General features: G+C 43.5%; 4 protein-coding genes across 12 annotated transcripts; 3 read left to right on the forward strand and 1 right to left on the reverse strand.

Annotated features, from left to right (window-relative positions):
• Positions 1 to 1258: 1258 nt before the first annotated feature.
• RFX3 (regulatory factor X3) lies at positions 1259 to 114136 on the forward strand. Of its 6 annotated transcripts, none has more exons than XM_082204775.1 (17): positions 1260 to 1563; positions 57564 to 57688; positions 67759 to 67856; positions 71205 to 71295; positions 79018 to 79092; positions 85649 to 85830; positions 89094 to 89213; positions 94027 to 94148; positions 95759 to 95871; positions 96383 to 96498; positions 96928 to 97082; positions 104145 to 104242; positions 105816 to 105965; positions 108524 to 108732; positions 111042 to 111195; positions 112891 to 112933; positions 113840 to 114136. In XM_082204775.1, exons 2-17 carry the CDS (start codon positions 57572 to 57574, stop codon positions 114109 to 114111), a joined length of 2115 nt encoding a protein of 704 aa, XP_082060901.1. In that variant the 5' UTR covers positions 1260 to 1563; positions 57564 to 57571; the 3' UTR covers positions 114112 to 114136. The 6 variants fall into 6 exon arrangements, with proteins under 6 accessions (XP_082060899.1, XP_082060902.1, XP_082060901.1 ...); XM_082204771.1 differs by having other exon boundaries at positions 1261 to 1563; positions 71205 to 71463; XM_082204772.1 differs by having other exon boundaries at positions 1263 to 1563; positions 71205 to 71463; positions 113873 to 114136.
• On the reverse strand, positions 107592 to 108092 carry LOC309522071 (large ribosomal subunit protein eL14-like). Its single transcript, XM_082205286.1, is given in 2 exon segments — positions 107592 to 107763; positions 107765 to 108092. Coding segments are annotated over 2 exon segments (429 nt in total). The 5' UTR covers positions 108044 to 108092; the 3' UTR covers positions 107592 to 107613.
• An 18990-nt stretch (positions 114137 to 133126) lies between the features above and the next one.
• On the forward strand, positions 133127 to 192302 carry LOC309521893 (histone-arginine methyltransferase CARM1-like; the record flags this gene model as incomplete). Of its 4 annotated transcripts, none has more annotated exons than XM_082205012.1 (13): positions 133127 to 133316; positions 152531 to 152656; positions 156618 to 156757; positions 156905 to 157009; positions 161032 to 161142; positions 167507 to 167684; positions 169519 to 169609; positions 177969 to 178050; positions 181305 to 181390; positions 182277 to 182366; positions 183760 to 183897; positions 190508 to 190597; positions 191770 to 192302. In XM_082205012.1, exons 1-13 carry the CDS (start codon positions 133142 to 133144, stop codon positions 191777 to 191779), a joined length of 1422 nt encoding a protein of 473 aa, XP_082061138.1. In that variant the 5' UTR covers positions 133127 to 133141. The 4 variants fall into 4 exon arrangements, with proteins under 4 accessions (XP_082061138.1, XP_082061140.1, XP_082061139.1 ...); XM_082205014.1 differs by having other exon boundaries at positions 156618 to 156724; XM_082205013.1 differs by lacking the exon at positions 191770 to 192302 and having other exon boundaries at positions 190508 to 190601.
• A 12282-nt stretch (positions 192303 to 204584) lies between these two features.
• PUM3 (pumilio RNA binding family member 3) lies at positions 204585 to 236082 on the forward strand. The gene is made up of 17 exons (XM_082204876.1): positions 204585 to 204766; positions 206474 to 206656; positions 209403 to 209538; positions 210748 to 210823; positions 212264 to 212357; positions 212438 to 212504; positions 214571 to 214745; positions 217461 to 217564; positions 218156 to 218234; positions 218812 to 218910; positions 220491 to 220544; positions 221134 to 221214; positions 223020 to 223162; positions 225788 to 226010; positions 227626 to 227713; positions 229377 to 229467; positions 234892 to 236082. Exons 1-17 carry the CDS (start codon positions 204679 to 204681, stop codon positions 235025 to 235027), a joined length of 1917 nt encoding a protein of 638 aa, XP_082061002.1. The 5' UTR covers positions 204585 to 204678; the 3' UTR covers positions 235028 to 236082.
• The last annotated feature ends 5130 nt before the right edge of the window (positions 236083 to 241212 follow it).

Genomic DNA, 241212 nt, shown 5'->3' on the forward strand with positions numbered 1-241212 from the left:
ACGTTTGGAAACCAGAACACTCACTTCTGGGGTTGCGGCATTTGGGAGCCAATTTGTTCAGCAACTAAGCCATTGGGGAACCAAGGTACTGCTGTCCTGCTGACCATGCCACCCCCCTGGGGGGTTTTTGCTGGGGCCTTTCGCGGGAGGGGGCCCTTTGCCAGGGCCACAGGAGGAAGCTCATGGGGGGGCTGCAAGGGCTCCTCTGGGCCTGGGAAAGGACCCATTCTGGTCTGGCCAGGGAGGCTGGCTGGGGCAGCGGGGCCTATGAAAGCTGGGGCCCGTCTCCTGCCCCGGCTGCCTGAGGGGCATAGCTGTCAACCTTTCCTTTTTGTACGGGAAATTCCCTTATTCCAGTGCTGTTTCCCGCTGCTATCGTGGATTGTTAGATATCTCGTAGACTATCCCCAGGACAGGTGAGGCTCCTGATCCCTTATTTTCGATGCTGCTGATCCCTTATTTTCAAATCTGAAAGTTGACAGCTATGCCGTGGGGGGCCCTCCCCGAAGAGAACCCTTCTTCACTGCAGATCCCAGAGACCTCTCTCCGCCGGGGACCCTCCTCTCTTGCCCCCTCCCCATGGCGGGGCCCCAGAGGCCTCTCACCCCGTTCCTCCTACCGGGGGCCTCTTGCCATGGGGGGGGGGGAGAGGGGAGAAGGCTGCTCTCCTCCTCCCCCCGCCAGGCCGGCCTTCTTCCCTCAGAGGGAAGCGCCAGGCGCCTCCTCCGCCCCACCTGGAAGGGGCTCCGTCCTCTTCCCCCCCCCCAGTCCCCAAGGGAGCGCGCGCGGACGGAGCGGCGAGGCGCGAACTTGGCGCTTCTCCTCCTCCTCCTGCCGGCCGGGCGCCTCCCGCCTCAGCCGCGCCGCCGCACATCCGGGCCCCGCCGCCGCCGCCCTGGCCTCGCTCTTGCCTCCTCCCGAGCCCCCCTGGGCCGGAAGTGACGACGGCCAGGTTTCCCCCACGCGGGCGGGAGCGAGGAGTCGCGTGCCCCTCCCTGCTCGCGCGCTCGGAGAGCGGGGGGGGGGAGAGAGTGTGGGGCGTCCGCGCGCGCTGAGGAGAAGGTTGCCGGGCGGACTGAGTGCGCCAAGCGCCGCGCGGGCCAACGGTCTCCCGTCGGGTGCTGACTCGCGCACGCGCGGTGATGCGCCAGCCGAACCCCCTCCCCCGCGCGCGTCTCTGGCCCGGGAGTGGGCGGCGGGCTGTCCGTCAGGGTCTTGGCGCCGCCCCTTCCGGCGCGCGAGGCTGGGCCGGCGCCTGCTGGTCTCCTCCCTCTCTGTGTCTCTCTCCCTTTTGTGAGTTATAGCAACGGTTGCCTTGAGAGCCAGGCGCCATAGTCACCGTAGTCCTGGCGACTGTTACCCACCAACAACAACGGCTCCGCTCCGACTCCGCCGCCGCCGCCGCCGCCTCCTCCTCCCGCCGCGGCTCCTCCTCACCCCCGTCCTCCTCCTCCTCCTCCTCCTCGCCCCGCGGCGCCTCAGCCTCGCCCACTACCACCGCCACCACCACCACAGCCAGCGGCCACAGCAGCGGCGGCGCCCCGGCAGCCCCCCTCAGCCCAGGTGAATATGCCGCTCGCGCCCCCCCTCCCTCGCCCCCCTCCCTTTCCCGGCCTGGCTCTGCCCGGGGAGGGGGGGAGAGCGAAGGCCGGCTGCCCCGCGAGAGCGACGCGCGCGTGGAAGAGAAATCCCCGCGGCGCCCCCCCCTCCGCCCGGCCTGCTTGGCGTCCTCCTCGCGGCGGCGCCCCCTCCCCCGCCGAGGAGTTTGGAGGGGGGAAGGGAGGGGGCGCCGGGGGGGGGGGGATCAGAGCTTTTTGTTTGCTTCGACCTGCCGGTTTGGTGTGGGGTTTTTTATTGGGTGTGGGGGGAGTAAGGTCACAAACTAAACAACTCTGCGTGGGGTTTGCAAATAATAATAATAATAATAATCGACGGCAATGCAGAAATAACCCCTTTTGGTACTTGCCTGCTGTTTGCCCTGCCGAGATCCTCGGGAGCTGCTGCGATGGTGGTGTAGCGGGGGGAGTCAGGTGCAGCGGCGGGCGGTCCGCATCTCCCTCCGGGTCTCGCTTCGGATTCAGCAGCCCAGATCCCCCTCTCTCTCGGAACTCGTGTGCGGGCCTCGGGCTCCCGTCGAGGTTGCGAGGTTCTGGGTGAACTTTTCTCTCCTGATCCTCCTCCTCCTCCTCCCCTCGCTGCCTCTTTAACCTCTTCTGGGCTTTGGGGGGAGCAGGTTGCTCTTGTGCCTTGGTCATTGGCATGCAAACAACCCTCCTTGTGCTGCAAATCACTCTCCTGCTTTAAACACCTCGCTACATAAACACAGGTTTAGTGGGAGAAATCTTGCAGAAATTCAGTTTTTGCATGCTCGAGTTTTAATCCAAATTGACTGCCTGTGCGTAACTTGGCTATACTGTAGCTTGCCCACCTGGAGTGTGCCTGTGGCTGGTAGAGAATCTGCATTTTATGTTTTATTAACTGGTGCTTTGGGATTAGAGGGCACTCACGTAAAGAAATTAAATTTCATTTTATTTATGAGACTTATTAAACATGGGCATGAATTAAATGGGGGGGACATGTACCTAGAAATTTTATTTATTAATTGATGTAGTTTTTAGTGGTATCTTACTGTTTTTACTTGCGACTTTTTAATTCCCCCAAATTGTGAAACTGATCAACCATAAAAAATTATGAATCTTCTGAACTTGAAATATCTGTGCATTTAATCATTTTCTTGTTGTTAGTTAAGATCTGCAGATTAGTACTTAGAGCATATGGTAATCACTTTTTCTTTCTGGACAAAAGGTAACATTTGTGATGCCTCTTCCTCAGTGGGTCTGCTTGTTGATGTTCAGTTACTTTGCACCTGACCCCACTCCCTTTTAATATAGCCCCAAATCACCTTTCAATGAGTAATGCTAGTCATTGGAGTCAATGTATTATTTAGACTATAAGCGTCTGTACCTGCGTGTATGCTCAATTTAACTCAGTTAAATAGGACTTACTTCTGTGTAAACATGCATAGGATTGATCTGCATGGATACTAATGACATGAAAAGTCTTGTTACTTCACTGCTTTTAATTATTATGATTTTTGGAGAGGTGCTAATGTTTCCTAACTGGAGTCCTGTAAATTTTGTTGATTCTTTATAAAGAAGCCTAATTTAATTGTTAATAATTGTTATTCCTCACATTTGTGAAACCTGCATGGAACTGGTTGTTGTTTGTAGCAGTGCCAACAGAAATATATTGATTTATTTGACAGAGCAACCCCTGAAGAATGTGGCAGTGTCTATTATTCCTTGAATTGTCAAGTGCAGAGCAGATTAGGTTAGATAATTGATGCTTTGGTAAAGCTGGGACTATTTTCTGAATTGAGATTTGTGTGCCACATAGTTTTATTCCATAAACATATCTTACACCTTCTATACTAAAGGTACATGATAATTCAATGAAGATTGAACAGGAGAAGCAATACATCATTCTCCTATTACACATTACCATGTGAATATTGAATACAATTATTTTGTTTGTTAAGAAGATACAGCCACTTCAGAATATAGTTTACCTGTTTATAGTCTTTTAGGGTGACAGTGATTTTCTTCATTCCTCCTATTGGTTGCATCCACCTGTTGTCTTATTTTAGATGTTTATAGCTAGGAAACGGATCTGATGATTGTCTTCTCTCTAGCACATTTAATACAACAGTGCAGTCAGTCCTTGATCAGCGAGATTAGTCTTCCAAAGGCAGAAAGCAATAGGGTAGGATATTTGTCTAGTCTTGAAAGTTTAGTAAGATACCTTATGATCTGATAGTTCAAGGAGGGAACCCTTTCCCAACCCACTACAATTCCCCAACTAATCAGATTTGGGTTGTTTTTGGGGGGGAGGGGAGGAATGGAATATTTGTGTCTTCTAATGACAGGTTCAGTAGCCATTCTTGTTACTGATACTTAGGTTCACAAATGTTGCTAAATTACTCTTAGCCATAGATAATTCCTGTGGTATCACTGCTAGGTATAAGATACCAGAATTGGTGCTCTGATACTTACCGAGTTGATCCCTAGGAGGCAGAGTAGATTTGTTTGCCTGCTCAAGACTCAAATCTATGGCATTGTGAATCAGAAATGCCCTTTCCTCCTATGATCTTTTAGAAAGGGAACCTTCTTCCTTGACACCCCCCCCCCATGACCGGCATACCCCTGAGTGTGTATCAATTTTAATTTATTTATCTTGTGTATTTATAAAACAAATTAGTTTTTGTTCTTCCTGTGCTTCTTGAGATACTGTGTACAGTTTTTGTTCTATCCCAAGAGCTAAGGGCATTTCATGAGATGATAGTTCAAAAGACAAGCATCTGAACATATATTAAATCCATGTTTTTGTTCTTATTCCAATTTCCCAATTTCCTAACTAAAGAGAGCTGCAGCTTCCAACCAAATTTAGTACTCCCACCAATGGCCTACTTTTCCTTCCTTATCTGATGCTTGCACCTATTTGAGGGTATAAATACCCCCCTTTCCAAGAGAAGTGTAATGTTTACCCACTATTATAGCGAAGATCCATGTTTTTATTTACTGCCGTGTTTGTATACTACATGGTTGTGATATGGATGTCTACATATTATTAAGTAGAACTGAAAATGAAGGAGTGTCAGCACCCCCATTGTTCAGCCTGGACACTGAGGTCCAGCGCTGAAGGCCTTCTGGTGGTTCCCTCACTGCGGGAAGCCAAGTTACAGGGAACCAGGCAGAGGGCCTTCTCGGTAGTGGCACCCGCACTGTGGAACACCCTCCCATCAGATGTCAAAGAGAAGAACAACTACCAGACTTTTAGAAGACATCTGAAAGCAGCCCTGTTTAGGGAAGCTTTTAATGTTTAACAGACCACTGTATTTTAATATTTTGTTGGAAGCCTCCCAGAGTGGCTGAGGAAACCCAGCCAGATGAGCGGGGTATAAATAATAAATTATTAATATTATTATTAAACTGGGGAAACTCTTCTGGGGCTGCCTAGCCAATGTTCAGTTACTAGGAACTGCACATAAGGGTGCATTTGTATTGTCTCACATGTAGGCATATCCCCTACCCCCTCTTACATATATATTATACATACATGCACACAAGTACATTCACTCTCTTTTGTACCCTTTATCATGTATGTACATCTGACATGCAAACAGTTCTTGCCCTTTCTTTAGCATCACGTAGCACCTGATTTGCGCATACAGTTAACACTGTATTCAAGTAATCCTTGGCTTGCTGTGGAATTTTGTGGAGGGGAGCAGCATCACTTTCCCATTGGTTCAGCTTGAATGGAGAAGGCTGACAGAAAGTGGGTAGTTTACGGAAGTGCCTCACACTAAAGAGGAACCACTGCATCCATATGGGTCACCAGCTGTAACTTCAAACCTTGGGGGAAACAGTTGAATCTTGCTTACTCAGAGAGTGATTGCTCTTCCCATGTAAGGAATACTCAGCGTTTCCCTCAAACCTCAGTTCTGCAACTACTGGTTAGGACTTCACTTGGGTGGAAGGGGTCTGTGTGTGTGTGTGTACGTGCGTGCATGTGTGCAGCAGCAGCAGCAAAAAGTTGCTTCTCCTTTGTGTAGGCCAAGGTCATTGATCTTTCCATATCTTGTTAGCCTCTTCTTAGCTCTTCACCTGTGCTGGAGCCTGCTGGAAGTGATACAGTCCCCTTCCACAGGATACAAAATAGCTACTCCAATACACATTGTAATTATGATTTGGGTCTTGGTTGTCACCATCTACAAGAAGGAAGCTGCTGTAGGGGTGGTGGACTTGTAGCTCTGCCATTATTGGACTCCAGCTGCCTTCAGGCCCAGTCTGTGGCAGTAGCTAGGAATGCTGAGTGGTGGAGTCCAGTTAGTAGTATCTATTGGGCCAGTGAAGTGGAAGAGATTTCTCCTGGCTTCCTATACCATTTTCACTTGCTCCTTTTCCTGGAAGCCTAATGGAGATAAGTTCCTGCGGCATGTAGACCTGTCCTGTGATGTGGAAGAAAGAGCCATAAAACAACTGTGGGATGGGAATGCACCATGGGACATCTGCAATAGGACATTATAAGTGGGGTCTGGTTTTTATGGGACAGTCACTTCTGAATAATTTAAGAGAAAAGTCATACATTCATTGCAGGAATGTGACAGCCCTTGTGTAAGCCGCTTAAAATCACTTTTATGATTTAAATAAATAATTTTGATTAAATAATAATATTCATTAGATTATCATTCTGAAAAGAAATAGGATAAACTATACTTTGAGCATTTCAAAAATAAAAATGTCCAACTTAGAAATCTCCAAGAGGATTGTTTAAGCTGTCCAAGTATCTTACTCCATCGTTGAATAGTTTTTGATGTTTTTCTCCAGACACCTAACTTAAATTTATCTTGCTGTAGTCTTGTTATTTCTTTGTTAATGTTTATATTGTGAATGTGCTATTTGTGAGATCATGCAGCAAGTTGCAGGTACATTTCTGATATGATCATGGTGTCTGTAAAGAAACCCTTTAGCATAATTGGGGAGTGGCAGTATTTAAAACTCTGTTCTAGGGGTGAGAAATGCTCTGTGTGCAGTTGCATACATCAGGGGTGTACTATTTTGTCTTTATGGGCGAGAATGGAAAATCCCTCTCTGTGTGAAGCTCTGTACCACTGCCATGATGCATACAGGTACATTGGACCACAGATTGGGTACTGATCTCTCATAAGTGAGTTTGATTTCTGGGAGCTGCTCGTTTGGGCAGGAAAAAGAATGTTAGTAGGCATTTGAGGCCTTCTTGTTGAGAAACTATATGAACATTTAATGCTTGATTATGCTGATTCTGTTATTGCCCACCCCCCATTTCTTTTGCAAGTACTATTTAACACATTGTTTTCCACTTACTTTTAAAAAATTGTTCCTGTATATTCATTATACTTTTGTATATTCCTAATGACTTATCCAGCAGAATAGCAGATGTTATGCTAGCCGGTCCTGACAAGAACAGTTGGTATTTTTAAAAATACGTGCAGCCTAGAGTACATAGCTGAAAAAGTGTGATTAAGGATGGATTTAAATTCATCTGGTGTTATAACCTCATTAAAACTTTGGATTTTAGGCACTGGTGCTCTCTTCATGTTCACAATATTTTAAATGGATTTTTCCATGTGGTATAAATAAAAAGCAAGGTAGGAGTCTTAAAAGCCTGATCCTAAAGATTTGTTGTAAATTGGAGCATAGGATAGACTAATACTTAATTGTTCCAGCACCACCCAACTAATGTATAACTGGCTTGCAGAACTGCATACTCAAGCACTAAAGTAAGAATATTCTCCTAGAATTTGCTGTTTTTAAATTATCTTTTACTTGACAATGATTATGAGAGAAAGTTTACATTATTATCCTATCTGCTATGTCTTTGGATTCATATGGCCACTTAATTCTAGAATACTGCTATTTTGTGAAGTCAATACAGTCTAGTGAATAACTGACATGTATTAATGTGAAAAGCCAATGCAAGTTGTGCATGCATACATTTTAAAGTTTGCTGAGCTTACATTGGGTTGAACATGCATCAGATCTATGGTAGAAAAAGTTACTTGCTTTGTCACCTAAGATGAGTAGGAATTTTCTGCATGTTGGGGTGCTTTTGTAAATTAGAGGTTTTCCCCCAAAATTTATATTTTTCACAGGCTTTGGAGGGAATATGATCATCATGCTTATTGTTGGTTTCTGTGTGTTTTAGATAATTCTCTTTTTGTTAAATGTGATAGGGTTTTTAAATTGTATATGTTAGTTGCCTAGAGGCATTTTGTATTGGGTAACAAATCAGTTATACAGTAATTAGTAATAAGAGATAAATTTTCTCCATCAGTGGTCAACCAGCATTCCCAAGGCAGTTTACAAAATCTTCCTCTTAACCACCTCCTACAGCTCTCGGTGTGCATCAGATATTTTGCATGAGTATGTTTGCGTATAGTAAATGTAAGTGTATTTGTGGGCTATGACTTGCGAAGCTAGTGAAATGATTGACAAGGTATGTGGCTCTCGGCTAAAGATGGCTAAAAGTCACCTTGAGCCTCAGAAAAAAGTCGTCATGTAAATGCCAAGTTATACATTTTCAAAAAGGATTAACAGTGTGATTGAATTACTGGAAATGTTAGCGTTTCGTTAAATACAAGGTGCTACTCAAAAAGGTAGAATAAAATAGAATAATATTGTATAATATACAAGCCTGAGAGCACTCGTTATAGGTCAGGGAGAGGCATCAAACAGCACCCTACCATTATGAAACCTTAAGGTAACCACTTTAAATAAAGATGATTCGTCTTAGTCACATTAAATTTGGCATAAATGTGGTCTATGTGGTGGACTTTATAAGGTTCAAAAAATCTTTTGAAACTGTTCATGATGCAACAGTTTAATGTTTATCATCTGAAGTGCTGCCCTGTTTATCATTTTTTGCTCCTGTAACGTGCCTTCTACCATTTCTACTGGATTAAATAGTATAAATAAATAAATAAATCTAGAAAATTGAAGGGATTTTAACTTTCCTTGTTTGATGAAACAGTCATGGTCATTATAATCCAACATTGTACAAATCTGGAGCAGATATGGGAGGGTGGAAAGGGAAGTACTGTTGTGCTGGCAGAGGTCTATTCTGCTTGTGCAAGGATGCTGCTGGAATACAACCTGTGTTCATAACAATATATTTTAGTTAAGACTCGAATTTCAGTTTTAAATCAACCAATTAAGTAAATGCAAGGTATACTGCTACATATGCTTAGGGCCAGATTGACTCTTCTTGAGTAAAATCTGTTCTCAAAAGAACACTGACTGCCACCATACTGAGGAGGTGTAAAGCTAATGAAACTAGGAGGATGTCGAAAGAGGGGGAGTGAGTGGGATTGTATGTGTGCAACAGATTGATTGTGAAGTACTCGGCTCTACGTGTGGGGATTGTGCTAAGTGCCTGTAGGAGGTTGGACTGACAATGAATGGACTCAAACAAGTCCAAGAGATCTTGATAGCTAAATACAGTAAAGATACCAACTTGGTCTTCATCTAGTAAATGATGATGGTGATGATGATAATAATTATTATAATACTTTTTTTTTTGTACCCCACTCATCTAACTGGGTTCCTTTAGCCACTCTGAGTAGCTTCCAACAGGGTATACATTGCATGTTAATTTGGGCTGCAGTTTATATACATACTTGCCTTCTGAGTAGACATGTCGGAGAGAGTGAGTGTGCCATGGCTAAACACAGAACTGAACTGCCATTGTCTGAATAATCACTTTTGGTAGTTCATTGTTAGACCTACCCCTTCCTGCTCCCTGCTTCTTCTTTTTAAAACAAACAAACAAACAATAGAGTTATGGACTCAAAATCAGAAGAGGAAAGAAAGTTAAAAATTTAATCATGCACCAAAAGAAGGAAAAAGAGAAAGAAAGAAATTATTATTTTACGTGCCTAATCTTAACTTCTGCAACATGTAAAGAGTAAACACACCTATTGTGCTTGCTTACAGTTTAGCTTCCCTGCATACATGTTCTGCCTTGGACTTCCATCCTAAATTGTTTTTCTCTGCAGTTGGCGCACGTAAAAGGAGCCAGTGCTATATCTGTGCTTAATATCCTTTTAAATTCTAAATTCTGATTATCGTAACTTCTTTCCTAGATACAGAACACAGTTCTATCAATGTTTAACAACAAATTATTTTGCTGTATAAATTCCAAATTTTAATTTTGACAGCCAGTCCCTTGCAAACCTTATTTTAGTCTCCCAGATGCAACTTTGTACATGTTTACCTACAAGTTAAACCAGCAAAGTGATTAACTAATATACTCTTATCAAAACATCAAACTTGTTATGCTTATAAATTCTAAGAATTTATTTATTTTAAACTGAGCCAACTTGTTACAAAGTCCAGTCCTGTGCATGTTTCGTATGACATCTGCAAAATCATAATCTAAGGACGTGACCCCTTCTGGAAGGGCCCCCCACTTGACTTTGAAGTCCACCAAGTGGCCCACATCCCATCTCTAGTGTTCCTAAACTTTAAGGTAACTTGAATCATTATTCTACTTGGTAAGTTCTAAGCTTTGGAAGGATCATGTGTAAAAACATACTAAGAGCAGGTCACCTTTGCTAAACTATCAGTGTCAGCAGCTGAAATTTAGTAAAAGTTTTAATGAATTCTCAGGCTGTTATATAACACCTCTCAATTTTGATATTTGCTGTGGTTTTCATTCCCTTCTCAATCTGCCACCAGAGGGTCAACATTTCATAATGTTACTTTAGAAACTCAAAATAAGGCTGGTAAGATTCACCTGTTCCACTCTTAACTTTTGTGGAATCATGAAAGTACAGTGGTGCTTCGCAAGACGGAAAACTCGCTAGACGAAAGAGTTTTCCGTTTTGGAGGTGCTTCGCAAAATGAATTTCCTATGGGCTTGCTTCGCAAGACGACAATGTCTTGCAAGTTCCTGCTGGTTTTTTTTCCTCCCCCCCCCCCTATTTCTAAGCCGCTAAGCCGCTTATCAGCTGATCCGATCAGCAGATAAGCCGCTAAAAGCCGCTAATAGCGCTAATCCGTCGATGGGCTTGCTTCACAAGACGAAAAAACCGCTAGACGAAGAGAATCACAGAACGGATTCTTTTCGTCTTGCGAGGCACCACCTTATAAAGTCTACTATTCTAGAACTATCTGTGACTGAATTTGAATGTCTTGGAAGTTATATAGGCTGTTTGTGCTGCTTTTCCTGGAAATCTTACAATTCCTGTAGTCTGCTACCATAGACTTGATCTTTAAAAGTTCTCAATTGCTGTAGAGTTGCAGTATTTGATTACAGTCACAAGTGAGTTCTCCTGGTTCATCATTAGGAAGTGAAAATTGAATTGTGTGAACTGGGAGAAGTAATTTTGAAGAGGGAAATTATATATACATGTCTCTGAGTTAAAACATGGGAGGCTAGAACTATTTAGATCACTGCTTTGTGGTGGAACAGAGTGAATGTTAGCCTCCCTCCCTGCCAAAATACAATGAAATATTTTAGATTGCGCGGGAGGGAAAGCTTGTGTGGTATAGAAATAACATGGGAAATTAGGGTTCAGATCCTCACTCAGCTATGAAGCTCACTGGGTGACATTAGGTCATTCATTGTCTCTTAGCCTAATCTACTTCACATGGTTATGAGGATTAAATGGGGAGGAGAAGAGAATAAAATATGTCCCCTTAGCTTCTTGAAGGAAAGGTGGATGAAATAAAAAAATAAAAATCCTGGTCCAAAATAATTTGCTAATATAATACAAACACATTCACATATGGTTATAATCTCTGAAAATTTAAAACATGACCCTCATTAGTTTGGCTGAGCTATAATGATCTCTTCCCTTGTGTATCCAACTTCACCGAACCTTTCCTGGTTTGTTTAAACCACAGTTTCCTGTGAGGTCTGAACTGGGAAACTAGTTTAAAGGCTTTCAGAAAGGCAGGATACCAAACTGGGATCTTTTCCCCCTCTCTTGTCTCAGCTGGGATAGCTCAGCTGGTAGAGTAAGATACTCTTAATCTCAAGTGTCGGTGGGTTTAAGTCTCAAGTTGCGCAAAAGATTACTGCATTGCAGGGGGGGGGGGAGGGTGAAGTAGATGACCCTTGTGGTCCCTTTCAGCTCTACAGTTCTATGATTTTATCACATCTTGTGTTCTAATAATTGTGGTATCTCCCGTTTCAAGTGTTTGTGTCCTGTGTGTGTGGAGAGGGCAAGGTGGAGGAATGAACCCAAAAGCCCAAGACCTGATTGCCTACAGTAGGTGTGGGAGACCTCTGACCTTGGGGGCTACATGTGGTCCTCAGCTTCATTTTAAATGGTCCCCAGAGCTATCAGACCCCGGTTCCTTTCTCATCCTTGCATCCCTGAATTCCACAGCCTTCTATTAAAGGGGGAAGAAATGAAGCCATCATTTAATTCTGGTGAACAACTAGCAGAACATCTTTTTAATACTGTTTGTTTCAAAAAAATAGTTTTAATTATGACCTAATGGAATGATTCCTTCAAATAAATCCCACAACTCTGGCTCTGACCAACCACTGGTGTGTTGCCCCCAGAATATCTCCAAGGGAATGTGGCAGAAAAGTTCCCTACATGTTTGAGGATAGGGAAAGAAATATTATCTAAGACCTACAGTACATGTGATAGAAAGCAGACTTTTCAAAATGGAGGAAATGTTAAAATAAGGGCTCTTCTCTGATATGGATAATTGGTAGCTTTCGAGATCAATATTAAAATAGTTCTTTTTCCACTTTCAATTTGCCATTGCCATATTTTAACTGTGGAGTTACGATCAGAAATGAGTTCTAACAGCAGCAGACTGATATGAAACAAACAAAAAGAACAAGCTTTTAAAGTATTTAAGATACTTATTTTCAATGCTAATTTTGAGGGAAATTGTCTTGCATTTAATTTGACAAGTTATAAATTAATCAGAAATATTTATGGAACTAAAACAAACTTTCAAACTGACTATTAAGAAGATAGCATGCTGTTGTTGGTAGATTTTTTAAGCTGGGTTCTTTGTCAGAGGAATAAAGGCTTACTTTAAGTACCCCAAAGTGCATTTTTTAATTATGAATGATGCTATTCATCTTATCTAAGAATAAAGGGAGAAAACTGCATGTTTACGTTCAAAAGTAATGTTTTCCCAACATGTACATTAATCAGTAGATGGCATTATTTATGGGATTTAAGCACTGGTGGATGTGAGCAGTATTTGTGCAAGGGTTCCCAGGTGCAGTGTAGCTCGGTATTTTGAAGATGTAAGATTAGGTGGAAAGACTCTGGTTTCTTCAGCTGGTGAGGGACAGATGGTTGCTTGAAACAGGTGTCACTTTTATTTCTCATGTATTGTGTTGGGACTTCCAGTGGCTAACAAAAGGACTGCCAAAAGCATGTGGCAATGGCATCATCTGCATTTTTAATTAGCAAAATGTAATCTTATGTTTTACTTTTCTTTGGGAAGCATTTTACTTGGCTGAATGTTTTATTAGTCTCACACTTTTCAGAGCACATTCTTATACTTTAAAAAAAGCTCTAATCCTCTTAGGAGGTGGTTGTTTTTAATAAAAAGGAGTGTGCATGTGTGCATTAGAAATGTAATTTAGCAGTGTTTCAGTCTATGCAGGTAGAGGTGATCCTTGTAATTTGCTTTATAAAGCAAGGAACAGTACTACTTTTATTAACATTCATTTTGATAAAAAATTAATGACAGCCACTCTGAACATATATTGCTCCGAGTATTGGTTAAAGTCAAACTATAAACTAAATTTACAGGTCGAATTTCCACACAGTGTCTTTTGAAGCGGTGGTAAAGCGACCCCTGACCATTAAGTCCAGTCGTGGACAACTCTGGGGTTGCGGCACTCATCTCGCTTTAGTGGCCGAGGAAGCCGACATTTGTCCGCAAACAGTTTTTCCAGGTCATGTGGCCAGCATGACTAAGCCGCTTCTGGCGAAACCAGAGCAGCGCACGGAAATGCCGTTTACCTTCCCGCTGGAGCGGTACCTATTTATCTACTTGCACTTTGTCGTGCTTTCGAACTGCTAGGTTGGCAGGAGCTGGGACCGAGCAACGGGAACTCACACTGTTGCAGGGATTCGAACTGCCGACCTTCTGATCAGCAAGCCCTATACTCTCTGGTTTAGTGTGTTTGGATGAACAATTGCGCTAGAAGTTCACAGAAGAGCACTAACGGACAATTTCCTTATATCTCTGCAATGGTGCCACCATCCATTCTCAGTTATATTTTATCTACACAGTCAGAAGGAATTTTAGGAAGGAAAAAGTCATATTGAAAAATACAACTTTCAAGCCATCTGGCCCCAAAGTGGCAACTAGGCATTCTGTTTTGGCAACTGTAACCGAGTTTAAGGAGCCATTTTGCACCTAGCTTATATTCTAACACCAATCTACATCACATCTTTGGTTGATGTAACATTAAGATGATGTTTACTTTATTTTCACAAAATTAATACACCTCAAAACAGTTTACAAAAGATAAAACAGAAAAATGAAGAAAAATGTATAACCCTACTTGAAAACATGCGAAAATTAAATTACTAAAACTACCTTAGGATTGCACAAGTATGATCTTTGAAGTAAAAGCATAGGATTCTGTTGACACCCCACTGCCACTGCTCCCCATTCCGCCTCCAGCGCCATCTGTATATCTTCCCCAGTGCAAGAAGGCTTTGCAGCAGAGTTTTTCTGTTAAATGAATCAACGTGCATCTCTAGAGCTACAGACAATTTGGGAGTCTAACGTTTATGGTTTTGCATTGCTTAAGTTAATGTAAGATTTCCATGAGTAGAACTATCAAATCGGCAGTAAATGTTCCAAACACCTTCAAGGTATACTAATATTTTATAGCTGTGCTTACACAACACTTCTCTTTCCTATGACTTTAAAAAGATTTTTGGTTTTTTAAATAACATTTATGGAGCAGATTGGTAGAAAGAGGTACAGTTTTATACCCTCTTAAATTTGCTTAATCAGCAGGTGGACATAATGTAGCTGATTCATTGTAACTTGCATAAACGGAAGAAGAAAACATTTTTTTAGACTTGGAGCTTTCTAATTTGACCAGGTTTCTTGTATTATTTCATTTATTTATTTTTCTATAAGGGGTCATCCAGATTGAAAACTAGTATTTTCTACATTAAGAAATTGTTATATCTCAGTACTTCAGAGGCTTTAGACTTGCTAAATTCACAAAATTAGCAGTTGACCCATAAGTCATGGAAATATTTTGGCTTTTGGTTTTCATGTTCAAGGTAAAACTAATCCATCAGTTTGCCTAATTTGTATGAAGTTTGTGGGAGGGACATAATTTATGATGGAGTTCTTTAAAATAAACATTTGCTACTGTACTTGCTCAGGACACATAGCTGTAAAACATATTTTGGAAACAAGTCCTTCTGGAATATGAATGCTTAGGGAAATTTGGTTTAAATGATGTGCAGGGGAGCAACTTCCCAATCTGACCAGGACTCTTGTCCTGAAGGACAGGCTGATGGGGGGGGTCTGGCAGGGCTAGTCTAATAACTAGCAGTCTGATAATTAGCATCCTTTGTATTAACAAAGATCCGAGAATAGGTTTATTAAATTAATATAAGTTACTATGAGTAGATGAATGCTCTTGGAAGATACTAGAGTAGCAATGGAGACAATTTAGTTGTTTTTTTAATTGAGGTTTTGTTGAGAAAATATAACAATGCAGCAATTAAATGTTTAACCATGGTGGGGTGGGGAGAGGAGGGGTGTGTATTGACTGATATGTCTATCAAGTGTGTCTTTTGGCTTTGAAGGGAGGGAGGGGAACTGCTGTCAACAGAACACTTGGAAAGAATAAAAGTTAAAAGTAGGGAAGAAATAATAATAATAATAATAATAATAATAATAATAATAATAATAATAATAATAATAATATTTTATTTATATCCCGCCCTCCCCAGCAATAAAACAACAATAAAATAATACAGCATTCTAAAATCAATTCATTATAAAATCGGTTCAATACTCAACTTCCCCATTTGTGATCTGTCAAGAAAGAAGTTTTCGAACTTGTGGAGGATGGGTGAGAACTCTGGGGAATCCTGGCCATACAAGGAGTTATAAATCGGGGCGAAGAGATGCTTGAGGTATCAAAGGATGGTCCTGGAATGGTGCTTCCAAACACAGGAAAGACAATAGTCTTCCACCAGTTAACAAAAGGTATCATTTGGCTTCTCCTTGAATTTGGCTTCTCATTGGCCTGGTCCTTAGTGTAAAGTGCCCTTTTCTAATTGAGGTTCTCCTAACCAATTTGGTAACTGAGTGATGAGGCCAGATGCCTGGAATAGGGTTGATCCCATACAGTCTCAGGAGGTGACTTTAGCTGAATATCTCCTGGCATCACCCCCTTGTCTAGATCAGTGGAAGTGTTTCCGCACAAAAGCTGGATGCAGTTACAACCTACTTTGCTTTGGCCATTTCTGCATGAGGCTCAACCTCCAAATGTAACTCTTCGGAATTGTGCCGAGGAGCTAGAAAAATGGTAGCAGAACTTTGTTTTCCTGGCAGCACAACTGGATTCATTATATCCAATTGGAGTATAAACTGTAATCTAGAATTTATGCATGGGCGTTTCCCATTTTCTTAGTGAGAGAGAGATGCTTGTTTCTAGTATTTATCATTGCCCCAACCCAGGAATTGCATTGCATGGAAAAATAAAAAAAATAAGAACCTTCTGCAGGTGTAGAGCTTTGCACAGGCATAAATGCTAATCTGTCTTGGCTATGATGTTCAAAAGGTACTTGACAGTTATAAATTGCTGACAAACTAAGCTAATATGATGTGTTTAAAAAAAAGAGAGAAGCATGAATTGTGGAAATATAAGACATGTGTTGCTTTTTTGAAATGTGTGTAAAAAACATTGTCATTTCCTTGAAGCATGATTTACTTCTGTGTTAATTTCAAAACCCAGACCTTGTACTTAAGTTTCACAATTCTCAAATCTGTACTAGGTTGCCATGCCAGGCAGTGGACTGCTCATATATTAGCTATTGACCACATATTATTTGCCTGTCATATTTTCAAAGAAATCATGATGCTAATAATGCTTTAAGAATTGTTATGCTGCCTATTTAAAATGGCTTTTGTTTTGTAATAGTTGCTGTTACTTTCCTTCTTTTTTCTATTTTAATTTGCTTTAAAAAATGTATCCGTAGACTGACCTAGTCTGTCAAGATAAAAGCCAAATGGAAGAACTGTTCAGCCAATCATTCACATTTATAGGAAACCTTTTAAAAATATATATATGCAATTTTAACAAAGAAAGGAAGGCGAAGAATATATATGCATTGAATAATACTAATAGTAACCAAGAAACACTATCAGTTCAAAACACCAAGAAACACTATCAGTTTACGGTTATCAGTTTACTATCAATACATGCATCTTAAGTTAAATATTTAAGTCCTCCAGACGTCAAAATAGGTATCCATACAAAACTGACATCTGTATGAAATACATTAATAGAAATCTTAACATCCAGTGTTAAGTTAGTTCATTACAATTTTTTAAAATTGAAGTCACTGTTTCACAATAGCAGTAGCTTAATTTTGTTTTTGTAATTAACATAAGTGCAAAACCCTTTGATTAAAATAAAATAAGTTAATACTTTAAATCTTTAAATGCAATTCGCATTTGACAATATTTGATTGGTCTGTTGGTCACAGCTTTTTTGGCCTGGTCAGCTGCCCATCGCCTGTTTGTTTGTTCATTGATTCTTTAGGTTGACACAACCTGTAAGATTCATTAAGTATTCATGAACTTAAATAGAGGTGAAATCTCAAGTGCTTCCAGAGTTAAAGAATATAAGCAGGCTGTTAGTAGGCTTTTCTTTAGTCTGTCATTTCACCTGATGTTCACTACATTTAATGTGATGTGTTGAATTAGATAACAGGCTCTTCAGAGACAGTATCCTTCTAGATGTTAAATGTATATTGTATGATAGGATCTTAAGTTTTATGGGACCTCTGAATAGTACTGCAGCATACATAGAATAGGTTTCCTTCTGTTAATCACTGTGATAACAGATAAAAAGTCAACATACCTGTGAATTTTAAAGTTGGGACAAAATGGTGATCAGCAGACCCTAGTTGGGTGCCAGTCATTGCTATGGATTACAGACTTAAAATAGATTTCCTAGTACTTACAACCCATTGCCATCTTCAATCGGTGTAATATAGATTACAACTTTGGTTAGGTTTACCAGGCCTTGTACAATATTTATTTCATTTTGGGTGAGGTGTTAATTTGGTGTATATGATATTTATTCAACCTGTATTGAAAAGTGCATGGAGACATCATGTGAGGTTTATAAAAATGGAATTGAGCCTTATAAGCATACAAGTATCTATAATATCTGGTTTGCAGATGAGTATACCTTTTGCTTCATATGGGACATCTTTATACAACTTAAGACTGTTTCAGAGCTGGTTGCTTGAGAACAACATAGTTCACTATCCACATCTGCCTCCCAAACAGAGGGGAGAAAATTGAAGGTTTAATAAGAGGGAGTATATAGTAGAAACCATGCCCCCTCTTACCATAGATTCAAATGGTTTTAAAGATTTAGTAGCCACCTCCAGTTTGTTAAGAAACATAATTGTCTTACATGTAGCCAATTTAATATCTAGTCTCGTAGCTCATACTAGGGAGGAAGGGCCATTAAATGCAATGTGATTTACTTCTGAGTGAACATGCATAGGATTACACTGTGAATGTTTTGGTCTTCACATGTGTTAGTGCCCGTCATAGATACCAATATTTTGTACAGGACAATTTGCAGTAGGGCTTGAACATTTTCTTCTACATATGAAATGTATAAAAATGGATCCAGGTGGGGCCATGATTAGGCTGGCAGTCCAAGTTTTTAAAATGTATTTTACTCCCCCCCCCCCCATCTAAGTATAGCGTTTAGCTTTTTTCAGCTTCAAGTGCAATATAATGAGAAAGTCAGGTTTTTGAACATAAAGCTAGTATAAGCAATGTGGCTTCACTACCCTGGAATTGGGCCCAATTTAAATGTGATGCTAGGCAGGCTAAAATTGCTTACCTGTGCAGCGTTCCACGTGGCTGGCTTTGTGTTTAAATCAGGCCCTCAGCTGCTACACGGTGTAGCATTAGCACGCCAGGGTTGCTCTTCGTAGCACAAACTTAGTTGAAAAATAACAAGGTAAATTAATGAATTCAGAGGAAAGGTTGATAGACCTGTGTATCAGAAATACACAGTACTCTGCATGCTCCTACAATTCAACGAAGTCTTATCCTAGAGATATTGTTAGTTGCGGCAATGATGGAGGGCATGGAGGTCTTTCTTAAACGTGTAATGAAACTGTCTAGGAGAAAGTGGCTAATGTAAAACAGGAGGTGATGCATGCCAGATGACACCCATGAGTTCTTTCTTTATCCCAGAATTTGCTGTTTTGTTTTTATGCCCTGCTGTAACTAAGCTTAACAGTTCATTTCTACTGAAAAATAAGCCCACAGAATTCAGTGGGACCTACTTTCAAGTAAGTATGTATATAGGATCGTTGATGTGAATGTTTAACAGAAATAATTTGCTTATTCTTCAATATTGCTTCTTGCTTCCACTTCTGTACTCTTCCTCCTCTGTTTCTTAGATTGTAAACACTGGAAAGGGATATGTTCTCTTCTGTCCTTGTAAGCACATTGTTGGTACTATATGAAAATAACTAACAAACATTAGATTTTATATATTTCACTCATACAGTGGTACCCCGCAAGACGAATGCCTCGCAAGACGGAAAACCCGCAAGACGAAAGGGTTTTCTGTTTTGGAGGCGCTTCGCAAGACGAATTTCCCTATGGGCTTGCTTCGCAAGACGAAAGTCCATAGGGAAATCTCCGGGGACCTGTTTTAAATTGCTGGCGGTCGGGAGCAAAGACTTTCGCCCACAGCCGGCCTTCAGAAGAGGTCCTGGACCTCTTCTGAAGGCCGGCAGGGGGCAAAAGTCTTTGCTCCCCCCCGCCTGCCTTCCCGGGACAGTGGAGACTTCTCTGCTGTCCCGGGCAATCTTAAAATGCTGGCGGGCGGGAGCGAAGCGTTCGCTGCCAACCCCCAGCATTTTAAAATCTCTCCGGGACAGTCTGCTGTCCCGGGGAGATTTTAAAATGCTGGGGGTCGGCAGCGAACGCTTCGCTCCCGCCCGCCAGCATTTTAAGATCGCCCGGGGCAGCGGAGACTTCTCTGCTGTCCTGGGCGATCTTAAAATGCTGGGGGTCGGCAGCGAACGCTTCGCTCCCGCCCGCCAGCATTTTAAAATCTCCCCAGGACAGCGGAGGCTTCGCTCCCGCCCGCCAGCATTTTAAAATCGCCCCGGAATAGCAGGGGCTTTTAAAATGCTGGTGGTCGGCAGCAAAGCCCTCCTGTCCCCGGAGCTTGTGGGGCGGGAGGTGGGAAGAAGGGCTTTTCTTCCCACCGCCAGCCTTCAGAACAGCCTTCTGAAGGCTGGCAGTGGCAAGAAAAGCCCTTGTCCCCCCCCCCCCAGCCTTCAGAAGAGGTTGGGGGACAGACTGTCCCCGGACCTGGTCTGAAGGCGGTTTCCCTAGGAACGCATTAATTGATTTTCAATGCATTCCTATGGGAAACCGTGCTTCGCAAGACGAAAAACTCGCAAGAAGAAAAAACTTGCAGAACGAATTAATTTCGTCTTGCGAGGCACCACTGTATGCCTACTTTGCTGGCTCTCAGTATAAATTCTAAAGAAATTAGTAAAACGGTCTAACTTACTATTCAAACTTTTTATTATTCCTGACCACCATTGTTCTCTTCTGCAATTTTCTAGCCCAGTATCTTTTCCTAGTTGTGGTGTTTTGAACTACATATATTCAGGTACACAATTGATAGATATTTATTATTGTATGCCCCCCGTTTTAAATACAAATAGTGCATTGTTCTAACATGAGAGTAATGGATAGTACTGGACTTAGTTGGGGGAAACCCAGTTTAGCCTGGTCCTGCTAAACCAACCTTCTGGGTAGCAGCCTTGGGCATGTTGCAACTCTCAGTCTAATCTACCTCCCAGGATTGTTGTTGTTTTTTTGAAGATAATATAGAATGGCCCACAGATTCCCCACCCCTTAATGATTAACATCTAATTCAAGTTTGTACAAAATTGGGAACGAAAGCTGAATTTTGTAGGAGCATAGAGAATGCTGTTATACAAGGAAGTAGCTTTGTGTGCTGGTGTATTAAAGAGAAACCACTGCTCACTGTGTGTGCTGTGTTCTGTTTGTTAAGTCAGTGCAGCTTGTATGTTGTTCCATTCTGAAGTGGAGATTCTATAGCAGAAAGAAGCAGTCCTATAGACAGCCTCAGGACTATTTATACAAATGAGATTTCATAACCATAAGCTGACATTTTATAAAACATTAATTTTTAAATTTTGTTAATGAACATTAATGTTTTATCAATTTTTCTGCATTAAAAATTGTTTTAGCACTTTCCTTGTTTCTTTTAGTAACCAGTATGTGGTTTTTATTGCCTATGATTAGCTGAAATTTAACTTGTCAATTGACATGAAAAAGAGTAAGGACAACTGTTGCATGATTGGTGCACGACAGTTGTTTTGATGTGCAAAAGGAGCTATTTAAATGCTCTGTCTTTGCACCCTTATGCTTATGTTTATCGGGATAGGAAGTTGTAGCAAGTCTCAGATTTGCGTACTTCCTCCTTGCCTCTGGTATGGCTCGAGGGAGGACTTTGGAAGCTTTTGTTTCCATATTTTTATTAATTGCAGTTGGTTGTTTTATCCAAATCCAGTGAACTGGAGTTCATCTTAACAGTGGTTTGTTTGAAACAGTTCATCTTCAAACCATGGATTATGAAGCTAGCATGCTTTAACTAAGTCAGGGGTCTGCAACCTTTAAGACAAAAAGAGCCACTTGGACCCGTTTCCGAAGGAAAAAAAACTGGGAGCCGCAAAACTCGTCATTATAAAAATAACTTTTTGGTCACTTTTTTATTATTTCTTTGTTTGACCCCTCAGAATTACTCCTCCTCATAGAAATAAATGTTAAATTAACAAGTTACCTTTTTTTTGTGTGTGTGTTCTTCACTCCCCTTCAAAACAGTGACCAGCGTACATGCCCCCTTTCAATGCAGTGACCAGCGTACATGCCCCTTACAATGTAGTGGGCGGACGGGAAGGTGACGACATCACAGCCAGTACAGCACCCGCCACAGTGGGGAGTGTTGGGGCGCACAATGCGCCTCCTCCCCTCGCTAGTATCCGCCCCGGAGCTGCGGCAAAGGTATAAAAGAGCCACATGCGGCTCCGGAGCCACGGGTTGCCAACCCCTGAACTAAGTGTAATGCTAAACTACTCTTAGTAAAAAACAAAAATAAACCATGCAATCTCCTCCTCAAAGCCACATCAGTGGAAGAAAGTTTTGTTTTGTTTTGTTTTGTTTGTGAGGGGAAAGCAAATGAACATGAGGCTTGCTGTGGCCCATTTCCATTGCAACAAACCATGGTTTATCAGAGCCCTCCTTAATCTGGTGACCATTAGATCATGGATTACAACAACAACAACAATCTTTATTACGGTCCAGAGACCCAACAAAACATTACAAATCAATATACAGTTCATACAGCCTACCTCCAGGTTAATCAAGCATTTTGTTTAGAATATAGGGCTCATTTGTTCTTGCAACCACTGATAAAAACTTTGCCACTGCCAACCTTCTAGCTTTTGTCCGGTCTTCCAGTAGGAACCTGACATAGTGAGCCTCTGATTTTCCCGGGAAAGGCACCAGCAAGGGTAGTATCAGTTCAGCCCTGGCCTGCTCATACTTAGCACAGTGCAACAAAATATGATTTATGGAATCGATGTCTTGAGCACACGAGCAAAGTCTGTCCTGGTAGGGAACTCCTCTCAACCTACCATCCAGCATTGCAGAGGGGAAGACATTTAGTCTGGCTTTGGTGAAAAGCCTTCAATAGTTAGGTACTGTCAGGTTTTTGATGTAAGATGTTAACTCAAAGACATACCCATATTGAACTCCTGCTGCCAGCGGACTACAGACTGCGTGTGATCAAGATCGCAAGTCACTGTGTGCATTGTTCCATAATCTTAGCTTTAAAACCTTTGGGGCGCCTTCATAACCCAGGTAATACAGTTGGGGGGGGGGAGACAGACCAATAGAGGTGGCTTTTTTTAGCCATGGTTTTCTGCCATTTGCTGACAAATTCCTCATTGGTCAAATGTTGGTACAGACCCTTCCCTAGATTAAACACTGAAATCCTGAGCCAATGTTTTAGGGCAGCCCACCACGCTCTAGCTGAAATTGGGCATTCACCAGCTTCCAACAGAGGATTACAACTTCCATCAGCATGGACAGCCCATATTGGCTGGGGCTGATGGAAGTTGGGGGAGGTTGAGGAAGGCTGGTTTATTTTGACAACTGAATGTAGTTTTGCTATAGCTGTTTTTCTATTTTATCATTTTAGTTTTTTTCAGTACTACATGCTTTTCAGCTTTCTGTATACTGAGTATGTGGTAGTTTGTTTATTAAAAAAATTCATTTCCACTTGAATACTGAGGTGGCCTAAATTAGCAATTCAACATGCATGTATGAAGGAGGAAAACAATTTTAAAGGCTTTTCTGGCGAGTATAATGGTGCCGAAAGATATGATAACAAAGAGAAAAAGCATTTCAGCATGGCTTAAAAGCTCTCCCTTTCTGTGACTTTGAGACCTACTGAGTTTCCACAGCATGTTTTTGAAATTTTGGGTATGCATGAGATATATTCATATCTTACTTATATATAGAAATGTAAGTGTTGTCATGCTGCAGTTTGCCTGGCTGCTGACAGATGGCGCTGCAAACTACAGCACAACAACAGACTTCTGAGAGTTGCTCCCCTGCTGCTGGGCCATCACAGCCGTGTTGAGGGGCTGCCCAGGAGAGTCACGGAGGAACAGTTGGCCCCAGAGATGGTGGTTGTAGCATCTAGAGCTGATGGGCTGCCACTTCTGACTGGCTTCCTCCTCCTCATGCTACATGTGTGTGAATCACCTTGCCCGCGCAGCACCAGAAGTCTGTGCCAACCCACAGACCAGGTGATTCATGCAGCAGCGCAGCACCAAAAGTAGTGTGTATTTTGGTCCCCTGCTGCCCCACAGACCAATTGACTGGCACGGCAGTGTAGCCACACCAGGTAGCCAGCTGGAGATGTTAGGTGCCAAACCTGGACATCTTGCAAAAGACCAGTTGCCTGTCGCAAAATGCAATCAGCACCGGGCTAATTTTGAACGCTGATCACGTTGCTCATCCCACCAAGGGGGCATTTGGAGGAATGACAGGGAGCTGGGAGGAAGGTAAGTCCTTGAAATGGGTTGTATCTTTAGTGAATAAGGGGAGTTAAGGGGACTCCTGCGGTGGCGGTAGGAGCAAAGAGAAGTGTCTGTGTGATAGTTGTATGACTGGTGACACAGTGGGGTTGGGGGAAGCTTGAGAGGACAAGGATTGGGGAGGTGTAGGTGAAAGTGTCTGGGGTTAAGAGGGCATTTGAAAGGAAGGGCAAGGGCAGGTGTGCTGTGGGGGAACAAGAGGGGGCATTCGAATAAACGAGGGGGGATATGGGGACAAGTCCCTAAGGAGGGTAAGAGTGATACATATGTGAGAACTGCTGGAAATGTAGGGTTCTGGAAGGGAACTGGGAAGAGTTTTTGGTGTTTGCAAAGGATGTATGTGAAAGCAAGGAAGAAATCTGGGTGGCAATCCAGAGGACTGGAGAAAGTGAGGGAGGCAGCTAGGATTACACTTGGTTTCTTGAAGGGGTGAAAATGGACATACAAAGTGAATGCAGAATGTAAGAGGAGTAGCTTCAGAAATAGGGTTCAGGAGGTGAAAATGGGGCTTAGTAGTTGCACAGAGGTGGAAAGGAGAAGGTCCATGGGGTTACCATGGTGGGGGCAGTGGGGGGGGTGTTGGCAAGTGGAATGAATGGGGGGGCACCCCCTCGTCAAAATTCAGGAGAAATTTCTGCAGAAAAACAACATGTTGACGATTAGAGAATGTTAGAACAAGAAGTATGACTTCCCTTCATTGCTCACACTGGGGTTGGATGTGCTCTTCCCTGTTGTGTACCAACCCCCCCGCCCCGGCTTCAGGGCTAACTGAGCATTGTTAACCAACACTAAAATGAAGCTACTTACAAGCCTAGGCTTGCTGAGAACCTGGATCCAGCCATGGTACTTGGAGTGCATTTGAAGTATATACTTTAACCTGGCTTGGCTCCATTTGAGTAAAAAGTGGTGTGGTATATTTGGAGTGGAAAGAAAAGAGGCAGCCGTGTTTTATTCTATGCCTAGATCCCTAAGTGTTACGTTTGAGGACAAAAGCATTAATATCTATTTGGGACAGATGGGAGTTGGAGTCTAACAACCTATTGAGGGCTACAGATTTCCCATTCTTGGTTTAGGAATGAATCTCTCAGTAATGTACAGTCCCACTGAATATTTAAGGAACAAAGAACTAGTTGCTCCCATTTACAGAAGTGAACTCTGGATCCAACTCAGTGCCTTAAAAAAAACAAACTTCTGGAGATGTGTATGCTTTGAATTAAAAACGTCAAAGTTATCCTCCTACATTGCAGTACCAAATAAGCATAGTTACTTTGCAATAAGTTCTAGTGGCAGTGTTACTTTATTTCCAGCTAACTCTTCTGAGGATTAGTATTTTAAGTGCACTTTTTAAAAAATTACCCAAGAGCACTGAATTTTTGGTGAATGTAATCTTTTAGACAATAGATTGAAATAAAAGTTACAGCCATGACAAATGTATTTTATGCCTTAATGGTTAACAATTTGTGTGTGTGTATGTGTACACACACACACAGGCATGCACACACTCAAAGAAGCAGAGGACAAACGTCCCTGTTTTTTGTTGGATGGCAAAATACTTTTAAAAGACAAAATAGTGATGGAGGTAGGATCTTGATTTCTTGGCAAGGAAACAGTTGTCGTCTTAAAATACCTAATCAATCCTACTTTGCTCATGCTGGTTCAGGTGCCTTAGGAACAGAGCTGATTGTTTCTTGGATAGGTAAGGGCAATTTTCAAGTGTAATAGGATAAATGATTTTGGACTATTTCAGGCCAGAGCTAACTCACTTTGGACACTGAAAGATTCTCACTGAGCTTGGATTGTACAGTACTGTCTTTCAAAGTTGTTTGGAGCAAGATGGGGCGCTATGTGCCCCATCTTCCTTGAACACTTATTAGGGTCTGTTTTAAAATCACTTTCATATTCACATACAAACACTGAGGTCTGTGTGCTATTGGTTCCATAAAACTACAGTAGAGAAATACCCAAGACGGAACAATGAAAACAGTCACTGTCTATGTCAACTATGTGAATGGATGTTATGCCCTGTCTAGACAATGTACAGAGTTTCAGAACATTAGTTATTTGGGAAAGACCATTGTTCAGCAGTTGAGAACATACGTTGCAAGCAAAAGGTCCCAGGTTTGAGCACCAGCATCTCCTGGTAGAACAAGAATAGACTCCTGTCTGAAAAGGTGGGAGACCATGGCTAGTCAGTGTAGATGGCACTAGGCAAGATGACTCTGTGGCCTGACAGCTTCCTGTGTTTCTAAGGAGATAACTTGCTTTGAGGTCTGAAGCTCAACTGAGTCTTTTAGTCTTGTTGCAGCCAGATTGTTCCTCTGACTGAAGAGTGAAGATCCTTAAATGGAAAGTTCTTTGGCCAGCAGCCTAGCCCTGCATCTGTTGTCAGCTCTCAGGACCTGTGTTTTACTTGTGCTGGCAAGCAGGCATTGGGAAGTGCGAGGCTCTTGGTTCCTGAGGTCAATTTGATCCAGGGGCTGATGTCTCTGGGGCTCAGAGTTCGGTTGCCTCTCACTCAGGGGGCTGTTGATTGTCAGGCTCCGAACCTGGCTGTTACTGTCTGTGTCTGACTTCATCCTTTGCATGGGTCTTCCTGATGCTGTTGGTTCTCCCACTTCTGTGTCAGAGTTCTAGCTGTTCCTCAAGATCACGGTCATGAGACACAAGGTCTGAAAACATGATATAATGGTTCATAATAGTTGGGTTCTTCTTCTTCTTTAAGACTGTAAGAATTTCTTTTTGAGCTTTTTTTATAGATGAAATAGACATTACAATCCCACTTTCAAATGTCTAATGTGCACAGCAAAATTGCTGATCTTGGGATAAACAGATTTTCAGTGGAACGTAACATCAGTTGTAATAAATAGTGTTTTAATAATCAAGATGCTATTGAGACTTAATCTCTTGATTCAAAGGCAGATGCTTCTTTGTTGGTTTAAATCTAATTAAACAATCAAGGCCTGAACTAGAAAATGCATTATACAGAGCCATCATTTTAGTTATATTCAAAACTATTAAAACTGCTTATGTCTGATTTAAGAGGTTTGTAGAAGGACCCATGTGACTTAGTAAGGTACTTTGCAATAATGCCTTTTGTATAATAGTGTTACCATTCCATGCTGAATAGCTTAAATGCACAGAGAAACATGAAATGATGCCTGAAATGATCCGCTCCTCCTTATGCAGCTCTTTACCATAAATAATTTTTTCTTCTTATTTCTAGCTTTCGTAATATCCAGACTAAGTGATCCAAATATTATAATTGAGCATAACTTGGACTCTTAAGTGTATTACCCACCAAGGAAACTAAAGAAAATAACATTTCATATAGTTGCCATTTACACCAATCATGAGGAAGATTTTAGTTAAAATAATTTCAAATGGTGACTATTACCACAAATACCTTTGTTTAAGAGAAGTATCTTATTTTTAAAAGAATCCTAAGTTTACTTACATGGAAGGAAGTTTTATTGAAATCAAGAACTGTTTGTTTTCTGTTCTTTTTTACACTTAGTGGAAAGAATTCGCAGATTTCAATATGTGTTTGCTTTTTAGGGAGACGTGGAAATATAATATCACGGAAGACTTTTTGTTATGAGTGCATGTAACAGACAAAAATGGAAATACTTGTTCTGATAGGTTGTACTTTTTCATCAATAATACGGCTTTGGCACCCTGCAGTGAACAGGACAAGCTGAGGCTTGCATATGTTGATTACCTTTTAAGGTGTTACAGATGATTAAGTAAGTAAAGAAAACGAAGCAGTGTGCACCCTTTGTGGAACCACCAGGTTAAGTCGAAACCAATGATTAAGAACAAGAACAAAATAAAAAAAATTAATTTTTGTTTAATGTTTAAAGCACTTCTTTTTAAAAACGTAAGACATGCCTTATTGTATGTCAGGCGGAGCTACTATTCTTCATGCATGCTATCTTGAGCACATCTGGTCTCTGTTTATGACGTACTGCTTCTGAATAAATTGGGGTTGGTAGAGCTGGGGAATGATGGTTTTGACTTTGAGCTTAATGTTGGACTAGGTGGTCTTTTGATACTTTTCATGTTTATGAAAATAAAGATGCAATATAAATTTTATTTTCCAGATATTTTCTTTTAAAATAATATCAAGCCTATTTTGTAATCCTGTTTGATTCCATTTTGATTCTTTTTGAATTAGCATAGTTTGAGATTAGAAAGCATGAATTACAACATGATGATAAATAGTTTTAACTCTTTGTCTGACCAGAGAACTGAGTAATATTAACATGTCAATCTTATGCGACTGCCATAGCGTGGCCATATGGTGCATGTTGGAGGACATGAAAAGTTACTTACTTGAAAGTGCCATCCTTTCTATTAAGTGTACAGAGCTAACTTGCTCATGGCAAGGTTATTCCCTTAGGGATCTACCTGCATTGTTAAACTGATCCCTCTGGATTTGACTTTACTGTGAAATTTAAAAAAAGCAATATGATAAACAGTGGCATGATGAAATGTTAGTTAAACATTGCATCTTACTAACAATGCATTCTCCTATGTTGGGAATCTGCATTTTTAAAATTAATAACACCTGCTTTTTCCAAATATTTCACATAGTAATTTACCTAAATAAATTGGGCTAATTATATTTATTGCATTGAAGGTATCATTGTAACTGTTGCTTAAAGTAGAAATGTATTAAGTTTTAACCCCATCACTTGAGGCAGCAAGTGAGATTAAATGGCCTCATTGGTGTTGCCAGATGCTAAATGTGGAACTAAGAAGCCTAATTCCATGATTTTTATTTTTATTTTAAGCTGGAATTGATTGAGTTTTTCAAATGTCAGAAGGGAGGGAATTCCAAAGAGAAGGAACTGATAGAGGAAAGGGCAGTTATGAAAAGAGAATAACAAAGAATTGGAGAATGTAGCAGATGGTGGGCGTGCGGGTAAAGAAGAGGTGAAAGATAAGAGAGCAATATAAACATCTGCAGACAAAAGTGGGGGCTTTACATGAAAAAGAAGTCCATAGGTGGGGGGGGGAGTGGTGTGATTATAATGGAGCAGAACAAGGAACAAACCGAGCAGAGTTGTAAATGGTGAAATAAAATTGTATTAAAACATTTGTATACCACTCTTTATCCACTTTGAAGTTCAGGGTGGTGTTCCACAAAAGTTACTAAAAGTTACTAAAGATAGGAAACAGGAAGACTAGGAAGAACGGCTTTAGAGGTATTGGTAAAGGTAAGGTAAAGGACCCCTGGACGGTGAAGTCCAGTCAAAGGAGACTATGGGGTGCAGAGCTCATCTCCAATTTCAGGCCAAGGGAGCCAGCGTTTGTCCACAGGCAGCTTTCCGGCTCATGTGGCCAGTAGGACTAAACTGCTTCTGGCGCAACGGAACACCGTGACGGAAGCCAGAGCGCTCGGAAACGCCATGAAAACAGCCAGGTTTTCATAGCAGATCTAGAAGAGAGTGCAGCTTGGAGAGATTCAAGAGTTAAAAATGACAAGGGTTGGCAGTTGCCTGAATAAAAGAACAAAAGAAGAATTCTTCATAACACCATGATTATGTACCTGAGAAGAATAGATCAAATCAGAGTCAAACAAGAAAGGAAAAGTTGGGGTAATAATAGAAGAAAGAGCACATGCAAAAAGCTAAGTTTAAGACACTTTTTTAAACTAGAGAAGCATGCATTCCCTTGTCAATATTATCAGTAAGGTGGGTGTTCCTGCATGTATCTAGTTCTGCAGAAGAATAGCAGCATAGCTTCCTCTCATGGGTGGCCTGGGCCAACATGCATATCCTTAAGCTTGAACAGCAGCAGCTCCTCAAGCAAGATGGAAAAAATGCTTTTGAAACAGAAGGGAGTTTGCAGATCAGTTCTGAGCATGGAGTCTGGCAGTTCAGATTAAAAAATGGCTTTAAAAACCTATAGGTAATCAAAAGCTATTGGGTGTGCCTAGATTAGCTCTTTGGTTTCTGGCCAACATTTGGTATTGTTATACTTTCCATACGGTGCATGCAAAGAGTGTATTGCTTAGGTTTATAGCTTTCAGGTTGTGATGGTGTCTGAGTGGTGAATGTGCACAATCCGTCTACCTCCTGTGATCTTGGCCCTTTCTCTTCTTGATTTGTGAGATGTAGCTGCTGTGTTGGGTCCAATGTTTCCTTCCTTGCAGCAGGGGACTGTTCTTGCCCTGTTCCAAGAGCAGTGGTGCTGCCTTGCCTTAAGGAGCCATCGCTGAACCCCAAAGTGTAACTGCTGCTGTCCAGTCACAAATAACCCCTTGTTGAGCAAGGTGCTTGGTGTTGGCCATTCCTCTTCAGATGAATTTAGAGGAAGCAGATTATCTCAACACATTTTAATCTACCTTCAGGCCTGATTGTACCACTGAAATGACTTTTATTACTTTGAAGGAGCTGGAGGCATGTTATTGCCATGTTTTTGCTCCCCCCTTGTAGGAAAAGGCCCCATGGCAGCTGGGTCACGGAGACCCACAAAGCATGATTCTGTCTCCTACACTCTGTACATACATACATCCTTTTATTTGTACGATGCCTTTCTATAGTTAAAACCATGATCAAGTTGCTTTAAAACATGAAGAAAATTTACAAAATTACAAACATAACAAGTAGTCACAATAAACACATCCAAAAGTATACAGCCCAAATTGGGTAATTTCCCCATAAATCATTATAAGATCTGAAAATAATGATACAAAAATGATTATCAATAACAGCAACAATGCCCCCCCCCAATGATACCCCAATCCAAGAGTTTGTTCAGCAGCCTCAGCTTTTGTAGCTGGAGTCCGTGAGGGCCCTGCCCTCCCAGGCCAGGTGAAAAAGACTAGCAAGGCAGAGAGCACAAGACTCACAGCCAAGATTTAACATCTATAAAAAGTTGTTGTGAGTGGACATCATGAGATTTGGGCTCAGGGATTGTCCGTATGCAGATGATGGCCACCTCTTTTTCTTTTTACCATCTGAATGAAGTCAAGCCATATAGGTGCTGGATCAGTGCTTGTAGTCAGTAAGGGCTTGGATGAAGGCTAATAAACTGAAGCTGAGTCCTGACAGGACAGAGGGGCTGTGGGCTGAAGGTTCTTAGGTCTGGAAGATAGGAAGGGGGCCTGTTCTGGATGGCGTTAAGCTCCCTCTGGAGGACCAGTGTTGTATCTGGGGGCAGAGTTCCCTTTCCCAGCTTTAGCTGGTTTGCCTGCTTTAGCTGTTCCTGGACGTGGGTCGCTGGATCACAGTCATCCCTGCTCTAGTAACCTCCTGCTTGGATGACTACAAGTGGCTGCATGTGGGCTGCTGCTGAAGGATGCAACAGCCAGATTGTGAATAGACATAGCTGTATGATCTCAAGGGTCCTCAAAGATCTGTAGTGTTTGCTACTGAGCTCAATTCATCGTGCTACTTTTGATAATATAAAGCCACAACCAACTTGTGATCGACTTACCTGAAAGAGCATCTCAATCTGCCTGGGCTTTAAGGTCTATTAGTGAGGCCCTTCTGGTAGTGCCAGGATTACCTGAAGTCAGGAGATTCATGGCCCTTCTGGACTGTCTAGACAGAGGGTTGGGAGTTAGGGGCACTGTTACGCATCCTACAGAATGTAAGCAACTGTGTTGTTTTCTCAGACTTGAAAGTGCAACTTCTTAAGACTTTATCTCATATTTGCTGGTTTTTAATCTTGCTTTTAAGCAGTCATGCTTTTGGACACACATTCGGCTTCTTTGCCATTTCATAGTAGGCTTGATTGTTATGAAAAAAAGATAACTAGTTGATGATTAGGTATTAGTGATTTATAATCATAATATAAATATATCTAAGTATATGGAGATTATATGAATTGCTAGGAAATTAAAGCCAATCTTCACATTAACATATCTTTGCAATGTGACTTGTGCTTGATTAACAGTGATATTGTATATTTTGTATCTGACCAGTAATAGGTAGTGATCTAGGCTTGTGATCCGGTGTAGTGCTGCTAATTCAACATAAATCAGCTTTCATCTTTTGTGCAGCATAGTTTTGATTCATATTTAGGCCACTATTACCCCCAAATCCTTTTGAAAAGTGCTAGAATATTGTCAGTATTTCTCCATTTTGTATTTATATATTTGCATTTGCTTTCCAGTGTGAAATATTTAACATGTGTTGTTAAATTTTGTTTTGTGGCTTACAGCCCAGTGCTCCAATGTTGTTAAAGCTGATTTTGAATTATAATCATATCCTTCCAATGTTTGCAATTCTTCCCATTTCTATGTCTTCTGAAAATTTAATGAGTGTTCTCCAAATCTTTATCAGAGTAATTAATGAAGATGTTGAACAGCATTGGACCTAGGACAGATCCCTGTGAACTGAAGCATCACTTTTTACTTCCTCCCAGCTTGACACTGATCCATTAATTACTCCTCTTGGGCACTGCAGCTTTTCAGCCAGCTGTGTGCCCATCTTATGATAGCACTTTTTAATTACTTTTCTCTAGCATACTTAGGCAACTATCATGTGGAACACTGTCAGATGCCTGTTGAAATCAAGACATAAATCAACTGCATTTTCTGATATCTGTCAAATCATATATTCTTACAGAGAAAGGAAATTGGATTGATTTGGAATTATTCTTTACAATTCTGTGAAGGATGTGAATAATTATTGGCTTTCTTTGACACACAAATAGAATTAAAAAAATCATAATGAAGCTACGCTTATCTAGAAGATTATTTCTCTTTGGGTCCTCTCTTCCCCTAAAGCTGGCTGAGACACAGCTAGGCAGCAGGAGAGATTATTGTTTCTTCCGAGTGCTTCCCATTGTAGGGCGAGGCACTTTCTTTAGAGAAGTGGCAATTTATTTTACTCACTTTGGTCAACACAGAGAAAGTGAGCTCAGCATGTGGTGAGTGAACAAGCCCATCCTTCCAGAGGGAGAGAGAGAGAAATGAAAGGATGGATCAGCCTTTCACTTTACACCAGGCTGAGAGGCATGCCAAAGGATGTTAACCAGGTATGAAGTTGACTCTTCCCCTCACATGAGCTACAAGGTAGTTCCCTCCGGTGGCACTTGACTGGGAGGTGTCATAAGCTTTGAGAATTTCTGTTGCCATTTCTCAGTATGTCCCAGAAGGTCAGGTGGGCCATGCAAGAGAAGTTAAAAATAATACAAAATGTTTCTTTGGCTATGTGTGAAGCAAGAAGGAAGAACACGCAAGTTATAGGTCCCTTGCATGGAGAAGATGGATACGTGCTATTGGGTGACAGAAGGATATTGATAAGCTGGAATTTGTGCAGAGGAGGGTGACCAATATATTAAGGGGTCTGAAATCAAGTCTTATGAGGAATGGTTGAGAGAATTGGGCATGTTTAGCTTGGAAAAGAGGAGACTGAGAGGAGATGTGATAGCCAGCGCCAACTATCTAATGGACTCTCACATGGAAGATGGAGCAAGCTTGTTTTCTCCTGCTCCAGATGCTAGGAGCTGAATCAGTGGATTCAGGTTACAAGAAAGGAGATTCCGACTAAACATCAGAAAGAACTTTCTGACAATAAGAGCTGTTTGACAGTGGAAAGAACTCCCATTAGAGTTGGTGGAATAGAGCCTTCCTTGGAGATTTTGAAGCAGAGGTTGAATAGACATCTGCCATATATTATGTTTTTGAGATTCCTGCATTGCAAGTGGTTCGACTAGATGACCCTCGCGGTCCCTTCCAACTCTACAATTTTGTGATTCTATCTGTATGTGCTGGAGGATCTTGTGATGAGCTGAAATTTCTTCTAGCTTGACATATGCTTGTAATTTCCGAAATATGAGTCCTTTTCTCCCCTGTCTCACCCCATGTACAACTTTAGTAACTTACAGTTCCAAACTAATGTTACTATATCATTTTCTACATAATCACAAAGTCCATTCAAAATTCACAGCTGAAATAAAAAAGATGAATAATAATATTGATGTGTGTGTGTTGCCTTAACCCTAAATAACACGGATAATTGGTCAATGGTAGGTTTTTAGCATATGGACTTTATTACGTGCTCGTTTTGATTCCCAAGATATACATGTATTTGCATACTATATATTTTCTTTATAGTGTAAAACATTTTGGATAGTTTAATTCTCCTTATGTCAGGGGCTCTGAATTTTAACTGAGAACACCAAGGTCTGAGACTGTCACCTAGGCTAACACAAGGGAAGTTTGAAGTGAAATAATTTAATGTGCTAATAATTAGTAGACAATAGAGGATACTTCTTTACAGTTGCATTTTAGAATGTAACATTACTTAAAATTCCAAGAAAATTGTTAATTTGAATTTATGTACAAGTCTTTCTTTCTTAATGTAGTGCTTTTTTAAGGTTACAAAATATGTGTCATGTATTATATAACTATATAAATCTCACATCAGGCCTGTGCAGTGGACCACTATTTTTCCCCATTTTTATTTTATTTAAAAAAACTTTATTAGAACAGCTTATTTAGAACTCATTGTTCTTGAATACTTCAGAGTAGTTTTCCTGTTTCAGTTGTTTTAATTTTGTTAGATTCCATTACCTTTGCTTTGGAAGGAGTACTGACTAGGCAAGAAGCAGTTTCAGGTCTTTGGAATACTGTTTATAACTGTAGACGGAGGCCTACAGGTTTATTAATGCTTCTTAGCCTGAACGCACAACATACCCTTTTAGGTTGCACAGCAACAGATGCCTAGCAACGATAATAGATTGAACTTCCAAGAGTGACCATGCCAGATGTAATAATGAAGCAAGAGTACAAATAGTTGTCATGGTTTTCTTTTTGCAGTAAACTTGTCTCCATTCAGAGATCTTTTGTCATTTCCAAATAAAAACCCCAGTTTTGTGGTAAAAGTACCTAATAGTTCTGGTACCCAAATGCAAAGAGAGTCCTTTAAAAAATGTGTTGGGCATTTTTGTTTTAAAGTGCAGCAGCAGGAAAGGTAGCAGATAAACAAACAAAGGTTAGATGGATTATCAGGGGTAGGCAATGTGCAATATCTGCCTGAATTCTAATTCCCTGCTTACTTCAGAAATTAATTCAAACCTGGTTGTTACATAGACCAAAGGAAAATAACCATGGTAAACAAAGTTATGGAGCGAATGTACACCATTAAGCAGCAGAACATCAGCCAACTATTAACAGGTTTAAGGAGAAGCTTCCCTAGGCCAGGTACGGTGAGATCAAAAATGTTGTTGTTTCAATCTATGCACAGCCAGTATCTTACTAGCTTTTGTTTGTTCATTTTAGATTCAATCATTTCTGCAGTAGCTGTTCAATTTTTTTGAGTTTGGAAATGCATTTTTTGCTAAAGTTTTTTTAAAAAAATTAATAAGAAGTGCAAGAAAAGAGAATAATTGAAAACCCTAGAATCACATAATGAGGAGAGAGTTTGATAGCTATTAATTCCGCATTCATCTAGAGACAGTGGCTATGAATAAGTTGCCAGTGGCGGCTAGACAAATTTAGTTCAGTGTCATAAGTCTATCATGCTGTTCTCCTGTCAAGTCTGCAGTGTGAAAAGTGCAGGGACGTGGGTGGGAGGCTGAGGAGGTGGGAGGCTGAGAATGGCAAAAATGATAGAAACTTGGGTACACCTGTCCATGGTTACATTTCCTGACATGGCTAGTTATGCTGAGGATTGAATCGTCACTTTTGACAGCCATAGGCTGTAAATGCACATTCATACTCCATTTGCTCATTATTATTATTTTAGGGAAAATGTAAAATGGTAGTTTAAAGGCTGGCAATTAATTTATAGAGCAAGTGTTACTTTTACCCAATTACAATTCATTAAAAGGACTTCCTTATTAAAATGACGCAACTTTCTATGATTAGTTGACAGTTGTCCTAGCAGTATAAACATAAAAGCTTGATTTAATAATAAACTAATCTGCACAAATAACTTCAGATATTAAATAATTCAAATTGTTTAAAATATTTTTTTGATTTTTAAAATATTGTTTGCCTTTCACTATTAAGCGCCTTCCGTAACTTTCTTGGCATGTGGCATAGAATGAGATCAGGAAAGAGACTTGAAACTTTGCAGAATTGTATTTATATTTATCAGTTGATTGAAAACATAGGCATTCAGTGAGATAAGGCTCTTCTATGTCTTCTTTTTACCCGAGTTCTTTTTTCAATGATACAAAGGTGAGAACAGTTGGGATAGGAAATTACTGCTCTCCCAAATACAATGGGGAGTTTATCTTCTAAAAACTTTGAGGTGGTATCAAATACACCTGTTCATTTGTGCCAAGCTTTATGTTTGTGCAGTGGAACCTCTTTTTGCCCACTGTGCTCACACCAAATCTGCTTCAAAGGATTGGGGAGGAAACCCAGAACAAATTGAGGGGGTGGACAGGGAGAGGAGAGCGAAGGGCAATTCCGTTCTGCAGTCAGAAGTTCTCGCATTGATGGAATGAATGCATTGAACTCTGTCCTTGAATACTTGGTCTTGTGATAAGTGGTTTTGTTTTTGTGATAACTTTTAAAAAGTTTGATGTCAGCACATTAGTAAACTGAAAATATGAGTCTTCTGCATATTTAAGGATTATGATGAAAATGTGTATAGATGGGCTTAACAACTTTCTTGTGAACTTGGAGTGAAACTGAAAATACCGTCCAATTATTTTCTAATACTCCTTTGGTGTCCTGACACCTGCCCTCATCCCTTTCCATGCACACTACTTCTCCCTCTCATTACTGCTTTAATTTATTTGCATTGTCCACAAGTACCACTCCGTAAGAATTACATTTCTTTCTTTCTTTCTAATACCCTTCTGTTAGAAATTCTTTGTTGCTTCCACTTGTAGTTGTGGTTTTTGATTTGGTCTAGTCTCATTTAACAAATGACATATTAGCATTACTAAATGTATCTGGAGTACTAGTACAAGTGTATTAATCTTTTAGTAATCTACATAGTCAGCATTTCTGCAATTGTCTGCATTATTTTTCTAAGTTGATATGAGCTGTAATAACTCCCCATAGCTCCCTGCATCCTCTCCCAACATATATTGCTGTCTTTCCCATTTCTTCTTCATTATCTTTTGCACCTCTATGCTTCCTCCTTTTTTGCCTATCACATTCCTATAGAGCTCAGGATACAGTGGGAAATAGCATGAACTAAATTTCTCTGTTGAAAACTCATCTCTTCCTTGGGTGGCATTGCACAACCCTTGAGCCCCAATCAGTATTTGGGAGAGTAATAATAGTGCCCCCCCCCTTTTAAGGGTTGCTGAGGCTGTAGAGATTCTAATGGTGCCTGGAGTAGTTAGTGGATTGGATAAGGGGCATTAAATTGAAGTTAAATCCAAACAAACCCAAAGAGCTGCTGGAGTGTGGCTTGTCTCACCTAGGAACTGATGTTTTGCCTTCTCTGAATAGCATTGCGCTTCTACACATTAATTGGGTTCAGACTTTGCAGGTGTTAGCCCCTGTCTTTAGAAACTCAAGTGGCTTTCCTGGCACCTTTCATCAGTTATGGCTTGTATGTCTGACGTTGGCATCTTCTTCAAGGCAGAGATAACATAGCCAACAGTTAGGCATGTCCTGGTAGCTCAGCTTAAAGTGCTGTTTCTTCCTTAAGCAACATTTGAACCTGCCCGTCTGTGTGGCTCTCCAGCCTGAGCTACAAATGGAGCTGTCCAAGGTGCTACCTACTTTGCTTGGACTTTTTCTTATCAGAAGCTGACTACTGTGCCTCACTGGAACCTAACTCAGACTTGCTTATCTTTCTCTTGCTGGCACACTCTCCCTGCACCGGCTCTGGGAATCAAATCCCATCTGTCTGAGTTAAACTGACAAGTTTGCTATCACAAGATTACGTGATGGCCTCCAACTTTAATCTTAAAAGGGGATTAGATCAGTAGTTTCCAAACTTTTTCCAATGGGCTCCTTGTTACTTCAGTAGAGTATCCAACTGGAGAAAAGCAGCAACCCTTAGACTATAAAATTATAGTATCAACTCAGCTTCATGGTAATTGACTGTAGCAATATGACCTCAAAATTTCAATACTTGGTGTTGGTTTTAAACATAAGTAGCAGAATTCTCAGTTTAGAAAGCCTTTCTGGATAAAAGGGGCCATATCTTCCAAAAACTCCAAACTGCAGTAGAGAGTGGGAATACAGTGCTACCTCGGTTTAAGAACAGCCCTATTTACAAACTATTCAGTTTATGAACTCTGCAAAACCAGAAGTAGTGTCCCGCTTTGCGAACTTTACCTTGGTCTAAGAATGGAAGCCAAACTTTGGAAGGGCACCGGCAGTGGGAGGTCTCATCAGGGAAAGCGCGCCTCGGTTTAAGAATGGTTTTGGTTTAAGAACGGATTTCCGGAACAGATTAAGTTTGTAAACCGAGGTACCACTGTAGTCATTTACCTGGTATACATAGATTAAATACATGAGGCTGCTTTGGTGAATATGTAGTACACTTCCTTGTATAGCTATTAGCATGGTAACAAATGAGTCATAATCTATCATAAACCTTCAGTCTATGACATTAGTTCTTAGTCTTCTCATGCCCAGGTTTGAAAAAGTTATTAATAAAATAAGATTTACCAGTGGACTATACTATATCTGATAACATTTTCTCTTATTTTAGATACCTGTGTTTTATAGGCATATGGCTAGGAACACCCCCCCTCCAAGTGTCTGAGGAAATAATACCTAATTAATTTATTTTTATTTACAAGTTGAGCTTACTCTAATTTTCTAACAAAGTAATACAAGTCATAATTTTATTATGACTAAGCAAGAACCATAGCTAAGGTGATATGAAATGTTTAATTATGTTTTAATGCTTGAAATGACATTAGGTTTTCTATGCAACTTACACATTGATTTGAAATAATGAATTGGAGCAGAGCATAAAGATACTGCAGCACAAACATAGCTAAGCCTATAGTTCTGTGGCATACAAAGCAGTTCATGCAGAATTTCTGATTCATCCCATTCCTTTTTAGTCATGCTATGAAGTTAATGGCTCATGTTGTATTTTCTCTCCGTTTTAAAATCTATTTGAAGGTGGCATTATATGATGCTCTTCACAACACTTCCAGAAAAGCCAAGCTATCTCATGGCAGATTGTCTCACTGTGTTACATGCGGGCTAACATAGAGTTTGTGTATCAGTTCTTACTATTGTAGCCTCTGGCTTGCCGATTGAAAGGTTGGCGGTTCGAATCCGCACAATGGGGTGAACTACCATTTCTCTGTCCCAGCTCCTGCCAACCTAGCAGTTCGAAAGCACACCAGTGCAAGTAGATAAATAGGTATTGCTGCGGTGGGAAGGTAAACGGCATTTCTGTGCGTTCTGGTTTCTGTTACAGTGTTCTGTTGCACCAGAAGCGGTTTAGTCCTGCTGGCCACATGACTCAGAAAGCTGTCTGGACAAACACCGGCTCCCTCGGCCTGAAAACGAGCTGAGCACTGCTACCCCATAGTCGCCTTTGACTGGACTTAACCATCCAAGGTTTCTTTACCTTTTACCTTTAATTAGGAAAGGAGTCTGAGATGGCTTTCCAGGATATTACTGCAGTATGCATTTTGTCATGTCTTAGCTCGTCTTCCAAGCCAAACTGTCATGTTTAGGTGAATGAGAGCAGGATGAGGCAGGACTGAGCCTAGGATGCAACATACTTTACAGTCTGTAAGCATGGTAAAACGCTGAGAAGCCAGCTGAGCAGGACCTCTGGTATCAATGAGAGGAGTGTCCTGCTGCTACAGGATGCTGTCTTCCATTGAAGGAAAACCTAGCCCCTCCTCTTCTGCCATTCTTGTAAAGTGGGTTCTCTTGTTACAGTTACAGCTCTTTTGTTTCATTTCTTTGTGAATTTTGTGTATTTGTTTGTATTCACATTTGAAAGTGAATATATAGGCTGTTGATTGAAATGCGTATCTTTGATTTCTTTTCCTCTTATTTTAGAAATGTTTGTTTTGTTTTTCTTCCACAAAGAGAATTCAAAGTAGCTCAAGGCAATAGAATACAAATAATCCATACAACATCAAATAGCATGATAAAACATTTGAATAGAATCAGCAAACAGAACAGTTTAGCTTTCCCTAAAGGCCTCTTTAAAGAGCCAGGTATTCTTTGTATATCAGAGGGCACATGGGGGAGAAGGTGGTCTTTAAACTACCCAGGTTGCAAGCTGCTTAGGGCTTTAAAATTAAGAAACAGCACCTTGATTTGAGCTGGTAACCAATGCAGATCAAATGGTATCAGAGGACACATGGCAACCCTAGCTTAGCCCACATCCAATCCTTAACTTCCTATGTTACTATGTATCCATAGATCCTATTTTTCTTCTTCTTTTGCCTAACACTCCTCCACCCTGTTATGGCTCATAAGGCCAACTTTTCCCCCACGGCACTCCCGGAGGCTGACCCTGAACCACTTCTTCTTAGTCCCATATTCTGACCCCCCTGTCTTGCTGTTTCATCCACTCACCCTGCCATCTCCCTTGAATTTTCCCAGGGCCCACCCAGTTTTTATTGCTTCCCAATAGAGGGGACTTTGAAGATGAGAGAAAGCTTATTGTTCTATAAAGGGAGAGAAGGTCCTGAAGCTCAGTAACTCAGGTGAGTAAAACAGATACCCCTAAACGTGGTGATGCCTTGGCAGCCGAACATTTCTATCTGAGCAACTTGCAGGGGAAGTCACTAGTATATCCCAGGTTTCATAAAAGCCACCAGTGATCCCAGGAAGCAGAGTGTGCCTGTTTTGTAATGATGGCAAGCTGTTGCACTCAGCGTGATGCGTTGGAGTGGAGGTGTAACAGTAAACACACTGCACCTTCTGCTCTTTCCCTATAAAATGATTGCACTAGAAAACGGGGGGGGGGGGAGGTCACAGTGCCTTTGTGGAGCAGGAAGCAAGGCAGCTAAGCATCACTGGTTACCGGGGGGAAAGGGATGGTTATGAAGTCCAGCCCCAAATATGCAGACCCTAATCAAGCAGTATATCACCTGTATGTGATTTTTAGCTTTGCCAATTCCAAAACCCCTCCGAACCCAGGTCTCAGGAGAATTTTTAATAGGTATGTGCCAGCAGCTACTGGGTCCCTCAGCCTTCCTTGTATAAACCCAAGTTTAGGTATCTTTACTACTTCAGTTTTCTGATGCCACTAGTTCACTCAGAATACCTTTGAAACCTCCAGGTAAAGTAGGCTTAGGCATGAAGTGGACACCAGCACAAGAGAAAGGATGACAGTTAAACTAAAATGGTTGGTTTATTAAAGGGATACTAACTGTATTCATAAGGGAATGCTGGTACTTATAGCTGGGTCTTAGATGTGCTCGATGGCTATTTCTAAAAACTCAAGAGACACTGTTGCTGATCCTCACCTCTTTTAGCTCAGACCAGATTGCCTAAACCTCTGCCCCAGCCAGTTACTCCACAGCCAAGTTGAGCTCCTGGGGACAATCTGTCCTGTATCCCAAAACTCCTCTGTACACCGGCTGCCTGGACCAGAAACCACTGTGTCATCTTCCTCTGATGGGACCTTTATGCATTTCAGCCTCTCTGACTAACTCTGCCACCAGACACCTTCCCTGATCTTCCACAGACAAATAGCAGTACCGGACTGGATATTAATACATGGGCCTCAGTTTTTCCTTCAGCAGTTCTCTGGTCGTCTTCATTGACCCAGCATCTCAGCTGTTCCCCTCCCAGCTGTCTCTCTGGCTGACTCTTAACTCCCAAGGGACAGTTAGCTTCACACCTGGTGTCTCTGGCCAATCAGAGTCTGCTGTCACCCCGACCAATCAGACTGAATTTACCTGGCTCAGGCACTGCCTGATAAAATCTTAAAGCAATACTCCCTCTCTCTCCCCTGTCAGAACCTGTCACCAAGAACTACTGCTACACAGCTTGCAGCAGCATAACGACACGAGGTTTCAAACTGTCACAGAATGTTTTTCCATCCCAAACAGGAATATAAGCATTTTACCATGCCATGCTCCACATCATATCTGTTTACCCTCATCTACATCACTTATATGATGTATGACATCATATCTCTTTGGGAGGTGGAATTCCACTGTGCTTGTATTTTACAGGTGTTGTAGGCAATTAGCTCAAGGTCAGGTAGGGCAGAATTGATTGTTGCTGACAATTTTGCTTACTGTTCTTGGGAATCAGAAACCCAAGCTGAAACATGGCAGATCTAACAGAGACCTTCCAATAGATCTTGATATTCTGCCCAGCAGTGATGCATGCCATTCTTTTTCTTATTTCTACTCTGATATTATGGTACTAAAGTGTTTTTTTTTTTTAAAAAAAACACACATTTAAAGAGCACATGTTTGTCCTTAAGAGGTTTTAGTAAGCAGTGCCCTCTTTAAGGAAAACACAATCTTTAAAGAAATATATGTATTTATGTTTCAAACAGAATGATAAACATTTAATTATCTACCCATATTTGACTTGCATGATGTGTAAATGAGGCTATCTTAAACTTTCATGGTTTTGCTATTTTTTTCATGCTGTCTCTCTTCTGCCACCTGGTGGGCAAATGTATAATTTTACCTCTCTAATAGAATCTTACTGCATTTCTATCGTTTATCAGGGGCTGCTATTAGGTACAGTTTTGTTCTACCGGTAATCAGTTTTATTTTTCCATCTTAAATAAGCGATCACATTTTGTTACCAAACTATCTGCGTCAGTGTGATTGTTTAATATGACTGTATGTTGCCTATGTTATGTGGTTGCAAAACTACCTTGTAATACTCCTGGAAAGTTCTTTTATTAGCATTTCACTGAAGCTGTTAACAATTAGAAGGGTTAAATAACTGTTTCTGATTGAATATGTATAACAGTTCTAAATATAGCATTAAAATTATATATCCTCTCTAGATAGGACCAACGTATAAAAAAATTATAATAGAATTGCAGTCTAATCTTATAATTTAGTGGAAGATCTGTTTTAAGAAAATCTGATTAAATCTTGTCTCTGTTTTCCACTGAAAATCTACTGCAAAAATGAATTTAATTGCACTAGAAATGGAATATGGCCAGCAGAGTGGTTTTGAGAGTTCTGTAAAATTAAGCAATTAAACAAAATGTGTCTGATTCGCGCACCACCACCCCCAGCTCACATTGGTCGTTCTGTATTAATTGAGGGTGATAAGATGATGAAATGTTGGAGCATTCTTATTTTTAGACATTTTTCTTTAAGAATACCCCAAGGTTCATACTACACATTAGACCTATTGAATTCTTCAAGAAACAATTCCATGACCAGACTAGTTAATATTTTCATTTGAAGCTTTTAAGTAGGAGTGGTTTTGGTGAAACTTAATGGGTTTGCCAACTTTGAGTTGTTACCAACACTGCTGAGGACTGGGGAAATTATCATAGATAAACAGAACGGCTGGGATCCAGAGAGCTATTTTAGGAACACCATGGGATTTAGTGTACACAGTGCTCCTTCAAAAACAAAACGCTCCCACACCACAAACTGCTTTTGAAAGGCTGCTTAGTAGAAAAGTAGTTTGAACATAGACGGTTAGTGGGTATGAATCAAACTGGTATTTGGGAAAAGAGAAGTCCATTCGCCCTTGAATATCTCAAACTAGTTTCATAGTTCTTTAGCTCTTAGCCAGTGACTCCATGGTTTGATCTAGTGGAAATGGGGCTAGCGGTGTTGTTTTTAAACCATCAAACAATTTATTGTTGTAACTAAAATGAGTCCCCACAGCCACAACAAGGATAAAGGAACCTCTTGCAAATGCAATGTTTACAGTATAGGCTTCTATGAACCTGCTCAGTGTCTTGATGGCTACCACAAATACTGTCTCTCATAATGATTGAAAGTCTGTCTTAACTAAATCATCAGATTCTCCTGTAGCTGAGAATTGGGATCCAGGATATGGGATTGTCTCCGCCCATCTCGCCACTGGCGGGAACTCTTTTTTAAAAAAACTTTGAGGATACTTCCGGGGAGAGACAAACCCCTTGCCTCTGTTCCATTTCCGGCCTTCACCAGAAGGCAGGGTTACAGGACAGAGTTCGACCAATTCCCTCCCCCTCACTTCATTTCCTCCCCATATCCCCCCAAAACACAAAAGCCTCAGCAAAGGCATCCTTTGGGAGAAGAGTGCTCAAGAAGGAGGTTGGGTCCACAGGGGCTCACACCCATAGCTGTCAACCGTCCCTTATTTGGCGGGAAACTCCCTTATCCCAGCGCCGTGTCCCGCTGCTGTCCCTTATTGATGATGTCCCTTAAATTTCCCGGGTTTCAAAGGAAGCAGCTCCTCTCCCTCCCTCCCTCCCTGCCGGCCAGGGAGGAGGGAGGCTCCAACTGTGTTGCTTGGCTGCGTTGCTCACCCAATAAGGAGTCTAAAAATGACTGGGGGTGGAGCTTGCATGCCTTGTGCCGATCAAATTGGCCGCATTGCCTGGGGACTCGCCTTTGCTCAGTGCTTTCCAGCGGAGAGGTGATGGTGCTTTTCCTTGCTGCTGTATCCCTTTGCTGGGTTGCTGCGCTGTGGGAACCACTGCTTGAGGCTTCGTTTGGCTGCTGGCTGGGCTTTCTGCCTTTGGCTCGGAGGGGTTCAGAAGTTGAACATACCTATGCTTGGAAAATCCCTTATTTTGGCTGCTGAACCCTTATTATCAAGGCTGCTGGTCCCTTATTTTCAAATTTGTAAGTTGACAGCTATGCTCCCACCTGACCTGGACATTGCAGAGATACATCCCATATCATGGATCCCACTTACTGTGATAAGTTTCTTCTCTGTAGGGAGAATTGGGATCCGGCCCTCCCAGGTGCGGCTGTGTGCACAGGGGAGGGAGGTATGGTGGTGGGGGCAGATGTTATAGGCGAAGGGGATAGAGATATGGATACGCTTGTACCCCTTCCAATCTGCGCCCCATCCTGAGGGACAAGGGTAGGGTGAGCAAGGATTACTCACCTCCGTCACTGGTGCTGTGCAATGCCAGGTCTATAGGCAATAAAACCGCCACCCTGCGAGATTTCTTTATCTCGCAGGGGGTCGACCTGGCTTGTGTGACGGAGACCTGGGTGCGTGAAGGGGCAACAGTTACCTTACGAGAGATGGCGTCCCTGGGTTTCTCCATCCTCCACCAGTCGTGGACTGCGGGCCGGGGGGGGGGAGGGGTGGCATTATTAATCCGGGAAGATTGTCCTTTCAGGGCTCTACCATCACCATCAATCCCTGGCATTGAATGTGTTGGCCTAGTGTGGGGCTCCGAGGAGAGCTTGGCTGTCTGGCTGGTGTACCGGCCACCTAGCGCACCAGCAGCCACCCTGTCAGGCCTATTGGAGGCGGTGGCCGGCTGGGCCTTGGAGTTCCCTAACCTATTGGTATTGGGGGACTTTAACATCCATGCTGATGCCACTCCCTCCTCACAGACTCTGGACCTGGTGTCTTCCATGGTGACACTAGGGCTCTCCCAGTTTGTTTCGGGCCCCACACATCAAGCAGGCCACACGCTGGATTTGATCTTTGGCGTAGGTATAGATGTGATCATGTCTCCTTCGATGAAGGTGCCATTGTCTGATCACTACGCTCTGAAAGCCAGGATTGACTTTCCACCCCCACCCTGCTTAGGTGGCGAGCCGATTTGGGCTCGCCCGCAGAGGCTGATGGACCCTGATAGATTCTGCCAAGCCTTGCGGGACCTTGCTCCCCCTGGCGACATATTGACTGAGCTTGTTGAGGGCTGGAATACCCAGCTCCTGGCAGCCATCGATGAGATCGCACCTAAGCGCCCTCTGCGACCCCGCAGAAACCGGGCTCCCTGGTTTACTGAGGAGCTCCGGAAAATGAAGCGGGACCTCAGACAGCTAGAGCGAGTATGGCGGGGTGCCCGTGACGGAGCCTCAAGAACACCTTATAGGGTTTTTATGAAAACCTACGAGATGGCGGTGAAGGCTGCTAAGAAGTCATACTTCTCGGCCTCCATTGCATCCGCTAGCTCTTGCCCAGCGCAATTATTTAGTATAATCAGGTCTTTAACGTCCCTTGAGGGACAGCCAAATTTAAATAACAATTTGACACACAGCTGTGAGGCATTTGCGAGCTTTTTTGCGGAGAAGATCTTGTTGCTCCGCCATGACCTCCCTGCCAATTTGGATACAATAAAGGAACTGGAGGCCCCTCGACTGTCCTCGGGTCCAGTATTGGACCACTTCGACCAGATATCCCCAGCCGATGTGGACAGACTCCTCCGAGCTGGAAAGCCCACCACCTGTCCTCTCGACCCGTGCCTGTCTTGGCTGATTAGATCGTGTCCAGACGAGGTGCGGGCCCTCCTGGGGGATATCATCAATTTGTCCCTTGGCACGGGGACATTCCCAGGGGAACTGAAGGAGGCAGTGGTGCGCCCCGAGTTTTGGGCTGGGTTGCCATCAGTATGCCGATGACACCGAACTCTATCTGTTGATGGATGGCCATCCTGACTCGGCCCCAGACACACTGACCAGATGTTTGGAAGCTGTGGCTGGATGGTTACGTGGGAGCCGGTTGAAGCTAAATCCTTCGAAGACAGACGTCCTGTGGCTGGGACGGGACGATATGGGATTGGGGGGGCAACTCCCATCTCTTGCGGGGGCGCAATTAGTGCCAGCACCGTCCGTTAAGAGTTTGGGTGTAATCTTCGACACCTCCCTTTCCATGGAGGCGCAGATTGCAGCTATAACAAAGGCGGCATTTTTCCATCTCCGCCAAGCTAAGCAGTTGGCTCCTTACCTCTCTCGCCCTGACCTAGCCACTGTGATCCATGCGACGGTCACCTCCAGACTGGATTATTGTAACTCGCTCTACGTGGGGCTGCCCTTGAGACTGACCCAGAAACTCCAGCGGGTGCAGAATGCTGCAGCGAGACTCCTTACGAGGTCTTCGCTGCGAGATCACATTCACCCGGTGCTATACTAGCTGCACTGGCTCCCGGTGGAGTACAGGATCAGGTTTAAGGTGCTGGTTTTAACCTTTAAAGCCCTATACGGCCTAGGACCCTCGTACCTACGGGACCGCCTCTCCTGGTATGTCCCACAGAGAAACTTACGGTCTTCAAATAAAAACATCTTGAAGGTCCCAGGCCACAGAGAAGTTAGGCTGGCCTCAACTAGAGCCAGGGCTTTTTCGGCTGTGGCTCCGATCTGGTGGAACACTCTGTCACAAGAGACCAGGGCCCTGTGGGACTTGATATCTTTCCGCAGGGCCTGCAAGACAGAGCTGTTCCACCAGGCCTTTGGCCAGGGCACAGCCTGACTCCCTCCCTCAGCAATCTTCGCGGAGCTCTGGCCCAATGGTTGCCAGTGGCTTGAATTAATTAATTTTATAATGAATGATTTTAGAATGTTGTTTATGCTGTACTTTTGTGCTGTTTTATTGTTGTTAGCCACCCTGAGCCCGGCTTCGGCTGGGGAGGGCGGGATATAAATAAAATTTATTATTATTATTATTATTATTATTATTATTATTATCGGACGCTGCATCTCAGAGGGTTGCCCAGAGTGGCATGAGACTTTGCGCCAAGGTCCGGGGGCCTCCGATCTTTCCTTCCCAGCTTTTCTTCCTCTTCAGCCCATATCGGGGTTATTTCCCTTCTCCCCTTCACCTGTGCAAAGATGTCTCTAATTTAAGTTTGCATTTGTTTGCATTAGAAAACTTCTAATTAAAGGATGTAATCTTGTTTTAGCATCTGAAAATGTGAGGCATGTTTCACATAAATATGTAACGGTGAAACAAAGCTTATGTTTAGCTTTACACAATAACATTCTATTTTCCAGCAGAAAGCAATCTATCATGGCAAAATATTAGAATGTTTTGCATTGTCCAAACATAATATTGACATATAGGTCATCTTAGTTGACTGCTGAAGGTAATTAGCTTTCTCTGTTTTTTAGAAAAACAGATAAGACATTCATTGCATTTTCAGTCATCACAATAATATAAAATGTGTCTAACTTCTGCAGTTCCTTAAACTGATTTAGTGCCAATTGCTTACAGTACAAGCAATGAAAGTGACAAGCATTTTTGTGCTGCAAGAGCAGTCATGATTGACAGCCAAGCTCTTTTTTTTCATGAGAGGCAGCAATATTGGAGTACTTTAAAATGGCCTAGATATATAAAACTTAAAACTGCCAGGTCCTGGTAATATTTGAATAATGGTTGTCACTTGAACTTTTCTTAGGGGTGAGAACTAATGTCATTTTCCCCTGTCAAAAAACTCCAGGTACAGAAGCCATGTAAATACACTTGTCAGATGTAGCATAACACATCCCCTTGAGTGGCTGTAACACTTCAATCTCTGCTTCCCTGCCTTCTCTCCTCCCATCTTTTATTAAACTCATACATCAGTGGATGTGGTTGCATACCTGCATAGAAGTGGGCCTGAAAGTATGTAATCAGCATAACAGTTTGTGCATGAAGTGACAAAAAGTGTTGTGGCAACTTAAAAATGAGTGAGATAACAGGAATATTTTGTAGGCAATAACCTAGTAAACTAATTTCTCTGCTTTGGAAACTGCTACAAAGCTTAGCAGAGTGGTGACAATAGTACAAGGTGATTTGTTTGGTGAAAATTGGAATCTAATAGCATGATAGAGCAATGATGCAGTTGCTTCATCCACATGACCAGAGAAGGGAAAAAAGCTCACTGTATTCACTCAAGCTGTATTTCATAAGATCGTTGTCCCTCTTTAGGGACAACCTAGAAATGGCATTGGAGATGGGGAATGCATTTGTCTTGTGCTGTGTTTATTTTGTTGCTAAAAGTAGCTGCAAGTGAGGGGAGGAATTTAGCTTGGACTGGCAGCAGAGGGAAAAGGATAGGCTGGAGCTGGTATCACCTTGTCCCTCAACACTGGTGCCCTGATGCAAATCTCCCAGTCCAGGAGCTGCTTTTAGCAGTAAAGACAAACACATATAACCACCTATTGTGTCTGCATGTTCCCCCCTGTGCAGCTGGCAGCAGCTGTCGTTGGCATTTGATGGAAGCTATATAATGAAGGTGCCAGACACACTTCTGTGCTGACTGAATGTGACAATGTATGGGCTCATCTCTGTCCTAAAGGGGCTATAGGTGCCAAACCAGCCAGGATTGGGAACAGGCACTCATTGCCACCAAGGCCACCTGAACATCTAGTGACAATGTTGGACCCAGGAGTATCCTGGAGCTATGGACTTCTCCTTCCAGGAGAGGGCCACTCTGTCCAGAACAGGCTCTCTTCCCACCTCCTGTTGGTTGAGAATATGTAGCCCCTCTACCTTTTCCGGATTCAGCTTCAATTTACTGGTCCACATCCAGCGCATTCCCACCTCCAAGCGGTGGGAAGGTAAATGGCATTTCCGTGCGCTCTGGTTTCCGTCACGGTGTCCTGTTGTGCCAGAAGCAGTTTAGTCCTGCTGGCCACATGACCCGGAAAACTGTCTGTGGACAAACACTGGCTCCGTCGGCCTGAAACGAGATGAGCTCCGCACCTCATAGTCACCTCTAACTGGACTTAACCATCCAGGGGTCCTTTACCTTTAGCTTTTTACCATTCTTACCTAATAGGACAGCTCACATAATATACAGTGGTCCCTTGGTACTTGAACGGGTTGGTTCCTGAACCAATCGGTTCCCAAACACTGCAAACCCGGAAGTGAGTGTTCCAGTTTGCAAACATTTTTCAGAAGCTGAACATCCGTTGCAGCTTCCGCGGCTTCTGATTGAGTGCAGGAAGCTCCTGCAGCCAACCAGAAGCCATGTCTTGGTTTTCGAACAGTTTTGGGAGTCAAGGTACCACTGTAACTGAAATTGTTTTAGTTGTGCATGAACAATAGGTCATTAACAAATAAATAATATGTAAAACTTTGTAAATAGACTTTTTTTATTGGATAACCCAAACTGATTCCATTGATATTTTTGAAACCGAAGAAAGTGGATGTGGAACTGGAAATTTCTATTATAATATACAGATTTATTTTTGCATCTTATGCAACGGTCTGTAGCTATTTTTGAATACACATCTGCTGATCATAGAATCAGAATCCTGTAACTTCCTAAGAAAGTCACCACTGGAAGAATTGAAACTTCTTTTTCATATAATTTGATCAACACATTAGGCACTCCATTGGCAGCTTAATTGGTGGGGACCCTTGAACAATGTATATTTATCACCTTGCAGAACTGTTCCCACTTCTTGGGGATTAGCATTGGCAATCTAGTATTCTAGAGAGAACTTCCCTTTTTTAATGTGACATAATACAGTAAAGCATACTCTCCATCCCAACCCCAACACCCCACCATTTATTGAAGAATAAGAGTATCTTAAGTCAGTGAGTAGGGCCTATACCTGGAGGGCTACAGGTTTCCTGTTCCTGCTTAAGTACCCCTTTCATCAGTGCTGTGCTACTCCTTCCTTTAAAAAATGAAGCCTCTCTCTCTCTCTCTCTCTCTCTCTCTCTCTCTCTCTCTCTTATAATCAGAATTTTTTAAAATTAAGCTTGCAGGTTAAAGAATATTCTAAATCTGTGTCTGTACAGCAATTCTGCAAAAAGAAATATTTTGATCCTTTTTTCTAGGATGGGGAATTCAAAATATTATAAAACCGTTCTCTATTGGGCTTGGTTGGAAGGGACATAAAGTTGCCGCCTTGCTGAAGCGAAGCAGGGCTGCTGTTGTCTGATCAGTGCCTGGATGGGAGACAGTTTGGGGGTCCCATGGATGCTACCTTGGTTTACATGAAAGAAGGAAAGTGGGATAGATTTGTCATAATTTAAATAATGTGGTTTCTGCTGATTCTGTTGTATACTGCATTACCTAATTTGCGTTTTAGCATACACTGTAGTTTAATTGTTCTTTATTTTGATCTCTGTTAGCATCTCATTTAAAACAATTTTTAAAAGAACTGGATTTTAAATAACCTTATGCAGGACAAGTGAGTACAAAATATCTTTTCTGTTGAAAGGAGTTATTCAGGCAGCTTCTCATGTTACCAGTACACAGCCAATTACTAATTGCCAGTATTAATTACTACTATCTCTTTTTGTAGAAGGATAACTATGGAAAGTCTACACAATTACTATTCTCCTTTTTGACTCTAAAAATAAGCACAAGTACTTAAAGGAAATCTTTGCAATTTAAAAACATAATTTTAATGCAGTTTTCTAAGTGTGTGGATGTATTTAACTTTATTTTCCCCCCACTATACAAGGGAACAACCCATGGGTGTAGCCGGGGGGGGGGGCAGGGAGGGGCAGCTGCCCCCTCCTAAATCAATAAAAATCAATAAAAATACATAGCTGGCTGAGTTTCTGCCCCCCCCATCTTGACCAGTCCCCTGTTGCTTGCCCCAGTACACTGAGCCAGTAAGAAGGGCCTGGAAGAGTTCCCCTCTTCCCGCCCCTAGCCCAGCTCCCTAGGCTGAGACCAGGCCATTCTCTCTCCCTCCTCAGCCTCCTTTGTCCTGCTGAGTTTGGGAGTTATGGGGTCATTCCACGCCAAATCACTTGGTGCCATGTGCTCTGATGACTTAGATTTTCTCCCAAGAAAAATTATGTGTAGATAGTTATGGTAAAGGTAAAGGGAACCCTGACCATTAGGTCCAGTCGTGTCTGACTCTGGGGTTGCAGCGCTCATCTCGCTTTATTGGCTGAGGGAGCTGGCCATGTGGCCAGCAGGACTAAGCCGCTTCTGGTGAACCAGAGCAGTGCACGGAAATGCTGTTTACCTTCCCACTGGAGCGGGACCTATTTCGAACTGCTAGGTGGGCAGGAGCTGGGACTGAGCAATGGGAGCTCACCCGACCTGATTGGCAAGTCCTAGGCTCTGTGGTTTAACCCACAGCGCCACCCAAGTCCCAAGATGAGATAACCTCAAATCAATTTTTAAGGATTTTTTGGTCCAAAATTGGGCACAGGAGAATTTTTTTTAAATTTTTTCCCCCAATATTCGCGCAATATAGGCTTATGCAATTTCTGCGTCAGTTTAGAAAGAACCTCCCGTTTCGCTTATTTTTCAACGAATTGGGCTTATTTTGGTATCAAAATAAAGCTAATTGTGGTCTCTTTCAAAAGAAGGCATACAAATGGTATTAAGTGCCACAGAAAAAGGTCATCAACCATTCAAAGTGAATATTTGTCATTTCCGGTAGGTTTGATAAGCCATTGTGCGCAAACCACAACTAACACGTGTATCATACTTTTGTGTGTGTTTGTGTAGAATGGGCTAACCATGTATTTGTTATGTTTTAAAAATAAGGAGGGTGTTTTTTGTGGTTATAAAATAGATTTTGAAGTAAATTTTTTTGATTTTGTACATGTTTAAGGTCTCTTTGAGCCTGAAATAACTCACACATTTGTGAGGATAGTTAAAATTGTACCCTCTTATGTTACAGTGTCATCTGATATATCTTAAAAATTAAGTTTTATTGATTATTTAATAAAACAAAATACGTCTCAGAGATCCTTGTTCATTTTATTGTGTAAAACAGTTCTGCAATGGTCAAAGCTATTTTGTTTCCCATACAAGTAATACGGTCAAGGAATCTGTTTTGACCACTGTATGCAATACGACCTTTCTGAATCAGCAAGAAAAAAAGTATTTGTTTATTTATTTACTTTAAAAACGTCTAACAAGTTTCTTGTGAATGAAACCAAAGGATTCAGTGCAGATTTCTGAGCGGAGGTGTTCTGTGCTCATTGGGTGTCCCTCCTGTCAGCAACCCTGCGGCCGTGCTCTGCACTCGGGCTGTTTCCGGGTCAAGCCCAAGGGAAGTCCCACTCGGAGTGCATTGCAGTAAACCAGTCTTGACATCACGACTGCCTGAACTGCTCTGGTCAAGCTCTCCTGGTCCACGAATGGCCATCACTTTCAGGATAGGCACAGCCGGTAAAAGGCACCATTGCCCGGAGTGGCTGGGGGAACTCATATAAATAATAAAATTATTGCAGACCTGGATCTGCAAGCACTCCCAGGCTGCATACCTGAAACCCATCCAGGACAGGCAACTGACCAGTTTCTCTGATACATCTATGAAATGCTAATCCATTTAGTTTATTTATTTCATATTTATAAAATACTTCCCCAGTTCTCATAAAGGGTTTATTGTTGATCTTAGTAATTCATTTGTTTTATAGAATAGGAAATTAGTGCTTTGTACTGGGGTGTGTGTGTGTGTGTGTTTGTGTGTGTGTGTGTTTGCATGCACTCACTCACTCACTCACTCACTCACTCACACAAAGACACTGCTAAAAAAATTAAGAATTATGCTGTTCAGAAACAAATCCACCATATGAAAATCTGGCCATTCACAGTTACATAGGCAAGTTATTTTTAAAAGTCCCTTCTATAAGATCACTTCCTAGCTAGAGATATTTTTCTTGGGAAGAAAAAAAGAAAAGCAACCTTCTTTAGGGAAGCTTTTAATGTTTAACAGATTACTGTATTTTAATACTTTGTTGGAAGCCGCCCAGAGTGGCTGGGGAAGCCCAGCCAGGTGGGCAGGGAATAAATTATTATTATTATTATTATTATTATTATTATTATTATTATTATTATTATTTGGTATCCCTCGTAGCCGAGTAAGATTGTCTTCCATGAACACTGTCTTAACAGTAAGTCCGTACTTGACTGTGGAGGCCAATTCTGGATCCACACATCCTTCCACAGTGGGGAAATTGGTTTCCGAGTGGGAGTTGATCACGGTGAGGGTTTGCCAAGCATGCCTTCCTCTTAGCACATTTCTCCCTTTTGTCCTGAGTTTGAGCGTCTTCAAAGCCCATGACACCTTTGGTCAAGGCTGTTCTACAGTTGGAGCGCTCGCAGGCCAGTGCTTCCTAGTTGTCAGTGTTTATACTACACTTTTTTAGATTTGCCTTGAGACAAGTCTTTAAACCTCTTTTGTTGACCCACCAGCATTATGTTTTCCATTTTTAAGTTTGGAATAGAGTAGTTGCTTTGGAAGACGATAATCACGCATCTGCACAACATGACCAGTCCAACAAAGTTGAGGCTGAAGAATCGTTGCTTCAACACTTGTGATCTTTGCTTCTTCCAGTACACTGGCTTTAGTTAATTCACCTGTCTTCCCAGTGATACGTAATTTTTTTTTTTTGGAAACACCATTGTTGGAGTGTTTTGAGGACTTGGAGATAGCTTGATATCTTGAAAGTAAATTACAGGCATGTATGTTTTTGTGCTGAATTGTACTGAATTAAGAACGTGTGACATCATTTTGTGCAGACATTAAAGTAGATGCAGTGTAACAAGATTTTGCAAACTGTACTGTTTGGAATAGCAAATTAGTTGCTGATGAAAGTGCTTGCTAAAAATAGTTACTATTAAGATGGCATATTTGCACTGTGTGATTTGCTAGGTAATTGATGGATCAGATTGTTAAACCATTCATTCTGGTATGCGCAGCACAGAAGACAGAAGGAGCCCTACTGTGCATCTAAAGCGTATTAAATAACCCTGAACAACTTTTGCAAAGAACATTGGGGGAAGATAAATTTTGTAATAAAAGCTGTGTTCTAAACACCATTTCTTAAATTGAAGAAATGCTAATCTTGTCACAATCAGCAGCTGGGTTACTGCAATATTATTTTCCTCTCTTAGAGGTTAATTAGGCTTCTTTCAAAATGTGCCCTATTTATCTGTAGATTCACATGATTCAGCTAGTGCTGGTTGTATAAAGCAGACCCGTTAACAGGCGGGTGTGTCCAACTGCTTAATTAGCCAGAATAAAAAGGTCCTTTGTCAAACAAGCATCTGTTGTTGGTGACACACCTGACAGTCACATTAGGCAAGGATGGCTAGACGGAAGTTGGGCCCGTCTCTCCTTCCGTCATATACAGTTCATTTCCATAGGGGCAGTGTTCTTATGAGGCAGCAGAGGGCTATTTAGCTTTTCAGAAGAGATTAATCTGACTGCCTTTGTTGTGTGATAAGCAAATCACTTGAAAAGAGCACTGTAAAAGTACTATACTACAATTACTTTGAAGCACGACATCTTGGTATCCGTTGATGGATCAAGCAGGTATATGGAAAATGTTGAGCATGCCACGTTCTGTCTTCTGCAGTACAGTGGTACCTCAGGTTACATACGCTTCAGGTTACATACGCTTCAGGTTACAGACTCCGCTAACCTAGAAATATTACCTCAGGTTAAGAACTTTGCTTCAGGATGAGAACAGAAATCTTGCAGCGGCGGCACAGCAGCACCAAGAGGCCCCATTAGCTAAAGTGGTGCTTCAGGTTAAGAACAGTTTCAGGTTAAGAACAGACCTCCAGAACGAATTAAGTTCTTAACCCGAGGTACCACTGTATTACTAGCACACAGAATGTCTTTAACAATCATTGTGATACACACAAAAATAAAGGTAGCCATGTTAGATCCAGAGAAACACCCACTGAAGGGCCATGCCAGAAGATTATCTTTCTCCCCCTCCCCGCCAACGTTCCTGAGCCCCTCCTCAGCCTCTTCTGGAGGCCAGAGATGGTGACCCTGCCAAATGAGGTGGGCTGCAACATAGGGGCTAAGGAAAAGGAGGGTTTGCTGAAAATTGGGCACCTTCCACTCATGAAAGTTGCCTCAACCTGATTTTTAGCAATCCCTCTCCTCTGTAGCATCCTATACAAAACCCACCCCTTTCAGCAGGTCCCCCAATCCTTAGGGAAGGCTTTTTACCAGGCTAAGGTAGCTACCAAGAAGAACTTTCCATCCATCCCCATCCACTGATGGTTTTCTGGATCTATCGCTTTAAAAAAAGATCAGTTCATCCAAACAACAGAAAGTGCATGTTGCTATTAGAGTTAAATTTTATGTTTTAATAAGAAATAGCAAGAAGGATTTATGGTTTAGTATTTTGATGTACTAAAGAAGCCTTCAAAACAAGCAAACAGTTAAAATACTATTCAAAATGTAACTTTTTTTTGTTACTACAATCAGTCATTTACTTAATTAAACTCAGTCATTCATTTCATGACTTTTATTTTTCTTGCTGAAAATGTACAAATTAGAGAAATATGGCTGTATCTGTATTGTCCATGTGCCATCCTTGGCTGGGAGTGAGGTGAAGAATTCCTGTAAACTCCTCATTACTTTTATTTTATTCTCAGTTTTTAGTCGTGAGTGCCCCTGTGAGCCGCCCAACTGTACATTTCTTAAATGCTGAGCTATGAACGCTTCTGTATTCCATGGACCATGATATCCTTCTGGACCATCTAGGGGAGTTGGGAGCCTCATTAGGCAATGGTTTTGCTTCTTCCTCCTGGGTCATGTCCAGAAAATGGTGTTGGGTGGCGAGTGTTTGGCCCCCTGGGCTCCTACTTGTGGAGTACCTCTGGGCTCCGTCCTCTCCCCCATGCTATTCAATGTCTATATGAAGCCACTGGGAGAGATCACCAGGGGGGTTAGGCTGGGTGACCAGGATCCCTACCTCTTCTTTCAATTGGAACCAGTGAAGGTGGTGAAGGTCCTGTGTGAGAGGAGGCAGTTGGAGGAGGAATGGAGGTTAGTAGATTGAGGTTGAATCCTGACAAGACAGAAGGGCTGTTTCTGGGGGACGGGGTGGGCAGGAGTCCTGAATGGGGAGTGTGTTCCATGCTTAACTGTGTCTTATATGAAGGAGTTCTTTCTTTTGTCTGACCTGAAGCTTCCAACATTCATATTCATTGGATGTCCCCAAATCCTCGTGTTATGAGAGGGGGAGAAAAGCTTACCTCTGCTTTCTTCGCACCATCCATAATTTGATATACCTCTTATCATCTCCACGCCGCCCCCCAAAAAAACACACATCTAAACTCAAAAGCCCCCCAATATTCTAACCTTTCCTCACAAGGGAATTGCTCCAATCCTCTGATAATTTTTGTTCCCCTTTTCTGAACCATTTTGAGCTCTCCAATATCCTTTTTGAGGCAATGGGACCAGCAATGTACGCAGTGCTCCAAGTGCAGCATTGCCATATATTTATATAACAGTATTATTTTCAGTTCCTTTCCTAATGATCCCTCATATGGAATTCACCTTTTTCGCAGCTGGCACACTTTGGGTTGATATCTTCATGGAGCTATCCACTACAAACCCAAAATCTTATTCCCAGTCACTAACTACCAGTTCAGACCCCATGAATGTTTTTGTGGAATATAGGGTTATTATTATTATTATTCATTTTGTTTTGGCCCAATGTGCATCACTTCACATTTGCTGACGTTGAATTGCATTTGCCATTTTACTGCACATTCACTAAGTTTGGAGAGATACTTTTGGAGCTCCTTGCAATCCCTTTTTGTTTTAACTACTCTGAACAATTTGGTATCATCAGTTTGGTATCCAGATCACACTAGATCATTAAAGAACAAGTTAAAAATCCCAGGTTCAAGTACATGTCCTTGGGAGGGTCCCTGTTTTACATTTCCCCATTATTCATCCCTTTTGCTTCTTCACCATTTACTGCTCTATAGTCGGACCTCTTCTCTTCTTCCATGTCTGATAAGCTTCCTCAGGAGTCTGTGGTGAAGTTCTCACCAGAGGAGGAAGCTGCTGGATTATGAAGGGAATGTGGCCGTTTGAAGTGGCCAGTCTTTAAAAGAGAGCACAACCCTTAACATGCTTATTTTTCAATTTCATGCAGAAACGACAATGCAGACATCAGAGACTGGTTCGGACACAGGTTCGACAGTGACTTTACAGACTTCTGTAGCTGGCCAAGCAGCCGTGCCCACCCAGGTGGTACAGCAATTACCAGTGCAACAACAGGTAAAGTGCTTGCTTGTCCTATATGGATGAAACATGGAAAACAAGTCATTTTCGTGCAAAAGCCAAAGTAGTCTCTCTATCCATCTATCTATCTAAAGGTAAAAGGACCCCTGACCATTAGGTCCAGTCGTGGCCGACTCTGGGGTTGCGGTGCTCATCTCGCTTTATTGACCGAGGGAGCCTGCGTACAGCCTCCGGGTCATGTGGCCAGCATGACTAAGCCGCTTCTGGCAAACCAGAGCAGTGCACGGAAATGCCGTTTACCTTCCGCCGGAGCGGTACCTATTTACCTACTTGTACTTTGATGTGCTTTTGAACTGCTAGGTTGGCAGGAGCAGGGACCGAGCAATGGGAGCTCACCCCGTCACGGGGATTCGAACCGCCGACCTTCTGATCAGCAAGTCCTAGGCTCTGTGGTTTAACCCACAGTGCCAATCCATCTAGATCACCAAAAAAAGTTCTGTGTTTCAGTTTTACTCCAGCTAAAATGGCCCCCAATAGCCTTTATTCAGGATGTTGCTGCACCTCTTCTCCCCTCATCCTGGCTGCTCCCTCCCCAAACGCAGCCTCCCTACCAGCCTCCTGTCTTCAGCTGCGGAGTCATGGAGTCCAAGTGAGGGTTAGAACCATCTGTGTTTATCACAGCTCTGTATGGAGCTCTAGAGGGAGATTCATAATTAGTATGTAAATGGTGTTAGCTTCATACAAAGGCTGGGTGGGTCAAGGGTTGAAGGAAAATCTTTTAAAAATGCACCCTAATTGGCCCCAGCTTCTCCAGTGTTGGTTCATTCGCAAAATGTGTAGAATGAAGAAGGGAAGGACTTTGTTCCCTTACAATATTCTAATCCGTGTGTACTAAATCTCACTGTGACATGAAAAGGGGGGCTTCATTGATTTATTGTATGTTTGTGGAATATTGTTTGGGGAATGCAAAAGGTTTATGTTTAGTATAGGAGACCAAAACAGGCAAAGAAATGAATGAAAATAAGTGAAGGCTTGTGAAGGACCCCACCTTAAAAATGCCATTTTGTCTTCATGAAGCTTCTCTGAAGGTCTTTCTTGGGTGACATTGGACTCTGGTTCACTTAACAAAAATCAATAAATCCTCTTTGCTGGAGGGATGTGGGAATCTTGGAACCTTTTTCCATGCTAGGCAGAATACCAGGGTCTTTGATACCATTTCTAAAATAATTGAACAACAACTCTTGCCAAATCCAGCTTTAGCGTTCTTTCATTGAACATAGATTATGACCTCATTATTTGACATCAAGATTTAGGGTTTTTTACCCCCTATTGATAATGCATGTTTGGTGAAAGCATCTGTTTGGCATTCTCAGGCTGAGCTACCCTTTGTGGGATGTGACTGTCTCAGAGCGACTCACTAGTCTTAGAAGAGGGGCAGAAGGTATAACAAAGAGAAATACCTTTGTGGAAATTTGGTCTCCTGTCTTTTCATATGTAATGGGGAAGAAGATAACAATTCTCACCCAGCAACTACTCAGATTTGTCTTATATTAGCCATTAATACCTTAAGAATATGCATGAAATGACACTACATGCTCAATGTAATGTTAGTTGTGGAGATTGTATTACATAACTAGACTTGTACCCAGTTTTTGTTGTTAAGAGTTTTATTATTCTCTACATGTTTTTGCTACTTGAAAAAATACAGTATTTAGGCTGCTTTATTTGAAAGTGCTGTAATTAAAATTTCAAATTGGATTTATAAATCTGAGTGAATTGAGCTGGTTTAGCTCCTCTCAGTCTTCTATTTGAAAAGCATATTGTCTGGAGCAATACCTTCCCTTGTATAATGCTTCGTTTTTCTCATTCAGGGTGGCTTTTAATTTTGCGCTGAATGTTTTTATCCACTTTTGATGTTGTTGACAAACATTGAATAGCAGCATGCTGTATAAATTGATGCTCCATTTGTTCCTGTGAGGCAGCAGATTTTACAGACGCATGTAATTTGTTTTGTTATGCCTTTCTTCTGCAAATGACAATGAAAATAATGACTAATAAAAGACAGCGTTTTGAGAGGCGTTTCTTCAGCTACCACATTGTGATCTCTTTTGCCTCATCTGCCCTCGAGCCCTTGCTGTTCAACTGGATATCTCAGTGCTCAAAGGAAACTCTTACAGTTGTGTGTTGCGTCTTTCCTTACTCTCTTGGAAACCCGCCAGAGGGTCAGGCTTGAAAAGTTGAATGGTGCGCTGACCTTGGTCACCAACTTACATTCTGATATTTCAACCTTTTCATTTTGGTTCATTTGTTCAACATTTTCTATAACCTCATGGAAACGGCTTGTGGTTGTTAAACGGGAATCTAAGACTGAAAGACAGATTAGGTTCCTAAATGTGCTGGATCCTTAATTCTGATGTCTCCATTTTAAAAAGAGGGGCTGAATTGGGATGTGTGCCACATCTTTCCTGACCTTGAAAATGGGTGCAGGAGCTTTAACTTGAAACATAGAATGGTGTCCTGCACATATTTACCAGTGGCCACTGGGCCCATCACCTCCTGGCAAATAGATGGGGAAGAAATGGAGGCAGTGAGAGATTTTACTTTCTTGGGCTCCATGATCACTGCAGATGGTGACAGCAGTCACAAAATTAAAAGACGCCTGCTCCTTGGGAGAAAGGCGATGGCAAACCTAGACAACATCTTAAAAAGCAGAGACATCACCTTGCCAACAAAGGTCCGTATAGTAAAAGCCATGGTTTTCCCAGTAGTGATGTATGGAAGTGAGAGCTGGACCATAAAGAAGGCTGATCGCCGAAGAATTGATGCTTTTGAATTATGGTGCTGGAGGAGACTCTTGAGAGTCCCACGGACTGCAAGAAGATCAAACCTCTCCATTCTGAAGGAAATCAGCCCTGAGTGCTCACTGGAAGGACAGATCGTGAAGCTGAGGCTCCAATACTTTGGCCACCTCATGAGAAGAGAGGACTCCCTGGAAAAGACCCTGATGTTGGGAAAGATGGAGGGCACAAGGAGAAGCGGACGACAGAGAATGAGATGGTTGGATGGTGTTCTTGAAGCTACTAGCATGAGTTTGATCAAACTGCGGGAGGCAGTGGAGGACAGAAGTGCCTGGCGTGCTCTGGTCCATGGGGTCACGAAGAGTCGGACACGACTAAACGACTAAACAACAACACTGTAATACAGGCTTCCTCTCCAGATGTTTTTGGCCTACAACTCCCATGATCCCTAGCTAGCAGGACCAGTGGTCAGGGATGCTGGGAATTGTAGTCTCAAAACATCTGGTGGGCCGAGGTTGAGGAAGCCTGCTCTAATATCTCCATCTTCAAGGCAGATGTCCCATGAGAATGAATTTTGCATTTTCTTTCCCCCATCCTTTGAAAACATATGAAGACTATGCTGGTATTCAGACTTGAATCATGTATCTGCCCAATTTACTTTTTCTATCTCGATGTTCAACAGAGTTTCCGCATTACGTAAGTAGAGACTTTCCGGCTAAGTGGAGAGTGCTCCTCCAAATTGAGTTTCTTTAGAAAATAAAGAACCAGTGAAGATGAGCTAAAGATTTACCTGCAGCACTTCTTACCTTCAGGGATACTTCTCATATAATACAGGAACCAACCTGCTTGACCCTCTTCTGTTGGGGGGCATCAGTGGGGAGCACAGTCACTGTCAGTTTTTGGCACTGGCGTTTCTTGCTCTGTTCACTTTTCTTGCTTGAAGGGCTGTCGTTTCTTTCGTTTCTCCTCTGCTGTCTTCCATTTGTCAGCTTGCTGCTTTTGAAAACCTGGTGACATTTTTGTCTTAATCAGAGTCCCCCCTGCTCAGTTTTTAATTCTCATTCTACTCTCATTTCTATTCCATGTAGGTTTTCCTGCATCACATCTTCTTGTAGGGGGTCTTTGAACTGTCATTTGGTGTTCAATAAATCTGCAGTTTTTAGGATCTTTTTATTTCAAAACATGTTTCTTTTTGCTGGAAAGAAAGAAGATAACTTGGTTATCTTCTTTTGAAACAGTTACCCCTGCTGCTCTTTCTTTTGGTATTTCTTTTTGACATTCTGCTTTCCCTGACGACTGTAGTGGTGAGGTTGATCTTGTTCTTTCATTATCTTGCCAGTCTTGTAGTGCTCACTTTTTCCTTTGTAAATTCAGGTTATTTATCTTTCCTTGCTGCTGTTTACTGTACCATTGGATGTCTTCCTTTTTTGCTTTTGGGTTTTGACCTTAAATGGCATAGGAAGCTGCATTATACTGATTCTGACCCCTAGTCCATCCAGAGGTGCCAACACGATTGTTTGGGCCTCATAAACTGTGTGTTGACTGGGTCTCCTGCTGCACTTACAAAACACACACATTTGCATAAGATTTAAACACTGTTTATGTCCTACTGCTTAGGAGTGCCTGGCTGTGCCCAGGAATTCAAAGAAATGGGTTTTTATATGAGTAGTGTTTTTGTGAGTTTTAGGGCTATGTGCTCTAATACACTATGCAAAGGCTCCAACCTAACCCAGGAAATGCTTGACACAACCCCAGTTGGGGGAGATGCTAATGTTTAATTGTGGTCCACCATATTGATTCAACATGGCATCAAGCATCCAAAAGTAGATGAAGACCACCTCATTAACCTTCATGCAGACTTGGGCAACAATATCTTCAGAACCATCCATATTGGTGCAGGTTGGGCCTGTGATGCCAAATTTGTCAAAATCACAACGAATGGGGTAACAGTATCTTCAGAGGTGTCAAAATCAATGCAGTTTGGACCAGTCATGCCAAAAATCAGGCAATGGCATACCAAGCTCATGTTTCAGTCCACCATCTTGGTTCAGAATGGCAGCAGGTGGCCCAGTGTTGATGAAAATCCATGCTCCTGTGTCAGAAATCCCAGTGCCGAGTTCAGCGACAATATCTTGAGAGGCATCAGATTCATAGAGAACACACAGACAAATCAATTCCAAAAATAAATAGTAGATGCAATTTTGTACCCTCTTTTGTAGATGGGAATGGAGGGCCCAAAAATAAATTGAACCCCACAAACAGGTAATAAGATGTATTGACGCTTAGACTGACAATAGGTGAAGCTTTCTATGTAATTGTATTTCTCCGCAATAAAAGTCTTGTCCTGCTTAATTTCTGCCTTCTACACAGCTGTAAAAGGCACAAGAGCACATCTCTCCCCAGTGCCAACCCTAAACAATGTGAAGGACTCAAGTTAGGGTAAGAACAATAACAGTAACAAAACATTTTGGCAGTTTGATAATAGATTTTAAAGGAAAAATATTTAAAACGACCACCTGTAGCTAAATAAATGTAATGAATCCCCATGATAGGGTGAGCTCCCGTTGCTCGGTCCCTGCTCCTGCCAACCTAGCAGTTCAAAAGTATGTCAAAGTACAAGTAGATAAATAGGTACCACTCTGGTAGGAAGGTAAACAGCGTTTCCGTGTGCTGCTCTGTTTCGCCAGAAGCGGCTTAGTCATGCTGGCCACATGACCCAGAAGCTGTACGCCGGCTCCCTCGGCCTATAGAGCGAGATGAGCGCCGCAACCCCAGAGTTGGCCACGACTGGACCTAATGGTCAGGGGTCCCTTTACCTAACGTGTGTATATCAGTAGGGAAAGGTAAGGGTCTCCCACCAAACTACCCCAGCCACCCCGACTGAGTCAGGAGCATCGTGGGCTTGTCTCCTGCATTCGTCAACCAGCAAGACATGAGGCCAGGATGATCTCGCCCCAGGCCACACCGTCTGCTGTCTGACTTGTGGTCTTCCTTTATAGGGTTCCTTTATAGGGTTATCCATTGGTGGTGATGTTCTATGAGTGTGTGGTGAATTATGCCACATCCTGTGTTCTGTCATGGCAGCTCTGGCAAATTTTCTAATGCAGAGTGACTACCCTATGTACACTACCTAATTTGCGTAGGACTCCCCCCCCCCCCCCGGAATACCCATGTAACTAGTGGTAGCTTGAGAATTTGAGGTGAAGGGCTTTTTCAAATGAGGTTCCTGGAAGAAGATTGAGATGTGCTAGGATGCCCACCTATACCTCATTTACTTTGGTTCTCCAAACTAATTTTGTGAGTTTGATTCCCCCCCCCCCCCTTAAATATCTAGAACTGCGTCTTTAAAATTTGATATTTAACTGGTTTGCCCATGGGATATAGCTAAGTGATGTGTGTGTGTGTGTGTGTGTGTGTGTGTGTGTGTGAGAGAGAGAGAGAGAGAGAGAGAGAGAGAGAGAGATAGGTTCCTAGTTACAATAACAACTACAAGTACAGCTTATTTTGGGTTGCCCCAGCCACTCTGAGCACCTTCCAAGAGAATATGCAAAAGCACAACAGAACATCGCACATTAAAAGCTTCTCAATGCAAGGCTGCCTTCAGATGTCTACAGAAGGTTGTATAATTATTTATCACCTTGACATCTGATGGGGGGGCATTCCACAGGGTGGAACTACCAAGAAGGCCCTCTGTCTGGTTCCCTGTAACTTCACTTCTCGCAGTGAGGGAACCACCATTATACAATTCTTGTTTTAGAAAATAATCCTAGCATGGCGAGTTCTCTTAAATCAGGTCTTTTAGGGGGAATAAGTTTGGGGTTTTGTAAAAATACTTAGGATATTAGTACCGTAATTCCATTTTGTCTTTTTTCAGAAATCTGTTAAAGGCTCACTTTTTCCCCATTTGCTGATTTACAGATTGAAAACCTGTTTACTTGATTCACACAATTAACAGAATTTTATATTGAAATTGCCCATACAGTCTTGCCATTTATAGACATGTAAACAGAAAACACACCTGTTCAACTCCTTTCATATATTAAGATCTTGTGCATTGTACAGGCAAGCTGGAGATGGAAAATCTTACAGTTCTAAGTCTGGCTTGGTTAACTTAAAACCTGTTGATGAGTCATTAGGTTTAATGCAGTCTGAATTGGGAACTATAACGACAAATATATTCATGCCTCATTAAATTTCAGCTGCACACATTCACCTGCACTTACAAATGCACAAATTTCCTCACTCTCAGTAGTTACTAGTCCCAACAACCCCCTCGGTACATATATTGCATATATTGTTTATTGTATGTAGCATACACAACTTGGGGTGTATGAGAGGCTGAATGCATGATATACATAGGTTTTATGCCTTCGAGAGTTATATCCCCTGGGTATGCAACAGGGTAGAGAAGAGATGGTTTATACCCTGGATGGGGTAGAATGCCCAAAGAATAAATCACAGGGTTTTTTTGCTTAAGTGGATGGTGGGCTAATTTACAGTGAGCCTTCTGTGATCTGACTATTGTGGATTGATGCTGGCCTGGCCTGGTGGTGAGATAAATTGTCTACATAAATTGTATCCATGATGTGCCTTGGGGAAATGAGATTGGGGAGGGGGGTGTTGGATGACCAATCTCAGTGATGGGCGAGAGGAAGAAGTTGCCTTCTGGTTGCCCTCCATCTCCTGCTGCCTCTCCTGCTCTGGCAACGCTGCTTCCTGACTCCTGCTGGCTGCTTGCCCTCATCTGAGATGGGGAGGACAAACGCCTTGGTACTCTCCCCCCGTTGGCTTGTGCCCTTGCCAAGTTGTAAGTCTTAGATGACCTAGACGGGGAGGAGATCATCATTGATGCCTTAGTTGAGATTCCTGCATTGCAGGGGGTTGGACTAGGTGACCCTCAAGCTCCCTTCCAACTCTACAAATTAGGATTTTATGAATTCAGCCCCAGCTGGAACGAAGTAGTCAAAGCACCTTATAGTTTCCAGAAGCTCAAAACTGCAAGAATGAAAATGGCCTGGTGTTTTTAAAAAGCACATTGTGACAATTCTTAAACCCTCACATAGGTTTGTAAGCATTTTCAAAATGGGAAGACTTCACAGTTGAGAATAATAGAAATAAATTAATATAATTGCACAGAAGTCATTCCTTACAATATCAGGGTTAGTGGATGACAAGGCCTCGGTTTTTCACTAAAAGTATATGATTCGTTTTTAAAGTGAAGGTATTTGTATTGATTCAAATGAAGAATTTGTACTGATGGCTTTTCAAAGATTTATGTGACTAGCAAAAAAAGAAGATATTTAATTTGCTGGTAACAGCTTTGCACAGTCCAATTAGAGTAGCAGAGACATATAATTGAAAAGCACTTAAGGACTAGAATATCTTTCATCCTCTCTCAATGTGTGGATAAACAGTACCCCCTGCCAGTCCCCAAAGTAGTGTGAGTAATAGACTACTGGCAGTTCTGCTTCATATTTACTCATTCTATTATCTTCAAGGATAACATCTGAAGATCCACATATAAATCTATAGAATGTATAAATATGGACATAAATTCCAGGGTAATTTTGTTTGAAAACAGATATCATGCAGCAGAGCGGTCAGGATTAAAGATAGCGTAAGCTGCATTTTTGTTATGTTATCAAGAGTTCAGAATTCAGTTAACAGGAAATAGCATGAATTTGTCCAGACATCTGCAATACACCTGAAGGAAATAGACAATTATTCAAAGGCAGAATTTGCTGTCAGAATTAAGTTCCAACTTGCAGCAAACCATGCTTAGGGAAGTAGAACTGTTGTTTGACACAAACCATGCTATGCAATAGGCTGGCAAAGGAGTATTGGAAAACAAGCTGTGGTTTGTACAAGTTACGTTTTGGTATGCGGTCTGAATAGAAAACCCATAGTTAAGTCCCTTGCTTCCAGAGGCCATTGCATCCAGGGACAAGATTATTGAGCAGGGAAGTAACTCTAAACCATGGTTTGCTTGATTGTGTCAGCACTTAAGATATTGCTGTGTTAGACATAGGAATGAGTGTTGGCCTCAGCAGTTCTTTTTCTGGTGCTACTCAGTGGCACACAGTCCCGCCACCGCCACCCCCCAGAGATGCTCAGCTGCATGGGGAGCCATGGCATGAACAAAGCCCCTCCGGTGCCTGGGCACCTTCTCCCCGGGGCTGACCGGAGTACCCAAGTCCCACTCCCCAAGGGGTGCAAGAATAGGGGGGTGCAGCTTGTGATGTGCTTCCCTGCGTGCCCTGGGCTCAGCTGCTGGCTGGGTGCCCCCTGGTCACCTCACTGGCGGTGCTCACAGTGGCTGTTGCAGGACAGGGGGAGAAGCTGCCGGTGAATACCGTCCCCCTCCCGTCCCCCAAAGGCACTGGGCCTCAGCTTCACCCTCTCTGGTTTTGTACTGTCCTGCTCTTCCATCACAGCCTGAGGAGGAGAGGAGAGGGATTCACTTCCATTTCGGATTAACAGCAGTCTGGTGTTGCATCTGAATCATAAACTGGGGTCATACTATGATTTATTGAAACAAGCCAGCTTCATAAACCACAGTCTGCAGTTGGCTTGTTTCAGCAAACCATAATGAAACGTCTTCGTGTTTCCTGCTGAATGGTGCTTTCGTCAAAAAGGCAAACAGAATTCTTTGAGCTCCTCGCAGCCATAATGGAAGCGGAGAGGAGAGGGGAAGATACATGAGCCCAAGGCTTGACTGCACTCATTCCTGTAACAATAAACCTTAGTTCATTGTTCTGTCCAAGCACAGCCTATAGTTTGGGTTTAAATTATTATTTTAGCACAAACCATGGTTTGCCATGGCGTCTGAACAGTTCACAATATTCTTTCCCCCTTCTTTAAAAATTTTTAGCCATGAAGCTAACATTGCTAAGTCACTTTTTGATAATTCAAGTATATTTACAGAACAAGATTGAATCTCTTCTAAATGTTCTGTTATGTTATGTGGACACCTGCTGAAAAGTGACTTTTTAATGTTTCATATTTTACTATGTTTTATAAATGCTGCAAGTTGCCCAGAGTGGCTGGGGGAACCCAGTCAGGTGGGCAGGGTATAAATAATAACGTTATTAATATTATTACTTTAATATTGTACAGATAAATAAGGCAAGCATGCCATGGGGAGCCTGTCCTTAGTCACCCTACTGTGGGTTTGTTTTGCAATCTGTTTAGGAAGCTTCACTGCTTCACTGTTTGTTTATTGCTCACTAATAATTAGCAACAGTAGAGATTAGGTTCTGAATGGCCGAGAGGGAAACGCATCTCATCATGTGACTGATTTATTTGCAGGTTCAGCAAGTGCAAACGGTGCAACAGGTCCAGCATGTCTACCCAGCCCAGGTGCAGTATGTGGAGGGAAGTGACACCGTCTACACAAACGGAGCTATGTAAGTCCTTCATCTTGGACATCCCCCTCATACATGCAGGTCTTCTACATGCAGGCTGCACATAGGACCGAAGATGGAAAAATGTGTGAGAAAGTGAACATATGTGTCAGGGGATGATTAGCTGCTTGTGCTTAAAATTGTGCCCCTTCAGAGTTTGTGCGACCCCACAAACCTCTGTGTGTGACAGAGCTCCTCAGACATGTCTGCTCTAGTCACTAGTAGAGTCTGACAGTGGCTGTCTGCGGAAGCGCTTCCAGCAAAGAAGTTCCTTAACGGAAACGCGTCTCCTGGACTCACGACGTGGCAGCTTCCGGCGAAGCATGGGTCTCCCTGCAGTTGCCTCTGACACCTCCCCGCTATTTTCGCTCGAAGTGTCTCTCACCCCTTTCTCTCCCCTGCTGCTTCCTGCCTGGGCTGCTGCGTCTCTCTCAGCATTACTGAGCTCCTCCTCCAGAGACCCCGCGCTCCCCCTGCTGGTCCCTGCTTTGGCTGTTGACTCTCTCCCAGTCTCTGGGAGCCTTACCACTTCCCTTTCCTCCGATGTCAGTTCCCTGACAATATGAAACTACCCTCACCAATTGTGAATGATGGACCCCCATCATTCATTCTGTGTTTGTTTTGTTTTTTAAAGCTCCATCACGGTTGACACCTGGTGGTAGCTAATGATCTTTTGTGGTTGGCGTGGATCTTGAGGGGGTGGTGGGTGTTTCTTTGTCACATGATATAGGTGAAGCCCATGTTGAGATAAAAACCATGGTTGGTATTTTTCTTTTCAGTAGACACAGGAAACATAAATAAGCTAATGCCACAAATAAGCTGAACAGTTCTGATTATGGGAGTGTGTGATAATTACACAGTCTTGGGAGTATGTGATAATTACACAGTCTAGGAATTTTGAAAGGAGAGAGAGAGCGCAAGCAAGCAGTGTCCTTAAAGTGGTGCATACGTCATTACAATACCGGGAGATAAATAAAACTGCCTTATGGTAGAGAATCTTTGCCATGCTCATATGGAAATTTTCAGTGAGGTGGGAGCAGCTTTCTAGTCAGTATATTATGCACATCACAGATCTGTGAGTTTTCAGACGGTTGATCTATGAGTAGTGAGGTACAAAGAGTACAATTTTAAGTGGATGACTCTTGAAGTTGTATTGCCTGTTCTCTCCCATTATAATGTACTTCTCATGGATGAATGTGACCATGATATGTCACCTGCAGTGTGCAGACAGAAAGAGATTAGTTTAGCGCCTGAATTTTTATAATTATCATTTTGAGTGGAAGAGTAATCAAGTTTACTACTTCAGTTTTATGTTAGATATCTCTAATTAATTATAGGTCTCTAGTATTGTGACTCTTATGTTCCTTATTTCTCATACAGCCAGCCTTCTAGATGCACTTGTTCATTCCCTGTGTTGCAAAAGCTGTTTCCTAAGGGCAGAATTAGACATTTGCCTGGCTTGCACGTTACCGTGAACATGCAAGCATGCAGGCTCTGGGAGAGGGGAATGTGGCCGTATTGCTGCTTGGTTCTGCTGCTGTGCTGAGCCAAGCCATGTCATCTAAGCCCAAGGCCATGGTTTAGCTCTCTCTAAACTAGCTCCAAGCTGTAACCATGGTTTGTCCTATGGTTTAGGCAGCACACTAAATCAAACCACCAGCAGAATAACTGGGGAGGAGCAAGGTGGCTGCCATTTCCCTTTGAGAACTTGCACCCTCATGCATTTGCACGAAGTGCTGGTTTGGCCTAGTTAATGTGATGTGTGAACCAGACCCTCCGGAAGGACATGCGGTGCTGCTAAAAACGAAAGCCCAGGGTTGTGTTATCATTCTCCCATCTCCTCTCCATAATAATTCCAAATATATTGTCTTCAGATTACATTGTGGTTAATGTTTTCAACATCTCTGCTTTGCAGGAATAAATAATTTAAAAACCTATAAAAACTTGTGTTAGTTCTCATAAATATTGATTGGTGTAAGCAGCTTTCTTAATTTTTAGCTAAGAAATCTTGTCTACTTTCCCCACAGTAATATTATCTAATATGATTAAATGTATTAATGTTATTGAATTCTATTACTATACTACATACTGTTGAAATAACAATAATAAATGAACCCTATGTAAATAGATGGTGAAGTTAAACACTACAGTAGTAAGAACAGGTGTTTGAATCGAGGTTCTTTTGTGCATTCAAATTTTTATAGCAATTAGGCTGCCTGTAAGGAAATAACACTTAACTGAGTAGAAAATAATTAATTGCAAGGAAAAGCCTTTTCTTGATGGAGTGAAAAGCACCTGTAAAACAGTACTAAACCTGAGAGCAACTTTTGCATGGAAAGATCAGTGTGCTCCAGGTAAACGAAGCCTATTGAATGAGCAGATGAAAGAAAATTTCAGCTCAGGTACATGCTGAGGCAAGATGAGGTGGCAGAAGTACTAATTTATAAAAGGTGACAGATCATTGTCATGACATTTCCATAGAACCTAATAGAGTCAGCTGGGAATAAATCAATGTGTGGGAGTGTGCCATGTGCACGCCACCTTTGAAACCTCAGAAAATATAAAAGATTTACCCTTTCAACGCCATTCTCTTTCATCGGAATTACTGCTACCTGACTTCTTTCCCACAGGGAAATGTCAGAAAGACACAAAACATCTTGAGCACATGAAAATGGTAACTGGCGTTGGACAACTCTATGGTTTTATGTTTGTGTCCACAGGGACACACACACACAGAGCCCAGTTCCTGTATACATCGCTTGTGCTTTCCCTTGGACATGCTGATATCTGAAGAATCTGCTTTTGTTTCTTTTTAAAGTTATTGTATAGCTCTCGTGATTTCACACAGAAGTTTGAATACATATGGGCAAACACGGCAACACACTTTCCGTGCTTGATCAAGTTTTCAGCATGTAAGCTGAGCCATTTTTTCTGCCCGTAAGTGTATGTCATCTTTCTACTGTGAATTAATATTTTGTATTCTGAGCTCAGAAGTACTTGGAGTTGACATCACTGAGAGTGAGCATTTGAAACAGATGGACTCGGTAGTTACACGCTTGTTGTGTTTTTCTCTTAGCAAAGGGTGTGTCATCTCCACTTCTAAACATTGGGGATAACAGTTTGCTGTGTTGCTACTTTTGTAGTAAATAATTGATAGTTTTTTTTCCAGGAAAAGAGATTCATCTTAGATTATAAGCCAATAAATTTAAAAGACTTTGTGCAATAGAAAATGCTGTTAGAAATGAGAAATAATATTTAGCTCGATGCAAGCCATTGTGGTGGAACAGTTGTCTTCCTCTAGTAAAAGGATGCATCTAAACAACTTTGTCTTTTCTCTCTTTTTCCCTGAAGACGAACAACCACGTATCCTTACACAGAAACTCAGATGTACAGCCAAAACACTGGAGGGAATTACTTTGATACCCAAGGCAGTTCTGCACAGGTGACTACTGTGGTCTCTTCTCATAGTATGGTGGGCACTGGAGGCATTCAGATGGGTGTCACGGGAGGACAGCTCATCAGCAGCACGGGAGGCACCTACTTGATTGGCAACTCCATGGAGAACTCTGGCCATTCAGTGACGCACACCACACGCGCCTCCCCAGCCACAGTAAGTAGCGCAGACGCTTCCGTCTCTCTTGTTTGTTTTCAGGAGCAGAAATTCCAGGTTTGCTTAATGAAGGCATGGACTACCTGGCCCTGTTGCCATGCAACCTCTATTCATTTCCGTGTCGCTTCCACAAGGACATTGAAATGAACAAAAGGTTCACAGCAATGGGTCGCAGGGGTTTTTGCCCCAAATAATTGACGCCCACCATGCAAAAAAAGAAAGGGGAAAGTATGAGTCTCATTCTCTTCCATGGTTTTACTCAGATTTATTCGAACGGATTCAGACTTTCAGATGGCTTTCTCTCAAACCTATGTTCAGTAAATTTACTTTGTGGGGAAATAAAATTGCAGAAATTTAGTTAAATATAATGACAGTATCACAGCTTCTTTCACTGCATTCTTTTCAGTTCTGGATTTCATGTCTCCTGTATGGGTCACTCTAGATAGTTCTCCATGCGGTTGTCATTCGTATTTTAGCTTTCTTGATAGCAGCTTCAGTCACAGTAGTTTCCATGTGAGCAGGCATTTGACTGCATTAGAGGTATGTATCACAGAGATTAGCAACTGCATGTAAAGTTGCTAAATGGCAAGTGGATGCAAATGAACTCAACGTTTGAGAACTTTTTATTCCTTAAAAACAACCAAGCCTATTCCTGGTTAATATAAATTGTAGCAGTAAATGATAGTTAGTCTTAATCATGGTTTGTTGAATAGTCCAGGGTCCAGCTTACTGTGATACTCAGCCAAACCATGGCTTGTTTTGTCTAGTGTTGGCCTGCTATTCCTTGAGCTCCTCTGCAAATACCCTGCTGCTACGCTGAAGCCCTTTGTGGCATCTGGGGACTAACAAGGCATCACCAGCTGCCTTACCATTGGCTGGTTACAGAAACTGGGCAGTGAACATAAACACTCGCCTTGGAGCTCTTTGGCCTCTCCAGAAAGCTCCTAAGCAGTAAAACATCCTCCTCTCACAATCCTTTTGAAGAAAAAGTCCTTCTGAAAGTCTTCTGTTTGTACCCAGATTATGTAGTTTGCTATCAGGCGAGGCTGTCTTTTGCTCCTCTCAGCGGTGATTGTTCAGTGGGGAAGGGAGACATTAAACTTCTCCGTTTCACATTCACCCACCCAGCACACTTGCTCTGACAGCCTCCTCACTCTGCCCATGTACAGCTTGGGTGATCAGTGGAATAGTGTAATTTGCTCCAAACAAACCATGATCAGTTTAAGACATACAAACAAACCAGTGTTGAACTTGACAAACCATGGTTTAACACTGCATCTGTACAAGGCCATTATGTTATGAGAACCTGCGGTGTTCTAGGTGTTATTGAACTCATATCAGCTCCAGCCAGCATGGCTAATGGTCAGGAGTGATGGGAGTTGTGGTCCTGCAATATCTGGAGAACTGTGCAAAATGAAGGAGAACATACAAATTAAATAGACCTGCTTGTAGCAGCCATGTTAAAATACAGAGGCAGTGGGGAAAGGAGAAAAAAAAACCAAAATAAACAGCATTATGAGATTAATGAGAGAAATATTAAACATTGGGAACGAAACCCAGAAAGCCTTGTAGGGAGCGAAAGTTTCTGAGGTTCCTTTTCTGCTCTCTCTGCCTTGCCAGAAAAGCCACTCTGTAAAGTCAGTGGATCTTGTAGATTGGCATTCAAGAGAACTTAAGTTTAAAGAGGAAATCTCATAAGGCATTGTGTAGTTATGTCAAGTTCAGATTATAATGTACAGTGGTACCTCGGGTTACAGACGCTTCAGGTTATGTGATTTCGGGTTGTGCACCGCACCAAACCCGGAAGTACCGGGACGGGTTACTTCCGGGTTTTGGTGCTCGTGCATGCGCAGAAACACTAACTCACGCTTTGCGCTGAATTGTGACCCGCACGTGCGCAGACTGTGGGTTGCGAACGGTGCGGGTTGCGAACGTGCCTCCCGCACAGATCACATTTGCAACCCGAGGTTCCACTGTATAGGGATTTGGGGATGCAGACTAGGAAAGGCAAGTTTTAAGAAAGGAAATGACATACATTTCAAATGTTGACCCCTTGATGTAGAAGGTTCACCAACCATGAATATACTGAAAATCAGATTAATTTTTTTAAATGAGGGTTTTTAATCTCTGTGTGTATTTTCTTTAGGGTTTTAAAAAAATAGTTTATTACATAATACATATAAATTATAGGTACATTGCTCTTCCTCTTTACAGCTAGAAACTTTTATTTAAAAATACTTCTAGTTTTGTTTTGTTTTTTTAAATAACTCTTAAATTGTAGGAATTGTAGAGCATACTTTTCAACTGCTGATGCCATACACAGCAATATCCATAATTGTTGCATGTACCATCTGTTTTGGCAAATTAAAAAGAGAGAATTTAAAAAAACTGAAGAGCTTGAAAGAGAAACTTTCAAGCAGCTTGTGTGCTTTTTAATATTATGACTAATTGGTGTTAAAATAGCAAAAGACAAAAGAGTGGCTGGTAAATTCAAATTTTATATTTGTTCTGTAATGTGAAATACTGTCCCTATTTTGAACTGCATAATTACTGTATTCTTCCTCATTATTTTTGCAACAGCAAGCCCCCTCCAAAAAAACACACCCCTATGATGTAGTGGAAAATAAGCTGTTTCAAGATTCCAGAAGTTCTTTGCGTATCTTGTTCTAACAATATGCCATGGAAGCTTACTCTGCTAAGTGTTTTATTATGCGTTTACAAGAAAAAGAAATCTGCCAAACTCTCTGTATGCCAGTTTCACTAACCACTTGATGACATCAGTATTATATTTGGAGATTGATGACAGCATTTCTGTCACCTATCACAAGTTCATTTTTTGAAAATCCCAATGTGAATTAGTTACAAAATGGGAAAAGCTGTTGATTTATACATAGAAATGAGTGACAATCAATATGAAAGACAAGGCTTCTGTTGAAATCAGATGTTTGAATTCATTGATATTATAATAGTCTTTTATTCCATTTTGTCACTGTGAACCAGATTAGAATTGTATTTACTTTAGAAAGGATGGATTTCTCTTGAGTTAGTTCTCAGCGTTGTATTTCAGTATTGCTTAATGGTGTTAAAAGTACAATATGCAGGTTACAGGGGTGTAGCACCGGGGGGGGGGGGTCTGCCAGGGTGATGGCCCTGGCACATTTTTCTGGGATGCACTGCTCACCCCCACCCTGCCAGTTCTGCATGGTATTGTGAGGCTGAGTTCTGAGTTTTGCTGATCAAATAATTCAGATCAGATCCCAGCCTTGTAAAGTGGAGCAGGGCAGGCAGGGCGGTGTGAGAAGGCTGGGGTGATTCAAGGGCACAGCCCCGCTTGGCTCTGGGGTGTGTGGCGCTCTGACAGTAGCCAGGACTGGGTTGGCGTGGCAGGCTCCGTTCACCCTCTGAGCCCTGCCGCCTCCTGGCGTGTGCTGCTGGCAAACCGCACTATGCCACTGGAAGGTTACACAAGATTTTTCATTGGTGGTTAATTCAAGGATGCCATCCCGAATAAACAGACCTTGATGAATCTAGGCAGAGGATTTAGCAAGATTCCCCTGTTCGCTTTGGTCACTCTCAAAATCAATGTGAGTTTGCAATCAATGTTTCACTTCGTTTGCATATCTAAGATAATGATAGTGATATTGAGTGGTAACTGCCCACTGATGGAAAGGAATCCATTTGGCCACACACACACCCCTGGGGGACTGGGAGCAGATTGGACTGGACAGATTGAGAGAATGCATGGGCCACAGCAGGGCAGAGGGCGACTGCTGAAATTTGCCTCACTTCCTGCTCTGCAGACAGATTCTCATCTATCAGTGAGCAATCACTTGTCACCCAGTGATCACCGATTTAAAACAGGCCAGACAGGAGCCCATATTTATGAAGGTGGGCTTCTAAAATTATTTCAGCTTCCTTCTCTGCTGATTACGTTTGATCACAAAAACTAATCAAGGAGTCAAGTAAGACATTGATACATCAGGAATAACTGTATTTACTATTTTGAGAATTCTGTGTGAATATTGACACAAGCTGACATTTTAACTAAGAGTCTTTTATATATTTGTGTTTCGGAAAGATTCTATGTTGGGTTTCTTTCGGCTTATGCATGTGGCATTAAATCATGGTTTCGCCTTGTGTGGAAACTGGACAAAAGAGAGGGACCGCTAAGGGCTCCTTCTTGAATTAAACTGGCAGGATGGGAAGGGTAGCTTTGGTCTAAAGTGCTGCTTCCCAATTAGCTAAGAGCTGCAGGCCCCTTGTTTTTTCAAAAGCCAAGCCCTAGACCCCCTACTTGTGAAAATTTTGATATCTCTCTGGTAGTTTTTGTTATGTGGATGGTGCCACAGGCCCCTTGGGTGGGTTATGCAGACCCCCGGGGGTCCACAGACCACCCATTGGAAACCACTGGTACAGAGGGAAACCACAGTTTGGTCTCTTTCTACATTTCCCAAGACAGTTATTGGTGTGGGGAAGAGCAAGTATTTTTCAAATACAAATGCCGCAATCACTTCCATGTCACCAGAGTAATGCAAGAAAAGGCCCTTAAAAGAGCAGTGAAATGGTTGCTTAGACATACTAGAAACAAATTATGCAAATTTTCTTAATTTGCATAATTATATGCCAACTCCATAATTATGAGTTACTGTAGCACAACATTTGCCTTTTCAAATGCAAGATATTCCATGTACCACCCAATAACTAAACAACTGTTCTGTTGAGAACATTTTTTTTAAAGCAGAAAGCACACTATTTTTGTTCTAAGCAGAAAGCACATTGTACATACTGATAATATAACACACACAATTTTTAGTGAATTGTTTCCTTAACATGTGGTGGTATGTTGTGCACAAATGTTAAATCAATGTCTCTGTGTGGGGAAAAAAAATATTTGTTCACTCTCCTGTTTGAATAGGCATTCATATTCTCTAAAACAATGTCTGTGGGGTGGGGAGAATAGGGACTTGATCATTAAAAGACGCAATTAGCACATTCATACAGTTGCATATTCTAATACATTGTTATCCCAACTTTCCCCAAACGTTTGGAAGAGTAATCTTAAATAGAGGCTGTCTTTTGTGAGAATATGGAAAGTCAACATGACAGGCACATTTCAATTGTTTATTTGCCATTGTAGCCTTTTATTGGCAAACAGAAGATTTATTTGTATTTGTGCACATTGCAGGTCTAAACAGATTATTATTAGGAGGAGATTATTTCTGGAGATCTAAAATGATTTGTACACTTGCATTAGTCCTGTTGTAGACTGAAGGTTTGAGTATGGACAATTCATGCAATGCTTCATGTGTACTGAGTTTGCAACCATTTTAGTCTGCATGAATTTAGATAAAACTAGGGTGTATAGTTATTAGTCTATTAATACAGGCTTAGTGATACGTTATTTGATAAGTCATTTGTTTACTTCAGAGTATAGTACAATACTTTCTGTTACTGTGTTCTCATCTATTTTAAACATCTCCTCCTCCTCTGTCCAGTACATGACTGGGGCTAAAACACTCCCCATAACAATTAATTTTTCTTTGATATAAAATGCTATTAAGACTACGAGAACATTAGAAGAGCTGTGCTGGGTCAGGAAAGAGGTTCAAATCTGGAATCACTTGTATTTAAAGGTTCCTTGTATCTTTGGCGTTCTAGGTTAGACCACTGTACAATACAGTACTTTACACGTGTCTCCCTATGGTGTATGTTCTGGAAATGGCAGCACATACAGCACCAATTTTGCAATTACATCGTTGGTGGCCAGTTGGCTTCCAGGCTCAGCTTGAAGTGCTGCTTTTGAGCTATAATACCTTAAAGTGTCTGGGTCCCTAACGCCATAAGGACAAGGTGTTGGGATTTTGATTGCAGTGAGTTGCAACATGCAGGCAATTTCTTCTCTAAAGCTGCAAAATTCTCTCTAGGGACGTTCATCTCGCTCCCCTCTTTCTGTTTTTTTAGACAACACGCCAAAATGGTCCTCTTCTGGCAGGCTTTTGAGTTGCCCTGATTATCTTTTTCCTGCTTCTGCTTTTCTGATCAACGTCGCTGCTAATTTGTTTCTCTGGGGTGTTTTTCAAATTTGACTTGATTTCCATGTTTAATATACTTTGTTAGAGACCTTCACGATTTTTCACTGAGATCATGGTTTAAAATAATAAAAATAATAGTTAAATAGATTTCCTGGAGAATGTTATACTAAATAAAGTATTTTACAATTTTCTGTGTCCTATGAGAAGGGCCTGAAGTTCAGTGGAAGGGGACATGCTGTACAGGCGTAAATGGTCACATTTCAACTCCTGGCATTTCTAGTTAAAAAGGTAGAGGGCTAGGAAAGACTTCCACTTGTTAGAATAGACAAGATTTGGCTGGATTGGACAATGGTTTGACACAGACAAATGCTATCTTCAATTGGTCTCTTCATAATCTGATCAGTGTAGAATGCTCTCTAAAAAGACTCAATTCATAAAGATAAAAACATGTTTATGTTTTTGTTCATTCTGTAGTGTTTCTTTCCTCAACCACTAATTAATTTCATGCTGTTTTTATTTCACTCAGAATCATCACAGTAGCTCATTTGTTACTATCTCTCTGAGCAACTTAAGAGAGAAATGGAAAGTTCTATCAAAATGCTTCTGTTTTTATATATTCCCACATACAGAATTTACTTATAAGTGCAAATGCAAATATTCTACGTAAGGACATCTACACAAGGCCGGGATGCAAAGAAAGAACAGATGTGCTTGAAGCATATGTTCCATCAGGCACATTGGGAGATTTGTCTTGTGTCTCCCCCCCCCCTTTTCGGAACCCATCACCCTCTTTAAACTGAGCAGCGGCCTACATTTCTGCATTGGTAACTGCTCTTGCAAAAGCATTTCAGCAAAGGACCAGATCTGAGCGTAGTTCTCTCCTGCTCATCTGCATTTGTCTTTGGAAGGCCAGGGTGCTAGCCCAGCGAATAAATTGTGGTGGTTTGGTAGCCATTTAAATCATGAGATTAATTAAAGTTGTTCAATCATTTTTCAAGTATCAGCAGGCAAGAGACACATAATATGAAATTGCAGGTCCAAAGAATAAACCCTCCTGGTGCCATCCTGTTCATGTTTACTTGGAAGCATGTCTCACTAAGGTCAGAGAGACCTGCTCCCAGAACAGAGCAGAGGGTTGCAGGCTCAACCAAGTGCTTCATGTTCTTTGTATACTTATTTTCTAGGATGCTTGACTGTTTTCTATGGATATTATACCATACTCAGGATTCTGAAATGTTTGCATTGTGGCTTAACAATAAACCATGTTTTTCTTTCTTTCTTTTTATGGAATGAGCAGGAGTGGGGGGTGGCCTTTTTGATAACTTGCTCTTTCAGTTTTGTTGAAGCAGTTGTTGCTGCAAAATTTGCTGGGGTAAAGATTTGAAGACTATGCCCCAAATAAATTGTAATAGCTTTGAACTAAAGTTTTCTTTTGAACTTTGGCAATCTATCAAAATTTCTGTGGTCAGTCTTTTATTACTATCTTGTCTTGAGCCCTTTTTTTAATGACATCTATTATCAGATTGAAATGGCGATTGAGACACTGCAAAAGTCTGATGGTCTGTCCACTCACAGAAGCTCTCTTCTCAACAGCCATGTAAGTTGCCTCTTCTTCATGTAAACTAATCCCTTGCTTGATTTGCATGCCTAGCTTGCCTTCTAAATGCTTGTTTTGGTTGCTGCTTTTTTTCTTTTTCTTTTCTTTTTCTGCCTCCTGAATCTTCCTTTCTACTTTTAAGCTCTCATAGCAACTTCTCACTATCTTTTTTCAGACACAATGACAGTGCAGCAAAATTGTTGAGTTGTTTGATTTCCTCGCCCTTATAGCATTGCTCAAACCACCATGAGCAAATTTTTTTAAAAAAAATAACCCAGTTTTATTTGGATTGTTAACATAGGCTTCATACTGTTAAACAAAATGTGTATTCTGTTCTCATTTGACAAGGGTAAGATGTCACAGTGGTGACTTAAGATTTTTTTAAGCAAAGAAATAATTTCACTGCTTTATGCTTCTTCATTGCCAGTTCCTAATACTCCACCGTGCTCCAGTACAACCAAGGAACACAATATGACTCTTTAGGCGAAGACCTAGATATAGATAAGAGCAGATATGACTTTCAGAGATGACACTCCTAGAGGGAGGAAGCAGATTTGGCCCCTGTCACAGCCATGTTCTGAGTATCTCTCTTTTTTATTTCCCATGCAATCTCCCTCCCATGCAGCCAGGTGGGGATGCTCTTGTAGTGGAGCAAAAGCCTCCCCTCCAAGCCAGAACAGGGGTCACCTGGAATTCTGTAGTGGGACTCCAACATCCCTCTGCAGAGAGTCCTTGCCATATGAGGACTGTCTTCATATACAGCCTGCCTCTCAAAATGGCAAGTGTTTTGCCACTTTGTAAAATGGCGTTAATTCCCATATATTCATTACACAAAAGCCAGGTCTTTTAATCCATTGGCATCTTAAACACTTTCTGTTTATATATACAAAATTGTGCACCTGGAGGAGAGCCATAGATATGGAAAAGGGCATGTCTGGTGTCTCACAGGTATACCAGCTTCTGTTTCTTCAGGAAGAAATGCGTTGTTGAGCTTTGGTGACCTAGCCTCAGGTTCTGTACCTCCTGATGCCTCCTCTGAGTGTCGGACTGAGCCCAGAGTGACGTGACCCAGACTGCCTCTGGGGAACAACCAAGGAGAGTCAAGGGCTTGGTTCATGGGGTCCATATGCTTGTCGTTTCTGTATGCTCATAAACCCATGACCTTTTGAGTCGGCCTAACTTATTTTTATCCTCAGTGCTGTTTTCGTACCTTTGTGTTTTCCCACTCCTCCATCCCACAAGTTGGCCCCACTCAAAAATCTGTAAATATTGTTCAGCTCTCATCATGCCATCTCGTTGTTGTTAAATCACAAAGCTTGTATGTTTCAAGTCTTGCAGATGAATGAATGCTTTTCTAACATGTGTTTGCATGAAAAAAGTATCTTAAAAGAAGCATAACTATGGAAATGAAATTTCCAAATATGTGATTATCTCAAAATTAACTAATTGTGTATACAGTGGATGCTCGGGTTGCGAACGTGATCCATGCGGGAGGCACGTTCGCAACCAGCAGCATTCGCAACCTGCAGCGCCGTGTCTGCGCACATGTGGGTCGCACTTCTGTGCATGCACAAAGCACGATTTAGTACAAAGTGCCAAAAGTGCCAAAACCCAGAAGTAGCCTGTTCTGGTACTTCCGGGTTCGGTGCGGTGTGCAACCTGAAAACGCGCAACCTGAAGTGTCTGTAACCCGAGGTATGACTGTATATAAAAAGCTGGTTCAATTCATTCAAGAATTTACCTGCTGGCGTATAAGTAAACTGCAACCACATTTCCTGAAATGTGTTGGTAAATCTGACAAAAATATATTATTTGTTATTTTTCTGTGTTTCCTTGTTTCACAGAATAAGTATGCAGAAAAATAATTATACCCTGTGCCTTGCTGTGCTATTTCCAGGGTAAAGTAAAGCAAAGCTAAGTCATTGTTCCAAAGCAGGGTATTTTGTGAAGTTCTGTTTTGTAGTAGTCTGGCCCATATAATCCATGACTGAAAATCTCATAGCTTTATGTGAACATATATTTCCAGAAAAATAAAGCAATATACCTAACATTACATTTCATAGTTTACATAATCCATAGAGTTTTCAAAATTCTTTGTTTAAATATTATTTGAATGTTTCCTTTTGGAAATGGACCATTAGGATATATAAAAAGGATGCCATTTTTATTAGTGAAAGAATGGTTACTTGTCTCAAAAATACAACATGTATGAAATAAATACTCCTCCCACCCTGCCAGTTTATAATCCCAAAATTCAGTGATGTGTCTACAAACCTGATCCAGACCCCTCCTTAAAATCAAGTTTTGAATGTAGAGATCTTTTAGACTTAGCAGTTATACTGGGATGACATTCAGTAGATGGGATACTAGCACTTAGTTTAATAGTATTTTAAATCTCTGTTTTTATCTCACCTCACCTCTTTTTATGTGTATGGTAAATTACCAGTGTGTCTGAGAATTAGGTGGAAGGGTGAAGGTTGAAATTGGGTAAAGGGAGGTAAATTTATTGGATTAACTTATTTTTGCACATCATAACAATATTTGACTAAAATTTAAATTCAAAACTTCTTTGAAACAGACTTTCATAATGGTGACTTATAATGCCAATGCTTAGCACTTTATGGTTGTATGGCATGGTTTTACAACATGGTCTTAATGCTGTTAGCTTGTGTTTTCTTTAAATTATTTATATGTTGGGCCAAGTATTAATGCTTTCTTATTTTTGTGGCTTTCTCATTATTTTGATGCCCATCCCCTGTTTGTACCCAGCATCAGATATTTGGAGGCATAGGCATCTGAGCATGAAAATTCTGTATAGCTATAATGCTAATGGTCATTGCTAGACCTATTCTGCATGAATTTGTGTCGGAGTAGTTGCTGGTTACTAGAGAGGCATCATCTCTTACTGTTTCAAAGGCAAGTTTAAGCTTTTTATGCTACATACCGCCCTGTGATCTTCAGATGAAGAGCGGTATATCAAAATGATCATCATCATAATCCTGTCCACCCACTACTAGCATACATGCAAGAGAGCTGTTGCCTTGCTCATTTTTGGAGGCCCATGCTTCCAAATATGTAGAACTTAAATTTATTATTTCCACTGTAACATTTTCTGTGGCCTGAATCACCATCCTCTGCTCCACCCCCAGTTTTATAATCCAAAACAACTGGACCTTTGTCAGTGAAATGTGTGTGTCCTAAAGCAAAAGTCTTTATTCAGAACATTGACTGCACTGCCAGCAATGACTATTGCAAGTAACCGTTATATTATGTCAAAAGTAAAGTTTTTTTGTAAAATGTATTTAAAATTAATCATAGTATGTTGTAATTCATCTATGGGGGGAAATGTCAAATGTTACATTTATAATTTAATTGGGAAGTGTTCTGTGGTTTTTGCAATTCCATTTCGGTATTTCCCTTTGGGATAAATAGCAATAGAATATCTGCTTTAATCTATGCTGATTAATTCTAATGAGTTAAGTGCAAAGTTTGAAAGCTATGATGGTTCCTGTCCTCAGATATGCTTATGTTAGCTCATTAGTGAAATAAATAAGTGTTTTTAATACACCAAGGTAAAGGTTACCATTTCCCTTGACATACCGTCATAAGTTATATGATCATAGTGGTACATAACTAATTTGAAAGAGATTTGTGACAAATGAGATATCTTGAAATAATATTGGGTACATGAACTAAAACAAGGAAGAAAGAACGGGCCGGATCCAGAGTTCCCCTCTTCAGAGGCTTGCTTGTGGAGTGCTCCAGGCCATGTCCCCCACTTCCCTCTCTCTCTGTTTCCTAAAACACTGCTTTGGGGGCACAATCCAGAACAGTGGGGGTGTTTTAGAAGGCTGCAGCGGAAAATGGTAATTGTGGGAAATAGCCTGCCCTCCCTGGGATCTCAGTTCTGCTCGTGAAAGGGACACTCTGGATCTCTTGTTTGACAGGCTTTGAACAAACAAGCCAGCCATATCTCAGTTGCGTGAAATTCCCAGGCATAGCATAACTATTTCCATTTTTATATTAGCAAGAACAGCAGCAATAAGAACAGCATCAAGAAATATACAATGTATACAGCTTTTTAGAGGCTTCGTAGTGTTTATAACATTCTTTACAACAGCACTGTAACTCAGGTCAGTGTTATTATCCTTTGATAATAATGAGTGGCTGAAGCTGAGAGTTGGTGGCATGCCTTAGGTCTAAGATGAAATTTGAACCCAAAAGCAGATTTATGACTAACTTCTGGGGGTCATCTGCCTCTACTTTTTGAGGAAACATCTAATCCAGTCTGACATGGCAACAGGGTGTCAAGGAAGCCAGAGGGTGGGTAGCACAGTGGAAACCACTTAGGATAAGAAGTGAACCGGCCAGCATCCTTCATTTTGTTGCTGTGTTGGCTGGGAGACAAGATGCCAGGCATGATGGGCCAAATGGAGAGAGCAGTCCTTCCTGTCGCCCCCAGTACCCCCGGGACCTCTCATCTGCCTGCCCTGTTAACTTGATTTCCATGTGAAAGTCTCATTCTGGCTGCTGGTGGCCAGAAGAACCTTTTCTTTGTCAGCTAATCCTGATAGCCTTTCCTCTGCCTTCATTTACAGCAGCACTGCAGGAAGATTTTAACCTCTGGATAGTCATTGCAGGAGGCATTTCTTGGGGGGTCTGCTGAAGGTTTCTGGTGGGGCTTTTGTCATTCAAGCTGGTCTGGTAACTAGAGGGCACTAATAGGGAGATGGATAATGACAGGGGGCATGTCTTCTGCTTGATTTATAGTTTGTTCAGCAGATGGCCTGGTTACTACAGCCCCAAATCCTTGCTGTCTACACCAGAGGTTTTCAACCCTTCTGAGTCCATGACTCCCTTGACCAGCTACATTCTTTTTTGCAGCTCTCCTGTGGGGCTCAGGAATCCAGTTGTTCCTGCAGGGCTGGCAGCCTCTCACCCCTTTTCAAACACCTTCCCTTGTGGAGTGTTTCCTCAGCCTCCTCTCCCCTCTCCTTGGGAGTCCTCTGAGCAGCCACTGAAGATTATAGCAAGGGCTGCTGAAATAAACGGCTGTCTTGGGGAGGCAGAGACACCAGAGGGCATCAGAGGAGGGAGGAAAGGGAAGAGGGACAGAGACCAGTGTTGCCATGACACCCCTGACCATCCTTCAAGGCACCCCAGGGTGCCACAGCACACTGGTTGAAAATCACTGTTCTACACCAAACAGCTTGGAACAGCTAATCAATAAGTATACCTAGCCATGTGTACCTCTCCCATTCCTATATATCTTACTAAAAACTACCAAAATAAAAAAAATCCTTCCAGTAGCACCTTAAAGACCAACTAAGTTAGTTCTTGGTATGAGCTTTCGTGTGCATGCACACTTCTTCAGATACCATGAAGAAGAAGTGTTTCTCTGAAGAAGTGTGCATGCACATGAAAGCTCATACCAAGAACTAACTTAGTTGGTCTTTAAGGTGCTACTGGAAGGATTTTTTTTTATTTTGACTATGGCAGACCAACAGGGCTACCTATCTGTAACTAAAAACTACCAATCCTCAAGGACTGGTTGAACATTTCCCCCCTCCACTAGAATGTAAGATGGAAAGCTAATCCAAGGTTTCCTAGTGGAGTTTACTTCTAAATAGGAATGTATAAATTTGTGCTGTAAAAGTTTTTTTTCCTTATTGAAACTGTCTAACAAATTTAAGTGGTTTGATTATTTGGATCACGATACTTTGTTTCTGTCTCAGTACTTGCAATCTGCTCTGCGTACATTGTATAATTTTGACATAGCTGCCATGTGCCCCTCAACAGAGGACTATGAATGATAATGTAAATCCCAAATAAAGTAGCCTAAAGCAGGGATAGGGAAACCTCTGGCCCTTGGGATGGACTCCCAGCTCCCACCACCTCAAGCCAGCAGGGCCAATGGAAAGGGATGGGGGGGGGGGAGTTGTACATTGGTTGCCCATACTTGGTCCAAAGGAAGCCCAGCTTCTTCACAAGACCCAGTTTGGTTTTCAGTGGAATTGGACCTCTCTCTCTCCCTTTCCCCCTCTCTCTTTCACTAGTAGGAGCAGGATCTGATCCAGAATCTTCAGCAGTTATAAAAACAAAAGTTATTCAAGAAAATACTGCAATATTTGTTATCTTGGTAATCTAATGATACAGAAGCATGGATAAATGTTACCAGTACTTCATAAGAATATTTTCCTTTTTGATTGTGTGACTTATTTTCAGTGTTGCTCTTATTCTCTCAAGTGCTAACACTTTGCCTGAAAGTCTAGGTCAGTGCACATGGAATTAACATGTTGCTACTTAAAGTAATTTATATTGCCTGAAGCCACAGGTCTTAAGAATTCTGCTGTCTCTCTATTTGTAAAGCTATTTTAAGATGATGTAATGCTTTTAGAATTTCTGTGGAGAATTACCTGGAGCTAAAGAAAGATGTGTCCAGCTAAACAGAGAGAATTATTTTTGTTCTTACATTATTTCAATACTAATGAAGGCATAACTGTTCTGCAAAGTTATGTTGAGCTCATTTTTCTTCTTTGTTCCCAATTTGAAATAGCTCCAGTGGCTTTTAGACAACTATGAAACAGCAGAAGGAGTGAGTCTCCCCAGAAGTACCCTCTACAACCACTACTTGAGACACTGTCAGGAGCATAAATTGGACCCAGTCAATGCTGCCTCTTTTGGAAAACTAATAAGGTCAATTTTCATGGGCCTACGAACCAGAAGATTGGGAACCAGGTTAGTGTAAGGAAGCAAAGTTCTGAGTTAACGGGACAGAGTGTACTCCCTCTAATAGCAAATTTAGTGCTCCCGTGACAATAGACATGAAGCTAAAACATGATCATTGAGAAACAAAAGGTGGGAATCTGCATGTTCAAGAAAACCCCAAATTGCAGAAGTACAAAAAATGTTGTTGGTTTGTTTTTGTTTTTGTTTTTGTTTTTAAAAAGACCTAAAGCCCCACTTCCCTCCAGTCTCAGTTTGCAGTGATTGGCCAGTGATTGGCAGTCTGGTGGTTAGTCAGAGGAGACGTGATAGAGCTTTATAGATGAGTGGAGAAAGTGGATGAAGAAATGTTTTTCTTGCCCTCATAATATTAGAGCAAAGGGCAATTCTGTGAACCTTATGGTGGGAGATTCAGGACGGGCAAGGTTTTTTAACATAGCACAGAATTAAACCATGGAATTTTCAATCGCAGTATCTGTGTTCACCACCACTAATTTGTTCTTGCAGGATAAGGCTATTAATGACTGCTTATTAACTGTATATTAATTGTAATATTACTTATTAGCTATATATTCCTTCTTGCTCAAGGTAGTTTACATGGTCCCCCCTCATCCTTCTTCCTTTTTATCTTCACAGCAACCCTGTGAAGTAGGTTAGACTGAGAGATAGTCCACCTAGAACTCTAAACTAGAACACTGCTGTTTGGAATAAGGTTGTGGTGCAACTCCCACAACAAAGTGCTGTAAAAACAAAGTTTGTGCAATTGTCTAAATGTACTGCCCAGTTCATTAAAATGTGTATTAAGCACTTTCTTCTCCCATATTGCTCTTTAAGACATTGCCAAAGCACCAGCTTCTATCAAGCATTCTAAGAGGTACATATATTAATTAGTACATGCAAGCTATATTATTCATTGCAGCATGTAAGGTGCTTCATTTAACAAATGGACTTAGATTAAATACGGACAAAATGCTTCTGTCCATTTTTCCAAATGTTACACCTCATTTTTCTGAATGAATCAGCCCCCTTTCAAGCAAGCTGTCCTTGGAACAAAGGTGTACGGTTTGCAGATTCAGCCTGTGTAAGAAACGTCAACAGCCCAGATAACACGCATTTCAGAATACAAGGGTACTTTGTGTATTGTCACAGCTGATTGTATGCCTTGAATGCTCTACAGTAAATGTTTCAATTGCTGCCGTATGGATGGAACCAGCAGCATGTGGAATGTGAACAAACTTACATAGAATAATAGTGAAGGACTTATGAGCTACTGGTGCCTGTAGTGCCAGATTCAGGCAGGATCATTAACTGAAGAAAGGCAGCCCACAGCTTCTTTGGATACAGCTGGTTGTAGGAAGGCATGGCACACAGACAGGGATTCTACTTCTGATAATAAGCATGTCCTAAGATGTGCTTTGCTCAGCCTGCCTGTGGGTAGAGCACATTGCAGTAGTCTAAGCTGGAGATAACTAGAGCATGCACCACTCTGGCGAGACAGTCTGCGGGCAGGTAGAGTCTCAGCCTGCGTACCAGATGGAGCTGGTAAACAGCTGCCCTGGACACAGAATTGACCTGTGCCGCCATGGACAGTTGTGAGTCCAAAATGACTCCCAGGCTGCGCACCTGGTCCTTCAGGGGCACAGTTACCCCATTCAGGACCAGGGAGTCCCCCACACCCGCCCACCCCCTGTCCCCCAAAAACAGTACTTCTGTCTTGTCAGGATTCAACCTCAATCTGTTAGCCGCCATCCATCCTCTAACCGCCTCCAGGCACTCACACAGGACCTTCATCGCCTTCACTGTTTCCAGTTTAAAAGAGAGGTGGAGCTGGGGATCATCCACATATTGATGAACACCCAGCCCAAACCCCCTGATGATCTCTCCTAGCGGCCTCATATAGATGGTAAAAAGCATGGGAGAGAGGACAGAACCCTGAGGCACCCCATAAGTGAGCGCCCAGGGGTCTGAACACTCATCCCCCCCCCACTTTCTGGACACGGCCCAGGAGGAAGGAGCTGAACGACTGTACAGTGGTGCCCCGCAAGACGAATGCCTCACAAGACGGAAAACTCACTAGACAAAAGAATTTCCTATGGGCTTGCTCCGCAAGATGAAAATGTCTTGTGAGTTCCTGCGGGGTTTTTTCCCTCCCCCCCTTTTTCTAAGCCGCTAAGCCGCTTATCAGCTGATCCGATAAGCCGCTAAAAGCCACTAATCCGCTAATCCGTCAATGGGCTTGCTTCGCAAGACGAAAAAACCGCTAGACGAAGAGAATCACAGAACGGATTATTTTCGTCTTGCGAGGCACCACTGTATAAGAGTGCCCCCAGCACTGTAACTGAACACTTGAGGACATGGCACTGGTCTCGGAGCAGACCTCTTGACTAAGGTGGCTCTTCTTGAGTTAGAGGATGGTGTGCTCACCCCACACCTCTTTAAGGATCCAGACTGACACCTGGAGATGATGCCCCATATCCAAAACATAGCAACAGTTATGATTATATAGGCAGTGAGTAAATCTCCCTCTGGTCTCCCAGGCTCAGTCCCTCGTACCATCCTCAGAGGAGAGAGAGAGGAGACCTGTGCCAAGTATATGCAAAGGTGGCTGCCTTTGGGTGGCCACCATATACACAGCATTTGTTCATCCCACTTGGGGGGGGGGCACAAAGTGGGTCCCCGTGAAAATGGTGTCCTTCCATTATTGCTTGAGAATTTTTTGCCCAGTGTGAGCAACTTCCTTTTGATCTTAAGTTTTTGTCACAAAAGGAAACTTACAATAAATAGTTAAAGACAAAATAATTGCAATTTCTCTCCCCCGCTCCATCCCTTCTCTTTCATAAATTAGTAACACTGGTTGAAATCCTATACGCACTTAGCCTCCTTAAATTCTATTGACATTCTGAGATCAAGCCAACTAACTATGTATAAAGCTAAATACATTCCTTAATCATTAGAGTAATCTACAGTCCCCTGCTGTTTGGGCCATTTTCTATTTGAGTGGTAAAAACCTTGTCAAGAGACCAATATGTGAAATGATTGTGAAATATTTGCAGTTGTAACTAAGTGAATATCTAATACTCAGCTAGCTTTCCATTCTGTGGGACTAAATTGGCTGCATAGGATTATTTTTGCACAGTTCAGAGGAAAGCAGCCAAATTGAACAACAGTCTGAGATACAATTCAGATCTAAAATATTTAAGAACAACCCAAAGGGATCACATTTGCGTTTAGGTTGTGTACATTCCCTTGTTTTTAATATTTGCTTTTTCCCAAAGGGGGAACTCCAAATATCATTACTATGGGATTCGTGTCAAGCCAGACTCCCCTCTAAATCGGCTACAAGAGGACATGCAATATATGGCTATGAGACAGCAACCCATGCAGCAGAAACAAAGGTACAGTGCTGCCAAGCTTACCAGACCCCTTAGAAACCAGCATCTTTTTCTGCATCTCTCTATCACGGGAGTGTTTAGTCAGGGAGCAGTAACCTCTCCTTTTATTAGACCACATAACTTCTCTAGCTGAAAGCTTACCTGTAGTTGCCTCAATCTTACACCCTTTTAGACACTACGTAAAACCTTACCTTTTGGGTTGGGCTTTTAGATGCTGATGCGTTAAGTGGTTTTTGCAATGTTATTAATTATGTAATTTCTGAGAATTATTTTCATATTTCTGTTTATTTTGTGTTAAGTTTTTATATTACCTTATTTTCAAAAGCTGGCCTGTGACTATTATTCACGAAGGTTGGTATAAAAACAAACAAACAAACAAACCACCTTTTATCTGGAGAGAAATAGTTTTGCTTAAGGGCATTATCTCATATTTTTATATCAAAATTGAGTGAGGAGTGGTTAAATGTAAAAGTGTTTGTGTTTCTAGAATCTCCTAAACTTAAGAAGAGAATTTGGCCTTTAATGAGAGGAGATAAATTATGTGTGCCACCCTATGGCTAAGTTTGGAATGCTATTTTTTTTTAAAAAAAGCTGAGATCCAATGCCATGCCGGCAGACATGACAACATTTCCCTTCCTCCCTGCCCCCCCCCTGAATAAAATCTGTTGTAGAAGGTCTTCCAGTGCTCCAGAGCAGATTTTGGGGGTGCCTGGGGAGCTGCAAAGCAGGAGGGCAGGGAGGGTAACTCTCATTTGCACAAGTGGATGTTCGTTGTGGAAGCAGGATGGGTCGGGAAGGAAGTAAAGTAAACACGACTTTATGAATGCTTTGTGCTGCTTTTAACTTAGAGCATTAATGCACAGTATACAAAATTTGTGATGCACCATTTGAAATTATGAAGGATGAGTGGAATTGCTTGTTGTGTTGTGGAATAAACTGCTTACATCAAAAAGGGAAATGTTATTCAAAACAAGTCATTTGAACATATTAATTCCAGGTCAGAAGTCTCAATGCAGGGTGTGGGAATGAAGGAGAGATCCATGTATACAACCATAATTTTATTTAGCTTTGTAAAAGAGCAGCATGACTCCATCCTACCTAAAGTGGTCACTGGATTCTGGCCAGAATCTCCACTTGAACGCATCTGGTATAGCCGTGGGCGAATCTAGTGTAATTCCTCACATTATTTCCAAACTGAGTTGATGTACGTCTGAGCCAGTTCCCTTAGTGAGCTGAGGAGCACTTTCTGAACATTTTGCTTTTTTCAAGTAGCACATATCCATTTACTTGTCAAATTATTATTTTTTAAGATACTCTTACAAAGCAACTAGAGACAGCATGTAACATTTGTAGGAAGGCAAATTGTAACATTTGTAGCAAGGCAAATAGGAGGATTGCCATTTTCCGTGTTTTAAAAGCTAGCACCCACTTCTCTCAGCCATACTTGTGCACTTCCACTATGTTTCTAGAGTGAATAAATATGCAGCAATAACACCAAATAACATTTTCAAGTGTTCCTTCCTTTAACTGGTTTGTCAGAGGAACTAAGAAACAGAACATGCCTAATGGAACAATTGGGTCTAGAGTGTATCGAAACTCAAGTTTCTAAAAACAAGGAATGCTTAAGACATTAGCACTTTGAGAATTCCAGTAAGAACTTAGCTGCATCTCCCACACGAGTAAATATCCTTCAAAGTTTGCACATTTCCCAATTTTGTGATGCAGCTCTCAGCTCAAAAAACATGCAGAGAAACATTTTAAAATTAATATTTTAAGATAGAATAAGTTTAGAAATGTTGTTATTTATTGAATTTATATACCACCCTAAACCTGGGGGTATTTCATGAGAAAATACATGCAAGTATGTATTTAAATGCACCTTTTTCCAGGCAGATTTCAATTGCTGACTTATGAATCAACACATGCAAATGTCATCTTGACTGAAAGTAGGCAAATCTATCCATCTCTTTTTTGCAGGTCAGCCCTGTTCAGCAGATTATGCCATGGCAGTTTTATTGGGCAGTAGCTATTTTCTTTTGGGATGGTATCTCACTAGCCATTGCTAGAAAGGCAATGCTGTAAAGAGCTGGGCGTTTTTAGTCTCTGTGTTGTGGGGATATCTGATGAAACCCCAGTGCATGGATTGACTTTATATTTGAATCTACTTAAGTGTCACAGAGCAGGGAAGGAAGGAAGGAAGGAAGGGAGAAAGGTCTTCATTCTTGTGCAAGTGTTGCATTCAGTGTTGCTGCAGGTAGGAAGAGGAGTCTGAAGATGAAGGGGAAAGGGAGCTTTTCATGAGGAAGTTGAGAAAAACAAGACCAGGATGCCTAGTGACTGAAGGAGCAGAGAAACGTCAGGCCCCAGTCGGAGGTACAAGGAAGGAAGCCAAGGCAGGGTGGAGAAACAAGAGATCCCAGAAAGACCAGCAGAACATCCAGAGAGTGGAAGGAATGGGGAGAATGAGATGGGGATGCAAACGCTCTTCCATGGGGGTTATGGGAAAATATTGGTGGAACCTGAAAGCTCACGGAGGCCAATGGCAGATCAGATCGATTTGCAATGGCCGCTTCAGGCAGGGCTTTAGTAAGACTGGAATAGCCATTAGGTGGAAGATAAAAGAAGTGAGAGCTGGACCATAAAGAAGGCTGATCGCCGAAGAATTGATGCTTTTGAATTATGGTGCTGGAGGAGACTCTTGAGAGTCCCATGGACTGCAAGAAGAACAAACCTATCCATTCTTGAGGAAATCAGCCCTGAGTGCTCCCTGGAAGGACAGATCGTGAAGCTGAGGCTCCAATACTTTGGCCACCTCATGAGAAGAGAAGACTCCCTGGAAAAGACCCTGATGTTGGGAAAGATGGAGGGCACAAGGAGAAGGGGATGGCAGAGGACGAGATGGCTGGACAGTGTTCTCGAAGCTACCAGCATAGAATCATAGAATCATAGAGTTGGAAGAGACCACAAGGGCCATCGAGTCCAACCCCCTGCCAAGCAGGAAACACCATCAGAGCACTCCTGACATATGGTTGTCAAGCCTCTGCTTAAAGTTTGACCAAAGCATGAGTTTGACCAAACTGCGGGAGGCAGTGAAAGACAGGAGTACCTGGCGTGCTCTGGTCCAGGGGGTCATGAAGAGTCGGACACGACTAAACAACAACAACAACAAAAGAAGTGCATTCTGAAACTGATGATCTCTTTGGGAGAACATTATTTTTTATTTCTTTCTGCACTGCTGGGAGCAGCATCTTCAGTGGAAAGTGCACATGTTCTTTTGTGTCACTGGAGAAAGCAAGCACAACTAATTTAAATTTGGAGCATTTTAACTTTCTTTCTCAGCGACTCTGCAATTAGAGACCACCTTAATGTGCATAGGGGACAAATTCCACATGCTTCTTTCCAGCTGTTTCTTAGAAAATTTACTGGAAAAGGCATTTTAATTTACTACTCCCAACTATTTAAATTGTTGTAAGTAGTCAAAATGCCTGGAAAATAATCTGAATAATAGTTCTTTCAGATTAGTTATATAGAGATCTCTCATTATTTAAATGCTGCACTTCCTGATGTTCAGGTGCTACTTTACTGTAATAATAAATCAGTACATATTGAGAGCTAGCGTTCAGTAATTAACATCTTAATATCTACGACAACTGCAAATGATGACAAACATTCTTTTGTGTCCTACTTGTGAGAAATTGTTCTGAAATGATGATTCATTGCTAATTTAGTTTCTGTCTTCCCACAAAGATTCATATTGAGTCAACATTGTTTTATTGATCACTATGCTTCGCTCTAATGTTTTTCCTCAATGTTGCTAAATTACTAAAATTAGCTGCCTGTTTCATATGACGACCACTAGTTTTTATCTGTGTGTGCCTTTAATTTGCAAAGTTCAGAACGTTCCTAACACAGAGAAAGATGTGAGGTGGAAGGAGTGGGATGGGCATTCAAATGTACAAGATTCCGCTGACTGTGGTACTGCAAGTCACTTTTATTCCATTATTAAAAACCTTCATTGTGATATATAGTTGTAGCCCTCAGACAGTTTTGTTTTTATTTCATGGTTCCTGTTGCTGAGTTCATGTTCATGGGTTGACTTCCTTATTAGACTAACTACATTAATCAGTAAGTCAGATGATGGAAAGCAGTAAATTGTATAGCACCATCCTTTTAAAATAAACAGCCCAATGATGTTTGTGTTAGAATCAACATGTGCAATTTGGGCGGCTGCCAAAAATCTGGACTCATTCAGTACTATGTTAATTAAGTAATTGTCCATATAGTGCAGAGTTAAGTGAATACAAACTGTCATGGCTACACGCACTTTAAGTTGTGTGTGTGTTGCTTCTTCCCAGATTTAATTTCCAGGAAATCAAATGCAGTTGCTTAGGTTAAACAGGCTAAGGAAAAGTGGTACAGAAAATGAGTGGGAATTGAGAAAACTGAGATAGTCACCTTTACTTTTACTGCTAACTTTGTGTACTAAAAAAAAAGTGAGCCAGAAATACAAATCATCTATGCTTTTTGGGTTTTGTTTTTACCTAATACATAAACAAGTTCAGCATCCAAGTGTTTGGAGTGTTACTGAAAAAATTATGTAAGGTGCAGTTCTGTGGATTGATCAGAACGTCAAAGTACGGCTTTGGATAATCATAATTCTCTCCCCTCCCCCCAGCATAAATTTGAGTTTCCTGATAAATTTTTAACCAACGTCTGCCAGCTATGTCACAAGGTGTTGCTAAAATCAACTTTATAGTCTGAGAGATGGAGAAAGAAAAGGATAATTTTGTGATTTGTTGCATGTGATATATTCTAGGTACAAGCCTATGCAGAAAGTGGATGGAGTCACAGACGGTTTCACAACAAGTGGTCAACAGACAGGCACATCTGTTGAACAAACTGTAATTGCTCAAAGTCAACATCATCAACAGTTTTTGGGTATGTAGGAAGAATATTGTACTAGTGTCCAAAGAAAAATAACTTGTATAGTTGTTAGTTAAGAATCAGAACAAAGTTTCTCTTGAAGCTGATCCAGAGTTAACTAACTGAGGAATGTAACCATTTGTATGAGTTTAACATTATGCAAACATTAAGTTTCTAACAAGGGTATTGAGCTTAATTAAAGCTGTCATTCATTCTAGAAACAAAGAAATTCATATCCTTACCATGACTTTGCAGCCAAGTCTCATACAAAGAATCGGTGGGATTGTTGTCTTTGCACATACATACTATTTTGACAATATATGGGATGAAATACTTCAGACTTATTTATCTGTACCCTCAGCCCATGTGGCCTGATCACACCTCTGATAGAGAGCATCTTGGAATCCCTTGCTGAGCCAGGCTAGTGTCACAAGTGCTACTACATGGATATAGACTGGGAATATGTTCCAAAAACTACTACCATACATACATGAAGCATACTTATTTAATATTACTAACATAATTGTCATTGAATTAAGACACAATTGAACTTCACATGTAATAGTGAAACCACCTATAATTAGGAAAAATCCAGCTATAATTTGCTCGTTGTTTTCCCTAAAGACCTTGTATAATATGCAATAATACATAGATATGTCTGGAAATATACCGTCTTTTTTACTCTATAAGACTCACTTTTCCCCTCCTAAAAAGTAAGGGGAAATGTGTGTGCGTCTTATGGAGCGAATGCAGGCTGCGCAGCTATCCCAGAAGCCAGAACAGCAAGAGGGATTGCTGCTTTCACTGCGCAGCGATTCCTCTTGCTGTTCTGGCTTCTGAGATTCAGAATATTTTTTTTCTTGTTTTCCTCCTCCAAAAACTAGGTGTGTCTTATGGTCTGGTGCATCTTATAGAGAAAAAAATATGGTAGCTACATAGGCAATAGGCACTGTACTAAATTAAAAGAAGCAAATATCAACTGGTATATTAAAATGTGTGTATTCACTGCATTGGATCCATGTGCCTTATGTGAGCAGGCAGGAAAGCACTTATGGAAGGCAGCCCTTTTGAGTTTTCCCCATGACACTGCCGCCTGCCCTTCCCCTGCCCCCTTCTAGAGGGACCCCCACCCTCCGGAGGGGCTTTTCAGGGGGTTACGGGGGGCAGGAAGTCCTATTGAACCCACAGAGTTCTGCTCATCTATCTCTAAATTCAGGCCTCTTGTCTATTCACAGTTTTAACTAGGTTTTCAGACAGGTAAGTTATGCACCACTCAATCTTAGTATGATTACAGCTGGTTTAAACATTCAAAGAAGTAAGCTTCTCATTCAGTCAGAAATCCTAGAATTTGTGTAAGTATTTCTTAATTCCTATGGATCGAGCACATACAATTTAGCAGATCTGGCTCCCTTCGCTTAAGATTTTTAATTTAGAAGAATAAAATTTTGATTCCTTTTTAATTGCAACCTATTAAACATAAAAACCTTACACCTTCTCAATTTTTAGTCCAACACTTTGTGACCTTTCTGATATTTATTTCTTTGTATCATTAAATGTTTCCCTAATTAAAGTGGGATTGACACACTCTACAATATTTTCCTTTCATTGTGTTGCCATGGAAACAGATGCATCTCGAGCACTTCCAGAGTTCGGAGAAGTTGAAATCTCTTCTCTGCCAGATGGTACTACTTTTGAGGATATTAAGTCATTGCAGAGTCTCTATCGAGAGCACTGTGAGGTAAGAAAGGAGGATTTGACAATGGATTCCTCTCATGCAGACCCTAAGGGCTCATGATGGGATGATACACAGGAATGCATCAGATACAGGAGGCTCTCCATTGCCTGCAAAGCAGAATATTGTGAAGAGAATTAACATTACGCTTGCTAAATTTGTGTGTGTTTGGTAAACGTGGTTGCGGGCCAAAATACAGAGCGTTTCTGTAGGCTTGCTTTCACCCACCCAGGACAGTTGAGAGTAGATCAGCAATATGCCGATGCCAAATGTGTCCGTCTTTGGTTTGCTGTTGTGTTAAAATTTTAGTTATGAATGTTCTATTAACTAAATTCAAAATACACAATCCTGGACAATTGATACGTCCTTTGATACATCCTAAGCATGTTTACTCAGAAAGAAGTCCCGCCGAATTCAATAGATCATGCTCCCTTAAGTATTCAGGATTGCAGACAGACTGCTCAATATTTTTCATGCATTCTGTTAAAGAATACCGGTATCTGTGTTGTATTTTTAGGCAATATTGGATGTTGTAGTGAACCTTCAGTTTAGCCTAATAGAAAAATTGTGGCAGACTTTCTGGCGCTATTCTCCCTCAACAACAACCGATGGCACTACCATTACTGAACCAAGGTTGGTAATCTTTTATTCAAAGTTTGTGAATAGTTTTAGCGCTGTTTTCAAATAAAATAGAAATCTAAAATTTACATACTAAATAGGAATGCTATCTCTGCAGTTCGTTACTAGATTAAATTGCCATGTTATGATAACTGCAGTTTATATTTGTACGCATACCATTTTATTTTATGGGAAGAGGCCCAGTTATTTTCTCATGAAATAATATCCAATCCAGAGACCATTCTTATCACTGCTGCTCTTTGACTAAAGCTCTGGAGGCCATGTACCAGCCATTATTACAACTCTAAGTGCCTCAGGGCAGTTGGATGCGTTTCAGACATTCCTAATGTTTATTTTTAAAAACTTTGAATTCCATTGTTCTTCTTTTTTATCTTCATGTAAATGCATTTTCATTTATTCATTTGATACATTTGTTCACACCAGCAATCTGAGTGAAATAGAAAGTCGACTTCCGAAAGCAAAGCTGATTACTCTGTGCAAAAATGAGTCAATTCTGAAATGGATGTGTAACTGTGACCATGTGATGTACCAGACTTTGGTGGAGATTCTCATTCCTGACGTCCTTAGACCTATTCCTAGTAAGTTGAATATAGATGACGTCTTGTAAGGATTTCTTTTTCTTCTGGTGATCTTGTGACTTCAGTGCCTCCCAAGGAAACCTGTAGGTGTGACTTTAAAGACTTCAGAAGTAGCGTGGGTGTGCTCACTTTATTTACATGTTATAAAGGTATACCTTAAAATAATAAATACTGCTTAAAATATAACTGTGGTTTTGAAAAAGTAGCTTTCAACATGCTTGTGGTATATATTTATTTGTTTTTGGCTGCCCTGGCAATGCACGCTTTGTCATAACGAAAATTCCCTCATTCCTTTGAGCAATTCCTCTAGTCCGCATGATAACATTAAAACGTTGAAGGCTTGAGTACGTAGTTCTGTTCAAATGACACACTAAGCTGTAAGTTAAATGTGATTGGAATAAGCCACAATGAGCTCTGGGCTTGGGTGCCCAATCCTCCTGCTTTGTGGCCATGGAATTCAGAAGCTTTTGTTTCTTCTTTAGAGTAATTGCAGCTTTCCCTGTCATCCCAATCTGTTGTCAGTTGAAAATAGCAAACTTCAAACCATTTGTTCTTAAACGGGTATGTTTTAACAAGCCACAGTTTAGAGTTTGGATGACGTGCTAAATGGAGGTTAGTTGAAATTGGAAATAAAGGCTCCCAAACTCCCCCTCAAAGACACACCAGAGAAGCAGGAGAGAGAGAGTGCTAGCCCAAGGTCCATTGCCCCGCATTCTCACTATGATCTATGCCTGATGTCCAGATACGGTCTGTGTCTATGTCAACTTTTGTTTTACACTGAATTCAGCAAGGTGAAGACCAAGCACATAGTGGCACTTGTGCAGTTGTGTAACATGTCAGGTTAATATGTAATCAGAACTGAAAAGTAGCTTTTCAGTGGCCTGGTTTTACTGACATATAACCTGATTGCACATTTGTCTCTCTGTATGGTTGGATCAGAGTTTGCCCTGGTGCCTATAGAGGAATAAACATGTTAGTTGAGCATTTGAATCCACTTGAACATATTACTTATAAAAGATTTACCAGAATTAGTTGGTTGCAAATCTTATTAGTTAACTGTATCATAAGAAATGTGAGACTAACATTTTATTTTCCTCATTCATTTCCCTAGTCACTCAATCTTTTATTTTAAAAAGCCAGGAGTGTCTCACAGGGTAGACTCACCATCTAATTGTAAATATTACACTTCAGCTAGACAGCCATTATCAAATAGTTATACTTATGAAAATTTCCCTTTTAGACATAGAATTATTCAGATTGTTGCAGTGTAGTTTGTTCTTGTTTGGTATGGAAAGTGATTTACTTTGGGTTCTTGCAAAGCTGATTTCCATTATAAAACATTATATGTGTTCTGGGCACTGTGATAAATACTTAGGAATTTATTTCCCATTAACAATAAAGGTTAACGGTTTCTGCGGGGGAGGAAATCCATATAACTGCACAAGCATTGTGTTCTTTCTGTGAACAATTATTTTGTAGTTCAGTTAGATGCACTCATGCCTCAAAGAGACCAGGAGCGAACAAAACTACTTTCTCTTGAAGGGATTATAAAAGCTACTGAGTTGTTATAGTTGTTACAAAATGTTCAGAAAAAATGAATATCCAATTTTGCAAGAACATGCTACTGCCCTTCACCTGCAAACAAGACAGAAGGAACCTTACTATTTATATCACTTGTGGCGCAAACCTGAGTGTTCTTATAAAACACAGTCTAAATGTCAATAATGCCTTCTACATTTTTCTGAAATTCAGAGAGTTGATATATGCAGATGTGTGACAATTGCTTAGCTTTTGAAACATGCAGTGAAAGCAACAGGCATGAAAGGATTTTGTTTGAAATTTGTGTAGTAGCATGGGTTGTGAAACGGAGACTCTTCTGGGTGACAATTCGACACCCTCAGAACCGTTCTTGAATAAGACAAAGCCAACCAGGTTTAATTCAGATAGCTACCAACAACTCCTCACTGGGGGCAGGGGGGGCGTCAATGTTCCTTGGGTATCCTCTCACTACTTATAGGTGGTTTGCCAGCCTTCTGCTTGTTTCCTTTGTAAAATACAAAGCCATTTTCAGTAGTAGTCAGAAATGTCAAAGGAGAAAAGAGATTGATCCAAGAAAAGAATTTCTAGGATATTTGAAAGTTGCATTTTAACTACTGATTTGATTTCCTCTTGAATTATGAAATAGTAGTTTGAGTTCCTGTCTTAAAGATCAAAGAATCATAGTTACCTCAATCAATATTGCAGAAAAAGCCCCCCCCCCAATTTATAAGCAAGATGGATGTGTAATGAAATCAACATTGTCAGGCAAGACTCCATCCTTCAAGGCAAATTTCTTTTTCAAAATATTGGACTGTCATACCTATTTCTTACATCAGAGGGGTCAAATGTAAGGTTGGGAAGCACCGAGAGACCCTTGAAGTGTGCATTGGGGATTCCTGCTGCATTATATAAACCAGTGAACTGTCTTCAAGGGTTGGACATTGGTACCCTTGTAGGGCAAATGGGCTGGTTTGCAAATGGCAGCAGCCTTTCTTCCTGCCTCTAGTTGAGTGGTAACAGTGCCAACAGGGGGCGTGGCGGGGGGTGCAGTGCCTTGGCATGGAGTGGAGCGGAGCCCTGGCCATTTGCCAGATGTGAAAGTGCATGGAGTAGATGGGGAAAGTCAGGCCAAGTTGCCAAGTGGTGGATGGAGGAGGGCAGTTGGTCGCATGTGGGCAGGGAGCTTAAACGGCAGGGCCTGAAGCCATTTTTCAGATGTTAGTGTCCAATGGAGATGGAATTTATAACCCTTTGGTGCTGAACTCAAGTGCAGTTGACTTCTGTGGAAAGAGTATGAATGTGGCCTGTGGGTATTTGCCAGGTGGAGAGTTTGGTCCTACAGTCTATTTGAGTTTCACACTGTTGCATTTGGTCCTTTCAGGAAACTGAAGTCTTGTTAACTGAACCAAAGCTGCCATGATGGAGCATGTTTTTTTTAAAAAAAAAAATATGTTGTTTTCATTGTCGCTCTACTTCTAAACCATCTCAAAGCAAAGTGATGGCTATTAAAAGTTTTAAGTAAATGAGTTTCTGATAGAAAATACTAGATTAGATTCAAAGGTACAGCATAGAAAAATGGAGAATTGTTCAGCATTGAGAGCAGAAGATAGTGTGGTCCAAAAATCACTGCATTTTGACCCAATACTGGTTTCACTCTCAATATGGTTGCCGCATTTGATTCACAATAAATTTGCATATGTAACTGAACCTTGCAAATGCGACAAAATATTGTCGAAAGCCATCACAAACATCTAGTCATGTTCCTAGGCCCCAAATACTGCTCTTTGAACACCAGAGAAGTAACTTTATTTGCTGCCCCGTTAACGTTTTTGAACTTTTTGTTGGTTCTAGCCTTAAGTCCTATTTCTGCATTCCAAAGAAAGCTTGAGAGCTTTAAGCTAGAGGGAGGGCAGAGGCACATTGGGAAGGGGGCTTGCAAGCATGTCCAGCTGAAGGTGCTTCAAAGCCCTGCTCAGACTCCCCCCTCAACGAGAAATGGCTGCTGCCAAAGGAGGCCTCCCTCTGTAGTTCTGTAGATCTTCCTCTCCTACATTTCTGACCAATTGTCCGTTACCATTACAGGAAAATCTGTCAGTGTTCCCTGGCTATATTTTTTGAAGAATACATGGCTAAAAACATTAGGGTGTTAGGATGATTAAAAACAACAACCCCGAACCCCTCTAAATACCGGTAAATCAAAACCCAAATCCTGCAAGAGAGGTGGTTGGACTGTTAGACAACAATGGTGTGCAAGGAGGATAGTGAAATTGCACAGAAATGAAGTCAACTCTTTTGGAGAAGATAAACATGTCTGAGCAGATTTTGGAAGAGCACCAGGGCGCTAGTTTTCTCATGCAATGGGGAGGGGGGCACACAGCCAAGTCCTGCCCCCCAGCACCCTCCTGTTCCTGCATTAAGAGCCTGCCATAAGTTAGAAGGCAAAGGTTAGCAGCAACAAATCTCCTCTTCTAGAGTCTCCCTGTGCAGTTTTTGACCCTGATTGTGCAAGGTTCTGTAGTCACTCCAGATAAACACTGTGTCCTGCAGAGTATCTTTCTTTCTAATACTTAGCTTCATAAATGCTTAAAAGACAACAGACCGTTTTTCATATAGTTGTTACCGAAATAAACTTTTATTGTAAAGATTTGGTACAAATCTAGAGGAATTATGAAATTCAAATTGGAACCCCTTCTGAAATCTTCAGAAACCTGGAAATTCAGTTTGTGCTTTTCGTATAGTTTATTTCTGGTAGTTGGAGGGGGGGGACTTCTTTGTGAGTGCTAAAATCTTGATACAAATATTTTCTTGCTTTTTTGGTATCATATGTTAGTACCACTATGCAGGTACAATTTGAAATCACGTTAGAGATATTTTGTTCAGTACTCTCATATGTGTGGGGCTTAAATAATCCTCAACTATCTAACATTACCTGTGTGTTTGCTTATCTTTCTTTTGCATAGACAAACACACATCTAAAAACTAATTATTTCCCCTGCAGCGATTGAGGATAGTCACGTCTGCAGATTGTAATTTTGGTTGATTTATTTAAATATTTATACCCTGCTTTTCATCCCCAACACACACACTCCAGTTGAAATCAATTTAAAACATTAGAAAAGAACTGAAGAGCAATGGAAGCATGATTCCCTTATATAAGTCTGATATCTCTGTAGAAAGAAATGTGCTGTTTGTTTTAACAGACTGATTATTTCATAGGTAGGTGTTATGGAGCTGTTCAAGCCTCATTTGTAATTGAACTTCAGTATGATTCATGCTATTTTAAAAGAGCACAGAGCTTTTTATGGATAACTACTATGACCGGTTTTAGTACTAGTAATTAATATTTAGCTAGTGTTTCACATTTATTTGGCACCGTGCGCTGAGGTGTTGAGGTGTGCAATTGACAGGATGCTGCCCTTGGTCATCTACATGAGCCAGAATCTAGAGAACCTCACGCATCTTCAGAGGTGCTGTGTGTGCCTGCCCTTTCGCTCAAATGGCTCTTGTGACTTATGGCGTGTTTATGAGAGCTCCCTCCCCACAGCCTTGGAGGGGGGCATGTGAGAAGAAGGATGGAGAAGCCTGCCCTTTCCATTTTAGTCCTAGAAAGTTACACAAGTCAGACATGCAACGAAACAGTGTTCCTGCTCTCTGTGCTAGTTAGTGAGCCATGTTGTCCTACAAGAGACCCCACCCACCTCAGATTCATTTTTTTCACCCTAACAGTCACCATTCAATGGCCCATTTCTCATTCAGCTTTTTGCTGCGCGGAGAGAGCTTGGTGTTTTTTCTCAAGCTTTCTTTTTTGTGCTTCTACATACACCTGCAGCAGACTGATCCGTCCGCGTTATGCGTGGATGGTGTCATTTGAACGCATCAGCAATGGCTCTTATACAGGAAAGTTTGGAAAAGGGGGAATGATCTGCTTACCTTATTCTTTTGACATTGCTTCTTTCAGATGTTAAAACAGTAGTTTTACTAACTCCCATATCAATGAAAGCAAATAAGATACAGGGAAAGTCAAATTTTAATTACAAATTTCCTATCTCTTTATCCCAGTGCTAGATGTCTCAGCATATATCCTTGCTCCACCACTATTCTTAAGCCAGAAACCTACTGAAAATTTTATAAACTTTCCCATCTCTTTAATTAAGACAGTGTACATGCTTAATTAGGGCATGACAAACAGCAAGGCAGATTCTGATGCCATTCTATGATGGGAGTTGACTCCCATTTCTATCGGTTGGGTGCATGGTTATAATTTTATAGGCAAACTGCATGCTTTATGCTGTTGACTAGATCTAGTTTATAAATGTGTCGTTAGTTAAAAGTGTCTGAATTGAAATCATGAAATATGTCCCCTTGTAGGTACATAAAGAGGCTCCCTAAATTGTGGTGAGACAGAAAGTGTGTGTGTGTGTGTGTGTGTGTGTGTGTGTGTGTGTGTTCCATAGATATTTAAAGAGTCACTGAATAGGTAGGGTTAGTTTGTGTGTGCTCACTTTAAAAACAGAGTTTTTAAATGTGTTTTAAAGCATCAATAAGCTCTAAGAAAAGCAGAGACTTTCAGTGAGGTTGACTGACATTCAAGCGACACCCAAAAATCTAACAACTGCCTGAGAATGTTAGGAGCGCTTGGTTTAAAAGAGTCACAATAAAAATTCAAATTAGAATGCATAACACAGATCTGTATTGAAACAATCAGTAGTAATACTACATAAAAATCAGTTTGCATAATTGTGTCAGTACCAGTCTAAAAGGTTGTACTTTCAATATTTCAGAGAAGAGTCACTGGCCTGGATCACATGTTACACTCAGCCATGATTTAGCACTGTGTGAATGAGCCAAACTCACACATTGTCCTCCTCTCAGCAGCAGGATGACTTCTGCCAAGTTGAGTCCTTTCAAAGAATCTCAGTTTAGATTTACGTACAAACTGCGGATCATAGTTTATGATAAAACAATGCTTAGTTTCTAAACGGGACAACTTCAAATCACAAGTTACTGTAATGCAAACCCAGCATTGCCATGTTGCACTGTAACTGCACAGCAGCAGCAAGATCTAGGCCCTTATCTGACGATGTACTTACAGTCTAGAGTGGATCTTGCAATGCTTGTTCTCTCCTACCTGCTGTGCAGTTAGGCAGTGATCTGTTGCTTCCCCTTCTTTAGGTCTAGTCTTTAGTGCAAGAGTGAACCTGTGAGAGTGAGCTGTACTGGTGCTGACTCCCATGACGGAGTGTTCCTTCCCCAAAATGGTGCTGTCTTCCCATCTGAAGTGGCACAGTCAAGATAGAGGTTTACTGCCTCGGTGAGAACTGGAACCACGAACATTAGATAGTCATTGTTCGATGGCTGTAGTACTACCTTTAATTCTATGTGGGATTTATACTAATTGTTCCTATCATGGTTATCATTTGCTCCCTCGCTGTTCTCTGTAGTTGTAATAGTCAAGGACGTTGATCTTTAAATACCTACATGCCTTGACTTTTTTTCATTTGTTTTGTATTCTTTTATGCATAGGTGCCTTGACCCAAGCCATTCGCAATTTTGCAAAAAGCCTTGAAGGTTGGCTTTCCAATGCCATGAACAATATTCCACAGAGAATGATTCAAACCAAGGTAAATGCCTTCTAAACAATTTGGAACAAAAATGACATTGCAAAGACACAAATAAAACATAATTGTTAAGAGTCAATGCCAGAAGCATCTCTTTAAAGAAGACTATGCAAAATTTAGCCTTCATTTAATTGCATTATTATTAGTAGTATTAATATTAGTATTAGTGTCCCCCCCCCTTACCTGTGATCAACTTTCACATGACCACATATATGCATGGTGCCAGGAAATAAATAAATAATTTGATTCAAACCTGGCAGTGGCAGCAGAGAGCTGGAGAGTCCTTTTGGCTCGCAAGGAGACCCTTCCTGGAGCCTGAAGAGGATGTCAGGAAGGGTGGAGGAAGAGACTGGAGGCTCAGCGGGGTTTTGTTTTGGCTGCTCAGCCTCCCTGCCTAACAGCTGGTGTGCAGGAGAGCCCAGCAGCTGTCACCCCTGCTTTCCCTCTTGTCCTTCAGCCTCCTGCTGGCCCCAGAGCTTCAGCTCTCATTGTGGATGTTTCTAGATACAGTATTTTTGGTATGGATTGAAGAGAGAGCGACAGAGAGGGTGTTTAAAGGGTGTTTGGAGGGTGCTCCCCACTTTACGCATTTCACTTATACACATGGGTGCCCAGAACATAACCCCCATGTGGGGGGGGGCACCTGTATATATTGATTTATACCCTGCCTTCATTATTACTGACAACATACATAGTTTTCTACAGATGTAAAAAACTAGGCGCTTTAAATGACACGGTGTTGAACACTTTATTTGCTTGTGTACTTCTTCATTGTATGCTGAAGGTCCAAGAGAGGGTCTTATGTACTTGTCAGAGAATGGGAGACGATTATATGAATTCTAGTAGAACTATCTCTTCCGGGTCTCTCCAGTTTCCATCTCCTGTGCAGAACTCTTGCCTTGCCTTTACCTGCTTCTCTGCCTTATCCCCATGAGCAGGGCAGGAAAAACCTTTTGCAATGGGTGGCTGTATTATTCTTGCACTGCTGTATCCCACAAGCAGGACCTGCCACATTCTCATTATCTTACTTTCTAAGAAAAGGTTGATAGGCAGGAGTGAACATGGTCTATCTCAGTGAAGATAAGTGAAAATGAAGATGAGTGAAAATAATAATAATAAGAATAAGAATAATTTATTTATACCCCGCCCATCTGGCTGAGTTTCCCCAGCCACTCTGGGTGGCTCCCAATCAAGTGTTAAAAACAGTAGAGCGTTAAATATTAAAAACTTCCCTGAACAGGGCTGCCTTCAGATGTCTTTTAAAGATAGGATAGCTGCTTATTTCCTTCAGGGAGGGTGTTCCACAGGGTGGGCGCCACTACCGAGAAGGCCCTCTGTCTGGTTCCCTGTAACCTCACTTCTCGCAATGAGGGAACCGCCAGAAGGCCCTTGGCGCTGGATCTCAGTGTCTGGGCTGAACGATGGGGGTGGAGACGCTCCTTCAGGTATACAGGACCGAGGCTGTTTAGGGCTTTAAAGGTCAGCACCAACACCTTGAATTGTGCTCAGAAATGTCCTGGTCTGTCTCATCTCTGTGCGTTTGTGTGCGTGAGGCTCTAGTCTTCCTTCTCCTTAGGTTGCCGCTGTAAGTGCCTTTGCTCAGACTCTGCGAAGATACACATCTCTGAATCATCTGGCTCAGGCAGCACGGGCTGTACTGCAGAACACGTCTCAAATCAACCAGATGCTCAATGACCTCAACCGTGTAGATTTTGCCAATGTCCAGGTAGGCAGAAAGTTTGCAGGAAGCATATATGACTGCTCTTGTTTCCCCTCCTCTTGTGTCTGAATTTGCAGTGCCAGTTTCATCTACAAAAATGGCTACAAAAATGTTTCATTTCTATAGAAAAGGTATACATAACTGAAGCATCTCACTAGAACCATCTAAACTAGAACCACATTGGAATTACAGTACAAATTACTCATAAGATTTGGCAAACTTGTCACAAATTGATCCACCAAAAGCCAATTTAGTTCTTAAAGTTCTCACTTGAGAGCAAATGAGGACAAGTTCAATATCAGGGTTAGGCCTGTGGACAACTAAACCTTCCTGAACATTAACATAAAAATAAGTTAGAAAGTCCATTCAGAAAGGAAGAGCACAAGCACTGCAACCAAGGGAGTGTGCCTGTGTTGGTGGAGGGACATCTAAAGTACGACATTGCTTTTGTCTAGTGTCACTTTTCTTCCTTGCTGGTAGTTTTAGGAGGCAAAAAGACAGTTATAGGACTGTGCTATCTGTTTTGTCCAGGAAGAAGCTGGAGATCGTGTAGCTTTATATTTTTTGTATCTACCGTATTTTTCACTCTATAGGCCACACTTTTCCCTCTCCAAAAATTAAGGGGAAATGTGTGTGCGTCCTATGGAGCGAATGCAGGCGCCTTGGCTTCAGCGATAGCAACACGAAGCCTCCAAAGCGCAGAGGGAGCTCTCACTCCGCGCTCTGGAGGCTACGCATTGCTTTCGCTGAAGCCTGGAGAGCGAGAGAGGTCGGTGCGCACAGACCCCTCTCGCTCTCCAGGCTTTAGGGATAGCTGCCTGAAGCCTTTGGAGCGCAGTGGGACCTCGCGCTGCGCTCCAAAGGCTTCAGGCGGCTATCCTGGCTTCAGCATAGAGGGAGAGCTGCGCAGTGCCCCTTCAGCAAAGCGGGAGGAGAAATGGAAGGGGCTCCGTTTCTCCTGCCGCTTCGCTGAAGGGGCGCTGAGCAGAGAGGGGGAGATTTTTTTTTTCTTGTTCTCCCCCTCTAAAACAAGGTGCGTCCTATGGTCGGGTGCATCCTATAGAATGAAAAATACGGTATTTCTTGACTTCACAAATGCTACCCTATAATAAGAGTTGGAATAAAAAAGCAGGCCTTGGACGAAAAAGGGTGCAAAATGTCACTTCTTAAAATGCAGCCCTTACTTCACTTGCAAGCTCAATGTTGGGTGCCCTTCCTTTGATGCCATCCCTTCCTCCTTCTTGCTTTCTCACACCCAACTTGAAGCATCATCAGCATTATGAGGGTTGAGGTGCAAGTGAGCAGCTCCTTGGCCTCTGCCTCACTTCCTCCCCTGGCTGCTACAGCACAGCTGCAGCCGCCAACCTGGCCTTGTCTTTTTTAAATTATTTTTATTATTATTCAGGGAAGTTATATTAATAGTATTATTAATATAATAATATTATATTATAATATTAATAGAAGTATTATTGTTCAGGGAAGTTTTTAACGTGTGATATTTTACTGTATTTTTGGTTTTTATGGAAGCCGCCCAGAGTGGCTGGGGAGGCCCAGCCAGATGGGCGGGGTATAAATAAATTATTATTATTATTATTATTATTATTATTATTATTATTATTATTTACATAAAAATGAAATTTTATTTGCTGACTATTTATTCTTTTTTGGGAGGAGGAGCAGCAGCAGCCTTCTGCAGCTTCTTCACTTCGTGCTTGATGATTCTGTTTCTCATTTTCTTGGCCTTCATGACCTTGTAACGATCAAAATCTGACATCTTGGCTTTCTTCTTCCTGGCTTCAATTTTTTTGTGCCCATCTGGTAGTTTTCCACTTCTCGTTAATGTTTTCCTTCTCCCAAGCGGCTCTCACATACTTTTGACGAGCACTGTGAGGAAACTTGAGAACAAAGTCAGTCAACTGCATGCACTTGAAGGGCATAGCTTGCCTTCGGACACTGCTGCAAGGACCATCTACTAGTGCCCTGTTCTGATCAATAACATCCACAATCGCTACCAGCTTGCCCGCATGTGGTCCAAAAGAAATATAGGCAACTCGGCCAATCTCAACGTAGCGTTTGAACACCATGATGGCCGCCTCACAAGCCGAAGGCCGCGGGGAGAAATCAACCTGGCCTTGTCAACTGCACAGCCACCCTTGGTCCCCATCCTTTTTAGCTTCACGGCAGTGATGTTGTTGCTGTTGTTGCTATTAATCACCTCTGCCTCCTCGCCTGCTTGTGAGGTTGTGTGGTTTGCTGTTTGCCGACACAGCCAGAGCTGTGTCTATGTGCTTGAAGCTGGAAATGGAGAGCAAGTGTGGAGGCAGCAGTCGCAGCAGCAGCGCTCTCTTCCGGACTCCCTTTGTTCTGGGGAAGCACAAGCTGAGAACGTTCCCTGAGAGATGAACAGCCCTGACAAATCAGCAGCTCTGAGCCTGCTGCCAACCCTGCAGATTAAAAAACCAAACCTGCTGCCCTTTGATGTGCTCATGGGCTTCTTTCCTTCTCTGCCGTCTCTTAAGTCCCCATAACTGGATTCTTCTTGTGCCTTTTTTGTACTGGGACAGGAGCAGGCTTCCTGGGTGTGCCAGTGTGATGACAACATGGTGCAGAGGTTGGAAACAGATTTCAAGATGACTCTTCAGCAGCAGAGCACTCTGGAGCAGTGGGCGGCCTGGCTTGACAACGTCATGATGCAAGCACTGAAACCGTACGAAGGAAGGCCGAGTTTTCCTAAAGCAGCACGGCAGTTTCTCTTAAAGTGGTCTTTCTACAGGTCAGTGCCTTAGCAGACTCTGAACAATTGGCGCTCTGTCACAAGCACACAGTCTTTTATCTTACTAACAACACAAGTGAACTTTGTGGCATTTACCATATATGCCGCCACCACCTAAAAAATAATGTTTGAGGGCGCTTACACCTAAAAGTTTTTTTCAGAGGTGGAGGAGAGTAACAAGAGAGAAACATGAGCAAGTGCAGTTACATATACTTAGGCTTTGTTGTGTTTGGGAATCACAACTTTGAAGTATTATTAACTATTATACCTTCCTTCCTTGGAGCTATCTGATGTCTTTGTGGGTCCCCAAAATGAGTCAATCATTGCTGAGATAATTATTAACCTCATACTTAAGATCAGAACTCAATTTTTGATATAGGTAATGTGATCCTTGTGGTTAATGAATAGGTATTGTCAATCTAGTTCTACCGTTTGTGGCAGCCACTGTAGGGTTCTGCGGGGTGATTTTTCCAGGCTGGGCCTTTCTGTTGACTACGCTGGCTGTAGGTTGCTTCTGTTAAAAAGGCTGTATATATTAGGTATGGGACTCTATTCAGAGTTGTAATACATGGTGCTTCTAAGCACAGCACTGAGTAGCCAAAGCCATGGCTATATATTTGCTGCATCATTTCACCCATATGCCTACGATAAGTGATATTGACCCACACAATGGAAGGGATGCTGCAGGAAAATTCCAGCTTTGTACACAAGCAGTAGAAGACCTCTATCATTATGTACTACCGTATTTTTTGCACCGTAGGACGCACCGGACAATACGACGCACCTTGTTTTAGAGGGGGGAGAACAAGAAAAAAAATTCTCCCCCTCTCTGCCCAGCGCCCCTTCAGCGAAGTAGCAGGAGGCGCTGCGCAGAGAGGGGGAGAATTTCCCCTCTCTTGTTTTCCCGCTCTAAAACAAGGTGCTGTTTGGGGTGCGTTCAGGCGGTTACCTTGGAAGCCTGGAGAGCGAGAGGGGTCGGTGTGCACCAGGCTTCAGGTTCCTTTCGACCTGCTCTTTGGGGCTGGCGGGGGGAAGCCCACCACCAGCCCCAAAGAGCAGGTCAGGGAGCAGCGGAAAGGCGCAGCGGAGAGCCTGCTGCCATAGTCGCGCGTCACCTCTCCAGCTGGGAGAGGGACGCGGGGGGGCTGCTTTAGCCCCGCACGCGCTCTCCCAGCTGGAGAGGTGGCGCACGGCTAAAGAGGCTCCTGCCATAGCCGCGCGTCACCTCTCCAGCCGGGAGAGGGTCGCAGGGCTATGGCGTCTTCGCTCCATAGGACGCACACACATTTCCCCTTCATTTTTGAAGGGGAAAAAGTGCGTCCTATAGAGCAAAAAATATGGTATATTGACCTCTGTATCCTGAACGGAGAGCTAAGTATATTCTGGAATTAATGTGTGAGATGCCTGATGTGGACGACTGAGTGAAAATCGCGTAGTTATTGTCTGGCACGGAGAAGTTTGTGACCGACAGCAAGATTTGCAGTTGCAGCTCAGAAGCAGAAGAATGTTCATTAAAGATAGTATGGTGGACTGTAAAGTTTGATCGGCAATGTAATATAGAAACTGATTCGTGTTGGTCTGTATTTTAAGATATATCTGTATACATTGGTAAACTCTGCTTTTTAACGGTGTATTTCTGCACATTCTATATAGTATGCATAGGATGTACAATTCTTTTTGCTGGTGCTTGAAATGACCATGATGGTCATAACAACAAAAATTGAATTTGACCAAGAAAATGGATATAACAGTACAGTAAATTGTAGTTTATCATTATGTGGATAAGCCTCATGTTCACACCTTGCCCTTATCTCTTCCACTCCAGCACAGATAAAACGAGGAAACTTGAACCATCTGTTTCCTAGCTGCAGTTTATTATAATGCCCAAAAAGGACAGACTGTTTTTAGCTTAAATGATGGTTTATTAAAACACGCTGGGATCAAAGAATGGTTTGTTGTAGATTAAGTTAACCAGAGTTCCCAGTTTGGGTGTAACAAGAAACTTTGGTTAGCTTAAATCAGGAAGCAAAAACTTCAGATCTCCCTGTGGCTGTTCCAGAGGAGGAGGGGTGAGCATGCAAACCCAAAGCTCACTTCTGTTCATTCATGTTGCTCTAAACCGTCGTTTAATGTTACGTCCCAACTGGGCTATTTACACATTAATAGAACTTTCTAAATGCAATGTAAATAAGCATATTTTCCTAAGTGGTTTGATTTTTCAGAATTATTTTGGATAACTTTGGAAATTAAGTCAGAGGTTTCTGAAGTAATTATGAATGATCATATTTCCCATTTTTATTTTTATACAGCTCAATGGTTATTCGAGATTTAACCTTGCGCAGTGCTGCTAGCTTTGGTTCTTTTCATCTGATCCGTCTATTGTATGACGAATACATGTTTTACTTAGTTGAACATCGTGTTGCTCAAGCCACAGGAGAGACACCTATTGCGGTTATGGGAGAAGTAAGTCCACAGCCAGAACACTTTTCCAGCTGATAAAATTGAATTAGAAATAATTTTCTCTAAAGTGTTTTCAGTTAAGAAATAAATGCATCTTGTGGGGAATACATGGGATAATTGTTGGACTGAAATCTCTTTATGTAAGATTTGGGTGTGACAGATGTAAAATCCAATTTTCAGTTGTAGTATCTAATACTTTAGTTCCTGAAACCATGCTGAATTGTTCATTCTAGTTTGTCAGAATGTATCTGTTCATGCTGAGTTTTTCCCTAAGTGCCAAACCTCAAAATTTGCTCTTTGAGTCTATAATTTTCCAATATCCAAAATTCATATTTGAGACCTCCGGGTATAGGGTGGTATATAAATTCTAATAATAATAATAATACAATTTGTTCTGTCACCCTGGCATAGCACATCAGTGAATGAAGTTAGATCATTCACATCCTTCCTTTGCTTCTTTCTAGAGTAAATAAAGTTCTTGTTTTCTCAAAATTGGTTTTTCTTATCATCCTAATAGTGATCTTCTTATTAGTTAACTCCTAATCACCCTCAGAGATTTTGTATCAAAATTGTGCACAAGAACTTGAGAAAATGTGCTGCCTGCCTTTTTAATTGAAAGTAATAATAAGCCTTAAAATAGACTGCCTGCATCCTATTTGCTTACTGTGGCTTTTCTCGACATATCAAAGCTTATCCAAGGAACTTCTTGCTTGTCTGGTATACCACACAATAATTATTTCTATTTCTTGGGCTAAAATCTGCAAGAGTGTCTTATGAGGAAAGGTGCCAAGTAGGCAAAGAGTGTGCCTTGCCTCCATTCACCAAGTGTCACAACCATTGTTGTTGCCTTTTCTGTTGTCAAATGCTTCCTTTTGAATGCTGTCGTCCACTTTCTCATTCTTTCCTCCCGCTTGGTCTCAAATACTTTTTATAAGTCAGAGTCAGATTAAAAGACTTTGTGCTTTGTGTTAGTATAAACATTTCCTTACCACCCCTGACATCTTCGAACCTTGGAGAAGCCCAGAGGACTGAGGGATGAAGCCCCAAAATCTGAACATAGGGGTCAATCGCTGCTTGAATTAATTTTATAATGAAATGATTTTAGAATGTTGTATTATTTTATTGTTGTTAGCCGCCCTGAGCCCGGCTTCGGCTGGGGAGGGCGGGATATAAATAAAAATTTATTATTATTATTATTATTTATTATTATTATTATTGTGTTGTTCCTGTGGAGCCAGGGGGACTAGATGGGTCAAAGGATTTGACTGCAAGAGAAAATGTTCAGATAATGCAGTGTGTGTGTGTGTGTGTGTGTGTGTGTGTGTGTGTGTGTGTGTGTGTGTTCCAAGGCCCTTCTTCATGTGCCCTCTCCACAAGAGGTTCAGAGAATCAGAGCCCGAGAAGGGGTCTTTTCCACAGTGGCTCCTCATTTGTGGAATGTTCTGCCTGGCGACGTTAGCCTGATGCCTTCAGTAGATATCTTTAAGCGCCAGGCAGAAACGTTCCTCTTATCCTCTTAAACAATCTACGGCCTTTTAAATGTGCCTGTGGGACATTGGGGGTTTTTTTTTGTTACTGCATTATATATTGTTGTGTTTTTATATTGTAAACTGCGCTGTGATGCTCGGGTGAAGGGCAGTATAGGAATTTTAACAATAATATTTATCTATCTATTTGTTATGCTTTCCTCCTCTGCAGTTTGGTGATTTAAATGCTGTGTCTCCTGGAAATATGGACAAAGGTCAGTAGGAAGTTTGTTCTAGATCTTGGGTTGCATCCAGAGAATTGCAAGTAGAATTTGGCTTGTGCAGTGGTGCTTTCTTAATCTCACCTCCCTGCTACAGCTCTCTTTTCTCTCCAAAAATCCATTTGGAGGATCAGAGAACCCTCTGGAAATCAATAGGATTGCGGGCGGTGGGACATCTTGCATGAACAGAAATGCACTTCTCCATTGGAGACTAGGACCCCACCAAGTGAGATATCGTTATTCTTGCCTTGTTTGAAAGACAGAAATAGCAAACTGATGGTGTTCTAGCGTCCCCTTAGAAACACCTCTCAGGGGAGTATCAGCAGTACCTTCTGCTCATACAAAGCACCACTGGATCCAGGAACAGGTGAAGTGGTGAAACGTGTGTACCGTGTAATATTTAAAACTGTTCCAGAATAATGGACAAATCAGGCTTAATGAAACCAGTATGACACAATGCTGAACCCTGTTTAAACCAGTTTAAACCCTGGTCAGAGGTTATGAGAATGAGAGATCGGTATACACTGAGATAATATAGTTCTGAAACCGGAAGTATAATAGGCATGTAGATTATAGGAAATCTTGATTACCATGAAACACGGTCAGAATCCCCAGTATGATAGTTAGGATGACTGAAAGTAGAATAACAGAATCATAGAATTGTCGAGTTGGGGGGGGGCTGGAGAGTCACCTAGTCCAACCCCCTGCAATGCAGGAATAATTCAACCTGCACCTGCAAGTTTAGGAAATAGTGAATTCTTTGACTAACTGGGTACACAGATGCACCTGCAAGTTTGCCTCGTTATTCTTGGCCGGGGTCCCAAACTGGGAACAGTTGATACTTAGGGAAATGGTCGGGTTGCTAAACAATTCCATCTCCCAATCCTCTGGCTCTTTCAGATTGCAGGATTCATGGTGGTTTTATTTGTGCAGATGAAGGTAGTGAAGTGGAAAGCGAAATGGACGAAGAGCTGGATGACTCCGGAGAGCCGCAAGCCAAGAGAGAGAAGAGTGATCTGAGCCAGGCCTTCCAGGTGGGCTGCCTGCAACCCGTCCTGGAGAGCGGAGTTCAGCAGAGCCTGCTGAGTCCCCTGCACAACGAGCACATTGTGACAGCCACGCAAACGATCAGACAATGCAGTGCCACTGGGAACACGTATACTGCAGTCTAACAGATATTAAAGCTCTTTTTTTTCCAGATTATATTAGCCCTGTTGATGTTGGGCTTATCATGGGGGAGGGGAGGGATGCAAAAAAAGAAGTCTGAAGGTCGACTGTTGTCAAATTTTATCTGTGCTTGAACATTACTTTTACTGGAGTTGTGAAATGAAATGAGTGTATGTATTTCTCCAGGTCTCTTTTGGAAAAGAAAAAAAAAAATTGGTAAATACAATCATTTTACACTGGCCGCTTAATATAAAGAGTTTTCTTAGTTTCAAGAGTCAAGAAGCGTTTTTGAGAAGCTTAATGTTAATGTTTTTGTCCTCTTTATAATTAAAAGTAATTTAATTTTTCATAGTTTTTACAAAATATTTTAATGTTAACTGTTAGTCATGGTGATTTCGTATAAATAGGGTTTTAATTAATTGCACTCTGAAATATCAAGAATTTTCCTCTTTGATTTACACTGGAGGCCTGCTCATTTGATAGCAGCTGCATTAAACTTGTTATAGGAAAGGCAGCTTTCATTGGACAGAACTGGAAGATGCTATTTTGATACGTTTCAGAGTGTTCAGGGGTTATATTGGAAATTTTATTATGACGCTAGAGAACATAGACTGTCGTCTTTCTCAGAGGAAGAGCGATTCTCATGGTTGCAGGATAAATGAGAGCTCTGATCACATGTGGCAATGTGTACTTAATTCATGTACACAGGACACCATTACAGACAATGCAAGCTTCCTTTTCAAAAAAGAATCAGTTATTTGCGTACCAACTCCTCTCTTTTAAGACTACTGATTTCAGGTGCCGTCTGCCCAAGCGGCCGACTCTGTGCAATCTCCGCTGGTTTCAGTTGAGCTTGCAGCAGATTTGGAGCCTGTCCTGGGGGGATGATGCACCACATAAACACAGGGGACCACCACCCAGATGCTTTCTGCTCTTCAGTGGGACTGTCGATGCTAGAGACTGAAGCTAGAAAAAGAAAAGAAAAGCATCTTGATTATTATTTTTTAAGTGTACGTACTACTTATGCTGAACTGGACATGCAGGAAACCATTCCTTTCAGATGACTTTTTTTATTCCATGTCCTTTTCCCCGTGATAGTTCAATCTGCTGCTCTTGTTAAAGATAGTTTATAGGATGCAAGGAATGTAGCAACCTGCATTGTAACTTTGCTCAAAATAATTCCTGGTTCTTAAGTGGATTTCATTTTATACAAAAATGTTTAAAAGGCAGTGAAACTGGCACATGTCACTTGTACTTATTTCCCAATTGCGTAGAATTTGAATAGGTGGCTAGACGGACCATTGCCATTTAAGAATGTACATCAGGGATCATTGTACCTCGGCTATTACATGGTGCCTTAAACAGAACTGAAGCTAAGATTTTCTTGTTAATAACTCTTGCATTGATTCAGCAAAGTGTGCCTGTCTTCTTTCTTTCTCCCCTCCTCCCCCAAGTCCCCAAACAGTAGAAGGGCAGGTTACATAGTTTTCAAAAATCAAGATTTTCTTTATTTATTTATTAGATACACTATCCCGCTTAGAGTGACGGCATATTTCTTCTTTATAGCTGAATTTCACTTTATTACTAATCAGATTTTCTTGGTGGGGAGGGGAGTGTATGAAAAACAAAACTAGCTTTAACAATGTCAAAGGTCAACAAAATAGGTTAGCCAATTTCCAAACAAGAATTTATATATATTTCTAAACCCTTATCTACTTTTAATTTTTAAAAAGTAAAGTAAGCAAAACTTTTTAAAGCAGCATATAGTTACAATTTGTGCACATGTGGGGGGTCAGTCTGCTGTTTCATTTACTGGTTAAATCATACTATATGTGGGGTTTTTTGGTTTTGCTTTTGTCTAATGACCTGTTACAAGTATAACGGATTAAACATGTCATTGGTTGAAAATATACCTGAATTTCCTTAGTTTGATCAAAACAAACCAAAAATGAAGGAAAGCACAAAGAAAATTCACAGACTCTATAGCGCAAGGCCCATGTCAAATATTCAGAGCCTTGTTTGTCATTTGTCTGAAAGACGATATTTAAGGTTAGAGTCACCAGATGCTTGAACAGCAAGGAGAAATTGTTGGTATATTTATAGCACACAAGTTTGATCCTAGGTTTTTCATGTTTCAAGAATTTCTAAAGATTTACTAATTTTTTAATTTAAACATTTATACTTCTAAACCAAGCTTTATGAATTTTCTTAAAGTTGCAGAATTGGAGGCCCACTGGCAGAGCGGCCAGGCAAGATCTTGTGCCTGGTCATTCCTGCCACATTGTTTAACTTATGCTGATATGATTCCATGATCATTCTGTTTCCTCTGTTATTTAAATGTGTCCCCATCCCCCCGCTCAAAATCCATCACGTCTGTACCCCCTCACCATTTTTTAAAGAAATCTAAGCTGTGATACTTACTCCCTCTCATTGTGCATTATGAAATGTTTACACTTAAATACAGTGAAATTAAATGTAAAAACAAAGAAACACTTTTCAGCATAGTTTTTTAAGGCTCTAGTAAGGAGATTAGATTTATTTACTGATAATAATCCTTTGAGATGGCAAACTTGTATGTTTTCTAATCATTGTCCTTTTCATTATTGTTGAATTTTGTTCATGCAGCGAAATGACAAAGATGCAAATTTAGTTTTCTGAGAGAGACAGGCCTTGTAAATCCTCTGTAAGTCAACTCTTTTCGCCTTCCCACCTTAGTTGATCACTGTATTCAAGGTGCCAAAAAGATCAATATATAATTTTATCTTATGTCAAGTTTTCTGATTAAAAGGTGACATTCTAGTCTGTAATGGAACCAGGTAAATAAGATGGATCTCTGCAGCCACATATTGCCCCAGATTCATCCAAAAATGCTCTGATAAGTTAATATTTTTTAAAAATGGAACACTAGTTTTGATCAATCCAAATGTGCGTATTTTTCTCACTTAATTTAGTGGCAGTTGATAATTTCTGCTTTTCTATTTATTGGTCTCACAAATCGGGTGAGTCCTCTGCCCTGCATTGTCCCCACAGACCCTTCCGTGTAATCATGAAGTCACATCAAGGGAGCTTTCTGACACTCGACTCTTTGTGTCTATATCCTTTCAGTGTTCCTTGCAAAATGTGGCTGGGATTCCCAGACTCCCCTGCATGTGCCCAAGTCCATCTGTGCCCCTAACCCAGAGGGCTGCCCCAAGTCCCTCTTCCCACCCCAGATCCTTTGGACCTTAGATGTTGCCCCAGAATCCCCCCAACTTGCCTTGGGTAGGAAACCTCAGACCCATAGAGGGCTTTGAATCTTGGAGATGAATTTAAACAAAATAATCCCAATTTAACCATCATTCACAACACAAATATTAATATTATGTCTTAGCATTGACATTACCAGTGCTTTTTTCTGGGGGGACGCAGGCGTACGCATACCCCTCAACATTTTGTGAATCTAACTTTGGTCTATTGAGGGGCACTATTTCAATATGAGTAGGAAAATGAGAGTACCTCTAAACATTTTTTTCCAGAAAAAAAGCATTGGACACTACTAACTCTTGATGGCATTGCAGGAGAATAGACTCATAGGATTTGTGTGGCTCCTTTCTTAAAAAGTTGGTTTAAGGAATAATAAGTTTTAAAAATAGGACTTTTTGGCTCTTGCAGAAGTAATGCAGTGATCAATGTAGATGCTACTCTGGAAACTTCCTACTCAGAGGCCAGGCCCAGTTTTCATAAGCTCTTCAGGAATGCAAAATAGTTGGTGCTGTCACTTTAAACTTACAAATGTTTGTACTGTCTTGTCGAAATTATTTGCTTTGTGCTTATTTTTGTATTACAACTTGGAATTACGACACTACTTTAGAAATGGATCACCTTTTAAAAAGTTACCAATGTGCAATGTTACCACATTTGGTTCACCGTGCGTGGTGACAATTTAAACAGGACTTGTACTAATGGTACCGTCATTCAGGAATGTACAGATCTACATACAATTTCTTTAATTTAAAACGAGGTATTTTTAAGCATCAGAAACACTTCTCTCAAATTATTTTCAGTAAAGCATTAAATAACTGCATAGTTTTCTCAAGACAAATCAGCAAGGAAATACTTAAGTTTGACTTTTAATTGCAACCTTGTTTCAATAATGGAATAATTTTATATAAGGAATACCTATAGGATTTTTTTTTTAACTTTCATATAACACTAATTTCGGAATATGTAACACTGATTGGTGAGAGTAGTACCCCTACGTGAAAATTGGGCCCTTATTCATGCATTACAGGTCAGTCTCTTTTATCTATATGGTTAAAATGAGTTAAGAGGAAGGGGAATGTTAGTACTGTTGCAAGGTTGTTTGGTGACTGAAGAAAACTGGAATAGAAGCATAAATGCAGTGCTTAGTTCTAGTGATAGGAAATTATTTTGATGGTAACGCCTTGCATTAACCCTTTGAGCATTGTAAGCTAATGTGATTGGTACAAATATTTCAGAGACCACTGGCAAGAGGAGGAGTGCCGTGGCCCCAGCCCTAACCACTATCTGAGATAATGAACACCATGTGCACAGTTTTGCAGGGGAACAGGTCCCAAGAACTCTTAAGAAAATCTAAGGAGTTGTGCCCTACTTCAGAGAATTCTGAATGCTCCCCAAATCCTACTGAAGCAATTACCTTTTTTGGGGGGTGGATATTTTTATTTTAAATGTTGTCATGCATAGGGTTGAATCTAGCCATAGTCATTCTTCAAGTCAGTCCAGTGAAGTTTGTGGGACTTGATTTCAATAGGTCTGCTCAAAGTATGACTAAGTTAGGATCCATCCCTGGTTTGCACTTAAATAGGTGTGTCATAGGAACATTGGAAGTTGCCTTATACAAAGTCAGACCCAGGGGTACACCGAGCTCAGAATTGTCTATCCCAGGGTTCTTCAACCTTGATCTGTTGCTGGACCACACCTCCCATCATCCTCATCCAGCTTTGCCTGTGGTCAGAGATGATGGGAGTTGTAGTTAACAACATCTGGGGACCTGAAGTTGATGAACACTGGTCTACCCAGCAGCTCTCCAGGGTTTGGGGCAGGGAACATTCCCAGCCCTGCCTGGATATATCAGGGATTGAAACAGACAACTTCTGCATGCAAAGCACATGGTCTGCCACTGAGTTATGGCCCTTCCCTATTAGACATTTTAAGCATCAAAGATCTGGATGCATTGTAAATGTTTTTTCTCAATTTCAGTACTTGAATTTGAGGAGGGCATCTCTGCTGAATACATTTAGAATACTGCCTGCAGCAAACTAGCATTTCTGCTATTTACTGCCTATAGCAAACTAATGTTGCTACTAGTTTAGGGGGAAATTATTTGATCCAAGAAACATGAATTGAAAAGTACCTATATGTTCTTAAAATTAGATACTTAACAAGAAAATAACTTTATTTGAGAATACAGTGGTACCTCGGGTTACAGACGCTTCAGGTTACAGACTCCGCTAACCTAGAAATAGTACCTCGGGTTAAGAACTTTGCTTCAGGATGAGAACAGAAGTCGTGCTCCGGCGGCGTGGCAGCAGCAGGAGGCCCCATTAGCTAAAGTGGTGCTTCAGGTTAAGAACAGTTTCAGGTTAAGAACGGACCTCCAGAACAAATTTAGTTCTTAACCCAAGGTACCACTGTAGTGGGGAAATCTTGCTAGGCTAGTATATGGGCATGTGTTAAATAGGAAATGTATCTCAGAGACCTGAATTTTGTAAGACATTTGCAGTTCAGTTACACATACCCCCATCCTATAAACCAGGGGGGCTGGCCCATGACCCTCCAGATGTTGGGTCCCAAGTCCTATCAGCCCCAGCCATTAGGGCAGTCATTGTCCTACGAAATACGGAGGGCCACAGTTGAGACGGCTGTGCTGTAGACGGTCTCCCCCAGGGTATTGCTGTGACTACAGCCCAAGGAGCCTCTACGGGCATTCCTGGGAGAGAACTGGGTGGAATTACAGGTGTCTTGGGATTTTGTTTTGCACCCACTGTTCAGCTGAAGGCAGGCTGCATTTTGAGAGTGGAAATGGCTTTCCTCTCCCGTATTGTGAGCTCCTGTGGTGCTCAGAGAAGCCTTTGGCTGCGCACATAGTTTTCCTGCCAGGCATCTAGTTTTGTTGAGCTGGAGCCTTGATTCACCCCATTTCCCCATTCCCAAGTCGGTTTGTTACTGAATGCAGAGTGGCATATTTCTAAGGAATTCCAAACTTCAGACATTGTGCAGATAAAAACAGGCTGTGGGCGATAGAGCAGTATATGTTTTTTTTTACGTAGTCACAATTGCCAAACCAGCCCAGTCTCTAGATCCGGCCTGTGACCCCCCAAGTTATGAATCCTGTTGTAGCTGAGGCTCCACCAACCACCCCTTGTTGCTGCTGGACTGGCCGTGCCCCAGTCGCCAGGGTGTGGAGCACCCAACAGCTCCCAGTAGGTGGCTGGTGAGCTGCCTTTCTCTCGGAGAGTCTCCAGGAGCGCTGGCCTGCTCTCAATAGAGTTCTGCAAGATTCTTGTCCATTGGTTCAATGCATCATCACTAATAAGCAGTTTGCACTGAAGCTGTGGTTATTCTGGAAGGGACTTGGGAGCGCTACGGTTCTCTAACACAAGCCTCTAACCAGCCTTCCCTTATTCTGACAAGCTATTCAAATTAATGTATAATTAAAAATGAATGCAATACTCAAAGGGTTTATGAATTTATTATTCATAATAATTTTACTGTAAATGCTTCTCAGTTTGCATGCCTTGATCATTGCTGCTAGTGATTTTATGTGCCAGTAGAACTGAGTTTACGTTACCAATTTTACTTAATAGTTAAAGCCACTTACAAAGTGACTGCCTGGGGTCTTTTGATTGAAGTAACATGCCTTGATTTCAAAACAATTTGTGGTTGTTGTTTTTTAAATGATTTTTCTCTCCTCTTTTTTTCGTTCCCTCCCTTCTTTTTCTTTTCATATATATATATGAAGCCCTGAGTAATATTTGGTAAGAATTCTCAGTTCAATTGATTATGTAAAATGAAATACACCAGAATACCCATTGAATGCAAACCATCATCCTACTAAGCCTCATCTCTGTACATTTCACCAAGCACTGATGCTGGGCAGCCTTCCATACAAATCACATAGGAAACGAGTTGAAATTGCCCAGCAGCAATGCCTTGTGGATTGTGCCTTCTGTACCTAGACTTAGCGGAAATCAGGGAGATCTGGTTTAACTGCAGTGAGAACGGGATGGGGCAACAGCTTGCGATTGAGAGGGAAGCAAAACTGTCGAGCAAGACAAGTGTGTGGTCCTTTCCACTTGGTTGCGCGACACTTTTGCAACGACCAGTCACCTTTCGTGGCCAGGTGAGAGACAAATCTTCAGCATGCATGCAAGTACTATATAAATAGGAATCCTTTCATTTCCTAAATTGAAATTTTAACAAGATATATGGCTTGAATGGGTTGTCCACATTAGGATATACCGTATTTTTTGCTCTATAAGACTCACTTTTTCCCCTCCTAAAAAGTAAGGGGAAATGTGTGTGTGTGCGCGTCTTAGGGAGCGAATGCAGGCTGCACCGCTATCCCAGAAACCAGAACAGCAAGAGGAATTGCTGCTTTCGCTGCGCAGCGATCCCTCTTCTTGTTCTGGCTTCTGAGATTCAGAATATTTTTTTTCTTGTTTTCCTCCTCCAAAAACTAGGTGTGTCTTATGGTCTGGTGCGTCTTACAGAGCGAAAAATACAGTATGTATTATTGCAAAACAGCATAGGAAGTATGGAACCCAGTATAATACTGATTATAAAGAAGGTGCCTATTTAGTACTTCTGTGTTATTTCATTACTACATTCCTATCTCCCTAAGCATCTCACATCAATAAAAGTGAGATTCAGGCCCTGTAATCAGACTTATGAACTAAAAGGACATGGCATGCAAGGGAAGCGATCTTCCTGTTCTGCTGTGGCTCTTCTTTGCTTGGCTCCGGCTGTCACAGGGTAGCCAGTGAGGGAAGCTGCCTTCTTCCTGGACCAGTGGAGGGGCCAGGCCGGTCTTCCTCTGGCCCCCAAGTTCCCCCTTGCCCCCCTGGCCAATTTCAGAGATCCTGGAGTTCTGCCTTTGGCTCTGCAGCCTCAGGGCAACTTTCAAAAGCAGCCTATTGAAATTGTGATATGGATTTCTTGCACAAGAAGTACAGCCCCAGGTAGTTTAGGGAATTATACCCTTACATTTTAAATCTTAATTACAGTTTCAAAATAACCAAATAATTTTCAACGTACAGTTATCAAAAACAAAAGTCTAACCAAAGCAGGTTTCTCCTTTTATAACTTAATTTTCCCATTTGAAATTTGACTTTTTTAATAATAGCTAGTGAGGCTGTAAAAAAACAAAACAAACATTTGTGTGCCTTCTTAAAAACTTGGGGAATTTGTGCCTGTCTAATGCGGTTAAATTTAGTTCTTACCATTGCTAACTCTACTATCACTCAGGGCTTTCTTACCTTTGATATAAGTTATTTCACTGTTTTATTTTACAATTTGTTTTTGTTCTTCGTTACGTGCCATCATTTAAATTTCACTTAGTAAGTGGCAGGTCATGCTTTTCAGTCCCACAAGCACAGAAATGCAGGAAACACTCATAGAGCATATTGGATCTTTTTATTTTCAAAATTGACTGAATATATAATGTAAATGAGGTAAGCAACTTTTTGTAGATTGTATGTGTGAGATAATGTAATGTTCTTTTCCAGTTTTTGGATTACAGTTGAATATACTTTTTAATTATTTAAAGAAAACATCTTTACAGAATAACGTGATGGGTTTTGTATAATGTATTTGATTTTGTAAATACGTATTTCCTGATGTGATTTTTGTGAAAATGCTAAATCTTTTAGTATATCATGTCCTCTCAAAATTGGCAGGAGCTAAATAATAGTTTGTGGGCAATTTGTATTGTGTACTGTACAATAACTGGGGAACTTTTATAATTATAAAAATATATATTAACTTTTAGTGTGTTGTTTAAACAAATGACTGGAACATACTAAAGATAGTAGGATTTTTCTGAATATTTCAGACTTGAACTCAGGCTAGCTTTCTTGTGTTTTTCAAAACAAAATTGTGTCTTGTCTTTTAAAATCAATAAATTTGTTTTCTTGTTACAAATATATTTCAAATGTTTCCATTTTTATAGAGGGGTATGGCATCACAATGGTTTATAACAATATAAAAACCTAAAACCAAACTTCAAAATCAAAAAAGTTTAAAACACGTTAACTAGTTAAAAAAAACTAACAATAAAAGAAAGTTAAAAGCAAAAATAAATTTAAAACACACATTAAATAGACCATGGGGGGGTGTCATGCTAGTTCTTCTTCAGCAAAACCTGTTCTTCTATATGCTTGGTAATTCTACTTTTAACACTAGTTTTCCCAGAATAGGCATTAAACTGGCAGGTATATAATTCCCCAAATTCCTCCTGGATTGCTTTTTAAAATATTGGTATTACATTCTTACCAGTCCTCAGGTGCAAAGGCTTGGAGACATGTTTTTGTTAGAAGATCACAAATTTTACATTTGAGTTGTTAAGGGTGGATGACATCCCAGCCCCAGTGATTTGTCAGTTTTTAATTTGTCAGGAAGTCTTAGAACTTGACCTAGTATCTCCATTCAATTGTCCTGTGTCTCAGTTCCTCAGATTCCCTTCCCATGAAAGCGTCACATCTGCTGCTGTGAAGACATATGCAGAGAATTCATGCAGCTTCTCTGCAATCTCCTTTTCCTCATCCAAAGGTCCAAAGTACCGTATTTTTCGCTCTATAGGACGCACCGGACTATAGGAGGGGGAGAACAGGAAAAGAAATTTCTCCCCCTCTCTGCTCAGCGCCCCTTCAGCGAAGCGGCAGGAGAAACGGAGCCCCTTCCATTTCTCCTCCCGCTTCGCTGAAGGGGCGCTGCGCAGAGAGGGAAAACTGTGCAGCGCCTCTCCAGCAAAGCGAAGCCTGGAGAGCAAGAGGGATCGGTGTGCGCCGACCCCTCTCTCTCTCCAGGCATCAGGTGGCTATCCGCAAGCCTTCGGAGCGCAGTGGGAACTCCAGCTGCGCTCCAAAGGCTTGCGGATAGCTGCCTGAAGCCTCTGGAGCGCAGCAGGAGTTCCCGCTGCGCTCCGGGGGCTTCAGGCGGCTTCAGCGAAAGCAACACGAAGCCTCCGGAGCATGGGGGAGCTCTCCCTCTGCGCTTTGGAGGCTTTGCGTTGCTATCGCTGAAGCCAAGGAGCCTGCATTCGCTCCATAAGACGCACACACATTTCCCCTTAATTTTTGAAGGGGGAAAGTGTGTCTTATAGAGCAAAAAGTACGGTATTTAGTTTCTAACATTAATTCATGCATCTAATGTTAATCCAATATTCTTTTGTACGTGCTCTGTAGGATTATGTTTTACTTTGCCACTTTTCAGCAGTTTATCTCCGACACTGTAGAAAATTGGGAAAGTGCCATAATATCTTGTTCTGAACTCCTACAAGTAATCTAAATGCTAACTGGATCACAGCAAAATAACAGAGCAATCCTTTTCTTGGGCATGCAGTGTCAGCGCCTTATTCATTGTTATGAAACATTTGAAAACCGAGTAGCACTATGGAGTTGCGAGGTCTTTTGAAGAAGCAAAACACTTGTTAATAGGAATATCTGACATGTATTCTTGATCCGCATGGATTAAAGCCACAACTGAAAGTTCAGTCACAGAGTCTGCACTACTGCCTATTAAATTTAAGCTTTTGGAACTTCTAACTAATAAATTCCTAAGACTATGAAAGATGAATAAATAGGTCTTTTGTAAAATGTTAACAGAAGATGTTGATCTGCACAGTCCGTCCATGAATTTTAATAAATGGAAATAACTGCAGCCAGAGTGCTTGGGTTTAACCCAGTTTAGTACCACTGAAGTGAGCAAGTCTAAACTGACTGGTTGCAATCCTGTACCAGCTTAGTGGACATATACTGTATTTTTCGCTCTATAAGACGCACCAGACCACAAGACTAGTTTTTGGAGGAGGAAAACAAGAGGAAAAAAATTCTGAATCTCAGAAGCTAGAACAGCAAGAGGGATCGCTGCACAGTGAAAGCAGCAATCCCTCTTGCTGTTCTGGCTTCTGTGATAGCTGCGCAGCCTGCATTCGCTCCATAAGACGCACACACATTTCCCCTTACTTTTTAGGAGGGAAAAAGTGAGTCTTATAGAGCAAAAAATAAGGTATTCATCTGAACTCAGTAGAGCTTCCTTCTGCATAAATGTGAATTGGAAGAGGCTTCCTACCCCCAGGACTTTAGCCCAGCAGTTGTTTAGTCCTCAGGCATCCTGCTGTGAAGATTAACCGAAGTGTGGAATCAGTCAGTTAGATTGTTAGTTTGTAGCCAATGGCCATTCCAGTGCAAGTCACAAAAACAAGCAACACAATCCAAGAATAAATCAAACCTGTCAGTCTTCAGAAAAGCATGCTTTCAAAATATGAAATTGTAAAGATCTTCAAATTATTTTTATTTTTTTTAAAAAAAATCTGGACATAAGCAAGCCCTAGTCAATATAGTAGCCCCTAACTTTCTTGCTAGGGACGCGGGTGGTGCTGTGGGTTAAACCACAGAGCCTAGGACTTGCTGATCAGAAGGTCAGCGGTTCGAATCCTCGTGACGGGGTGAGCTCCCATTGCTTGGTCCCTGCTCCTGCCAACCTAGCAGTTCGAAAGCACGTCAAAGTGCAAGTAGATAAATAGGTACTGCTCCGACGGGAAGGTAAACAGCGTTTCCGTGCACTACTCTGGTTTGCCAGAAGCGGCTTAGTCATGCTGGCCACATGACCCGGAAGCTGTACGCCGGCTCCCTCGGCCAGTAAAGCGAGATGAGCGCCGCAACCCCAGAGTCGGTCACGACTGGACCTAATGGTCAGGGGTCCTTTTACCTTTACCTTTCTTGCTGCTGGAACATATAAAGATCTCCTACAGGTGATGCATTTGTCCTCATTAGATCATCTGCAGCCATCTAAAAGATTCTGAAATGAATAGCATTCTTATGTGTAAAGGGCAATACCAAGTAGACTGCACAATGTCTTCAATCTGTCCTAATCGGCATACACAAAGACTGGTCATTTGTTGGTCTATTAAAGAATTTACCACTCATATTGTGTGGGCATCATTTAAAATCTAAGATGACTAAATGCATGCCTAACAGGGGGGAAATAAATTAATTCCCTCAGATTGGCAGCCCTTTTATAGTCAGATTTAATTTTAATATACTGAAATGAGAACTTGGAATTCTTCATATATGCAAATATGTACTCTGTGAATCTCCCACAAAGGGCACGTAGGGATTTATTTTGGATTATATTCAGGGGACGCGGGTGGCGCTGTGGGCTAAAGCCTCAACGCCTAGGGCTTGCCGATCGAAAGGTCGGCGGTTCGAATCCCCGCGGCGGGGTGCGCTCCCGCTGTTCGGTCCCAGCGCCTGCCCACCTAGCAGTTCGAAAGCACCCCCGGGTGCAAGTAGATAAATAGGTACCGCTTACCAGCGGGAAGGTAAACGGCGTTCCGTGTGCGGCTCTGGCTCGCCAGAGCAGCGATGTCACGCTGGCCACGTGACCCGGAAGTGTCCCCGGACAGCGCTGGCCCCCGGCCAATAAATGTGAGATGGGCGCACAAACCCCACAGTCTGTCAAGACTGGCCCGTTCGGGCAGGGGTACCTTTACCTTTACCTATATTCAGGGGGTTTTTTCAGCCACAACTCGGTTCCAGCAACTCTCAGGTGGGTGCCATTGCCATCATGAGAGAACAAGGAAGGCGTTCATGGTGAGTTCCAGCACCTCTTTTTCTAGAAAAATTTGTTGTTGTTTAGTTGTGTCCGACTCTTCGTGACCCCATGGACCAGAGCACGCCAGGCACTCCTGTCTTCCACTGCCTCCCGCAGTTTAGTCAAACTCATGCTGGTAGCTTCGAGAACACTGTCCAGCCATCTTGTCCTCTGTCGTCCCCTTCTCCTTGTGCCCTCCATCTTTCCAACATCAGGGTCTTTTCCAGGGAGTCTTCTCTTCTCATGAGGTGGCCAAAGATTTGGAGCCTCAGCTTCACGATCTGCCCTTCCAGTGAGCACTCAGGGCTGATTTCCTTCAGAATGGATACGTTTGATCTTCTTGCAGTCCATGGGACTCTCAAGAGTCTCCTCCAGCACCATAATTCAAAAGCATCAATTCTTCAGTGATCAGCCTTCTTTATGGTCCAGCTCTCACTTCCATACATCACTACTGGGAAAACCATAGTTTTAACAATATGGACCTTTGTTGGCAAGGTGATGTCTACTTTTTAAGATGCTGTCTAGGTTTGTCATTGCTTTTCTCCCAAGAGGCAGGCGTCTTTTAATTTCGTGACTGCTGTCACCGTCTGCTGTGATCATGGAGCCCAAGAAAGTAAAACCTCTCACTGCCTTCATTTCTTCCCCTTCTATTTGCCAGGAGGTGATGGGCCCAGGGCTAGAAAAATAGCACTGATTATATATTCAATTCACCTGTACTAGAGCTACCCTGGATTGCTAACAAGCCAGAGATACTTTTATCCAAAGCTGTCTTCTCAGATGGCAGAAGGCAGCCACTGGCAGAAGAGGAAGGGAGACAGTTTTTGGCAGTTCCCCCTCCCCCTTGCAGCTGCCCATCCCTCCCGAAATCTGCTCCGGGAGAGTTGAGAGACCTTCTGGAGCAGATTGGAGGTGGATGTACAAAGGGCTGCAGTGAGAGGAGGGAAACTGAATTTCTCTCCCTGTTCTGCAGATTGATACAGCACTAGAAGCCAGCCAGCCCATTTCAGAGCACTTGCTGCACCTTCTGCCTGCATCCCTGGCAACCGGGTGCCTGGATGGCCCCGTGGCACAGCCCCCTTTCTGCCCTCCCTCTACTGAGTCAGACCATTGGTCCATAGAGCTTAGTAGTGCCTGCACAGACTGGCAGCAGCATTCCATGGATTCAGGCAGGGTGACACCGGCAGCCCTCCTTGGAGAGGCTGGCGAATGAACTGGACTCTCTTGTGTGCAAAGGCTGTGATATAGAAACTCCCGCAGCAGCAGCAGAATAGAGCTGTGCTTAGCTGCTGGGGGAAAACGGTGGCCGTCCTGATTCATGTCATCGTGACACGATGATGTCCTTGAAGAAAATTACAGTTGTGTACTTATCACCATTCAGTTCTTTGTTCTCATGGACAAGTGAGAATAAACTATTGAGCATTTTCAAGCATGGAACTTGGCTCATGGCTGAGATGCTTAGAAATGCTGCTGTGAATTTTAATCTGTTTTAGTATTTTAACTTTTTGTATGCTTTACAGTGTTGTGGATTTTCCAAGATTCTTTTTGTAAACTGCTTGGAGGTGTGCTTTTTTTAACCCAGCGGCATTATTATTATTATTATTATTATTATTATTATTATTATTATTATTATTATTATTATTCCCCGCCCACATCTGGCTGGGTTTCCTCAGCCACTCTGGGTGGCTTACAGCGTATCTAAAAACATAATAAAAACACTGAGTGGTAAAAACTTCCAAATACAGGGCTGCCTTCAGATGTCTTCTAAAAGTTGTGTAATTCTTTATCTCCCTGCCATCTGAAGGGAGGTATGGAAATAAATGAATAAATAAAAATCTCATGGTGGTTAAGTCAAATTCATATTTAAAAGGCACATGAGACATCACATGCATCCCCCCATCACTCTCACAAGCTGCCACCTCTGGCCCTAACTTTCCCTATGAAAAATTCCACCGCACAGAACTGCAGCTCCTGCATTTCAGGAGAGCCCAGGAGGCTGGTGAGACGAGGACTTGAGCACAATGATCTGCTTTAGTGTGGTGTAGTGGTTAAGAGCAGTAGACTCGTAATCTGGTGAACCGGGTTCGCGTCTCTGCTCCTCCACATGCAGCTGCTGGGTGACCTTGGGCTAGTCACACTTCTTTGAAGTCTCTCAGCCCCACTCACCTCACAGAGTGTTTGTTGTGGGGGAGGAAGAGAAAGGAGAATGTTAGCCGCTTTGAGACTCCTTCGGGTAGTGATAAAGTGGGATATCAAATCCAAACTCTTCTTCTTTATCAGTGCATGGTGTGAAAAAGGCAAACTGATTATACAGTCCCTCCATGCTAGGGCGGCTTTCTTCCCTTCTCATTCTGGTGTGCCTGCAAGGCCTTTCAGGGGAGATGTCCGTGTGCAGTTGCCTGAAATGCAGGAATTGCACTGCACCAGTCAGCAGAAGCCAAAAACTTCTCCAAACCGTATTGAGAGGCATTGCCCTTGGCTAAGCAGTTTCTCAGTAGAAAACTGCTTGACTAACAGCAGTTAGTCAAGCACAAGTACTTGTTCATTTTTCATTTCACTATTTCCAATTCCTATTAGCTGCATAACACATGAATATATATATTTTTACTTGCTATTTAATACAGCATAGCCAGCTGATGCTTCCATGTTAATTTACAAATGCAGATTTTTGTATGTTTTTCTTACAGCATTTCATATTATGCATGGAAAGAATACCCTGAGCATTTTTATGAGGGTATACCCTTGCTTTCAAGAAGACTAGGACCCAAAATTACCTTCATAATACTTTAATAGCAAGATGCTCCCTAGATAGTCACTAATTAGGGCTGTTTTGCACCGTAGGTTTTTCCAGCGTGGGTTTTAATAATGTCAGTGCCCCTTCTGGCCTGAAAGATAACTAACCACTTCTAGAATGCTTCACTTAACAGAATTTGTTGTTAGTTCTTTTTTTTTAAGCTACTAGATGAAAACACCTTAACAGTGACATCTCCTGGGCAATTATTTTCATACAGACTGTTTAAGGGAAATGGTCTAAAAGAGATTGCCAAGCATACAAAATAAAATTCACCAATTTAAACCAAGAATTTATTTGTTTCATTTGAAGTCTAAAAAAATTGGATCTGGATTTGGGAGGCTTCCAAAACACACACACAGGCTCTTTGTGACTCTTTGTTCCATTTGCTATTGATTTTAGGTGTTATTTGTTTTTAATCTGCGTGGAAGCATTTTCCAGGGTGATAACTGAAATAATTCCTTCGCCATCATTTGGAATACAGGGTGGTATTCAGCTAAGTTTTATGCAGCGTGGACCCAACAATGTTGATGGATGTGACTACTTTGGGCCCATTAATTTCAAAGGGTCCACTCTCAATAAAACTGTATTGAATATTAGAGGGGCATTAAAATAAGTTTAAGGAATTTAGGGCATTCCTTGGTAAATCTGTATGAAACTGGGACCCTTTTACGATCAAAAGCACCCCAGAAGGAATGCCAAGGTGCATTTATAATCTAGCACTTTTAAAAATAGTGTCCTAAGAAAAATACCAGTGTAGATGATTTTGTAAGAAGCATGTAAATTCACATTCTCTTATTTATTTTCCCCATCCCCAGACCAAAATGTAGCAACACACACACACACACACACACACACACACACACATATACATTCTGAAGTGCAATCAGGGGTACCAACTTGAATTTAAAAAAATTGGGGGGGGGGGAGTCCCACTCTGCATAATCTATAGATGCAGCACATCTCTACCATCTGAATGGTGATACTCATCAACTTGGGGGAGAGAGCCCCCTCAGACATTTTATTGGGGGTCCATTGGCCCCTGGGAGTTGCCTCCTATGAGTGTATCAGTTGTTCTTCTGCAGGGTCATTCAAGGTGTTTCCTCCTCCAGGTACAGCAGGTTTGGAGGATACCAGAAGGGGAAAAACTAAAGAGGATTCTATAGACCCCAACTAAGTTTACTGGGGGACGCGGGTGGCGCTGTGTGTTAAACCACAGAGCCTAGGGCTTGCCGATCAGAAGGTCGGTGATTCAAATCCCAGCGACGGGATGAGCTCCTGTTGCTCAGTCCCTGCTCCTGCCAACCTAGCAGTTTGAAAGCAGGCCAGTGCAAGTAGATAAATAGGTACTGCTCCAGTGGGAAGGTAAACGGCGTTTCCGTGCGCTGCTTTGGTTCGCCAGAAGCAGTTTAGTCATGCTGGCCACAGGACTCGGAAGCTGTACGCCGGCTCCCTTGGCCAATAAAGCGAGATGAGAGCCGCAACCCCAGAGTCGGCCACAACTGGACCTAATGGTCAGGGGTCCCTTTACCTTTAAGTCTACCGGAGGGAAAATGAACCCTGAGGCAGACCTGGAACATTGACTCTGTTTGCTTTGCAGAATTTATGGAATGCTTTATGTATTTATTTTAATTCTTGTTTCTGTTGCTCGTCTCCTGCTTTCTTCTGCATTGCAGCCTGCACTGGGGCTTCCCAACAAGGTAGGAGACACGCCAACAAATCAAAGGTGTCTTTTGCACCTGAGCTGCCTCAGGGGTGGAAGAGCAGGAGCGTCCAGTGGGGGGAGGGGGAGGAGGAGCCCTCCTGGTCCCAAGGGCCCCCAGCCAGGGGCAAACCCTTCTTGGCCCCCAGCCTCATTTCTCTCCCCCCCCCCAATTTTTTTTATTGGTTTTCACAACATTATAAACAAACACATAAGACAAACAAACATAAATCATAGCCTTATTGAAAATTACACTTGTTAACATTGTTAAGTGACTTCCTCGCTTCCCCTTGGTTGAATTTCATTGCATATCCTTTTAACGGTTTTCCAAATCACAGTTCTTATAAAATTTAACTTAAACATTAACATCCTTAGATCTTCACATTATGAAATTAAACATTTTAATTTAACACTTGACATAAAATCCTAAGCCAATTAAGTGTCTGCAAGCTATTTTCAGTTAATTTAACTTGACATATTTAACTAAGGAATCATTATATTTAATCCACTCTTCCTGAGACTTCTCCTTCTGATCTGATCGCGGACTCTTCCGGTTAGGTCGGCTAGCTCCGAAAAATCTGTCATCTTCATCTGCCATTTTTCTATTGTTGGTAATTCTTGGCTTTTCCACTTTTTAGCTAACAGAATACGCACAGCAGTTGTGGCATACAGAAATAATTTAACATCTTTCTTGGGCAATTCCAAACCTGTTCTTCCAAGAAGAAAGGCCTCTGGTTTCTTTATAAATGTATATTTCAACATTTTTTTCAATTTGTTATAAATCTTTTCCCAGAAGCCCAGTGGCGTAGCGTGGGGGGTGCAGGGGGGGGCCGGCCACACCGGGCGCAACATCGGGGGTTAGGGTTAGGGGGCGCAAATCCACGGGTTAGGGGGTGCAAATCCACGGGTTAGGGGGCGCAAATTACTTGCCTTGCCCCGGGTGCTGACAACCCACGCTACGCCACTGCAGAAGTCTTTCACCTTGGGACAGGTCCACCACATGTGATAAAAGGTTCCTTCCTTTTCTTTACCTTTCCAACATAGATTGTCACAGTTCTGATCTATCTTTGCTAATTTTACAGGAGTCAGATACCATCTGTACATCATTTTCATTATGTTTTCCTTTAACACAGCACATGCGGTGAACTTGACCCCTTTCTTCCACAATCTTTCCCAATCCTCAGACATTATATTTCTCATGCCTCATTTCTCAAAGCTCAGAAGCCAAGGAAAGCCAAAGGTCAGCTGCGCCCTCACCGGCGCTGCTGCGCCACGTCCGTCCCCCGAGGGCGCTGCGCGGAGAGCGGCCAGCGCTGCGCAGCTACCCGCGCCAAGAAGGCGCATCTCCTGCGCGGCTGCAGTCCCGCGGGGCGCACGAGAGCGAGCGAGAGAGCGAGAGCGCGCTTCCCGGAGCTTCCGCCGGGCGTCGCTGCTGCCAACGCGGAGCTCGACGGAGCGCAACTTGGGCTGCGCTGGACGGGTCGGGGGCGCTGGTGCGCGCGCGGCTTCTTAGCTGGGGGAAGCGGAGCGGGAGCGAAGCAGGCTGCTTTGCTTTCCGTGGCCGCGCGAGGCGCCTCCGACGGGGAGCCCGGCCGGCGCGTGGCCGCCAGGCTCGTGCCCGCCAGGCTCGCGTCCGCCCGCTGCTGCCGCCGCGGGTCTGGCGCGAGGAGGAGCCACGGCCGCCTCGGCTGTGCGCGGGGCAGGAGGCGGCATGGCTGCCCCGGCGGGGTCGGCCTGTCCGACGGCGCCGCGCTTCGCGGTGCAGCTGCGGCTGGTGAGCGAGGAGCAGCTGGCGCAGGGGCCGCTCCTGCTCCGCGCCGGGGCCAAGGCGCTCCGCCTGCAGCTGCAGCCCCGAGACGGAGAAGCCGAGCTGGCCGTGACCGACGGTGAAGTAGCAGCGCGGAGGGGCGCGGAAGGGCGCGCGGGGAGGGAGGGAGAGAAGGGCTGCAGCAGGGCCAGCCGCGCGTCCCCCCCAAGGCACCGGCAAGGGCTGCCTCGCGGGTCACGTCCGAAAGGCTCTCGGAGAAATCAAACGCGTGTCTGGTCTTGGGGGGGGGAGCCGTTCACACGTTACGCTTTTCCCGTGTAATGGGCAGTTGGCGAGGAGGATGAGCTGAGCTCGCACCCGTGGAGTTGCGTCTTCACTCCGGGAAGCTGGGAGGCAGGAGGAGGAAGGGGAGAGCGAAGGAGAGGCAGACTCTGCCCGGAAGCCCTGCTCTGCCATCCCGAATCGGAGAGGGTCCCTCTGCGTTTTGTAACTCGCGGGGACTGAAGGGCAGTCTGCCCATGCTCAGAGATAGCTAGGTGATCTCCGGCTCTCTTTGCAGTTCTGGCAAATGGTTTAATTTGTTGGAAGCCACCCTGAGTCAGATGGGCAGCATATAAATTATTATTATTATTATTATTATTATTATTATTATTATTATTATTATTATCTGACTCAATGGCATGGCACAAATGGGCAGGGTTAATGGAGTCTGTTTGTGGAGCTCTGTCATGCAGAATGTTCTGGGTTCAAAGCTTAGTGAGACCTCACTTGGCTTAAACCGTCCTGCAGAAGGATTCCTGCTTGAGTTCTGACATTGAACAGAGAGCTTCTGTCGGAGATGGAGGACTTGCACTTGATTGCTCCTGCATTAAGGAGGCACCTATCTTAACTGCATTTTAAAAAGTGAACAAATAGAGCAATCACAGCAGCTTGGAACAAGAGGAGCGCCTTCTTTTGCCTGCTGCAAAGCGGGAGAGAAGGGCAGGGGAAAGGGCAGGCAGCCCAGCCCAAGGAGACTCTGCTGGGGGCTTTTTCCTGGCCACCATGGCTTGCTAAGGATGCCCTGCCTTCTTGGCTAGCCAGGAACAGAAGAGAGCAGCTGGGTGAGGCCATTCTGGTCTCACAGTGGCCAGCCAGTTACTCCTGGGAAGCCCGTAAGCAAGCTTTGAGCTCAGGTGTGTAGGCCTTGGTGGTGGGTGGGCTGTGGAAGGACCCCCCGGGGGGGAGCAGGGGGGAAAGTGCTGTGTTCTAGTTGACTTCTTAGTTTCTTCTGTCCTCTAGAGAGCTGAGGTTGGTGGAAACACAGAGCAGGGCCTTTTTTGTGGCAGCACCCCAGCTGTGAATGGCATTTCCTAGACCAGGCGCCCCCAACCTTCGGCCCTCCAGATGTTTTGGACTACAGTTCCCATCATCCCTGACCACTGGTCCTGTTAGCTAGGGATCATGGGAGTTGTAGGCCAAAACATCTGGAGGGCTGCAGGTTAGGGATGCCTGTCCTAGACTCCCCCCTACTCTTCCAGGCAGCTTTTACTTGTTTTTAATAGGTGAAGGTTTGATTCCATTCCTCTTGGTCTTAATATAAATGTGTGTGTGTGCGTGTGTGGTTCATGTTTGGTTTGTTGCTTAATTTTCATATTAGTGTTTTATTTTTTTATTTTCGGCTGCTAGGGCCAAAACGTGGCTTATGAGTATATTTCACGAGTGAATGAAAGCAACACAGTTTAGAAAAACAAAAACAAACAAGATGAATTTTAACAGGGAGAAATGTAAAGTATTGCACTTGGGCAAAAAAAAATGAGAGGCACAAATACAAGATGGGTGACACCTGGCTTGAGAGCAGTACATGTGAAAAGGATCTAGGAGTCTTGGTTGACCACAAACTTGACATGAGCCAACAGTGTGACGCGGCAGCTAAAAAAGCCAATCCAATTCTGGGCTGCATCAATATAGCATCTAGATATAGTATAGCATCTAGATCAAGGGAAGTAATAGTGCCACTGTATTCTGCTCTGGTCAGACCTCACCTGGAGTACTGTGTTCCGTTCTGGGCACCACAGTTCAAGAAGGACACTGACAAACTGTGTCTCCAGAGGAGGGCAACCAAAATGGTCAAAGGCCTGGAAACGATGCCGTATGAGGAACGGTTAAGGGAGCTGGGCATGTTTAGCCTGGAGAAGAGGAGGTTAAGGGGTGATATGATAGCCATGTTCAAATATATAAAAGGATGTCACATAGAAGAGGAAGAAAGGTTGTTTTCTGCTGCTCCAGAGAAGCGGACACGGAGCAATGGATCCAAACTACAAGAAAGAAGATTCCACCTAAACATTAGGAAGAACTTCCTGACAGTAAGAGCTGTTTGACAGTGGAATTTGCTGCCAAGGAGTGTGGTGGAGTCTCCTACTTTGGAGGTCTTTAAGCAGAGGCTTGACAACCATATGTCAGGAGTGCTCTGATGGTGTTTCCTGCTTGGCAGGGGGTTGGACTCGATGGCCCTTGTGGTCTCTTCCAACTCTATGATTCTATGATTCTATTATCTATTCTAGAAGAAGCTACCGTGCCTTTTTTTAGTGTGTTTCCTTTGCTCTGGACTTCAGCTGTCTGGCAGTAACATTCTGGCACATGGGGAACCTGGGCTTTCTCCGTTGTCTAGAGCACAGGGCTTTTGTATTAAGGTACTTTAGTGGGTTAGAGATATTTTGTGGATCTTCTGTTCATCGTGTCCCAAGTGGCGCTTGAGCATCAGAGCCAAGGAGCCAAGTGCAGGGGCTGGAAATGGAGTGGGGGGGGGGAGAAACCCTCAAGAGGCACACAGGCAGTGGGAGAAACTCAGATCTATAAGCTAGGTGCAAAGTGGCTCCTTAAATCAAGGTTACAGTCGCCAAAATGGAATGCCTGGTTGCCGTTTGGAAAGTTGTATAGGCACCTCCAGACAGGGAGACATCAGGCACGTCCTGGCGCCTGGGCTTCTCCGCTTGGTCGTAAGTGGCTGATAGCCTGGTGAGCTTTGCAAACTGGGTACATCCCTTACGGCCTGCTTGTAACTAGGCCTGGGCGATGCATCAATGTCCAGGACCGGTTTGAGGCCCAGAGCAGGATGAAGCCTTCAGCCGGTGGGGCTTGCCTGCTTCCTCCCTGCCCCAGGCACTGGAGGTGGAGGGAGCTGTGGCAGTTTCACCCCAGAGCCTCGCAGGGCCGATGTTCCTTCCTTTTCAACATAGCGATGTATCATTATAGCATGATGTTTAGCTGGTGATATAGTGATACACCGTTATTTAAAAGACTGATATTGCTCAGCCGTATTCATAAGTCAGCTCCATTTGTGACTCCTCTTGTCCAGAGCGGATCCTGCTATGCAACAGGGTGAAGCAACCCGATGCAGAGGGCAGAAATCAGATGGGGGAGGGAATCCTTTGGTGGTTAAAGGCAGGTAAAGGTAAAGGGACCCCTGACCATTAGGTCCAGTCATGGCCAACTCTGGGGTTGCGGCGCTCATCTCTCTTTATTGACCGAGGGAGCCAGCGTACAGCTTTCAGGTCATGTGGCCAGCATGGCTAAGCCACTTCTGGTGAACCAGAGCAGCGCACGGAAATGCCGTTTACCTTCCCACCGGTGCGGTACCTATTTATCTACTTGCACGTTGATGTGCTTTTGAACTGCTAGGTGGGCAGGAGCAGGGACAGAGCAACAGGAGCTCACCCCGTCACGGGGATTCAAATGGCTGACCATCTGATCGGCAAGTCCTAGGCTCTGTGGTTTAACCCACAGCGCCACCTGCGTCCCGTAAAGGCAGATGGGGTCCCTAAAAGGCGCTGCAAGACTTTCAAAAGTTTTAGCTCAGGGTGAGGAAAACAAGTTCAGTTCAACTTCATGCCACAACTTGTCTTTCCCTGGGGCCGGCACTATCTTCGACTGCTACTGCTGCTGTTGAAATCTTTTTGACTTCTGAAATGTGCGAGAAATAAAATATGTTCCATTACTAATATCAAGATTGTGCTAAAAAATATAGCAGAAATGACAGTAGATACTCAAAAGCATTATTAGGGGAACATTAGAGGCTTAAAATAACCACATTGAGCTATACTTGAGTATACAGCAGGATATAAACATTGCAAATAAATGGAATAATATTTTAAGATGTCAGACATTAAAAGGCAGAATTTCAGCCATGTGTGTTGCATTATCCTTTTAGTTTGAACAAGAAAAATAAGCTGCATGCCTAGCACTAGAACAAAACAATATATATATATATATATGTATATGATGTTTTATATGTTGCCAAAGAAGACTGGATTGTTTTCTAAAAAGAATTCTTTTTTTCTTTTTTTAAGTTGATTCCCTACCAGGATCATGATTTGTACAAAACATTTTATTACATTAAAAAAATTCAAATTCCAAAAATGTGGGATAATTTTTGAGAAAGGGGGGGGGATTCGCTTTTTTAAAAAATCCTCTGTAGCGAAGGGGATAGCAGCCCTGAACTGTATTGGAGCAAAGTGCCGTTGGCCAAGGTGGGCTGTTTTTCTGAAGTGCATAATGGAGGGCCAAACCTAATTTTGTGATCCGTGCAGATGCTCCCTAAGAAGGGGGCTCTTCTCTGTGCTGAGGAAGAGAGCTGAATATTTTCTCCTGCATTTGTACAAACTTCTTACAGTAGGCTGGATTATTATGTGTGTGTGTGACTTGGGAAGATTTTCTTCAAAGGTTCCGGAAACGAACCCCGAAGACCTGCCACTCTTGCCCTTTTCTGCAGAATCTGCCCCTGGGTGGCAGCCAAAGTGTCTCTCCCCGCCTGGCCTGGAGCGGCTTCTGCTGGGATGCTGCTCTGATGCTCAGGATCCGGCCGTGCGGGGCTCTTTCACAGATGATGGAAGCAGTGATCTTAACCAGGAAGTGTTTCAGAAGACTTCAGCGCCAGCCTTTCCAAGGCTTTAGGAGAAAACACAGCGGCTGTTTTGTGCTTTTGAGTACTGAATGTGGAGGGGGAGAGAGAGAATTTGTGTCTCAGAGGCAAATATTGATCCAGATGCCGGAGCTCTTGGCTTCGCCTGAATTCATAGGAGCCGTGGGATTCTTCACACAGATGAAGTCTGTTTTAAATGGTTGTCGCTGTCAGGTGGATGAGATATTAATTCGTCTCAAGGGAAAGTTGCGTTGTCAATAAAAGCCGTGAGGATGAGATTAAACTATCCTTTAGCAACATTATTTTGATCACGTTGTATATCTGTGTGCTCAGGGACACTCTTGGTGCCTGATCTGTGACATTCCTGTGAACGCACGGCCCTTTACCTTGGGCTGTCCTAGCAGAGCCAGTGAAAATAATGGGCATGGCATTTCTAGCTGAGGCTCATTCATTTTCCTGGGTCTCCTCTGAGTAGGACTAACATTGGCTACAAAACCTTGTTTGTAGCATCTGTTTTGTGGTGAATATATCATTACATCCTTTTCTTAACAGCCCGTCTGTTAAGAATCTTCTTTTGATGCTTCCCATTTTAATCTCTGTGCATTTCCCATCAAGAAATAAGCAATAAAAATGGAAATAAATACAAAACCTCTGCTGAGAAAACCAGAATAAATGAACCTTAAAGCAAAATGGCAGTGCTTTTGCTAATATTCCTGCCCATATATAAAGTATGGTTGTTGTTTATGAGGATCTGGTGTAATTTATCTGTGCTGCTTTACAATGTGGGTATTAAAATTGTATTTATTGCATTTGAAATATTTTAATAAAATTGCAAATTTCTTAGAGATTTATTTGAAGTATGAGGAGGTATCTAAATTACCTAAAGTTGTTACAGTAAGTGCCACAGTTTTTAACAACAACAAAAGAGATGCTGGTACTGTGTACCCTTTAGTATCCCCTAAAAGAAGCACTGATTAATAATACAGTGGTGCCTCGCAAGACGAAAATAATCCGTTCCACGAGTCTCTTCGTCTAGCGGTTTTTTCGTCTTGAGAAGCAACCCTATTAGCGGATTAGCGCTATTAGCGGTTTAGCGGCTATTAAAGGCTTAGCGGCTTAGCGGCTAAAAGGCTATTAGCGGCTTAGAAAAAGGGGGGGAGAGCGGAAAAAATCGCAAGACTCGCAAGACGTTTTCGTCTTGCGAAGCAAGCCCATAGGGAAATTCGTCTTGCGAAGCGCATCGAAAAATGGAAAACCCTTTCGTCTAGCGGGTTTTTCGTCTTGCGAGGCTTTCGTCTTGGGGGGCACCACTGTAATTGTTGTTGTTGTTGTTGTTGTTTGCCCATCTGACTGGGTTGTCCCAGCCACTCTGGGTGGCTTCCAACAAATTAAACACATTAAGCACCCCTGTTGTCCAGCCCAGACATGGAGGTCCAGCTCAGAGGGTCTTCTGGTGGTTCCCTTCCTGCGAGAAGTGAAGCCACAGGGAACCAGGCAGAGGGCCTTCTCAGTGGTGGCACCTGCCCTGTGGAATGCCCTCCCATCCGAGGTCAAGGAAATAAGCAACTTTTAGAAGACATCTGAAGGCAGTCCTGTATAGGGAAGTTTTTAATGTGTGATGTTTTATTATGTTTCAATATATGCTGTGAGCCGCCCAGAGTGGCTGGGGAAACCCAGCCAGAAGGGTGAGGTATAAACAATAAAATTATTATTATTATTATGAACAAAACTGTCATTAAATAGAATGGAAATTATTATTTTGGCAATATTATTTTGAGTTGTGATGTTCAGCCTCATCACTGATTGCCAACTTAAAAAGATTCAGCCAGCACATTAAAAGGTATATTTCAATGCAAAAAATTGAAATAATACTATGCGTTAAGCTGATGTGCTGGAATAAATTCGTTTATGGGCTAACATTCTTCATGTGAGTATTGTACCAACCCATCATATGATTTATTCAAGCATGTGGCTGGTAATAGATGTCTTTCTGCCTACATATGGTTCTCTTCTGAAGAAGAATCACAATGCCCCTCACTCCCAGTGCCGCAACCACATGGAAATTATGTCAGGTGCTTTTTGGTTGGTTGTTTTTTTTTACACAGTTTAAAACACTTTAAAACTGTTTGGAGAATGGGGGAAGCTAAATTTGTGATGGATACAAAGACCAGCCAATGCACACTATGCAAAAATGGTTTCTGGCGAAGCACATAAGAAAAAAGCAGGCTTCTGATCTCAGTTGTACGTGGTCTCTGCACAGTGAGCTCATGGCTGAAGAGTATGCAAGAGCAGTTACGACTTGCTCATTCGGCATTCAGTTCTCTTATTTATTTCAAGAAATTTTATATAGGTATAGCAAAAAGATCTCCAAGCAATTTGCAATTAATTTCAGTGGCAATAAAAATGCAAACGACATTCAGTAAAATTATCTTTAAGCGTAGATAAAAACAAGATTAAAACCACAGAGTTATATCACAAAAGGAAAGGAAAACTCGTGCCCAGAAAAGCTTAGGTAAACATAAGTTTTTAAAGGTCATGCCTGTCTCACCTCCTGAATTACCCAGAATGGGGGGGGGGGACTGTTGGCAAGGTGGTTTGTCACCATCTGTACACAGGTGTCTGTATTTATGATTAGATTGATAGTTTTCCAGGCTAAACATGTGAAAGTGTTTTATCTTCATTGTATAGTATAGTCGAAAACTATATTTGCATGTGTTACACAGGACATGTTCATATGCAACATTTTGATCCTTCGCCGATGACTTTCCAAATCATTCTGCTCATTCTCTCTCTTTTTTTTTAAAAAAAATATTTTTATTAGGAATTTCAACAAAGCATTTTATCAAAAAACATATCATCCTTAATCCCCCCTATTTCCCCCCTCCCCATAAAATAACCCCCCCCCCCCAGACTTCCCTCAGCTCCTCTCTCTGGTTTATCAACTAATGTTATTCTCTGCATGTTACAAAATCCTTAATTTATCTGACTGGCTATTATCACTAAAAAGTTTGTGAGTGTTTATTCAAAACCTGCCAAGGAGTCCGGTTCGTTTTGTTGTTTCTTTAAGTACTTTGTAAAGGGTTCCCATTCTTCCTTAAAATCACAGTTGTCCTTATCACGTGGTTTATATGTCAGTTTCGCCAATTCCGCGTAGTCCATCAGTTTCTCTTGCCACAGTTCTTTGGTCGGAACTTCTTCATTCTTCCATCCCTGTGCTATTAAGACTCTTGCCGCTGTTGTCGCATACATGAAAATGTTTTTCAATTTCCTTGGCAGGTCTTTTCCTACAATTCCCTAACAGAAAGGCTTCAGGTTTTTTTTTTACAAATGTTAATTGGAACATTTTCTTCAATTCATTATATATCATTTCCCAGAATTTTTTAATTTTACAACAGTCCCACCACATATGATAAAAGGTCCCTCCTTTTTCCTTACATTTCCAATATATATTTGAAGCAGTTTTATACATTCTTCCTATTTGCACTGGTGTTGTGTACCATCTGTACATCATCAACAGAGAGCAATCTGTAAATTTTAAGTCAGTTTTCCACAATCTTTCCCAGTCTTCAACATTCTCATTCTCTCTTGATCCCTTGGCAGGGCTGTTGTTCAGGATGCTCTGAAATAATGGTGGGAATCGCTTTCCTCCGTGTAAAATATACTTTGTATCCACCAATTAACAGACTTTTCATTTGGGGAAGGGATGCAATTAATAACCATGGGTGCCTCGCTCAGTTTACTGTTAGTTGTTGTATTTTTACACGGTGGTGTTGTGTTGTCTAGGCTGCTCATAATGTGCTGGATTCAGAACATATACCAAGGAAACAATAGTAACCCCCAGTGATACAAAACATTGAAAACAGCTCATTTTGTGCCAATAGAAAGCCCACAAGGCAGTTACGTGCCTGAGAGGACCAAAAAGTTTCTGTCTGGCAACTGCATCCGTATGGGATTTATGTAGACACCGGTCTCACCTTTCAGTGCAATAAAACTAATAAAATGGGAAATCCACAGTAGGAAAATGCAAATGCTAAGAGCTAGGTGATAACATAGCAATTGCATGAGCACATAAACAAGGCTTTAGTAAGTGCCCGAAAGCAGTCCAGGGTGGCTGCTTGCCTGACTTCTCCCAGGGCAGAAAAGGCCCTTCCTTTTGGTGTCACCTGAGGGATGAGTGCAGTTGTTGTTGTTTAGTTGTTTAGTCGTGTCCGACTCTTCGTGGTACCCCATGGACCAGAGCACGCCAGGCACTCCTGTCTTCCACTGCCTCCTGCAGTTTGGTCAAATTCATGCTGGTAGCTTCGCAAACACTGTTCAACCATCTCGTCCTCTGTCGTCCCCTTCTTCTTGTGCCTTCTATCTTTCCCAACATCAGGATCTTTTCCAGGGAGTCTTCTCATGAGATGGCCAAAGTATTGGAGTCTCAGCTTCAGGATCTGTCCTTCCAGTGAGCACTCAGGCTGATTTCCTTAAGAATGGAGAGGTTTGATCTTCTTGCAGTCCATGGGACTCTCAAGAGTCTCCTCCAGCACCATAATTCAAAAGCATCAATTCTTCGGCGATCAGCCTTCTTTATGGTCCAGCTCTCACTTACATACATCACTACTGGGAAAACCATAGCTTTAACTATACGGACCTTTGTTGGCAAGGTGATGTCTCTACTTTTTAAGATGCTGTCTAGGTTTGTCATTGCTTTTCTCCCAAGAAGCAGGCGTCTTTTAATTTTTTGACTGCTGTCACCATCTGCAGTGACAGTCTGGGTGCAGACTGCAGAGCAACTCAGCGAAGGCTCTCTGCGAACTGCAGGCCTAGGCAAGAAAGTGCCTTCTCTTGGCTACATTTAACCAGGTGTTTTCCGATTAAAGTCAATGAAGCAGCATCTGCATAACTGAGCTGTGAATCTGTTGCAGTGAACGAAAGTCAATTTTAGAGCTATGTGTGGTTGAATTTAGTCAGACTTCAGGAAGGATGTAGTTTCCTCTTCAAATGGTATATAAGAATTGTAGGAGAAAATAGATTTTCTTCGTCTTAAAGTATCACAATCTCTTGAAGGGCATAAACGTGCTTTAATCTTTAATATCATAATTAAGAGTAAATAAATGTAAGGGTCAACAGATTCCATGTTCTTCTGTCCTTGGAGCACATATTAATGTTGGATGAGAACCTTATATTTTCAGAAGAAAAAAATGATGAAAAGAAGTAGACAAAATCAGATAAAGGAAGATCACTTTCAGATCCTATTGAAGTCTTACATAAAAATTGAATAGCAATATACTCTTATTTGTGCCGGCTGAGAAGTTCAACAGAGTCCAGTGGGCTTCACTCCCAGGTCCTGCAATTCTGTGCACATCTGCCTCGAACATCAGCCCCACATGGCATTCAGTGAGACTTTCCCCAGTAAATTGTGTAATGCTGGGATAGCAGCCATAAAACTCATAGTTTGTAGCCAACTAGGCTTTACTCAAGAGTAAGGTAAAGGTAAAGGGACCCCTGACCATTAGGTCCAGTTGTGACCGACTCTGGGGTTGTGGCACTCATCTCGCTTTATTGGCCAAGGGAGCCGGCGTACAGCTTCCGGGTCATGTGGCCAGCATGACTAAGCCGCTTCTGGCGAACCAGAGCAGCACATGGAAACACCATTTACCTTCCCACCAGAGTGGTACCTATTTATCTACTTGAACTTTGACGTGCTTTCAAACTGCTAGACTGGCAGAAGCGGGGACTGAGCAATGGGAGCTCACCCTGTCGCGGGGATTCGAACTGCCAACCTTCTGATCAGCAAGTCCTAGGCTCTGTGGTTTAACCCACAGCGCCACCCGCGTCCCTACTCAAGAGTAGACCCACTGAAATCAGTGGACCTACTGTAAGTTAGTCTTTTCAGTGGATCGACTCTGAGTAGGACTAGCATCGACTACAGCTCATCTAAAATGTTCATCCTCCTAACCTAAATTGGATCACAGGAGAAAGAAAACATAATATGAAAATCTGGATGATAGAACTTTGTCTCTCCTATACTGTACTGGAAATCTTTTGTCCTGCAGCTTTTTCTTGCTGCTTGCATACGAGCTGCTAGTTTTTCACTGCAGAACCATGCCAAACTTGCCCTGCTGTTGTGCTGCATTTTAGCATTTATTTTCCTGCATGAAACAGCTTCATCATATTCCTTTGTAAGCAAGAGCTGTGGTGTCTTCAGATTTTTGCAGCAAGACGTGCTCTTCCTGTCGCTGTTTCCTATTTTTGGAGAGCTCCTTTCACGCGCTTTCTTGCAAAATATGCCTAAAGGAAAGTAGGGATTTGATGTGTAACCACAGAGTAGAAGTGCATGTCAAAATCATGCTAATCTAATATAATTGTATCATACCACAAACACCAGTTGTGTCTGGCAAATCAGTCCACTGTTTTCTCTGGGCAGAAGATTTCAATCATTAAAACACCACCAGTGGAGAGTGTTACAAATTTGCTGCTGCTTTTTGTATTGTTTGTCAGAATGTTATTGTGGAAACTAGGGGAAGAAGCAGCCAGTGACACAAACTGGATACATATTTAAGGTTCATTTCAAGATGTACAGTATGGGGTCAAACTAGGAGATATGCAAATACTTGATCTAGTCTTAATTCTTTTAAAAATTTACCCAGTGATTGTTGGGCATGGCAATTCCGATTGGGCCAGGTTGCGGTGGTTAATCCTTTCCTTCTCAAAGCCCCCAAAACACACACACACACACACACACAGAGAGAGAGAGAGAGAGAGAGAGAGAGAGAGTTGTGGATGCAAATAGAACATTATTTTTAAAGGCACACATTTATTTAACTTATTTATACAGTATTCTGCCTTCCAGGACACACATCCTTTCAATGTGGCTTACAAGTGGCATAAAAATACATCAGTACAGTGGTGCCTTGCAAGACGAAAATAATCCGTTCTGTGATTCTCTTCGTCTAGCGGTTTTTTCGTCTTGCAAAGCAAGCCCATTGACAAATTAGCGGATTAGCGCTATTAGTGGATTTTAGCGGCTTATCTGCTGATTGGATCAGCTGATAAGCTGCTTAGCGGCTTAGAAAAAGGGGGGGGAGGAAAAAACCCCAGCAGGAACTCGCAAGACATTGTCGTCTTGCGAAGCAAGCCCATAGGAGATTCGTTTTGCGAAGCACCTCCAAAACGGAAAACTCTTTCGTCTAGCGAGTTTTCCGTCTTGCGAGGCATTTGTCTTGCGGGGCACCACTGTAATGTCCCAATAACAATCTCAAATAGCAAGCCCTCAATATCCCCCCCCCCTTTGGCCCATGGTCAGGGATGATGGAAGTGGCAGTCCAATATCTGGAGAGGCCAATGTTGGTGACCCCTTGCAATTCTCTTTTTACAAGGCTGAGCCTGTCTCCAGTTATCTCAGGGTTATTAGAGCACTATGATCCCAACCTTACTGGCTGACAACAATTATTTCAAGAACATCAGACAAATTGATTTCTTTAGGTGTGTGTCTTTTGCCACTACAGTACTACCTCGGGTTACATACGCTTCAGGTTACAGACTCCGCTAACCCAGAAATAGTGCTTCAGGTTAAGAACTTTGCTTCAGGATGAGAACAGAAATTGGACTCCGGCAGCACGGCGGCAGCAGGAGGCCCCATTAGCTAAAGTGGTGCTTCAGGTTAAGAACAGTTTCAGGTTAAGAACGGACCTCCGGAATGAATTAAGTACTTAACCCAAGGTACCACTGTACTAACTTCAGATATGAGCCCCACATTCCATGACAAGTACTGGGTACTTGTTTGCCTCTATCCAATCTCTTTATTATTTTTTAAAAGATTTGAATAATTTCCTTTGCCATTATGCCTCATTTTAGATTTTCTCCCATTTTTAAAATGCATTGTAAGGAAGGAAAAAAATGTAAGAGAGAGAGAGAAGTAAATGAAGTCGTAGAATATAATGTATATGTGTTAAGCTTTTTATTCTGGTGATGGTAAATTCGTTTGTTTATCCCATTGTTTTTGTTGTGGATATATAAAATGAACAAAGAGATAAACAGACAAACACGTTTTTGAAAGCTACAGTTCTTGCAGCTTGTGATATATCTGACTTGGGGCTTTGCTATGTCTGGCTGAAATTTTTGTTCTCTTTTGTTGCCCATGTGCATATGGTATTTGTTTAACCACAGTTAAGACTGCTATAGCACACCTGACATCTTAATACATGGAACCCAGAGGAGAGTAAGAGAAATAACCAGTTCTTCTTGGAAAATAAAGTGGAGACATGTGTATGGAAGTATAGATCTTGCAGATAAATCTGTTTTTCAAGTAAACAAGCACAGTCTAGACAGACTTTCAGCAAAGGGATAAAGAGTTTTCATTTCAAATATCATTGAGCTGTGAAGGCAAAGTTAGGCACAACTTGTTCCTCAGGAGTTTTTCATTAAGGTTTTTATTACACGCAAACATCAGCATTTAGTATTAATAAAAAAAGTGTCAACTTCAGTTTTTAGAAAATGAAGCTGTGTGTTGTGTGTCTTCTAACCCTCCTGTAAGGAAAGTGAGCACTGTTGTTGCTGAAACATATTCTCAATTTTTGTGGCTGCAAATATCCCCCCGATTTTCTAATTACTAAATTTGCAGCATAGATCACTGACACACAAGCGTGTTTATCCATTTTAGCCTATTTGGCAAATATTTATCAGTGCTTTTATGCGTGTAGCAGAACAACATCCCCCCATTAATATATGCCATTTGCAGTGAAGGATATTAAGGTATTGCAAATGATGTCATTGCACATTGAAATATTTGTTTTAAGCTACTTTTGTGTTTGAATCTGGTAAACCTAATAAAACGGGCAAGCTTTGCTGTCAGGGTGCTGTGCTGGTGGCCTTACCTTGAGACTCAGGCTGCTCTTACTTACATTTTCTTTTGCCATCGGTGCAGATGAGGCCTGGTGCAGAGCAGATGGATTATTCATTGAACCATCTAAAGCAGAGCTGTGTTCCTGTTCTAAAATTCCACCTTCCCCTTTTCTTCGAATCATTTTTCTTTTTTTGCCTGATCAATGTTTAATTTTAAAACCAGCAATGCATATTCATTGCTTTCTTTTAATCTTGGTCGTCCGACGCTGTGCGGCAGGAAGCAGGTGGCACCTGGGGGCATCTCTGTCGAGTTTATTACTCCCCACCCCAGCCTTGTAATGATTTCCAGTCTCCCGCCAGACATGGTGCGTAGCTCTTACGCTAAAAGGCTTCTGCCAGTTTTCTCCTGTAAATGAAAGCTCCTTTGGGAGGAAAAGAAGCTCTGCTTATTTATTGGGGTTATGCCTTCATGCAAAGGTTAACATGTGCGACTCTGACGGCACGCCACAGCGCTCCTTTCAGCCCAGACGCTGCTGGAGTTCTTCCGCATTGGTACCTGACACCCAGCAGCCAGCCTTGTGTAGGTTGAGCCAATGTTACAGATGCAGTTAGATATTCACATTCAGCTAATGTGTTCGCAGGTGGGGTTGGCAGCAGCATGTCCAGAGCAGAAGCATTGGCTCCAAAGACCGGCTGGAGAGATGGTTGGCTGGAGCCTGCCCTACCTGGCCCTCGTTCCGCCCCCCAGCCAGCATCCAATTGGCTAGGCGGAGAGGGGGCGGAGCAACGGCCAGCAAGCAAACCCAGGCACAGGAAGCCCGCACCGGGTCGCAAACCCTGCCCACCAGTTTGATGAGTGATTGGCAGATCCAAGACTTGCTTTGCAATCAGGTTTGGCAGTTCAGATCAGAGACCCAATCTGGGTAGATTCAGCTGCTATCTAACACGGCATATTATTATACCGTGCAGCACAGAGAAAAAAACTACAAAATCACATTCTGTCTTGTCCAGCAGTGTTTGAAATTCGCCAGGCGCCAGGAGCATTTTGTACCTGGCTATTGCGCTGTGGGTTAAACAACAGAGCCTAGGACTTGCTGATCAGAAGGTTGGTGATTCGAATCCCCGCGATGGGGTGAGCTCCCGTTGCTCGGTCCCTGCTCCTGCCAACCTAGCAGTTCGAAAGCACGTCAAAGTGCAAGTAGATAAATAGGTACCACTCCAGCGGGAAGGTAAACGGCGTTTCCGTGCGCTGCTCTGGTTTGCCAGAAGCGGCTTAGTCATGCTGGCCACATGACCCAGAAGCTGTACACTGGCTCCCTCAGCCAATAAAGTGAGATGAGTGCCACAACCCCAGAGTCGGCCACGACTGGACCTAATGGTCAGTGGTCCCTTTACCTTCTTATTGTCCACTTGCAAGCAAGGGAAGATGCCCAGGCGCCAGGATTGCACCTGAGGTGCGTGCCTGGGGATCCATGGATCTGGACTGTTGTCACACCCCAGCAACACATCCTGTAGAATTCCAACTCTCCTATTTTCTCACAATCATAATGAATTTCAGGAACTAAAAAGTCACATTGAAAAATACAACTTTTGAGCCGTCTGGTCCCAAGATGGCAACTAGTTTTGGCAACTGTAACCCTGGTTTAAGGACCCATTTGGCACTTAGCTTATAGATAGGAGTTTCTAACACAGTCGAAAGTTATAGATCTTGGTGCTTGCCATCTCATCCTTCTCTTAGGTTAGTTGTAACCTATTTCTATAGGGCTGCTCTCTTGATCAATGAGGGAGGCTCCTTTTCTGCAGCCTAACCACCCACACTGAAATCTCTGGTTTTCTGTAGCATTTGAACAGGATATCAAAGCTCTAATAGATTTTGAATCCAGACAGACAGTTTGACAGCAGCTATGCAAAATATTAGTGTCTTAATCAGATGTCACTTTTGTGCAAAAACTCCTTTTGTCCCCCCTGCTTTTGTGTGCCTGGTAAATTAGTGGATATTCAGACAAGTTAATTATATATTATAGCATTCAAATATGACAGTTCTTTTCCTATAGAATAGGAAAAATAGTTTTTGCATGGTGAGCTAAACATATATCTTCTTCTTTCTGCCAAAAATAAGTAAGCAACAAGATGGCTTGCATTTGTGGGTCTCAAACTACGTGCTAGCTTTGCATCTTGTAAAACCATTTGCAGATAGTTATAGCTATTATGTCTCCGCCCCTTTTATTATGTTGTTGTTTAGTCGTTTAGTCGTGTCCGACTCTTCGTGACCCCATGGACCAGAGCACGCCAGGCACTCCTGTCTTCCACTGCCTCCCGCAGTTTGGTCAAACTCATGCTGGTAGCTTCGAGAACACTGTCCAACCATCTCGTCCTCTGTCGTCCCCTTCTCCTTGTGCCCTCCATCTTTCCCAACATCAGGGTCTTTTCCAGGGAGTCTTCTCTTTTCATGAGGTGGCCACAGTATTGGAGCCTCAGCCTCATGCTCTGTCCTTCCAGTGAGCACTCAGGGCTGATTTCCCTAAGAATGGAGAGGTTTGATCTTCTTGCAGCCCATGGGACTCTCAAGAGTCTCCTCCAACACCATAATTCAAAAGCATCAATTCTTCAGTGATCAGCCTTCTTTATGGTCCAGCTCTCACTTCCATACATCACTACTGGGAAAAGCATAGCTTGAACTATACGGACCTTTGTTGGTAAGGTGATGTCTCTGCTTTTTTTATATCATTATTTTATTATAGTGGTGATAAAATATCAGTAGATTTTATGACCATATGCATTCACTAAGCAAGACTGAGAAAAAGACCTGTGAATTATGTCTTGTAGTATTATTGTCCCATGAAGACCAAATCATGAGTGCAACGTTGAGCTTCTTTTTTGAAGAAGTTGTTCCTTCTCCTGGTGGTTGGGGGGAGGCAGAAACTTTTACACTATTCTGGAGCAGCAGCTCCATGTTGATGGAAGAAAGGAGTAAATGAACTGCAGGGCAACAAATGGCAGTTTTATTCTTAGAAAAGTACCAAGGGGAAGAAAAGCAGCCTAGATTGCAAGCAGTTAGATGACCGTGTTTCAGATTAGACATTTCTCATGATGTGCCATGAAGGATTAAAACAGCTGTAGTAGTAGTAATAATAATAATATTAATAATAATAATTTATTTATATCCCGCCCTCCCCAGCTGAAGCCGGGCTCAGAGCGGCTAACAACAGTAAAATGATACAACATTCTAAAATCATTTCATTATAAAATCAGTTCAAATCAAATTAATGGCAACCATCAAGCAAATTTTTGTGCAGATTGCCAGAAGAGGGGGTCAGGCTGCGCCCTGACAAAAGGCCTGGTGGAACAGCTCTGTCTTGTAGGCCCTGCGGAAAGATGTCAAGTCCCGCAGGGCCCTAGTCTCTTGTGGCAGAACGTTCCACCAGATCGGAGCCACAGCCGAAAAAGCCCTGGCTCTGGTTGAGGCCAGCCTAACCTCTCTGTGGCCCAGGACCTCCAAGATGTTATTGTCTGAAGACCGTAATGATGTGTCAAAGAATTACGAATTACAAAGAGAAGGAATCCCATTGGCTCCACTTGCAGAAACTAATGAAGGAGTTTCATATGGCGTGTTTCTCCTAATGGAAAAATTATTGGTGTGGTTGCTCTGAGTTTGGATGGAATTCAGGGAGAATGTTTCTCCATCAGGCAGAAGAAATACAGCAGATCAGGAATGTTAACTTCACCTACATTTTGAGGGAATTGTGTGCTTTTCGAGAAGGCCGCTTCTTTGCAACGATGCCCAGGGTTTTCTGATGTGCCGTTACACCAGTTCAGTCCTGTGCTTCACCTTGATGTCTGATTCTCCCTTTTGTGGCAGAGAATTGAAGACAAGAATGTCATGTCATTTGCCTGATTCAAAGAACGTCCTTGCTTGGTTCAGCCCAGATCTGAACAGTCTGTCTCCTTATTCCCACGCCTGTGATTATTTCCTCAGAAAATGCTACACAAACACGCTCCGTGCGCAGGGGAGACTGCTTCTTTGAATGGGCCTCCACATCTAAAGATGCTTAAAGAAACATTTTTTTCTCATTTTGGGGGAAAGTACTTCAGAAAGAGGGACGCAGGTGGCGCTAAGGGATGCAGGTGGCGCTGTGGGTTAAACCACAGAGCCTAGGACTTGCCTATCAGAAGGTCGGCAGTTCGAATCCCTGCGACAGGGTGAGCTCCCATTGTTCGGTCCCTGCTCCTGCCAACCTGGCAGTTCAAAAGCACGTCGAAGTGCAAGTAGATAAATAGGTACCGCTCCAGCGGGAAGGTAAACGGCGTTTCCGTGCGCTGCTCTGGTTTGCCAGAAGCGGCTTAGTCATGCTGGCCACATGACCCAGAAGCTGTATGCCGGCTCCCTTGGCCAATAAAGCGAGATGAGCGCTGCAACCCCAGAGTCAGTCACGACTGGACCTAATGGTCAGGGGTCCCTTTACCTTTACTTACTTCAGAAAGAAGAAGAATCCCCTCAACAGCACAGGTTAAGCTGGCTGCCACCAAAGTCCATATTAATAGGAACCTCAAGGAGGGAAACGTGAATAAACTACTCACATTCCTCCTTCTCCTGCAGGAAAATAACACCCCTAGTGATGCTTCCCCTTATAAAAGGTTTCCTGGCCCTCTGAAAAGAACCCTTCTATGCTGCATTTTATTTCTATCTATTCCACAATTCTTTCATTACTATTTTATTTTCTGTCTGCTGCACATAATTTAGTCCTTCCCGCAGTTCCTTCAACATATAATATCTCCAGATGCCCAAATTGGGAGTTTATTCTTCCAAATCCAATTCATCCCTTAAACTCTTCTTTGCTGCCGTGTTTGCTGTGTCCACATAGATTTTAAAAATAATTCTTCTTTGGTTACTATTCCTACTCCTGGCTGCTGATCTACGTACATCCAGAGATTAATCCTCTTCTTTAAAACATCCGTTCTTGTTGTTTTTCACACTGCTGAGCATTGGGGGGGGGGAGGTGAAATTTCCTTAGAGACTTCATAAATGAGAACATCGTCCTTTCCTGAGGCAATTGCACCAGGAACAGCTCAGAGCTGGTGCTTTAAAAGTAAAGGGACCCCTGACCATTAGGTCCAGTCATGATGGACTCTGGGGTTGTGGCACTCATCTCGCTTTATTGGCTGAGGGAGCCGGCGTACAGCTTCTGGGTCATGTGGCCAGCACGACTAAGCCGCTTCTGGTGAACCAGAGCAGCGCACAGAAATGCCGTTTACCTTTCCGCCGGAGCGGTACCTATTTATCTACTTGCACTTTGACGTGCTTTCGAACTGCTAGGTTGGCAGGAGCAGGGACCGAGCAATGGGAGCTCACCCCGTCGCGGGGATTCGAACCGCAAACCTTCTGATCGGCAAGTCCTAGGCTCTGTGGTTTAACCTTAGGTAAAGATGGAGCTGTTGGCATGAATTAAAAAAAAGGGGGCAGATAAATAATGAGAAATATATCTGAATTAAAAATGCCATCCACTAAGGCAAGCTGCGGATCATCCGCCAGTAATATATACATATATATGCACCTGTCTCTGTGTTTTTTAATAAGCGCTAACATGTTTTTCCCCTCCCTGCAGCTGATGGCGTTTGTGTGTTTAAATGCTTGGTCAACAAAGATACCGAATATTGCCGTGTGGGAAAAGAATCAATCTTGATATCGCTTGGCTATAACAATGCCTTACTTCAATTCAGGTCCCATTCTGGTAAGTAATTGGTGGCATTCATAGTTCTGTACATGTCTCAAGGTTTCTCCCCCTCTCTGTACACTTCCACCCCCCTAAACCAGTAGCTTGGGTGCACTTTCTTGTACACTATTTTGCATGCTCCGAGTTCATAAAGGTAAAGGTAAAGGGACCCCTGACTATTAGGTCCAGTCATGGCCAACTCTGGGGTTGTGGCGCTCATCTCGCTTTATTGGCCGAGGTACAGCTTCCGGGTCACGTAGCCAGCATGACTAAGCCGCTTCTGGCGAACCAGAGCAGCACACAGAAACGCCGTTTACCTTCCCACTGGAGTGGTACCTATCTACTTGCACTTTGACGTGCTTTTGAACTGCTAGGTTGGCAGGAGCAGGGACCGAGCAACGGGAGCTCACCCTGTCACAGGGATTTGAACCACTGACCTTCTGATCGGCAAGTCCTAGGCTCTGTGGTTTAACTCACAGCGCCACCCGTGTCCCTCCAAGTTCATAGAACTATAGAGTTGTAGAGTTGGAAGAGACCCTGAGGATCAACCAGTCCAAGATATTGAGGCTTGCAGAAGTACAACTAGAGATGGCAAGGCCTGGGGGGAAAGCAGAAAAATACCCCCCCACCCCCATTTTCCCCCAAAGCCGGTTGTTTTTGGAAAAATTGAAAAAAACACAGTTTGGTATAGTTTAAATATTCTACACACATTTAGTTTGGGGAGAATGGTAAAAGGTAAAGGACCCCTGGTTGGTTAAGTCCAGTCAAAGGCAACTATGGGGTTGCGGGAGCTCATCTCGCTTTCAGGCCAGCATTTGTCCACAGACAGCTTTCCAGGTCATGTGTCCAGCATGACTAAACCACTTCTGGCGCAGTGGGACACCGTGACAGATCCAGAGCGCACGGAAATGCCGTTTACCTTCCCACCACAGCGGTACCTATTTATCTACTTGCACTGGCTTGCTTTTGAACTGCTAGGTTGGCAGGAGCTGGGATTGAGCAATGGGAGCTCACCCCGTCACCGGGATTCGAACTGCCGAGCTTTTGATCAGCAAGCCCAAGAGGCTCAGTGGTTTAGACCATAGTGCCACCCGTGTCCTGCAACATCTCACTGTAGACTTTCCTTGTTTGCCTCTATGTCTGAAATATTTTGCACGTTGGACAGCCTTTGACATCTGCCGCTCTGTGGAGAGTTTAACAGAAAGTGTGTCATGCTTCTCCGTAATGGTGGCAAATTCCTTCAAAGCTGTTTCAAAGTTTTACACCACCATACTGTGTTGGAACCAAACAACTGGGCAACATTGTTTTGAATATATGTTGCTTTTTAAGAATACCCAAGGGTGTCAGACATGCTCAGACGTCAGGCTATAGAGTATTGGTATCAAGATCAAAATGTTTTTCTGGCAACTTGAAGATGTTTCAGACAAAACTTGAAATCGCAAGAAACATGTGCCTTCTGTCTAAAGCGAGCTGCTGTGAGTTTCTTGTAATGTCTATGGGCCCATGTTTTTGAATTTCCGGGCCCCCATTTGACTTAATTGGCTGCCACTTGCATGAATAGGAAGGCTCAAACATGATTTGTTAGTTACCGTATTTTTCGCCCTATAGGACGCACTTTTCCCCCTCCAAAAATGAAGGGGAAATGTGTGTGTGTCCTATGGGGCGAATGCAGGCTTTCGCTGAAGCCTGGAGAGTGAGAGGGGTTGGTGCGCACCTACCCCTCTTACTCTCCAGGCTTCAGGAAGCTATCCGCAAGCCTTGGGAGCCCGGCACGAATTCCCGCCGGGCTCCCAAGGCTTGCGGACAGCAGCCTGCAGCCCGAAACCCGGGGAGCGCAGCGGAGCGCGCCCCGGGCTTCGGGCAGATATCCACAAGCCTTGGGAGCCCGGCGGGAATTCCCAGGGCTCCCTAGGCTTGCGGATAGCAGCCTGTATCCTGAAGCCTGGGGCGCGCTGATCAGCTTGCGAATAGCAGCGGATAGCAGCCTGTTCTGGGGTGCTTTTTCCCCTTTATTTCCCCCCCCCCCAAAAAAAACTAGGTGCGCCCTATGGGCCGGTACGAAAAATACGGTAAGTAGTAGTAGATTTTAGGGCGAAAAATATGGTAATTAGTAGATCGATAGCCCTCCTTCTTCTGTTCTGGGACTCAAGGCAGTGGGAAGGAGGGTTCTCAGGGGGTCTCCCATTCTTGCACTGACCAGGCCGGAACCTGCTTAGCTTCAGCAAAGTGGTGCATCATGTTCTTATGTCCTGGATATTGCAGGGTAGATATTAAGGGTTGCTCTTTTGGGCAGCAGACTTTCCCCAGCAGTCAAAGATTCTGGGGTCCAAGTGCCTTGGACAACAGGGCCTTGGGTGCAGAGCTTCCAGTTTAGTCCCCAGTCAGAGATTGGGCTTCAACTGCTTTGCATCTTCGACCCAGTTTAAACTTCTGGTTGAACAAGGCATCTTTGAATAGCAGGGTCTACAATCTTCTGATTGTTTAGGACGAAGTCTGTTTGTAAACTTGCCATTGCATATTACTTGAGAGTTATGCCGATATCGATTTCCAGACCCCCGTTTCACCCGTCTTTCTGGTGGCAAATGGATGCCTGCCCTGAATTCATGCAGAGGACAGAGCTCTCCTCATTCCTTCCGTTCCACCATTTAGACAGCTATAAATCCTAGATGGTTGTCTCTGCTTCCCGAAGAACATGTGTGCAGCATCTGAGTTGCATCAAGCAAGCCATAAAATCATCTGCCAGTGTGTCTTGCGCATATCGTCTTGTCTTTCCCAAACAATGGCCGTCTATTTAGAGCAGCTCATCCAAGGAATATTTTGCCCGCCGGCTCACAGGGGGTACTTGCTGCCATCTTGAGACGAGCACAGTTCAGTTGAAAAACAAGAGGATTGGTGTCAACACTGGTTTCGGAAAGACTGGATCGAATCTTGCAGCACAGATCTCTTGCTTTTATGCTTCTTGTTGTGGGCATTGGGTTGGCGCCAGAGAAATGCCAGCCTGGGCTGTGGCAAGGGTGGCTGAGAGAACAGAGGAGGATTTCTAGAGAGCAAGTGGATGCATCTTCTATATGCAGGTCCATGCTATTTTTAAGATTCCCCCCCTCCACCACCACAGCCCCCTTCACCACAGCACATCTCATTTGGCAGGAGCTACATGGCTGCTGCACAGGTTGGGTGAGTCAGGCTGCAGAGCGAGGGGGGGCTGATCTTGGTGGACTCCCCAGCTGTACTAGTGACACATAAATCAATGGCGGTCGCAACTCTGCTTTCCTTAAGAGCCCTTCAGCCCAGTGAGCTAACCTGTCTTAAGGAAGGAACAGGCAGATGAAAGAGCACAGAGTATAATTTGTGGCTTGCTCTTTGCACATTGGGACTCGGGTGGCGCTGTGGGTTAAACCACAGAGCCTAGGACTTGCCGATCAGAAGGCTGGCGGTTCGAATCCCCATAACGGGGTGAGCTCCCATTGCTCGGTCCCTGCTCCTGCCAACCTGGCAGTTTGAAAGCACATCAAGGTGCAAATAGATAAATAGGTACCACTCCGGCGGGAAAGTAAACGGCGTTTCCGTGCGCTGCTCTGGTTTGCCAGAAGTGGCTTAGTCATGCTTGCCACATGACCCAGAAGCTGTACACCGTCTCCCTCAGCCAATAAAGCGAGATGAGCGCCGCAACCCCAGAGTCAGCCATGACTGGACCTAATGGTCAGGGGTCCCTTTACCTTTTTACCTTTGCACATTTAGTTTGGCAGAATGTTACATTATGTTTTGCAGAGGGTAGAGAGCAGCTCAGTGATCGTTCAGTTTCTTTCCTTCCACTGCCTACCATTTTGCATGATGCTGTTTACTTTAATATAAACAGCTGTAGTTTTGCATAGCCAATACCATTCCCCCCCCCCAGGTACCCTAGCCAAACCTGCTGTGAATTTGAGTGGCCCGCCTCTCAGGCCTCTGTATTTAATTAAATTCACCGTTTCTGTTTCAGAATATAGCATGTTTTCAAATGTGCTGAAGAACTGCCGGAATTGGAATAAGGAGCACTCCGTATTCAATCAGAGAACTGAAGAATCCTCTGCAGCTCAATATTTTCAGGTAGAGGTCCATTGCATCAGAAACCTAGAAGAGGTAAATTCATTACTTTCCCTGTGTTTCTGCACTTCCTGCTCAGAGCTGGTTTCTGCAGCCTTGACTTTGCCCTTCTTGTGTGAAGTGCAGCAGGCAAGGGGGGGAAGGGCACAATTTTATATATTTGTTCCTGTTTTTCCTGTTTAGTTTTATGGCTGCTTATCCCAGCAACAGAACATGATGCAGGATTTTGTGAGGACGGCCACATATCACAGAGCAATACTACAGAACCATATAGATTTTAAGGATAAGGTAAGCCCTGTTAAAAGTCTGCCCACCCCAATTCTCTCTCTCTCTCTCTCTCTCTCTCTCTCTCTCTCTCTCTCTCTCTCTGTGTGTGTGTGTGTGTACAATATTTTTACTGAATTTTCCATTATAACAGACATTGCAACAAGCCAAAACCACAAAATTACCGAAGAGAAACCAAACAGAAAAGATTACAGAAGGAATACAGTGGTACCTCAGGTTACATACACTTCCGGTTACATACGCTTCAGGTTACAGACTCTGCTAACCCAGAAATAGTGCTTCAGGTTAAGAACTTTGCTTCAGGATGAGAACAGAAATTGTGCCCCATTAGCTAAAGTGGTGCTTCAGGTTAAGAACAGTTTCAGGTTAAGTACGGACCTCCGGAACGAATTAAGTACTTAACCCGAGGTACCACTGTACAGGAAGAAGACAATATTACATGTTAAATAAGCATCCTTAGATAAGGGATAGAAGACAAAATGATTATTGTAAAAAAGGATCAGTCTTGTATTAGTTGGCCATGTTTTCTGGATATGCGTGTCTTCCTCTTTGTGGCTTAATTCTGGAAGCAAATAATCAGTTATATTGGCACCCCGATTCTAAATATTTGCACTGGTCCACCTGCCTACAGTCTTGTTCATACTATTGTTATAATTAGAGATGGGAGAGACATTCAGTATAGTTTGCATCTAAATGTGAACCTTCCTAATGTGTAGTTCCCAGTACAATACACAAACCTCTTTTATTTTTCATTTCTGTATTACATTTATGGACCACCTTTTTCTTCCAAGGAGCTCAAAGTGGTGTACGTGGGTCTCCTCCTCCCCAGTTCAGCCTCACAACAACCCTGTGAGGCGGATTAGGCGAAGAGATGGTGACTGACTCCAAGGTCACCCAGTGACTTTTGTAGCTAAGTGGGGTTTCAAACCCTGCTCTCTCCCAGGCCCTAGTCCCACACTCTAACCATTACGCCATTTCTCCCAATTCTGCAGTGCAGTTTGCCAGGCAAATAATACGCACAGAAATGCATGTACTGCCATAAAGTGCCCATTAGTGGAAAATAGCATACATAAATGCATTATATTCTTGAAAACTGCCTTGCAAAAATTTATATAGGAGGCAAAATTGCTTACAAAGAAGAAATGCTTGTGAATTTTCACTCCTTTTAAAAATGGCAAGCTATGTGGAATTGTGGAGAAGTGAACTTTAGATTGGAAAATGAGAAACATAGGAAAACTGAAATGGACAGATTTTGCCCGTCCCTACTTATAATTTAGACATATGTTTGAACCTAGTGCCATTCAGTGAGCGCAGGATCTGCTCTGACCTCCAGGAGCTCCCCAGGATCTCAGGCTCAGATCTCTACCAGCCTGAAGATATTTTTCACAAGAAACAGGCATCTTCTTCCGCGTGCAAAGCTTGTCTTCTGCCCCCCGGCTACAGCCCCTTCCTTTCCCAAGGGCTGCCCTAGGAGACATGCCCAGCACAGAAAGGGATGGATCCTGGATCTCTGTGAGCCCCACAGCCTCCCGTCAGGGGCCAGAAAACAGCTCTCCTCACCTCTTCCCCAAGTCAATAGACGGGAAGCATCGTTGAAGTCAGAATCTTTAAACATACAGGAAAACGAAACCTCACAGTTTCTTTGAAGGCTCCTTCTGCCGTTGCCCACCTCCGGGGAATTTTTGACAGTATCATGATCTCCTGTTTCCTATGTTCTTATATTACTTGGCTAAGAAATCGGTTTGGTTTGGTTCTTGTTTTTTGATCTTCATTATTAACTCCCACCCATATCTGCAATTTTTTTATTTTTAAAAGCCTGACAGTATCACAGCTGCTCTGTGGGGTTAATGGTTTCAAGCACACAAACAGATTGAAACAGGCTGTTGCTGTTTTCCGTCGGTGATATAAAAGACAGCTCATTCGATCCTGTAGTAGGAACTGAAAATAAGATCGCCGTGTTTGCAAGTTTGAGTATCCCCTGAATCTCTGTACCTTGGTTCTCAAACTTCATCTGTTCCAGAAGTCTGTTCCAAAACCAAGGCATTCCAAAACCAAGGCACACTTTCCCATAGAAAGTAATGCAAAACAAAGTAATCTGTTCCAGATTTTTAAAAACAACCCCTGAAACAGCCATTTAACATGAATTTTACTGTCTAACAAGACCATTTCCATAAAATAAAAGCAATAATCAATGTACTGTACTATAAAATATAGAAGGCAGTATTGTAGATGATAAAAATAAAAACTCATTTTTTTCTTTACCTGCACTGATGACAGTCATTGTTTGGATTTTATCCATTTCTGCAGTCACACAATCAATCAATCAGTAGCTGAACTGGGTTCCACACAGTTACAAAAACAAAGTACCGTATTTTTCGCTCTATAAGACGCACCAGACCATAAGACGCACCTAGTTTTTGGAGGAGGAAAATAAGAAAAAAAATATTCTGAATCCCAGAAGCCAGAACAACAAGAGGGATCGCTGCGCAGCGAAAGCAGCTATCCCTCTCGCTGTTCTGGCTTCTGGGATAGCTGCGCAGCATGCATTCGCTCCATAAGACGCACACACATTTCCCCTTACTTTTTAGGAGGGAAAAAGTGAGTCTTATAGAGCAAAAAATACGGTAATTGAAAAACCCTCAAAAACAAAAACGCAAAATAAACAGCAGAAACAAAAGTGCCAAACTTAATCTGTTCTGGAAGTTTGTTTGACTTCTGAAATATTCAAAAACCAAGGCGCGGCTTCTGATTGGTGCAGGCGCCCCGGAAACAATAGCTGACAGCTGCGTCAGACATCCAGCTTCCAAAAAACGTTCAAAAACCGGAACACTTGCAGGTTTTCGGTGTTTGGGAACTAAGGTACCACTGTAACAAAATTGGAGTGATTATAGTTGGAGCTGCGGAAATGCAACAGGATTATTTTCATTAGACTAGACTCATTTTTATCAAAAGTACTCTTTAAGACTGGCATGTGGCACATGGTTTCCACGGTAACATTAATTTTCTGGCGCATGAGGAGAAATTAGTCCTTTATTGCTTCGGGTTTCTCGTTTGGTCTTGAACCAACCTAATGACTCGCTTTTTAAGGCCATTAACTCAGCCCTGCTGTCAACTTTTATGAGGAACCAAACTAGAACATTCTGCATGTCAGAAACACATCCCAACACACGCCCCCCCCCCAACAGAGCCAGTTGTATTCCCCCCCCCCAATGGTAAGGCTATGTATTTCCCTGGAACAAGAGTCTTGGTGATTTACCACTTTACAAATTTTATTGCTCTTTCCTAGGGAGGTGCAAGCAATTAAGTGGCACTCTGAGATGCTGCCAGAAATTTTGCAGCAGTCACTTGAAGCTAATAATGTGGGTTTATTACATAAGTTAGATCCATTTAATGACTAAAAGGTGACCAGTTTTGCTTTAGCGGTTTTCAGAATTAAGCAATTTTCTGTTTAAATTTGATTTACCATGTTTGTATCAGAACAACTGTGTGTGTGTATATATATGTGTGTGTGTGTGTGTGTGTGTGTGTGTGTGTGTGTGTGTATAGAGAGAGGAAAGGTGTACTTTGATACTGTTGGGTTTTGTTGTAAAACTTGATTGTGCACATCACAACCAGAAGCACACTTCCTCTTCAAAGAAAATGGATGCTTGGCTTAAAGAAATACTATATAATATTGTAAAAATATATATTATTATAGCTTGTTTGTGTATACCAGAAGGTTTTTCCCCAGGCTGTGGCCCATATAGCAAGGAAAGAATACCTTGGGATCCCTTCTAGAGTGGAAAATCTTCATTATGGAAAGCATTTATCTCTTGTGCCCTCCAGTATACTCCTTTAAATCTTTCTTCAGGTGAACAGATCTGGCCACCTAAGCCAGTTTATCTGCTTTTCCCTGATTCTGCACCATTCAAGAATCTAATAGGCTCTAATCTAATAGGCTGAGTGTGTTTTATATTTAGTGAATGCAATAAATTTAAATCTTGGATCACAAACAGAGATTATTTCTCCCCTTCTTTTGTTTCAAGGTGATCCTAGATGTTGGCTGTGGGTCAGGAATCCTTTCATTTTTTGCTGTGCAGGCTGGAGCGAGAAAAGTCTATGCAGTGGAAGCCAGCTCTGTGGCCAAATATGCTGAGGTGAGCACATTGGGTTGGGTCCCATGGCTGAATGAGTTTGGCATGCTTTGCTGTGCGCAAGAGAAACAAGATCTGCATTGGTGTGCTGCAAATTGAGGAGGGCCAGCAGTTTGAGTTGCTGTTGCCCATTGCTTCTGTGCAATCCTTATTACTCCTCTTTGTTTCAGGGTGGAGCCTAGACTTGCTTTCACTGCAGGACCTCTGTTACCAGGAGAGGGCAGTTCTCTCCCTCCCTCAAGGTCTTTAAGCAGAGGTTAGGCAGCCATTTTTCATCTCCGCCAAGCTAAGCAGTTGGCTCCTTACCTCTCTCGCCCTGACCTAGCCACTGTGATCCATGTGACAGTCATCTCCAGACTGGATTATTGTAACTTGCTCTATGTGGGGCTGCCCTTGAGACTGACCCAGAAACTCCAGCAGGTGCAGAATGCCGTGGCGAGGCTCCTTACGGGGTCCTCGCTGCGAGATCACATTCACCCGGTGCTATACGAGCTGCACTGGCTCCCGGTGGAGTACAGGATCAGGTTTAAGGTGCTGGTTTTAACCTTTAAAGCCCTATACGGCCTAGGATTCTCATACCTACGGGACCGCCTCTCCTGGTATGTCCCACAGAGGAACTTACGATCTTCAAAAAAAAACATCCTGGAGGTCCCAGGCCACAGGGAGGTTAGGCTGGCCTCAACCAGAGCCAGGGCTTTTTCGGCTGTGGTTCCGATCTGATGGAACGCTCTGCCACAAGAGACTAGGGCCCTGTGGGACTTGACATCTTTTCGCAGGGTCTGCAAGACAGAGCTGTTCCACCAAGCCTTTGGCCAGGGCACAGCTTGACTCCCTCCTTTGGCAATCTTCACAGAACTCTAGCCCAATGATTTTAGAATGTTGTATTATTTTATTGTTGTTAGCCGCCCTGAGCCCGGCTTCAGCTGGGGAGGGCGGGATATAAATAAAAATTTATTATTATTATTATTATTATTATTATTAGTGGCAGATCCTCCAGCTCTGGATTTCCTTCCTGGATCAAGCAGTTGGGATGGATGGTCTTGAAAGCCCCCTCCCTCCAGCTCTGATTCTGGTTCCTTAGTCCAGGGACTAAAGAACTTTTTTAGTGGTACGCGGATGGCGCTGTGGTCTAAACCACTGAGCCTCTTGGGCTTGCCGATTGGAAGGTTGACGGTCCAAATCCGCATGACAGGATGAGCTCCTGTTGCTCTGTCCCAGCTCCTGCCAACTTAGCAGTTCGAAAGCACACCATTGCAAGTAGATAAAAAGGTACCTCTGTGGTGGGAAGGTAAATGGCATATCCGTGCTCTCTGGTTTTCGTCACGGTGTTCTATTGTGCCAGAAGCGGTTTAGTCCTGCTGGCCACATGACCCAGAAAAGGTGTCTGCAGACAAACACCGGTACCCTCGGCCCAAAAGGCGAGATGGACACCGCAACCCCATAGTCGCTTTTGACTGGACTTAACCATCCAGGGGTCCTTTACCTTTTAACTTTACCTTTTCTTTAGTCCAGGAGTCCCAGTTCTGTTTTCAGAGAGGTGCAGGGAAGGGGAACAGACAGAAGCAGCAGAGAAGAGACAAGAGGAGTTCAGAGATATTTTTTAAAAAATAATTTTGTCAATTGTGTGTCTTGGCTTCTCAGTTGTATTGTGTTATTTTATGCACTGTGACTCGCTGTTAATTTCATTGATTATAGTTTATAAATTATTGCAATTAAGAGTGAATTTCTGTTTAATTATCATTTGCTGATATTTAATTTTATTGTGTGCTATTGTATTCTAATGGATTGTTGAATATTACTTTTATTTGATATAAGTTGTTTATTTAAAGCTACGTTTTTATAGTGGCATTTCTGTATTGGATCAGATTATTATAAGGTGTGTGATCTTTGCTGCTTCTTCGGCCTGTAAACTGCCTTGTGTGCAGTAATATAGAAAGGCCGTATACAGATTAAAAGTGAAATGAAAGGTAGACAGTCAGCCCACCAATCTGTAAAACAACCCATACAACAGATGCAAATCTGGAAGGGTCATGTGTCTCCCATAGCAAATGTAACTGAAATTTTACAAAGAGCTGCTTTGACAAGTCTGTTCAGTGGGAAAGTCCACTGAAGATGCAAATATTTCACTGAATTAGTCCTAGTCAACAAGAGTTGCATATGGTTCAATAATGTAAAAAACTAAATTTATTTAGAACCTCCTATTACATGACTATGATATTTTTGCTGTACCCGAAACCCAGTGAAAGCATTACGGTCTGAAGCACTGATATTGGAGGCCACAACCAGGCAGCTGCCTCTCCTGGTCTTTGATGGACTTAATAACATCAACCAGGAATGAGTGACATGTCCCCCAGTTGGGGGTCCCCTGGGTCATCCCCAACAACTTTCTTTGGGAAACGAATGATGTCCTTATTGCCAGTTTTGTAGACCAGCCCAGTAGGGACAAATCAGTAGACTGAAAAGTTACACAAATCTGGAGTTTAGGAATGGGAAGAACTGAAATCTGCACGTTACTGCCTTTCCCTTTTTAAAAAAGCTATACAGTGGTACCTCAGGTTAAATACGCTTCAGGTTACATACGCTTCATGTTACAGACTCCGCTAACCCAGAAATAGTGCTTCAGGTTAAGAACTTTGCTTCAGGGTGAGAACAGAAATCAGGCTCCGGCGGCGCAGCAGCAGCAGGAGGCCCCATTAGCTAAAGTGGTGCTTCAGGTTAAGAACAGTTTCAGGTTAAGTACGGACCTCGGGAACGAATTAAGTACTTAACCTAAGGTACCACTGTATATAGATGCCATTCAATTAAATGGCTCTGCTGTTTATCCAAAGCTCTGGATATCTTAATATATTGGCTGTTCCCGAAGTTATATGGACTGTAATAGAATGCAAAATAATTTGGATTAGATTTAAAATTATGTGCTGTGTTGTCATGTCACAGACATCATTTGGTTGAACATAGAAAATTATAAATGACCAGCTGGTGTTTTTAGTTCAGTGTGCCAAGTTTTCTCCTGCATGACTCCCTAATTTAGACTTACAGTTGAAATGCTGTGATCCTAAACTCAGTTGGAAATGTGCTCTGCTGAAACAAATGGGGTGTTTCAGACAAATGTGTTTAGGGCTGAGATTTCAGCTACTTGTATAAAGATTAAGTAAGAATTTTGTGTCGAGCTGAAGGGAGTTTATGGCGAGCACTTGAACAAACAGGACATGGGAGCAGCTATGCGTGAGGAACAGTTGTCTATGGGGAAGAGGTCAACTTGCGCTGGGGATCATTAGAAATAAAAAATTGGCCCTTGAGGAATACAGAGGCTGTTAGGAATACAGAGGAATATCTGAGGCTGGTGGAGGCGGGGATCTATATAGGAGCCTTTATTTTCCAAAGAGGCCCCAAAACAAGAAGTGATCGTTCTTATAGATGCTAATGTCATTGTGGATGAGGGTTGAGGATGAGGGTTTCTACTGAACAAAAGGTGAAATTTGGAAACGGAAAAGGGAATTAAGCTGCTAGTTTTGTTCTGTTAAGCCGCTTTTTCAGAGTAGCCTACTTGATTTAATATATTTCATCTCCCTTCCTTCACCACATTGACCTGGTTTACGTGATCAAATCCTATCTTAATAAGACAATGCCTGTGTATGCAAACTAAGTCCCCACCCACAGCTCCTTTGCTCTTTCCTTCCATGTGTGTGAGGAAACAAACCAGAAAGCCACAGTTAAACCACGGCTTCCTGTTGGGTGCGCATGAGGAGCTATGGCTTATGGCTTCTACACAACCCAGGATTCCTAAGCCAATTTGAAAGCTGGTTTCATATCCTGGCATAGCTGGAAACTATTAACCATAGTTTTCTGGTTCACACATCGTGGTAAACTCTCGTACTTCCTAGTCACCCCCATCTGCCCCCAGATTATAGGAGCTCCCAGAAGAGAGTCTCTGAAGATGACTTTAGGACACAGACATATTTGTTCAAGAGATGGTCTCCTTCAGGTAGGACCACTCTGTCAGAGATTGTGCAGTGTAATGGGCTGCATCCAATCAATGCCCTTTAATAATAATAATAATAATAATATTTTTTTTTATACCCCGCCCTCCCCAGCCAAGGCTGGGCCCAGGGTGGCTAACAAGCAATAATAAAAACAAGTTGAATGAATACAACTTAAAAACAAAATTAAAATACAACATTAAAATATTGAAACATTAAAATATTAGTTGCTCTGCATTTTATTTCCATTGAACAGTGAAAATGATGGAGGATCACGGCTCAGGGCAATCACAATTACTAGAAGCTCACAAGATCAGGTAGTAGAAGCCATTTTTGGCATGGGCCAACTCCATCAACACCAGTTGGAAAAGATCGAGATTTGTTTGTAAGTCCACTAAAATTGCCAGTTCCGTACACCAGAAACAGTCCAAACTGGGGTACATCCCAAGAGAAAGAGGAGGGGAGGAGGGTCACGTAACGCCGTAGTCCTTGGGTGGCCCATCTGGCAGTCATAGGATTAACGGTTCCAAGTGCATCGTCATGCCAGATAAAATAACCAATTTCTAGCTGCTTTATGAAGCACTACAAAAAGCAATATTTTCCCAGCATCTGCATTTCAACATCTGATGAGATTTTCTAGTTTGTTTCCCTCATCCCAAGCAAATTCTTAAAAAGTCTGTGGCCTTGTTTCAGCAAGTGACTCGGCTGCAATCATAATCCTTAAAATCTTGAGCCTTTTAAACTGAAATGCGTTGAATTTTGTCTGCTTAAGGTCAGGCATGTGATCAAACTGCTTCAGTGCTATTTTATAGGAGTACAGTGCTTCTCTACCTTGTTTTGCCTGTCAATAAAATAGATACTGCTCTGGAAATTCTGGTTAAGGGTAGGTAAGAAATAATAAGAATAAAAATAAAAATAGGTAGTGGCTTGTTTGCTTTTTATATTAATTAGTCACTTATTACCCCAGGCTTTTAGCCAATGTACAATGTAAAATGTACAACAAAAATGGAAACACAAATAAAACAGATAAACTACAACATCAACATTGTATTTGTTTTTAGCAGCTGTGGAAGGAAACACAACAACAAAGGTGGCTTAAGGCATTCTTCTTGTGGGCTTCTACAGATGTAATTTGCCTACTTGATACCCCCTCGTATTAGGAGATTTGAGTGTTAGAAACTCAGATATATAAGCTAGATGCCAAAGATAAAGGTAAAGGGACCCCTGACCATTAGGTCCAGTCGTGGCTGACTCTGAGGTTGCGGTGCTCATCTCGCCACAGAGACTTGCTGATCAGAAGGTCGTGGTTCAAATCCCCGCAACGGGGTGAACTCCCGTTGCTCGGTCCCTGCTCCTGCCAACCTAGCAGTTCGAAAGCAAGTTAAAGTACAAGTAGATAAATAGGTACCGCTCTGGCGGGAAGGTAAACGGCGTTTCCGTGCGCTGCTCTGGCTCGCCCGAAGCGGCTTAGTCATGCTGGCCACATGACCCGGAAGCTGTACGCCGGCTCTCTCAGCCAATAAAGCGAGATGAGCCCCACAACCCCAGAGTCGGCCACGACTGGACCTAATGGTCAGGGGTCCCTTTACCATTATATACACCGTGCTTACATTCTGCATGGACTGGTTGCATGGCAACGTGTGCAAGTGGCTTGAGATACCATAAATGACCATATAGCATATATTCAACACAAAAAAGCGATGTTTTGTTGTTGACAAAGGACAGCTGGACATAGAAAGGGCCCCATTACCTTCAGGAGCTGAGGGCCTCATCAAACCTCAATACGGCCCTCCATCTGGGCATCTTCACTTGGTCTCAAGGGGGTCATAGGTGCAAAATGCGCCTGGTGCCTGGCTAATTTCAAACGCTGGGAGATCTGGGGAGAGGTGTCACCAGTACACAGATGATACTAGCGCTGCTTCTCTGTTAACATTCCATTGATCACGGCTTTCTGCCGGTGAGAGGCTTCTGCAGGTGCCATCATATCTAGATGTCCTTTCTTCAGGGTCTTCAGTACCTGCCTTTTGAAATTCCTCTTCTTGAATATTTGACAGGGGCCGCCTGTTCCCTTCTGGAGGCCTATGGAAGACCTTCCTCCTTCAGCCAGCCTTTTAGGTTGAGATCCTTCCTGATCCACATCTGCATTGTAATTGTTTTTATCGCCTTATCACTTGTTTGCCATCCTGAGCTCCTTTGGGTGGGATACTAATAATAATAATAATAATAATAATAATTTATTATTTATACCCCGCCCATCTGGCTGGGTTTCCCCAGCCACTCTGGGCTGTACATCAAATAAAGAACTATTGAATAAATACATAGTATTTATAGATGAAAGAAGCTAATGCAGTTTGCTTGTGTGTTTTTTTAATGCCTCCTCGTTACAGATTCTAGTACAAAGTAACAATCTCTCTGATAAGATCAGCGTTTTGACGGGGAAAATTGAGGAAATCTCCTTGCCTGAGAATGTCGACGTCATTGTTTCTGAGCCAATGGGTTATATGCTGTTCAACGAGAGAATGCTGGAAAGCTACCTCCACTCCAAGAAGTGGCTGAAGTCAAATGGTGAGTCTGTGTTCCACAGGAACGAACTGGAGGAAATAAGAATTTACCAACTTGGATCAGAGTAGTGGTGATTTCGTAGGGTCTTTGGGATACAACCCCCCACCACTATCAGAGCTCATGTTAGCATCTTTCTGGCATATTTAATATTCCTGATTGCTTCTCGATTCATGCCTTATATCCTCCACAATAAGCTCAACGAAATAATCCACAGATGAGACCATTCATCACCAAGGAGCTCTGTTTCCACTTTTGTCTCCAAATAGTCTTGGACTCCCTGCTAGAGAGAATCCCTGACTCAAGTCTGCTAGGAGACAGCTGAATTAATATTAGAAGCACTCTGAAACTTTCAAGATGATTTCATTCTAAAACAACTTTTGTCTTGGGGAGCATCTGGACTAGGGAAATGACAGGATGGAAAAAATTTACAGCCCATTTAAATTAAAAGGCGGGGGGAGCTTCTCTACAGAGCACCTGTTTAGAATGCTTTGTAGAGAATGCCTGGACAATTATGTCTGGATTTTGCAAAAACAAAACTAGCATAAACTAAGAGGGAGTTGGGTGCAGCGCGGAATAGGAAAGTCTGGCAAGATGTTTGACTTTATGCCAAATCTTCCTCGGGATGCAGCAAATATCTCTCTTAGCCTAAATGTTCACATTCTTTGTCCTCCGGTGGTACACTTTGCTGCTTTAAAAGTTAGTGTTTCTTATTTGAATAGATGTTTAGTTCTTAATCTCTGTGCTTCTGATTCAAATCCTGCTTTAATGGCAATGCCGTTTGTACTAATGTTAAGTCTTTTTTGTTCATGATATAAATGCAATGGATTTATATGATTTCTGTTTATAAAGCATTTTAAATCTATGCACTGTGAGATTGCTATCATGAAACAATTTACTCTAAATGAATACTGAATTCAGTGACTACTTGGGAGTAAAGAGTTTTAGGATTTCAGTCTGTAACCTCTACATTCTTTACAATGGCATTGCCTTATGACAATGCAACTCCCCATCTCAAACTGTGTTTGCAGAAATGGAACAATTTTCCTCCTAGCTAACATTGTATTATTTGTTAAGTAGAAGTATAATTTCCTATACATTTCCTGCATCACCTTCATAGGCTAGTTCATTTCTGCATTGCCAGGTGCACTGGTTTTAAGCAATTCACTTATAAAAATGTATTATCCGGACTTATTTCCATAGTTGTTGGGTAGGTTAAGACCTTATTTAATGGAGGTATGGATGACTGATTCCTTGTCCTTCTCTGTTTGCAGTACAAGTCTGTAATGTGCTCATGCTTGTGTGTTTTGCATTAGATAGTCTGTGAAATGGGCATAAGGTCTGTAAAATGTTTTGCAGTCTTTTGATATCATTGATAAACACACAGCCTTGAAGTATGTTTAGTGAACATCTGAAACTGTTGGTGGTTTGTTTAGTGGCAATGTATTAACAATTATACGTTGAGTCTGTAGATAGTTGTTCAGAAATATAATCCTTTTCCTCCAGCTGTAGAAGATGAATGAGGATATAATATTGCCTTTGATTTTAAGGAAGAAATTATTTAAATAGCTAATCACAAATGAGTTAAAAACTGCAAGGTTTTATCACTCATGGCAGCATATTTGACTTGCCGTCTTAAGTTCTTTATTGTTGCTAATGGGCTTACTGAAATGTGATCAAGAATTAGAGCATAAATTATTATCCACTCCGGAATTATAAAGAGATAAACTGTTTGAGATGGAGAGTGGATGATGTTTACTGGATGTTTCCAACAAATGTTTAAGTAGGGCTACACAGAAGATTTGAACTTTGCTACTGTATATTATCTTTTGTTCACTAGGAATGATGTTTCCAACATTTAGTGACATTCATTTGGCTCCTTTTTCCGATGAACAGCTCTACATGGAACACTACTCCAGAGCCAATTTTTGGTAATGATTATTTCACTTTTTTCAAAAAAAAAAAAAAGGAAAGGAAAAGAAAATGTCTTTTGCTCTGCAGCATAACAGAGGTCTCAAAATGAAACTGCTTCTTGGAATCACAATGCAGTGGTGAATTGTATCTGTCAAAAGAAACTTCCTTATTTCCTAACCCATTTCTGTTTTGTTGATCTGCAACTGTGGCGCTTACAGCTGATTCGTGTGGCCATGTTGTTTGTGCATTGATAACTGTTCTCATGTGGTGGCTTGGCACTTCGAAGCGTTCGTCGTGTGGTGGCTCTTCACTTGATGGCTTTTTCATTACGAGGCAGAGGCAGGACCTGTCTAGGAAAGAGATGAGATTATTTTATGATTATGGTGAGATTATCTCTGCAAGTATAGCCTACAACAGGAGACACAGTACCATGCAGTCCTGCTCCAAGCAGAGAGATAGATGGGATGAGAGAACTCTTTGCCCTGCATTCAAGGGGTGGCAAGAGGGGCATGGCATCAGGATGATGCAGACGTCGATGGGCAAGGATGCTCCCATCAAGCAAAAAAGAATCTCAGAATTGGCCAAGGCAATGTTGGGATTAGAGTTGCCATCTTGTGGTGTCCAGAATGCCTTAGGCTTCATGTTACTTGTATGTCAGTCACATGCAGCAAGGCTGAATCCTGAGATTGAAAAGGGTTCAGGGGCTGCGATCAGAAGGTCTTGGGGTTGTATCCTGGCTCAAATTGAGGACTGGGTGGATGTGGCCGCATTGCTTACGTAGTCACAGAACTAAGTGTGCCATCCTTGCTCATATTCTCACGATGACCCTTCTCTCTTACGTGGCACTGCCTTTTGGATTTGTATTAGGGGATACCTGAGAATTAAGTCAGGGTACCAATCACAACATGATCTGAGATTTGCATAGCTGTCAACCATCCCTTATTTGGCGGGAAACTCCCTTATCCCAGCGCCGTGTCCCGCTGCTGTCCCTTATTGATGATGTCCCTTCATGCTTGCCTGGCTTGCGAGGGAAGCAGCGGCTCGGAGTCCTCCGCTGCAAGAGAGAGAGCGCGCACGAGCTGCCGCGTCTCCGTCTCTCCCTTTTCCCCCTCAGGGGCGTGTCGTGAGGAGACGGGTGGTGGCCGGCGGGCAGGCAGCCCCTCTCTTGCGAGACTTCCGCCACGCTGCCGGGGAAGCTGGAGGCGGCCTGAGGGAGGAGGAAGAGGGGATGGGGATGGGGAAGGACGCAGAAGGGCGGCGCTTCAGCGGCCGTGGCAGCGCCTCAACCGCCTCATGCCGGGCTCGCGGGCAGCGTGGGCAAGAGTCTCTCTCCCTCCCCCACTCTCTCTCGGGCGGGGAAGGGCCGATGGAACTCCTCGCGACAGGACGACGGCAGCCCTGACATGCTGCTTAGCATCCCCTCCAACCAGTTCAGCATCTTAATGTAGTGATTTCCCCCTCTGCATCCCTTTCATAACTCTATTTTTATAAATCATTTGTCCATCCATAGTTCAAATTTTTACTACAAGTATGTACCTACCAATGTATGTAACTCTTTACAATAGCTTTCAACTAAATTATAAACTTTTCCCATTCTTTATTAAAGAGGTCCTCTTCCTGGTTTCTAATTCTGCCGGTAAGCTTTGCCATCTCGACGTCGTTCATCAGTTTTGTCTGCGCCTCTTCTTTGGTTGGAGTTGTAGACCCTTAGGATCATCTAGTCCAATCCCCTGCAAAACACAGTCAGTGGCAGCAAAAGCAGCATGGCTTCATCAGTGCCAGATTTATGTATAAGCTAAGCCAAAATCCCTTATTTTGGCTGCTGATCCCTTATTTTCGAGGCTGCTGGTCCCTTATTTTCAAATCTGTAAGTTGACAGCTATGGAGATTTGACCTAATCTTTCCTCCCCTTTCCCATACCATAAGATCTAATTTAACTCTGTGTGCCATCACACTGTACATTGCTCCTCTTTCCCAACCTATTATGTAATATTGGGGGGGGGAGGCAGGAGTTTGAGGCAACATGCTATGCAGTAGCATCTTCTAAAATGTTGTTTTAAATCAGACATTACAAGGGGGCTGTAGGGAAGATGCACAGTGGCGAGAGCTTCATATCGCTTGTGAAATCTAGTATATCCTCTGTGACCTCCTCTGTGACCTTCTCTGGAATATCCTCTGTGACCTCCGTATACAGTTGCCCACTTTCTGCTTTGCAATTTCCCATTTCTTGCACTTTTCCTTGTAATGGAAAACACAGCAGGCTAATGCAGATGGAACCAAAAGCTGCTGTAAAATGAATTGAGCCACTATTTATTATTAGATCATGCAGATTTTTCTTCCATTTCTACCTGGGGATCTGGTTGAATTGTTCAGATTTGAGTTTGCTCCATCAGAAGACAGGTTGTGATTTATGAAATGCTAATCCATGGGGTTTTGAAATCCTGCTTGTGTGGTGAGGAACCTATGGCCCTCCAGATATTGCTAGACCACCCCTCCTGCCAGCCCCAGCCAGCTTGGCCAATGGCCAGGGGACATGGAAACTGTAATCCAACAACATCTGGGAGATGCTGTGGTTATCCTACATGGAGACAATGATTTGTCATTCCTGCTTTGAACCATTCATCATTAACTAATACACTGAACTGGAACTACAATATTCTATTTTATGCAAAAAGAAAAGGTAGTCATGGGACGCGGGTGGCGCTGTGGGTTAAACCACAGAGCCTAGGACTTGCTGATCAGAAGGTCGGCGGTTCAAATCCCCGGGTGAGCTCCCGTTGTCCGGTCCTTGCTCCTGCGAACCTAGCAGTCTGAAAGCACGTCAAAATGCAAGTAGATAAATAGGTATCGCTCTGGCGGGAAAGTAAACGGTGCTTCCATGCGCTGCTCTGGTTCACCAGAAGCTGCTTAGTCATGCTGGCCACATGACCTGGAAGCTGTACGCCGGCTCCCTCGGCCAATAAAGTGAGATGAGCGCCGCAACCCCAGAGTCGTCCACAACTGGACCTAATGGTCAGGGGTCCCTTTACCTTTACCTAAAGGTAGTCATGCTGGTCCATAGAAAACAATCCAAGTCCCATATTAGGACAGTATCTGTTGGGCCAACAAAATGTCACAAAAAAGAAAAAGAACCAAGGGGGGAGAAGAGGAAAGAAGAAATACAGGTGGTCAAACACATGTTTCTCCTTCCCAAGAAGCCTTGACGCAGCAGCCTCTCACCTGCATAGCATCTAAAGGAGCCTCATTTTGAATGTCTGTTACCTCCTCTTGGCAGACTTTGATGGGCTGGCCATCATCCATTCTTTCCCCTCTCTTCTTTCCCCGTGTGTGTGTGTGTGTGTGTGTGTGTGTGTGTGTTTTAACATGTAGCCTGATGAAGATTTCTGGAGAACTTGAAATCTTTCACACTGTTTTGTGGCGTTTTGGTTGACCTATAAAGTGCTGCTTTGATTTGGATTTGGGGATTGCACTTTATGTTCATTCAAACTGACATTTGCTTCTGGATGCATCCAAGTGGCAGACGATGACATGTGCAGGCAGGCTCCAGAGATGACTCCTGCTGTGTGCATGTTGCTTATCTTTGGTGGTCATCCCATAGTAGTGCAGACAAGCAGGGCTTCCTTGTGGAAGGAGGAAGCCATTGGCACTTAGCGTTTGCATCGGCCTTGGGTGCCAATTGCTGTGTTCACTGGCAGAAGAGGACACAAACCGCTGGAGGATGCGTTGTTTGTGGAACTGAACCGGCATCTGTTGGTTTCAGCACCACCATGTGGCTGCCCCTTCATAGACCCAACTTAGACTTATTTATGCTCAAAGCTTGCTTTCTGCACTGGTGGGTTTGCAAAACTTGTCTTCCGTATGAGCTGTTTTTCTCCATCTTTATCATTCTTTCTATTTCCAGTTCCTGTAATAACAAAGATAAGCTGAAATGGAATGGTGCCAGCCCATCATTTTGTCGTTTTGTGTGTGCACCGTTTCTGTGTCCCAGCAAGCCAAATAAGCAACTCAGATATTTGTTGCATAGGGATAGTTCATGCTTCGTAATCCTAATGAGCAGTCTCAGGCAGAAGCACAACAGTTTCATTGTAAGCTTTGGCAGGTTAGAAGCCTCTCTGGTAGTATCATTGCATTGTGCCGTCTTGTGGCCTTTGGGTCTTCAGCTGGAGGAAATGTGAGACTTGGATTTCTCAGGGTTATTTTTAAACAAGTAAAGATTTTGTAAGAAAGTGAGAGAGACTTCACCATTGGTTTTGCCTGCAGTGGTACCTCAGGTTACATACACTTCAGGTTACATACGCTTCAGGTTACAGTCTCCGCTAACCCAGAAATAGTGCTTCAGGTTAAGAACTTTGCTTCAGGATGAGAACAGAAATTGTGCTCCGGCAGCACAGCAGCAGCAGGAGGCCCCATTAGCTAAAGTGGTGCTTCAGGTTAAGAACAGTTTCAGGTTAAGTACGGACCTCCGGAACGAATTAAATAATTAACCAGAGGTACCACTGTACTGGCAGGGATGAAATCTTCTTACTCCTGCCCTTAAGGAAAGTAACTTACATTGAAGTACAGTACAGTGGTACTTCTGGTTACGAACAGGATCCGTTCCAGAGGCCTGGCCATATCCTGAAAATTTCATAACCGGAGGACTGCTTCTGCGCATGCGTGCAGCGCCACAGAGCACTTCTGTGCATGCACGAGTGGCAAACCTACTTCCAGGGTTGCCACCTTTGCAACCCGGAGATTACGTTACACGAGGGTTCACTGTCTTAGGCATTTGTAGCTACCAGAGAGTAATGAGACATGTATTTTATTAGCAAAGAAACAAAGTCAGAAAGCCCTTACTCCATTCGTTTTCAGAAAGCCAATGAAAGCCATGATACTATCTACGTGTCTCGTTACGAGGTCAGAATGAGATTTGGACAATTTGCAGGAGAGGTACCAAACTGAAATGTAGAAAATGTGGGTTTGCAGGAAAATCGTGGTTTTTTGCAGATTTTCTCCCTGAACCAGATGAACATGACAAAGGAGAATGGCCTGATGTAAATAAAGGCTCCTGAAACCTCCTTAGCTATTAATTCTGAGGTTTGGATGGCCATCTGTCATGGATGCTTTAGTTAAGATGCATTCATCGCAGGGGGTTGGAATAGATGACCGTTGGGGTCCCTTCCAACTCTGTGGTTCTGTGATTCTAAGATTCTATGGAGTGTATCGAGTTTCACCTGATTTTAGCCATACTGCTCCATTTTCCCAGGTTTGGGACAGAGCTAGATGTTGTACAAACTTTTGCTAAATCTTTCAAAAAGTGGTGCCACTGCAACACCACATGGTGAATTTGCACTCCTGGTGATCTCCACAGCAACATTTGTTTACCCCAATGGGGGGTTTGTTTTGTTTTTCAAATCCCAGGTATGTTATAATTTCTTATCCATTGAAGACAATAGAGATCAGATTCAATCACATTTGAGTTAAATATTTCTCCAGACATCATAGGGCTGTTCAGTGATGACTCCTGTCACTTGGCAGCTCTGTATATTCTGCTCTTTTGCACTGAGTAGTGACTGTAAATGTCCAAGGCGTCAGCTTTTCAATCCCACGAGTGGTCAGTTCTGTTTTGAAGACAAGAATGTTGTCTTAGATGTGTTCTAAGAGCTGCTCTCCTTTCCTTTCTGGATATAATTTCTGTGTTGGGAAAAGGAGGGACATCCTTCATGCGCTGCCTGGTAGAATGTCTGGCATGCGTTTGACTTGCGTCTTGAAGTATGTTTGACCGGGTGTTTGCTGCTTGATTTGACTGTGGAAAAGCGGCCAAGGCCAGCGGGAGTGGGGAACCTTTTGCCCTTTCCTTTGCCCCTGAAAGTCCGTCAGGGACCAGCGACCAAGTGTTTGCCAGCACTGAAGGATGATGCTACCATGTGCTTTTGCTGTCTTTCACGCAGCATCTCTCTCTCTGCCACCACATCACTTCAGGCCTCGCGACACAAAGGCAAGAATGGCAGGTTCTCCAAACCAGGCTTAGGCTGTGTTTTTCCCTTTTTTGTATTTTGGATTCTTATGGCACAAACAGCTCCCTTTAAATCCTTCTTAGCTGTGTGATATACATCAGTAGTGTTAAGTTGTGGGTGAACATATCAGACGGCACAGTGATTCTTCAACAGCTCTTGTTTATTCACAGGCCTGGGCAGAACTGAACTGAAGGGTTCAGTCAGCCAGCTTATATAGAGCTCCAGTACAACGTAAATGTAACAACTTTCTAAAACTATCCAATCACTGAACGTCACTTTCGATCCCTTATTTGCATAACTATCTACAGTATCCCCCTGCTGGCCCAGGGTGAGAACTTCAGTACATAACAAGTAGCTATTATTATTATTACAGTGGTATGTCAGGTTACATACGCGTCAGGTTACATACGCTTCAGGTTACATACGCTTCAGGTTATAGACTCCGCTAATCCAGAAATAGTGCTTCAGGTTAAGAACTTTGCTTCAGGATGAGAACAGAAATCGTGCTCCGGCGGCGCGGCAGCAGTAGGAGACCCCATTAGTTAAGTGGTGCTTCAGGTTAAGAACAGTTTCAGGTTAAATACGGACTTCCGGAACGAATTAAGTACTTAACCCGAGGTACCACTGTGTTATTATTATTATTTGTGCAATCTATATACTGCCCTTTAACCAAGGATCCCAGGGCGGTGTACAACATTAAAAACATGATTTACATGGCATAACAACAACAACAGAGCAATCACAGAAAATTTCATGATCACAATCCTTCCACGTTTAAAATGACACAGACTGTTTAATAGCCAAAGGCCTGAGTAAAGAGGAATTTTCCACGTGGCACCTAAAGACACGGCAAGAGCATTCCACAAACAGGGAGCCACCACAGAAAAGGTCTGTTCTCGGGTTGCCGTCCTCTCGGGGGGGGGGGGACACTGAGAAGGGTCTCTGGTGAAAAGCGCCGGGTCTGGGTTGCTTTGCATGCAGTTGATCAACAACCAGCAGCATAAACACCTTGCCCCAAAAGGGAGTTTGGCAATGGTTGGTAGTTGCATAGATTCTCAGAATACTGTCTAGAGGGTGTTTCTTAAGGAGTGGTCTTATCGCTACCCCCTTCAAACAGGTAGGAAGCTCCCCCTCTTGTAAAAGGGCATCGACCACTGTTAGGGTTCCAAGGGGTTGCTCGAGAGCAAGCAGGCAAATGTCTCCCTGCTGGCTGTGAAGCCTTGCTTTTGATGCCAAAATAAACTTTATCTGTGCAGAGCGCCACTCTCCCATGACTGGCTCATTCACTGGCAGAATCTGAGAGTGGGCGGTCCTTAAACCTTCCCCAGCAGAGTAGTTTCTTGACGCCGAGTCTGCGCCTCCCCTCTCGGCTTGAAAGCTTACTGCGCAAGGAGGGCGTGGGTAATGGAGGACCTTTCTCCTCCCCACTTTGCCCAGGCAAGGTGTCCTGGCGCCGCCTCGCCTCCTCCGAGCGCTGAAGCTCCTCTCCAATGGAGGCGTGGTTACTCTCCTCCGCTGAGGAGGAGCTGCTTCCCACAATCTTTGGGGGCTCTCTGTAATCCATCTGGCTTTTCCCCTCTCGCCCCTCTCGCCGATGGCAGTTCCCTGACAACCGCCTCCTTTGCCCAGGCAGACGTTGTCTCTCTGCTGAATTTTATAAGCCAAGAGGGGCAAGGGTCCATTGCGGGACCTTCCAAGACCCCTGGCTTAACCCGCCTTCCATTGCTCAGCAGCCTTTCAGTCAGGGCTCCAATTTCGGAGCTCCCGGCCCCTTCTTTAAATCAGAGTTTGCTTCGAAACATGAGCTTTACATCTGGATGACACTTGCGCCTGAGAAAAGTGCATTTGCTGTTGTGTTGCTTACGGCTGATGAATGCACGTAAATTTCAAGTTCTTCCTCTCGGTCGTCAGTTCCTGGTTGAAGTTAGTTGGGCCTCAAAAACTGGTCCCTCTCAGGGCCTTGGGAAATAGTTGTATGATAGTGACAATGGAGGGGAGTTCTGTGGTCTGTTGGGTTTCATCAGCAGTGTGTGCTGCCCTCACGTGGGGCGTTAGTTTTTCAAAGACTTCCAGTACATTGAAACTTGAAAGAGGCGCCAACGGAGGGCTCTTCCTTGGGAGAATTAAGCAGCAATATCTCACCGTTGTTTGCTGAGCTCATTAATCCAGGACACAATGAATAACCCACACGCTGCATGCTTTTTGAAGAGGTTAGCTGAATGGAAAGACAGTATCTTTGCATATCAAAAAATAGGCTTTGATCAGGCTTCATAGGTGGTTTGAAGAATGTGCATGGATCTGTGGCTGTTACATGCAGCTTATAGAGATTTCTTTGTACAATTTTCTTTTCTTTTCTTTACAACTGCATTCTTTCTTCTAGGTACCAGCAGTGTTTTTATGGAGTCAATCTGTCCAGTCTCCGCAATGCAGCTGTAGATGAATACTTTAGGCAACCTATTGTAGTAAGTCGTTTTTTATTTTCTCGCTTTTTCCTTTGCCTTCCTCCTTCACCTTCAGGAGCTCAGGGGCTGGGGGCTGGGGGCTGGGGGGGGTCCCTAAGTTGCAGAACTGCCTCCCCACGGAGGTACATCTGGCCCCTTCATTACGTAGCATCTGGTGAATGTGGAAGGGACACCTCTTCGCCCAGGCTTTTGACACTAGGGGCGTATATTTGTAGAACCCAGCTTACTTCTGTAATTGTAAGTTGTTTTAAACTGTTTGTGTGTTGTAATGTTGGATTATACTCTGCCCTGGGACCTGGGGTGACACGTGGGTTAATGTTAATAATAATAATAATAATAATAATAATAATAATAATAATAATAATAATAATAATAATAATTTATTTATACATACATACATACCCTGCCCATCTGGCTGGGTTTCCCCAGCCACTCTGGGTGGCTTCCAACAGGAGATTAAAAATACATTAAAACATCAGTCATTAAAAACTTGCCTTCAGATATCTTCTTGCCTTCTTGGCTGCCTTCAGATATCTTCTAAACGTCACATAGTTTATTTCTTTGACATCTGATGGGAGGGCGTTCCACAAGGCAGGTGCCACCACTGAGGAGGCCCTCTGCCTGGTTCCCTGTAACTTTGCTTCTCACAGTGAGGGAACCGCCAGAAGGCCCTCGGTGCTGGACCTCAGTGTCCGGGCAGAACGATGGGGGTGGAGATGCTCCTTCGGGTCTACTGGGCTGAGGCCGTTTAGGGCTTTCAGGGTCAGCACCAACACTTTGAATGGTGCTTGGAAACGTACTGGGAGCCAATGAAGGACTTTCAAGAGTCAAGGAGCTGTCAGGTGAGCCCAGGTTGACCACAGGGCAAGAAAGACTGTGAGGCACGGAAGGCAATTAGCTTTTTCTTAATAGAAAATACCAGTGCAGCAGAGTTACTTAGGCTCAACTCGTTCAGCTTGAGTTATGGCTGAAATGGACCACTGCCCCCCTCCCCTTCCAGTTGATCTTACTCCAGATCCCTCCCCAGCAGACAAAGGCTGCGTTGAAGGGCGAGCTCCTCCTCTGGGCTTGTCTTGCCCGCTGTTCAGCAACGTGCAGGACTCTCCTCGACTGGGACTGTCCTACTGCAGGATAGCAGGGCAACCTCTGGCTCCTCTCTGCCTGAGTCTGCGCTCACACTGTGACTCTCAACCTCTAGCCCTGTCCTGGAAGGATCTCCCTCTCTTGTCACCCGTCTTCCAGCTCCTCCCCAAGAGCCAATGTGGTGTAGTGGTTAAGAGCGGTAGTCTCGTAATCTGGTGAACCGGGTTCGCTTCCCTGCTCCTCCACATGCAGCTGGTGGGTGACCTTGGGCCAGTCACCCTTCTCTGAAGTCTCTCAGCCCCACTCACCTCACAGAGTGTTTGTTGTGGGGGAGGAAGGGAAAGGAGAATGTTAGCCACTTTGAGACTCCTTAGGGTAGTGATAAAGCGGGATATCAAATCCAAACTCTTCTTCTTATTCTTCTCCCTTCCCCAGACTGCTCTTCAGTGTCCCACGACCACATCCTGAGGTCGAAGTCGTCTTCTTCTGTGTCCTCCCTGGGGGGCTCTTGGGTGGGAGACGGCCACCATTCTTCCTCATCCAGCCAGTCCCTGGCAGCTCATAATAATAGCAATAGCAGGAGCAATAATGTTATAGAACAGAGGTGGCATCCATGTGGAACAGAGCCGCATGTCACATGTGTTTGTTCTTGCTTTGCTTTCCCTTAAGGTCAACATCAGCGAATGGGTCACACCTTATAATTCTCAGGGGTCAGCAAACTTTTTCAGCAGGGGGCCGTTCCACTGTCCCTCAGACTTTGTGGGGGGCCGGACTATATTTTTAAAAAAGGAATAATGAACCAATTCCTATGCCCCACAAATAACCCAGAGATGCATTTTAAAGAAAAGCACACATTCTACTCATGTAAAAACACGCTGATTCCCAGACCATCCACAGGCTGGATTTAGAAAGTGATTGGGCCGCATCCAGCCCCCAGGCCTTGGTTTGCCTACCCATGAATTAGCTGGTAATTCTTTTGATCACAGTCATTTTTTCTGAGAGCATCTGAGCAAACGGAAATGTAAAAGTCTGTTTGGAGTTGTTCTGAGGCAAATATTATTCCATTGACTGGTGCATAACCATGAGCAGGTTTTGTGGGTTGCTTGTAAGTGCAAGGAAGGAAATTTAAATTCATGGCTTCCCAGCTTTAACTGGGCAGCCAGTGGGATGCCTTCCTGTGTTGCCGGACTCCACTCCCATCAACCCCAGTCAGGAGGACCAGGAGTCAGGGATGATGGGAGCCCCAACAACATCTGGCAGGCACCATGTTGTCTCTCCCTGATAGAATCGGTACTGCATTACTCCGTGCTTTTTTCCCTTTAAAATGTTTAGGGGTACTCTCATTTTGACGCAAGAAAATCACCATTTCATAGTTCAAATCAGGGGAAATAAATACAGTAAATGGACAAAAGTACAAAGATTCACAAAGTGTTTAGGGGTATGCGTCCCCCCAGAAAAAAAAGCACTGGCTTTACTAAAACATTAACTGGGGGTGGTATGAAGGTCAGAAATGCCTCTTGATACAGTGGTACCTCGCAAGACGAATGCCTCACAAGACGAAAAACGCGCAAGACGAAAGAGTTTTTCATTTTTTGAGTTGCTTTGCAAGATAAATTTCCCTATGGGCTTGCTTTGCAAGACGAAAAACGAAAACGTCTTGCAAGTTTGTTTCCTTTTTCTTAAAACCGTTAATACCCTATGGGAAACCGCAGTGGCGTAGCGTGGGTTGTCAGCACCCGGGGCAAGGCAAGTAATTTGCGCCCCCTAACCCGTGGATTTGCGCCCCCTAACCCGTGGATTTGCGCCCCCTAACCCTAACCCCCAGATGTTGCGCCCAGTGCAGCCCGCCCCCCCTGCACCCCCCACGCTACGCCACTGGGAAACCGTGCTTCGCAAGACGAAAAAACTCGCAAGACGAAAAAACTCGCAGAACGAATTAATTTCGTCTTGCGAGGCACCACTGTATAGAAATCCCTCAGGGTTCCAGATATAAGCAATGTGTATGAGGTGCATATTTCTTTTAACAGAGAGAGGAACTACTAAAATAGCATATCAAAGGGACCAAGAGAAGGTATATTATTGTGGGAGAAGGAATTTTCTGTTTTGTAAGCCTGCAGCGCTAGAGGAGAGCAGGGGTCTGATTCTCTCTTTTTCTCCTCTTCAACCCTCAGGATACATTTGACATCAGAATTTTAATGGCCCGGACAGTGAAGTACACAGTCAATTTTACAGACGCAGAAGAGGAAGATTTGCATAGGTAAGTGTCTGGGAAGAGTCCTGCCTTTCCATGTCAAATAATTGTTTCTTTCTACACTTTTCCGCTTACAAGCAAGCGAGGGACTTCACAGCATGTGTGTGGATCCCATTCAGGGTATTTTAAGCCTCTAATCCTTAGTGGCATTTTAGCCTTGCAAATTGCCTCAGTCGACTAAGCACAATATTTAGGGTAAAATATAACTTGGTGTGAAGTTTTTGTTGTTTTAAGAGTAATGACACCTGTCAAGATAACCCTAGTAAATAAAATGAAATACAGTCATACCTCGGGTTGCCGACACTTCAGGTTGCATGTTTTTGGGTTACTTCCGGGTTTCGGCGCATGCGCAAAAGCATTAAATTGCGCTATGCACATGTGCAGAAGCCCCGAATCGCGACCTGCGCAGATGTGGCACTGCGGGTTGCGAACGTGCCTCCCGCACGGATCATGTTTACTGTACAAGGTACAGTGGTACCTCGGGTTACATACGCTTCAGTTTACATACGCTTCAGGTTACAGACTCTGCTAACCCAGAAATAGTGCTTCAGGTTAAGAACTTTGCTTCAGGATGAGAACAGAAATCGTGCTCCGGCGGCGCGGCAGCAGCAGGAGGCCCCATTAGCTAAAGTGGTGCTTCAGGTTAAGAACAGTTTCAGGTTAAGTAAGGACCTCTGGAACGAATTAAGTACCTAACCCAAGGTACCACTGTATAATAATTGCGTACATAGGTAGATTTTGTTATAATAAATTATCTTGGATAAAAATCCATTCTATTTTATTTCTGGTAAACGTTTTGTGCTTAGCGGACCAGTGACTAAATGAATGGTGATATTTGTAATTTTTAACCATGGATTTCAAATGCCACACTGGCAATTTTCTTCTTCTACAGAGTGGAAATCCCCTTTGTTTTCCAAATGATGCAGTCTGGGCTAATCCATGGTTTGGCCTTCTGGTTTGATGTGGCATTTGTCGGCTCACTGTACGTATTCTTCTTCCTCGCTCCCAAAAGTTACCTTGGAACTTCACTTTAAAGGGAAATGACCCTTTTAATTTGGCCAAATTCAGAACCGTGCTCAAGTTCTTCTCTTGCCTGTTACATGGAGGAACAAGTTCATTTTATACATCTTTGTTGTAGAGATAGTCAGATTCTCATGAAGGGATCTCACCATGTTATTTTTGTAGGAGGGCCCATCTGGAGAAAACAGACTTTGCATGAAAAAGCCACTCATGTGTTGGGTTTTTGTCACTTGAATGTGTGAACGTGATGTGGTAACTCATCATAGGTAAAGGGACCCCTGACCATTAGGTCCAGTCGTGGCCGACTCTGGGGTTGCGGCGCTCATCTCGCTTTATTGGCTGAGGGAGCCGGCGTACAGCTTCCGGGTCATGTGGCCAGCATGACTAAGCCGCTTATGGCGAACCAGAGCAGCGCACGGAAACGCCATTTACCTCCCCTATTTATCTACTTGCACTTTGACATGCTTTCGAACTGCTAGGTTGGCAGGAGCAGGGACCGAGCAACGGAAGCTCACCCCATCACTGGGATTCGAACCGCCGACCTTCTGATCGGCATGTCCTAGTCTCTGTGGTTTAACCCACAGCGCCACCCGCGTCCCATAACTCATCATATAGCACCTCAAAAACAAACCAGTAATAAAAGGCCATCTCCAGCTTCACCACACAGATGAGCAGCCTGGGTGATGGTTTTTTCAACCCTGCCCATATCATGTAGTCAGAACTGCAATGCATAAGACTGGCCTTTTGGGTTTTTAAATTACATCCTGCCTTTCAGCCATAGGCTCTCATTGTGGCCACCAATTAAAATAATTAAAACAATGTGTCAAAAATGGGGGGCGGTGCCATTTAAATTAAAACAGCAGAAGCAGTAAAGCACATGAACATCCATGGAGCTGAATAAAACCAGATTCAGCTGAAGTTTGCAGAAGCCTGGGAGAATAAAATTGGCTTGAATCCTTAAACTTTTTGCTTTGTGCACAGAAGAGAGTTGTGCTCCTAAAAGGGTTTTTTCCACAGCCTTCTCTGAGTGCATCTCTCCATCCATGAAGAGAAGCTGCTGTGTTCATGGACCAAGAATTTGGGATGTGAGCACCTTTGTCTTGGTCTCAGAAGCCGTTTTGCAGATGTACTAGGTCTGCCTTCTTGATGCAAATTTAATAAATGAGTAAAATACCTATGGCCTTTTAAATGGGCTTGTGGGAGGTAGGGGCGATTGGTTTATTTCTGTTTCCGTTTTATTGTGTACTTCGTGTTCTCATTTTGTGCTTTCGTGTTGCAAATGGCCCTGTGATCTTCAGATAGAAATTCAATGCATAAATAAATGTTTGCGTATTTACTGGGTTTCTTCTTTCAAGGGTGACTGTTTGGCTCTCGACTGCCCCCACGGAGCCTCTGACTCACTGGTATCAAGTCCGCTGCCTTCTCCAAACTCCTCTCTTTGCCAAAGAAGGGGAAACTCTTTCAGGGAAAGTCCTGTTCGTGGCAAATAAGCGGTAAGTAGCAAAGCACAGGCAAATCGCTTTGCTGGCGAAAGAGTTTCCGAAGCTCTGTGTGGGGGAAGATTACTAAAAATTAATTATGTGAAACATCTGCAGATTTGTGTTAATGAACAGAAGCCGCAATACAAAATATGCTTTGCATCACAAACCGCAGTGCCGAAAATCCATTTGTATGTTCAAGTATCACAAAGACAACATAAAAAAATGGTCAGTCTTAGCAGTTGTGCCAAGTGAATTTCCTTCAGAGATCTGATGTTTTGCTGCTATTAGCAAGGTACTTGCTCCTAAATTTAGCACAGCAATATTGATTTGTGCTGTAGGGGATATAATGAGAAAGAGCAAGATTTCCTTTTCTTTGAAGCTGCTTCAATGTAATGATTTTAAATAGGCAATAAACACTCATCAGAGTAACATACACATCTGCCCAGTCTCAGTCTTGCTGTGCAAAGAGGTGAATGTATATGAAATGCTCTGTGACCTCCTATTTTTCAGCCGATGATAAATCCTTGGTGGCTTTTAACATTTGTTGTTGGTACTTGAGAGCCGGATTAAAGCAGGGAGGTCAATTTCTAATCCCTCTTTTAAGACTGCTGCTCTGTTTACAGGTCACCAGCCTAAACATGTGTACTAGGTGGATGTTGGAAAAGAGGGTTCTCAGGGTTCCTGTGGTATTTCCTCTGCAGAATGACACACCGGGGCAAAATTTAACTGTCTAGAAATGAGATGAGAAGCTGGAGTTAATGTAGATTAAAAGAGAGGGGGCAGGGGAATCTTACAGCAATCAGCATGCCTCCCTCTCAGGCTTGAGTGTCCGCTATCGGAAGTCCTTGCGTCAGGAGTTCTTTCTATATTCCTTTTATATATATATATAATTTTTATTAGTTTTTTAACATATCACTTACAACAATTATTAAACATACTTTTATATCTTATACAATTTTTTTTACTTCCATCAATCACATCTGAAAATTTTCCAATCTTTTCAATTAATTTACATTTCTTTCTTTCACTATTACATTTAAATCTCATAACTAATATCTCTCTTCTTTCTCTTCTTTGCAATATTTCATATATTTCTCCTTACAAAACTTCTTGTAGTCCTACTAACGTAATTTGTTGATTACAGTTCCTCTTCAAATAATTCATATACGGTACTTCTTCCAATTGTCTGTAAATCTCTGGTCCCGCAGGTTTCGAATCCTTCCTGTCATTTTGTCCAATTCTGCATAGTCCATTAATTTTGTCTGCCATTCTTCTTTTGTCGGTGTTTCTTTTTGCTTCCATTTCTGGGCCAACAATACTCTTACCGCTGTTGTTGTATATAAAAACAATTTAACATCCTGTCTCATTTTCTCATTTATAATACCAAGTAAAAATGCTTCTGGTTTTTTTAAAAAAATGTATATTTCAACATATATTTCATCTCATTATATATCATTTCCCGGAATATTTACTTTCTTATTCCATCCAACTATTCTTCACAGTCTGCAGGCACTTTAATTATTCCTCATGGGATAATCTTGGTTACTTCCTGTCACCTTCAACATGGCAAAGTCACCAGGAAGAAGCTCGGCCAATTGGGCTGTGGCGGAAAAGGTGTCCTCAGCCCAATCACTGAATTACCTGCAGAAATGCACTGCACATAATAATATTCACCTGCTGGGTCTTGTTTAAGACTGAATAGTCAAATTTAATAATTTTTGTTAGACTCATAGAATTGCAGAGTTGGAAGTGACTACAAGGGTCATCTAGTTTAACCCCCTGTGATGCAGGAATCATCCCTGCTGAAGCATCCATGACAGAGGGCCACCCAACCTCTGTTTAAAGGCCTCCAAGGAAGGAAGTCTCTTCCACTGCCAAACAGCTCTTACTGTTAGAAAGTTCTTCTTGATGTTGAGTCTGAGTCTTCTTTCTTGGTTTGAGTCCCACCCTCCAGAGCAGGAGGAAACAAGCTTGTTCCGTCTTCCATGTGACATCCCTTGAGATATCTCCTCTTTTCCAGGCTTATTGTTGTTGTTTAGTCGTTTAGTCGTGTCCGACTCTTCGTGACCCTATGGACCAGAGCACGTCAGGCACTTCTGTCTTCCACTGCCTCCCGCAGTTTGGTCAAACTCATGTTGGTAGCTTCGAGAACACTGTCCAGCCATCTCGTCCTCTGTCATCCCCTTCTTCTTGTGCCCTCCATCTTTCCCAACATCAGGATCTTTTCCAGGGAGTCTTCTCTTCTCATGAAGTGGCCAAAGTATTGGAGTCTCAGCTTCAGGCTCTGTCCTTCCAGTGAGCACTCAGGGCTGATTTCCTTAAGAATGGAGAGGTTTGATCTTCTTGCAGTCCATGGGACTCTCAAGAGTCTCCTCCAGCACCATAATTCAAAAGCATCAATTCTTCCTTCCACTGTTCCTCATAAGCAGGGACGCGGACTTATAAAAAATATTGGAGGGGCCCGGGAAAGCTTATGAATAATAAATAAGCTCATGAATATGCAAATAAAGTGGCGCCGCCTCCTCGTGAGCGAATAGGGGAGAGTGTGCTGCACCTATTAATCAGCTCCAAAGGAAATTGGGTGGAGCTTTTGCTCGGGAGGGAGGGCAGGAGGCATGCAGGCAGCCCGACCCTGTGCATTTTGGGCTGGGGGAGGGGCAGCGATGGCGCTCTGCTGGAGGGGCGCCGGAGATTATTGGGGGGGCGGAGCCCCCCCAAACGAATTTTTGAGGGGGCTCGGGCCCCCTCAAGCCCCATGGAGTCGGCGCCTATGCTCATAAGGCTTTCTAAAGCCCAACCCTTCCCACCATGGCATTGTGATGTGTAGACTCTAGCAGCTTCTCCTTGTAGGTCCAATGCCCCAAATGGAAGGAAATTTCCCACAGAACCCAGAAAAGATCATGGGTTGAGCCTAGAGCAGGTAAAGGACAAATGCAAAATGCCAAGCCAAATGAGAATACAAAACTTCTCCCTGATAGTTCTCCTCCTGCTTCTTCATGGGGCTTTGGGGAGCTTGCAACTCAGAAAGGTAGGATACAGCTGGGTCTTATTGCCATGGCAACCCTTGTGCATGCAACATAGCTAGTTTGCATGTGTGCGCATCTCAGTCAATTTCCCCTCCCCTTTGTGCCCAGAATGGGCACCATAGGCCACTTACAATACAGTATGAAATGGCACTATCATCTTCTTAGAAACGTCTGTCTGCAATGGGAAGCAAAGCATCCTTGCCTTTTTATTTTCACAAGCTTCTCCAGAAGTGCCCAAATCAGAGGCGCCAGTGATGCCATCAAAATACTTCATTTGTATCGACAGCAAGTGCCCCACACGTGACTTTTCCGTTTTCTGGTTAATAGCTTTCCCATAAAGAAGCCCTCTCGCTCGTATTACAATACCTGCTCTTCAAAGGTGAAGTATATCAATTACTTGCAGAGTTGAGAGAAGCGACAGCAGCGTTTTCCATCGCACCATGCCACAATTGCTATTGTAATCCCCCTTGTTTACAACACCGTCTCTATAGCAATGAAATGCAGTTGCCAAAGCCTTCATTAAAGGCCGGGCATCTTGGCTGCCTCGCTGCCGCCTGCAAACCTGATCCAGAGGAAACGAGCACACGGACGCCGCAGATTAAGAGAAAAACTAGCAGGACTTTTGGCCTATGTTTCATCCAAAACAAAATACAAGAAAACAAAATTTCACGGATCCTTGATAGGGTTGTTGTTTCTGCAACGTCTCAGTCTGAGGCTCAGAGGCAGGGCCTGGTTTCCAACTCTTGAAAGACCAAAACGTAATAATGGGAGAGAGAGCGAGAGACATTAATAATGCAGAGCTCAACAGTGTGATGGTCCAGAAAAATGGAGGGTGGGGTGGGGTGGGGGCAGGATTAAAAAATCCATGTTCCACTTTTTATTTTCCAGTGTAAAGGGACAGCCAATTACCACAAAACTCCTAGAATCAATTCAAAGGTAGTAAAATGAATGATGATAGCATTGTGAATACAGTGGTACCTCGGGTTACATACGCTTCAGGTTACAGACTCCGCTAACCCAGAAATAGTGCTTCAGGTTAAGAACTTTGCTTTAGGATGAGAACAGAAATCGGGCTCCGGCGTCGTGGCAGAAGCAGGAGGCCCCATTAGCTAAAGTGGTGCTTCAGGTTAAGAACAGTTTCAGGTTAAGAACGGATCTCCGGAACGAATTAAATAATTAACCAGAGGTACCACTGTATGCTTGTCATGCTACAGTTTGAACACCAAGGATGATGAGGTGCCCCACTTCACACACACACCCTGTTGTCGTTATTATTAATGCTGTAGGGCAACAAAAAAACCCCCACACTTTTATTGCAAGCCCCCATTGCTAAACTGTGTGCCCCCCCCTGCAATAAACCCCAAATGGTTTGTTGAGCACTCATCCTAATTTGTTTATGGGGAGGTTGGACAATTTGACATCACACAGTTGTTTTTTTCTTGTCCCTTTCCTTGGAGGATGGATGGCGGCTAACAGATTGAGGTTGAATCCTGACAAGACAGAAGTACTGTTCTTGGGGGACAGGAGGTGGGCTGCTGTGGAGGACTCCCTGGTCCTGAATGGGGTAACTGTGCCCCTGAAGGACCAAGTGCACAGCCTGGGAGTCGTTTTGGACTCATAGTTGTCCATGGAGGCACAGGTCAATTCTGTGTCCAAGGCAGCTGTTTACCAGCTCCATCTGGTATGCAGGATGAGACCCTCCCTGCCCGCAGACTGTCTTGCCAGAGTGGTGCATGCTCTAGTTATCTCCCGCTTGGACTACTGCAATGCGCTCTACGTGGGGCTACCTTTGAAGGTGACCCAGAAACTACAACTAATCCAGAATGCGGCAGCTAGACTGGTGACTGGGAGTGGCTGCTAAGACCATATAACACCGTTCCTGAAAGACCTACATTGGCTCCCAGTACCTTTCCGGGCACAATTCAAAGTGTTGGTGCTGACCTTGAAAGCCCTAAACGGCCTCAGCCCAGTATACCTGAAGGAGCATCTCCACCCCCATCGTTCTGCCTGGACGCTGAGGTCCAGCGCCGAGGGCCTTCTGGCGGTTCCCTTGCTGCAAGAAGTGAGGTTACAGGGAACCAGGCAGAGGGCCTTTTCGGTAGTGGCGCCCGCCCTGTGGAACGCCCTCCCATCAGATGTCAAAGAGAACAACTACCACCAGACACCTGAAGGCAGCCCTGTTTAGGGAAGCTTTTAATGTTTGATGCATTACTTTATTTTAAAATTGTGTTGGAAGCAGCCCAGAGTGGCTGGGGAAACCCAGCCATATGGGCGGAGTATAAATAATTGTTGTTGTTTAGTCGTTTAGTCGTGTCCGACTCTTCGTGACCCCATGGACCAGAGCACGCCAGGCACTTCTGTCCTCCACTGCCTCCCGCAGTTTGATCAAACTCATGCTAGTAGCTTCAAGAACACCATCCAACCATCTCATTCTCTGTCGTCCCCTTCTCCTTGTGCCCTCCATCTTTCCCAACATCAGGGTCTTTTCCAGGGAGTCCTCTCTTCTCATGAGGTGGCCAAAGTATTGGAGCCTCAGCTTCACGATCTGTCCTTCCAGTGAGCACTCAGGGCTGATTTCCTTCAGAATGGAGAGGTTTGATCTTCTTGCAGTCCATGGGACTCTCAAGAGTCTCCTCCAGCACCATAATTCAAAAGCATCAATTCTTCGGCGATCAGCCTTCTTTATGGTCCAGCTCTCACTTCCATACATCACTACTGGGAAAACCATGGCTTTTACTATACGGACCTTTGTTGGCAAGGTGATGTCTCTGCTTTTTAAGATGTTGTCTAGGTTTGCCATCGCCTTTCTCCCAAGGAGCAGGCGTCTTTTAATTTCGTGACTGCTGTCACCATCTGCAGTGATTATGGAGCCCAAGAAAGTAAAATCTCTCACTGCCTCCATTTCTTCCCCATCTATTTGCCAGGAGGTGATGGGCCCAGTGGCCATGATCTTCGTTTTTTTGATGTTGAGCTTCAGACCATATTTTGCGCTCTCCTCTTTCACCCTCATTAAAAGGTTCTTTAATTCCTCTTCACTTTCTGCCATCAAGGTTGTGTCATCTGCATATCTGAGGTTGTTGATATTTCTTCCGGCAATCTTAATTCCAGCTTGGGATTCATCCAGCCCAGCCTTTCGCATGATGAATTCTGCATATAAGTTAAATAAGCAGGGAGACAATATACAGCCTTGCCGTACTCCTTTCCCAATTTGGAACCAATCAGTTGTTATTATTATTATTATTATTATTATTATTATTATTATTATTATTATTTATCTGAGGAAGTCCTATTTGTGGGGAAGAGGGTACATTGTGCAAGTGTATCAAATCAGCTTTAATTGGGCTGGATTTGCTGGTTTGTGACTGAAACCTACTAGTTGGAGTCTAGCAGTGCTCAGTGTCATCTCTTTTAAATACTTTTTCATGGGGTAAAGCTTTGATTCACCTATGTTCAGCTGATCAACTTACAAGTTAGTGCTTTCAATTATGCATGAAAAAACACAAGCAAAAGAGAGTATTAGTATTATTTCAGAAACGTCGAAACTTGTTATGGACATGATTTTAGATTTTTAACAGAATTTCTTTTTTATGCAACAGGCAGAGTTATGACATCCAGATTGTTGCTGTAGTGGATGAAACGGGCTTTAAGTCAGGCAATGTCCTTGATTTAAAGAATCCATTTTTTAGGTAAGAAATGCTCTTGGATAAGATTTGTAATCATTACCAAACTGCAAAATTGGATAATCCATTACTTGTGAATGTTTAGTCTTTAGCGCAAACCTTTGCCATCTGTTGTAGTGAATGCTACGTTCTAGCCTATGTGTTCTGCATCTCCCACAGCCCCCTCCCAATTTGTTACAGTGGTGCCTCGCAAGACGAAAAGAATCCGTTCTGTGATTCTCTTTGTCTAGCGGTTTTTTCGTCTTGCGAAGCAAGCCCATTGACGGATTAGCGCTATTAGCGCTATTAGCGGCTTTTAGTGGCTTTTAGCGGCTTATCTGCTGATCGGATCAGCTGATAAGCGGCTTAGCGGCTTAGAAAAATGGGGGGAAGGGAAAAAACCAGCAGGAACTCGCAAGACATTGTCGTCTTGCGAAGCAAGCCCATAGGAGATTTGTTTTGCGAAGCACCTCCAAAATGGAAAACTCTTTCATCTAGCAAGTTTTCCGTCTTGCGAGGCATTCGTCTTACGGGGCACCACTGTATTTAGCTTCTGAGATCGCATTGCTAAAACTGGAGTTTTGCTGGTCTTGGTCTGAGGTAAGAAGTGCATTTGAAATAAGGCCAAAATTGTATGCAAAGATCTTTGCACAGAAATGTTGGAAGCTGCCCAGAGTGGCTGGGGCAGCCCAGTCAGATGGGCGGAGTACCAACAACAACAACCTGGTCAGAATAAAAAACATGATTGAACTGCAGTTCTTTTAAGTGGCTATTGATGACATGGACATGCCTATCTGTTCTCTTTTGTATATAAATATAAAATATTTTTCCTTTTTTAAAATAATTTTTATTGAATGATTTTATGTTACAAAAAACAATACAGCCATACTACCACTAAATATAATTAAGAAATAAAAATTACATTCATCGATATTTAGTTTATTTGTTATTATATATAAATATAAAATATTTAATGTGCTGCATTTACGAACATGGTTAAATAAGTGATGAAAAATTCTCCACCATTCCATTGTGCCTCACAGTGTTCTGCAACTTAAAAAACAGCCACTTTCCCATCAACAGAAATTAATGCAATAAAAATGCATAGAAAGAGCTACAGTATTCGGTACTCTTACAACTTTAAAAAAAAATACTGCACATGTCATACAGCTCATATTCTTTAAATATTTTGTTTGTAGATATGCTTAGATTGCGATATGCACCTGCTGGAAATAAAACCAGGATTACCAAACCAAGTAGCCCACAAGAAGTTGAAAGCGAGAATCCCAAGCAGGTTCCTTCTTCTGTGAAACCTAACTGTACATATCAAAAGGAAATATTTTATGCAAATTGTATAAAAATATGTTTGTGCTATTTCACACACACCCTTTCCCCCCCCCCCAAGCTGGGCACCCCAATCTTTAAACATGCCTGCCTGGAAGTATTTTTCACTGCGTCCAACAGTATTTTCTTGGTGAGCGCATTTATTTGGAAATCCTCCCCACTTAAATCAATGGAAACTGGGCTGCAACTCGCACTCGCCTCTCTTGCCTGACGAGGGGTCAGGGCTGCTGGGAGTTGCAGCCGGCAGCATCTGAAGCGCCCCATCTGGTCTCCTCCTGGCCTTCAGGAGGGGAATGTTGGTCACATCTTTGAATGACGCTGTCCTTTGTTCCAGAGGTACCAAAATACCGTATTTTTCGCTCTATAGGACGCACCAGACCATAGGACGCATCCAACCATAGGAGGGGGAGAACAGGAAAAAAAAAACATTCTCCCCCTCTCTGCTCAGTGCCCCTTCAGCGAAGCGGCAGGAGAAACGGAGCCCTTTCCATTTCTCCTCCTGCTTCGCTCAAGGGGCGCCGCGCAGAGAGGGAAAACTGTGCAGCGCCTCTCCAGCAAAGCGAAGCCTGGAGAGCAAGAGGGATCGGTGTGCGGATAGCTGCCTGAAGCCTGGGGAGCGCAGCGGGAGTTGGTGCTGCGCTCCCCGGGCTTCAGGCTGCAATCCGCAAGCCTTCGCAGCGGGGGAAACTCCCGCTGCACTCCTAAGGCTTGCGGATAGCTGCCTGAAGCCTGGAGAGTGAGAGGGGTCGGTGCGCACCGACCCCTCTCGCGCTCCAGGCCTCAGCGAAAGCAATGCGAAGCCTCCGGAGCGCAGAGGGCGGACTCTCTCCGTCTGTGCTGGTCCCGGGGGGGGGGGAGGTACTAATACCGTATCCGAAGTTCAGTCCAGAGTCACTAGCAGGGTAGACGATCACTAGATGAGACGCGAGGTCCGAAACAGGGGGCCGGGCGGGGGAGCAGGAACGCTGGTAGGGCAGCAGCAGGAAGCCAGGCGGGTAACAGGAACACTGGTGGAGCAGAAGCAGGGATCCAGGCGGGGAACAGGAACACTGGTGGGTCAGCAGCGGGCAGCCAGGCGAGGAACAGGAACACCGGAGAGTCAGGAGCAGGAAGCCGGGCGAGGAACAGGCACACTGGGAGTGCAGATCTAGGTCTGGGTAAAGCAGGTACTCCACAACGACGTTGCTCCCGCAACCTGGGACCAAGCTGCCTGACCTTTATCTTCTTCTAAGGCCGGGGGCGGTCCCGGCCCCCAGGAGCCCCGCCTCTCCTGGCCTTAAGGCGAGCAGTCCTCCTGGGAGAGACCAGTTCCCTTCGCCTCTCTGCCCTGAGCCTCTGCAGTTCAGGAGAGGCCGAAGGGTTACTGGGCCCTGGGGGAAGCTCACCTGTAGCCACTGAGTCCTCCAGCACCTCTGGGGCCAGAATGGTCTCACCTGGTGCCTGCCCCTGAGGATCTGGCACAGGTGCAGGCTCCTCAGCATCTAGGCCTTGCCCCAGTTCAGCTGGCCCTGGAGGCAGGGACTCCTGTGCAGGCTGGGATTCCTCCGGTTCACTCTCAGACTCGGAATCCCAGGCCATCACACCGTGCTTCGGAGGCTTCACGTTGGTATCACTGAAGCCAAAGAGCCTGCATTCACTCCATAGGATGCACACACATTTCCCCTTCATTTTTGGAGGGAAAAAAGTGCATCCTATAGAGCGAAAAATACGGTAGTGCTGGTATCTGAGGTTTCCTTTTTTCAGTTTGTCTAAGGCTGATGCTCCTTGTTTTTCTCCCCCCCCCCCATCCTTCCCTCCCTTAAGGAATATTCTTAACCAAGCCTACCTCATGTTTGTACACCTACATAGGATGTATGGGAATACTGCGGACAATACACCAAGCTCATACTCAATGTTTCAGTATTTGCAAGAGGTATTTAAAGATCTGGAGCTTATTTTCAGCTGGCCAATAATGAACCTTTTCCGCCTCAGAGCAATATGGCGCTAGGCTCACCACCCAACCAACGTCTCCTCTAACCTGCATTGTTTTCAAGCAGTCCTGAACGGTCTTGAGTCTGTCGGCCAGTGACCCTCTTTCGGCAAACCCATTGAAGAAGGGCAACAGCAGACGACTCTGCCGCCAATCCTTCTGTATGGTTCCTACTTTCTGTAGATAGCACAGCAGCAATTGTACATTTAATCTTTCCAATAAAATTTAAATACGAAATACAATGAGGTTGTGGTGTTGCTTTTTGTGCGGGGTCATTATAGGAAGTGTAAGGCAAGACACAGGCCAGCTCCAGCCTCCTCACCTCAGCGATTTAGTTGGGCTTCTGCTTTTTTGTTTTACAGTGGTACCTCAGGTTAAGTACTTAATTCGTTCCGGAGGTCCGTACTTAACCTGAAACTGTTCTTAACCTGAAGCATCACTTTAGCTAATGGGGCCTCCTGCTGCTGCCACGCCGCTGGAGCACGATTTCTGTTCTCATCCTGAAGCAAAGTTCTTAACCTGAGGTAATTTTTCTGGGTTAGCGGAGTCTGTAACCTGAAGCGTCTGTAACCTGAAGCGTATGTAACCCGAGGTACCACTGTAATTCCACACGTGAAACAGGATGGCAAGTATCCCTCCTGGGCTCAGGTGTTTAACTATGACCCTTATGTGCTCTGTGCTGGGACCCTGCCAGCGGTTATTTACAGCAGCACTCAGCACACAAAAAAGAAAAAAAGGAAATCTACACAAAGGAGGAACAATGAATTGGCTTTGAGCAGCGAGGCTCAACAGACTTCCTGCTCTTTTAAATTATGTGCCACTTGATCCAGCCGGCTCCTGTAGTGGAAACGCAGCGCTGAACGTGCCGAGAAGCGAATACATTTGCACCCCTTGTGTTACCACATTTGGAGCGCATGAAAATCACCACTGGCTCTTCAGTGGCAGATGGGGAGAAGGTTGCTCATTGCTGCCAGAGCTAGCCATAATTCATCATCTGTCAGACACAGCCTGTCTTCTTTCTCCCTAATCTCTGCCTAGGATCTGCCTAGGACTGTTCTGGGAGTCTGTAGCAGATCGTTCTTCGTCTGTTGGCCTGCCTTAACTCTGGGGAGCTTGAATTCTTGGCCATGGCTGCAGCCTCTCTGAGCAGCCCCTGAAAGACATGTAACAGGGGGCTGGTTGCAGCTAGTCTGCTGATCAGTTGTTAGTTCTAAAATGGCTGATCATTTGTGCAGGAAAGAGAGGTTTTGGTTTATTTTGGGTGGGTGATGGGCAGCATCCTGGCTGGCTGACAGGGCAGATGACCTGGTGGGCATTGCGTGTGTTGTGATTGGAACTGGATCACAGCACCAGGAGGTGGGGAACTCCAGGGAGAAAGAGAGAGTCAAATTCCTGATCCCCATGCAGAAACCTTCCTATACATTAGAGTCTCCTTGCTGGATCAAGATGCACATTTTCCAATATGGATTGGAATCCTAGCCAATCATTAAAGGCCTTGGAGTCAGCAGATCCACTGCAATGTTCCTGGATAATAATGCAAACTATGAAGTTTTGCAGGGACACACTGACACTGCATTATAGGCAGTTGTGCTGGTGTAAATTGTTTTGGGATTGTTGAAGCATTCATGGAATCATAGACCCTGAAGATCTTCTAGTCCAACCCCTCAATGCAATCCCATAATGGGATTCGAACCTGCAACCGTGGCCTTATCAGCCCCATGCTCTAACCAACTGAGCTATGTAGCAAACATTTCTGTAGGAACCAACTATATGCTACCTCTTTGTACACATGAGAAAGAAGAACAAGAGCAGCCCTTCTGGAGCTAGCTATGGGTCCATGCAGTCCACGCTCCTGTTTCTAAAGGGTAGCCAGCCAGATGCCTCTGGGAAGCTCAGAGTTAGGCCCTCTAATGCTCAGAGCCGGTCCCCAGCCACTAGCGTCCAGGAGTATACTGCGACTGGACCTGGAAATTTATTCAGTTATCACAGTTAATATCAACTCTTAAAGGTAAAGGTAAAGGTACCCCTGCCCAAACGGGCCAGTCTTGACAGACTCTGGGGTTTGTGCGCCCATCTCACATCTATTGGCCGGGGGCCAGCGCTGTCTGAAGACACTTCCGGGTCACGTGGCCAGCGTGACAACGCTGCTCTGGCGAGCCAGAGCCGCACACGGAACGCCGTTTACCTTCCCGCTGGTAAGCGGTACCTATTTATCTACTTGCCCCCGGGGGTGCTTTCGAACTGCTAGGTGGGCAGGCGCTGGGACCGAGCAGCGGGAGCGCACCCCGCCGCGGGGATTCGAACCGCCGACCTTTCGATCGGCAAGCCCTAGGCGCTGAGGCTTTAGCCCACAGCGCCACCCGCGTCCCCTAATATCAACTCTTAGTGGTGCCCATAAATTTGTCTTAAGTTCTGCTGATGTTGCTTCCCCTTTCGCCACGAGCTCCGCTGTTCTCTCCTCATTTACAATCTCATCCACAATCTAGTGAAATCTATATCTGCTTAGGACACAGCTCCATAGTTGCTTTTTCCAATCCAATGCAGAACTTGCCGTCTCAGCTGCGGACTTCATTGCTTTGAAAATGGAGACAGGCGAGCAAGACTGCAGCTGAAACTAGCCAAGCTGTAGCTTTCGTTTCATATTCCTTGCTGAGCTACCGTATTTTTCGCTCTATAGGATGCACCGGACCATAGGAGGGGGAGAACAGGGGGGGGAATTCTCCCCCTCTCTGCACCCCTTCAGCGAAGCAGCAGGAGAAACGGAGCCCCTTCCATTTCTCCTCCCGCTTCGCTGAAGGGGCGCTGTGCAGAGTGGGAAAACTGTGCAGCGCCTCTCCAGTGAAGCGAAGCCTGGAGAGCAAGAGGGATCAGTGTGCACCTACCCCTCTCGCTCTCCAGGTTTCAGGCAGCTATCTGCAAATTTCAGAGCGCAGCGGGAACACCTGCTGTGCTTCGAACGATTGTGGATAGCTGCCTGAAGCCTCAGGAGCACAGCGGGAGTTCCCACTGTGCTCCGGGGGCTTCAGGTGGCTTCAGCAAAAGCAATGCGAAGCCTCCGGAGCGCGAGGGGAGCTCTCCCTCTGCGCTTCGGAGGCTTCGCGTTGCTATCGCTGAAGCCAAGGGGCCTGCATTCGCTCCATAAGACACACACACATTTCCCCTTAATTTTTGAAGGGGAAAAAGTGTGTCATAGAGTGAAAAATACAGTACTTTTGCTCCTCCATCTTAAGTTCTGTCTTGACATTTATAGCCAGAATAATAACATAGGAACCTTTTGTAAGATGAATTTCTTTGGGTGAAGTTTGACATGCCCTTCTGAGATTTCCTCCCATTCAGAGTGTGAGCTGTGAACCTCAGAACTTGGCTTTGAAGGGGAAACTGGTCCTGTATCTCTGTGGTTGGTCACTTAGGCTATAGGGTCAACACGGCATCACTCATCTATATGAAAGTATCGGCTCAATAATGGCTTCACACACCCCAATACATATTTTAACCCATGAATCAACTTGGTCACCAGGAGGTGGATACAAATATTTTTTGTAGAACAATTGCCCCCTTGAGAACTTCTGAGGCCCTGTGAGTCTAAATTACTTAGTAGTTGCGGTGTGAGATCAGTGGGCTAGAGGGACTAGGCAAGGCCCCTGAATGTTCTCCTGGCGCCTCTGTCCCAAATTCTGGGAAGCTTCTGCCTGGCTCAGGGAGGGAGGTGCAATGCTCACATGCAAGTCGTCGCGATGTATCACCTGCAATGTTCCCCTCTCCATGTCACTCTTGAAAGCTGGCGCCTCTGGCCCTAACACTTCCCCATGAAAAATTTCACCGCACGTCACTGCTTGGATGCATTATAGGTAAAGGTAAAGTACCCCTGACAGTTAAGTCCAGTCACAGACGACTCTGGGTTTGCAACGCTCATCTCGCTTTACAGGCCAAGTTGAAATGATATTTGTCCACAGACAGTTTTTCTGGGTCATGTGGCCAGCAGGACTAAACCACTTCTGGTGCAACGGAACACCAAAACCAGAGCAGCGCATGGAAACGCCATTTACCTTCCTGCCAGAGCAGTACCTATTTATCTACTTGCACTTTTTAGTCGTACTTTCAAACTGCTAGGTTGGCAGGAGCTGGGACCGAGCAACAGGAGCTCACCCCGTCGCGAGGATTCAAACTGCTGACCTTCTGATTGACAAGCCCAAGAGGCTCAGTGGTTTAGACCACAGCACCACCCGTGTCCCTTTGGATGCATAATATCTCACCTGTTTTGAGCAAGCACACTGCCTGCCACTCCATGTTCCAGCACCATCCAAGCAGATGGCCTCCCCCTTTAAAGCCACAAATAGCTCAGGGCAGGGGAAGGGGAAGGTGTTACTGGACTGCTATTCCCATTACCCCTGACCACTTCCCATGGCAGCCAGGATGGAGGAAGCCTGGAGCCCAACATCTGGAGGACCACAAGCTCCCCACTCCTGCCTTTTGAGTCACATTCTTTCATGGCTGCGTGTGAACTGGGCTTGCTCCAAGTTCTCTCGTCTTCTGAGGTGGGGGAGCTGAAGACTGGGGGAAAGCCTCTTATTTGGAATCAGAACATGGCTAAGGAGGTTTGGCTGTGTAGTGACATCTGATGCCGAATTAGCATCATCAAATGACAGCGGGGTGTTGTTGTTTAGTTGTTTAGTCGTGTCCGACTCTTCGTGACCCCATGGACCAGAGCACGCCAGACACTCCTGTCTTCCACTGCCTCCCGCAGCTTGGTCAAACTCATGCTGGTAGCTTTGAGAACACTGTCCAAGGATCTCGTCCTCTGTCGTCCCCTTCTCCTTGTGCCCTCCATCTTTTCCAACACCAGGGTCTTTTCCAGGGAGTCTTCTCTTCTCATGAGGTGGGCAAAGTATTGGAGCCTCAGCTTCACGATCTGTCCTTCCAGTGAGCACTCAAGGCTGATTTCCTTCAGAATGGAGAGGTTTGATCTTCTTGCAGTCCGTTGCTTTCTAAAAGTAATATCTCTTTGCAGAAGGATGTGTGACTGCTGCCACACCCAGAGGGAGGTGCCAAGAGAGAGCAAACGGGGAGAGCGGGGGCTGGTAGTGAATTTGGGAAATTTGCTGCGTGTTCCCCCCCCCCCACTAGTAAATGTTCACCCCTTGGTACAAGGGTGTTTGTATGGATAGATCCACATTCCACCTCTCTCTCCACCCCCCCCCCATCCGTGTGTGTTTTCCTTATCAAAGTTACCATGGGCATTGCCCTCCCCAGTGGTGCACATGGCAGTTACACAGCATTGCTGTGAGCTCATTTTGTCTCTATTCAGCAACTGCATGAAGTGTCCCAAAAAACTGCAGGTACAGTTTCGATCACAAAGATCCCGGGACATAAAACAGGAGTGTGAGCACCACAGGCAATGACCCGGAATAATGAACTCCAGAGCAGATGGGCTGCATTTTTTTACCTTCAGTAAATGATGCAATTTGCATTTATTATTTGGCTAATTGTACGAAGGGAGCCGCAAGTCTATGCGGCCGGTGCTGTGCTTCAAAGTCTTCTGAGAAAGGAGGTTTCCTTTTCTAATGTGTACAGTGGTACCTCGGGTTACATACGCTTCAGGGTACATACGCTTCAGGTTACAGACTCCGCTAACCCAGAAACAGTGCTTCAGGTTAAGAACTTTGCTTCAGGATAAGAACAGAAATTGTGCTCCAGCAGTGCGGCAGCAGCGGGAGGCCCCATTAGCTAAAGTGGTGCTTCAGGTTAAGAACAGTTTCAGGTTAAGAACGGACCTCCGGAACAAATTAAGTACTTAACCCGAGGTACCACTGTATTTAAAAGGGAGCCACCTTTTCCTTTGGAAAAGAGACACCAGGGTCATATCCGTACCATAAATGCCAAGCATTCTGGTGCAATCCTGGCAGCTGCAGTTAAGGCAGCTGGGAACTGGGTCCCTGGGGAGTCAGCCCCCTTTTCAAACTCAAGTCCCCGTGATTCTTTGTGGGAAGCTGTGGTTGTTAAAGTGGCGTAAGAGCACTTTAAATGCATGGGGTGAAGGAGGCTTTTGGCACCCAAACATGTTATTCTTTCCATAGCACTTTGATTTCAGTGCAACCTGCAAAAGCTTTTAGGTAAGATTGAAACAGTATATTTAGCTCTACAGATGGAACCGCTGCAAGAGAAAGCACAACCAGCCGCCGCATCTGGGTGTGTTATGAAGGTGCCCTTTCAAGAACTCTGCCTGGGCGTTCTCTCACACCATCAAGTATAAAAGCATTGCTCTCAAAACAGAATCAAAATGACTATCAAAATGGCAAATAATGACTACTGAAAGAGCTTTCGGCACCTAAAAGCCTGCACCGTGACGTTTCTAGGCACCTATCAGGAACATTTCATTTGCTGAAGCAGCCTTTGCGACAACAGAAATTGTACATGTGGGGAGCATGTAATGGCCTTTTCACATCAAAACCAGTCTTTGGAGCTCGTTAAATGTTACTTACTGAGAGACCAAATTAAGCCTTCCTAGAGCAAAAGATACATCGGGAGGCTTAATTTGGTCAGAATCGAGTTGACACTTCCAGAGTTAACGCTAAATGCATGACTTCTGGAAAATGGGCTCCATACCCAGTAGAGGGCTGTGAAAATTTGTGTCCCGAGCTTTTTAGGCTCGTGGATTCATGTACTGAAAGGGGCACCTTGGTTGCCAGATGTTAAAATATATCAAGATATATCATTTGTCTGATAATAAATGTTGGAAATGTAAGGAGGCTGAAGGAACATTTTTTCACCTCTGGTGGACATGCCCGAGGGTGAAGGCTTTTTGGGAAATGATTTACAATGAGTTGAAAAAGGTGTTTAAATACACCTTTCATAAGAAACCAGAGGCCTTCCTCCTGGGCATTGTGGGCCAGAGAGTGTTAAAAAAAGATAGAACCTTCTTTTTATATGCAACTACAGCAGCAAGAATCCTTATAGCCAAATATTGGAAGGCACAGGAGCTACCCACGCTGGAAGAATGGCATTCGCAGCTGATTGACTACATGGAATTAGCCGAAATGACAGGCAGAATCCGAGATCTGGGAGAAGAGGCAGTGGAAGAGGACTGGAAAAAATTTAAGGACTATTTACAAAAACATTATAAGTTATATGAATGTTGAGAATTTGCTAAGCTTTCGGGAAAAACATGCTTCAGTATTGAGATTGGTTAATGAAACTAAATTAAGTTATGATTTAGAAAAGTATAAATTGTAAGATTATATAACTAAATGAAAACACAAAAACATTGAAAATAAGGTATTAATTTGCTGTTTATTTATATTGCAAAGAAAGCAGGGGACGGAGGACGTGGGGAAGTCCGGTTGATTATGAAAATTGATTTGAAAAAGTGAATGTTTTTTCTTTCTTTCTATAATCTCTTCTTTTTTCTGTAAAATCGCTTTTGTTGTGTCATTGATGATGTATTTTTAACCTGGAAAAAAAAGCAATAAAAAAACTATTATAAAAAAAACAGATGTTAAAATATATCAAGATTATTTTCCATTCTCCTACACCACTATAAAGGGACGTGGGTGGCGCTGTTGTCTAAACCACAGAGCCTAAGGCTTGCTGATCAGAAGGTCGGCGGATTGAATCCCCACAACGGGGTGAGCTCCCATTTCTCTGTACCAGCTCCTGCCAACTGCTAGGTTGGCAGATGTGTAGGGTACTTTCAACAGTGACTTGCTGATTCAAATAGATACTGCTACGAAGTATTCATAAACAGCTGGGGGAAAGCCCTTTTTTTCTTTAGTTTTGTCGAGTGTAAATCTGCAGTGAATTGTAAATTAAGCAAGAAGTGAAGCAGAAGAGGAAGAAATCTCAGCCCGATTGTCCTGCTAAGGAACAAAAGTGTGCAAACTTTTCTAGCTACAACAGGCAATATTTTGCACCGCCAGCAAAGGGAGTATGTGGAATCATTAGTCTTTAGTGTAATCTTGCCCAAGGGCTCACATTTGCTGAACTGCTTAATGATAATTTTTTTAAAAAAACCATTAAAAACTAGGTCTGCTGTACATGGGTCTTCCTTGTCTGATGCAGCTACAGCCTTGGCTGGTTCTGCGTGCTATTAACACAAAGGGGTGTGTTTGTGTGTGCCTTTAAGCCATGTACTAGAGGGCTGCACATAATCACAGCAAAGTGAGTAATCCACTAATCCTCTTTTCTCTTCCCACTGTAGAGAAGGCTGCAGAAGAATTTTAGAAGCTTATAAATTGAATCCTGGGGTTGCTTTATTCTTATAAATAAATAAATAAATAAATAAATAAATAAATAAAGTGTTTACTAAGAAATGAAGGGTTCTAAAGGTTGACTACCAATGATGCCATCTGCAGAACCGAAGAGCAATGAAGAAGAAGTTTATTTTGGATAATTTCCCACCACATTTTTCATTTAAGAGAATCTTCCTGTACCTGAAGGTGGCTTTAATTGTCCAGATATTAGCCTACATTAACATAAGCCATATTTGCTTACACGTACAAATAACTGGCAAGTTTCTCCTTCTCTTAATGCCCCAGCTTGGGTAATTCTAGTCATGGTTTATTTCACACCTCTGTTTGGATGGCTCCTGCTGGGATCTAAATAGAATGAAAAGAAAGGCTGAATACATTGATCTTCCTCCCTGGCAACTGTAGTTCACCCCTCCCAGAGCTACAATTCCCAGCACCCTCAACCTAATGACAAATTCTAGGAGAGGACGAAGGGACGCACTCTCAATGCACGGGGCGTCTGGATGCAGCCAGAGGAGATTTCAGATGCAATCAAGACCCGCTTTGCAGAAGGGAAGGCGGCGTCCTCGACTCTGGCAGAAGCGACAGAGCACCTGGCACCACCTGAAAGACGAGCCAGTGGATCCCGGGATCTGGATCCGATGCAAAGGCAGGACCTGATGCTTGCTGGCTGGGAGCTCCCGCTTGAGCTCCGTGGCCACGATCCGAGGCTGGGCGCCCCCTGGGGGCCCATCTGCTTCTCCCAGCTGGCCTTCGTCTTTCTTTTTTTTTGGACTACAACTCCCATCCTCTCTCACTGCTGGGGCTGCCAAAAGGGGATGATGGGAGTTGGAGTCCAAAAAGACCCCTTCTTCACCCCCTTTGGGATGAAGGGGAGGAGGCTCTTGGCTGACAGGAGAGCATAGCTGTCAACCGTCCCTTATTTGGCGGGAAACTCCATTATCCCAGCGCCGTGTCCCGCTGCTGTCCCTTAAATTTCCCAGGTTTCAAAGGAAGCAGCTCCTCTCCCTCCCAGCCAAGGAGGAGGGAGGCTCCAACTGTGTTGCTTGGCAGCCCGGCCCGCCCCCCTCCGGCCTCCTGTCACCAGACTTGGCCCCTGGGAGCCCCTTCCCGCCGGGACTGGCGGGAGCCTCGGGCCCCCTCGCGGCCGCCAAACTGAGCATCTCTGCCTGGGGCCTCCCCTCTGCCTGTCGCCGCCGCTCCTGCTAGGCCATACTGCGGCTGCGCCGCCGAAGGACCCGGGTGAGATGGGCCTATGAATTGCTGAGGAGCCTTGAGAGGAGAGTGAGGGCAACCATAGCGAAAGCAGTTCAGAGAGAAGAGGTGAAGGCGGAAGCACAGGCAGGTGTTCCAAGGGCTAAGCATAGAGGCGGAAAGCAGGCGCTTCTCCCATAGATTTGTAGTGGTAGATTAGCATAGATGGTCTGATCTGCAGGTTTACTTCGGGCGCTATTTCCCACCCCCTCCTCTTCCTCTCACCCCGCCTGATGGAACCGAGAGCTGCAGATGGAGCACGAGAGAAAAGATCCGGAACTGCAGCAGCATCTTCGTAGCTTGGACTTCGTTTTGCGCGAAAAGTGGTTGCTGCTTGTAGTTATTTAATTGCAGTGTTTCATCAGCTGGTGTCTTGAGCAGCGACCTCTGGAAACGAAGGGCTAAAAACCGGCGCTGCTCTCCCAAATTAGAGTGGTACCTCGGGTTAAGTACGTAATTCGTTCTGGAGATCCATTTTTAACCTGAAACTGTTCTTAACCTGAAGCACCACTTTAGCTAATGGGGCCTTCTGTGGCTGCGCCGCCGGAGCACGATTTCTGTTCTCATCCTGAAGCAAAGTTCTTAACCCAAGGTACTATTTCTGGGTTAGCGGAGTCTGTAACCTGAAGCGTATGTAACCTGAGGTACCACTGTATCTGGTCCCTTTTAACTTCGTATTTCAGCTGGTTGACTAAAACCCCTTATTTTGGCTGCCGATCCCTTATTTTCGAGGCTGCTGGTCCCTTATTTTCAAATCTGTAAGTTGACAGCTATGCAGGAGAGGTGCTTCCTCTCTCTCCCCTGAAGGCTCCCTACTCCCGAGGAGGCTCCCTCCTGTGCTCAGCTGCATAGGGATGAAGGCGCAGACATTGCTCCGAGCGCGGCCGCCTGAGCGTGCCGCCGCCACGCAGCCCCGAGTGGAGACTCCCCGCGGAGGGAGCGCGCAAAGGGACGCGGCCGCTCAAAGAGGAAAGCCAAAAAGACGAGCGCGCGCATGTCACTCTGTATCCTTTCTACGTCTATAGGCCTCGCCGAAGCCGCGGCCGTCACTTCCGCTTCCCCTTTGGAGACCGGGAGAGTGGCGGAAGGCGCCCCCTGCCGACCACCCCGCCGGCGTTCCAACGAGAAGCGGAAGTGCCAACAGATGTGTCCCGCCACGCGGCTTCTCGCGAGGCCCTTGCGTCCAATGGGAGCGAGCTTCCGCCGGAAGGAGCTGGGGTAGAGAGCGGAAGTGCGGCTGGAGACTTCGCCGGGAGGGTGGCACGTGGGGCAGAGCGAGGAAGCGAGTTTTCCCTCCCATGGAAGCCAAGCGCCGACGGAGGGGACCCGCAGGCGGAGGAGGAAGAGGCCCCGGGAAGAAGAAGCTGGCCAGGAAGGCCGAGGAGGGTGAGGCGGGAAACGGGCCTCCCCTCCGAGGGCGAAGGCAAAGGGGTTGGGGGGGCGTGGGTGTGTTTTATGGGCCCCTCCCCTCCCTCGCATCGCCCGGGTCTGGGGAAGAGAAGAATTCTTGCTGGGAGTTGGAGGTCGCTGGTCGAGATCTTGCCGAGGCTTTATTATTATTGCTTTGTGTACCATCTGGTGGAAAAGTGCAAGACAAATTTAACACATACAGAAATAATTCTGTGAACCGCCTTCAGACCTCCGGGTATAGTGGGGGTAAAGGTAAAGGGACCCCTGACCATTAGGTCCAGTCGTGGCCGACTCTGGGGTTAGTAGATAAATTCAATAAATAATAATAATAAGGTAAAGGGATCCCAGACCATTAGGTCCAGTCGTGGCCAACTCTGGGGTTGGTCGATAAATTCAAATAATAATAATAAGCCCTAGGCTCTGTGGTTTAACCCACAGCACCACCCACATCCCATAATAATAATAAAAGGTAAAGGTACCCCTGCCTGTACGGGCCAGTCTTGATAGACTCACCTCACTCAGGAGGCCAGGGGGGGGCAGCGCTGTCCGGAGACACTTCCAGGTCACGTGGCCAGTGTGACAAAGCCGCATCTGGTGAGCCAGCGCAGCACACGGAAACGCTGTTTACCTTCTCGCCAGTAAGCGGTCCCTATTTATCTACTTGCACCCGGGGGTGCTTTCGAACTGCTAGGTTGGCAGGCGCTGGGACCGAGCGATGGGAGTGCACCCTGCCGCGGGGATTCGAACCGCCGACCTTTCGATCGGCAAGCCCTAGGCGCTGAGGCACCACCCGCGTCCCTATAATAATAATAGAACAGCACAATTTGTAGTCCCTCTGATTTTATTTTTTAAAAATCCTTTCTTCACCTTAGCAGAAGTAGTGACAGCGTTTTTGTTTGCTGTTTTCTTTCCAGCATGGCAGTATGTCCACTTGATCCAAATTCTGTTCCCGTTAAATAATGTATCCTGTTATGTATTCTACGTTTCTCATGATGAATAGACAGTGTGGAATTTGAATTCGTTCTCACAGAGGGTGGGCCATTTTCTAGTCACCATAATTATATGAAGAAACCTGACTTGGAAAGTGGAAGACTGTGTTTTGTTTTGTTTTTTTAAAAATCATGTAGGCACTTTTTATTTATTAAATTAAGGTATGAATGTATAGAATCAATACAGTTCCCTACCCCCAGGAAGTGACAAGCCACATGTTTCATATAACTGTTTTAACATCACTGTTACAAACAAAGTGGAAGACTGTTTGATGTGAAGTTGCCCACAACACTTCCCTGTACTTTAGCATATAATTCTGCTTTAAGCACACCGGTGGCAGGGATAAAGGGTAACTCAAAATATATCCGCTGGAAAAAAGTTCTGTCATATTAGCTGTATGCTATGTACTGTATGTAAGTCCGCCGAATGGTAGGGATTGTTAGATAAAAACTAATCTAATAATCAAGCGGTTTCTACCAAAAAAGTAATTTTATTTTATTTTTTTACAAAATATACAAGTACATTATGCGTTTTCCATCTTAAGGTTTTTGTCCCATGTTGCCTTTTGCTCTTCCATTTATCCTCCCTGAATTGAAATTTCAAAGTTGGACTGAGAAGAATATAATACATATTGAATACAAACTGATCTGTTGTTGATTTTGTGAAATTATCTCTTTTGAAAACTTGAAATAGATACTGGTCTTCCAACCAAATTAAATAGAAAAAGTGGTGAAGATGGCAAGCCGAAATTTAAACGTAAGAAATTTGAGAGAGGAAACAAAAAGCCTGGTAAAACTGGAGTGAAACAATTCAAGAGTAAACAACCATCAGAAAAAATTACCAGGAAGCGCAAACTTCAAGATGATAAAGAAGGAGGTGAGAATAATACTTGGGTTTGTTTAAAGATATATTGATCAAAGAAAGATAAATGTCTCAGTGAATCTGCTGCTTTTAAGATATTTGAAGGCGTCTACTGTCCACAACCTATTGATGATGTGAGAGGGCCTTCTCTCCCCTTGGCCCTGTTTGTGGAATGCCATCCCCATAGAAGTTGACAATTTTTTGTGTGCCAGTTCAAGACCTGTCTTATTTGCTCAGGCTTTTGAGTATTTTATCTAGTTGGTTTAGCTTTAGTTGTTCCTATTTGAGGTGTTTTTATGGTTTTATCACTTTGTATTGCGTGATTTTTTTAAATTTAAGTGTTCCAATCCACTCGGGTACCTATACAGATGATGAGCTATAAGTAGTTTACATCTTAATGATGAATGTTTTCTTTTAAAGAATGTGTGAATTGTGACCAGCCTGCATGCTGTAGATTCATCTCTGCCCAAAACTTGCATTTAGAGCTGAGACAGTGGTTTGAAGCAGGGCCCCACAGTGCTATGCTGTGGTTCCTAGGTCCCGCCCAGCGTTCAAATTAGCCAGGCACATTTTGCACCTGGCTATTGTCCACTTGCAACCAAGTGAAGATGCCTGGGCGCCAGGATGGTGCCTGACGTCTCCACCATGTGGGGATCATTGGATCTGACCTGTTTTCACACACTAACAACACATCCTGTAGAATTCTATCAGTTATATGTTATCTGCAGAAGGAATTTCAGAAATCAAACTGCTTTTTCTGTGCTGCCTGAACAGGAGCAGTCACCGTTATGAAAAATATGTTGGAATAGGCCGATATATATGTGGACTGTCCCTGGATCACGTGACTTTTGTTCTTTAGGTTCTCCAAGCTCTTAACGCTGCTCAAGGTTGTCATCTCAACTAGCCAGCTGTTTAACTGAGAATCAATCACAGTCAGTCCATCCTTTGAAAAATAAGACTTTAGAGCCGTCTTGCCCCCAAATGGCAACTAGACATTCCTTTTGGGTGGCTATAACCTTGATTTAGGGAGCCATTTGGCACCTAGCTTATATATCTGAGTTTCTAACGCTAACTGGTAGTTCCCACCCCCTCCTAGCTTGGCCCCAGGACGGGCCCCGCCTGACTTTCTTGCAGGGAACTAGACAGTTTGGCTGCTGCTTGGCTTGTATCTTCTTTGTGCCTCAACAACACAGCAGCCAAACCATCCCAAGCTTTCCTCCTAACATGGGAGTGAGGAAAGGTGCAGCAACAGCCACACAACTCCTGGAATAATACCCAACCAGTCACGATTTTGTCTCCCAAGGTTGACGGCAGCACACTTGCCATTGTAAATGTAGCAAGGATGGATGGTTAGGAGCATGAGTTATGAGCCTGAGGTTCAGATTTTAGTCATGAGTTTTCAGAGCTTGCCTTGGGCAAAACCCACACCTGTAATATCAGGATAAAAATGGGTCAGAGCTCCATGATAAAGAGCAGGCGTTTTGTATGGAAATGGTTGCTAGTTCAACCTTTGGCATTTGGAGATTAAGGAAAGGTGGAGAGTCACTAGAGAGCCTTTGTCTGAGTCTACTCTACTGGGCTATATGTATCCGTGGCTCAACTTGGTATCATGTAAATGAACAAGCTGCTGTTTCAGAATAAGCTGTAACAGTTTTAAAAAGTTGGTTCTTTCCTCCAGACTGACATTCTTGGAATTTTAAACAAAGGCACAGCTGACAAAAATTGATTAGGGAAGTACCGTATTTTTCGCTCGATAACACGCACCTGACCATAACACGCACATAGTTTTTAGAGGAGGAAAACAAGAAAAAAAATTCTGAATGAAACAGTGGATGTATCGTTTTTGTGCTTCATGCTGTGGCCACAGACATGTGATTTGACGGTGAGTTTGGGGTAGCCCAATGCAAAGATCCTGAGAATCCATGTGGATCTGTGCTTTGTAACCACGTTTTTGCACCATTGCAGCCCCAGGCAACAGTGGGTGCGTGATTTTTTTGGTGCAGGCTGTAGCCATGGACATGCTATGTGATCTGATGGTGAATTTGGGGTGACCCTATGCAAAGATCCTGAGGATCCATGTGGATCCGTGCTTTGTAACCACGTTTTAAGTGGGGAGGGAAGGAAAAAGTGAAGAGACAAGAAGCACCGAGAGGGGTGTGCGGAGAAGCAGCTGGCTGAGAATGCAGGAGAGGGATTTTACCGGAGGGAGGAAAGGAAGGCAAAAGTTCCCCCCACGCACCCACCCAAGCCAGCCAGCTCTCTCTCTCTCCCCCCCCCCCCCACCTGCATGTTGCAGCACCGGAGCACGAGAGGAATTAGAAGGAAGGACGCTCTGCTTTCCCCTCTGCTTGCCTGGAGGGGAGGGGTTTTCTCTGCTCTTTGTTCCGTTTGAGCAAACACAGTAACAAACAGAAGCAGGTGGGCAGTAAGACCCTGAGGCAGAATGCAGGAAAGCAGCAGCTTCCTCTTTTCAAGGCTTCCCTTCTCCGGAGGATTGATATTTGCCTGATTTTTGCCTTCACTCGCACCTCTCGGCTCCAGGGACCACACATTCGCTCAATAACACGCACAGACATTTCCCCTTACTTTTTAGGAGAAAAAATCTGCGTGTTATAGAGGGAAAAATATGGTATTTCTGTCGGAGAGGATCCCATGAGCAGAGCAGTCTGCATCCAACAGTTGGCACTATTTTTTAATTAACTTGTGTGACGTTTGATGCGTCTTAAAGTATGCTACAAAATGAATGCATATTTGTCATCAGGGTCGGCGCCTAAGAAGCCTAAATGGGACGACATCAAGAAGAAGAAGAAGGAGCTGAAGCAGAGCCGACAGCTGAATGACAAAGCCAACTATGATGTGGTGCTTAAGGGAAAGCAGATTTGGGAATCTCTGAGGCAGTAAGAACGACTTGCGCTGCATGTTCCTGAACTTAACACTGTACTCGTTTTTCCTTCTCACGAAGGAAGAAAGTTTGTCCTGCCTTAGACTTCAGTATAATGCACACACAGACATGGTTTATTGCTTCAGTTGTCTGTGTGGATTATAAAACTGAGGCTGTACGTCAGTGTTTTAGGTTCATTAAAAAAATAAAATCATAACTAGATGAATATGTGTCCTTCATTAAAGCATGCATAAAGGATTACATATTACAAAAGAACCTTTGGACAAAGAGGCTACCTGCGAGTTGAGCACTCTGCAGTGTTTGTCACCTGCTGTGAAGTGTTTGGCTTGAGTGTAGAACCCCAGGCCGCCTCCACACCTTGTTTTTGCAGTGCTATGATGCTGCTTTAAACAGCCATGGCTCCCCACCAGCTAATCTGTAGTTCTCAAATTGGTTTGACAACCCGTCCCTCTTCCCAGAGAACCCTGGGAATTATAACTCTGGGAGAGGAGAATAAGGGTCTCGTGGCAATGCCCAGCACCCTTAACAAGCTACAGCTCCCAGAATTCATTGGGCAGAAGCCATGCCTGTTCAAGTGGTTTTGCTTTAAAAGTGTGGTGTCGAATCTCTGCTCAGTCTTAACTCATTAAATGGCCTTGGGCAAGTGGCAATCTCTTCACCTAATCTGCTTTACCCGGTGGTTGTGAGAGCTCTCCTCTCCCCCCTCAGCCATCCGTTGCACTGATCATGCTGCTGATCCACTCTGCTACCAAAGTGGCAAGGATCTTGTCATGCAGTATAGGGAGTTGGACTAGATGACCCTAGGGGTCCCTCCCAACTCTACAATTCTTTGAATCTATGCTGTGTTTCACTAAAAGGGTAGGTGCTCTTGTCATTAGAGTTCCCAGTGGAAGGTATACAGCGCTGTGTCCTTAATGAAGTTGGGCACCAAACCTCTTACCTGCCATATTTGTGTGGAGGCATTCCCCGCCTCCCCAAAGAAAAAGTTTTTGATTGTAGTAAGGGGATGAGCTTTGGAACGGACAAGAAGCAAATACTGTAATCTGTTACGCTGCTCTGAGTTGCTTCTGGACAGCAATTTAACATGTTAGTCTTCCAACATTAGATGCCAATTAACTTCTTAAAGTACAAGATAATTCAGTTACTGTTTCAAGAATAATAATAATAGTTGTTGCATTGTCTTAAGATTTTCTTGTTTTTGTAGGAAAAAATGTGAGAAGGAGAAGCGGGAAAAGATGTTGAGTGAACTCCAAGAGCTGCTTCGTGGGAAAATAAAAAATGTAAGCAGGACAGCAGAATACAGTGAAACAAGACTCTCAAATGGCTGGACTTGTTGGGGTGTTGTAATGACGGGGAAAGGGCATGTCTGGTTCTGCTGCCCCTCCATATGATGGGGGCTGGTGGGGGGGGCAAGTGGAATGTCTGTTCCCAGGCCCAAGGGTCATCCTAACAGTTCATCTACCTGTTGCATCACCTGCCAAGTATCTCAAAGGTCCCCAAGCCCAGGACACAGCTTTTCAGCAGGTGCAAGCAGCAGGAAGAGGAAGCAGGAATACAGTGGTACCTCGGGTTAAGTACTTAATTCATTCTGGAGGTGTGTTCTTAACCTGAAACTGTTCTTAACCTGAAGCACCACTTTAGCTAATGGGGCCTCTTGCTGCCGCCGTGCCGCCAAAGCACGATTTCTGTTCTCATCCTGAAGCAAAGTTCTTAACCTGAGGTAATTTTTCTGGGTTAGCGGAGTCTGTAACCTGAAGCGTCTGTAACCCGAGGTACCACTATATCCCATTCTCTGGATCCAATTCATTGTATTGTCTTGTACTGGAATGCTTCACCTGTTTTACCATCATCATCATCAATGTATTATTTTTATTTATTAAATTTGTATACTGCCCTATGCCTGCAGGTCTCAGGGCGGTTCACAGGATAAAATCACAATATAAAAACACAAAGCAAAACAAAACAACACAGTAGCACCCCCCCCCCCCCGCCGGAATAACCCTCCAGAATCGGATCCCATGATGCCTGGTGCACCTTGTAAGGAAATGTGTTGCAAGTGTTTCTGTTACGTATCTATAATAATAATAATGCAGGTTGTAGGAGCCCTTGGTTGTAGGGACGTGGGTGGTGCTGTGGGTTAAACCACAGAGCCTAGGACGTGCCAATCAGAAGGTCGGCGGTTCGAATCCCCGCAACGGGGTGAGCTCCTGTTACTCGGTCCCTGCTCCTGCCAACCTAGCAGTTCGAAAGCACATCAAAGTGCAAGTAGATAAATAGGTGCCACTCCGGCGGGAAGGTAAACGGCGTTTCCGTGCACTGCTCTGCTTAGTCATGCTGGCCACATGACCCGGAAGCTGTTCGCCGGCTCCCTTGGCCAATAAAGCGAGATAAGTGCAGCAACCCCAGAGTCGGTCATGACTGGACCTAATGGTCAGGGGTACCTTTACCTTTAGGAGCCCTTGAAATGCCAAATGCTGGAACGGTAAAAAGTACAGGGGCATTCCCCCCCCCCCATTGGTTTAGTTTGTTTACTTGTCTAATGCCAGCACACTCATACGGTTCATTTCTTTGTATTATGTTTTGGCAGCCCCAGTTAGCTGCAGACAACTTTTAGGAATTTTGTTAAAACCAACAGTGGAGATATATCTGTTGAAATGCAATGCTGCCTAAATGACTTAGGGGGAATGATTCATCTCAAAGGAACCGTTTATCCCCCACAGATGGCGTTTGCTCACGATTCGACCCGCGTCATCCAGTGCTACATTCAGTTTGGCAATGCAGAGCAAAGGCAAGAAGTATTCGAAGAACTGAAAGGTACAGTTTCCAGAAACAAATGGCTTGCCTTCAGAGCTCTTGGTGTTTACAGCTTCTTATGGTGGTTTCTTATCCCACAGATAGTTTCACCGAACTAAGCAAAGCCAAGTATTCCAGAAATATTGTGAAGAAGCTTCTTGCCTATGGGTAAGTTTTTCCTTTTCTACACTTCTCTCCACTTCTGAGGGAAGTCAAGCCAGAGAACAGAGTGTAAAGGAGAGAATGAGGGAGCTGGACTGTGGTGCTTGGCTTCAGATCCTTGCTCAGCTTACTCTCTTGTGCCGCCCTGATGTCAAAAAGATGAAATGGGCATTGGCAGAACGCGATGTGAAGGGAACGTTATTGAAAACCACTCCTCCCCTATGATGATCCCACTGAGATCATGGCACTGCTCTGGGAAATGCTTGTGTGTCTAAAGTTCTCTGGCTCCAAAAGACAAAGAAATTGGTTTCATCTCTTCCTAGTCACTGGATACTACTGATGTCTGTCCCACATCTGAAAAATGACACTTTGGTTGATATGACTTGGATATGTGACTCTAAAGCAGCTCATAGCATCATCATATGTTAAAAAGTCATGCCATGTCATTTGTAGGCAACTTCTTTTTCTTTCCAATTTTTTTTATTGGTTTTCACAACATTGTAAACAAACAAACACACATAAGACAAACAAACATAAATCATAGCCTAATTGAAAATTACACTGATTAGCATTGTTAAGTGACTTCCTCGCTTCCCCTTGGTTGAATTTCATTGCATATCCTTTTAACGGTTTTCCAAATCGCAGTTCTTATAAAATTTAATTTAAACATTAACATCCTTAAATCGTCACATTATGAAATTAAACATATTAATTCATCCCTTAACATAAATAAAATCCTGAGCCAATTAAGTATCTGCAAGCTGTTTTCAGTTAATTTAACTTAACATATTTAACTAAGTAATCATTAAATTTAATCCACTCTTCCTGAGACTTCTCCTCCTTCTGGTCGTGGACTCTTCCGGTTAGGTCGGCTAGCTCCGAAAAATCCATCATCTTCATCTGCCATTCTTCTATCGTTGGTAATTCTTGGCTTTTCCACTTTTTAGCTAACAAAATACGAGCAGCAGTTGTGGCATACAAAAATAATTTAACATCTTTCTTGGGCAATTCCAAACCTGTTATTCCAAGAAGGTCTCTGGTTTCATTATAAAGGTATATTTCAACATTTTTTTCAATTCATTATAAATCTTTTCCCAGGAGTCTTTCACCTTGGGACAGGTCCACCACATGTGATAAAAGGTTCCTTCCTTTTCTTTACATTTCCAACATAGATTGTCACAGTTGTGCTATATCTTTCCAAATTTTACAGGAGTCAAATACCTCTATAACTTAGCTCAGGGCATGAGACACTACTTCTCCCTGAAGTTTGGTGCAAGTTCCAGGAAGCCCTGGAAGAGGGGCAGGATTTGTACCAAGCAACCAAAAACTAGGGTTGGCTACCAAGCAGAGCCAAACTGTCACTCAGTTATTGGCCTGCTGCTGACGTCTCTCTCTCCTATGAAACTATGTATATTAATACACATAAGACACTCACACACGGAGATAAAACGTGGGCTGGATCCAGACTGCCTTCCATGAACGGAATGGCTCTTCCAGTTCACAGAAGGCTTCTGATCCAGCAGAGGGACCCGGCTGTCGCAGGAAGGGAAGGCAACGGCTGCTGCTTCATCCCTCTCCCTGCAGAAGAAGAAGAAGAGTTTGGATTTGATATCCCGCTTTATCACTACCCTAAGGAGTCTCAAAGCAGCTAACAATCTCCTTTTCTTTCCTCCCCCACAACAAACACTCTGTGAGGTGAGTGGGGCTGAGAGACTTCAGAGAAGTGTGACTAGCCCAAGGTCACCCAGCAGCTGCATGTGGAGGAGCAGGGAATCGAACCCAGTTCACCAGATTACAAGTCCACCGCTCTTAACCACTACACCACACAGGCTCCCAGCACTATTCCACAGGGTCCCCCAAAGGAAGAGGAAGGTGGCAAAAGTTGCCGCTCCTTCTGACAGCTCAGTCCCCTTGCTAGTGGCGGCAAAAGTTTGGATCAGAGTCTTTCTTTTCTCCCCACCGTTGAAAAAGAATAAAAAATCAGTTGTGTTTAATAAGTGATTGCTCAAAGTCTTTGGTCCGCTTTTCTTTTCCAACTTTTGAGCCGCTATCTGTGTTTATTCCTGAAACAGAACGAAGCCACAAATTGCAGAGATAATCAAAAGCTTTAAAGGCGAGGTCAGGAAGATGCTGCGCCATGCGGAAGCGTCGGCTGTGGTGGAGTACGCCTACAACGACAAAGCCATTTTGGAGCAGAGGAACATGCTGACTGAGGAGCTGTATGGGAACACATTCCAGGTCTACAAGGTGGTGTATCGAGGCAACTTTTTGGCAGCTTTCCCCCACAGTATTGTTTTTAGATTTTAGATACAGTGTGCCGTGGAAGAGAAAAGGAAGGGTGGCCAATGGGAAAGGAAATACAGTGGTACCTCGGGTTACAGACACTTCAGGTTACAGACTCCGCTAACCCAGAAATAGTACCCAGGGTTAAGAACTTTGCTTCAGGATGAGAACAGAAATCGCGCAGCGGCGGCAGCGGGAGGCCCCATTAGCTAAAGTGGTGCTTCAGGTTAAGAACAGTTCCAGGTTAAGAATGGACCTTCAGAACAAATTAAGTTCTTAACCCGAGGTACCACGGTAAAGGTAAAGGGACCCCTGACCATTAGGTCCAGTCGTGGCCGACTCTGGGGTTGCGGCGTTCATCTCGCTTTACTGGCCGAGCGAGCCGGCGTACAGCTTCCAGGTCATGTGGCCAGCATGACTAAGCCGCTTCTGGCGAACCAGAGCAGTGCACGGAAACGCCGTTTACCTTCCCGCCGGAGCGGTACCTATTTATCTACTTGCACTTTTGTGCTTTCGAACTGCTAGGTTGGCAGGAAAATACCACTGTACTGCTGTTTTATTTCCAGAGCTGGAGCTCTGAAGGTGGGCCCCTCTGTACATGCAGTCAGTGCTGTTTGTGTCTCGCCCCGACAGAATTTCCTTCCTATCTTTGAAGTCCTTCACTAGAGCAGAGCAGAGCATACTTGGGGCTAAAGGATATCTGTCTGATCTACACCATGAATAGGTGGTCTTGGGAATACTGACTTCGCCACTATGAAAACTAGGAATTCTGTTTATAAGCAAACCTGCCATTCCCATGGTTCTAGTTAACATCTTGATAGCTTCATTAAAACAGGGATACATAGCAACCTGATGCATAGATCTAAGTTAGCTGTTTCAAAAATGTATTGGCATCTGAACACATGTTTACTTGGTCCCTTCTCTGGGGGTTGACTTTATTAAGAGAAGTTGGTTCTGCTTAAATGACAGAGGCCAACTTGAAAGACCTGCCGCTATGTTTTAATTTGTCTGGTGTGAAACTCTGAATGCAAAGGCTTTAAAGACAAAAATAGGTATTTGATTCCTGCAGAATTTAGAGATCCCTGGAGAGCATTGTTTAAGTTGATTGGTTTGCAATTATTGATCATTCAGGTACAGTATAAAGAAGTCTTACAGTTGAATTTGCTATACAACATTTGACTTTTGACTTCAGTTTGAAATGGTCTAGTTCCATGCCCCCCATTGCCATTTTTAAGGATTTAAAAAGTAATCATTAGCTTACATTTGAAAGGGAGTGGATTTATTAGGAATTTTCATGTTTGAAAATCTGGATAGAGCCATTCCAATTCCTATTAAAAAATTAAGCTTAATGAAGTTCTTTTAAAAGCTTTGAAGCCATGAATATTAATATGCTATTACTTGAATTCTCCTTTCATTATGTGCTGCATCATGTTCTCTTAAAGACTCACAGATCACACATTGTGGATATCTTTAATGAGAGACCAATTAACAGGAGTTCCACTTTGCACACTAATTAGAAACTGCCTTCTTTTGGAAATGGTAGCTCAAAGTGAATTTTAGAAGCAGCTATACCTGCTGTTTTAACCCTTTTAAAAGCTGTGCATGAATAGGAGCTACTTCAGCCTTTTTAATAGGACTCCTTTGCAAATTCCACTGTTATCCTTAACCTGCTTGCAGAGAAGTCGGATTTCTTCACTACCTGATTTGTGGTTCTGATAGGCACTCAGTTGCAACCGCCGGCTCCTCTATCAGTTCAGTTTCAGGCACAGCTGCCCTGGTTCTGTTGGGGATGTGTGAGTAGGAAGCCAGCCCCTGCATTGCTGTGAATTGGGATATCGTAGGTTTGACCATCTGAATGAGTCAAAGTCTCTGTGCTGGAACTGAGAGGCCACAATAAGGCAAGAGCGTCTCATATTTCTTCAGAACCAAAAAAGGTTGTACCCAGTTAGGATGGATCTTTGCAGAGCCCACTTGAACAAAATAATAATGGGGCAGTTCTCCCTTATTTGCACCTCTTTTTATTATAAAAAAGTATTCTCCTCTGTATAGGTAAAACTGGATGGATCAAAAAGGTCAAAAGTGAGGCTGGATGAATACACAAATATAATGAATTAGTGCATTTCCCTTCTTTTTGTCCCAATTACAGTATTAAAATAGGCAGGCAGAGCATTTGACACCTGTGTGTGTGTTTCACCCTTTAGTCGCATAGTTTTATACACCTTGCTTTCTCTCCAGCCTGTCATTATGTTTCATCAGGACTTCTAGTATGTCAATAAGACAAGGTGGAGCTGCTTGCATCAACACAGGCTGCAAGATAAACTCTCGCAAATGTATCCTTGGAAATGGCGTGCAGTTCAGGCTGTTCATAAAATTTCCTTCGCTGATAACTAGGTACAAAATGCCTTTTGTCTAGACCTTTCTGGAGACTTCAGTTCCATCTTGAAAGGTTAAATAGTAGGTGCCAGCTGGACCGTCCTTCACAGGTCATCTGAGGTCCGTCACAGGGAAGTCATTGGCTTATTAGAGGTGCTGTGTCTGTACGGATCCTCTCAACTGAGTCTAATGAGGTCACAGTGTCAAGATACAGTGGCAGACTTGCTTTATACTGAAGATTCTTCATTGTGCTTTTGGCTCTTTAATGTCATTAAAATTCAGCGTAGCGGCTTTTCTTAATTTCAGTCATCAGAACACCCAACTTTAGAGGAAGTGTTGAAGGCTCAGCCTGAGAAGCGGGAGGCCATTCTGGATGAAATGAAACAGATCCTGACTCCAATGGCGCAAAAGTAAGGGCAACAATTTAGTGTGAGGCGTATCGCAGCCAACTGCGGAGCGCTTCTCTTAAAAGTTTGTTCTCATCCCTTTTAACGTCTCTTGAGATAACTTTGAAACGGTTCCATTTTGAATGTAAACACTTAAGCTGGTGAAAGCCCAGCAGATCTTTCCAAGATGACTTATTTAATGTGGGAATGCCGAAGGCTCTTCAAAAACAAAATCAGTCCCCAGTGCTTCTTCTTGCCTTTTGGGTCTCTCTCTCCTTAAAGCAGGAGTGGGAAAACAGGGACCCTCTAGAGGTTGATGGCCCCCAAATCCCATGATCTCTGACCATTGACCATTGGGTTGGGGCGGATGGGACTTGTGGTCTGCCAACATCTGGAGAGCCACGGACTCCCTGCCTGAGAGAGAGCCAAGGAGACACATAAGAACGCAGCCAGGTCCTGTGCACAGATTGGTTCTCTGGCTTGACAACTAGCCTGCTCTGGATGCAATGCAGATGTATCTATAACTTCCGTTACAATTCTCTGCACATGCAGTTCCATGTCATGGTATTATGTAAGTACAGACTTCTGTTTGTTTTCCCCCTTTTCATCTTACAGGGAGGCTGTGATAAAGCATTCGTTGGTGCATAAAGTCTTTCTGGACTTCTTTATCCATGCTACCCCAAAACAGAGATCGGTAAGTATTGCCACAGCTATGGGTTTTGATCTGGTTTCATGTTAATGAATAAACAGTACAAGTGCATGCCAGGCGTGTCTAACTCTGCAGAGCTGTGCCTCTTAGCAGCTCATGTGCCTTCTCCTCTCGCTGGATTAGGAATCTGAAGCATAACGAAGGCACTTCAGAGGATCCGCATGGTCTTGATGGGATGCGCACCTTTCCCACTCCCTGGCACAACTTGCCGGGCATCATGTCTTGAAGCAGGACAGGGCTGAATCAGAGTGCTCAACTCTTGCTCTCTTTCTGGCTTCATTTGCATATCTGAAGTTAGACATTCTACCTTATTGAATGCTGGTAGCCCTGGGATGATGGTGACCAAAGCACACTGTTCTTTGTCATGCCAGTGGCCTTGGGCTCTTCTCTTTAGTTGCTCTTGTGTTACTCTAGTTCTGAGAATTTGCAATACTTTCCATTCCTGGTTGTAAGGAAAATAACGCAAGCCCACAGAGCTGATCAGAATAATACCATTTATATTATGGTAGTTGATTTGTGTTAAATTCATTAAAACCATCTCCTTAAATCTGGATTTATCTAGGAAATGATTGAGTCAATCAGAGAATCTGTAATCTACTTGGCACACACGCACGATGGAGCCAGAGTCGCCATGCATTGCCTGTGGCACGGAACGCCCAAGGTTTGTATGCAGAGTCGCTGGTCTGTGTGGATCAAATGAGAATTGGTGAGACCTTTCTAAAAAGTTTCACTGGGGAGCCCTTTTCCCTCGCTACTTAGCTGTGCCTGACTTTGACAAATGTGATTGTGAGACATAAAAGAATGGAAATGCCCAACCCTTTCGTTAGAATTAGTATCTAAAAGGTACTAAGGAGGCTTTATGACTAGCCTTGCGCCTCAAATGGAATGGCAGTGCTTATCATGGTGCCTTGGCAAACATGCTGAAAATTCAAACTTCAGAGAGAGCGAGAGAGCTGCGCCTTCATTATGTAAATGCTTAAAGCTGAGACTTGTACATAAGCTGAAGTGCTGTTCTCAGGATCTCTTCCAGTGCTTTCCCAAAATACTGAAGACTTACAGGCTGGTTGCAGCACCCAGCTTGCTTATTTTGCATCCCATAGGGCAGGGATGTCCAAGTGGTCAATTGCGATCGACAGCTCGATCCCCTGGTGCTAGCAGTAGATCGCAGGCTCATTTTCCTCTGGGGTGGGAGGGAGAGCATCTGTCCCCACCCACTTGCTATGTTCTTGATTTGCGCACGATTGCAAAGATGGAAGAGGGAGACTTCAGCCAGGTTTTTTACGTGATTAGCAATGTCTGCCGTTTCCCCCCACCCAAAGCAGCAGAACTATGGGGTTTCCCCTTAAATAGCTGAAGAACTTTGGTTTGGCCTCCTTTGGCTTTCTACCATAAAAAAAGCTCGACAGCATTGGTCCCACTCCCCCCCATCCAAATGGGGAGATCACTGCTAGTTCCCACCCAATCCCCGGGAGTAGATCGCAGTCTCTTGGGAGTTGGATGTCCCTGCCATAGGGAGTTAAAATGCCTCTTTGTGGAACATTGAAAGGTGTCCCAAGCCCATCAGCAAAGAGAGGAGAGATGGGAGAAGAAGCTCTTCCTCTGTCTCTGCAGTGCTCTTCCTCTTCCTGGATTCAGGGGTGCAACGGGGCCGTGGGCCCAGTCTTTTCCCAGCATGTCTCAGCCAGCCAGGCATGCTGCCTTGACCTGCTGTGAATTGCTGAGAACAACATGCATGTACATGCTGAGAACAACATTGCATGTTGTAGTTGAACTGGACAAGGGGAGGTAAAGAGACAATAAACAGCAAAAACAGAATGAAGTGAGGAGGTGGGAGCAGAGATGAGATTACAGAGAAATATGGAGAAAGGGGGGCAGTTAATAGAGAGCAGAATGGGGAGGGCGGGCAGAGAAATGGGATATTGCATGACGTACTTCCTCATGGAACCCTGATGGATGCAGGAGGCTTAATTGATCCAAGTGGGATCACTTAAGGGATCTTCTGCAGCAAGATTTCCTTTAACAGTCATCTGCAGGGCGGCTTTCCATCCTTCATATAGAAGTGGGGTTCAAAAGGATCTCAGACTTCTTAAGGACTCTGGCCTCCTCCAAATGGGTATATTTGCTGGAATGTTGCACATTCTGAAGTCAGAAACCCGACATTATGCATTGGCTCTGCGTTCATTTTAAAGCTTGTTGGCCTGACACGCTAATTTATTGCTTTTTCTTCATTTCTCTTGTCAGGACAGAAAAGTCATTATGAAAACCATGAAGACCTATGTTGAAAAAATAGCTAATGTGGGTATTTTTAAAGATGTGTTTGGTAATTTTGAGCAGCGGAATCCTGTGCATATATACTCAGAAGCAAGTCTGTCTTAGGAGTGTGGCTTTAAAAAATCACTGTTGTGGCCTTATTTTCAATTGGAACTGCATGGATTGAGAAGTTTTATTCTCAAGTGTTCAAGCTTATGTATGAAACATCAATATACATGACTTTAAGGAAGAGATTTGAACCTAGGCAAAAAAGCAAATTCCATAGCAAAAGGCCAAAAATAGAAGCAGGACTTCTAATTCTTCATTTGAAATAGCTCTGCTTTACACAGAAACAACTGAGGGATGATGACAGGGCTGGGTTTTTTGTTTTGTTAATAAAGCATTCCCCACAAATGAAACCTTAAGCACATTTACTCAGATGTAAGTCTCTCAGAGTTAAGTGAGGCTTAATTCCCAGTAATTGTGCATAAGAATTAGTATGATGGAACTTGTTATTGTGTGAGATGAATAGTCATTGTTGATCTTTAGCAAATGAACTGGACCAGCTGCTTGGTTAATCGGGCTTCTATGTCTTACGTCTTATGATGTACTTGCTTTTGGGTTCCTATTTCAGGGCGAATTCTCACACTTAGTTTTGCTAGCGGCATTTGACTGCATTGATGACACTAAACTTGTGAAACAGCTAACTATATCTGTAAGTAATCTAACTTCCTAAAATTCTCAAGATTTCCCCGTTTCACTTAGTAACAAGGTGTAAATTACACTGGAAACGCTCACGTGTTTTTAGGCCTGGTTTTCAAACATTTCAGGTTTATTTTCTTGTAAGACAAAACTAACTTCATTGTGGTGGTTTCGCTGTTGCTTGGAATGCCATAGCATGCTCCATTTACTCACTGCTTTGATTTGAGATTGTATGTGTGCTGGAAACTCTCAAGTTATGCTGAATCGCTTGGCTACCTAGTGAGTGATTATGCAAAGAATTAAAATATTCCTCCCGGGGCAATACTGCTCTTCAGTATCAAAATAGATGATACTTCAGCTTGCACCATTTCAGAGTATAAGGTAAATTTCAAGGTCCAATGTAGTGCATTACCTATAAAGGTAAAGGGACCCCTGACCATTAGGTCCAGTCGTGGCCGACTCTGGGGTTGTGGCGCTCATCTCGCTTTATTGGCCGAGGGAGCCGGCGTACAGCTTCCGGGTCATGTGGCCAGCATGACTAAGCCTCTTCTGGCGAACCAGAGCAGCACACGGAAACGCCGTTTACCTTCCTGCCGGAGCGGTACCTATTTATCTACTTGCACTGGTGTGCTTTCGAACTGCTAGGTTGGCAGGAGCTCACCCTGTCATGGGGATTCGAACCGCTGACCTTCTGATCGGCAAGTCCTAGGCTCTGTGGTTTTACCCACAGTGCCACCCGCGTCCCTTATCTAAAAATGTACACCCAGTCAAAAACAGGGTGTTGCAGCACGTGGTTCTTCTGTTCCCCTCCCCTACATAGAATCACAGAACTGTAGAGTTTGAAGCATCCCAGGGATCATCTAGTCCAACCCCCCGCAAGGCAGGAGGAGCAAAGCTGTGATTCTCCAGGAGCCTGCTTGTTCGTGCTAAGCCATGGTTTGGGTTAGCATTACACGCAGACCATGGTTTTGTTATGTAGAATCTCGGTCTCCTGTGCATTGAATTCTTCGGCAAGTTTATAACTGCAAAATGCACCCAAAGAGGTCTCCACATCGTTCGTAGAAGGTGGTAACGCTGCATGAATCCATTGACAGCTACTTCATTGAAATAAGGAACGTGAACGTCTCTTGCAATATTTCATCACCATTTCCCAAACTATCCTCACCTCTCTGTCTAATAAGTGCAGCGTTGCCACCTGTGTTAGATTAAATGGATGAATCCGTCTTCAGGCAACGTCAAGGGGCATGGTTCTGTCTTGACTTCATCTGCCTCAGACCTCTGTGCAAAATAGAGAGCACTGGCTGAAAGTAGGCTAGAAGTCAGGCAGCAATCACATGCTGGAGCCTTGTAGGAACGTGTTCATAGAAAAAGTTAAAATAGATGTCTTGTTAGACTTTGCACATGGGATGAACACCTTTCCTCTAAATTGAGAAGTATTGATGAACAAAGCTGGACTCCTCAGAATAATTTTGCCATTAATCCACATCTAAAAAGTTTATACTAACTGTACCTGCAGATATGCTTAAAGGTGTTTTTCTATATATATACACTCCCCTTTCTAAGCATGCAGAAATAAAAAGAGAAGAATTACTTAACAATACAAGGGAAGGAGTGGAAGGGATGGCTACTGTCTGTCTAGTGCACATGGTTAAGTCAGTTTTTGTCTGTGTTTGGGATGGACGTCCCTACATAGGTGTATTGCATGTATTACAGCAGCAGTGAAAACTATGAGCCAAGATTGTGATCCCTCTCCAAGTAACTAAAAATGAAATTGTTGAAAACAATCTTCCACTAACAATGCTTTTCCTCTTCTTTTAGGAAATTAGCGATTCCTTAACCAGCATTGTAAATAACAAATATGGAAGGAAAGTCCTCTTGTACCTGTTAAGTCCCAGGGATACTGCGTATTTCTCACCAGCAATAATCAAAATCCTGGAACAAGGTGATGGAAATGCTTACAGGTAAGCAGAAAATGCCATTTCCACAGTTTTGTGGACGTCCAAATTTAACATTGTCTGCCAGTTGTGCAGAGAAGCAGTTATTTGAACGAAAGGAAACTAGCAGAACAGGGCTTTCCCCGTGGCATTTCTGTTAACAACAGTGGAGGCTGGAGAGGAAGGCTATGAGATGATCACCATTTGTTCACATTGCTTGTGTACATTTGCATCTGCTCCCAGGGAGTGGGAGTGGCTGGCTGCACCTAGGTGGAAATGTCTTGCATTGAGCACACGTTTACCCTGCTGCATCTTGGAGTGGCTAACCCATGATTTAAATGTAATAAATATGCCTAGAAATACCGTATTTTTCGCTCCATATGACGTACCTAGTTTTAAGAGGAGGAAAACAAGAAAAAAATATTCTGAACAAAACAGTGGATGTATGATTTTTGTGGTTCATGCTGTGGCCACAGACATGTGATCTGATGGTGAATTTGGAGTGGCCCAATGCAAAAATCCAGAGGATCCCTGTGGATCCGTGCTTTGTAACCACGTTTTTGCACCATTGCGGCCCCACGCAACATAGAATCATAGAATCATAGAGTTGGAAGAGACCACAAGGGCCATCGAGTCCAACCCCCTGCCAAGCAGGAAACACCATCAGAGCATTCCTGACATATGGTTGTCAAGCCTCTGCTTAAAGACCTCCAAAGTAGGAGACTCCACCACACTCCTTGGCAGCAAATTCCACTGTCGAACAGCTCTTACTGTCAGGAAGTTCTTCCTAATGTTTAGGTGGAATCTTCTTTCTTGTAGTTTGGATCCATTGCTCCGTGTCCGCTTCTCTGGAGCAGCAGAAAACAACCTTTCTCCCTCCTCTATGTGACATCCTTTTATATATTTGAACATGGCTATCATATCACCCCTTAACCTCCTCTTCTCCAGGCTAAACATGCCCAGCTCCCTTAGCCGTTCCTCATAAGGCATCGTTTCCAGGCCTTTGACCATTTTGGTTGCCCTCCTCTGGACACGTTCCAGTTTGTCAGTGTCCTTCTTGAACTGTGGTGCCCAGAACTGGACACAGTACTCCAGGTGAGGTCTGACCAGAGCAGAATACAGTGGCACTATTACTTCCCTTGATCTAGATGCTATACTCCTATTGATGCATCCCAGAATTGCATTGGCTTTTTTAGCTGCCGCGTCACACTGTTGGCTCATGTCAAGTTTGTGGTCAACCAAGACTCCTAGATCCTTTTCACATGTACTGCTCTCAAGCCAGGTGTCCCCCATCTTGTATTTGTGCCTCTCATTTTTTTTGCCCAAGTGCAATACTTTACATTTCTCCCTGTTAAAATTCATCTTGTTTGTTTTGGCCCAGTTCAGTGGGTGCATGATTTTTTTGGTACAGGATGTAGCCATGGACATGCTATGTGATCTGATGGTGAATTTGTGGTGACCCAATGTAAAAATCCTGAGGATCCATGGGCATTTACCTCCCCTCTCCCAGACAGCCTCTGCTAGCATCCCTTATCTCTCTCCCGATCCCACTGACCAGCTGTTTCCTTTCAACACTCCCTTCCCTCATGTTTGCCTTATTGAAATGTCTTTTCCTTAGCTGGAGCAGTTTTTTGCTCCTGCTTTTCTTCTAATTTCTCTCCTTATTGCTTTAGTCTTCCTGTTTTCCCCCTTTGCCAAGTTTGCTGTCTTTATCTCTCCACTCCCAGGCAGCCTCCCTTATCTCTCTCCCTGATCGGCAAACGATCAGCTGCTTTGTTTCAACACCCCCTTCCCTCTTTCAAAACAAAAAAGCATGATCTGCTTTTTGCCCCTGGGCAATTCGGCTCCAGGGAGCACGCTTTCGCTCCATAAGATGCACAGACATTTCCCCTTACTTTTTAGGAAGAAAAGAGTGTGTCCAGATACTCCAGACGCAAAAAAGGAAGCTGCCCTTGTTGTCACAGTATGCGCATCCCCCCCCCCAAACAACAGGGGGAAGGTCCTCTCCTGAAATAGACCATCTGTGAATAAGGGAACCATAACTGGTTTCTCTCTATGAGGGCCACATGCAGCCACCATGAACTGTGTGCGTGTGGCAGCCTGTTTCTCCATCCCTTGCAATTATGGCACTTGCCTCTGCCCCACATGTAGCCCCCCCCCCCAAAGCAGTGCTGGTTCTCAGAAAGGGGCCTCTCTGTGCAGATGCAGCCAGGCTTGTCCCCCTCAGTGGCAGGCGGGCGAGGGTCTGCTATTAATGTGAACAGGACTATCCAGGGGTGTTTCCTAAAGGTTAATCCTCAGACCTGGCCATTTCTCAAGGGATGGAAAGAATCATGTCAGCATGGAGCTCCCATACCTCTCAGCTACGATGTAAAGAAGAGCGGTTCTGCATGCTTAATATTTTGTGCTTGTCGAACAGCTCCCTCTCACCGCAACATTGGCACGTGTATAATCACCGATGCTTCTGTGGCATTCTGAATTGAGGTGTAAAAGCGTAACCAATTTTCCATTTATGCAGGTTATATTTAGTGCGTTCCGGGGAGAAAGCAAGAGGGCTACGTTTGGATTTTAAATTGGACAATTTGGAGTGAATGGATTATGTTGTACCAAACCAAATTCCGGCAGTAAAAGAGCTGCTTTTTATTCCAACAGTAAGAAAGATGTAGATGTTCGCCGCCGTGAACTTCTGGAAGCTGTTTCTCCCGCCTTGTTAAAGTACCTGAACGAACATGCTGAAGAAATGGTGATGGACAAGGCAACGTTCATTGTGGTGACAGGGATCCTTAAGGCTGCTGTTGGCGACGTCCAGCCAGCCATGAAGGCCATTGCTGGCCTTGCGGCAAGAGAGATGGTTCCAGGGGGCAAAGATGGGGAGGTAACTGTGCCTGAAAAGGAGCAAGCGGTAGAGTTATGAATTGGGTGCCCCTCTCTGTGGGGCCTCCCTGGGATCTGCTGCAGTTTGGCTATCGAATTGGAATAAACCAGTTTATCCTGATTCAAGCACTGGACTACAGCAAAGGGCTTGTTGAGTCTCATGCAGGATCCTGGGATCCAGTTAGAAGGAGCTGCATAATAATTCTTCCATGCCGAAGGAATGATAAGTAGATAATGAGATTTTTTTAAGCACAATTTTTGGATCATTTTTAAATGATAAGGAGCAAATTGTTGGGCTGCGCCCAGAACTGCAGCTCCACTTGGGCAGCAGGCTTTGTGCAGGTGACACAACGTCCTCTTTCTCTCTTGTAACCCTCTGCCCTTGCTCAAAACTGGGTCTGGGGGCCCCTCTGGAGAAGGTTTACAGGGGTGGGGGTGAAGAAGGAACGGAAGCCCCATCGTGCAAGTGGAACTCGGCTCATGCAGCATTGGAAAGGAACCCCTGACCATTAGGTCCAGTCGTGGCCGACTCTGGGGTTGCGGCGCTCATCTTGCTTTATTGGCCGAGGGAGCCGGCGTACAGCTTCCGGGTCATGTGGCCAGCATGATTAAGCCACTTCTGATGAACCAGAGCAGCGCACGGAAATGCTGTTTACCTTCCCGCCGGCGCGGTACCTATTTATCTACTTGCACTTTGACGTGCTTTTGAACTGCTAGGTTGGCAGGAGCAGTGACCGAGCAATGGGAGCTCACCCCGTCAGGGGATTCGAACCGCCAGCCTTCTGATCGGCCAGTCCTAGGCTCTGTGGTTTAACCCACAGCGCCACCCGCGTCCCTTTTGAGGCGTTGGGTAGAACCCATTATTTTTAACCTGTTCCTGAAACTTAGGATAACAACATTGTTTCCTGTAGCTGAATGAGGTTGTAAATGTTCTAGCTTGGAGTAAGTAGACTACTTTTGTGGTTTTACAGCTGTGTGAACCACTGACTATACTATGCCGAATACACAATTTATTTCCATAATTTGAGCGTGTGGCATATTTTGTCACTTGCCTAAATGATACTTTCCTATAACCTTGAAGCCCACTGGCATTTTAGGAACACATTTGGAGAAAAGAAGCAGATACTTTGGGCTGAGGGTGTTGCATATAATTTATACCCAATGTCTTAAATTTTGTATTGGTATATCTGCTTGTAACATCATTGTAAGCACTTGGCAGTTAAAACTTTCGTGTATTTTAACCACCTATAATCTTTAATTCTGCAGCACTAAAATTGCTTAAGAAATCAAAAGGCAGGAAAGATAGCTAGTTAATGAAGTGAAAGTAAGATGATGGGTAGGTTAAATTTAGTATAAACTCCAGTGCTTAATGTCTAAACAAACAGCCAGGCCTCTAAACTTATTTAAATGTTCTGAATGGCTTTCCATTTGGCAACCCCTGATTACTTAATGTACCACTTAGTCATGTGGAGAAAACAGATTTTGTTTGTAGGCAGCATTTCTAAATATGCCTGAGCCTTGATCTGATTCCTGGCATTTCGAAAGGCACAGATTGTGATACAGCGAGGGAAGTAAAAAGCACTGCAGGGACTTGACTTTTCCTGTTCTTTTCAAAGCTTCATATTGCAGAGCATCCAGCAGGTCACCTGGTTCTGAAGTGGCTGGTTGAGCAAGACAAGAAAATGAAGGAGAACGGCCGGGAAGGTATGCTAGTAATTCTGCAAAGGACAGTGGAGTCACTCGTCACAGTCTGTCTAAATGCGTAAGGGACAATGTGGGAGGGATGCAAAGGCTCGTCTGCACTAACTGTTAACCTTGAATCGCTTTGCTTGAAGTGTTTAAATGCATGCTTCCGCCCTGGAAGCATCCAGGAGATTTTATAAACTTTGCTTCATCCAAGCTTAAAAGCAGCACAGCTTGGAAGGAGCTCTCCCTCACCCTTAGTGGGCCAAACAGCTGTCATGTCAGTGGCAGTGCAATCCTATATACCTGCTCCGAAGTAAGGCCCTCTTGAGTTCAGTGGTCCTTGCTCCCAGGAATGTGCTTAGAGGATTGCATCCTAAGTTCCATTAATTGGGCATCTTGTGTACTTCATCTGTGGAAGTCGGGGGCTGGATACGGAAGGGACGTTGCTGACAGGAGCCATAGGAAGGTTTGCGCAGCTAATACAGAGATTGCCCATTATTTTCTGCTAGTGCGATCCAGTTGCACTTGGTTGTTGCGCTTGCAAGCGCACTCGATTGTTGCGCTTGCAGTGCCAGGTGAGTTCAGGCACTGCTGCTGGTGCAGGAGATTGGGGGGCACAGGAGAAAGTCAACTCCAGGCAAATGGGTTCTAAACAAATTGCCGTCACGCAGAGTATAATCTCTGTCACCTACAGCTTCAGTTGATTTGATCTTGATAATACGTTTTCCCATTTGAGTCTATGAATTTGTACTAGGGTGGGGGTTGTGTTGTGTCACCACCAACCACTCACAATTTCTTCAAATCGTTTCTGCTTGCAAAGCCCCCTTGTTAAACCGACTGAAGTTTCTGGACATTTTTCTTATTTTGCAATATATCAGAGTTGGGAGGGTCCCCAGTGGTCATTTCGTCCAGCCCCCTGCAGTGCAAGAATCTTGACTAAAGCATCCATGAACATGGCAGGTGCTTTCCATGCAAAGAATTGTGGGGGTATTTTAAGCTCTTGGTGCTGTGAAATATGGAACTGCCCTCTTCTTCCATAACTGGTTCTGTGGGTCTGAAGGTTTCAGTTTGTCACAGCGGTGTCCACATCGGAAATAGCTCTTGCCATCCTGTCCATTAAATTGAGATAGAGGATTGTGCTGTTACAGTCTCAATTATTTCTCAGCATCGCTCAGAAAGTAAGGCCTATTACAAATGTGGGGCGCAGGTGACGCTATGGGTTAAACCACAGAGCCTAGGACTTGCCGATCAGAAGGTCGGCGGTTCGAATCCCCGCAGCAGGGTGAGCTCCCATTGCTCAGTCACTGCTCCTGCCAACCTAGCAGTTCGAAAGCACGTCAAAGTGCAAGTAGATAAATAGGTACCACTCTGGCAGGAAGGTAAACGGCATTTCTGTGTGCTGCTCTGGTTCGCCAGAAGCAGCTTAGTCATGCTGGCCACATGACCCGGAAGCTGTACGCTGGCTCCCTCGGCTGATAAAGCGAGATGAGCGCCGCAACCCCAGAGTCGGTCACGACTGGACCTAATGGTCAGGGGTCCCTTTACCTTTATTACAAATGTATTGAATAGTCAATGGTTCTGAGGCGGTCTGTGAATATACAATTTACAAGTGTTGAAGCCCCTTTATGCAAAGTTTTAAATGGGTTTGTGTGGTGTCTAACCTGGTCTTTATTTTTAACAGAATGTTTTGCAAAAATACTCGTAGAGCACGTGGGCATTGATCTTCTGAAGACCTGGGCAAACGTCAATCGTGGTGCGATTATTCTGTGTCGGTATGTACTGCATTTAATGACTGAACTAGCAGTAAAATGCTGCATATGCTTTAGGCAGCAAAACAGCTTCATTGTGATTTCTTACTTTCCTGTTCTTCTTTCTTATCTGCTACAGTCATAGATGCCTTATGCTGCTGTTCTATTTGCAATCGGGATGTAGCCTTTGCTTGACTAGTTAAGCATCACTGCATTGCCTTGAAAGCTAAATCTTTCTCCTTGCTTTTTGCTAGCCTGACCAAAAAGTGCCAGGAAATCCCTTCTGTGCAGTACTCTTAATCTGGAATTGCTTTTGAAAGACTTCCCACGGGTTTCTAATACCTTGTCCTATTGCCCCATCTCTTGTTTCAAGGCGTTACTTGGTTTATCTGTATAAAGCAACAAACGTTTACATTCAGGAGCAACCGATGGTTGCCATTTGTATGGTAATTCCATCTACCTCAGTGAGTCCACACCATAGAGGCTGCCCCTTCAAGGCGTATAATTTAGCCAGCATTGACTGAGAACATGAGCGCGAGGTGCATCGTAGCGGGAGCAATGGGCCTCCTCTTCCTCTGCTGTGTGCATCTCAAAGTCTGCACGGAGGAGTGGGCGGGGGGGGGAGAGAAGTGAAATCCTGCTGCAGAAATACAGTATTTTTCGCTCTATAGGACGCACTTTTTCCCCTCCAAAAATTAAGGGGAAATGTGTGTGCGTCCTATGGAGTGAGTGCAGGCTCCTTGGCTTCAGCGATAGCAACGCGAAGCCTCCGAAGCGCAGAGGGAGCGCTCCATCAGAGAGAGCAAGAGGGGTCGGTGCGCACTCGCACACCAAAGCCTTTGGAGCGCAGCGCAAGGTCCCGCCTTTGGAGCACAGCGAAAAATACTGTATTTCTGCAGCAGGATTTCACTTCTCTTTCTCTCCCCCCCCCCCCGCCGCCCACTCCTCCGTGCAGACTTTGAGATGCACACAGCAGAGGAAGAGGAGCCCCATTGCTCCCGCTACGGTGCATCTCGCACTCATGTTCTCAGTTGCACTCGCACACCGAAGCCTTTGGAGCGCAGCGCAAAGTCCCGCTGTGCTCCAAAGGTGGGACCTCGCGCTGTACTCCAAATGCTTCGGGTTCCTTTTGCTGAAGCCGGGAGAGCAAGACTTCAGCAGAGAGGGAGAACTGCACAGCGCCCCTTCTGAAATGGAAGGGGCTCCGTTTCTCCTGCCGCTTCGCTGAAGGGGCGCTGAGCGGAGAGGGGGGGAATTTTTTTTTCTTCTTCTCCCCCTCTAAAACAAGGTGCGTCCTATAGAGCGAAAAATACGGTAGATTCTCATTGTGCAAGCAGGTGGGCCCCCTTGGGTGTCGCCCAGAGTGATGCTGCAGCCCTTTTTGAACCGTTGCCTTTCCATCGTTGGCTCACACCTGAAGCAAGCAGCTCAAAAGAGCCGCTTTGCTTGTTTTATGGTACTGCGTTTGGCAGCCCAGATAAACGGAAGTATTTCCAGCCCCCTCCTCGCTCACAAAAGTGTCTTAACCATAATTGGTGGCACATGAACGACTTGCACTAATGAGCCCCTGCTTTTGTGCGCAGAAATTCCCTTTCACAGCAAATCCGCCAAAGATGTTTCCAAGTTGGGTCTTAATTTCTGCCTTGCCTTAATTTGGCAGCCCAGCTCCTGATGTTGATCACTATGGCAACGTGTACTGTTAAATGAAAGCGATCGGCGGACGCGTTCAGTGCATCACAGAAGCGGAGGAATGGAAGGGAACTAAATGCCACATCTTCCTGCCCTCTATAACTAAAGCAGGCTCCTTAATTGCTCCCTCTATTAACTTGCCCCCTCTTTCCCCAAAGCAGATAGATGCCTTCAGGTCTAAGGGGTCAGCTGGTAAAAGCAAACTGAAATGGCACAAATCAGCAAAGGTGCTGCTGGAGGGACAGTTGAACTGAAGTCCTCAAGTGACCAGCTCCTCTGACATCTGTAAATGGATCTGGCCCTTTCTGCACAAGTCCTTGCTTTCCAGTATCCCATCTCGTAATTCACCGCCCCCATTTTTAGTCCTTCTTCTGACACAAAGAAAAATAACCTCCCTGACTCTCTGGGTCACTACAAATACAGCAGGCTTAAATCAAGCGTCTGCTGATAGGTTTATTATATTAATGTAGAGTTTTAACGCTCAGCTGCTGGCTTTCTAATATAGATCTATAGGGATTTTTGCACGACACTTTGGAACAGATCCCTTGCATTTGACAAGCACACTTAATTCCTTTGAAATCTCTAATCCCGCATGCAGATGTTGCATAAAGATTTGGGAAGAGCTCTTTCAACCTTTGCTGTGAAGTTTTCTTCTTCTACAGAGATGTGGGAAATCCTGGTATAGAATGGAAACGGCTCAGTTGCTCTGCTAAAAAATGCTGAACTTTGCTTAGAAATGTGTATATTCCTATTGTCGTGCAGCCCTCTTCCAAGTACAGCTGTCGAGTGCCCTTTAAATGAGTGATCCTCCCAATTTTTGATTCACATAAGATATTTGGCCAGTCTTCAGTGCTTCTCAAATGTTTCCTTTCCCATTTTTAGATTCCTAGTCTCTCTTCCTTGCTTTCAGTCGAATGCTGATGCAGCTTAGCAGGGGCTGCCATTGACTGAGCAGCAGCTTTTCTGAAAGTCATATTAGTTTTCAAATGCATCTCTCTGTGTGTGCGCATATGCATTAGTTAGTAGATAATAAAATTTCAAGATTGTTATACTGCAGCACAATGCATGAACTGCAGCGTGACGTCTGATGAGCAGGTGGTTCCCAAGACCAGGTGAGCCCCAGAGGAAGAGGCAGGCCAGGCCAGGCCAGTTTCTCCGTGACCATAGAACCCTGGAATTGTAGAGTTGTGAAAGGGACCCCAAGGGCCATCTAGTCCAACCCCCTGAAATGCAGGAACCATTTTGTGTTTCTTTGCTGCCACGCCCCTGTTACTGCTGCTGGTGAGGCAGGGGATGGAGAAAACTTCTGCCGCTGCTCCTCTGGGAAGCAGCGAGAAAAGGCAGCATTTTAAAGCGCATCCTTTTCCCTTGCCTTTCCAGAGCAACAGCTGCACTCCTCTTGACACCCCCACCACTGGCAGGGGAGCAGCAGGGGGCGGTTGAAGGGAAGAAAGTATTTCTCACCTTTGTCATCATCCCCAGCCCCTGGCTGCTCCCCATATTGCTGCCACCATAGAGGGGGTGCAGAGTGGTGTGTAGAGGCTGTTGGTGAGCAACACAAGCAGAGGTGCAGCCCATAATTTAAGGTTACCAGACGTACCTAGATTTACAAATCAGTCCCCTGACAAAATCCTACCGTTCCTATTGAAGTTGAAAAGTGTCCCCAGATTCACTGGAAAAAAATCTGGTAACCTTACCATAATTCATTGCAGGATCTTCAGGGCAGCACAGCTTTGGGCAGTATCCTGAACTGATGACAGGGTTCGAAGCATGAGCTTGAAATCTGTGGGCTCTAGGTACAGATTCAGCCCGCCCCTCCTGCCCTCTGGAAGAGAGGCTAGTTTCTCCTTTGGGGTGATACCCGGGCACAAAAAGGGAACGTGAACTTGTCTCTCTGCTCAAGTCACCAGCTGGCTTCCTACATCTTTGGCTTCCCTTTCCCTAAGATTAATAGCAAGCCCCAGGAGGCACCAGGCGTCCTGGGTGTGCCCATTGCCCCTGCTTAGCAAGAGACCGTTCATCTCTAGAAGGGGCAATGGCGGGGGGCCAGGATAACTCTGCTGCAATATCTGTGCTGGCGGGGCACATTTCCACCATCTCTCTAAGGCTGCTGCACCTGGTTCTTGCCTGTGTTTGTTAACCAGGGTGCAAAACATAATTTATTATTTATACCCTGCCCATCTGGCTGGGTTTCCCCAGCCACTCCGGGCAACTTCCAACAAAGTATTAAAATACAGTAGTCTGTTAAACATTAAAAGCTTCCCTAAAGAGGGCTGCCTTCAGATGTCTTCTAAAGGTCTGGTAGTTGTTCTTCTCTTTCACATCTGGTGGGAGGGCGTTCTGCAGGATGGGTGCCACTACCGAGAAGGCCCTCTGCCTGATTCCCTGTAACTTGGCTTCTCACAATGAGGGAACCGCCAGAAGGCCCTTGGAGGGCCCTTGGAACGATGGGGGTGGAGACGCTCCTTCAAGTATACTGGACCGAGGCCATTGTGGGAGTTTGTTGGGATAGTAGCCTGACATGCATGCCAATGTTGAATTCAGAAATGCTTCCTCTGAGTAGCAGGTTTTTTCATCTGCTCCCAAACGCCCCCCAAAAGATCCCAAATAGTGGATAAGGTGAAACTAGAGGCAGGTCTTTAGGCTCGCGGTGCTTACAATTCCTGCTTCCCCCTGGGAAACTGCTCTGGGGAGTTAGGGGGTGATCTAGGAGAGAAGGGGATCTGGTGCACTGATCTGCAAGGGGACCTTGTGGAGTGGACTTTCACCTCGCTTCCTGCCGCCCTTCTTCCAGCGAGGTCCTCTGCTAGCTTGGAGTCAGTGCCACAAATGGAAGGAGCTCTTCTGCTCAGGCCAGAGCAAAGCAGGATCTCTAATGTACCAAGGCATTAAAGGCATGCAAACTCCGCAGCGTATCGCTTCAAACTAACAACGCTGTGCTTTTGGGATAAGGCAGAACAGTTTGACTCCCTTGCCATCCTGCTTTAGGTCACATTGAGAAACAGATTTTTAATCACTTCGCAAGCCACATTAATTCTTCTCCCATTCTGTTTGGTTTGGCAACATAATCCTTATTATGTATCTAAAAAAAAAACCTGCAAGGCGGGGTGTGTGTGCTCATTTAATCAGAAGGTTATGATAAAAATAACATTGCAGTTCGAAATGAATCTGCCACTCCAACTTCCGATCAAGGCACAGGGCTCCTTTGTCAAATGTGAGGCTGCCACTCGCTAACTGGGATACAGAAAAAGTTCTCCAAACTGGTCTGTGTGGTTTTCCCTGGAACTATGCCTGGATCTCCACTTGCAGCTGCATTTTAGCCCTATTAATTCTACTGTCAGTGCAAACATTTTCTTCTTAAAACCATTTTCCTTGGTGAATTAAAAGTAAGATACTTGCAAGCTTTTTTCCTTTTTTTTGCAGTTTTGAAGAACATTGATTTATATTTTGTAAATTCTTTGGCTGCTCACTTTCCTGTGTATTCAAAAATCAAATATCTTTAATACGGTCAATGACCAACAAGTTTCCTGTGTATTTTGACAGCCCAGTGTCCATGTCATCCCGTGTTGAGATGTCCAACGTCTAAATTAAATGCTTCGGAATTTAGGAAAATAAACTGCTGTTATTTGCTATTAGGCAATTATCCCAATGGATGCTTTGACAAAGCAGATGGACTGCCAAGCATTGACTTCTCTTTCCGCTTGTCACATTTCATTCTGATTGTAATTTTGATTTTTGATATTTTCTTTTTGTTTATAGCCTTCTTCAGAGCTCCGATCAGGAAGTGGCAACAGAAGTAAAAGCTGGACTAAAAAGTATTATTCCAAAGCTTAAAAAAAGGACTAAAGATGGCACCGCAGCAGGAAAGGCGCTGCTGGAGAAATTATCGTCATAACTTAAAGAAGTTATTAAGTGGACAACTTTTCTGTTTGTGGAAGCGAATCTTCCTTTTAATACATCTAAAGGACAGGTTTTTGGGGTAAAGATGAGTTAACCTTTTTTAAAAACAACACAACACACAATATGTCCATAAGCACTTAGGCTTTTTCAGAATATTTGGTTATCTTTTTTCTCTTCTTTGGCATCAGTTTAATTGTCCCTGTAGAGGAAGATCTCTTTGATTAGCCGGGCAGCTGAAAACTATATTACCACGTGCCTTCCTTCCTTCATCATTTTAGTCTCCTTGTCCACATTCAGCTCCAGGCAGCAACTGCTTCCCCCTCTCTCTTCCTCCCCACCTTTGGTCTCCCATCGTTCCAGCCACCTGTTTGGCTTTCCTCCTTTTGACTGCCAACCTTTCCTCTAATGCTTGCAGATCTGCATTGCAAATTCCCCTTCTGCCTCCAAGTTCCTCCTTTTCATCAGTTGCCTGCTTCCCAGTCCTCCCACTCCGCTGTCTCTGCCACTGGTGCCACGGCTGCTGCGCGTTTTCCATCTCGATTTCAGGTGAAAGGAGCCCCACTTTAGCCAAGAGCTCTTCAAGGCCAGAGCTGTGAGATGGACTGGAATGCTCCTTAGTGGGAGGGTGGTTGGTGTTCGCTTACAACACACTCGGAGTCTGAAACCTGAGTTAGGTTCCGACGTGATCATTTACTCAGTTGTCACAGTAAACTCTGGTTCTCCTTAACCAGGGAACGGAGAGTTAAGGGCAACAGGAGGCCAAGGAAGGACAAGTGCTGGTGATTGCCCAAATAACCAAGGAGCATGACGCTTGCACTAAGTGAATAGGCTTCCTCTAGGCTTGCAGGTGGTTCACGTTTAAAGTCCCTCTTCACTCTCTTGCCAAAAAAACCCTCTCCAATCTCAGCAGAAGAAAAACATGCTGTTCCTATGGAAACACCTTTTTAAACAATGCTGAACACAGCTCCTAGATTTCTAAAAAGATGAGTTTGGCGGAATAACTGTTATTAGCAGTGTTCTTTTATGGAATAAAGTATTTGCTTTCTTGAATCTGAAGGTATGCGGACTGTTAATGAACTTGAATGGTAAGGCTAAAAACTAGTTCGGCGTTTTCTCTGCAATTTGGCTGACAGCCTTGGGCGTGCCGTACTCCAGTTAGGACTTAATCATGCATAGGTGGCAACACGTGACTCTCCTCCCTCTTTGCCATAATTCCCTGGAGGAAAATTGCTTTACTCGGTGTACAGAGGAGAACGCCTGGCTTTAATCCCGATACTTCAGCTGGAGCAATGCAATTCCACTTGAGTCCAAAAGAAGCTTAATTGGCACTCACACATATGAAATAACACAGTGGTTTTAGAATTAATAATGTGAAAATATTATCTTGCAGACCGTAGCGCTGCAAGTACTGTATTTTTCTGGGTATAACAGCGTATAAGACTCCTATTTTTTGGGAGGAAATGGGGGGAGATTGCCCAGAGTTGTTAAACTTTTTTTTTGGGGGGGGAAGGATTGCCCAGAGTTGAGCTTTGGGGGGGGGGGGTTGCCAACAATGGTTCACCTGCCACTGACAATTGCACGCATCAACGAAGCCACCAATCGTCTGCCCACTCACCGCCAGCAGCTGCCAATCACCCACCCAATTCCCACAGCAGCCAATCGCCAGCAGACCTTGCCACAAACACCAATCACCCACCCAAATACCGCTGGCAATCTCCTGGTCACGGCAGCCACCAATCGCCCGTCCCACCTCTGCACTATCCGTTTATAAGACGACCCCCAATTTTTAGTATTTTTTAAAAAATTAGAAAACCTCGTCTTATACATGGAAAAATACCGTAAGTTAGAAGTAAATATTAAAAGCTTGTCAAAGTGGATCATGTAGATGGAGTTCTTAGTACGGAAGGGAGAGATCTCTCCTGCAAAGCGATTGGCTGGAGCTGCTTTGGCACTTAACAAGCTCAGCGCTGTCTGCTAATGAACCCTGACATATACCTGCTGCATCGCCCAAAGGAGGGGGACCAGGGAAAGCCCTTATCTGCTGATGGGGCAGTGTGGTGCCAACTGCGCTCCCCCAATCCACCTAAGCGTCATTACCCTGTGTCACACTTAAAGGTTAATCTCAACTTGATCTAATTGGCAGTGACAAAAAGCGTTTGCCCACACAGCCGCTCTCGTGGCTCATCAGTTCCCCTAACAGGATTGTCTCTTGTGACAGTGAAACAGATAACTTTGATTAGCATCGGATAACCAATTTAAAGGCCAGCAAAAATGGCCCTGGCTGGGACAAAGGGTGGCAGAAGTTTTGAGCTCCCCTTCAGATTTGCAGTCCCAGAGCGAATGCAGGTTTTCCAAAATATCAACATAAAGTTTACTCAGTGGCCCTGTCCTCTGCGGAGGAGCCAAATAAAGTTTAATTTAGCCGAAAGTAAATATTGGAGGTGTGCTTCTCAAACAGCAGATTATGAACATGCAGTTTTGTTAACAAGTAATTAAATGATGGTTAACTTGTGTGCTTTCATTAGCTCTTATCTCAGTTGTCGTAACTGCTATTTCTGCCCTTTCCAGACTCAGGAAGGCAGTGTGTGTTTATTTGTCTTTTAGATGTTGCTTTAATCCAAATAAGTTTTCCTACTGACACATCAAAGATCCAAGGAAAAAGTGTTGGCATTGTACATTTTGTGCCTTCCAAAATTTGGATGTGGACAAAGTGGGACTTGCATGTCTGTTCTGCGATCATGGAATGATCTGTCCATCTACCCGGGCATAAACACGGACATGAAACAATTTGTTTTTAATAGATCAGTTTTCATCAGTGTTTAGCAATGGACTTGATTCTGTGACTCTTTCGCTGTGTTGGATATCTCTGGTTTAGATATCTTCAAGAATTGCTCTTAGTCACAGAAGTGAAACGGAAGCTCATGGTGTTGGGAGGAAATGTACACTGGGAAATTAGATAGGGCTGTGGCCTAGAAATTTCATCGAACGGGTCCTTGGTGCTGCCGCCATGCAGGTGGAATAGGAATCCTGCTGCTGCCATTAGGATGCTTTCTTAGCCATGTCAATCCCCACACCCACTGGCCATCTCTGGACCACCCAGTTTTCCTTTTGAGATGGCAAAGTCGCAACAAGACTCAACCGTGCCAATGTCACGCATACGTCCTGTGTGACTTCAGATCTGGAGCTTTACCGTGGTCATAAAGGTAAAGGGACCCCTGACCATTAGGTCCAGTCGTGACCGACTCTGTGGTTGTGGTGCTCATCTCGCTTTATTGACCGAGGGAGCCGGCGTACAGCTTCCGGGTCATGTGCCAGCATGACTAAGCCGCTTCTGGCGAACCAGAGCAGCGCACGGAAACGCCGTTTACCTTCCCGCCGGAGCGGTACCTATTTATCTACTTGCACTTCGTGCTTTTGAACTGCTAGGTTGGCAGGAGCTGGGATCGAGCAATGGGAGCTCACCCGTCACGGGGATTCGAACTGCCGACCTTCTGATCGGCAAGTCCTAGGCTCTGTGGTTTAACCCACAGCGCCACCCACGTCCCTACTGTGGTCATAGAATCACAGAATTGGGGAGTTGGGGCCCTGAGGGTCATGCAGTCCAGCCCCCGACAATGCAGGGATAGGCAGCTATCCCTTACAGGGATCGAACCTGCAGCCTTGGTGTTCTCAGCACCCCGCTCTCACCAGCTGAGCTATCCAGGGTGAATAATGGGGTAACCACTCTGCATGGAGGACCTTAAGGTCTACAAATGACAACACCTTGGAGGTCCCAAGTCGCAAGGTGGTTAGATTGGTCTCAACTAGGGCCAGGGCCTTTTCAGTACTGGCCCCGACTTGGTGGGACGCTCTGTCACAAGAGACTAGGGCCCTGCGGGACTTGACATGGCAAGACAAAGCTGTTCCGCCTAGCTTTTGGTTTGAACTAAGTCTGACCTTTATGTTTCCCTCCCCTTATGGTTTTGGACTACTATTAAAATGAGGCTGCATTTGAAATTGCATTTTAACCTGTATTTTAATTTGGTGTTTTTTTCCCTATTATGTTTTTTATTGTAATTTTACTGGTGTTAGCCGCCCTGAGCCCAGCTCTGGCTGGGGAGGGCGGGGTATAAATAAAATTTATTATTATTGTTATTATGATAGCAATGAGTAAGAAGGGAAAGCGCCCGATTTAATAGATCACAACCTAAGTGTGAAAAGCTATTGGCAAGAGTTGTGGGTGGTGGGAACTGAGTGGGAATGGAGATGCAGCCCAGAGTTCAGCCATTTATGGTCCATTCATTCCACTGGAAAGGACAATGTTGTCTCCCCACCGCCAGCTTCCCGTGGCTCACTGGAACAACCAGTTAGGGCAGAGAGCAGAAGGTACTTAACTGGTGTCGCCAACCCTAAGCTCTTTGCAAACCTGCTTAATGTATAGGCGTGGAATGTTGCCTCGGGGTTGGGGCATATTTGTTATATGTATTTTCAGAAACTGAGAAAGTAATTTTAGAAAGACCACTCAGCAGTTGGTTGTGTGATTTAAAGCAATATGTCCAGCACTTCTGTCTCTGCTCTTACATCTCATTGTTCATTTGTGTGTCCGTTTTAAATTGCCTTAACAGACATATTCCCAAAATATGATTCCTGTAGCATTTGGAAGCCGTAATCCAGGATAAAAAAGGCAGATTACATTGGTATGTTGTGTAATTTCTGTACTACTCCATAAAGAAGTTAATAAAGGTTATGTAAACAGGGGATCAGCGCAAGCCAAGTATTTCTGTGCATTGCAAGTTAAATGGGACAAAAATCCAAGGTTCTAAATATAGCTGTTAAACCAAGTTTAAAACAAGCGCATGAGATTGCAGCCCAGAATTCTGACACTGTCCGGAGTATTGAGGTTCCTGCAGTTTAGGCCACAGCTGCTTTTGCTGTTCTGAAGCTAAAAATGAGGCAGGATTTAGGATCAAATGTTACTCTTTGCCTCAGGGCTCTGCGGATAGAGCCAGCTGCCCAGTGAACTGTGGCTGCTCTTTAAGCACTCCTTCAACAGCCAGGTTTCCAAACTGGGACGCCTAATGCACTCCTCATCTTTCCCCCAGAGGGGTGGTCTTTTTGCAGAACAGCGTCTAGGCAAACCCCAGTTCAGCCACAGCCCCTTTTTAAAGGGGGGCTTCCAATGGGGCCACCAGGAAAGGACAACATGCATTACCGTATTTTTCGCTCTATAGGGCGCACTTTTCCCCCTCCAAAAATTAAGGGGAAATGTGTGTGCGTCCTATAGAGTGAATGCCGGCTGCGCGGCTAAGCCCAAAGCCGGAACAGGGAGACGGAGCACTGCAGAGCGCTCTGTCTCGCTGTTCTAGCTTGGGGATGGCTACGCAAAGCCTCCGCAGGGCAGCGGGGTGCCTTCACCCCGCTGCTCTGCGGAGGCTTCAAAGGCTTTGCTCCAGGGGCTTCAGGCAGCTGTCCGCAAGCCTTTGGAGCACAGCAGGAGTTCCCACTGCGCTCCGAAGGCTTGTGGATAGCCGCCTGAAGCCTGGAGAGCGAGAGGGGTCGGTGCACACCAATCCCTCTTGCTCCCCAGGCTTTGCTTTGCTGGAGAGGCGCTGCACAGTTTTCCCTCTTTGCGCAGCGCCCCTTCAGCGAAGTGGGAGGAGAAATGGAAGGGGCTCGCTGAAGGGGCACTGAGCGAAAAATACGGTAGTTTCGTCCTCTCTGAAACTTTTCCATCGTGAGCACGTCTTCTCCTCTTGCCTGGAGTGAAGACGATCAGGCAGAATCAGTGAGCTATATTGCTAGACTTTATTATCTTAGGGTCTCTTTAGAGTTTCATTAGTCTCTGCAAAAGAAAAGAAAGAACAAACTTAACTATGGTCATAAAATGCATCACAGAGTTAATTTTCCATTGTTGCTTCTCTGAGAGAGTAACCATGCTTGCCTGAAGTAACGCGTTATATTTGGGTATTATTTGGGAGCCAGGGAGAATAGGGAGACTTGGCAGCTGAACTAATGAAAAACATTGCCTTGCATATGTTGTGCATCTCATGTTGATCTTTTGTTTTTAAATCCCAACATCAAACGGCAATAAACCGGTGTCTGGAGTGTAATCACATGATAAAAAGCTCTTCCACTTTTCTTTTTAAAGTCTTTGTACATAGAAAACCAGCTGCTTTGGAGGAGGGTGGTAGCCTAAGCTTT

The sequence above is a fragment of the Podarcis vaucheri genome (genome assembly GCF_965113315.1).
Source record: "Podarcis vaucheri genome assembly, chromosome: 17".
NCBI lineage: Eukaryota > Metazoa > Chordata > Lepidosauria > Squamata > Lacertidae > Podarcis > Podarcis vaucheri.

Coding starts and splice junctions, on each gene's coding strand:
- PUM3 (XM_082204876.1), top strand. CDS start 204,679: ATGGAAGCCAAGCGCCGACGGAGGGGACCCGCAGGCGGAGGAGGAAGA. Junction 209,539..210,747: donor ATTTGGGAATCTCTGAGGCA/GTAAGAACGACT, acceptor TTGTTTTTGTAG/GAAAAAATGTGAGAAGGAGA. Junction 218,911..220,490: donor TGTGGCACGGAACGCCCAAG/GTTTGTATGCAG, acceptor TTCTCTTGTCAG/GACAGAAAAGTCATTATGAA.
- RFX3 (XM_082204771.1), top strand. CDS start 57,572: ATGCAGACATCAGAGACTGGTTCGGACACAGGTTCGACAGTGACTTTA. Junction 95,872..96,382: donor TCTATCGAGAGCACTGTGAG/GTAAGAAAGGAG, acceptor TTGTATTTTTAG/GCAATATTGGATGTTGTAGT. Junction 97,083..104,144: donor CGTCCTTAGACCTATTCCTA/GTAAGTTGAATA, acceptor TTTTATGCATAG/GTGCCTTGACCCAAGCCATT.